We start from the raw sequence: 288,358 nt of genomic DNA, 5'->3' as shown, positions 1-288,358 counted from the left end.
CCAGGTGTACTGAATCATAAATTTTAATGTAAAATTTGTCACTTTCAGACTCCTGTGAAGATGTGTCCAGAAAGGTATCTAAAGTTGAAATTAATTGCGATAACATTTCAATGAAGTTTGAATGTGGTGGATTTTCAGATTTTTTCAACGATTTTATTTTTTGGTCGATATTATCTAATGTTAGTTCCCAAAGTACTTTTCCAAATCCTTTGGCTTTACGATGAATAACTTTTTTAGCAGAAGATGTCAATTCTTTGTGTTTTACCTATAAAAAATATTAGAATTTATAATTAAATGTATGTATATTTCAAAGAAATTGATTTCAGTCATGTCGGATTCAACTAACAGCGTTCACCAATTGTCTCATTACGTCTTTTCTGTTTAATAACCGATATGGGGTTTTGACATATGATTTGTGGAGGGTTTCGTACGTTTCCGTTGACAACCCATTCAATGCACCATATTTTCTAATAGCAGGCACCGAAAACAATCAAAATAAATTAGGATAAAATCATATACTATATGTTTACTAGCGTCCTACCTGCGTAATACCGCCAACTGTGTAACTTCAGAAAATTGCAATCAGTAGTGGACAATGGAGAGAAGATCTTTTTGAAATCAATGCACCAATCAATAATTGCTGACTATAATTGATAATCTTTAGTGTGTTGATGATTTCCAACGTGACTTTATGAACTTTGACTTACTTCAAAAATTTTCAGATCTTCTTCAGTGTACATTTTTTTCCTGCTCATTATGTACATCTTACTAAACTTTGCGTAAAGTTCGCAAAGTTCTTTACAGGTTATTTCGTTCCCTTCAAAAATTTCATCTAAGGCAAAAAGGGCAATTTTCATTATGTTATGATAGTCTGACGCAATAAATACGTTTAAATGTCCTAATTTATGTAAGAGTTTAAGACTCGGGAAGCGAGGAATCTGACGAAGTCAATCATCAAATTTTTTTTGTAGTTCTATTCCTCCGACTGCCTTCAAAATATCTTGTGTAAATTTGAAGAGTCCAAGATCAATATGGTGCATACGGTCAGGAACGCAGGCTTCGTATATATTCAAATTTCTGAAACAAATTATACGTGCGTAAAAATTTACATCTTTGAAATTCATTACAGAAATATAAAAATATTTACAGAAATTTCCAGAAGGAATTTTCAACAGAATGCACAGAATATTCCTTTTCTTGGCCATTGTTGATTACTTGCTTCATATTTTCATGAGTTCTATGAGGTACGTTCTTTAGTTTAAGACTCATATTGTTCAGATCACTTTGCAAAATAATGCAAGTATGGCATGGCATTTTGCACCGCGCTCCTTTATATGTCGCAGTTATATCATCAGCTTCAAGCATATCTGCGAGAAAAAAAGATATCCGTGCAGCGAAAGTAATCACTTGTCCATTAATTCTAAAATATAGCGCTTCAGATTTTTCTAATAAAGGTTGGAGCATAATTTTGAAGCATTTATGATATACATCGCGCTGTAAGCTTCAAAAACTTTCTGTTGTTTTGATTCCTGTATCTTGGACTTTAGGGAGAAATCCTAAAAGAATTTTAGCCTCCGGCAAATTTCGAACACAATTTGGAATATTACCAAGAGTTAAAAAAACTGGATGGCCTGATGATTTCCCAAGTTCATCGAAAGTTGTTGCGTCTGAGTATAAGATGATGGACAATAGTCGATTTAATGATGGAAGGTTCTTTTCAGTTTCTAACCACCAGTTACCTTCGAAAGGTTTGCCAAATATTCTTATAGGACCCCGGATATCTCCAAAACAGGTCATAAGTCACACTTTCGGCAGATTGGCCCATTTTTCAGGGGCTCAAAAAATCGTTTTTTGTAAATATCTCGGCATCCAGTGGTCCAATTTTGATGAACTTTTTTTTAAATTGTAGAGCTAAATGAGGGCTACAAAATAAAAAAAGTTCATTAAAATTGAATTACTGGATGCTGAGATATTTACAAAAAACGATTTTTTGAGTTTCAGCAAAAAGGGGTGTTTTTGGCCAAAAGTCCATTATGACCTTTATATTAGATATCCGGGGTCCTATTCTTATTTCACCTCTATCATCCTGAGAATATAAACAACTAAATAAGCATAAATAATGTAATTTATCATTGCAGACGGAAATCAAATTATTATATAGACCTTCATTTTATTTTGGATTCCTTTATGGACGAAGTTATTGGCTACTTCTGGTCGTTGCAGAAGAGCTTGAATAGCACAAAAAAGTGGGCGATAGTAGAGAGTAAAATTAATTTCATTATAGGTTGCAACAACCTTTTCTTTAAAGTCTATTAAAGGTGAATTTATTTGATTAAGATAATCCTTGCCATTTTTCGTTGAACTTGGCAATGGTGATTTGTCTAAATTACTATGTTTGTTGAAAAACTTTATTATTTTATCACCTATCTTATTAGAGATATTACCCTCTACTATCAACTCCAAAAAGTCACGATATGCATCATTCGGCCATTTTACTACGCACTCTGGTGTGGGTTTTCCATCAACTACATCTATAGCATCATCTAATGACACACCCTGAAGGTCTTCAGGATCAATGAATTCAGTATCTTCAAAGTTTACTAATTCTGATTCTGCTTCCGATTCTTCAAAATTTGCTTCGACCCTCTCTTCTGACTGTAACCTTTTTCGCAAATGATAACGTGGTTCATCTTCTAATTCATTTGCAATATTTACTAAGTCTTCATCTTAAGATGAAGGTTCAAATTGCTTCATCTCATCATCATCATCCTGTGATGTAAGCTTTTCTTGCGAAGTAGTTGGGTTTGGCATAATAATTGACGTGCTCCAAAGTTCTGCATCATGTTCTGATCTTATCATTTCTCTTAATGGCTGCAACAAAGATCTTTGCTGTACTGGTGACTCATTTAGTTGAGAGGATCTCATTTTCCCGTGATGTTTAGCATTGGCATGTTGTTTTAAACCGCCGTAAGTTGAAAATTCTCTTTTACAAATTTGGCATTGATATCTAACCATTTTTATTTGAAGAACAATTTATGAGGATTTATTTGCGGTATAGTAAATATTTATTTTTATTTGTTCTTTTGCTAATTTTAAGCGAATTTTAGTGATTTTATTAATGATTATTTTAATTAATGCGAAATTATGAATTTTGTGAATTTGCGAATTTTAATGAAGAATTTGATATTTCTTTCGTTTGTGTGAATTCTCAATTTTTTTTTTTTTTTTTTTTGATTTTTTTACATTTTTGGCGTAGAGGTTCAATCATTTTAATTTACAGATTTTTAATCATTCTATTTTTAAATTTTAATCATTTTAATTTGCAGATTTCTTAATTATTTTATTTAATTTTAATCATTTTAATTTGCAGATTTTTAACTATTTCTATTTTTAAATTTTAATCATTTTAATTTACAGATTTTTAACTATTTCTATTTTTAAATTTTAATCATTTTAATTTACAGATTTTTAACTATTTCTATTTTTAAATTTTAATCATTTTAATTTACAGATTTTAATCATTTTAATTAATATTTTTACTGATAATTAAATTATTTAATTTATAGATTTTGGATTTTTTTATTGATTTCGGTAATCAATTTTTTATTTAAATTGTTTCGTAAATTTCAAGTATATTTTTTCCTATACAATTTTCTAAATTAGTTGTTACTTGTTAATAATGTCAACGAAAAATACTAAGAAAAAAACTGGAAAAAATGCAAAGAAAAAAATGAAAGTTTCCCATAATAGTCCGGAAAAAAAAAATGAAGCTTCTCAAAAAACTGGAAATATATTATCTCAAATTTTATCAGGTACAGTCCGTCAAGAAATTGCATTTCTTACATTAATTTAATATTATAATTAATCTTCGCTTGTTCAATTGACACCAACAGCTGATGATGTATCATCACAAGATACAGGAAATGTTGATGATAATGCTTCAGCTTCAACATCTTATACTGAAACTCGTACTGGCCCTGATTACGATAATATTTTAACTTCAACACCCCATACCGAAGGACCGTTTGTGTTGGTTGTTCCAGATGAAATTCTCAAGTCTTCAACATCCAATAATCCTACAAAAAGTATCAAAAGTGGCAAGCCAAAAAAAAATCGGGGTAGATCATTAACGCCCATTGTTGGTAATAATTCAACAAGAAATCTTGAAAATTCTTCAACTAAACCCGATGATGATTCAAACCGAAGAACTTCCACACCTATCAGAGCACCCACACCTATCAGAACTTCTACACCTATCACACCTATGCAAATTGATGACGAATATTGTAACTTCGAAGAACGTGATGAACGTTACCTTACAATCGAAAAATTCAACTATACTATGAAATTATTAGACAAAAAAATCACTTCAATATATCGATTGTGCTGACGTATTAGTGAGCAATAACGATTAGATTCTCAAACGATACAGAGACTTGTAGTGGTCGACGAGCTTTCGGATGAATTTTAGAACGTAAGTTACTTTAATATATTTAGCAACTTTATTTGATCTCAAGATATTTAAAAATAACTGATTGTCTTTACAGCGCGCATATAAAAAGGTGTCCAAAGAACTTATTCCAAAGATCCTATTTCTCTCAGATACGGAGTACCGTGAAGCTTTAGAGAGATACCTCACTGAACATGTCAGTCATTATATTGAAAATCTCAGAAGAAATACGTGAGTTTTCCTATTCGAATCAAAGTTATTACCAGAAGTACGTGAAATCATTAATAATAATCAATAATAATAATAATAATAATAATCCAAAATTATTTGATTATTAAGATAAAAAACAAATGCCGAAGCAAGCGAAATGATTTAGCGGCAAATATTCGAAATACTATGTTTTCTAACTTCGGTGAGCAGAAGTTAGAACATGTGGATAGCAGTGCGTTCTCTAAAAAGATTGCCAAATGGAAAAAAAGTGCAAAACCGTGAGAAGCATATCGAGAACTTTTCAAAAATCAAAGTATTCTCACGAAAATAACCTCTTCTGTTTTCAAATCATACAAAGGCAGTGAGCTTCCTCCAGAATACTGGGTTTATGTACTCGCCATCTGCGATATTGTCTTAAATCCCAGTAGCCCCGGGGATTAAATGCAACGACAAGTTAGTTTTAAAGAGAGTTGATTTTCTTATGGTAATAATAACGTTCATCAGTACTTTGAAGTTAAAAATTTTAAATATTTCGCAAATATTAATGTATCAGCAATCGATCAAAAATAAAGTTACTGTAACTCTGCGTTTATTGCAGGAGTTAGCAGCGAAAGAAGATTCAGAACAAAGTCCAGAGATTTCGTCTATGATCGAAGAATCGAGCGATGCTGATGATGGTAATAGTAGTAGTTACGAAGAATTAGTAAGTCAAAGTTATTATCTGGTATATAATGATTTTTACACCGCGTTAATTTATTTTACTAATCTAAATCAAAAAAATTTACAGCTCAAGAGTTTAGATTCGAAATTCTCTTAACATTTGTCAAATTTCTTCGTATTACATTAATTTTCAGAATTCAGAAATTTGTATTTGAAATTCTTCAATTTTTTTTTGAATATATTTTATTAAATAAATTACATATTAAATAAATTACTATATATAAAATTGTTTGTAATAATTGTGATGATCAGTGAAATTAAATATATTTGAATTATTTCGAATATTTATTTTTTAAAAATCTTCGCAGAATTTCGTTATTTGTTTTTTTATAATCTTCGTAGAATTTCATTATTTATTTTTTAAAAATTTTCGCAGAATTTTGTTTCTTGAAATTCTGCGCAGTTTTTGATGAATTTTTTTTTCCAAAGACTACCGACAGGGTCGCAGATCTGCGCAAAAATGTCACTTGCAGATCTGCGCAGATCTGCATCCCAAAAAATTTCCCAATGAATTTAACCAGTTTTTTTGGTAAATTTCTGATAAAACTGGTAAAATCTTATAATCCCAGAATTGTTCCGGTCATAGTGTAGCAAATTTCCAGAATATTTTGTAAATACCGGAAATTTCATTTAATAAATTTATATCGCAAAAAAGTTTTTTATCTTTAATTTTATTATTTATTATTTCAGTAGTTTATTACAATATAATTATTTAAAGCCAGTATATCTTTTCATATTGTATATGCACAAATAAAAAAAAAGATAAAAGATTATTATATATTTGGTAATACTATCTAAAACTGGAATTATTTTTAATTCCGGTCATATGTACCGGTTGAAAAAATAAATTTCTGGAATTTTTATATTTAACTGGAATTTTTCTGAAATTTTTCCAAGGTTTTTTTCCACACTGGTCTCTATTATTATGACTATTCTACCTGTATTCAGATAACTCTATTCACTCTATTCTTACACCTTTAGGGTGTAAAACATTTAAATTAATTCAAAACTGGAACACCTGTAAGTTAATTATTTACTATAAATCATAAGCTGACTTTGAAAATGTTATTGATAAGTCATTTAACTTGAAAGAATTTACTGTGATTGGCTGAGATACTTTACCCTTAATTTGAAACAAAAAAGAAGATACCATCAGAAGGTAAATCAAGAAGATGACTCCAAAATTCAATTAATAATTATTAACTCTCAGCCAAGTAAAAAGCAAATAAAGGTGACTAAAAAAATTAAGAAGATTGATAAAGTCTTAGACGGTATTGACAAGCTTACAGTATTAACAGAAATAAGATCAATGCTAAAAAAATTAGAAGTATCTTAATAAGTTCAAAAGAATATTCAGATAGTCTTAATTTTAGAAGTATAGTTATTGCAAGGTGGCTTTGTTACTGGCTGTTTGCTTATTTTTACATTTTGTTTTTTTGTTTTTGTATTTGTACATGGGATTCCTTTTTTTTGTTTTTTTTCCTATGTCTATTTTCTTTGATGTAGCGGTATATTTATACCAAGTTTATCAATGCATTCTCATTGCACAGCAGGATGGAGGGCCAATTTTTATATTTTTGTATAAAGCAAAGTATTCCATTTTAATAAACTCTAAATTTAAAAAAAAATAGATATTACATTTTATAAATATAAAATATAATTAGAAATTTTAAATAAATTTAATTTTAAAGTTGAAATAATTTCAATACCTATTATCAATACTGTTATTCAAGTTATAAGCTTTATTTTAATAAAAAGCACTAATTTGTAAAGATGTATTTTACTTGCAATTTTGTAATAATAATGAAGGTAATATCATTTATTATTACCCTTTTATTTTTATTTTTTTTCTACATTTCTTTTAATTTCAAATTACAGATTATTGGTTCAAACCTGCTCAGATGGGAGAAAAACCAGTAAAAGAACTTATAAATGAATTACAACAGTAACTGAAATCAAAGAAAGTTCACAAATTATAGTAAATGAAAAACTTCTATTCAAATTTCAATTAGTGATTAATAATGTGATGTCTGTATCATGATATAAAAATTCTCACTCTTTGGCTTATTATAAATGTCCTAAATCTGTATTGCAGCAAAATAAATTATTATGATTTATAATGGTAAGAAAAGAATTTACCATTTGCATCTATGGTTTTAATACAAAAAGTATATATGGTAATTACTATTTTATTCTTTCTTTTCAAATAATAAAACTACAAATTCTTTTTCTTGATAATTTTTATGGTTTATTTTTTTTAGAATCACGAATTAAACGATCAACAAAATCATGAGTTCGTTAATGAATATCTACTATCGTTCGATCATGTGGATTTTCATGGACCAGCGCAAAAATTATTATCACATGCATTCTGCAGATGTATTTAATAATATATTGATAAGCAACAAAATTTACTATAAAAAATTCGTATACGTATTAATTTTTTCTGGAGAAAAAAGAGTTTCATTTGATCTAAATTTTTCAATTTTTTTGGTATTGTCTGATTTGGGAACGATTTGTATCTTTGTATTATCATATAACCAGCCTCAATATTGCGTATAGCCGTAGAAAAATCGATGATGTAAATATGTTAATACAAACATGCCTCAGTATAGAATATCTTGATTTTAGGAGTTAGGACATCACGGCCATCACGGCCGCTTTTTCGAAATTATATCTATTATTAGATCGGTTACAGAATGATTTCATTTCCCAAGCAATTTCCCTATTCCCGAATGGACATTTTATTGGATTAATAAAAGATGTGTAGGTTTCTTTTTAACCCATTCCATTTAAAATGATTGACTGCCAAAAGATCATTTGATTACAAAATTTAAAATAAAATAACATTAATTAACAAAGTTTAAATGAACATAAAAACATATCAGATATATAATAATAAAAATATTAACGTATTTGGTCCGGTCCATTTTACCGACATCCGACAGCACGACAATCAATTTCACCGACAACACTTGTGATGTATAAACATAATGGCCGGAGTTATGCCGTAATGTGGGGTGAAATTGATTGTCGATCAAACGTTTAGAATGAATATCTTGATCTTAGGGGGTGTCAGGGTGTGATTACATTACCAACATCTTGTCCTTAGCTTTTGTAACGTTACCGATATGACTATCAAAGAAATCGATCGCACATGTCTCAATTTAAAATTTCTTGATTTAAGGGCTATAGAAATATTAGCAAAAAAACCGCTATCGGAGTATAAAACACGAATCAAATTTACCGATTTTGTTACTTTAATTTCTTCCGTTCATATGCGGATCGACTGATTTTTTTTTCTTTTTTTTAAAAAGGAAAATCATATTATTAAACTTTGATTAGCAAGGTTCTCCTTTTAAATGAATACAAAATCATTCGTTTAGCTTTGTCAAGATTTGCTCTTCGGAATCACCATATTTAGCTTCTGACTTCCTTCATGCACATGCGAATTCTTCTATCATTGATTGAAAAAACAAATATATATATAGGGACTGATCAAAAGGAGTTCCGAACAAAAAACCAAAATTCAAATATAAATAAATATCTCTAAATAATATTAATCTCTAATAACGATATTTTACAATGAAATATTTTTTCTTGCTTGTTGTTCTTATTTGCATCGTCCATGGCCTAACAGTTCACGCATCACCTCTAGGTAAAAAAAAATTGAATTAATTATTTTCATTTATAACATTTATTTAATTTAACATTTTCATTATTAATAGCTGAACCTGATCGTCTCATGAAACGCTGTAAAACTGATGGTGATTGCCCCAGCGGTAAATGTACTAAAGATGGAACATGCGATTCAGTGTCTATTAATTGTTGCTGGATGCCTCCTATTTATTGTTGTGGACCAGGTCGTTGAATAATGGAATGTACTTTTGTTTTCTATTCTTTAGTTTTTTATCTAAACTATTTATTTATTGTATACCCTTACTTAACAAATCAATTTTATTAACTCTCTAATCTAATATTAAATTAAAAGCATGTTTATAAATTAAATCACGTACATTTAATTACAAATAAAATAAAAATAACAAGTTGTCTTTATCTAGTAATTAATTTGTTTCACCAATGACAATTTTCAAGTTGCTTGATTATGACTTTTTTGACAACATTTTCTATTATGTTTTTCTTTGATATTCAGAACTTAAAGCAAGACTTTTCGGATGGTATTTATCTGCGCAGCAATACCCAACTAGTTTTGTACAACTTTTATACCAAAAGTTTTTGCATCTGCCCACGTTTTCTACATAAATTTTTAACGACTGTGTTCTTCATTGTCAGAATAAACGCTATCGATTATTTAAAATTTTCGCTTGTTCTTGATTGAATATTTCTTTTTCATAACCACTTGAAAGTATTTTCAAAATTTCAAACATATTGACAGCTTTCATTTGTATCATTTGTTATCGTATTAAAAATCATACAGTATATAATAGGCATTTTTTTAGATTTAACTGACTTAACACAAAATGCTGATTTTTTTCCATATTATGTTATTCAACATTTACTGGCAGAACTTTATAAAAAGTGAGAAAAAAAGAAAAAAATATACGAAATGAATATGTCCTAATAAATGTGAAAAAAATAAGACCTACCTCATAAATAAATAGTGATGCCAAAAACAGCAGTATGTTATGAAGGGCTGAGAACTTCGCAATTCAAGACGTTGGTCCAACTTTGCGTCTTGCAGGATCTCCACGTGAGGGGTAAATTCCATATTCATGTGCTTTCATTGAACTCTTGGCATCATGCGATAATTCTTTTCTCAGCAAGATATAAAGTATGTAGGAACTTGTGGAAGTTCGGCCAACATTCCTGCGAATTTGTTAAGACGCATAAAGCGGAATCACTATCCCAAGCAAACTCGGCCCTGCAAAAAATTAAGGTATGAGAATGCCAGAAGTTATGCTTACATGAGAGCAAAAATACTCACCATAGGTCCTTGTATTTAGGAATCAAAATGTCTTCCATTTGACTCGACTTCGTGGCGAGACTGTCAATAGTATTTTCGATATAGCCCTATAAAAAATTTTTCAGAAAAATGATCACGTGTCTGAGTTTTATCGGAGTTCTTTCCAGAATTTTTTTTATAGGGTAGTAATTGTCAATAATTTGACTGTTGGAGTTCTGGATGAGAATAAACTTCGATCTATATGAAGTTAATTTTCTCGAACCTAGTCTCCTCTGTAAATAGTTTTTATTATTTCCCACCTTGTGTATCAATGCTCTCATAGAAAGGGCCCCTTATTCTCAAGACAATAGTGAAAGAAATCCTATTCACGTCCTCATATACCCGGGTGATGATTGCTGTTTCCAGTAATGATTTATTTCATAAATAATAAAGCATTGATATATTGGAAATGAGCTGTGTCTCGCCCATTAATTTTTGCATGTATAAAAACGGGTTTCGCGAGCCTAATACTCTATAAGTCACGTGTATATTGATGTAATGTGACAATCTGTACTACTGTACATCTTAATTCATATACTGTGAAACTTGAAAGCATTAAACGATACAAAAAAATATATTTCTATTTCTCTGTAACTGCAGTTAAATTGCATATTAAATTATATTTCCACAAGTCTCTACCACTATAGAGATAACATTTCTTTCCTTATATCCTTATTGATTAATTCATTCTATAAAAATAGAATTAACCACTAACATTAATTATAGATTAAGTTACTATATAATGAAAACCTACTATCATTAATATTCAATTAAATTGTAAAAATTCTAATGAAAAAAATATTAGCAACCACTAGAAATATCTCCAAAAATTAAGGTCAAATGTTTTTTAATATATTTGCCAATGTAAAAATTTGAATTGTTAGATTGTATTAATGATGATACTGATAATACTAGTACCTTAGTGACATAGACTTCAAAGAACTTGAGTATTTGAAGGAGGAAATTAAAGAACAGGAAATTTGTAATAAAATGGATGAAATTATAGAATATTTAAAACAACAAAATTTTACACTGTATGAAAATTATTGATTTTATTGAGGAAAATTTCAACAGTGTAAAGTAACAGGAAAATTAAAACAACTTTGCAATTTATTTGGCATATGGCAAGTTGACAGGAATGCCATTAAAGAGGTTGATAATAATTTATCAAAATTAGGAGTATGTGATTTGCATTTTCAATTTGACAATAAATACTTGCATCAATCAATAAGTAAAAAAACAAGGATTTTAATAAAGGAATTATTCAATGGTGTCAGTGTATTTTTTGCAATAAATATATAACTTTCTTTTCCAGAGGCACAGAATGCATTATACACTTTTGTATTTAAATAAAAAACTATTCAAGTATCATGTATTGAACAATATAAATATGAAGCATTACAATTATATTCTAATTTATATATTTGAACTTATAAGAATATTAAAAGATTTCAAAGTATTTGTTGCTTATATTATGAGAATTTGAATAGTCATATTTATTATTACTCTGGAATTAGAGAAAAGAATGCAACAACATGCATTACTGGAAAATTATACAATGATAATACAAAAAAAAGGCTTGAATTTATAAGAAATCTATTAATATAAATAAAATTAAAAAAAATATTTTAATTAAAACTTTTGAAATTCTTCTTTCACTAATATTTAGTAAAATCTATACTGATTTCATGACTAGTTGACTACAATTGACAATTCCAATTTCAACTACTAATATATAAATAAGAAAAAATTATTCTTAATAAACCTTCCAGTTTATTTATAATAAAATTTTTTTTTATAAAAATTTTTAAAGAAAAAGAAATTAAAAAGAATAAAATTAGTAATTATAAAGCAAATATTTCTCTTTTATTTTTTTTAAAAAAATATATTTTAACATTTATTTATTATTATAATAGGAATTTATTTGAATGTGTATTTAGGCAAAAATTATGGAACTTACATTTAAATATTAATTTAAAAAAATCTACCATAAAATCATCACAAATTATTTAAAAATATTATAATGCTTTTTCCAAATTTTTGAATAATTTTTTTTCTGAAATGATTGATAAATTATATTAAAAAAAAGTATAAGACTAATTTTAACCTAATAAATTTTAGGGTTTAAAATTTGAACGCACTTGTGTTTGAACGCACCCCCTTTTTTGAAAATTTTTAACTAGTAAATTTGTCGATCATTTATGATCACGTTATGATCAGCAAATTTACTATTTAATAATTTCCAAAAAAGGGGGATGCGTTCAAACACACCTGCGTAAAATTATTATTTCCTAAATTTTATATAATTATAAATTATCATGTAATAAATTTGATTGGGTTGACTAATATTTATAGTTACATTATTTTTACTATCTGTTTATATTGTTTTTTTCATTTTTTTCTTCCCCTTATTTTTTTTCCTTTTTGTTTTATTTTTCTTTCTTTTTCCATTCCATTTCCTTTTTTTTTATTATTTTTATCTGCTTTCTTTTTTTTTCTTTAATATATTTTTTTTAGATCTTTAGGTTCTTCTGGATTTTACAATTTCTAATATAGTATTATATTTTAATGTATTAAAAAAATACATTCTCTTTTTTGCTGGTTTTGTTTTTTAATTTTATTTCTTACTAACTATATTTTCTTTTCTTTATGCTATTTTTTAACTCTTTTCTTTTCAACATTATGTGACATATTTTGCTCTTAACTTGCTTTTATTTGGTCATTAACTTTTTTTATAAGTTTACTCTTAAATTTAATTACGGGGGTTTTCTTTTTTTTTTGTAGTGGGTATCTTTTTTTTATTCTTTAATCTTTAGGTTTTTGCTTATTTTCTAATTTTTATTCTTTACTAACTATCTTTTCTTTACTCTATGCTGCTCTTTGACTTAATATGTTTTACTTTTCTGTCATGAATTTTACTTTTTGATTTCATAGATTTCATCATCATTTTATTTTTTATTCTTATAACTTTATTCTTTTATTTACTTTGTTATTATCATGTATTTTTTTGTGTATATGTACAGTGCCCACCAATAAGTCACCGGTCACCTTTAAATTTATATAACTATTGTGCAAATATGATCATATGTAAACTTTTTTTTTAATAATAAAACTACTTTTTATCGTATAATTAAAGTTAATCATAAAGTTGAATTACATTTACTCTAAAAATTATATGTAATTTTAATAAGAATTGGCCATTATATTCTAAATTTTATTAGAAAATTTAAGATTTTAATAGAGGTTTTTAGATATTAATAAAAAATTAAAAAATTTGTTCATCGATACTTTAATTTTTTAATAAAATTGTTTGCTATAATTTATGGCATATTATTGTTAAAGTATCATCAAAATTAATGAAATGATTAGAAAAGTGTGCACATTTAGCTGGCATTTGCCGATCATTTGTAAATTATCACCAAATTATTTACCAAATTTTAGCGTTAACTAATGCATTGAATTTGGCCAAATTTTTTTTCCAAAAATATTTGAAGTTACAGCTATTTATCTTAAATTTTTTTATCATAATAAAATTCAAGATTATAATTTACTTTTTAACTTGATAATTTATTAATAATAGGTAGGTGTAAAATATGTTTGTAAAATATATGTAACTTATAATAATACTTTATAATAATGTACTAAAAATCATGGTAAACAATTTTATTAAAAAAAAAAACTATGATAAAACAAATTATTTTAATACTATGATAATACCTAAAGATTTTTATTGAAATCTTAAATTTTCTGATAAAATTTAAAATATAATGGCCAATTCTTATTAAAATTACATATAATTTTTAGAGTAAATGTAATTCAACTTGATGACTAACTTTACTTATATACGATAAAAAGCAGGTTCATTATTTAAAAAAAAAGTTTACATATAACCATATTTGCGCAATAGTTATACAAATTTAAAGGTGACCGGTGACTTATTGGAGGGTATTGTACCATAATTACTAGTCCTGTTAAAAATAAATAAAGTATGAATTTGATAGTTAATAAATTTTAATTAAATGATTTTAAACCATTATAATACAAAAAAAAATTTGTAAATAAAAGTGTTATGAAAATAAATTAAAATTAACTAATCAAAATTGATTGGTGTAAAATATAAAAATATAAAATTTTTAGGGGAGTAATTTAACCTGGGTTATTTAACCTAGAGGGTAAGTTAGTAAAACTCTAAAAAAAAATGAAAATTTGCAATATTAAATAAAAAAATATTACAAAAATTATAATTTTAAAAGAAATAATAAAAATTGTAACATTTATTATATCAATATTATTAATTTAGCTTTTTTTATTTAAAAATTTAGATACCTTAAATTTTAACTAGTTTCAGTCATATGTCACAATTATTAGATTATTTTTAACAATTATTGAGAATTTGTCATATATCATCTTATACAGATCAATATGAATGACAACTTGTAAAAATTAAAATAAATAAAATAAATCCATTAAAATATCTAATTAAAAGGAAAAATATTTGGAATTTATTGATAATATTGATTTAAAGAATAAACCTTTAAATTTGATAATATTTAGTATAGTTTTTATGCAATCTTTTAAATAGCTTTTTAAATTCAATTGCTAATTAAAGTAAAAACTGATCCAGAACAGATTATTGAATTAACTGCAGAAACTTCATTATTTAGGATGAATTAACCATCAGAATATTGAAAATGTATTAACAATTTTTCAATAAATAATATAAGAATTGTTAAAATTTAAAAAAATCAATGAAGAATTTATATACAATACAAATTTTGATGCAAAAACAAATATAAAATACTTAATAGATTATATTATAGATTTTGTGATGAATCTTCTAATATTGTAATTCTAAAATCAGGATCAAATCTAAATTTGAATAATAAAATATTAAATATTGCCAAAATGTACAAGAAGGATTTTTAATGAAAAATCATTCTTTTTAGATATTATAATAAATACAGCAATATTTTGCTAGTTAATTAAATGTTAAAAAAAATAGCTACTATATATAAAACCTCTTTTAGGTTAATAGTATATATCAAAAGACCTTTGTTTAGTATTATTAATTCTATTTTCTAGTTATAGTTTATTAAATCTAATATTTTGCCTAGATATTCATTTCTTGGATAAGTTTGAATCTGTAATAAATTATTATTCAACAGCATAGGTATTAATAAAATAACAATAGAAGTAGCAATAAATATATATATTATTAAAAAGAAATATTATTTTTTAAAATAATAAATAATAAAGAAAATAACCATATTTATTTTAAAATAATCATATATTAAAAATTAATTAATAAAATAACTTACTTTCTATTCAGATTTAGTATTTGTATTATAAATAAACTGAAATTTGAAAAGCTTATTGAATAAAAATACATATTAGAAATTTTGGATTTTATTATTGTAACTAGATTAGGATCCGCTTATTTATAATAAACTGTAGAAAATTAGCCTTTTACTAATAGTTTTTACCTTACTTTTTTCTTAAATTCTATTGGTTAATTAGCTAAAAAGGAAAAAAATCATAACAATGTAACATAAAATTTTCTTTTATAATAAAATCTGCAAAGAATTTTATATATGATTTTTACCTTAGGCTTGAGCATGACCTAGTATTTTATAAGTAAACGGGTTTTGTTAAACCTTTTTAAATACTGTAAAATCAAACTATAGCAATAGCATAGTATTTTTCTTATCACTATAATAGCTTATTTCCAATTAGAAGAAAAATTAAATTATTGTAGTGCTTTTAAAATTTCATATAATATTGATAGTGGTTTATATTATATTTGTTTTAGATTTGATGAGATTTTAGAAATATTTAAAGTAAAGTTTATCAAAAAAATATAAGTGAAAATGTTACTGATGAAAAAAATTTTAAAATTAAATTAAAGTAAAAGAAAAAGAACAAATCTTTTAATAAGCAAATATCTTAATAATAATTTAATTTCATATACAATTAACTCTCTATAAATGCACCCCCTTGGGACCAGATATAAGAGTGCATTTAAAGAGGATGTGCATTTATAGAATACATATAAATCTATATGATATTAATCTAAAATTAAGGTAATACAAAAATTTTATAAGTAAACTATATAAAATTTTTTTATAAAGGGTGCATTTACAGAATACATATATATAAAAACCGTGCATTTAACATTAAAGGTTTTAAAGGAATTGGGGTAGATAAAAGGTATTTATAGAGGGTGTGCATTTATAGAGGATGCATTTATAGAGAGTTGACTGTAGTAAAAAAGCAATAAAATTATGTTAAGAATTCCTATAGGAATTTGTTAATAACCTAATAGTAATATTTAAAATAGATAATTCATTATTCCTTACCAATTATTTCAGAAATATCTATTTACAGAAATGAACTAAGAGAAGTTTAATCATTTTATAGTGTATTATTTAAATAAATTAAAAAGAATCAAAAGGATATATGAGCTTTTTACAATAGAAAGGGAGAAAACTATATATACTGCCCAAATTATTTTGGGATGAGTTATAATTATAATTTGAGATGCCATAATTCATTCAGTTTATACTTTATATATAATTTACTTATTTTAACTATATAAGTGCCAAAATAATTTGGAATGCCATAATTGAATTTGGAATTTTACTTATAATTATGGCAACTTAAAATAATTTGGGCAATATATATAGAGAAAACTATTAAAAAAATTAAATTTATATTTATATATTAAAAATACTTCAAATATTATAATTTGTCAGAATTAATATTAACTAAAAAAATTTTTTTTTAGCAGTTTTCCTTCTTTCTATTGCAAAGAGCTCATATTAACAGAAGATTTTAAAAATAAAAAGCAGTAATATTAAAGGTAAAAAAGTAATAAAAATAGTTAAAACAAAAGTATAAGATTACAATAGTAATAAAAAATAATTTATTATTGGATTTTTATAATCATTACAAAAAAATACTGATGAAAATTTAAATCAATTTGCATCTAATATAATTAAACACAGAAAAAGTATTAAACTATTAAAGAGAAAATACTTTTTATATTAAAAGTATATAAAGAAAAATTGCTAAATGATACTATTGCTTCTGTTTGTAAATATTTATTAAAGATCTAGACTAAAAAAAAGTGCAAGAATGATGAAATTACTATAAAGATAAATAAGATATATTTTCTGTAATAACAAATATATTTATATGTCAGTTATATGTTTAATTTATACCAATATTATTATAATAAAATAAGAATTTTGTATATAAAATAAAATTTACTATCTTAATCATTTTTTTATATAATTAGTAATTTAAAATTGTGTTTAATTTTCATTAAAAGGTTGCATTTTGTGATTATAGTAGTCAAAAAAAATAGTAAAAAAATCAGTATAGTAAACTTTTTTATAAAAATGTTATATAATAAAAAAAAATTTAGAAACATATAAGTGAAAATATAAAAAATAAAAGTTTATTAAATTTTGGAATGTAGATATGTTGTTTAAAATAAAATAGCTGAGTAACTATTGTATTTGCAATAAGCAATATGATTGGTAAAATTTACTGAACTACGCTCAGTAAATTTCACTAATTATATTCTTATTGCAATATATTTATTTACTATAGAGTATAGACCATCCAGAAACTAGATCATAGTAAAAAAAAAATTAATAAATATCTTAAAATAAATGAAGAAGACAAAAAAAACAGACTCTTTTGAATAGTAGAAATTACATAAAAAAAAAGTTTACAATTTTAGCTTCAATTGCATATAAATATTTAAATATTTGTATAACATTTATTTCTTTAAAACGACTTTCTTTAGACATTAATAATAAGTAATAATATTACTAATAAACAAATAAATATTTCTCTCTACCTGAATTTTAATTTTTTAATATTATAAATAAGGTTGCAAGTAAAATTTAGCAGTTTAAATAATATCAAAATTAAAACTATTTAAACTATTTTGCTAAAAAATGTGAAACTGTAAAAAAATTTGGTAAATATGAAAACTTTATAAAGTTTAGATATATTTGCATTATATAATTTAATATAATTTAGCAAATAAAATTTCAAAAATTATAAATCATTTCACTGATATTTAACATCACAGTTATATATATTAATTATTTTTTTATTTATTATATAATTTTTTTATTCTATATTATTAATAGTCTAATTAAGATATTTTCATTAATAAAATATTATAATCTATATTGCAATATTTAATGCTATATCATATACTTCATATATTTTTCTTAGTTTTTCAATTTTTTTTTATTTTACAATATTTGTAATATATAAAAAAAAAAAAGTATTAATTGCCGATCCACGAATGAATCGGCCTCAAGATCGGCAAAATCAAATCTCCACTTCCAAAAAAAGTAAAGTCGGTCAATTTTTAGCCAAACCAATTAAATTTTTTTTTAAAAAAAACTTAGAGATTAAATCTATTTTGTAAAAATATAAATTTAAGTATTTCAAAACTCAAAATTTTGCGAATTGCTTTTAAATATCATCAATTAGCGAAATTTTAGTAAAAATTATTTATCATTTTTTTTTCTAATAAAAGTACTAGCAAGAAGTCTCAAAATTCACACATATATACTTTGGACATATATTAATAGAATATTAAAAAAAAATGATATAATAAATGTAAAAATATTTCCTACTTTAAGGTTAACTAACAATAATCCATTTTCCCATTTTTAATGCTTATATGAAACTTTTATAAATCAATCTTTAGGAATTTAAAAATGGTAATTTTATCTTAAAATATAAGTTCTGAACATATTTAAAGCATTTATTTTCAAATTATTAAGTGAAAAAATTTTTCGGTTTTGTGTCGATGGTTACACAAATTACGAATTGAAGAAATTTAAAGTTTATTGGTGAAAGTTTGACTTTTTTAAGAGCTATTTTTGATACTTTAATAAAATAAAGCAAATGTCAAAGTTTTTTCATTAAAAATTTCAATCTATTCGATTAAAAATTGGTGGATATTCCTATATTGGAAATGCAGATTTAAGGGGTGGTCCGATTGGTACATGGATTACTAATTAAGTAACCTTTTTCTGATCATTTTCAGAGGTACTAAACAATTTTGATTAGAATGACTTTTTTAATTTAAACTATAGTTTTCATAAAAATACATACTATGATGTTATATAATTTATATATAATTTAGCAAATAATAAGTTTAAATATATAATAAAATTTTAATTACAAAGTATAATAATTATTGAAATTATATTAAAATTATAATAATAAATATGTTGAAAAGTTTAAACAATTATTAAGTTTAAACAATATTGAAACATTTTATCAATAATTTAAACTAAGGTTGCTTGGCTAAACTCATTTTAACTTTCTGGACACTTTTAAAATATGACCATTAAATCACATTATTTTAACATTCAGTAATCAGAATTTAACGATTTATGATTCATTGGATTCGTCTAATTAAGACGCATCTAATCACAGTATTTTTAAGTCTGTAAGTTCAATAGATCAGAAGTTATTGCTGAATGTCTAAAAATAGTAAAATGCAAATAACTTTTGATCTATCAATTCTAGAGACATGAAAATAATAGATACCATGTATTTTAACAAGACAAATTGAATGAATCATATTTCATCTTTCTAAGTTCAATAAAGAAGAAAACGTTTTAAAATTTGTATATGTCAAATTTTTAAAAGTAAATAATGAATTATTTGCATTTTACTGTTGAGAATTACATCTGATCCATCAAATTTAGAGACATAAAACACTGCAATTAGATGCATCTTGATAATATGAATTCATTGAATCATAAATAATTAAATTCTGTTTACTGGTTATTGAAATAATGTGATTTAACTTTATGAAGTAATTCATTTTTTATTTTTAAAACTTTAGCAAATACAAATTTTACAACATTTTCTTCCCTATTAAACTTAGAATTATGAAATATGATTCATTAGATTTATCTTGTTAAGGTACATTGTATCTATTATTTTCATGTCTCTAGAATTGATGGATCAAAAGTTATTTGCATTTTACTATTTTTAGACATTCAGCAATAACTTCTGATCTATTGAACTTACAGACTTAAAAATACTGCGGTTAGATGCGTCTCAATTAGACGAATCCAATGAATCATAAATCGTTAAATTCTGATTACTGGATGTCGAAATAATGTAATTTAATGGTCATATTTTAAAAGTGTCTGGATACTTTTGGCAGGTGGGTGTATAAATTCTAAGCAAACTCAAATGTAAATTGTATTAGTATTATTTGGGATTTTAGTTTAGTCCATAACTTTAATTATAAATAATTAATAAATAAATAATTATTACAAATAAATATTGTAAAAATTTTAGTTTATGTATTAATTTATTTAATTGCCAATCCGCCACTCAACGATACAAAATTGATTAGTAGATCCATCGCAAGTTCTTATATGAATGATGTTGATCGGCATATTTCAACTCTGATTTTGTCCTACATAAGTCATGCTTAATGTAACTATACTTTACCAATTAATAATGCAAAACGTGAATATGTCACAAAAAAAAAATTTTTTTTCGTTTGCTATAAAATTTAAAGAGTTTACTTTGGAGGAAGTCACCATTCCAACTCATATTTTAGGTAACTTTACACCAATTATTCGCGAATTTTGCAAATTTTACAAGGTTTTTTTGTATTATTATATAATATATGATATATTCTTGCTTAGATTAACAAAATAATGTTTTAAAAAAAAATAAAATAAATAAAATAAATTTTTTTTTTTTGGCAATGTTTTAGTTTTACCAGTTTTATAAAACTATACCTAAGTAATGTAACACCTTTTTTTAATGTATTTTTAGGGCATTTATATTACAACAAAATGTTTCAAACTTGTGCAAACACCATTTAGAAGCAATAGTATTTAATATAAAAATGTTCGACGAGATTAATTATAGATTGCCAATTATTTTGTATCTAAGGTTGCTTGCCGAAACCCATTTGGCCCAACGCGAAATGCCAAAACTCGTATATAGTAGCGAAACTGCCGAAATGCCGAAATGCTGAAACTGGCCAAAACTGCGAAACTGCCAAAACTTGCAAAACTGCAAAACCTCATTTATCCATAGTTTCGGCATAATACATAATAATATTTTATATGAGTTTCGCATAGTTTTGGCATTCTTTATTTTTTTTCACTTACACTTCAATAAAAAACATCAACATATTCTATTTTATTGTTTTATTGTATTTTTTATTTTATTGTAATAATAATAAATTTCTTATAAATCAATGATATGCCTTTAAGTTCATGTCCTAAAAGTAAAAAAATATATATTTCTTTACGCAATTAAATATAACTCCCCATTATCCAAAAATCCGACAACCTAAAGAAATAAAACAAAGAAAGAAACATTAATATGTTTCTTTAAAATATTAAGAAATATTTCCCCTCTCCCTCTAACTTATATTCAAAGCCAACAGCTCATCTTAGAATTCTGGCAACCTAAAGTAGAAGAAAACGTTAGAATGATTCTTGATATTAAAAACACACAACCACACACCACTCAAACACCTACCCGCATATCCCACTTCAAGAGAAAGCCAGAAATCTAAAAAATAAAAAAATAATGTTGTTAGTATTGTTTATAACGCTATTTCATATTATACACCCACCCAAACTTCACTTACCGCATATTCTACAGCCGAAAATCTAAAAAAAGATAAAAAAAAGAATGTTGTTAGTATTGTTTTATAACGCCATTTCATATTATACACCCACCCAAATCACTTACCACATACTTCACTCTAAGGAAGGACCAAAAACTGCCCTTACTTTATTCCAATAGAATCCACATTCGTCCAAAGAGTCCAGTAACCTAAAAAAGATAGAGAAAGAAACGTTAGTAACGTTTCTTTAATATTAAAAATATATCCGCCCTTTTTACAACTTACATTCTAAGTCCAGTTCATTCCAATGAGTCCGGTAACTTAAAAAATAAAACCAAAAAAAAAATCAGTTTAGAAAACCGAAAAAGAAATATATAAAAAATTAAAAAATTTCAGTTTTAGAAAAGCCGAAAAAAAAATATATAAAAAAAATTTTTTTTAAGAAAATTTCAGTTTTAGAAAACCGAAAAAGAAATATATAAAAAAAAAAATTTTTTTAAAAAAAATTTCAGTTTAGAAAGCCGAAAAAGAAATATAAAAAAAAAATTTCGGTTTAAAAAACCGAAAAAGAAATAATTAAAAATAATTTTTTTAATTATTTTTTTATTAAAAAAAATTTTGGCCGATAAAAAAAAATAGATTAATTGGCCAGTTTTTATCAATAGATTATCAAAATGCCGAAACTATAGCATGTCATATGATATACTACGCCGAAACGCCGAAACAGTTTCGGCAGTTTCGACAGTTTCGGCAGTTTCACGTACGCCGTTCTGCCGAAACCCCCTAGTTTTGGCAAGTAACCTTATTTGTATCGCTAAGTGGCGAATCGGCAATTAATTTATTTGAATAAACTATATAATTATTTAGATAAATTTATTATTATTGTTTAAATAATGTAAAAAATTTATTTAAATATTATCTAAATATTATTTGAATAATATTAATAAATTTATTTGAATAATATTCAGATAATATTCAAATAATATTTAGATAAGAGTAATTTTAATGTTCACCCTAAGTGAAAATCATCTGGTCATATGATTTTTAAAATTTATACATGTAAAGTAAAACTGATTTTTTAATAAATTATATTAACTAAAATTGCCAATAAATTGCAAATTTTCCTCTTTACTTTATTAAAGCATTATAAAATTTGATAGCTAAAATATTAACCAAAATGGTGAAATTATATTCTTAGCAAAAAAAATTCAAAAATTAGTACCATTATGAAAAATACAGATATTTTTGCAAGCATTATACTTACATTCATGAAAATTAAAATGTAAATGTTTTCCACTTTGCTGAACAATTTTCACTTAATAAAAAAAGTCAATTTCATTTAAGCAAAGTAGTGAAATTACGCTCTGAATTTAATAAACAAAAAATGAAAAATTTAAAAATTATTGCTATTATGTAAGGGAGTTTACACATATTACGTAATTATTAAAGGGGAGGGGGTAACCAAAATCTTACGTTACACTTAATAAAATATATAATTTATAAATATTATAATTTGATTAGTTATTAAATCTGACAAGGGGGGGGAGTAAGTTTATATTAAACTGAATATTACGTAATATATGTAACTCCCTAAATGCAAATATCTTCTCAAATATTATACTTATACTCATGAAATTTAAGATATAAGTAGTTTAGATATTGCTAAACAACTTTTATTTAATAAAGAAAGTTAATTTCATTTGACTAAAGTAGTGAAATTATGCTCTAAAGTAAATAAACAGAAAACTAAAAAATTTAAAAATTATTATTATTATAAAAAATATGAATATTTCCACAAGTATTATACCTACGCTTATGATATTTAAGATATAAGTAGTTTTACATTATTGAATAACTTTTACTTAATAAAGAAAGTTGATTTCATTTAACTAGAATGGTAAAATTACATTTTAAAATTAGAAATATAACATAAAAGAAATTTAGAAATAAATATCATAATTATAAATTTATATATAAAATACCTGCAACATCATAAAATACAAGTAAAAAAACTGAGTCAAAGTATTTAATATATGTTAATAATAAAGCTTTTGAAATTTTTTTTTAAAAAAAAAATTTTTTTTTTTATAATCATAACATGATTAATAAATAAATAAAAAATTGTGAAATGTAACACAAATCAAAGGGGTGAATTTCACTTGAGGTGATTAAAATTAAAAAATAACTTAGAGTAAATTTTAAATTAATTCTTTAAATCATATTTAAATAGCTTATTAAATTATTATTTAAATATACTTTTTAAATTAATATAAATGTTAAATATATTTGATTTTAAATACTAGCTAAAATCTAAAATGCTTTCTACTAGAAAAAGATAGAGGATCTGAATAATATTAATATAACTCATAAATAAACTTTAAATATTAATACATTTTATAATATAACTCTATCAATATTAAAGTTAAAAATGTGACATTAAAATAAATTTAATAATATAAATTTTATTAAAATCAAATTACTATACTGGATTACTGATTGTGTTAAAAATACCTTTGTAATACACACTTTTAAAAAATTTTAATATAAACTCTAAATAAACTCAAATGTAAGTTGTATCAGTATCATTTGGGATTTTAAAATTAAGCTAATTTTTGTTAAATTTTAAAAGTTAGATTTTAAAAGTAATATATATATATTTATTAATTTGAAATTTACTAAAGCATTTCTGCTAGTGAAAATGTTGGAACAATTTTCATTAAACTTTAAAGAATAACATATATTTTATTAATCTAAAACTTTCAATTAAGGCAATTTTTTTATTAAACTTAAATAAGCAATATATCATTTATTAAGTAAATTTAAATAAAAATAGATTTTAATATATATAATTTTATTAGATTTATTTGCAAAATTTTCATTATATTTATAATAAAAATATGCTAATAACTATGTTAAACTAATTTTTAATACACTATTTTTTATTAAATTTATCTTACAGAGCAGTGTATTTTAAGGGAAATTAAAACAATTTTTGTGATAAAATATGCAATTTAATAAGCTAATCCATTCTAAAATAGTTTTTGCTATATAAATTTTATTAGATTTATTAATTATTATACTATTTATTGAGCTAATGTGTATAGAAATTACTTTCTGTTATACATATTTTTATTAAATTTATGAAGGAAATTGGGATAATTAAACTTAATTATGGGGTAATAAGAACTATTAGACTTATTTTTATTAGCTTAAAATGAAAATAATGCAATTTAATAAGCTAAGTTACCCAGAAATAGATCCTGATATACTACTTTTGTTAGGCATATTTTATTAAACATATATAATCAATTTATAATTTAGCCAGTTGAAACCTCCAAAAGTTCTTCTAATATAGTAAAAAAATGATATACTATTTACAAGTGTACAGAATACACAATGATATTGTATATTATATGCTAAAAAATTTAGATGAATTTGATAATAAAATTTAAAAAATTATATTAGTTAAAAAAAACAGCAATACTTTTATTTGATAATAAATTTAAAAATTTTACAAGATTAAAATCCTATATCAAAACATATATATAGTATTTTATTATTATTTACAAATAACAGGTAGAGTACTGTACGGAAGAATATTCTTTTCAGGAATATTGTACGAACACGTGACTAAACTGACTAATGCATATTATTTATCATCAGTTTTATTCATAACAATTTAACAGTAACAGAAGTTTTTGTTATATACATGATAGAACTTTATTAAGCAGATGTAATTACATAATTTTTAACCTAAGTTATACATTAATCCAACAGAAACTTTTCATATAGAATATACTCTCAGTATATATCTGTAACATATTAAAATAAAAAAAATAATACGTAACTAGATTCTTTCAAATATAAATAAATAATTTTTTAAAAAAAGGGATAAATCGATTAAATACAGGAAAAAACCACTGTGATACGAATACATTTTTAATTAAAAAAAAGAGTTGAGAAAAAAAAAAGAAAAGAAAATGTGTTCTTATGTCAGAAAATCCTGAGGATCAAGTTCTGATCGTATCACTAAACTAAAGGGGGATAAAGGGGATTTTGTACCATCATTGGTTTTTTTTTTAAAAAAAAAGCTGAATTTTTATATATATATAAAGTTAAATAGTGAAGTTGATAATAATTAATAATTAGCAACGCGAACGATTTGTTGCTATGCTGTTGCGATTAAGAACTTATTCGATCGATTGGTAAGAAAAAATTTTTGAAATTAATTTCATCGTCGTTTTTTAAAATAATCGTGATAAAAGATTTTTAAAAGTTATCGAAAAAAATAATCGTTAAATGCGTCTTTTACATAATTAAGAAATAGCGTTTTTTTAAAGAACCGATTACGGAGTTTTATGATTTATTTGATGTAACATGAGTGGGAAATTTTGATGGTAGGTATAGAGGGGGTAATAAATTTGTTTAATTAACAAACCATTGAAAGGAAGAGAAATATATAAAAGTGAAAGGAATATTACATATTGTCATTAAATTTATTGGTGTTAAGAACACGAAGAAAAAAAAAGAGAGGATATAAGCACAATTTATAAATATTTTAATCGACGAAACTTCCTAAATTCTATTTTCAGATATCGAGATTTTTGTTAGGACTCAAATCGTTATCAGTTGCCGCAATCACCGCAATCACAAATATGGTAAAAAGACGCAAAGGGTTCAGTTTCAGCATGATTAGAGTTATATATTTTATTCCTAATTAGTAAGTATAGCTTTTAACAAACACCAATCACTTTGCAAAATCTTATTACCTTGGGAAAGTTATTCGTAGTTATTTAATATATTTGAATTTATTGATTTATAATTTGTCAATTGTTTTGAAAATCCGGAATTTTTTACCGAGCTTCTTTTTTATTTTTTTGATAAAGTAATATAAAAAATTGCAAAGATCATCATGGCTGAGCAATAAAATATTACGCGTTTTAAAAAAGTTCTCAATAAAATTTGAAATTATTCTAATTGGTTGGATATATATAGATAAATATATACGTACAATTAAAATTTTTGGGGCTGTGCAATAGAAAATTACGCGTTTTAAAAAAAAAAGTTCTCAATAAAATTGAAATCATTGAATTGATTGGACATATATATTCATAACCATACAATTTTAATTATTAATTTGCTCAATTCGTTTGTAAAGTTTTTCTCGTTAACCAAAAAACAAATACCCTTTTGTATTATATATTATCAAACTCAAACTTAAAAATTTAATATGTCGCGTATTTACACATTTTTATTTAATTATGCAACGTAACATAGTAACATAATTCTATTATCGGATTATAATGATTTTCACCCCTGTTTCCGTAAATACGGTAAGTAGATATAGTAATTGTTTTTAATCTTAAAATGGTTGCACGTATTTTGAAACTCGAACTTTCTTATTAATAAAATTTGGGGTGTGTTACAGAATCAATCATTTGGATTGAATATTTATTTTCATCAAGTCATTAGCATACAGTATCTATGACGAATTGAAGAGGAGAATAAAAATAATAAATTTATCAATTACTTATCAATCAATTGAACTTATCTATCGTTTGGCACTGGATATGCAGATTAATAAATGTTTGATCACGTGCGAGCCAAGCCCTTGGTGATTTAGATCCATAATGATGGAACTTATCTTGGATGAAGATGATATTACTTTATTCCTTAATCTAGAAGAAAATAAAGAATGATACATTCATTATACTTGTATTTATCTATTCATGAAAAAAGATTGAAAAATTGAAAGTTTATTATCTTATTTTTCTTTAAAATTGTTTTAATTTGTATAGTAGAATTACTAAAATAAATATTTTTAATTCTTTATTAAATATATAAAATAATTTAACAATTTTTAAAATTATGGAAGAAAATTTCGTTGAGAAACTAAAAGTTCATTTAACATCTATTATTAAAAGACAGAAATATTACTTACAAATTATTGAACTGTTTACAAAATGAGAATGCGAATATAACGGAAATTAATCTCGTCTTTAAAATTCGATTCAAATATAGAATTGATAAGATAAAAAACCATTCACCATTCGTCAAATTTGAAAATCTTTGAATGTTTCCCAACCAATTGTCGATTATCCCAAATTAATACTCGTTGAGCTTCTAATTTTCAATCGAGAACCTTACACTGCAATGATTTTCAACTACTAATTTTGATAATTGAAATTATTAATTCAAAAATTCAATTATTCAAATAACGAAACAAAAGATAAAATACAGATATATTTTTTTAAATAACAGTCCAATGATAAAAAAGTTCAATTTGGAACTTAATGAATTATTGGCTCATAGTCTTTACTGAATTTATTGATGAATTGATTAAAAATCTCGTAATTTGTAAAGTTAAAAAAGATTTAATTAATACTTTTACCGATTTGAAGAGAATTATGAAATAATTAATAATAAAATATCAAGAACTTATTGAAGGATGATCAAGAAAGTAGAAAGTTATCAATTGTTAAATACGAACCAAACGATAAAGAAATTCGGAGTATTATTTAAAATTTTAAACGAATCAAAAACTTACCTAAAAACAAATAACCTATTGCTATTAGGTTTGGATTCTAAATGTGAGATTTTAATACCTAAGATAATTAAGTTCCTATATCATTTTTTCATTTTGAAAACTAAATTGAGGATTCATTACCTTTTTTTACCTTTTTTTAATTCAATAAATATAAATTCAATAAAATTAACGGTTTTTTAAATAATGGGCGTATAATATGAGAGAGAGAGAGAATATTTTAATAACATGTCAATAACATGTCAATAACGTGTTTTATTTTAAAAAATTGATTTTCAAAATTGAGATTTTAAAACTTACTTAATATATTAAAAAATAAAGTAGAAAGTATTGTAACTAATAATTCTTTGAATATATTCATACAACGCGGTATTATATCAATTTGGATTTTTCAATCAATTCGATATCTTAGTACCGTGGATTTTTCAAAAAATCTAATTCATTACTTGAAGACGATCGTTAAAGATTGATAAATATTGAATGAATACTATTTCACCTTTAGTTCAAAGAGTGAACTTACCCAACCGCAAAAACTCTCTTCTGAATTATTAATAAATTTTATAAGATGAATATGATGATTATGACATGACCTTTGCATCCTATATGATCCGCAACGATTTTTTCGTGTCTGATTATGAAAACAAATGAAAAAAAATTTCATACGTGTAAAAAATATAGAAATGAAAAAAAAATATTTTTTTTTTTTTTTTTTGAATCCCAATGTGGGCGGTATCAATTGATTAGATCTATCGATAATTTTTTTTTTAAAAAAAAAAATTAATGGTCGAATATTGTTTAATGGTGATGTTAGAAAGTTTTTTGTTTGTTTTTTGTGATAAAAAAAAAAATACACATATACATTTACGTATAATAAGTTGTAATCTTTTATATACAGTAATGATTTCTTTAAGATAAAGCAATGAATATATAATTTTTTTTTTTAAAAAAAAAATCTATTAGTTAACTTTATTGTTTTACAAATATAAAAGAATCTATTTTATAATGATCTTTCTTAAATGAGATAAAACATACGAGAACCAATAAAAAATTATTTATTCAAAATCTTTTTAATCTTTTTTAAAATCAATGATAATAATTTAACTTTATAAAGTACATTCTCGGATATCTTGCCAATAACCGCAGTAATTTAAACCATAGCCACAATAATGTCGTACCCCTTTAATATTAAATTTTTAGGACTCTCATTTTTATTTTCATTTCCAATATAAGTCAAGTTTTATTATAAGTGGTATCTTTAGATAAGCGAATTTTTAACCAATAAAAACGCAAGTACATAAATTCGGTCTGGGTTGTTTTATTTTCTATTGATTCACTGAATTATTTACATATAATTTCGAAAAATTCCTAGATCTATATTCTTATCTGTAAAAGAAATACCGTACTACATTAATAATACCTCATACGTTTTTTTTTTTTTGATCGTATTTTCGAACCGAAGATCTAGAATAAGAATTTGGATTACCAAAGAAATTGCAAATAATCCAAATTAGCAGCATATTGTTATACATATCCGTAAAATGAACTCATAGAAATTTTACTGATATTACGAATCAAAGAATCAAGAATTAATAATGAAAAATAAAAGGAATTGTCAAATAAAAATTATTAATCATATTGTAGATCACGTGCTTTGTAATTTATTTTTTTAGTATGTCATATATACTTACTAATTCAAACTTAATTTAAAACAAATAAAAATATCACTATCTACTAATTATTCTTATCATCATTTCCCTTCTTTACAAAAGATTTCATAGCGTGCTTCATTAAACAACTTGAAGGTATAACAAAAGGTCTACCCTCAGGTTTATCGCTCACATCTCCAATTTCATCAATCAATCTATATTCTAAAATTCTTTCCTCAATTAACGCATCTATCACGGATTGAGTGAATTCTTTACATAGATGATAATAGGGTACCTTATTCATTTTAATAAAATAATGACATATATTTATAATTGGATCAATAGGAATTAAATCATCATTAGGTGGTAAATTTTTCGAAAGTAATGTAAGTTGATGTTTCGCTCGAATGAATGGTTCAAATGATTCAACTATTTCAAAAAGTACATTGTAAGTTTTAATGATTTAATTAATTTAATTAATTCTAATAAAAATTTTTTACTTGTCAATTTTCCGCGAGAAACAATATAATCTTGAACGAATGATTTCCAGTGTAAAATTTTTCCTCCAAAAATTCCATGAAGATCATTTTCCATTTTTAAAATTCTTCCACGTATTTCTTGTGGAATGGATGGTACCAGAACTCCATGAAAATATTTGCTGATCTCCGATTGATATAAATCTCCAATTATCAACGATTTTGTATGGTGTACTAAATATGAACATACAGAAAACTTTTTAAGTAATTTTTTACGTAATAGAAATGCAGCTAATAAAATTGTGTAAATTAAACAGCATATCCTAACAATTGATACTTACAAATATTATCTTATTATTCCGTTAATTAAAAATAATCAAAAATTTTAAAAAAAAAATTTTAACCAAATACAAAAAACATAATGTGAACTTTTTATAACGTACTTTTCGCCAATAATTTCTCGTAAAATGAATCCGAAGTAATATAAATCACATGACATAATCTATCTTGTGTCGTAAATACCACTAAAGCATCAAATAACATTTGAAGAGCTTCCTTATCATTCAAAAGATGTCTCAACTTATGAGCTTCATCAAAGACTATGATAGGAATTTTCTTTCGCCTTGCGTCTATAAAGAAACATAAATAAGTTTGCATGATCATAAAAAAAAAAAACTCAAATTTTCTATAATTCGATAATTACCATCATAATCGAATATCCGATGCTCAATTTTATCTATATTTTCTTCTTCTTCCTTCTTTTCCTTCTTTTCCTTCTTTTCATAAAGATCAGCTTCATGATACATTAATAATCCAATACGTAACTTTTCCAACAATTTAGCCAAATCATTTCGGGTTTGACTTGCAACAAAATCAGCATTCAATTGAACATCTTGTCTTATTTCAAAACTTTCAGGTCCACTCAATCGTAAACTTTTAAAAGCAATTGATACATCTCGAAATACTTTTAAATTTGGATAGTATGATACAATTTGATTAAAAAATGATTCTAAATGTGTTGCAAACTCAGTTGTAAATGAACGAACATCCGCGAAACCTATTATGAGAATTATAGAATTATTGAAATTTTTATCTTTCAAAAGGTTGTTTATTTTTTATTTTTATTTTATCCTTTACCTGGAACACGTGCATCAATATAAATCACATGATATTGGTTACTTGCTAAAATTTCCCGCAGTAAAGCGGTTTTTCCAACACTAGTTATTAATCATATTTTATAATTAAATTGTTTTAACATCATTATATTCATTGTGGGTGTTGGTTTAACGAACCTTTCAGAACCATTTACAATCAAAAATTTTGGATCTCTACTTAATAAATCATTTATCACGAGTATTTCCTTTTCTCTTCCCAAAAATCCAGGGGTTTTATTAAATGTATGAGTTATTGGTAATTTTATTTTTTCATAGGTTGATAATGCTTGAGATTCCAATTCTTGTGTCGCTTTTTGTGGTGATTGAGAGAGAAATGATGATAAAGGTGCAATTATTGTTCTTATAATTCCAATAATTGATAATTTACGAGAATGGATAGTATTATAATATGATATTGGAAATGATTTACGTTGTAATGAATAAGGTCGTACGAGAGTCTGTCGAGTGTAAGTTATTCTTAATAGAGAATTCTTCAACAACATTTTTTTTTTCTTTTTTCAAAGAAAGTTTTTTTTTTTTTAATATAAGGCTTTGTTGAGAAATTTTTGTTGTCAATTTTTACGCCCTTGTTTATTGCATGGTGTTACATATTTGCATATTTTGCATATTTGCATAATCATGATGTAACATCACATAGATCGACAAATTGGGTAAAAGGTAAATTAGAAATTCCAAATCCCGACTTCGAATGGAATACATTTGATAATTTGCCTGGCGGAGTGACTCGATGTTCAACGCGTTCTTCCCAGCTTGTATGACATTTATGACATTGCTATATGTATCACGATCGAATAAAAATTCTTTTCAAATAAAGAAATTGAAAAAAAAGAAAATAAAAAGAAATAAATTTCTTTGTTGATCCTAAATTACTATTAGTAACAATTAGTAAGTAGATAAATACATGGTTCAAAGGTTTAAGAGCATTCGTTCGAAATTCAGATAAAGATTCGAATATGAGAAAGAATAGTTTTTTTTTTGTTCGAATGTTCGAATATAATAATATAGTATGGTGTATATGGTGTAACAATTAAATTAATATGCAACAATATGCACACATTTTTTTTTTGTGGACTTGATTTATATCGCATACTTATCCGATCCATGTTGTATTATGGCGTTATGTTGTAAACCCGTAATAACTTCGGTATTTTACATTCATTTCGCATAAACTTGCCAAGCTTCTTTGTTCCTAGATCGGCAGGGCTAAAACAATGTAAATATTTGATTGGCACTTTGTTAAATAATGAGAATCAAATAATGAGAAGATTGGCACAACAAAACAATAAGGTAAATGAAGTGCAATTATTATTTTTTTTTTTGGTATATAATATTGGTGGGAAGCTTTGATCCAGTGTAAGAAAGTCTGCAAGGGGTTTTCTGTGGCAAAATAAGGAGATAGAACGGAGAAAACAATTGCATGATTATATAAATTAAGGAAATATAACTAGCCGTTTATAAACATTAACTTAATAGTCTAATATATATATATGTACAATAACTAAATAAACACAAACACATATAAATGTATTTATTGTATGTATGTTTAGATATATTAAGATATACACAGTGTAGTAGGAAAAAGGTATATAAATTATATAAATTGAATATCAGACTGATTTTAATTATATTAAGTTCTTATTACTTACGCGTGACGATATAGCGTTGCTATTGACGTATGTTGACGGGGATTTACGAGTATTTTCTGGAACATTATTAAGAGTATAAAATATATATAGTACACATGTAAAATTTTTGTACTTTAATTCGTTTATGGTATTTTGAGTACACAAATATAAAAAGAATAAGGATAAATTATAAATCGTTTTTGGATTAAATATTTACAAAATTAAAAAGTACGAAAAAGTATGGCTTTTTTTATTTAGATAAACTTTGATAAGTAGTTCTGGATCATTGAAATTACAAATTAAGTTAACATTTTACTATTTATTCCAAATTAAAACACTTTCTTATCTCTTATCGAGACGGGAGTAACTTCCTAATTCCCTCGTTGAATGGTTTACTGAATTTGGATTGAATGCATGATATTCTCAGCCCATTAACAATTTTTAGTTAAAATAAAAAGAATATTATAAAAGAGTAAAGAGAGATAATACAATATAACATACCTGATACTGACACAATATATAATCGGTCAATCACTTTAAAAAATGTGATAACTGAGAGACTGAGACGCGTTTTGATGTAAATAAAAGAATCATGCGTGATCGTATTTATATACAGTATTATATATATACAATATTATAACTATTCAAGCAATATAAATCAAATAAATTCAAATGGAGATAAAATATGACAACTCCGAAAATCTTACTTTAAAAAATAAACTTAATTTTAAACGCGTAATCAATTTCAAATATGATTATATTAGGTGAAACATGAATGTGGAGGGATTTCACAAAAGAAACATATCACCTAAACATCTGTGAGGTTATTCCGAAAAATTTATTATTGTATTTATTGTATTTATTGTATTTTTTTATATTTTTTTTATCCTCAGCCTGAACAAGTTAATATTTTGAGAATAATCCTGATTCCAATTCTTTTAAGGATTGTCTGAAATAAATATTGTTTAAATAATCAATTCCGTGAGAATTATTTAAAAGTTTAAATTAAATACTGTATAAAAAAAGAGATAAGGCTTATTTATACAAAGTAAAATGAATTTTACAAATCTGATCATTTTATTGCATCAAAAAAAAATCAGCCCATTTCGTAATAGTATAATCTTACCTTCTAAAGATTGTTCGAAAATAGATATTTCGTAAATAATTTAAAAGGGAACTAATAAATAAAAAATAATAAATATTATAATAAAATAAAATTCGAAAAAAGTTCACATGTATTTGCTTATAATATAAAATATGAGGCATTGAGGCTGCGCCAAAGCTATTTTGTGTCAAGGGAGCACAGGTTATCGTAAAGGTATCAAAGGTATTACAATTCACGTGATTTCATAAATATTAACTTGCGCGTAATTTTTATTTGGTTTTACACCAAAGATTAATGTTTAATTTATTAAATATAAAAAAAATAAAAAAAAAGTTTGGAGATTAAAAGATTACAAATTTCGAAGTTATTTCAAATTCTAACCTAAACGAAATTTTTTGTCATTTTTCCTGCCAGAGAAATTAAATTTAGAATAAAAAAAAAAAATTTTTAGTAAAGAATTTTAATTTAACTAACAGTTAATAAACAAATCTATATAAAAATTATGCTAGAATTTTCCAAAACTAAAAAATTTGTTAAAAGTATTACAATATTTAAACCGTATGCGATGTGATGTAAACTTAAAAAATTAATCATAAATAAAGAAAAAATCTTTTAAATTGCCCGATATGACAAATAAGCAAGAGATTTCTTTCGATGTCGTTTCGTATGAAGATTGAGGAGGAAAAAATTAGGAAAATTAGATGTATTTGGTGATTATTAGGGGGTAGGTTTTACGGACGGTAAGTCATAAAAACGCGTTTATTGATGAAGATTGATTATTACGTCGGTTATTAATGATAATTAATGAATAGGAAAAAGAAACATTTGGTTTTTTTTTTTAATTTTTTTAATTTTTTTTGATTTTATTCTTTTATTTCTTTTTTTGGTTTTTTTTCATGGGGAGATTAAATTATAACAAAAAATGATTAAATATCATTATGAGGCATTATGATTTTAAATACACGCTAGTTAGATTTTATTAAGGGTCATTAAGAATTAATTCGAATTTCTTTATTTCATTTCATGTAGAAAAAAAAGTGAGAAATCACCTTGTTTAAATACTTAAAAAAACGCGACACCATTGAATTATAATGCGTAAAAAAATTGTAACTTAATAAGCATTATTGTTCAATAATTAAAGTTTGTCATCCTATTTAACTAATTCGGAAATACAAAGCTTTAAGCTATTTATTATCAAAAGTTTATCAGTAAATGAATTTTGTTTGAGGCAACACAAACGACGGGTAAAGATCTGGATCACTATTCAAAAAGTTGTTATAGATGAAATATAATATATAATGTGCATTCCATGTGATTTTAAAAGATCTTTTTTTATCATCTCATTGTTATTATGTTGTACATTGTACAGATTATTATTCTCATTGTGTTTATTATAATATCCATATTCTTTTATTATTTCATCATCGCATTCATAAATCTTAATTCTTATTCCCGATTGTTAACTTGTAAAATTAAATATTCAAAAAAATGTTAATATTATCTATCAATATAATAGTATGAAATCTCTTCTATTATATGCATTAATAATTTTTTTTTTTTTGTTTTGTGTTATCAGTTCAATCGATATAAATAAGTGGAACAAGTAATAAAAAAAAAATCTACTGCATAAAACGTTACATATATATATCGAACAACTAACTATTATTAAATATTATTTTTCTTCTTTGAACCTTAATTAAACTGTTTACAATTACTATTTTTCCCGATTCTCGGACCAAAAATTGATCACAAAAAAATCGTGGTTGCCTATCAAGATCTTTTAACATAAAGTTTCTATCTAAATTCAAATAAAAAAGGGTTTATAATTAATAGATATATTAAAGATAAAATATGTGAATTATTAATAATAATATTTTTTGATTATTAATAAGTCCAAGATTTTATTATTAGTAATAAGGTCAATAATAACTAGATCTTTTTTTTTTTATTTTTTTTTATTTTAATTTGATATAATAACTAGATCTAAAACTAAGATTAAGACTAATTAACTAGTATTTTAAGGAGTGTAAAAACTTTAGGTATACATTTTGTAAAGAAAAATTATTAGCTACATATAATCAAAAATATTTTACTTAAAAGTAAAATAAATATTACTGGTTAATAATATCTTTATGTTTTCTTTTTTTTAAAAGTATTTTTTACTTAAATATCTATATTAATATGTCAAGTTTGTAAAAACAAATTTAAATTTTATATTTTAAATTCTTTTAGTATTTAATAAAAGTTTATATCTGATTTTTAAACCAAATATTTTATTTTAGATCTGAATATTTTAATATGATAAAATAGTTAATTATAATTTTTTTCTTTTAAGTGTATAGAATGCTTTATATAAAAAATATAAAATAAATTTATTTGTAAATATTAAAAATATATATATATATATAATAATTACATTTAACCAAAAGAAAAAAAGGAAAATCAACTAGTAAATAGAATTATATAATTCCAAATTAAGTTTTAAAATTAAATTATACTAGAATTAATATAATTCCTTATTTAGTTAATTTTTCTTCTAATTAAAGTTAGTAATACTAGTGTAATACTCTATATAAAATTACTTAATTTTTTTATAAATATAATGGAATTATAAAATTTTTTATATTATATATTGATTAAATTTCAAATAAAATAAAATATTATAATTTTACTAATTTACTAATTTTAAAAGAAAAATTAATTAATTTATATTTAATATTAATAATTCAATTAATAATAAATCAATATATTTTTTTTAAAAAAAAAAAAATTTTAAATATTTTAAGTAAATGTATTTAATTTAAATAAATTTATAAAAAAAAAATATATTAAAAAAAATTTTAGTTATTATATTAAAATATAATTATATATTATTATTTATATTGTATTTTTAATTATATAATTTTGCAATATAGTTAAATAAATTATATTATAAATTTAATTATTTGGATTTGTATAAAATTATTTATTTTTATATATATAACTATATTTAAACCTAAAATTTTGCATAATTTTCTTGATTTAAATTTAATATCTTTGATATTAATGGGTATAATGATTTTAAAATTTCTGGTATTATTATATTATAATTATATAATTTATATAATATTCACATTGAAATAACATTAAAACAATATTGAAATAAATATCAAAATAACATTGAAATAATTTATAAATTTATATATGCTTTATTAATATTAATATTAAGTTTATATATTATATAAACAAATTATCATGAGTTATATCCATTTAGTAGGATGTAATCATCAAAATACAAATAAAAATAAAAATAAAAATAAATAATATTATATCTATTAATTTAAATTATACTGATTTTAATTTGATTTGATTTTTTTTTGTAAAGTTAAAATTATATAATTTAAAATTAATTATTTATAAAATAAAAAAAAATAATATTGATATATGTTTTAAATTTATAGTTTTAATATTAATTAAATTTAATTATTTAGTATTAATATTTAATAATTTATTTTAAATGATTTTATATTATTTGATTTATTTTATTAAAAGAAATTTAATAATATACAAGTGCTGCTTATTATAATGACACGTCCGAAACCAGAGATTTTTGTCATTATAATGAGATGTCATTATAACAAGCCTTTTTTTTATAATGACATATTTATAAAATAGTATAGTGTGTCGCTATATATTGAATTTTTTTATAATTGAAATTTTGCAATACAGTTTATTATTAGAAATTGCAATATACAAGTATAATTACTTTACAGAAACTTCAAGATCGTAGCGATGGCTTAATGTGCAGTAACTGCATATATGTAATTTCTTTACGATTACATAATGTGGTCACTATGTATTTATAACACAGTTACTGCTCATTAAGTCATCGTTACGATCTTGAAGTTTCTGTAAAGTATTTAATTTATATTTATGATGTCATTATATCAAGCTAGATTGTGGCTTTGTAAAATTAGTTTATCAGAATTTTGTGTCACAGTCATTATATATATATTAATATTTATAATAATATCATTATAACAAGTAAATTTAAATATAGTAAAATTTGTTTTTAATAATTTTATCATTATAATCATATGTCAATTAATTAAGATGTCATTATAATGAGCGGCACTTATATATTTTAAATTTATAATTTTAATATTAATAAAGTTATTGGAATTAAAATTTAAATTTAATTATTTTAGTATTAATATTCAATTTGAAAAAATATGCATTAGCATTTAGAGAAGAAAATTTTATATAATTTCTATATATTTGAAACTGATTAAAAGTAATATTGATAAAGTTATTGGAATTTGAATTTTTATATTATTTTATAATTATTTAACAGATAAACAGTTTTTTAAATATATTTCAGTTTATAAAAAGGAAATAAAATATTCAAAAGTAAAAAAAGTCATTGAATTATATAATATAATATAATTTTAAATTATTTTAACTTTTAATTTTACATATATAATTGATTTTTACAACTATTGCTTTATTTTTTTTTAAACGTATAATACTTTTGATAACAGGTTTTTATTACTTTATTTTTAAATTGATATATATAAATAGAAATATATTATTTTATAATAGATTATACAATTGTAAAACTTTAAAATATATAATAATTCAAACTTTATAAACTTTATTAAATATAAAAACCATTTTTTTACTTTATATCTTTAATAATATAATTAAATATACATTTAATATTGTAATTTATTTAATTTATTTTATTGATATAATTTATATTAATTATATTGAATTATAATGACTAATTTTAGCTTTTTTTTACTATAAATATATGATTTAAAAATAGGATTAATAAAATATTTTATAATTTTAAAATAAATTATTATATAATTACATATATAATAAATTGATTTGAAGATTTATACTGCATCCACAACTGGCTTATATTTTAAGTTTGAGAAAGTAAATATTATAGGGATTTTGGCTATTACTAAAATAGTCATCCATTAAGTTATTCTCTTAAAGCTTTGTGTAACAGAATGTAATCTTGCATTAGTGTAACGTATAGATTTGAATCAATAAGCTAGAAGGGAAAGAAAAATTTTTAAAACCATTATAGTCGTTTTCACACTTAGATGCAGAGATGCAGCCTATATTATTTATTCTTTTGTTATATGTAGTATTTTATATAAAATATGTAAATTTCACTGGGGAGTCACTAACCATGATTAGTAAATTTGTAACACAAACAATAATAAACCACGTGAATTTACGCGCAATTAAAATAATTCGATTTTTTTTTAAAAAATATATATTTTATTGTACGGAGTATACAAAAAGAAATATATATATATTTTTGTATAATAAATATATTTATTCAACAAAAAAAAAATAAATAAGTAAATAAAAATAAAAAAAAAGAAAATAGAAATTCGAAAAGGAAATTGAAAAAGAAAAAGAAAAAGAAAAAGAAAAATCTATTAGAGATAATATAAAACGAAATTAATTAAAAAAAAAAAAAAAGAAATATACAATAGGGAAAACGAAATTTTAATAAATTCTGGAAAAATTATTACAAGTAAAAAAAGAACCGAACATAAATTTCACCGGGATAAAATATAGTAAACGATTATAAGTAAAAAGAGAATGGCTACGTGTAATAATAACTAATATAAAAATAAAATACTTCACGAAACAATGAGTGTTTTAAAAATATACATTGTATATTTTTTATTTCGACGATCGATTTTACGAAGGAGAAAAGAAAAACGATTTGATTCCTTCCAGAGGAAAAGATATTTACGGTAGCCGATAAATCGAGATTGATACGATTAAATAAAGTTTTAAAATCAAAGGTCATAACAATGTCATTTCATCATTCATTAATAATATTACGTGAATTTTTTTTTCTTTCAAGTTTAATGAGATTCTATTGAATCTAAAGAACAAAAAGAAAAGAGCAAAAAGCATCAAATTTATAAGTAAAATTTATTTAAAATAATGAACGTACAATCAATGATATCAGGAAATAAACAAATTGATTTTTTTTTATGTCGTGGGATAAAAAAAATATATATATTTGTTTGTTTTTTTTTAATTATATATATAAAGGGGCAAAACGCTTGCATATTTGTTATTGTAAGATGACTTTTTTCATTTATGCAGGGTCAGGTTTGCAGTGCAGGATTTGGTCTGTGTTTTTTTTATAAATCCGATTTAATTTTCTTTATAAAAGATGACCTAGTTAAAAGCAATCCTTTACAAAAATCGAAATGATAATTCCGATTTTATTTTTTATTTAATATTTATTATTATTATTATTATATTATTATTATTATTATTTCTTTTGAATTACATCATAATATTTTATTTTTTTTAAAAATTTCTCACGAAAAACAAGTTTAACTGTATGATTGAATATTTTAAATGATTAAAAAAACGTTAAATATATAAAAAGAAATAGTATTTGTGAAACCTCTCTATAAAGAAGAAGAAAAAAAAAACAATAATGCACATTTATTTTTTCCATGAAAGAATTCTAAAAAGATTTTTAATTTACACAAATAAATCATCGAATTATTTAAATGATTTATAATTACGTATGCATCCATCATAAGACTTGAAAGAAAATTTATCTTTTATAATAATTTGTGATTTATGATTTATGTATAATAAATATAATATAATATATTTTATCATGTTATCAAATTATCACACATCACATCACAATGGTGATTCGACATCATAAATAGGAAACATCACATCATTTAATATTATTCCGATCATATTAAAAAACCTCAGCCGCCTTAAAAATGTAGAGTTTTAAAGTCACGCCGGCTTAGCCAGCCAAATTATCTTACGTAACTATTTTTTATAAAATATCTTACAAGTTATTGTAAAATGAGACCTCATTGTAGTACCGTCTAAATAAGGGCGACAAGAAAACGATAGAAACATTGCAAAGTAGCAAAAGATCTGTTCATCGTTATAGAAGAATAAATGTACATTATCCTAATAAAATCTCAATTTTTTTTTTTTTTTTTTTTCCATGTCAAATGATCAAGTCATTGTCGTACAAGTAAACAAACGTGCCTCGTTAGCCTTTATTTGCTTATTGTTACGCAGACTTTTTTTTTTTTTCAAAAAAAAAAAAAAAACCTTTTTCCAATTTGTTGTTCACAAGAAATAAGAAATGGTTAGTTTAATATAAAATTCCAAGTTATTGGGTTTAAGGTAAAAAAAAAAACCTTTTCATATTTTTAACAAAACATAAACAAAAAACCTGTCAAGTTAATGACCAAAATTGGTAACAATTTTTAAATGAGGTATCAAAATAAAGATAATAGTGTATATTAGTTTTTTTGTATTTCTATTATTGATTATCACGTCCAAATTAAACATCCGTACTTTGTAATTAATATGCATTGGGGTGACAAATAGAAGCCGTTTAAACTTACGATGATTTATTATTTGCGCTCAAATAATAGTGAGACACCCTAATCTTAAATAATACATGATATCATCGAAAAAAAAAAATATGTCAAATAAGCAATTTATCAACTTTATTGGCTATCGAAGAACAATGGGTGTCATTCTATTCATTATTCGGTATTTAAAAGATTATTCCGGCAAAAGCTTTTTTAAGATTTTTTTTTATTTATTTATTTTAAATAGTATAAAGTATTAATTAAATTTTTTTTGATACAAAAATAATAATTACGCCTAAACTTTATCAGTAAATATTAAAGAAAAAAAAAAATTAAAGAAATTAAAATATTCTTTCTTCGTGATAGAATTAATAATGTACGAAATTCATTTAAATCTGAACATCTTTTCATGAAAATCATTTAAATATAAAAATTAAAATTATAAAATTATATATATATTATTTATTATATATATATATATATATATATAATCCTTAATATAAAAAAAAACATGATTTTTTAGATCTTTATAATAAAAAATATTGATCAAGATAATAAAAGATGATATCTCCGCGTCAAAATAGATAATTTCATTCAACTAAACAGATGTTCAAGAAATTTATCCTTTTTCGGCGAAGTATGGCAAAATTTGACAATTATTTGTGGGGTTCAGATGTGGGGTTTGATGTTTGTGGGGTCAAAGAAAATAATTTACGAGTGGCTGCAGTTCCCCACATAAACTATAAACACGGCTAACAATTGCTTTTCTTTCCGAACATTATCTTTAACTAACAAATATAGAAATTGCTGTCTAATGCGCTTATCTTAAATTATACTCATTTCAATCTGTGAACTATATCATTAAGAAATGAGGCGAAAACTTTAAAAAAAAATAAATTACTTAATTTGAAATTTTCCCACAAAAATATTTTTTTTTTTTTATATAAATATTTCCGATAATTTTCTACCGTGTAAAGATTTTTCAGGAAAAAATCCTCATCATCACAAACATGTTTGGAATTTTTTCATGTGCTCACCTTTAACACTATTTTTTTTTCTTTTTTTTTCTTTTTTTAAGTTTGATATTTAAAAATGAAAAGAGGAAAATAATATGTGTTGAAATGAAATAAAAAATTTTTAAAAAAAAACCAAAAAAAAAAATAAATAGATAATGAAAGCAAATTTTTTCTTGACGAAAAAGAATCTTCAAAGGCACCAAAAAAAAAACAATTTTTTCTTTAACGATCAAAAACCATATTATAGACGAACACTTTGAATGATTCTAATATGTCTCTTGTGATGATTTATTTTTAACGCGTTTATTTTTGTTAAAAACTTTTTTTTTCGAATTTGTAAGTATATAAATAACAAGAACTTTGATTTTATTTCTCTCGTATGATATGTTAATTTATTTTATTGGATATCTTAGTTACCTTTTTTAGAATAGAACTAGAGAAATCGATCAAACAACTATTTGCGGAATCGTTTTTTTATCGTTCGTTGTCATTTTATTAAAATAAATGACAGTTTATGAAATCTCGTTTCTTGCATAATCTATAATACTTCGGCAAAGTATTTGGTATGTAATTTATATTTGTATTTATAAAGTTTTATATATCATTCTCATGAAAATGAAAAATGTACTAAATTAAATTTCTTCGCGTTTCATTTAGATTTTTATATATTTTATTTTCTTTCGCGTATAAATCTGAATATAAACTAAAAGTAATACCGTGAATTGATGATTCAACCTAATAAATGTTCAATAATTTACTCAACTAAACGTTTTTTAATTGTACACTTTGTTTCATCAAATTTCCACTTTTTATTTATTATAAAAAAAATTGTAAATTATAATTAAACTATATACTTTTTTAAGATCCTAAATATATGTGTAAAATTCTATTTTTTTTTATGTCTCGAAAATTTTATTTATTTTTTTTTATATTTGTGTATTTTTTTTTTTTTATTGATTCTACTTCGTTGTATAGTTTTTTTTTTTTTAATAAAAAAAAAAACTACTTACTCATTGGTTCAGTTACTACAGTTACTTTTACTCATACAGTGCTTAGTTCTGTTTTTTATCTATCTGATAACTAAACTGATAACGCATGATTATCTGATCAAAAAATCTAAAAAAAATCTGCACTTAATAAGAAAATACTCATCGGATTTTGAATATTACTTAATCACACTACATCCGATCACTTTTTAACTGGTCGTTCTATCTTGGACTTGGGGTACTACTGATATACTTTACCAAGTTTTTGGGGGTACTATTCTAAACGGGGTACTAAGTAACCTACTATGATCGGAGGGTACTAATGTGTAAATCACTTCGATATAATAAAGACGTGATTCGTTGAATTAAAATTAATTTTAAGGCTTACATAACTATAAATGTTATATTTATTCGTAAATTAAGGAGTCTTTATTTTATTTTATTTTTTTTTTAAAAAAAAAAAGATATATCCATTCATAGACGTGAAATTTGCATTTATTGAACTCAATTCAAAGTAACACCCAATTATCACATCGTATCAATATACCACAATTATTAAAGTGTTTGTTATACAAGATACGTTGCTATGATTTAAAAAACTGTCAAAAATTGCGTAGATCTCGTAGAAAAAAAAAGTATGTAATAGGAGATGCAGGGTTTAATAATAATGCATGCATGTACGTATATGTAATCACTTTAAATTCGTCTTATTTTATTTTTAGCATACACTTTTTACGTTATATCAAATAAAACGAAAACAGTATAATAAATGTAATGGATCGTTAATAGGCATCAACATACATTTTTTATATATCACATCCAATAAAAAATCTTTGTGATAAAAAAAGTAAATAATGATGTCAAAAATGTAAGCCAGCATGTATATGTATAATACACAGTTTTATATCTTTTATGGATAAGATTTTACTCAATTCACAATTAGATTAATTAATATACAGTAATTAATATAATAAATTATTTTATTATGTTCAAAAAATTTTCCAAAATTATGATCTTTTTGATCTTTTTTAATCTAGTAATACCATGACTTTAATATTAAAAGTTTTTATGACTAATGAACTATAGCACAAAAGAACCCTAATAGGGTATGAGCGAATAATGAAATGCAAAGTTAGTAAGACGCGTTTCATCATTTTCGTCATAATTTTAAAGAATTATAGATAAAATGGAAATGCCAATGCCCGAAAATGCATAAATATAAAACGTGTAAATCATATCCGATATATTATTACCATTTCCGAGCGATTACATCAGTTTAAATGCGTTTAAATGCAATTTGGTTTCACAATTATAAGATATTCCTGTTTTAAGAATGCTGATAATAAAATATTTTATAATGATAAATCGTTTAATGCCTAAAATACCCGATAGAAGTTCTTAATCAGGTTTCATTTTCGTTCTCTTTGACTGAATTCGCCGAGATATCTGAGTCAATCTAACCATATATTGATGTTACATTACGTTATATCAGTATATGGTAAATATTATATTGATTAGGTTGTAAATGGGTGCAAACGTTTCAAGATTGTTTATGATCATAAATCAGATATTAGATATTACGATATCGATATCACCGGGGATGATGATTTAACCATTATGTTGTATATACCATTATATGTTGTATATACCATTATATGTTGTATATACCATTATATGTTGTATATACCATTATATGTTGTATATACCATTATATGTTGTATATACCATTATATGTTGTATATACCATTATATGTTGTATATACCATTATATGTTGTATATACCATTATATATTGATATACCATTATATATTGGGGACTACATGAAAATGATGTCAATGTGTCAATGTGATATTATTTATTTCATTAAATTTATAACGTCTCTCTAAATTATAACATGTAACCGAAAAAAAAAATAATTTTTTATTATTATATTGTGATTACAAATTTAATAAAAAAATAATATAAAAAAAAAAAAGTAATACTGTATTACAGTCGAATCTTTAATCTAGTTTTAAAGTATGATAACTTTATATCAAAGGGATATCTACTTTGGTTTGACTTACGATATATATTTTGATAAGAGGATTGACGAATTGAATTTCGAAAGTACCTTACATAACTTATTCAAATTTACCATTTTACGATATACAGTAATTATAACTCTATATAACTATATATATTGTAAGATTTCGATATTTACCATTTAACTTTACACTTCACGCATCAGTCACATCACCATATTTAATGACCTTTTTTTTCTCGACTCTCGTTACTCGTTAATCTACGTTCAAATGTATAAATTCACGATATTATAACTCGCATTCGTACATTATATGCCAAGTAGCAAACAAGATAGAAGGAGAAATGCGTTTCTGATAAATTCCCTATCCTAAAATTTTAGGATATCTATAAGTCAAATTAAGTCAAATTACAAAATTCAATCAATTCCACAACTTTTATATATTCTTTTGCTTTCTCCAATGCATCATTAGATACTTTTGTTTTGGAAAATAACTTCAATTCATCTAACGAAGAACAAACAATTTCTCTCGCATATTTTACAACCACTTCCAAATATTGATCATTAAAACATCTAGAGTATAATAAATTTAATGTTGATAATCTTGCTTTACAATTAGTTAATAATCCATTTAATGATTCAACTGAAAAATCATTTAATGTCGAAATTTCTAATACTTTTAAACTCTTTGCTAAATTCTTTCCAATATCAGGTAAATATTCTTCAAGTTCTACATCATTATTCAAGTAAATATTAAGTTCTTGAAGTTTCTTACATGAAGAAAGTGCTGCTAAAAATGGTGTTGCTGTTGCTTTCATAATTGTCGCATCAATTAAAACTAAATTTTTACAATAAAGTGTAATTGTTTCAATACTTTGAATGTTCATATAAGGTGTTGAAATCTCCCAAAGTTGTGATTGAACACTCCTGAATGAATCATTAAAAGTTAAACGTTTCAGATTATGATCTGTACGTTTTAATAATTGTGATATATCATATGTTATATCATCTATATCAAAATCTAAAAATGAAAGCTCATATGAAAATTCTTTAAGTTTTGGTAAATTACTTTCTCTTAAAAATTCATCAAATAATTCTTTTTGAAGATTAAATGATTCTCTAAAAATTAATCGTTCTAAATTAATACATTTTGCTAATCCAAGTAATGATATACAATCATTAAAATTTACTCTATGAAAAATTATTTCTTTCAAACTATTATTATGTTGCCAAAGTGATGGTCCAATTGACCAGTTTCCTTCATATAAGAATGTTGAAAATATTTTAAAATTTCTTTGATTTTTAACTAAATTTTCTATTGTTAAATCATTAATAGTATGTTCATCATAATAAATATCTAAATATTCAATCTTATGACATATTTCTGATAATGCAAATAAAATTCCTCTTTGATCAAAATTTGAATCTAATATTAATTCTTTTAAATTTGATAAAGATTCTTTTGCTCCTGGGAATGTTGGTAATAATAAATACCAATCATAAACTGGATAATCTTTTGGAATGTTTTTTAAGCTAGAATGATCAAATGTAAGTTCAAGTCGTTCTATTTTTACCGAATTCGCAATAAATAATTTACAAAGTTCTCTTACAATTAAAAGAACAGATGTTCTTTCATATTTTTCGAATAAAGTTTCAGTTGTAATAAATAATGATTTGATACATATTTTTCGTATAAATGATGGATAATTATAAGTAGGTTTATATGATTGTGATGATGTAAATAAAGGTATCTCTATACCATTTTCATGCAATATTAGTTTGGAACTTTCAGGAAGACAAGATAAATATGTTTGAATTATCAATTTATTTGGTTCTTTAAAATATCCAAATGGAAATTTCCATAAATAACGAACAGCGATAGCACTTAACAAACAATTCACTAATATACAAGAATGCAATGATTTATAATCAAGATTTTTTATTATTTCTTCAAGACATTCAATTGGTAATGTTGCCAACATATTAAAAAATATAAAATATGATTCACGAGAAAGAAAGAAAGGGAAATTAGAATGAGTATGAAAACTTATATACATATATTTACCATTTTTTTTCAGTTTAGTATTTATTTGGTTAGTGATTATGATCTAAATATTTCGAATTTGTTCGAGAAACTTCCATACAAAATGCATTCAATAAATTACCCTTGTAAATCATTACTACTTTCATAACTAGCATAAATTATTTGACCTACATGACATAATATAATATGCATTTGAATTTAAAGCTAAGCCCCTCATCATTATGCCAATCAGATGCATTCACCCTATAAACTGCCCCATGAAAAAAAAAAAAAAAAATATTACAAACATAAGAATAGCATAATATTAACTCTAAAGTAGTAAACTTTCGCTAAAATCCGGCTTCTCTGATTAATTCTTCTGCCTTAGCATATAAGTTTTTAGCAATAATAGTATAGCCACTAGCGTCACCGTTATATATTTGACAATTATTAACCATTAATTTCATATCTTGCATAAACTCCCCTATAGTTTTATATTCACCGCGAGAATTTTTCTACAATCAAAAACAAAAAATTAAATTTATTATGATTACATTGAAAATAAATTCAAAAAAAATACCAACATTTTGCATTTGTATTAAGGCAATAGGTTCCTTTATAATTGTACTGTAATCGGGTGCAATTTCAGCAGTAACTGGGTAATGAAAATGATGCGCCTAGAAAATTTAAATCAATATAAGAAAATTAATGCCGATTGATAAATTTTTTTTTTAAAAAAAAAAATGGTTACATTTTCTGTGTCCCAGAGAGTTTTAATTGTATTACTGATTAAACTGGTTACATCGATAAATGGCCGTTTGCGATCAGTAGCAGAATCTAAGTCTGGTGCTGGTCTTTTACGTTCATCTAAAAAAATTAAATTTTAAAATTAAGTATAATTTAACAATATAAAAGAACAATATATTAGATACACATACTTGAAGGTAATGTAATTTTTATTCTTGTTGTTTCGGGAGGTCTAATTAATAGAAAAAGATATAATTAAAGCACGGAAGAAATTATTTTTAATCACGTGATACAATTTACTCACTTCTCTATTGCCTTTGACTTTATCAGAATTCTGCTCCTCTCCGTTTTAACATCGGCGACTGATTCAGATGGACCAGCTAACGTGGGGCTCATAGGATCAATTGCATTCATTCCATAACGAGGGCACTTTTTATTGGTTTTCATGTGTCCGGTTTGACCACAATTGCCACAGCGTCTCTATTAAGAGAGTCAAAGTGAATTAATTGGAATTTAACAAGATTAAAATTAATTAAAAAATTATTTTACAATAGTGTCTGTTTTCTTGTCTTTATTGGATAATCCGTATGTAGAATCTCCTGTTGACGAAGCCTTTGCAGCTTCACGAGCAGCTTTACGCTGTTGACGTCTCTCTTGATTCCTTCGTAATTTAGCCAATTGATCTTGAATCCTAAGTACCATTATTAAAAGTTAGTTATATATAAAAAAATAACTAAAAAAAAAAGATAATTTATATTATAAACCTTTTCCTTAATCTCTTGTTCCTCTCTTCATCATTTGTAGGCTCCAATAACTCAGCACTACAAAAATAAATAATGATTAAACAAAACTCATTACTAAGGAAACCAGTTATCTTGAAAAAATTATTTACGCTGTCGTTTGTTCTTCAATAATTTGTCTTTGATTAATATATGCATTTATTACAGCTGGGTCTGTAACATGCGTCTTTGTCCACATTGATTCCCCCGTCGATGATCTCACCTACAAATGAGCAATATATTATTAGCTAAATTAAATAATATATGATCTACCATATTCTGCCTCTACATACAAGTCTGTTTATAACAAGTGCCCTGTTACGATGGGATCCACAATCATAATTTGTTCTAGAACTAATACTGCCATCAAGAGATGTTGCATCATCATAGTCTGCAGGTGTAATAGGCAATGGAGAACTTGATTCTTCCCGATCGGGCATTGCGGAATCAATCATATTCTGATAGTCAACATCACTATCGATCTAATACAAATTAGAGAATATAAGAATTTTGTTGAAAGATCCTCTCTCGAAAATAGAACATTGATTTTACTTGATTATCGTCATCATTCATAAATTGATTATTTGAATAAGTTCCAGTATCATCAGCATGTTTTGCAGATTCCGCACTTAAATCTACGTGTTTACTAAGAGATGCATATTGAGCGTTCCAAATACGGTAGATCTATATAGAATAAAATGTTATATATACATAATTCTTATGCATGTTTACCCATATATTTCAAAAATACCTCTTGATTATATCTTTTCCATTGTTCAACTACATTATATTTATGTCCACTCTTAGGCCTATTTTCTATTTCAGCTGCAAATCGATTAAGGAATAACGGTCTAATAAATATAATGAATCCATTTGATCAAAAATAATTGACTTATTCATACCAAGCTTCTCTTGAGCAGATTCGCCTGCTTTAAGAAAGATATCTTTCATAGATATTCGAATGAAACTAAAACCCTCGCCTCGCCCCGTTGGATCACCTTCGCCATGCAATTTTAACATGGCGTTTGTCTGCAAAATTTATGAAAAATTTATGAAAATTTTATTCCTTTTGAAATTAATAACATATGAAAGAGTAAATACCTGCGTAGCGTTAAGAAAATTTCTCGTAGTTATCCAAGGAGCTAATTGTTGTTCGATAGCAAGTTTAGACTCTTCAATAGCTAGCTTACTGTCATCTTGAACGCCATCCTCTTCATCTTTTTTAGTCGTTTTTGTTTTATCGTCATCTTCAGTCCAAATTGATTTATAACCCGCATCTTGTAAATGCCTTTCTCCCACCATCATACTTTCTTCTAAACAAATCTTTTAAAAAGTAACTTATGTTAGATACAAATATATATATTCAAAAGTAAATATTTAACGATTACTGACCATTTCTGGTGTCAACATTCTTCTAAGTTCTTCTTCAGTGGGAATACGAACTGAAGGCTTCAATTTCCAAATTGGACTATTATTGAAGTTTCCTTTTTTACGAGCCATCTCTGCAAATTCCTAAGGAATATTTAATAATATTTTAGCAATAAATACTAAAATATATAAAGAATAATAATTTATTACTACCTTCAAACGCCCACGAAGGGTTTGAAGCGAATAGTCTGGAAATTTCTTAGTAAGTTTATCCTGAATTAAAAGATTGTATCTATTCTTTTTCATGTATCGAAAGGCGGCAACCTGAATACGAGTATTGGCTATGGTTTTCGCTTTTCTGGATGGTGGGGAGGGAACTTCTTGCATGGGAAATGTTTGGCCAACTACGAAAAGATTTTTTATTTCACGCACATAATATTTTGATTTTCCTTTATATGTATTCCTGGTATTACAATCATGATTATAAAAATTAATAGTGATATTACTGATTAATAGTTGTGAAGATAGAATGCTAACCTAATAACCAAGAAATCTGTATCATTGGCGTCATGTCTGAACAGTGGTGCTCTAATTAAATTATTATATAGTGCGGGTATGACTTGTCCTCTTTCCACATTACCAAAATTCATGAAAGGCGATTCATCAATCACATCAAGAACGACTGGATCACCTATATCAAGCTATAATGTAAAATAGTGTTACTTCCTATGAAATGCTTTATAGTTTAACTATTATTTAAATAATTAGCCACCTTAGGCACGAAAGAATCAATTGGGTCCTTTTTCCTATAAAAATTAAGTAGCAAAGTACCCATCCCAATATTTGATAATATTGGAGGGTATTCCTCCTAATTAACAACAAACATTAAAAGCACCATTACTAAATAATAAAATAAAATAAAATAATAATAATAGAAATAATTGAGTAAATACCGAATATTCAAATAAGACGAAATCAGATTTATCCTTAAGAGTTAAATCTTTTGATTTTTTCATTGCCTCGCGACTTTTAATTTTTTTCTTTTTGATTCTCTTCATTCTGCTAAAATGAATTTCTTGTTCAAGAGGAAATTGAATTGATGGGCGATGTAATGCTCGAATATCCGATTTAGTGAACTTAGTCTTAAACTTTAATATACATCATTATTAATATTTTGAATGACGTTTGATATATATATAAACTTTCCTTAAACATACATATTGTGAATGTAATCGAAGAGCAGGTAAAGAATGTTGAATGTACATTCGTCCAAAATTAAGTCGTCGTTGATAAACTCGTCTTTCGGGTTTGTAAGAAAAGCCAAAAGGTTTCTTTTATAATAAAAACATATAAAGTTAATTAAAAAAAAAACATCAAACATTGATCATAGTATACTTAAAAAATAATCACCTTAGGATTATATCTGATCATTTTTCTACCTTTTATATCTATGATTAGAGAATATAAGTTCACTTTGTCTCATTGGTTAAAGGATTATGATTCGAAATATATATCATCAAACCTGGTAAGTCGAAAGCTGCTGGCTTTGGCGGTTCAAGAGCAGAATAATCAAAAAGTAAATTTGGATCATTCATATCCAATGTTAGTCTAGCGAAAGGGATGGGCCCACTATAATCATCCCATAAAATATGATTAATCCACTCCCCACTTTCTAATTCAGAATTTCGATAAGCCATTATAGCACTAGACCCCTAACAATATAAAATATATAAATATAATATAAATTAACATCTACCCTCGACAGGTCAGTATGATAAATTCTTTATAAGCAAATACCTCTGGCTCAGACACATAATCCATGTCAATACTAAAATACAACATTGTCGTGAAAATAATTTCGATATAATTATACTAATAATTAAAAAAGTTTTTGTTTTGATTTATATATTAAATACCTCGTTTGATCCTCATCATCACTATCCCATAAAATCTTATCTTCCCAAGTATCCATTACAATAGAATAATACGCATTATTTTTCTCTGGAATTTTCCAAGATAACTTTTCAACATCAAGTTTGTCCTATAATTATTACATAATCGTAATAATAATTATTTAATCTGTTTAACCATTTTTTTTTTACAGAAATAACAACTTATTGAACCATTAAATAACCGTTACATGATGAGCTTCCGCTTCAAAATCACTTCCATACATACTACCATCAGAAACTTGAGTCATCGGTGAGGATGGAACTGGCTCAATAAGATCTAATTCCTCAGATTTTTTATCAAGTGATATAAAGTATTGTTTTGAAGACCCAAATAATTCTCGTTCATCTTTTGCAAAATCAAATTCTGATTGTGGTTCGACTAATAAATTAAAATTTAATGTAAACTCATGTAGTAGTAATATGAATAAAACAATATTAAGTACAACATGATTCGGTACCATGAATATTTAATTGATGTAATTTACGCTGAGTAAGCTTAGTTGCAAATAATTCAGAAAACTTCAAAATCTTGTCTTTCTCGAATGCAGGATACAATGCTTTTATGTTTATTTCTGGTTTCACTTCTTCATTGTTTCGTCTGATAACTTTTTGTAATTCATTATCCACAATAGAAAAATCCTGTAAAGGAATAGTTGTTGTGGAAGTTGTGGCTTTATGAAGCACTTCAGTTTGTACATCTTCTTGTTTTAAATTTTCTTTTCCAATTGATTCTAAACTGTTAGATTGTAAGGGCGGAAATGATAAAGATCTTTTCAAGTTTATAACACTATTTACACCTTGTTGATAGTATTTTTCTGAAAACATTGTTTCATCAGCAAGTTCATTGAAATCGGAATAATCAATTGCATCTTCTTCAGGCTTAATACTTGATTCACCAGGTGTTTGTACTGGAGTTTGAGTTGACACTTCACTTTTGATGGCATCCTCCTCCTCCTTATCATCAATACCCAATGAACGAACTGAAAAAATTTCATTCAAAACGTCTTTCTGTAAACTTTCTCTAATTTCCTAAATAAATGATAAATAACTATAAGTGAGTGCTAAAAATTTCTGGAAATATCTCATCGATTAACAATTCAATTGAATAAATACTTCATCGAAACCAGCACTCTCAAGTTGTCCTTCTTCGTCGAAATTTCCAAAAAATAGACCTGCATAACTCATTGCGAAAACTTATAGTGATGATCAAAAACTTTCTATAATAGATCTCTTAAACGATCTATAAGAAATACTGAAAAGTCAACAGCAATTTGTAAGAAATCTTAGTTGCGAATTTGCTCTATTAAAGATAAATTCGACAATCATGATTGAAAAATTCAAATACTATATGCTACAAATCAAAATTGATCATGACTAATATACATAAAAATGGAATCACGTGCAATCTAGTTACGAGAGGTTAAAAAATTCGACGTTTCTAACCATATTTAATGAGAATAATGAGAACTTCATTGTGGATTTAAATTATATTTATTTGTACATAATTCTTTGGTTTATATTTTATTATAGAAAAGTTACTGTTCTCATTATATGATGAAAAAATTTTCTAACTATATAGTTGGCTATTACGTTTGTTTTTTTTACTTAATTAAATACTTAAAAGAAAATGTAATGAAGTTTTTTTGACTAGTTATATTATTAGTTTATTACCCAATTTTCTATATATAATTTTCGAAATTATGTAAGCTTAAAATTGAATTATCTTAGGTTTTTTATATTTAATTTTATTTGATTTTATTAACTTCAAAGTGTAATTTTACCTCTTTAAGATTGTTGCCTACTTATATTATAGTGTTGCTTACTTATGTGTTTTTAGTACTCTGTGATTTTATTTTTTTTTGGTATTTTCTGCTGTATTCATTTTAGGCTTATTAGTCATTGTAATTGCTTTATTATATATATATCATTTTTATAAGTTAAATATAGATATATTATTTAAAAAAAAAATTGGTTTATTGTATATTATTAACATTCAGCAATGTTGAAAATACTTATATTAATATAAATAAATTGTACTTATAAAAAAATTGCATTTTTATAGTATTATTAATTTTTAAAATATATTTATAATAATTTAGTTTTACAATAATGTCTTTTTTTTTTAATATGTATAATATAATTTATAAATAAAAAATTAAATAAAAATTTACTATATATTAATTATAAAATGAAATAAAATTATCGCCGTTTTCAAAATGGTATACGCAGTGTTGATCATTTGATTAAAAAAAAACCCCCAATTTTTTGCAGAATATTTTAAATCCAATATATGCGTCACGTTATTTTTTAACGATACCTAAGATTTTTCAGCATTATTTGCACTAGTAGGTTTACTTACAGCTTTTTATAGAGTTATAGATCAAGTTAGTATTATGTAATATTTGAAAGTTTTTTTTGTTTAAAGTTTGCGATTATTCGCCGATTATTGAGATTATTCAAATTTTTCAACTTTAGACATTGTTTTTTCCCAATGGCTTGTGCTTTTAGTGAGGATCTGAAGTGGAGAATTATTTACCTTCATCATGATGGATATAGTTGAATAAAAATTGCTAGATTATTACACATTAGCAAACACACTGTTGATAATATCTTGCAAATATATGTACAATGGGGAACGGTAGTAAATCCATAGCAAAAACCACCAGGACGTCATAAAATATTAACTCAAAATGAAATGAAGGTAATTTATAAGTAAAATAGTGTATCAATTCACTTTTGAATATTACTATTGTATTATTAATTTAGATATTATGAGAGTTAGTTAAGGATAAGGTGAATTGGTATTTAGACGAATTAGTAGGAGAACTTGAGCAACAGACAGGAAAGTTGGTTTCTATTCCAACTCTTTGGCAATCTTTAGTTTACTGTGGAATTAGTAGAAAGAAAGTATGTGCAAATTTATTATTTATTTATTTGTAGTTTTCTTTTTTTGTTATTTTTTTTGTAATTTATTTTTATTGTTTTTGTATAGTTACATCAAGCAGCTTATGAACGGAATGAACTTCTTAGAAGCACATTTATTGCAAAAGTTGGACATGATTATAAACCTGAACAGCTTATATTTATGGATGAAACTTCTAAAGATGAACGCACTTTATCTCGTAGATATGGTTATTCTTTAAAAATACTTTTGCAATTAAAAAGAATGTATTTGTACGTGGAGTACGTTATACAATATTGCCTGCATTTTCTTTACAAGGCATTATTGCTGTAAACATCATGGAAGGTAGCTGTACGAAAGAAATTTTTAAAAATTTTGTTATTTCAAATGTGATAATAAGTTTAGGAATTGTTATAATAATTATTATCTTACTTATTTTACCTGTAATATTTATTTTTTTTTTCTTGTATTAGGTTTCTCAAATGAATTCATATCCTGGTGAACAAAGTGTTCTTGTATTTGATAATGTGCGAATTCACCATGATCAAGATCTTGTAGAATATATTGAAGCATTTGGTGGTCGTGTTGAGTTCTTATTCCTTATTCGCCAGATCTTAACCCAGTTGAAACTTGTTTTTCCATTATAAAATCATTTTTAAAGAAATACAGGAACTTTGTCTATTTATGTAATGATCCTAAATATCCTTTTTTAATAGCATGTTCTCAAATTACTCTGGAGACAGCTATGAAAGTTTTTAAGGATTCAATTTATATGTAATAGAACTTATAGATAAGAAATTTTATAAAAACTAGAGTATATAGAAATTTTATTTTCATATTAGTCAAACTGTAAAATGTGAATTTATTATATTATAAATGAAAATATAACATGAATTTTCTTGAAATTATTTGTAACGTTTTGCTGCAGCTCTAAATGTTTTTTACCACCAAATTTTATTTACGCCTAACTGGTCAAATTCTGCATCAGTAAGATCATATATTTGATCTATAGTAATCTGTTCATTTTCAAATATATTTTTAAAGTATTAACCATATTTGAATTTTGTGCAAATGAAATCATTTGAGGTATCATAGTAAAAAAAATTAGTAGGTGTGGGTGGCTTGAAATTTTCTTTTGTACTGCTAGATTGTGAGAAAATTGGCAAATTCAGTGTTTGAGTATTATCTGTGGTACTTCGAATCTAAAATAAAAAAAACTTATTAAAAAAAGTATTAGTTTTTTGATTGGTCAATAATAAATTTATAAACATAATTACAATTTCTTTTGCCTAGCATTGCAGGTGCATAGCTGTAAGTTTTATATGTCTTTTATCGCCAATAAAACATGATGCATTATACTGATTGCATTTGTATTTCTCTCTCAATTCACAAATTATATGGCCTTCTTGTTGTAAAATTGTAGAAAAATTTTTTAATTTTGGTATTACACATTTTTTTTTATTCAACTTGATATTCTCACTTTTGGATTCTTCAGAATCTGAGATTTCCTAAAACAATAAAAATAAATAAAAAATAGTTTTCTGTATAAAGAAATATAAAGCAAATTACCTTTCTCTTTTGCCTTTTCTTTTTAAGAGAAACTATAATTGACATGTTCTTTTTTTTATCTACCAGTTTTTTGTAATCTGAGAGGAACTTTTTATAATCTTGTATGTCTTCTAATTGCACTCTAACCTCTCCTGATTTTTCTAGCTTAAATGATACTGAATAATCAGAATGCATAATTTCTCCATCACTGGTTAGTTTTCCAACATAATGGTGAATGTCTGCAAGTATATCATCTAATGATGAAGTCTCAATTTCTAACCATTTCGATGGTAATGATAGGCCAGCAGAAAGTTTTATGACCAAATTAAATGATATAGTAATTTGCTCAGTTTCAGATTTTTTATCCACTTTAAATTCATGCTTAGTATTATCATCAGATTCATCTAAGATAATACAATCATCATTTGATTTATTATTTTCTAAAAAATTTGAAGTGTCCTTAGTAATAATGAATTTTCTCTGCCTTTGAAAATAACTGTGACATGAAGAGCAAAGAGTGAAGTTGAATTTTGTAGTGAGATCCAAAGAATAGTTGAAACGAGTGACATTATCTTTGATATATTCATATTGTTTGGAAAATAATTCAGGTGCAAAAACCTGAGATGTGCAACCTTTACTTTGTTTGTCCTATTTTTTTACTTGGTTTTATAGTTTTATCACGAGACATTTTTTTTGAATACTTAATTCATCTCCACAATATAAACATTTCTTACAGCCAAGGCACGTACCAACGATATTCTTTAAGTGTCATTATTCAAGTTGAAACATGAAAAAAACACAAAACTAAATTATTATAAAATCTAATAATTTAATTGGATAATGTTCATGTGATAACAACCTTCTGGTATTCTTAGCGGGTATTCATTTTTAATACATGATCGACACTGCGCATACCATTTTGAAAATGGCGATAAATAAAATAAATAAACTAAAATTAATCATTTTCTTTAACTGAAGTACAGTCAAATTTTTATATAATAATATATTAGAACATATATGAAAATTTTTTAGGAAATATTGTAATATTAATATTTATATGTCTTCACATATAGTGGGAAAATAAAATTTTATTGATATATTAAGTTTTTAATAGTATATTGGTAAATTGAATATTGATACAATTAACTTTCTCTATAGTCACTTCCATTATAATTACATTTTACTATATAATCATATTAGTTAAATGTTCAAAACACTTTATTATTAAAATCTATCCTATATAGTTACAATCTATTTATAGTCACTATCACACCTATTTTTAAAAATTTTATATTAAAAAGAACCGTTTATAATTACAGTTATACAAAGAATATATTAAATAACTTGATATCTAATAATTGTACAAAGATGTATTATAGCTTATTAGAATCATTTTACTGAGACGAATCGAATGGTGGTAGTTTTATTTTTTTACTTTGCTAGAAGTTTATAGTTAAGGCTTTCCAATCCACCCATTTATAGGTAGGTGCCTGCTTAATATTTTATCATCCCCAGCGGCAACTATACTACTGAGATTTAATTCTGGAGAAACAGCACCAAATATGGAGAACATCTCCTATTAGGCCACTTTTAAGGCTAATCTGAAAATAGAATACACCGCCTACTTATCCTTACATCCATTGCATGATACTAGTACTCAATTTATTTTATGACCTTTAAAAAGCACCTACTTTTATGGAGGACTTTCAACAGGTAGTATCAACCATCTAGTACTCTTTCATACCACCAATTTAGGTATAAGATTTTACTTAAAGGCCACTACAGTCCACGATTATTCAGCACTGATAGTATAGTTATAAATCCCAAGTACACTTTCAGTTCTGATTTAGTACTTTAGATCCAAAATCACCCCATGGAATATCCAACCACCGAGATTCACCTAGACCCAAAGAAAGTAGGGAATTAAAATCTATAACCATGCTATCTTTTGTTTTCGTATGCAACACCTTAGTTGGTTTACGACCTAACAGAAGTTTAAACTACCACTAAGACATTGCACCTTCAGCTTTACCATCTAAACTGACAAGTAATATCGTGAAGTAACCACCTTTACGTAAAGTTCCTCATATAGTAATGATCTTTCAAGCACAGGATCAGGCAAAATTAACTGTATACATTAATTCACTATGATGCAGTTTAACTACACTAATCCCTGTACTTTCACACTATTGATTGTAGTATTCGCAATAAAATTCTTTTTATTTTTGTGATCATGGGAATCGAATCTGCGATCTCACCATACTTAGACTATATGAAGGATGCCACCTTAATGACTGCACTATGGTGACTAACCCTAGTTTTATCCTTTTACGATTAATACTAGCTGATAAATTATTCAACAAAATGTTAAAAATCGACATTATATAATTTCTTAATTTACATTTACTGCGCTATTTAACATTTTGCTAAATTGCTTGATACCTAGTGATTATAAAAAGACGATTAATAGCTTGTTGGAATCGCCTCATCAAGACGAATTGAATGGTGGTAAACTTATCTCCCTGTGATTAATATTGACGGAATTACCACTCAAAAACCATTTAATATTTTTAATTTCAAAAATTGATCTAGTGATTGGATTTTGATGCATTTTATACCATTAGGTTCATCTCATCAAGACGAATCGAATGGTAGTAAGATTATTTTTTTAGAATCAATATTGATAGAGTTATTATGCAAAAACAATTAATATTTTTTAATTTTAAAAATTGATCTAGTGATTGGATTTCAATGTATTTTATATCATTAGAATCGTCTTATCAAGATGAATCGAATGGCGGTAAGTTCACTAATATTGGCAGAGTATCGATACAATAAAGTTTTAAGTATAATTCTAACTAAAATTATGAATTTTTGACCAGAATTATAATATATATATATAAGAAAATTTTTTATATAGTCTTATCTTTTTATAATCACCAAATATGAACTGTTTCAAATGTGTGACTATAAAGAAAGTTGACTGTACTATATTTTTCCAAAATTAGTTACCTTCCAAAATTAAGCATCTGATAAAAAGATTAATATATAAAATATTAATAAAAAAAACTTCTAAAATTAAGTACCTTCACAAGTTTTTTAACCAAAATCCTTGGAAAAATATAGTACATAATGAAATTTGATAAACTGGATCTATTGGTTCCACTAAAAATATCTGATTTATCAGAATATCTGGTAAATCGAAAAAAACTGAAAATTTATTATACTGAATTTTTAAAAAATTTTCATGCTAATAAAACTAATATACACTGTAATTTAATTTTTTATCTTAGTTTTAAGTTATAGAGTTCATGAAAACGAATATAAAATATTTTTAATTGAAGATATAAGTAATATATAACTTCAACCGGAATTAAGATTTTTATAATTCTGGCCAAAATTAAGATTTACAGTATTCTGTTACTTAAATTTTATTGGTTAATTATCACGTGATCTGATTTATCAAATCATTTGATTTATTATAGTGAATATCGAGTTTTTACTAGTAAACTCTGGTATATCGAAACTATTTTAATATACGTGATTTAGTTTCAGCAAAAAAGTTCAGTTTAAGCCTAAATTCAGTTTATCAAAGATCTGGTTTATAAAATTTCACTGTGTATATTAAGATTAGATTACATAATAAAAAAAAAACTAAAATTAAATAAAAATTAATTTAATTACTACTAATATCTGCATTAGTAAATTTACTATAAATTCCAAACATTTCTTTAGAACTAGAATTATAATCTAATTACTTTTAAAAAAAAAAACAAATTACTAATTTATAATATTATTTAAAAAAAAATCTACATGATTTTTTAGATTTACTTTATAAAAATTTATTTATTTATTTTTTAAAATATTGACTTTATATAATACTGTATTTTTTCAATTTTAGCAAAATAAGAAATTTATTAAAATTGTTTAGTATTTTAGTATAATATTAATATATCATCTTAATTATAAATTAAGAATAATTATTAATTTAATAAAAAGAGAAAACTCTTGCAATTTATAAAATAAAATTTTAATAACAATAAATAGCAAAAATAACACTTTCTTATAGTAAATATATATATTACTTTAATTATAAATTTAAAATAATTATCATCAGAAATTTTTTTGGAAAGCAAATCTATATAGATTTTTAAAAATTATATCTGTGCAAATTTTATACTCTCATGCAAAACATTAGAGAAAAAATTTAATAAAAAACTGTACAGATTTTATAAATAATAAAATTTTATATGGATTTTTGTTATTAAATTCTACTTAATTTATTAATTAAATATATTACAAATTTATAACTTTACTACACTATTTTATTAGTGCACTAATAGCTAAAGTTCTACTGTAATTTACATGTTGTTAATGGTTTGGATATTATTCCAGTTGATTCAATTTCAACAAATAACTATTTAAATTTATATTTAAGAAGCATCCAGGAACTTGTAAACTACCAAAAGTAAACAAGTAAAAATATTCAGTTAATTAATAACATTTTGTTAAAAAAATAAAATTTAAACTTCAAAAAATACCTTCAAAGTTCTATTCAGATGCTCATAAACTTACAAATTACATTTCTTTGAAAATCTTTATTTTTTTTCAAAATTCCATCCAGATGTTATCCAAAAAGTCACTAATCTACAGTAAAAAAAGAAAAACAAAACATTAGTCAATATTTCGTTAAAGAAAATAAAAGAAATTAAAGAACTTTGAAGAATAGTTCTATTCAGGAAGTATTCAGAAAGTTGTAAACTTACAAAAAAGAATATGTTAGTAAAATTTATTAAAAAACAAAAAAAAAATTAAAGTTTTGAAAAGAAAATGATTTTTTTCAAAACTTACTATTTTGCCCAAAAATTCTAACTGATACCTATAAAATAAAGAAAAAAATTAAAAAAAATTAAAGTTTTGAAAAATTAATGTAACATTTTGAAATTTACCACAACATTTTAAAAAAAATATATAAACCTTACCTTATATTATCAATTATATAAAAAAAACTTTACTACTGAATTTTAGTTACCTTTTTAATTATTAGATAAACCTTATTACATGACCCTAAACATCATATATATAACTCACATTTGAGTTTTAGCAAATTCAGTCAAAATTAAGTTAAATTCATAATTTTAGATAGAGCAAATTAATTGAAAATTAATTAATAATCAGAATTATGAGTTTTAGCAAATTGTGTCAATTTTACAAAGTCATTTTATATTTAAGTAAATTGGTATTTTTTTTTTAATTCCAATTTCCATTCAAGAAAATTATCAAAATTTTATTATTCATAATCATAAAAATATATGATAAACGTTTAATAGTAATTTTTAATTTAGTTCAAAGTATACAATAAACCTTTTTTTTGGGCTTCAATCAGTTTCAATATCAGAACAGTTTCAGTATTCTGAATTACTGAACTGAACTTTAGTTTCAGTATTAGTTTTACAATTTATTAAACTAATTTACTAAACTGATTTACTCTTATATAGTAACGAAACTGCAAAACTGCAAAACTGCCAAAACTTGTGGCATAAAAAGTAATAATATTTTATATGAGTTTCGCTATAGTTTAATTTTTTATTTTATTTTTTTTATTTTCAATGAATTTATATGTACTGTAATTAAAAAATTCATTGCAATATTTTATTTATTGTTTTATTTTAATATTTTTTATTTGATTGTAATAAAAAATTTACTGATTGGATGTTTAAAAGTCTGGCAATCTAAAAAATAAAAAAGTTAGTACATTTCTTTAATATATTTTAAAAAAATTCTTTCCTTTCCTTAAGCTTACATTTCTGAGTGTTTTAATCCAGGTTCATCTAAAAGTCTGGCAACCTAAAGAAATAAAAAAGAAACATACAGTTAGTACGTTCTTTAATATATTAAAAAAAAATCCTTTCTCCTTCCTTAAGCTCATTCCAAAAAGTTTTACAAAAAAAATAAGAGTTAAAGAACATTAATTAACGTTCTTCTATAAAAAAAAAAGTAAAATTATTTTCTCCTTCACTTAGAACACTTATTCATTCTCAATTCCAATTTCCAGTCTGATCTCTATAAAAATTCTACAAAAAAAAGAGTTAAAGAATTTATTTTCAAAAAAAAGAGATTATCTATACTGATCATAAATCAGTTTATATGATTAATATCAAAACTAATTAGCATATACTATGCAACCTTAGAACTTATACTTTTGATAAGTTTACCAATCAGTTTCAGTAAATTTTACCATCAGTTTTGGTAATAGTGTGAATATATTTTGGTCATTCTTTACACTTTACTATATATTATTAAGAGAATAATAATAAAGAAGATTACTTTGGCTTAGTGCTTCAATCCGGATTGATCCATTGACATCACAACATTTTTCTATTATTTTTGTTAAACTATAATTTTTGTCAGATTTAAAAAAATTATTCTTCTACAAATTTTATTAATTTTGGCCAAACTTATAGCTCCAACTCAAATAAATCGTTGCCCAACCATAGTAAACCGCAGATTGATCTGTTAAAATCCCATTCAGATCGAAGCACTACTTTAGCTTTCCAGTTAGAAATTGTTGGTGAAGAAAATACCAGTTAAATCGATTATGCAATCAAGGCTCTTGATAAACTTATTTGCATCATGGAAGGGAAATTATATCAAGTGGTCATTAGCTTTGCTCAGAATCTGGTTCAATGTAAAAGTGAAGAAAGCATAAGTCAGGTGATGGTGTGATGCATTCAGAGATGACTTCAATTATATCTATGGAATCATTACAACAGTTACGGATTGGTATTTTATCCTTTACACTTCAGACAGAATATATTATACAAGTAAAAATCCTCTTAATATCCAATTTACTGAATCTGCTTTGAAAGAGAATTCAGAGGATAAAAAAGAATTGCGTAAAAATGTAAAGTGAGTGATAGAAGTTATTGTTGGGTTATTAAAGGATAGGGTAGATATTGAGAAGGAGTTGGCGATAAAGAAACAACGAATTCAAAAGTATTTTGAAAAAAATAATTATGCATATTAAATAGACATTTCATGTATACGGGTTGCATCTTGAACTTATAATTTATTTTTGAGATGCTTTATTATAGCTGATTGCAAAATTGTAAGACCACCCTATGATTTTTTAATTTGAAAATTTGATATTTTGAATTTTTCAAAAAAACAGTAAAAAATTAAGTTAAAAACCTATTTATTCAACTCCTTAAATAAAAATAGAAATATATCATATGATTCAATATAAATAAATTACCAAATTTATTTATCGTGCCTGCTATAATGCTTAAACATTGCCTCATATAAATTCACGTGATATTACATGACTTCAAAATTTGTATCATTTTATTAGAGTATAAGATAAATAAAATTTTATTTACACATTATTAATATCATTAATACTAATATCTAACTTAATACATTATATTTAACTTAATACATTATTAATATCATTAATACTAATATCTAACTACTAACCATTTACATTAGTGTTTTTCTTGTTAGGACATTTCAGAACATAATGTCCTGTTTTATGACACAATCTACATCTACGTCCATTAATTTCATTTTCTTCACAACCAATATTAATTTGTTCGCTAGTACTAGTGCTTCTTACTTTATTATGCACTTTATTAAAAGCTTTCAATCGTTTAGTAGAAGATCTACCTTTACCTGACACACAGTTGGATCTTTAATATCACTGACATAGTGACATTATAAACGCATCCATCTTTTGATTTAATAGTATTATTTGAAGGCTGAATTTTGTTAGTAGTAGTTGATTGATATCTGGCTTCACGTTCTTCAACCCTTTTAGCAATATAAGATAATATGAGATCATTTTTTTTAAAATGACCCATGATTCTACCATAATACATTTTTTTTCGTACTTGTTGATAAACCTGAACTCCTTGAATATTATTATAATGTCTAGGATTAAAAATTTGTTTATTATTAGTATTGGAAAAATTTTGAGATAAAGTATTAATAAATGGTTCACAGTATATAGAATCGATATTTTTCCATGTATCATTATGTAACCATCTTGATGGCATCAACATTACGTGAAATAAAGCTTTTTGATTTTCAACCATTAACTTAAAATAGTGCTGACAAATAATTCCATGAGAAATCAACAATAAACAAATACATAAATAAATACCATCATTGAGAATTATAATATGTTGGTATGAATTAGATGCAATATAAGGAACTATTCACTGATTGCAAAATTGTAAGACCACCCTATGATTTTTTAATTTGAAAATTTGATATTTTGAATTTTTCAAAAACCAGTAAAAAATCAAGTTAAAAACCTGTTTATTCAACTTCTTAAATAATAATCTTTATTAATTTTAAGAAGTTAAAGTTATTACCAAAATAGGAAAATTCAAAATATCAAATTTTCAAATTGAAAATCATAGGGTGGTCAAACAATTTTGCAATCAGCTGTAATATTTTTATTGGATTTTAGATCTGTTTAGATGAGAGTATCGACGGCAGCATGCTGCGCATGATCAACATTGATATGAATATAGATTGCGAAGGGAAAGAAGAAGGTCACAATCTAGGTCTTGATCAAGAAGTAGAGATAGAAGTAGAGATTTATTTATTTTATTCTGCCAAGAGTAGTAAAACCTATCTAGTACAAATAATAGCTATCAGTGTTAATTTTTTGATAAAAAGTTACTGTGCGGACGGCGCACAATTTATTGAGTTTTACTGTGTGGCAAAGTGGTATGGCTATACTACTATAATAGGTACTGTAATACATATGCGTCCAATCATATAAGGATATTTCAAAATTTTTTGTGCATGCCGCACATCCCTTCTAAAAAAGGTGTGTGCAAAATTCTGATTATGTGCGCTATGCACATGCCGCACAGTGAAAATAAACACTGATAGCTATCATATATCGAAATACATTCCAACTAAAAACTGTGTCTAGAATAGGAAATTCAACCAGCGCTGGAAACTAAATTCCCATACAACCAGACCTCACCCTTTGATAAAGAGAAAGGCTCAATCTAGGTGAAACTTCGCCGCCTAGACAAACCCATATGAACTGGGTAAAAATAAGGAAGAACTGGGGCAAGCTCCTTCTAAAGCCAAGGGCTTATAGAGTAGAATTAAAAGTGAAAAAAAAATTCTGCTACTAAAAATGCGCTATATTCTAATTAAATAAATAACTATAACTAGATAGGAATTTAAACTAATTTAATTTATGTAATAGGTCCAAAACTTCTGCTAAAATCTCTGTGTTAACACTATTACGTCTCTTACTCTTTGAGGATTTCTTTGCCTTCTTCTGAGAATTCAGGTTCTTCAACTGGTTATCATCTTTAGCAGTCTTGGTTGAGAACTTCTTATCCTTCTTCTTAGGCTGATTACTATTCGAACTTTGTCCAGGATTTTCAGACTTCTTGTTCGGAGTATTTTGAGCCTTCGGCTTGTGCTTCTTCTTCAAGGTAGGAATAGAGTGTTGACACCATCGCAACTCCTTATCATTAAGGAAAACTTGAGGCATATTTTAGGCCTTGAGTGTGGTCTCCCAATTCTCGAAATAACCTACGAGTTTCCTTTTTCCTTTGCTTGTTTGTATAATTTTAAAGGTGCTAGCACTGCACGTCTGTAAAAATAATTGTGGTTTACGGTCACTCCACAAGAATGACAGCTTGGAACTTTTCACATTGTTTTCTTTCTCGTAAAGTCCAACTTGCGGGGAACTATTTCACTGGTATACCTCCCAGGTTAGTCGTCCAAAACTTGTTAAATTGGGGAAGGGTAAATGAGTTCAAAACTATTTTGACTTTAAGAGTCTGATATTTGTGCTGCCGTTTTACTGACAACTTGATAGTATGATCTCATAACGTTAATTCTCCTAAGATTTTCTCAATGTTCCAGGTATACAGAATATCATATACAATAATGTCTTTGACTTGCTCTCGCTGGTCATCAGCTTCTTTATATCCTGTCAGTATTTGAGTAACCTCAGGTACAGATGAATTCTTCCCTTACGGGGTTTTTAGCTGATGTTTGTGCACCAGGATTTGCCGTTGTTGATTGGTTCTTGACTTGTTTATCATCCATAACATGCGCCTTTGTTTATCTTTCTTCTGGGAAGTTTCGGGTATCACAGTTTGATCGACAGGGTCATTTCCACATCAGGCAGTATTGGAGGTGTTTCAAGTACTGGATTTGGTGTAGTTTTCGTATTTGAAGAGCTAGTAGATGTAAACAATTCGTCATAGGCGGAAGGACATTCCGATTCTGTGTCATCACCCATATCACCATATAGAGTATAAGCGCGGGTAGCAAATTTATCCCACGATTTGGATAAAGCGTAATGCGCTATAGAAAATATTAGTGAAAGGGTGGTAGGTTATATATTCATCGCCTGCACCTGTATAGAAAAGTTATTTTGGTTGGCACTTTCGCCAAACGTCTCTACTAAAAGCTGAGCTTTGTCCATAGCCTGTGGACTCTTATCAAATAAAGTTTTAAGGAAACCATTTTCTACAAACGAACCGAGCTCTGCAGTAACTTTATGTAAATATTGGTATCCATTATACGAGATAAACTTTAAAAGTCTTCTGCGCAATTCTTCTTTCTAACTAAGTCTCCTATATTCAACATTTTTATTTTATATAAAAAATTTTAAATAAAGTGAAAAAATTTAAAAAAAAATTTTTGCAGAATTTTTTGTAAAAATGAAAAGGAGAAAGAGTTTTGAAGTAGAGATAGAAGACAAGGCAGAAGTAGAGATAGAAGACGAGGTATAGTGAGGACAGGTTTGATATCAACATTTGCTTGCCAACCTTGCAATTGCAACCTGTTGTGCGGGTTTAGATATGGGTTGTTCCTTGATGTCACTAATTCAGGTTGTCCATGATTATCCTTGCGTATAAATGAATGATCATTTCTCTCTTTTGAGTATCCTTATCTACAAATCTGTTGTCTGTATTTGACTTAAATAATATGAGAGACTACATTTGGTATGTCATTTATCAATTCAACATAGTCTTGTAAATCATCGTTTATTTCTTCTGCTCCCTTCTGACATGGATATTTTAATCAAAATATTGAATTACATTATTCATTTCATCCTTATTACTTCCCCTTGCTGCCACTCGTATCAGTACCAATAGTCTAACACATCATTAAAGAAAGTTTTAAATCTTTGTTTAAAAAACCACATTGTGATGGTGGATTATCAATTATGTTCTATTACTGACATTTGGATGATTCAGCCTCATCTCCATTATGATCATTATTTTCCATCAGTTTGTGTAATTCAGGCCAATACATATCTATGGCACTAAAGGTAAAAAAATATTGGCCCATCTGTTCCTATTTGTCTTATCAAATTTAACAATTCCTTTATTCTCGCTATAATATAATACGCTAATTGTGACGCACTTGTACCTGCTCAACATCCCATCCTTGTAAAAAACGTCCTAAAGAATTAAGTATAACTGCAGCATCATATTAGATATAATCCTATGCATTGTCTTTGTATAGATCACGCAGGTAAAAATATGGTTATCCAAAAGAGGTCACAAAAGATATGTACTTACATGATCCTGAACCTCATGATTGATTGCAGCTCCAAGATTGGCAAGTGAATGTCAATATCACTTTTCAGGTTTTCTGGGTTGTCTAATGGTGCTATTGAATAACTGCTTTCTTAGCAAAACTGGGTAACAATTTTTATAATGGATGCACTTTTCATTGTCTGATTAGTATAGTTGCATCTACTATGCTTGAAATATACTATATACTGTAAAGTCCTGAATATAAACACCCCCAAATATAAGCATCCCAGATTTTAAAAATATTACCTGAAAGCACCCTTAAACCAACACTATGCCAATACTACAATGTACCAAATATATAAATTTACCCAAATATAAGCACATTCTATAACAAAAAAGGTTGCTTATAATTGAGACTTTACGGTAGCTTTATTTTTAGTTAGTTCATTTTTTTATTATTTCTTTTATTGTATTTTGTTTAATTGTAAATGTTTCTAATAAATTAATAAAGATAAAGGCGCTATGCCATATTTTTCAAAAAGTCAACCTCTGAGTTGTATATGTGATGTATAGGGTCCTCTTTAGTAGATGCTCAATAATCTTGGTCAGAGATTTTGGTCAGCTTCTACCAGTACACAATAGACTAATGTATTCAAAAATTTCTCAAGAAAATCCATTGTCAAATGATAGTATCTAGACATTTTATTTTATTTTATTTTAAGGTAAGCCAAGAGGATATCATTGATAATTAAAATTCAACAAATAGTTGTAACGAATATACAATAATAAACTTCGCCCAAAAAAAATCAGACCCTGACTAGAATTTTAAAAAAAAACTATTCTATAACACTACCATTATAGAATAGGAATAAGAAAAGAGTATTCCAGCGAAAGGTAACGCAAAAATTTCTACCTAACAAAATAATACATATTAGAACTAATCTAACGAAAGACTAAACTAACTTACGCAGCAGGGACAAAATTTCTGCTAAAACCTCCTTGTTATCCTTGTCACGATCTGTGTTCTTCGAGAGATTCTTTGTCTTCTTCTGAACGTTTGGAGTTTTCAATCGATTATTATTTTGCTTGGTATTTTTCGAGGACGAAACTTTATCCTTCTTCTTAGGCTGATTACTATCTGAGACTTTACCTACTTTAGGTTTTTTCTTGTCTGGGGTATTTTTAGCCTTCGGTTTAGATTGTGCTTTCTTCTTCAAGATAGGAATAGAGTGTCGACACCATTTTAACTCCTTATCTTTAGATAAGAAAAACTGTGGCGTATCTAAGGCCCTTAGTGTGGTCTCCCAATTCTCAAAATAGGCCACAAGTTTCCTCCTTCCTTTGCTTGTTTGAATAATTTTAAATGAGCTGGCACTGCACTTCATTAAAAATTCACATGGTTTACGGTCCATCCACAAGGTAGCCATCGTCATATCCTTCGGAATGTTGTGAATGACAGCTTGGAACTTTTCATGTTGTTTTCTTTCTCGTAAAGTCCAACTTGTGGGGAACCATATAACTGGTATACCTTCCAGGTCCGTTGTCCAATATTTGTTAAACTGGGAAGGGCAAATGAAGATAGTGCTATCTTGACTCGAAGAGTCTGATACTTATGTTTTAATAGAACATTTGATAGTATTACCCAAAGCTTTAACTCTGCTATAATCTTCTGCAGGTCCTAGGTATATGGGATATCGTAAACTATTATGTCTCGTATTCGCTCTAGTTCCTCTCTGACAGCTTCGTATCCTATCAGTATTTGAGTGGCCTCAGGTACAGATAAATTCTTTTCCTTTTGGGAATTTTTTGCTGGCGTTTTGGCATCAGGTTTTGCCGTTATTGATTGGTTCTTGACTTGTTTATCATCTGTAACACGCGCCTTTTGTTTATCTTTCTTCTGGGAAATTTCAGGTATCACAGTTTGATCGACAGGGTCATGTCCACATCTGGCAGTATTGGAGGCGTTTCAACTACTGGTTTTGATGATCTCTTCCTTAATTCGTCAAGCTGACGTTGAAATTCCATTGCATCAGGATCATCCTCTGATAAACTATCCATTTCATCAGATATATCATCACCCAAATCGCCAAATTTGAGAAAGTAATGGGCCATAAAATTTTCCCATGACTTGGACGAAGCATGTAACACTATAGAAAATATTAGCGAAAGGGTGGTGGGTTGTATGTTCGTAGCTTGAGCTTGTGCAGCAAAGTTCTCAGGGTCGGTAGTTTCGCTAAACCTCTCTATCAATAACTGTCTTTTATCTACAGTCTTTAACTGGTTCTTGGTAAATAGGTCTTTGAGGAAACCGTCTTCGATATGAGAACCTAAAGTGTGTGAAATATTTTGATAAAATATATCGTTAAAGTTTGAAACGAAGTCTACAGCTTCTTCGTATCGTTTTATTCTACTCATTTCCTTATTCATTTTTATTATTTTTAAAAGTGTAATAAAATTTAATAAAGGGATTATTTTTTAAAAAAAAATTATTACATAGAAATTTTCGTAAAAAAAGAATTTTGGGAAAGAGTTTTTTCTCTGACAGTATCTAGACATATAGACAGTTCTGTGAAATCTATAAGCTCAATGTCAGTCAGGTGAATCAGATGTACAGTACAAGTTTAGAGCCATATTATTGCAAATATATGTTCTCAGATGCCATATGTTTTATACCTCAAAAGTACGATATTGCTAAATTTAATATTAATAAGCTTAAATCATTAAATTGTTCTGTTGCTCTAATCAAAGCTATTCATACAGGAAGTAAAGAGGTGAATAAGAACTCAAGGCTCAATTATTATTGCATGAGGAGAAAGAATTATACTTAGGATTAACTTATGGATAGAAGTTGGTTTGGCTAATAGATCAGTGGGTATTATCCAAGAAATCATATTTTAAAGAAAACCAGCCACCTTCTTTATTTCCTATTGCTATTTTAATAGAATTTGTCAACTATTTTGTGCCAGCTATTGTTACTGAAGAAGGTAAAAGGCTTGTACCAGTTTTACCAATTAGATATAGTTGGAAGGGACAATTATTCATGACTATTTCACAAGTCTGTGCTCTCAAATATTCTCTTTAGCCCATTTTCCTTTGAAAAGAATTAAAGTTAATGACTTTTCAAAATTCACATTGTTAATTAACTTTTGAATAAATTGACATTTTTTAGTACTTTTTTTTTTAGCATTACATTTTTTTTTACTACATTTTTGGTGTTACATTTTAGTATTTTATTTTTATTTTTATTTTTAATATAAATGACCATTATTCTATCCAGAAGAAAGTTACATAAAAAATATGAAATGAAAAAATTAACTATAAACAGAATTAATCCAATCACCAGGAAAGAAGCTTTAAGGTAGTTGCACAGTCTCATCGCATAAAGGTGTGCAGGCCTGGCCGCAACTCAAGTTACATCTTTACAGAACCCTATTTTACTCTACCAAAGCATAATCTTAACAAGAGTCCTCAGTCAAAAAAATAATAAAAAAATTTTGCCTAATTAATTAAAATTTTCAGCTACAAAGCAGGTAGTAAAATTAAATGGTGGTAAGTTTTATATTCATCACCTGTGACTGAAAAGCAAAGTTATTTGGGTTGGCAGACTCACTAAATATATCTATTAGAAGCGTTGCTTTGTCCATAGCTTGTGGATTCTTATTAAATAAAGTTTTTAGGAAACTATTCTCAACAAATTGTTCAAGCTAAAAATTTACATTCTCTAAAAATGATTTTCCATTATTTGAAATAAACCATAATGAGAGATAAAATTTTCTTTTTGAAAATTAGTGTAATGTCACATAATAAATTTAGTCTTATTTATTTACGGCATATTACACATTATAGCATTATGGCAATTACAGTTTACAGTTTTTGTGATTATAGTATATGCATAACGTAACTGTATTAATAATTTTAGTGGCAACTATACATATCAGGATATATCTTTTCTTGTAAACTAATTTTTATGGGCTATTGATTTGAATAATCATTAGTTTTAAATATATATTTAATATCTGCTATTTACTGATCAACTTATCTAATAACTTATCTATTTTTTTATATTTATCTTATCAAATATATTTAATGCAAATTTTAAAAAAATAATATAAAAATATTTTGTTTTTTTATTTTTTTGGCTGTAGCACATTTGGGACCTTTATTAGAAAATTATGCCTAACTATTACATTGAGATTACATAAATAAAAATAAAATCTAACATTATTAGGAACTAAACCATCCATTCACTACTCAGGGCAATTATATGTATACTGTCAGATTGAAACTCTGGACTAGTGGAGTAAGTCCACTTTAGAAAATGTCCTTTCTTAGAAGGGATTCCCTCCTCCAGGTCTTTGTCCTATGAGCACCCAACAAGATTCACTGTAACTGCAACACAAAACTCAGGACCAAAAAAAAATAAAAGGAGTTCAACAAAAAAAGCCAGGGTAAAAAATAAAGAAATAAAAAAAGGGAATTAGTAAAATTGAATAATGAGTAACTACTATAGTGTTCTATTAGCCCTGCCTATAGCTCACCAGAATAGCCCAGGCATCCCATCAGTTGACTATCTTATTAAGTAAGAACTTGATTTCTGCTAACAAGGTTAGTTTCGCTGTACTATCCAGATCCTTTTCCATAGCTTTGGCAAACTGTTTGGTTTTATGTTTTGCAAAGAATCCTCCTCCTGTTTCTGTTTACTCGACTTGTTCTGCTTTACTAATGGATCCACTTCTTGGTTCTGCTTGTGATGCGATCCATTCTGCAAAGTACCTCATCCATACAAGACCCCAAAGAATACATATACAACTCAGATCCAGACCCAAAATTGTAATATAACTTTATATGCCTAATTTTATTAGAAGATTTATACAAAATCATTACATAAGTTCAAATTTTATTATAAATTATACAATTATGAATCTGAGTTTATATAAAAAAAAAATTTTTAAAGAAAAATTTCAAAATAAATATTATTACAGCAGATTGCAAAATTGTAAGACCACCCTATGATTTTTTAATTTGAAAATTTGATATTTTGAATTTTTAAAAACCAGTAAAAAATCAAGTTAAAAACCTGTTTATTCAACTCCTTAAATAAAAATAGTATGATTCAATATAAATAAATTACTTTAAAATATATATTAATTTTAAGGAGTTAAAGTTATTACTTTTTACTAATTCTTGAAAAATTCAAAATATCAAATTTTTCAAATTGAAAATCATAGGGTGGTCTTACAATTTTGCAATCTGCTGTAAAATTTTCTTAAAAAAAATTATTAAAAAATAACTTAAATAAAATTTTTATAAATACCTTATAGATATTGATGCCCAATATGTATAATATAGTAAGTTTTATACAAAAATTTGGATGTATACTACAAAATAAAAGAAAATACATTTTGTTATATATTTCATCACTCAGTGATCGTAAAATGATGGAACACAGCTTGTGATAGATATTAAGCTATACCACACATCGGCAATTTGTATTTTCATCTACTATGCATTTTACATTTTATCACATAACTCGGCATCTATTGCACCTAGAAATATGAAACTACCACCATTTGACTCATCGTATTGAGACGAATCTAATAAGCTGTGTTTCATTTCTTTACTGAATGCTGAGATATGTGATAAAATGTATTTTTTTTAATTTTGTAAATGAATTTTAAAAAAATTTCTTTAAACGAACCCTTAAAAACTTCTCAAACAAAAAACAATTTCTACTTTACTAAAAAATATCTTAAAAATTTCTTAAACAAAAAATAAAAAAAACTTTAAAAAATTTTAAATGTATATAAAAAAAATTCTAATATACATTATACAAAATGAAAATCTTACTTATAATAAGGGCACTGTCAGATATTACCTAATATCACTTTAATATAAGAGCTTACCCCTTAGGTAAGATATGTTATATATATAATTCCTTATATAATATTGTATGTAACCTAAGATCTTTAGTTATCCCCCTCCCCATAAAATATTAGGTAATATCTGACAGCACCCTAAAAATCATTATTGTTATACAAATAAAAATTTTTGGTTATACAATTTTGAATATATGACTTATTATAGCTGATTGCAAAATTGTAAGACCACCCTATGATTTTTTAATTTGAAAATTTGATATTTTGAATTTTTTAAAAACCAGTAAAAAATCAAGTTACAAACCTGTTTATTCAACTCATTAAATAAAAATAGAAATATATCATATAATTCAATATAAATAAATTACTTTAAAATCTATATTAATTTTAAGGAGTTAAAGTTATTACCAAAATAGGTATTTAAACTTGTTTTTTTACTAATTCTTGAAAATTCAAAATATCAAATTTTCAAATTGAAAATCATAAGATGGTCTAAAATTTCTTAATATTTCAAAAGTTTTTTATGCCATTCAATAAATTTTTTAATTTCTTATAATTTTTACAAAAATTAAAATAACTGAAAATACAGTGGCTCACAAAAAAAATGCACCAAACTTTTTAAAATGATAAATCATGTATTTATCGATCAAAACAAATCCGTTTAATCTAATATTTTCAAAATAAACAATATAGATGTAGATCTTTAACATATAAATACCTACTCCTTTCTTGTGTAATAAAAAAACTCTATTACGTTATTTTTCCTCCAAATCATGGTGCGTTACTTTTGACCATTTTTATTAAGAAAAGTCTTTATTAGTAAAATTTTTTTTTTTATAATTAATGATAATGTAATATTAATAAAATACTTATATACTTACAAAAACTTTTCGAAATTATATATTTTTTGTTTATAAACTAAAGACCAAAATCACTATAAAACAAAGAGCACAGGTAATTATGATGATTGAATGTGGATTTGCTTCAAAAGAAATTGCTGCCAAAATTGGCTGTGGAAGTCATAAATCATACAACCATACCAAACACCGGTCATGTCACGGATCGGCATAGGGACTTTTTTACTATGAAATTTGTATAACAGTAAATTTTTACTCTATCTCACATAATAATATATACTGAAATTTTGCACATAAATTCAAAATATTTTAAAGTCTTTGTGAGACAATTTTTATTGAAATTGAATACATATTGAAAAATTTTTATTAATGATGACTGTTACATTTTATTTAATATATAAATTTGAAAAATATTTATTTATTATTTGATTACAGTATGTAATATACGTCAAATATTCTTTTTATGCTATTAAAATTAAATTTATACATGTAATTTTTGCAATGTTAATATAGACAAACTACAGAAAAAATCAAAAATCATGGATTTAATAAATATTTTATTATCAAACCAACCTTTTACTTATTAAGCATTTCGATTCCTTATAAAAATTTACATGTATTTAAGTACTTTAAATAATATTTAGTTTTCATACAAACTTGCATCTGGGGTTGAAGTCAAAAAAGTAGGAAAAGTTAGCCTAATATAAACTTCTCAAATAAGCGTTATTTTGTTAAATAAAAGGTTGAAACGAGTAGGTAAGAACCTGAAGAATAAAAGTTTACTAATGTCTGAAAAGGCTTTACTTAAGAGAAAACTTCAAAACATTTGTGACTTTGTGCAGATCTTTATTTATATATTTATTTTATGTGAAGTAGGGAGAGAATTTTACAAAGGCATGACTATAATATAGTACCACCTAACCGAATCCTACCATCAACACTGGAAGCTGACCCGAACTTCCTGAAAAAAAAGACCTGCACTACTACCATGTCCGATAATAATCCAGGCGAACACACTGAGTAAAAAAAAGGTGGGGGAAAAAAAGTGGAGAGGACAAGTCCTCTTTCCAAGAAATTATGGTACAACACATAAATATATTCTATCCTAAAAATAATACAATTCTGAAATTTGTAAAACCGCTAATCAAAGTATAGGCTAAACTAGTTTCTGTAATAAAGTTAAAATTTCTGCTAAAACCGCCTTGTTATCTTTATTATTACCCTTTTTCTTCGAGGATTTCTTTGCCTTCTTCTGAGTATTCGGGTACTTCTCCTCCTGGTTATTATTTTTAGGGACTTTTTTCGAGGATGCAGGTTTATCCTTCTTCTTAGGCTGATTACTGTCCAAATTTTTGTCAGACTACCTGACTTTTTCGTATTCGGTGTATTTTTAGCCTTCGGTTTACTTTGTACTTTCTTTAAGATAGGGATGGAGTGTCGACACCATTTCAACTCCTTACCGTTAGGTACGAAAAACTGTGGCGTATCTAAGGCCCTTAGTATGGTCTCCCAATTCTCGAAATAGGCCACAAGTTTCCTCCTTCCTTTACTTGTTTGAATTACTTTAAATGAGCTAGCACCGCACTTCATTAAAAATTCACCTGGTTTACAGTCCGTCCACAAGGTAGCCATCATCATATCCTCCGGAATGTCATGAATAATGGCTTGGAACTTCTCACGTTGTTTTCTTTCTCGTAAAGTCCAACTTGCAGGGAACTATCTGACGGGCATACCTCCCAGGTCTGTCGTCCAATATTTATTAAACTGGGGAAGGGCAAAGGAGGAAAGTGCTATCTTGGCTCTAAGAGTCTGATACTTATGTTGCCATTTAACGGAACATTTAATAGCGTTCCCCCAAAGTTTTAACTCTGCTAATATTTTCTGCAGGTCCCAGGTATACAGGATATTGTAAACTATTATGTTTCAGATTCGCTCTTGCTCCTCTCCGACAGCTTCATATCCTGTCAGTATCTGTGTAGCTTCCAGTTCGGATGATTTTTTTCTCTTTTGGGAATTTTTGGCTGATGTTTTCACATCAGGTTTTGCCTTCGTTGATTGGTTCTTGATTTGTTTATCATCTGTAACACGCGCCTTTTGTTTATCTTTCTTCCAGGAATTTTCAGGTATTACAGTTTGATCAACAGGGTCATTACTATATCAGGCATTGATGGAAGCTTTATAAGTACTGGATTTGGTGGTTTTTGGAATCCTTGGCGTATTAGATCATCTACATCTTGCTCAAAAAAAGGTGACGCATCCATTAGATAATCATCAGTATTCTGAGATTCTGCATCGTCGTCATCATCATCAACACCCATATTGCCAAAATTGCAAAGGAATTGGTGTGAAAAATTTTCCCAAGACCTGGACGCAGCATATAGCGCTATAGAAAATATTAGCAAAAGGGTGGTGGGTCGTATATTCGTAGCTTGAGCTTGTGAAGTGAAGTTCACAGGGTTGGCTGTGTCGCCATACTTCTGTATCAGTTACTGGGCTTTATCCTTAGGTACTGAGGGGTTCTTTTCAAATAAGTCCTTGAGGAAACCGTCCTGTACAAAAGAACTTAAGTGGTGTGTAAAAGTTTGAAAATAAATTTCATTAAACTTGGAAACGAAGTTTAAAGTTTCTTCGTTTGGTGTTCGGCTCTTATTCATAGACATTTTTTATATTTATGTAATAAAATTTAATAAAAGGGATTATTTTTTAAAAAAAATTAATACGCAGAAATTTTCGTAAAAAATGTATTCGGGAAAGAGTCTTACATATATTACATCACTTTGTGCAGATCATTTTTGTGGTACAATTTTTTAATTAGTGATTGATATGTTATGTGACATGTCCACTGAGTGATACTAAGACTTAAAAAGAAATATGAGAAAACTGGTAATGTTAAAGATAAACAGCATTCAGGCTGACCACCCAAGTTAAACGAACGTAATGAACGTACTGTTATAAGATGCTTATTGACAGGAGAGTGTACAACCACTGTTTTATTAACAAAATCTATACAAGTTAATGAAGATATCGAGGTTAGCGCTGAGACTATACCTAGAGTATTAAGAAAAAATGGTTCTGCTGCGAGAGCAAAACATAAAAAACCTCTTCTATCCAAAAAACATCGCAAAAAGAGGCTTGATTTTGCTAAGAGATTTAAGGATTGGATTGTACAAGACTGGAGTAGGGTAGTTTTCAAAATTCCAAATATTTGGCTCTGATGGACGTGAATACTGTTGGAGGAAGTAAGGAGAACTGCTCAAAGATGCTCACATTAAACCTACAGTAAAGTTTGGTGGCAGAAGCATTTTTGTATAGGGTTGTTTCACCTCACGCGGTATAGGTTTCTTAAAGGAGGGCTCAACGCGGAACTTCATTGCAAAATATTAAGTGAAGACTTTATGGAGACCCTGCGATACTATGAATTAGATGTTTCAGATGTTATCTTCCAGTTACCGTAGCCAGCGCAATCCCCTGACTTAAACCCAATTGAACATCTTTGGAATGATGTAGATATTTGACTCAGGGCGTCAAATAATATAATTAGAAGAAGAGATGCTTTGTGGGAGTATATTTCTCAAGTTTGGAATAGAGACATGTACTAAGTTAATAGAAATAATGCCAGAAAGACGGTCATGGTCATTAACCGATTATGACTGGTCATGACCGTGACTGATATCAGTTGGTCAAGACTTCTGACAGACCATTTGACTGACCGTTTGACCAACCGTTTGACCAACCAAATTTTTTTATGAAAAATTTAATAAAAAATGTATTTTATTTTATTTTATTTTAAGGCGAGCCAGGAGAATTACATTGATTAATTAGAGCTAGTATAAAACTATATAAAACACAATATAAAACTTCGTCTGCTAAAAAGCAAACCCTGACTAGGATTTTTGTAAAAAACTAGCTACTCTAAAACACAACCGAGTTAGAGTAGATAAAAACGGAAAAAAAAGGATTAGGACATCCTAGTACTAAGGTAACTTAGCCCTAAAATGCTAAAATTCTAATAAGAAGAAAAAGAAACGACTATACTAGTCTACGTAAAAGGGATAAAATCTCTGCTAAAACCACTTGGTTACTTTTATCACGGTCTTTGCTCATCGAGTTATTCTTTGCCTTCTTCTGAGCAGGTGGAACCTTCAACTTGTTTTCATTCTTCTTATTTAAGGTCAAGGACGGAACTTGATCCTTCTTCTTAGACTGATTACTGACCGAGGCTTTACCTGTATTACCAGATGATTTCTTGCTCGGGGTATTTTTAGTCTTCGGTTTACGTGCTTTCTTCAAGGTAGGAATGGAATGTCGACACTATTTCAACTCTTTACCCAAGGGCAAAGTAACTGGCGGTGAATCTAAGGCCTTGAGTGTGGTCTCCCAATTCTCGAAGTAACCAACCAGTTTTCTTTTTCCTTTACTTGTTTGAATGACTTTAAATGCGCTGGCACCACTTTGCATTAAAAAAGTACATGGTTTACGGTCCGTTCACAAGGTAGCCATCGTCATATCCTCCGGAATGTCATGAATGACGGCTTGGAACTTTTCACATTGCTTTCTTTCTCGTAAGGTCCAACTTGCGGGGAACCATCTCACAGGTATACCTCACAGGTCTGTCGTCCAATATTTGTTAACTGGGGAAGGGAAAAGGAGGATAGAGCTATTTTGACTCAAAGAGTCTGATACTTATGTTGCCGTTTAACGGAACATTTAATAGCGTTCCCCCAAAATTTTAACTCTGCTAATATTTTCGGCAGGTCCCAGGTATACGGGATATCGTAAACTATTATGTCTCAGATTCGCTCTTGCTCATCTCTGACAGCTTCGTATCCAGTCAGTATTTAAGTAACCTCGGTATCGGATGATTTCTTCTCCTTTTTGGAATTTTTGGCTGATGTTTTTGCATCAGGTTTTGCCGTTGTTGATTGGTTCTTGACTTGTTTATCACCTGTAACACGCACTTTTTGTTTATCTTTCTTCCGGGAAGTTTTGGGTGTGACAGGTTGATCAACAGAGGTCATTTCCACATCTGGCAGTGTTGGAGGCATTTCAAGTACTGGATTTGGTGTTTGTGAATACAATTCGCTCAGCCGAGAGCCTAATTCAGCTTCATTCCGTTCATCATCTGATTCATCGAAAAAATCAGGTTCAACCTCATCGCCCATATTGCCAAATTCCATATAGAAGTGAGTAGTAAAATTATCCCATGACCTGGACGCTGCGGAAAGGGCTATAGAAAAAATAAGTGAAAGGGTGGTCGGTTGTATATTCAGAGAACGGGCTTGTTCTATAAATTTCTGAGGGTTGGCTGACTCGCCAAACCTATCTATTAACATCTGGGCTTTATCTACAGGTTTAGTAGGCTTTTTTTCATATAGGTCTTTAAGGAAACCGTCCTGTATAAAGGTACCTAAGTGTTGTGATATTGTTTCAAAAAAAGTATCTTGAAATTCAGAAACGAAGTCTATAGCTGCTCCGTTAGGTGTTCGTCTTTTATCTATAGACATTTTTTATATTTATGTAATAAAATTTAATAAAGGAGATTATTTTTAAAAAAATTATTACGCAGAAATTTTCGTAAAAAAATGTATTCGGGAAAGAGTCGTCAATTTAATAAAAAATGTTGCGAAAATGTTTTTTATTAATAATTTAATTTAAAAAAACGTTTTTCGCAAACGGTTTTAATTATTTTAACAAAAAACGTTGCGAAAACGTTTTTATTAGTAATTTAATTAAAATAAAATGTTTCGCAAGGTTTTTTTAATTATTTTAATAGAAATGTTGTGAAAACGTTTTTTATTAATAATTTAATAAAAAAAATGTTTTCGCACGTTTTTCAATTTCCTTAATAAAAATGCTGTGAAAATATAAAAAAATGATCAGTCAAACGGTCAGTCAAACGGTCGGTCGGTCGGTCAAAGGTTCTTGACCAGTCATGACCGACCGATGACCGACTATAACCGACCGTTGCCATCCCTAGAAAGAATACAAGATATCATTAATGCCAAAGAAGGTTATATGCGATGGTAAAAAACATTTTTATAAATTTTTAGTAATAGTTTTTTAATTTTTTTTTTTAAAAAAAAATTAATTTTTATAATGGTGCTAAACGCACATAAATAACGCACCACAATTTTAATAATTATCATGCAAATAAAGCAAAGCTAGTTTATTAAATATTATTTGAGATTAATATATTTTAATGACCTTAAAGTATATTATATATATAATAAATATCCTATTTATATATGATCATGTGATTGATAAACATATGATTTAACGTTTGGTATTGGTATGGTGCGTTACTTTTGTGAGCCACTGTAAATAAAAAATAAAAAAATAAAACAATTGATTTTATTTTTATTTTATTTCATCAAGAGTAGTAAATCAAGACTAGTACAAATAAAAGCTAAAATAATACGTGAGTATAATAAAACTAATATATGTATCTAAAACTTGAACTTATTAAGCGTCTTTACTATTAGCTAAAAAAGTTTAAGATATAAATTAATGCTTAATTTTAAAAGATCTAATATTAGTAAAATTAGTACCTTCAATACTACTCATTTTTGATGTACTATTATTTTTCCAATTACTTGAATCATTAAAATCATCAACTATAAAGCAAAATTCAATTAGTAAAATGATTAATGAATATCATATCATAATAGACACTTACTATTATCAGGAGAGTCTAATATTTGTGTTGCCGTTTAACTGACAACTTTATTTATTTATTTATTTTATGTGAAGCAGGTAGGGAATACATATAAGAGCATCTAACAACACTACAAATTGTAGTACAACATATAAATAATTCTGCTATGCTACAAATTAGTAGAAATAACTAAATTCTATTAAGACTAAACTAATTTTTGTAATAATTCTAAAATTTTTGCCAAAACCTCCTTGTTTGCTTCAACTTGTTACTTGTATTAGGAGCTTTGGTCAAGGATTTATCATCCTTCTTCTTTGATTTCACATTACTGGAAAGAGCCTTTTTTTTTCCAGAATGATCTTTAGTCGAGTAAGGTAACAAGTGACACAATGGAAATCTACAAGAAATACAAGATGCCAACACAGTACAAGAACTTTATGTCTACAATTGTCTTAACCAATGAAATACTTTCAGAGTGGAGAATGATGATAAGCATACAGTATTTTTAGATGTGGTGACTCAGGCGCCAGTAAGACATTCAATGCATACTTGAGAACTATCATAGATGCGTACCCAGACTTCAATGGGAATCCGCCACCCATGACAACATCCAAACAGAAGCATATCAGACCAATACCTTATAGCAGAACATCTTATATATGAACTACCTGTTCAGAAATTCTACAAGGTATATACTGGTTACTGTAAGACCCATCATATTCACCCTTATCAAAGATTAACACTTCTAGAACTATATCAAATGAGTTAGGTATAAAAAGTAAAAAAATATGTATAGGTAAAATAACATAGCATATCCAGAAGATCTATACAAAAAGTTCTTTGGCAAAAACTGGAACCACAAAACAGACGAAAAGGAATTGACCAAAGCCTTGGACTAAGGATCCACTAGAAATATCCAAAATCGGCATAACACAACCTGCTCTACAGAAACTTGAATGCAAATTCAGCTCCCAAGAAGGTCTTAAAAGGCTCTTCCATTACTTCTGCCCAAACCTAAACACTTAAAAAGAATACCTATAAGAGTTAAGAGAAGAGAAAGACTTAGTTACTGAATCAGACACCAGAAAGAAAACCCACCTGCAGAGAAACTCACATTTGAAGCAGATGATGACTACAATGTCTTAGAAGACATGCTATCTGACTTGGATTCAACAACTGCAGATCTAACTTCCGAGCAACAGCCTGAGTCTCCTGCAGAATCTTCCACAAAATCTGAATCTCCTGAGCAACCTATTCCAGAATCTATTCTAGAACCAAAAAAATTCTTGGAAAGAAACACAAGATACAGCATTTAATGACCTAATCAATGCAGGTAAGAAGTTATGGGCGATCAGACAAGTATGATTGGGTTAATAATAAGAAACACAATAATAAATCCATGCGTGCTACAGATGATAAACAAGTTATAAACCAATCAACATCAAAAGGTAAAAATTACCAGAAGAAGAAATCACCGGCTAACAATTTATCCATACCCACTGTAATTGAAGTACTGACAGAACATGAAGTATCAAGTCCAGAAGAACAGGAGTGCATCTGTGACATAATAGTATATGACATTCCATATACCTGGTCCGCTGAAAAGATAGGAACTTAAACTTTGGGCAACCCTATTAAGCTTTCAATAAAAAGACAGCACAAATATCAAACCCTTAGAGTAAAAATAGCATTGTCCTCATTTTCCTTGCCGCAGTTTAATAATAATTGGGCTACAGATTTAGGAAGTATACCAGTGTGATGGTTTCCCGCAAATTGGAGTCTCCACAAATGAGAACAAAGAGAGAAATTCCAAGCCGTAGTTTACAACATTTCAGAGGAAGTTACTACATGCACCTTGTGAAATGGCTGAAAACCTACTATTTACATACAAACAGGTAAAGGTAAAAGGAAGCTTGTTGGATATTTCAAGATATGGGAGGCCATACGCAAGGTCTTAGATTACCATCAAGTTTTGAGCTCAGAAGGGATCAGGTTGTCTTGGTGTTAATACTTTACACCTAACCTAAAGAAAGTGCCCTTGACTAAACCTCATAATACAAGTAACAAGTTGAAGAAGCCCCTGGGCCAGAAAACATAAGGATCTGAGATATCAGACAATTTGAACAGGAAGGCGAAGGGCAAATTTTAGAATTATTACAAAAATTAGTTTAGTCTTAATAGAATTTAGTTATTTCTACTAATTTGTACTTGATATTAGTATAGCAGAATTATTTATGTGTCATATCTAAGGTTGCCTGCCTAAACCTCTCCAAAATTCTATGATTAGTTTCTCCAAGATTTTACTATAGTTTTATTATAGTTTCGGCAAGATTTCAGCAGTTTTGGCATTTATAATAAGTTTCGTCAGGTTTCGCTTTTCTCCAGAGTTTTGCCAACTTTTTAATAAGACTTTCATATAGTTTTGGCAAAGTTTCGCCATTTCAGCATTTCGCCAACTTGCCTAAACCCTTTAGTTTCTCCAGCAACTTTAGTCGTACCACAATTTCTTGGAAAGGGGACTTGTCCTCTCCACTTTTGTTTTTTTTACCCAGTGTATTTGCTTGTAGATAGGTCTTTTTTTCAGGAAGTTAGGGTCAAGTGCCAGCTTCTCTGGTTTTCGATGATAGGTTTTTTTCAGGCGGATTCTTCACTTTGTAGTGTTGCTAGATGCTCTTATATGTAATTCCTACCTGCTTCACATAAAATAAAATAAATAAATAAAAAAAATATATAGGGGCTGGTTAAGTTCAGGTTGGATGCGTTATATAGTGTTTTATTATAAAAGTTTGTTATATCCAGTGAAATATTTATAAAAAATCTAGTTCTGGAAATTATGATTCAGTATAACGAGGTTTGGTACAAACAGGTTCATTATAACCAGAGTTGACTGTATGAGAAATAAACTCTAAAGCTTGTTTATTTTCTTTTCTATTTGTTTCCTTATGACATTTTATTTAAATGTAAATTCGGGAAAGAGTTTTTTATAACATATATCATAAATTTTTTATCTTATTCCAACAAGAGTAGTAATTCATAGCTATTACAAAATAAAATAAAAGTAAAGCAGTATGTGAGTACAGAGAACTAATATGCATGTATAGAATATGAATTATCATCCAGAACTGGAAACTTAAATTCCATGCTACTGGACTTCATCTTTTGTTAAAGAGAAAGGCTATACCTAGATAAGGCAAGTCTTTCTAAAGCCAAAGGCTTATAGAGCGAAATAAAAAAGAGAAAAAATAATTCTGCCTATAAAAGCAATCTAAATTCCATATTCATCTGAAAATAAGCAATTCTGAAAATAAGCAACTCCTAAAATAATTAATACTTGACGTTAAAACTTAATGTAATGTAATAAAAAGATTTTACAATCATTTCAGCAACTTTTGTTAATCTTTTGCATATATAGTTGGACTATTATAATTGTATGCTGTCCGCCAGATTGCTCAAATACACAAAGATTAATTCCATGAATATTAAACCCCTGGCTATTTTCATTTCGTTTCTTATATACAAATTGAATTGTTGCTTCAGCTATATTCTCAAACTGATAATGTACTAATTCATTTTATCAAGAACCTTGGTAACTGCTTGTGCCATACCAAAAAATAATGGGCATTGTTCATCCATAGTTCAACAGCTTGCAAAATTTGACCAAATGCTGGATATGATTTGATAAGTGAATGATAGGAATGATCCTTAGGTTCAATAGTAATATAGTTAAGATTTTTGAGAACATCAGATTTAGTTGATCCAGGTAGATGTTTGAGTGTATTTGTAACAACATTATAAAGCTGTTGAAAATCCATTTTAAGCCATACAGCATCTGAACTATAATTAAATTGATCATGTATAATTTAAGGAATTTCTTGCCCTTGTTTAAAAAGGAATAAATAATTAATTTGGACATTCGGCGGTTACATTTGTTAAAAAATTTGTTAGAAGCTAAAGATGCACAACTGAACAAAATTGAGAAAAAGTTTTTCCTACACATTTGTCATGTTTAAAGTATCCTTCAACCTTTTCATTACCATCAAAAAGGGTATTATTTCAAAAAAATTGATAATTTTTGCCTTTTATTCCATATTTAGCCAATATGGCATAATTAGAAGAAAATAACTTGTTACAAACTAATTTGTTAAATAAAATGTTATATTAGAATATTATTACTAGGAAATGGTAACCGTTAATGTGTTCGAAGCATCATAAATCACATACTCATAATAAAATATAAGAAATTAACACACAATGATCAAGATCAATTGTTTTATGAAAAAAAAAACTCTTTCTCCTTTTCATTTTTACGATAAACTTTTTCACTTTATTTAAAAATTTTTTACATAAAATAAAAATGTCGGACATAGACCAATTTTTACATGAAGTAACTGCTCAGCTCAGTACGTTTGTGAAAAATAGTTTTCTTAAAGCTTTATTTGATAAGAGTCCACAGGCTATGGACTAAGCTTAGCTTCTGGTAGAGATGTTTGGCAAGTGTGCCAATCTGAATAATTTAGCTTAATAAGAAAAGGTGACAAATATACAACCTATATAGCATTTTACACTTTGTTCAGGTTGTGGGATAATTTTGCCACCTGTGCTTATACTCTATATGGTAATATGGGTGATGACACAGAATTGGAATGTCCTTCCATCGATGACAAATTGTCTACTAGCTTATCAAAGCCATGCAATACGCCTCCAATACTGCCAGATGTGAAAATTACCCCTGTTGATCAATCTGTGACACCCGAAACTTCTTAGAAGAAAAGAGCATGTTACAAAAGATAAACAAGTCAACAATGGCAAATCCTGGTGCACAAACATCAGCCAAAAAACCTTGTAGAAGGAAGAATTTATCCATATCTGAGGCAACACTTAGGAGAATTAACTTATAGGGCAAAACTATTAAGTTGTCAGTTAAACAAAACTAAAAAAAAAAACTCTTTCCCAAATATGTTCTTTTATTATAAAATTTTTATCAAAATGTCTAGAAAGACCGAACCTTTACTTTTTATTAAAGGAGTTTACTTCCAGCCGACACTATCTGAAATTTTTTTTGACGGTGCTGAAAAGGCTTTAGCAACCTTTATTGAAAATGGGTTTCTGGTGACGGTACTTTAGATAAAGCTACCCTCCTAATGATTACTTTTGGCGATGGTGCCAACCTGAAATATTTTGAAGAATGGTCTAAGACCACAAATATACAACCTATGGCTCTTTCGTTAATAATGTCTATAGCCTCTCATTTTGCGACTGCAAGGTGGAATGCCTATAAAATGGCGCTTTACAATAACAAACTAGAAGTATTAGGACTATTCGATTTGGATGATTCAGATGATTCAGCCAAAGATTGTGACACAGATGATATAATAGAGATATGCCTACACCAAATCCAGTTCTGACATCACAGCCTGAATTACCTGATGTGGTAATGACTTCTGTTAATCAGCCTGTTACATCCGAAATTTTACGGAAAGAAGAGATAAACAAATCCACGCGTGCTACAGATGATAAAGGTAAAAATTACTAGAAGAAGAAATCACCGGCTAACAATTTATCCATACCTGCTGTAATTGAGAATATGAAGTATCAAGTCCAGAAGAACAGGAGCACATCTGTGACATAATAGTATATGACATTCCATATACCTGGTCTGCTGAAAAGATAACAGCAGAACTTAAACTTTGAGGCAACCCTATTAAGCTTTCAATAAAAAGACAGCACTAACGTTGTCCTCATTTTCCTTTGATATAGAGAATTCCATTGGCTTTTTTTCATGGGTATTTTCTTGAGTAGGAGAAGAACCTTGTAACTGTGCATTAAAACTACCTATAATTGTCTGAGGCTCGCTGGAAATGAGTTGAGTGCTTAGGATGCTGTGTTGAATGCCCCAACTCTATCCAGGATTTAAGGTAGACATTTCATCAGTAAATTTTTTAGGGTAAAAATCTTCAAAGATCTCTGGCCTAAATTTTTGCGCAGATTTGCTACCCTGTCAACGCATGTCAGAATAAAATCTGTGCAGAATTTTAAAAATAAATCTTCAGAATTTTTTAAAACAACTCAAATTCAGTTATCTGCTATTGTTTTATAGCTGATTGCAAAATTGTAAGACCACCCTATGATTTTTTAATTTGAAAATTTGATATTTTGAATTTTTCAAAGACCAGTAAAAAATCAAGTTTATTCAACTTCTTAAATAAAAATAGAAATATATCACATAATTCAATATAAATAAATTACTTTAAAATCTTTATTAATTTTAAGGAGTTAAAGTTATTACTTTTTTACTAATTCTTGAAATATTCAAAATATCAAATTTTCAAATTGAAAATCATAGGGTAGTTTTACAATTTTGCAATCAGCTGTAGAATATCAGGTTCGCTAATCTTTAATAAGTATATCAATTGGATTAGTATACTACTGAACATCATACTAAAAGTTTAAAAATTTGTTTTATAGCCACTCACCTGCTGATCTATTGTGATTAATGTTCCTTGGTATAATAACGCCTGTTTCATTTGTGCTTTCTGAAGTGACAATGGTATAGGCATTAAACACTCTTTTAATATAGAATCAATGTCTTTAAAGATGGTTTCGTATGTTGATGGAAGACCGATTGACAGATTTGACCCATAATAATTATTAAGACGGCTGTAATGTGCTTCTTTGTCTAATTCTCGTTCAACTTCTTTTACTAGCTCCTTTAAAAGTGAACCTCAGTCAAGATGCTTTTTAAGAACACCATTAATGGATTCAACCCGTTGAGTTGACTCAACCCCTGCTGTAAATATCTTTCCAATGGAATACCTCGCCCATGACTCTCGACTTGGGTAAAGTTTATTTTCAAGGTAAGCTCAACATGGCTCATATTTTGTGAGCATTTCTTTGTATCTTGATTTGAATTGACACTGCGTATAGCTATTGCGCATGTGGTAAAAATCCTCAATAAAATTATTGATTATCTCCCCACGCAATTTAGACTTGGCTTTCTTCTTTACATTTTCTGTAATATGGTAGATACATAGCAAGTGTCGAGTTTGTGGATAAGTCATCTGGACAGCACCTAACATCGCCAGATCTCCATCTGTAAATAGCACAACAGGTGAGATTACTTGTGGCTTCTAATGTGCATTGCAATATCCATTTATAATCAGCCAAAGTTTCGTATTTTGTTAATGCTTGAGCGAGGATTTTTGTTTTAAAGTTGCTATCAATACCAACAAATAAGCTAAGGGCCATTTCGTATCGATTTGTCTTGGCTGTATTGTCATGTATGACAACATCATGATATTTAGGCCAAAGCTTGTTATGTTGCTGACTTGTCATCCAGAACAGTCCAGTTAGTTCATTTGAAGGACCTTCCAATCGTGTTTTAACAATAAAATCAGGATCCTTGTCATGTTGTTCCATAAGATATGAGAACATCGTTTTTGCATCAGATTCATCATGAATTCTAACCCCTCGGAACTTTTGAATTGCATTATATAGATTCTTTTTCTTTATATGATGTCACTTCATGTCTATTGACGGTATAATGTTCAATTTTATCCAGCATTGCTTGCGGAAAATGTTGATTTTTAGGTGCGAACTCTATAGTTACTGGATCACATTGATGATTATGGACATTGTTGAATTTGCTAAGATGTATAGTAGCTGCGCGTTTTCCAAAATAGAATGATGCTTGCCATGGACATTTTGTTTTGGTTGTGGTAGCATCATGATTTAAAGTAATATTCTCTACCTTCTTCGGTTTATTGGTTCCTGATTTCCAACAAGTATAGACACGTCGCCAAACAATCATTTTGTCAACATCATCAAGGTCTTTACGGATTTTAATAGCAACGAAATCAGTTTGTCTTGCATGCTGATTGACAATTACATCAACTTCATTCCAGTCTTTAAAGGTATCGTTAACTTTTAGTATTGCTTTGTTAACATTCATATCATTGATATAATCTCCATTTGTAATACTTTCAAATTCGGGTGGTATACAGTGGCTCTCAAAAGTAACGCACCATGCAAATAATTGATCATTAATCACATGTAGTGGTATTAAATTAAAGCCAATCAAAATAAAATTAAAAATGTAAATCATTTATCATATGATTATCAAAATATGGTAAAAATTTAATGTAAATTGATTGGTTAATTTTTTAGTATGATACATTTTGTCAAAAAAAGGATTATATAAAAAACAAGTATTGTATGGAAACCGATGTATGTATGTATGGTGTTACAAACTGTTACATGTATGCTATGTATGGTAATGATTTCGTACATGTATATTTATCTCGAACCAGAAAATAAAGTATGACCGTATGATTGTATAAACAACATTTTTTTCACATGATTGTGACTTGGCTCTTTTTTTTCTCAAATTTTTTGAAACGAAACTATGTTTATTTTTTTATTTTTTTAACAGATTTCTGGTAAGTGGTAAGAGTTTTATTTAAATTTACTTTTAAAAACGATATTAACCCATTTTTTTTATTTCTTCTTAATAAATGTGTAGTTGTAATGACGCGATGTTAATGACATTTTGAAAAGACTAGCACCTTATTTTTTTAGGGTTCAGAGTTTCCTTTGGAACGGAACTATTAAGGTAAGCATCTTTGGGTTGGTATAAAGTGGTTAACGGCATTATGAAAAAACATTAATGCCTTTTTTCCTGTTTTTCCGATTTTAAGTCATTTGTTGGGAATTTGAAACAAATGTTTTAAAGAATTTTCGGGTAACTTTTAGTGTAAGAAGTTGTTTTTTCTTCCAGCAACATTATGGATTTTTAAGGAATTGCATGTATTCCTCTTTAATGGTAATTGAAGAGAAAAGATTCTTTTTATAAGAGATTTCAAGGCACATGTAGAAGTTATCATTTCTTTTAGTGATGTCATTAATATTATTAATATTTCATTTACCTTTATTGTATTAGATTGTTGGCGTATTAAATAAAATTTTTTTTTCGATATATTCTTGTATATATATAGTAATATATTAAATTTAGTTACATTAATTGATAAGACGTCATTGATGTGTTACGAGATCAGATTTTATTGTATCGATCTAATATAAATAAATGAATTTCCAATATTTTTGACATTTTTCGCACTTAATTTGATCTGGGAAAAAGGTTAGTAAATAATTTACTTACGGAAAATGTCTGTTTCAGGAAAAAATATTTTTGGGGGTGTGAAAGTATTTGTTTGCTGATTTATTAACTATCTAATCAAATAGTAATTTATGTAGATAATTGAAAAATTTCCCGCAAGTTAACAATTTAAATGAAAATTTCCTGCAAATGGGTGGTCCAATCTGTTAGGGATGGGAGTTAATTGAATCTTCAGAATCTCAAATAGTAATTAGGCACTTTGATGGTATATTTTTTTAATTGAGAATTTTTTTATTTAACTATAATTGGGTTTTTTTCACGTTAAAACGATTAATAAAACTAATTTTTATTCCTTTTTTATCTTTTTAAACCATGATTTAGCTTTTTAAGTTAAATTCATAGAACTAGTACATACAACATGTAACATTCATTTTTTTAAAAAATTTTGTAACGCGTTTTTTTCAGAATACACTTTTTAAAACATAATCAATCTTCGATTAATCGCAAGCTTCATAATGTCTTCGATTATTGAACTTTCGGATATAGATGATTATAATGAGAAAGACTTAATTAAAATGGTAAGTAAATGTTATTCAAATTATATTATTTTATTAAAGAGAAAATTATTAAAAGCTAATAAACAAAAATAGAGAGAGAATAATAGTGATAGCGAAAACGAATTAGAAAGCGAAGAAACATTAGCTTTCTTTACTTCTCAACTGCGAGTTCCCAAAGTTATATATACAACTGTTCCTATAGAATATCCAGATACATCTTCAGAAGGAGTTGCAACCGTTTACAATGTAACTGGATGGAAAAATCATACAGACGCGTTTTCATGTAAGTATATATTATTTACCTTTAATTTAACAACAAGCTATAGATCTTTAACTATAAATACTTTTTATTACAATGTAGATTCAATATTCAACAAATGGTTCAGGCGGTACCACAAATATTCAAGAATGCCCTTTTTTTGGAGGAATACCCGTTAAAAAAAATCAAAGAAAATGCCAAGGAATAAAGTTTTGTCAGTTCACTGATCCTGAACTTGTTAATCAAGAACACTGTAGTGTTGATTTTGATTCTGAAATTTTTCAACATTATACACAACAAAATAATAATAATACTAAAGAAGCTAAGACATATACGTAAGTTTACTAATTATTGTTAATTTCAAATGTATAAAACTTATTTTAATTACTAATCCAAATTTTTACTAGTTTATTTTTGGCAGCAAAAGATACTCCTTGTAATTTCAAAAAAGACAATATCCCATGCAATGGAGGACCTCATATTGGAAGAATAACTAATTATCAAACAAATATTGTATCATATTTTATCGGTTGCAACAAATACAAACAAGGTGATAAGTGGCATCGATATATCAAAATAAAACAAGATGAAGTTGATATTTCATTACTTCAAAGTCTATTCACAGGTTCTGCATCTGTAAGTATTATTTATTTCTCATTATTATTTTTTTTGTCAAATTGGAAATTATAAGCAATTGCAGATAGCCATTTATTTTATATCTTTCTATTTTTAAAATTTAAAAATTATTCAATTATTTAGGTACAAGATACAGTAAAGTGTAGTATGATACTTTCTAAAAGTTGTAAACGTAAAAAATGTGGTAATTATTTAAATTTAATTATACTATTAAATTTATTTTAAATCATAACTAAATCTCTTTTATTTTAAGATATGCCACATACACATAATGGAACTATTGTCCGTGGAGAAATAATTGACAAACCTTGTCAAGTGCGCTTTATCAAATTTATTCCTTATGATATTGTCAAATGTCCTTTTGTAGCACTTGTATGTGTAGGAACACATAATCATCCACCCCCAGCACCTGAGAGGATTCCTTCTGGAATTAAGAATAACTTAGAATCTTTAATTACCCAAGCTATTCAACAAGATGATAATGTTACTTCAAGATCAATATTGTCAGGTATAAAATATTAATAAGATTATTATTTATCATCATCAATTAATAATTAATTTAGTTTTGATATATTAAACTAATAGGAAATCTACTCAGTGCTTATTTTAATAAAGAAACATTGGCAGAAGTTCATGTCTCTCTCAATAATATAGACAAATTACGATACTTAGTAGGAAAAGCATACAAGACCTTGCATCCTTTTGGACAAGGAGTTATAGGAATTTATCATGATATATTAAATCCCAAATCAGATTTAATAAATTATGTTCGCAAAATTGGTAAATTTTTTAAAATTTTATTATGCATTTTATTTAAATTACTCATTAATAATAACTATTATTTTTAGATCTTTATTCAAATAATGGCCAAGTAATTATTACTTGTATGCTTGATAATCAAGCTAAAAAATTAATTACACTTGATTATTTTCAAATTGATGTCAGCTTTAAACGAGTAAAAGGAGAGATAAATGAATTTGAAATTAACACGTATGATTCCAAACATCACCTGAGTAAGTGAAATTTTTATTTAAATTAATCCCATCATGTATTATAAATGATATACATTAATGATGTTACTAACCATAGTTTTTTTTTTAAGTATTGTCATTTTGTCGTATATTTACTAATGTTTTTACTGCTGAAGGGTATCATAGGTTATTCTCATCTTTATTCCAAATAATTCGTGAAGTAAGTGGTCAATCTATTCAATTTCAACATATTCATGGAAGTGGTATTGGATGTATTCTGGCTGATCTGGACGCTGCACAGGCTAAGGGGTTAGGATTAGCATTACATGATTTGGATCACGAAAAAAGTTGGGAAACACACTTGACATTTATTTTGAAAACATGCCTTGTACACTTTGAAAGGTATTTATAAATTTATTGAATAGTTATCTCTTTTACTTTTAATTTAATTAATTTATTTTTTTTTTAGAAATTTATTTCATAAAACATTTACTATAAGCACGAAAAATTTAATACGACAAATTCCTAATGCAACTAGTAAAGAACAAGTTCATGATCTTCTGCAACAAATAGAAGATACAAATGATGAAGGAATAAAAGGTATATTATTTATTTATTTTAGAAGTTTAAAAGAATTAATATAAATTTTTAAAAATGTTTTTTCTTATAGAATGGTTGAATTATTATCGACAATCATATGTTTTATCTTCCTTAAATAAATACGTTTCAAATGTTGATCATGAGATTTGGAATAAAAGTGGATCAGATACTAATAATGCTGAAGCGGCCCATTCCATGGCTAACAGAGAAGGAAAGCAATTGAAGTTATTATCAGCCATTTTAAAGTTAGTTTAAGTTTTTTTAATTACCAAATTACATTTAATATTATGAATATTATGTATTAATTATAAATAATTTAAAGAGGAAAAAGGTACGATGCAAGGTGTTATACAACGATTGAAGTTCATGACAAAAATGGAGTACCTTACACTCATAGAGACAAAAGTGATGTTAAGAGATTACAAAATTCAATTGTACGCAAAAGTAAGTAAAAACATTATTTATCAATTAATTTATTTATTTATAAAAATTTTTAAAATTTTTTTATAATATATAGCATCTCGTATTCAAAAGAATAAAGTATCTCTTAATGATAAATTACCCAAGTCATCAAAAAAAAGAAAATTATCACCTTCTAATAGTAGAACACCTATTAGATCAAAGGAAAATCATGAAAGAGCTGAAAATATTTTATCAGACAATGAAGAAGAAACATTTTCTAAAGAGATTCATAAAAAAAATCTCGAGTTAGAACTTAAAGAGAAGGAAATTATATTAAGGGAGCGTGAAATTAAAGCACGAGTAGCTGAGGCTGAAGCACGAATGATGGAAGCTAAAGCCGAAGCATTAGAAATAGAAAATCAACAAAAACGTTAAAAAAAAATATATTTAGATTTTTTTGTTAAATTTATAATAATACGTTTATAAATCATAATAAAGAAAATATAAATTGCGTTTACAGTTCTAATACATGAAAAAAAATTTTTTTTAAAAAAAAATCAAAAACGTGAAGTAGTCAGTAGGGATTTTTTTTTATAAAAATTTCCGAATTCAATGTATAGTCACGTGAAATTTTATTTTCATACATACATACGTTTTCTCTAATTATATAATTTAATAAAAAAGTATGTATGTATGAAAAGTACACCGTATACCATACATTGACCACCATACATACATACATAGGAATCCATACAGTACATGTTTCCGTCACACCCCAAAAAAAGGTGGTGCGTTACTTTTGCAGTTTTTTGTATTTTTAATAAATTAATGATTTTATAAAAATTAACAATATGCTTTATTATAAATTTAATGGTAAATTAAATATTAAATAGCCTAAATTATTAAATAAACTTAAAAAAAACCAATAATTTTAATAATTTAGAATTAATTTTACATAAATAATATATTTATAATTATATATTAAAATATACATAAATTTTTAAAATTAATAATAATAATATTATAAAATATTTTTTTAAAAAAAATTTTTGACAAAATTATTGGAATCTCCTTAGTTAGAGGATTTTTTTAAACTAAATTTCACTATGATCGGGTTGGTAAATCGGCGCCAATTAATTGTCAAAGTTTGTGTAATGATCATCATTTATATAGTTTCTTATATATTCAATAATGTTTTATTTAATAACTTTGCATCCAGTGATCACAGAAAGATGAAACACAGCTCATCGGATTCCTCTCGTCGAGACGAATCTAATGGTAGTAAAATCGCATTCATAGATGCAATACATAAGGAATTGTGACTAAACATGTCAAAAAATTTTTTATAACTCATGTTTTGCATAGACATTTTAATGTCTAACTTTGCATCCAGTAATCACAGAGAGATGAAACATAGCTCATTAGAATCCTCTCATTGTAACGAATCTAATGGTGGTAAAATCATATGCCTAGATGTGATAGGACCCCGAGCAATATATATATAGGTATCAAAAAAGGTCAAAATTTTTATAATAGCTCTACGCAAGGTTTTTATTAAGATAAATAAGCAAACTCAACATGTGACTTCACAAATTGCCCAAAAATAAGCAATCTAACCATATGACTTTATAATATTATATTTTACAAAAATTATTTGATCAAATTTTCTCGCATTTATGATTTACAATTTCACTTTTTTCAATAGTAATATCATTTTAGCTAAAATATCCGTCTTAGTAATTTTTTTCATCTCCTATTAACTTTTGCATATTAGCATAATACCATCGCTTATATAGTTAAATGTTATACAATGCATTATTAAATAATACTAAATTTACTCAATAAATAAGCAATTATAATATATGACTTTTCAAAAATTCTGTGAAAATAAGCAAATGAAAAATATGACATTGGCAAAAAATATCATTAATTTTACGCAAATTTAACCTCTAACTGTGGCTAAAATAGCATGTGACTAAGCAAACGATATTGTTACCTATACATATATTGCTCGGGATCCTGATGCAATACATAAGAAAGTGACGTCAAAAATGTCTATGCAAAACATGAGTTATAAAAAATTTTTTGACATGTTTAGTCACAATTCCTTATGTATTGCACCTATGAATGCGATTTTACTACCATTAGATTCGTCTCGATGAGAAGAATCCGATGAGCTGTGTTTCATCTTTCTGTGATCACTGAATGCGAAGTTATAAATAAAACATTATTGAATATATAAGAAACTATATAAAATGATGATCATTACACAAACTTTGACAATTAATTGGCGCCGATTTACCAACCCGATCATAGTGAAATTTAGTTTAAAAAAATCCTCTAACTAAGGAGATTCCAATAATTTTGTCAAAATTTTTTTTTAAAAAAATATTTTATAATATTATTATTATTAATTTTAAAAATTTATGTATAATTTAATATATAATTATAAATATATTATTTATATAAAATTAATTCTAAATTATTAAAATTATTGGTTTTTTTTAAGTTTATTTAATAATTTAGGCTATTTAATATTTAATTTATCATTAAATTTATAATAAAGCATATTGTTAATTTTTATAAAATTATTAATTTATTAAAAATACAAAAAACTGCAAAAGTAACACACCACCTTTTTTTGACAAAATGTATCATACTAAAAAATTAACCAATCAATTTACATTAAATTTTTACCATATTTTGATAATCATATGATAAATGATTTACATTTTTAATTTTATTTTGATTGGCTTTAATTTAATACCACTACATGTGATTAATAATCAACCATTTGCATGGTGCGTTACTTTTGAGAGCCACTGTATTTTCATTCATATCGTCTATAACTACCATGTTTATAGTTCAGGATGATGACTGGACTTGATATTCAGACTCTATAAGCGGCATAAGGTAGAAATTTCTAAGTTTATCAAATATCAAACGCATTTGATACTCCTTTACCTAAGTCTTTTCTTATTAATGTAGGTTAGGAACGTAAAGAAAATTCAGACGTCTATCAAACATGACACTCTTCCCTTCAAAAGTCCTATCAAACTTACAAGAAACTAGCAATAATAGACCTGCCAAGAGGCTGAGTGGGAAAAATTTATTTATTTATTTATTTTATGTGAAGCCAGCAGAGAAATATACAAAGGCATGACTATAAAGTACAACCTAAACGAAATTTACCATCGACAACCAGAGAAGCTGGAAGCCAACCCGAACTTCTTGAAAAAAAAGAAAAGGACCTGCACTACTACCACGTCCAATAACAGTCCAGGCGAACACACTGGGTAAAAAAGGAGAGGGAAAAAAAAAAAGTGGAGAGGACAAGTTCTCTTTCCAAGAAATTGTGGTGCGACACATAAACATATTCTATCCTAAAAATAATGCTGAGTGGGAAAAATCAATTGCGAACAATACTACGGTTTGGGACACAACAATTCATCAAATAAAATTGTCCAAATTAGAAATTTAATAAAAATATTTTGGATGCATATATTTAAAATAACTCAACATAGTTTAATTGTTACTAATTTAAACTACAAAATGACGTTGAGATTATCCTAATTGGTGATCTAGATCAAAAGTTATTAGCCTGTAAAGTTTGGTATTTTCTTAATAAACGGTAGGATTTGAAACATCTAATTCTGGCCAGAATTTGACAAAATTCTATAATTTAGGCCAGAACTATGACTGGCTGAAAGGTAATGCAGATCATAGAATTTTTTTCCATAGTACGATTAAAGAGACAAGCACAACACTGTCAAAAAATAGCTAAAAAAAGAAAAAAAGCTGTGAAAGATTTGTTCCAGATTTTATTTTTGAAAATATTGATGATTAATAAAGTAAAATATTTCCCGATATAGTTTGATTTTTAACCAATCACAAATTAATGTTATATATATCACGTGATTTTTTAAAATCTCAATTTGAAACAACTTGATGATTTATTTATTTATTTATTTATTTTATGTGAAGCCGGTAGGGGCTATACAGCAAGAGCATGATTCCTAAGTAATAAAACCTAAGTAATACAACCCGACTTGAGCCTACCATCGATTTCTGGAGAAGCCAGAAGCCAACCCGAGCTACTTGAAAAAAAAGACCTGTACCACTACCACGTCCGGTAAAAGGTCCAGGCAAACACACTGGGTAAAAATAAGGAGGGGGAAAAAAGTGGAGAGGACAAGTCCCCTTTCCAAGAAGTTGTGGTGCTAAACATAAATCTATTCTATCCTAAAAAATAATACAATTCTGAAATTCGTAAAACCGCTAATAAAAGCGTAGGCTAAACTAGTTTCTGTAATAAAGTTAAAATCTCTGCTAAAACCGCCTTGTTATCTTTATTACCACCCTTTTTCTTCGAGGTATTCTTTGCCTTCTTCTGATTCTTCGGGTGTTTCTCCTCCTGGTTATTATTTTTTGGGACTTTCTTCGAGGATGTAGGTTTATCCTTCTTCTTAGGCTGATTACTTTCCAAATTCTTATCAGACTTACCTGATATTTTCAGATTCGGTGTATTTTTAGCCTTCGGTTTGTTTTGTGCTTTCTTCAAGGTGGGGATGGAGTGTCGACACCATTTCAACTCCTTACCGTCAGGTACGAAAAACTGTGGTGTATCTAAGGCCCTTAGTGTGGTCCAATTCTCGAAATAGGCCACAAGTTTCCTCCTTCCTTTGCTTGTTTGAATAATTTTAAATGAGCTGGCACCGCACTTCATTAAAAATTCACATGGTTTACGGTCCATCCACAAGGTAGCCATCGTCATATCCTCCGAAGAATGTCATGAATAACGGCTTGGAACTTTTCACGTTGTTTTCTTTCTCGTAAAGTCCAACTCGCAGGGAACCATCTAACGGGTATACCTCCCAGGTCTGTCGTCCAATATTTATTAAACTGGGAAAGGGCAAATGAGGAAAGTGCTATTTTGACTCGAAGAGTCTGATACTTATGTTGCCGTTTAACAGAATATTTAATAGCGTTCCCCCAAAATTTTAACTCTGCTATTATTTTCTGCAGGTTCCAGGTATACGGGATATCGTAAACTATAATGTCTCAGATTCGCTCTTGCTCCTCTCCGACAGCTTCGTATCCAGTCAGTATCTGTGTTGCTTCCGGTTCGGATGATTTCTTTCCCTTTTGGGAATTTTGGGCTGATGTTTTCACATCAGGTTTTGCCTTTGTTGATTGGTTCGCGACTTGTTTATCATCTGTAACACGCGCCTTTTGTTTATCTTTCTTCCGGGAATTTTCGGGTATCACAGTTTGATCAACAGGGGTCATTACTATATCAGGCATTGATGGAAGCTTGATAGGTACTGGTTTTGGTGGCATTTGAAATCCTCGGCGTAATAATTCATCTTCATCGGGCTCAAGCGGAAATGACTCATCCATTAGATAATCATCAGTATTCTGAGAACCATCGTCATCGTCATCATCATCAACACCCGTATCGCCAAAACGCATATAGAATCGGGTAGAAAAATTATCCCAAGACTTGGACGCAGCATATAGCGCTATAGAAAATATTAGCGAAAGGGTGGTGGGTTGTATATTCGTAGCTTGAGCTTGTGTAGAGAAGTTCGCAGGGTTGGCTGTCTCGCCAAACCTTTCTATCAGTATCTGGGCTTTATCCTTAGGTACTGAAGGGTTTTTTCAAATAAGTCCTTAAGAAAACCGTCTGTAACAAAAGAACTTAAGTTGTGTGTAAAAGTTTGAAAATAAATTTCGTTAAACATAGAAACGAAGTCTAAAGCTTCTTCGTTTGGTGTTCGGCTCTTATCCATAGACATTTTTATATTTATGTAATAAAATTTAATAAAGGGGATTATTTTTTAAAAAAAATTATTACGCAGAAATTTTCGTAAAAAATGTATTCGGGAAAGAGTTTTTTCCCAACAACTTGATGATTTGTTGTGTCCCCAACTATACAATAAACAATAACGCAAATCACATGATAAGGGTAAAATAGGGAGAAATCAATTACGCGCACATGTAACACATGTTTGTAGTAACCAATATTTTTTAAAAAACTCTTTTCCGAATACATTTTTTACGAAAATTTCTGCGTAATAATTTTTTTTAAAAAATAATCCCTTTTATTAAATTTTATTACATAAATATAAAAATGTCTATGGATAAGAGCCGAACACCAAACGAAGAAGCTTTAGACTTCGTTTCCTTGTTTAACGAACAATATTTTAATACCGTTACATATCACTTAAGTTCTTTTGTACAGGACGGTTTCCTCAAGGACTTATTTGAAAAGAACCCCTCAGTACCTAAGGATAAAGCCCAGATACTGATAGAAAGGTTTGGCGACTCAGCCAACCCTGCAAACTTCACTACACAAGCTCAAGCTACGAATATACAACCCACCACCCTTTCGCTAATATTTTCTATAGCGCTATATGCTGCGTCCAAGTCTTGGGATAATTTTTCTACCCAATTCTATTGCAAATTTGGCGATACTGGTGATGATGATGATGACGAAGATAGGGAATCTCAGGATACTGATGATTACCTAATGGATGCGTCTCCATTTCTTGATCAAGATGTAGATGATCTAATATGCCAAGGATTCCAAAAACCACCAAATCCAGTACCTATCAAGCTTCCATCAATGCCTGATATAGTAATGACCCCTGTTGATCAAACTGTGATACCCGAAAATTCCTGGAAGAAAGATAAACAAAAGGCGCGTATTACAGATGATAAACAAGTCGCGAACCAATCAACAAAGGCAAAACCTGATGTGAAAACATCAGCCAAAAATTCCCAAAAGGGAAAGAATTCATCTGAACCGGAGGCTACGCAGATACTGACAGGATACGAAGCTGTCGGAGAGGAGCAAGAGCGAATCTGAGACATTATAGTTTACGATATCCCGTATACCTGGAACCTGCAGAAAATAATAGCAGAGTTAAAATTTTGGGGGAACGCTATTAAATATTCTGTTAAACGGCAACATAAGTATCAGACTCTTCGAGTCAAAATAGCACTTTCCTCATTTGCCCTTTCCCAGTTTAATAAATATTGGACGACAGACCTGGGAGGTATACCCGTTAGATGGTTCCCTGCGAGTTGGACTTTACGAGAAAGAAAACAACGTGAAAAGTTCCAAGCCGTTATTCATGACATTCCGGAGGATATGACGATGGCTACCTTGTGGATGGACCGTAAACCATGTGAATTTTTAATGAAGTGCGGTGCTAGCTCATTTAAAATTATTCAAACAAGCAAAGGAAGGAGGAAACTTGTGGCCTATTTCGAGAATTGGGAGACCACACTAAGGGCCTTAGATACGCCACAGTTTTTCGTACCTGATGGTAAAGAGTTGAAATGGTGTTGACACTCCATTCCTACCTTGAAGAAAGCACAAAGTAAACCGAAGGTTAAAAATACACCGAATACGAAAAAGTCAGGTAAGTCTGACAAGAATTTGGATCGTAATCAGCCTAAGAAGAAGGATAAACCTACATCCTCGAAGAAAGTCCTGAAAAATAATAACCAGGAGGAGAAACACCCGAAGAATCAGAAGAAGGCAAAGAATACCTCGAAGATTAAGGGTGGTAATAAAGATAACAAGGCGGTTTTATCAGAGATTTTAACTTTATTACAGAAACTAGTCAGTTTAGCCTACGCTTTAATTAGCGGTTTTACAAATTTCAGAATTGTATTATTCTTTAGGATAGAATAGGTTTATGTGTATGCACCACAATTTCTTGGAAAGGGGACTTGTCCTCTCCACTTTTTTTCCCCCTCCTTTTTTACCCAGTGTGTCCGCCTGGATTATTATCGGTAGTGGTAGTAGTGCAGGTCTTTTATTTTCAAGAAGTTCGGGTTGGGCTCCAGCTCCTCTGGAATTCGATAGTAGGATTTAGTTGGGTTGTATTACTTCGGAATCATGCTCATTTTTATATCCCCTGCCGGCTTCACATAAAATAAATAAAAAAAAAAATAACACATGTTTGTAAGAGTGTCTACAAAACTCTTTCCCGAATACATTTTTTACAAAAATTTCTGCGTAATAATTTTTTTTAAAAAATAATCCCCTTTATTAAATTTTATTACATAAATATAAAAATGTCTATGGATAAGAGTCGAACACAAAACGAAGAAGCTTTAGACTTCGTTTCAAAGTTTAACAAAATTTATTTTCAAACTTTTACACATCACTTAAGTTCTTTTGTACAGGACGGTTTCCTCAAAGACTTATTTGAAAAAAACCCCCTCAGTACCTAAGGATAAAGCCCAGTTATTGATACAGAAGTTTGGCGAGACAGCCAACCCTGCGAACTTCACTTCACAAGCCCAAGCTACGAATATACAACCCACCACCCTTTCGCTAATATTTTCTATAGTGCTATATGCTGCATTCAGGTCTTGGGATAATTTTTCTACCCAATTCTATTGCGATTTTGGCGATACGGGTGATGATGATGATGACGACGATGCAGAATCTCAGGATACTGATGATTATCTGATGGATGAGTCACCTTTGCTACTTGATGAAGATGATGATCTTATACGCTAAGGATTTATAAAACCACCAAATCCAGTACCTATCAAGCTTCCATCAATGCCTGATTTAGTAATGACCCCTGTTGATCAAACTGTAATACCTGAAAATTCCCGGAAGAAAGATAAACAAAAGGCGCGTATTACAGCTGATAAACAAACTACGAACCAATCAACAAAGGCAAAACCTGATGTGAAAACATCAGCCAAAAATTCCCATAAGGGAAAGAAATCATCCGAACCGAAAGCTACACAAATACTGACAGGATACGAAACTGTCAGAGAGGAGCAAGAGCGAATCTGAAACATAATTGTTTATGATATCCCGTATACCTGGGACCTGCAAAAAATTATAGCAGAGTTAAAACTATAGGGGAATACTATCAAGTGTTCAGTTAAACGCCAGCATAAGTATCAGACTCTTCAAGTCAAGATAGCACTATCCTCCTTTGCCCTTCCCCAGTTTAATAAATATTGGACGACAGACCTGGGAGGTATACCCGTTAGATGGTTCCCCACAAGTTGGACTTTATGAGAAAGAAAACAACGTAAAAAGTTCCAAGCTGTTATTCATGACATTCCGGAGGATATGACGATGGCTACCTTGTGGATGGACCGTAAACCATGTGAATTTTTAATGAAGTGCGGTGCTAGCTCATTTAAAATCATTCAAACAAGTAAAGGAAGGAGGAAACTCGTGGCCTATTTTGAGAAATGGGAGACCACACTAAGAGCCTTAGATACGCCACAGTTTTTCGTACCTGATGGTAAGGAGTTGAAATGGTGTCGACACTCCATTCCTATCTTGAAGAAAGCACAAAGTAAACCAAAGGCTAAAAATACACCGAATATGAAAAAGTCAGGTAAGTCTGACATGAATTTGGAAAGTAATCAGCCTAAGAAGAAAGATAAACCTTCATTCTCGAAAAAAGTCTCTAAAAATAGTAACCAGGAGAAGAAACGCCTGAATACTCAGAAGAAGGCAAAGAATTCCTCAAAGAATAAGGGTAATAATAAAGACAACAAGGCGGTTTTAGCAGAAATTTTGACTTTATTACAGAAACTAGTTTAGCTTATGCTTTAATTAGCGGTTTTACGAATTTCAGAATTGTATTATTTTTAGGATAGAATATAGTTATGTGTTGTACCACAATTTCTTGGAAAGAGGACTTGTCCTCTCCACTTTTTTCCCCTCTTTTTTTTTTACCCAGTGTGTTCGCCTGGACTTTTATCGGACATGGTAGTAGTGCAGATTTTTTTTCTTTTCAAAAAGTTCGGGTTGGACTCCAGCTCCTCTGGAATTCAATGGTAGGATTTATTTGGGTTGTATTACTTTGGAATCATGCCCTTTTTTGTATCTCCCGACTTTACATAAAATAAATAAATAAGTAACACATGTTTGTAAACTCTTTCTCCTTCAAAAATTTTATTTAAATTTTTTCACTTTATTTAAAATTTTTTACATAAAATAAAAATATCGAACATGGGAGACTCAGTAGAAAATATATCTGTAGACAACTTTTTAGAGTTCGTTTCAGCAGAAGGGGATACGTTCTTATCTTATACAACATTTCAGCTTGGACAGTTTGTTGAGAACGGTTTCCTCAAAACTTTGTTTGATAAAAACCTACAGCAACCTGTGGATAAAGCACAGCTTTTAGTAGATATGTTTGGCGAGTCTGCCAACCTGAACAACTTCGCCCAACAGGCAGCGGCGACGAATATACAACCAACCACCCTTTCACTATTATTTTCTATAGCCCTTTACGCTTTGTCCAGGTCGTGGGATAATTTTGCTACCTGCGCCTATACTAGATTTGGTGACATGGGTGACTCAGAGTTGGAATGCCCTCCGCTAAAGACGAATTTGGATCTACATACATATCAACACCGAAAACTTCACCAAAACCAGTACATGTTACACCCCCAATACTGCCTGATGTGGAAATGACCCCTGTCGATCAACTGTGATACCTGAAAATTCCCGGAAGAAAGATAAACAAAGGCGCATGCTACAGCTGATAAACAAGTTATATACCAATCATTTATGGCAAATCCTGAGGCATAAACCCCAGACAAACAAAATACCCTATTTTTGGGGCAAAAACATCTGCACCTGGGGTTACACATATACTGACTGGATACAGAGAAGCCGATGATGAGCGAGAGCAAGTCAGAGATATTATTGTATATGACATTCCGTATACCTGGGACGTTGATAGAATCTTAGGAGAACTAACGTTATGGGGCAAAACTATTAAGTTGTCATTAAAACGGCAATACAAATATCAGACTCTTAGAGTCAAAATAGTTTTGAACTCATTTTCCCTTCCCCAATTTACCAAGTTCTGGACGACTGACCTGGGAGGTATACCTGTAAGATGGTTCCCTGCAAGTTGGACTTTACGAGAAAGAAAATAACGCAAAAAGTTCCAAGCCATTATTCATGATATTCCGGTTGAAATGACGATGGCTACCTTGTGGGCAGACCGTAAACCACAACCATTTTTAACGACGTGTAGTACTAGCGCGTTTAAAATTATACAAACAAGTAAAGGTAAGAGGAAGCTCATAGGATATTTCGAGAATTGGGAGGCTACACTCAAAGCCCTAGAAACTCTACAAGCTTTCCGGGAGAATTCTCTAGAGTTGAAATGGTGTCAACACTCCTTACCTACCTTGAAGAAAGCACCAACTAAACAAAAGGCAAAGAATGTTCCTGACAAGATGCCAGGAAAACCGCGCAATAGTCCGGTAATGTTAACCTTAAAAAAAAGGACCTGAAATCCTCGACTAGTGCTAAGAAACAAGCCAAATCTACTAAAGACCCATTGAAAGATCCCAAATTTCAGAAGTCGAAGTCCAATAAGAAGTCTAGGGATAAAGGAGGTAATAAGGATAACACGGTGGTTTTAGCAGAAATTTTATCCTTACTGCGAAAATTAGTCTAAGAACTTCCCTTGATTAACAGCTGGGGGATTCATTCTTTTTTTTCTTAAAGATTTAGTAGTTATAAGAATAATAGATTTTATTCAGAATAGGCAAAATTCTTTTTTTCTTTTTGACTGGGAACTCTCGCTAAATTAGTGTTTGAGTGTCTTTTTTTGTTCTATTTGGTTCGTAGCTTGAGTTGCGGCTAAGCCTGCGTTCCTTGTAGAGCGAGGCTAGGCGACCCCTTCGATTTGTTCGAGAGGTTGGGTTAATCTTTAGCTTGGAATTATGGTTTTACTTTGTTTGTACCTGTTCCTATGTATAGTGCAACTCCAGTACTAGTCTTTATTTTAAAAATAAAAATAAATAAAAATAAACACATGTTTGTATGACAATTATAATAATTTAACGCAATATATAATAACACATGATACCGGTGATGATCACTGCTGGTGATTTATAGCAAAATTATATTCAAAAATAAATTTTTATTATAATATTACTAAATGGTATTATTTTTAGATTGGATTACATTCTATCGTCAAAAATGGGTTATTGCATTACTTAATAAATCTATGTCAAAAATTGCTAATGATGCTTAGATAACATTACCTGATAATACAAATGTAGCAGAAGCGGCTCATGCGCTAAGCAATCGATGTGAAAGGGATCTTAAATTGTTAATGGCTATTTTACAGTATGTAGATATATAATTTATTCTTTAAAAAATTATTATTTATTTATTAAGTTAATTTATTATAGTGGTCAAAAATTAGATAAAGAAAGATTTACTACCATTTATGTTCACCGAATATAATATACCAAATAAAAGACGTGATAATAAACATAATGGTAAGTATATTTTTAGAATTTCAGTTGTAATGCTAAATAAAAATATTGTAATTAACATTAAATTGTATCTATTTATAATTAGCTAAGAAGTTGACAAAGGTAGTCCCTACCAAACATAAACAAAATAAACATACAGGTTCTAATAAGAAAACTAAAACAAATATTATTGAAATTAAAGAGGATGATAAAGAGAATATATATATGATTTTTAGCAGAAAGATTAAAACAAAAAATGATACTGAAGAGGATAATAAAGAAAGTGAATTAACTTTAAAATTTAGTGAGCTTGAATTTCAAGAATGAGTTTTAGCTTTAAGGGAATGCAAACTTATTTTAAGAAAAAAAGAAGTAAAAATTTGTGAAATGGAATTATCACTTGCCAAAAAAGAACATGTGTTAAATTCTATTAAATAGTCTAGGTAACAGCAACCTTTTTTTTTTACAAATTAAATGAAGTAATTAGCTATTTTGACTGCTATTATATCGGTATATAGAATTTTACAAATAAATCAAAAATACAAATAGTTTTTACGTTAAAAAATCTAAAATTTGATATTTTTAATAATTTTAAATTTTTATTTATTAAGTTTTTACACTGTAAAATATTTATATTTATTCTTTAATATAAAATAAATAGATTTTAGTAAAATTATAACATAAATTAAATAAAAAGCAATTGAGTATGAAATTGAAATTTACAAAGTTATATCAAATATTAATAAATATATCAACTAATATTCAAGTTGTATGATTATACATACCATACTCAATACTCAGTTGGTTGATCTGACTCTACAACTTTCATATTATCACAATTGAATACTAACTTTTCAATTCAACAGAGTAAATTCCAGACACTTTCAGATTTCGTTAACCACAGAAGATACGCCTTGTGTGGATTATTCTTGCTAAGATAAATGGGATAATATTCTCTTTTGACAAAATAAGAGGGAAGTATACACATTTATCAACTTACAACGTGTGAAGAAATTCAGTCTTGACATACAATTAATACAAGACGTGAAGCCAAATGGAACTGTAATATTTGGTGAATATGTATACTTTTTCTTCAAGATAAAGAATCACCAGGTTATGTAGTAAAAAGAATTCTCAGTAGGTGAGGATCAGTGGTGATTCCAGTTTACAAACTCAGGTAATCCCTTCAAAGGTGAGTATTCCAGGATTGTTCCATTATTATTAGAAAATTACATCTGAGGCAATTAAGCTATACAAGTAGTGTTTGGAATCGAATATATTCGAATATACTTGAGTATTCATTTAAATTTATAAAGTGTATTCGAATAATATTCGAATAAGTTAAATTTCCTTTTATAGTAATGATTTACATAATTTTTAGCCTGAATTATGATTTTAACTTAGTTAAATTTAAGGATTTAATGCCCAATTAGAATTTTAACTATACTATATCTGGCTAAATGAATACTCGAATAACCACTATGCTTATTCGAATACTCGAATATACTCAAGTTATTCGAATAACTGTTACATGATTCCAAACACTATATACAAGGATAAATTATGACAAATCTATACAGACAGATTTATCTTAGAAAAGCAGTCAGACTTCCTCGCACTTATCACTTGTCTAGAGAATGCAGATACAACTCTAAAGACCTTCAAATTTAAAACTTCAGGATACTACTATGTAAAAAATGCAATCAAAGTTATCTGGACATGATTGCTAAGGATGTGGTCAGGTTACAACAGGTCCCCACCTACTATTAAGATAGGTTACCCTGTAGTTTAAGGTAAGGTTTATATATAAAACTCTTTAAAGATCCTACTATAAAAGGAAATTTTATGTTACATTATTATGATTTTTTTTCTAATTAACCAATAGAATTTAAGCAAATCCTAAGGTAAGGTCTCATATAAAAGTGAAATTTCTACCAGTAACATATCTTAGTAGTAGGCGGGGTAAGCATTTTAGAGACTGAGCAAACATACTACTTAATTATAATAAATTATTAAAAACTATCCAGAAATCCATCTGAAACTCCAAAGACTTTATATTATAGTTTCAGCTGGATGTAGAGATTAATTTTTATCATTTTTTAACTTAATTTTGATTTAAAGACATGGCCAAAAATCACGTGAAAAGGTTTTGGCTACAAGTATACTACAGATATTATATGCAATGTGCCTGAGTAACATTTAGGAAATATAAAAGAATCAAGGCAGCCAGGGTCATTCAGCGAGCTCCTCTGGATTTACAGACCAGATTCTCTACTGATACAAAAGACCAGACAGCACAGTAAACATATATTTTTTACTGACTTACCATAATAATATAATAGAATAAACCTATGGAATATACAATCTTACAAGATACTCAAATGAAAAATACAGATGGATTAGGTGGATGAGATCATGAAACTTTCATATTCATGGTATTTTAGAATACTACGAAGGACAGCAACTCTATCTGAAGTCTTGCAAACTTTTATTCAATTATATTGCCCATATTAGGGTATTAAGAGAAATACCACAGAAATACACTTATTACTGTAATAATGTTATAGTTGATAAATCTAATAAAAATCAAGCAATATGGCTATATAAATATACATGTCCAAAGGTGATGAACTTTGGGTTTTATAAATATAATGCCAAAATGATCTAAAATGTCTTTAGAGGATATATAATAAGAAAGAAGTCCAAAGCAGCTAAGATTATTCAGAAAGTCACTCTCCCTTAATTGTATAGACCAGGTGCGTCTTTGATACAGAAGACCAAGTGACACTTTTATCACCTTCTTATTTTTTGTCATACACGAATAAATAACTGAAGATTCCTATTTGTTATAAAGTACAAAAAAGTACAAGGAATTATGTTAACATATACAAAATTCGCAAGCATTGGCAACAAATATATCAAGTCTGAGAAATCTAGCAAAACCAGTTACCTCATCCAGGATCATGTGAGGTATATCAAACAAACCCAGATAGCAAAGTCTCCTATAGCATACATGAAGTTTGTAGCAAAAAAGTTATTTCCAGGGGACAAGAACACTAGAGACCAAACATATACCACTAAGATAGCCAAAATCTGTGAGTCATACAAGAATAAGCCAACTCTCTTATCCAAATTTAAGGCCCTCTTCATGTTGTATTATAACTTAATTAAGGGTAGTCTATAGTAAGCCATTTTCTGTGATTATAAAAATACATAAAAATTAAATTTTTAATACAGCTTGTTAGAATCATCTCAATAAGACAATTCCAACAAACTGTATTACATCTTTTTACAATCATTGGATGCTGAGCAATTTATTATATTCTTTACATAACTGTGACTATAAACAGTACTTTTTAATAAGATTTTTGAAAATGAATTGTGATTATATAGGATAGATTTTAATAATAAAATGTTTTGAACATCCAACTGATGTAACTATATAGTAGAATGTAACTATAATGAGAGTGACTATAAAGGAAGTTGACTGTACCATTAAAATCAGTATTTTTTTGTCTTTTCATTTTACTACTAATTGACAATGAAAAAACTCTTTCCTGAAAAACATTTTTTATGAAAATTTATGCGTAATAATATTTTTTTTAAAAAAATTTATCCCCTTTATTAAAATTTATTACAAATAAAAAAAATGAATATGAACAAGAATAGAATATAATACAAACTAGCTGTAGAGTTCGTTTATAGAGGACAGTTTTCTCAAGAATTTATTCAAAAAAAACCTGTCAGTAGTTAAGGATAAAGCCCAGCTACTGATAGAAAAGTTTGGCGAAGCTGCCAACCCTGCGAACTTTACTTCACAAGCTCAAGCAGTGCTCAAGCTACGAATATACAACCTACCACCCTCTTGCTGATATTTTCTATAGTGCTATATGTTTCGTCCAGGTCTTGGGAATATTTTGCTGCCAATTCTTGGATTAGATGAGTCATCTGAAGATAAGCCTGATGAAGATAAATTCGATCAAATGATTAATAAAATAGGATTACAAATACCAAATTTAGTAGTTGAAATGCTTCCAATTTATTTATTTATTTATTTATTTATTTTATGTGAAGTAGGGAGAGAAATATACAAAGGCATGACTATAAAATAGTACCACCTAACCGAATCCTACCATCAACAACCAGAGGAGCTGGAAGCTGACCCGAACTTCCTGAAAAAAAAGACCTGCACTACTACCACGTCCAATAAAAGTCCAGGCAAACACACTGGGTAAAAAAAAGGAGGGGAAAAAAAGTGGAGAAAACAAGTCCTCTTTCCAAGAAATTGTGGTACAACACATAAATATATTCTATCCTAAAAATAATACAATTCTGAAATTCGTAAAACCGCTAATCAAAGCATAGGCTAAACTAGTTTCTGTAATAAAGTTAAAATTTCTGCTAAAACTGCCTTGTTATCTTTATTATTACCATTTTTCTTCGAGGAATTCTTTGCCTTCTTTTGAGTATTCAGATATTTCTCCTCCTGGTTATTATTTTTAGAGATTTTTTTTGAGGATGCAGGTTTATCCTTCTTCTTAGGCTGATTACGGTCCAAATTCTTGTCAGACTCACCTGACTTTTTCGTATTCAATGTATTTTTAGCCTTCGGTTTACGTTGTGCTTTTTTCAAGGTAGGAATGGAGTATCAACACCATTTCAACTCCTTACCATCAGGTACGAAAAACTGTGGCGTATCTAAGGCCCTTAGTGTAGTCTCCCAATTCTCGAAATAGGACACAATCCTTTACTTGTTTGAATGATTTTATTAAAAATTCACATGGTTTACGGTCCATCCACAAGGTAGCCATCATCATATCCTCCGAAATGTCATGAATAACGGCTTAGAATTTTTCACATTGTTTTCTTTCTCGTAAAGTCCAACTTGCAGGGAACCATCTAACAGGTATACCTCCCAAATCTGTCGTCCAATGTTTATTAAACTGGAGAAGGGCAAAGGAGGAAAGTGCTATCTTGACTCTAAGAGTCTGATACTTGTGCTGGCATTTAACCGAACACTTGATAGTATTCCCCATAGTTTTAACTTTGCTATAATTTTCTGCAGGTCCCAGGTATATGGGATATCGTAAACTATTATGTCTTGGATTCACTTGTGCTCCTCTCCGACAGTTTCGTATCCTGTCAGTATCTGTGTGGCTTCCGGTTCGGATAATTTCTTTCCCTTATGGGAATTTTTGGCTGATGTTTTCACATCAGGTTTTGCCTTCATTGATTGGTTCATGATTTGTTTATCAGCTGTAACATGCGCCTTTTGTTTATCTTTCTTCCAGGAGTTTTCGGGTATTACAGTTTGATCAACAGGGTCATTACTAAATCAGGCATTGATGGAAGCTTGATAGGTACTGGATTTGGTGGTTTCTGGAATCCTTGGCGTAAAAGATCATCTTCATCAAGTAGCAAAGGTGACTCATCCATCAGATAATCATCAGTATTCTGAGATTCATCATCATCGTCATCATCATAATCACCCATATCGCCAAAATTGCAAAAGAATTGGTTTGAAAAATTATCCCAAGACCTGGACGCAGCATATAGCGCTATAGAAAATATTAGCGAAAGGGTGGTGGGTTGTATATTCGTAGCTTGAGCTCGTGAAGAGAAGTTCGCAGGGTTGGCTATCTCGCCAAACTTCTGTATCAGTAACTGGGTTTATTTTTAGGTACTGAGGAGTTTTTTTCAAATAAGTTCTTGAGGAAACCATCCTGTACAAAAGAACTTAAATGATGTGTAAAAGTATGAAAATAAATTTCATTAAACTTGGAAACGAAGTCTAAAGCTTCTTCGTTTGATGTTCGGCTCTTATCCATAAACATTTTTATATTTATGTAATAAAATTTAATAAAGGAAATTATATTTAAAAAAAGAAGTTTGCTATTTACCACCACTGGTGGTCAGCACCGGCGTCACGTGATCATATATATCACGTGACTTCGCAATTTCAGAAATGAAATTTTTATTATAATCTATATGTAAAAACTTTGTAATAAATTTAAAAGAAATACATTTAATAAAAGAAATTGATACAAGCTAAATCTTTGTTTATTTGAGTGCAAGTGTGCAACTTAACCATTACATTATTAACCACCATACCCAACAATGTAAAACTAAACTAAATATTCATTTTCTTTGTTAGCGGATGATTCAGCTTTGTATTTTGGACATCCACGAATATTATGACCTTTTCCAGAGCAATAACTACACGTTTTCTGTACTGTTACATCATCGGGTTTTCCTGATGTAACACGATTATTTTCTACCGTCGATTTATACTGCTTTGGAGGTCATCCTTTTGGTTTGTGATACTCGGGATTTGATATATCAGAAAGAACGGATAAAGGTTGAAAATTATCTTGAATAGAAAGTCCTTGCGAATCCTGTAATGATTCAGTACCTGAAAAAAAAATAAAGTTCTTAATATTTTCGAAGCTTAAACCCATGATATACAATATATGGCATCTATGGTATTTGAGAAAGAAATAGTACTCTTTTCAATGCTTAAACTGGTGCTTCTACGATATTTCATGATAAACTGCGTTAAAATTCCTATTAATTCAGCTGTAATACCTTCCGTAACGGCAATTTGAATGCTCGTTTTAGCTATAGACATCGCGGCACCATATTGAATTTTTTTATTGACCTTCTCTCTGATCGTCATAGTGTATACATTATCTGTTCTTAATTGATTCATATAACTCAATGGTATTGTTGTATGATTTTTTTCACCATTTATAATCGTAATAAAACCTGTTGAGTTGGTAGGTAGATCTGAACTCAAATTAAACCAACGTGTATGAATATGTGAAATATGAAATATCGCGTTGTCTGACTGAATAAGCACCCTGAATTGATAACGGCATATCATTCCTTGATTAACAATAAACATACAGGTACAAAGTAATGTCACGTCTTTGAGTATAACAACATAGTGTGATTTGGAAGTTTTTGATGCAATATACAATACTTCCCAAATCTCGATAATATCATTGTAGGATATACCATTAAGGAGGTCCCGTAAACGAATTTGAGGTATATCATGTGAATGTCCTAATATACCGTTATTAACATTGCTTTCTTCATCTTCAATCTGATTAATTGAAACTAAATTAACTTGATAAAGCAATGATTGGTTCATTTAAGCTCTTTGAATTGACAAGGGAATAGGCAATAAATTCGCTTGCAATACAGAATCGAGTTCTTTGAAAATGGTGTTATAAGTTGAAGGAAGCCCAACCGACGGATTTGATCCATAAAAATCATTAATTCGGGTATAATGAGATTCCTTGTCTAATTCGCGTTCAATGGCCGTTACTAGCTCTTTTAACAAAGTGCCTCGGTCAACAAGTTTTTTTATAACGCCATTTATTGATTCTACACGCTGTGTGCTTTCTATGCCCGCAGTAAATATTTTTGAAATACAATATCGAGCCCAAGATTCTCGACTAGGATAAATTCGTTTTTCAAGATATGGATGACACGGCTCGTACTTGGCCAACATTTCTTGATATTTCGTATTGAATTGTTCTTCACTGTAGCTATTCCTTATAGTGTAAAAATCTTCAACAAAATTCGACGCCATATCACCTCAAAAGCTTAGATTTGGCTTTCTTTTTTACATTTTCAAGGAGATGGTAAATACATAATAAGTGGTGTGTTTGTGGATAAACTACCTGAACAGCTGCTATTATGGCCGGGTCATTGTCAGTAAATAAAACCTTAGGTGGAAGGTTGTTGGATGCTTGCAATGTACATTGGAGAATCCAATTAAAATCAGCCTGATTTTCATATTTAGTCAACGCTTGTGTTACAATTCTTGTTTTATAATTATTGTCTACAGCAACAAATAGACTGAGTACCATTTCATATCGATTTGTTTTCAAGGTTGTAACATATACAATAACGTCATGATATTTTGGCCATAGATCATTACATTGATAGCTAGTCATCCAAAATAGCCCAGTCAGCTCATTGGCCGGTCCTTCTAATCGTGGTATGACAACATAATCTGGATCATCTTCCCGTTGCTTTAATAAAGACAAAAGCATCGTGGCAGCATCAGTTTTACCGTGAATCCTAACCTCCCAGAACTTGTGAATTGCATTATATAAGTTCTTCTTTGCAATATTATACTGGGGAAATTCTTGAACAAGCAGTTTATACTGCTGTTCAGCGCCTAGATTTCCATTTGTAGTGTAGTGTTTGATTTTATCGATGATTAGTTGTGGAAGCCGTAGATTTTTTGGTGCTAATTCAATAGTTTTTGGATCACATTGATGGTTATGTTCCTGTACAAATTTGGTAAGACGTATGAGATTTGATTTTTTCCCAAGATAAAAACTAACTTACCACAGACAATTTGTTTTGTATGATGAACATTCCCAGTGTAAACTAATATCTTCAACTTTCTTTGATTGATGAGTTCCAGATTTCCAGCGAATATATTCATGGCGTCAGATAATAGATTTATCAATAGGATCAACATCCTTGCGACTTTTAGCTACTACAAACCCGTTTTGCTTTGCATACGAATCAATAATCACTTGGACTGATTTCCAATCATTGAATAAATCACTGATCGTTAATACAACTTCATTTACATTAACTATCTCACCATCTGTATCACTTTCGTTATAACCGGATAATTGATTTTCCGACGTGTTATTGATTTCTTCAGGCCAGAATATTTCATCTATTTCATTATCCATAAGTAGAAGTAATACAATATGGACAGAGAGGGCTATTACTATTTTTTGACGAGAATTTTATAAGGGAGTTGGACAGAGAGGGCTATTACTGTTTTTTGACGAGAATTACATAAGGGAGTGTATTAGTGTATTTTAACCAATGGGCTATATGATATTTACTGCAACCTAATAGAACAGTCACCTAATAGAAAACTACCGGACAGAGATAGAGAAAGAAAATGAAAAGGCGCCGTGGGTATATGACAGAATACAAGCCGCAGCGATGATACAATATGTATGAAGCTAGCATTGTTTATAGCAAAGCGACGCGCAGCAATTTTTTATTGTATATGATGTAACAATGATGACGCGTTCAATAAATACTAACGCGTTTAATAAATACTAATCAGGAGGCTAGACTAAATTGTTAATAAACAAATAAGCTGCATCCAGGGGCTATAATTTAATAGATAAATAATAAACACGTGACACCGGTGGTGAATACCAGTGGTGATACGTAGTAAATTTCTTAAAAAAATTATTACGCAGAAATTTTCGTAAAAAATGTATTTGGGAAAGAGTTTTTCTCTTGAAATGCTTCCAATACTGCCTGATATAAAGGTTGTCTAAAGTGGGGGCAAATCACGTGATTCAGTGTAATTTTAATTAGAATAATTTTTTATAAAAAAAGATTAATAGAAACTTTAAAATCATAATATAAGTGTATTTTTATCTGCTTTGCAAGTTTACTTAAGGAAAAAAAGTGGATTTTGAATATTGTTTTTGATTTTACATATGAATGAACGAAACTTTGCCAATCATATCCAAAAATAGATAACAAAATTGAAAAAGTCAAATAAATCAAAAACAGCATTCAAAACCCTACTCTGTGCTTTAAGTAAACTTGCAGAACAGGCAAAAATGCATTTAAAATGTGTATTTAGAATGGTTGAATATATGGTAAAAAGTTTTATTTTATGAAACAATTTTTTTTTGAAGTCACGTGATTTGCCCTGCTTTAGAAGACCTCCTGATGTGCTGTTGATCAAACTGTGATACCTGAAAATTTTTGGAAGAAAAATAAATAAAAGGCGCGTGTTATAGATGATAAACAAGTCAAGAACCAATCAACAATGGCAAAACCTGATGCAAAAACATCAGCCAAAAATTCCCAAAAGGAAAAAAAATCATCTATTCCTGAGGCCACTTAAATACTGAAAGGATACAAAGCTGTCAGAGAGAGCTAGAATGAGTTTGAAACATAATAGTTTATAATATCCTGTATACCTGGAACCTGCAGAAAATAATAGCAGAATTAAAACTTTAGAGGAATACTATCAAACACCAGTACAAGTATCAGACTCTTCGAGTCAAGATAGCATTATCCTCTTTTGCCCTTTCCCAGTTTACTAATTATTGGATGACAGACCTAGAAGATATATTTGTGAGATGGTTTCCTGCAAGTTGAACTTTACAAGATAAAAAACAACAAGAAAAGTTTCAAGCTGTTATTCATGACATTCCAGAGAATATGACGATGGCTACCTTGTGGGCAAACCGTAAACCATGTGAATTTTTAATGCAGTGCAGTGCTAGCACATTTAAAATAATTCAAACAAGCAAAGGAAGAAGAAAACTGGTAGCCTATTTTCACCTTACTGTCAGGTAAAGAGTTGAAATGGTGTCAACACTCCATTCCTAACTTGAAGAAAGCACAATTTAAACTGAAGGCTAAAATAAAAATACATCGTACAAGAAGAAATCTAGTAAGACAGGTAAAGTATCAGATAGTAATCAGTCTAAAAAGAAGGATAAACAACAATTCTTGACAAAAGCTTCTAAGAATAATAACGAGTCAAAGAATCTGACCATTCAGAAGAAAGCAAAGAAATTCCCAAAGAACGGTGGAGGTGGTAATAAGGATAACAAGGAGATTTTAGCAGAAATTTTATCTTTATTACAGAAACTAGTGTAGTCATGGCGCCTATAGAGTTTAGATTATTTTTTTATTTTTACTCTATAAGCCTAATGCTTTAGAGAGGTTTATTTCAGTTAATTCCCTTTTTTTTTTTTTACCCAGTGCGTATGGGTAGTGTTGTCGCAGGATAATGTCCGAAATATGTTACACAAAAAAGAAATGATAACCCCTTAAAATTTTCTATGATAACCTTGTTTGATACTTAGCAAAAATGTTTAGCATTCAATTATACATAAATATATATAATTTTTGTAGAGTTTTTTAAGTTACAGATGAGTATGGACAGAGCGTGGACATGTCCAGGATAACCAAAAAAAGCTGTGGACATCAAAAATGTACAACACTGCGTATAGGCAAACCTACATGGCGTAGTTTCATCTAGGGGTGCTCTACTTTTCATCAGAGATGAGGTTTTGTACAAATTTGTATGAAATGTATAACCTTAGTACCAATAATAGTGTAGATTCTTTTCAATGTATTGGTGTCTCCTATTATTCACTTGTCATCAGTTACTTCTCTCTGAAAATAAAATAAAATAAATAAAATAAACTACTAATTGACCATATATGCATTTTGATTTGCACAATTTTTAATTATTTTATAAGTCAATGCAGCTGCAATAGGATTTTCCTCTCCATCTTTAATATTATTGCTATTATCACAAAATACAATATAAATATATTGATATTGATTAGATAATTTAGACATACTTTTAGGATTTTCAATCAGTCTGAATAAGTAGGAATAAGTTTATGATATAATATTAATGTTTGAGTTAATCATCAGTATAAGTATAAGACTGTTTAAATTAAAATAGTTCTTCCCTTATTTATCCTTTACTGGACTACTAATTTAGGTAAGGATAGGCCTTAAAACTAAAATATTTCAGATTTGCTAAAATTTTGAAACTAAAATCTGAAATATTTTCAGAAGTCAAAATTCTGAAATTCAAAATTAAATCCAAAATCTGATATTAAATCCAAGATTTTGATTTCAGATAGCCAATTTAAAATCAAGATAATCTTTTAAAAAATGAGATTATCAAGTAAAATCTCTTTTTAATACCTCTTTTATTTCTAAAATAAACAACTTTATTTGATATTTTACAATCTTATCAGATATTACTTATCACTCAGCATTTTTATCAAATATAAAATCCTAAATAGTTAGACAAATTAGCCGCAAACAAGATGAAGTTTGGAAGTATTTTAAAAAAAAACCTTAAAATTATTTGGTCATTTTTCAGAAAAATGTAAATTTTGTCATATGAAATAGAATCGTGCATATGTACACATGTTACAATCTTATCTTGCTAATGAGTGTATTGAATGTCCTGAAAAAATTTAAAATTACTGGCTAAAGCTCCGAATGGTTCAGTTCAGTTCCATTTTTCAGTTCTTTTCTGATTGGTCAAAATCCATTTTACACAATAACTTGCCATTTAGTGATCGTAAAAACCTGATCAATAACTTGTTAGAATCGTTTCATTGAGACAGTTTGAATAATACCAAAATCTTTCTTCTAGCATCAATATATGGAAAGTTAATTTTGCCAATTTTTCCAAAAATAATTCACCATTTATCAATGCTAGAAGAATGATTTTGGTATTATTTGAATCATTTCGATGAACAATTCTAATGAACTATTGATCAGATTTTTATAATCACTAGATGGCGAGTTATTGTGCAAAATGGATTCTGTCCAATCAAAAAAGAACTGCTGAACTGAACTGTTCAGAGCTTTATTACTGGTTTGGATATATTTTCTGCAAAGGATTCCTTAAATGACGATGATATACTTCTATTACTTCACAAGAGTCAACAAATTCTAAAAATAAAAAAAGAAAGGAAATCAATATCAATTTTTTATTCTTTTTTTTAAAAAAATAAAAATTGGTTCTTTGTTTATTTTTTATTAAGATCAAAATTGAGGATTATTACAAAAATTGAGAACTACCAGAAAGTAAAATAACATCAATTGATCAAGCACTTATTAAGCCCTTTTCTGTAATTGATAATCCATTTTTCCATGAATTACTTTATCAATTATGATCTTTCTTCTCAAAAGTATTTTCAGAAAATCTTCTTAATCAAGAAATTTCATGAATTAATATAGCTGTTAAAAAGGAATTAAAACTTTCAAAAAATTTGATACTTGGTAATTATATATTATTTAATTGCTAATCCATTTAAAATCGGCACTTTTTTCAGGGTTAATTAATGGTTAAATTTAAGCAAAAATCACACAATTGTAAGAAAACTACATAATACTAGAGAAGGGAATAATTCATTATATATAATAAAATTATATAATATATGTAAAAAAACCCAAGGAAAAATAATATGCTAAAATATTTGTACCTTTATTATTGAAAAAAACAACTTTACATTTCACGCGTGTCAGATTTAACTTTTATATGTGAATTTTGATAACTTTTTATTATATTATTATATTTAAATATCAACAAATGGCTTATAGCAACAATCAACCAACTTTAAATTACTAAAAAAAACTATTTATTAATTATTTAATTGTCAATTCGTTTAATATTGGCACAATTTTTACTTTTTTAGCATTATATATGCGGGGTGAAATTTAACGAAAATTGCATAGTTGGCAATAAATTCACAAATACTAAAACTGCGATAACTCAATATTTTTTAATAAAAATCATATAATATATATAAAAAAAACCCAAGGAAAAATAATATGTTAAAAAAATTATAACTTACTATGGAAAAGAATGACTTTACATTGTACGCGCGTCAGATTTAAAAGCTATATGTATTTTATATATACAATAGTGCTGTTCTTAAATGGATCGGCAATTAATTTATTATTACATAAAATTTATTTTAACGTATTATGTGCAAGCACAATTTCCATTTATAATTTAGTTATTTTAACCTCCTTCCAATTAGCAATACCTTTACTATCTTCAGGATTATTTTTCTTCTCATCATACTGATGAATTTTTTGTAGAAAATATCAGTACAGAAAAATTTAGTGCCATTGTTACCAATAATGCAGCCAATATCCGATTGGCTCATGAACTAGTAATTCAGGAATATCCAAAAATATTAAATTTGTGATAATGTATTACACATTTTATCAATTTGATTACTTAATATTAGATAAAATATTATATACTTCTTAAAGAAAGGTTTAATTCAGATCTTCATCCATATTTTAGCTTTTGAAAGAATAAGAAGACTTTTTTCCACTCATTTATAAGTAACATGGCAGTTTCTATCATTATATTAAAAATAAAAAATAATTTTTTTTTGCAACTAATTTTATAAACATATATTGGATATGTCTCTTTTTGCAATTATTAAATTTAACCTTTAATTAAATCTAACTGCTAGTCTAACCTCTAATTAAGTTAAGTCTAATTGTCAAATCTAATCTTTTTTATTATTCATATCAGCTAATAAAAAAAGTTTTTAAAATTTTGGGAGATATTTTTGCAATTAGTAAAAGAGATCATTATATTAATTGTCAGCTAATAAATTACACTATTTATACTTCTGGTATTTATATTTACCACTTTACTTTTATTATATATATACTTGTATCAATATTTTAGAAATTTATTTTACTTTCAACTATTTCTTTACCAAAAAAAATAATGGTTAAGTGTCCTATTTATTATAAACAATATAAAAGACAAACAGCTTTAAATAATTATATGAAGATTATTAATGAAGTAAATAGTGAAAAACCAGAAGTTTATCAATTACCATCAGAAGTAATAGCAGAAATTAAAATAGCAATTATTTATAAAATAAAAAATAAATTAAAATAATATGATAAACATACAAGTTTACAAAAAGTAAATTCTTTTGGATTTTTAACGGTTATATATATTAATATAATTAAAATCTAATAATTATAAATATATATTTCATGGTGAAGAGACTTATAATATTTTAAGCCAGATTTTTGATGATGCTAATTGAGGGTAAAAAAAGATTTTAGTGATTTAAATATTGAAGATATTGAAAAAATATTAATGTTAAATAGAAATTAGAAATTATATTTTACTGGTAAAAAAACAATCTATCTTATACATGTTTTACACATATTTTACATATATTAGGTACTCAAAATGTAGAAAATTTTATACAAATAATATACATATCATACATATAGCGAGTATTTATATATATTGTATACTTATCAGGTATCTGATATGTATATAATATATATATAAATACCTGATTACCGATATGTGTATAATATGTGTATTATTTGTATAAAATTTTCTACATTTTAAGTACCCAATATATGTAAGATATATGTAAAATAAATCATTTTTTTACCAGTATTTGAAGATAATTTGTGTAATTCTTATAAATAAATACTTTAATAAATTTGATAATAAAATTAAAATAAATTCGGAAATAAATAGGTGGTTGTTAGACTATAATTCGACTTAAGTTTAATATTGAATATTGGTTTAATTTAGGTCTAATTTTAGTCAAATATCCTTTCTGAATTTGAGACGATTGGCACCCTAAATGTGCCCGAAAATTTAATCTCAATTTGACACAGGTTAGATTGTTATTCGACCTATATTTGACCTAATCAAATTTAGGCCGAATTGTCCTATTTCAACTAGTGAAGGACTTCTGAAACCTGTATCAATAAGTCACTGAAATTATAATTGCATAGCTACCTTATTTCTCATTTTGTAAAACCTTAGTATTTTTCAATGAAGTTGCATTTGTAATGAAATTTCAGATAACATTCAAAAATATATTTAGCTTTAATTATCACCTCTTTCAATATTAACCGTTATTCATAAAAATCTGATTGCAGTGACATTATTCTTCACACACAATAGTCAAGTCTTTCTAGATCAGCATTATCTTATTTTCCAGAGCATTGCTCACACATCAAATGAATACCATTCACTGCTTTGCTATCAGTGGTGATTTTTTTAGTAGTATTTTACAATGCTTTTTAAATAATATTAATAGGAATTTTTGACATGTCATGTAAATATCATATTTAATAACATATATATTAATAAGTCTATTAACAAGTATGATATTTAATATTAATATTGTAACTAATATAAAAGGATAATTGTCATATATTACAAAATTATTATTTTTTTACATTTCATTGTAATATGGTATTTTAATATATATTAAATTATAATAGCAATTATATTGTCAATTATTACAAAATATACATTACAGGATTATTATATGGTAATCAAAAAAATAGTCACTGATAGTTAAGTGGCTAAAGGTTATAGTTATATCAAATTATGTCTCAGTTAATGTACATCACTTTGCTAAATATAAATACTGAACAAGTAAGCCACTGTTTTATTGGATTAAATCTGTGTGTTTTTTTTTTATCTGAAAAATTTAATTGCATTGAAACAAATGTATGGTTTCATCTAGCAGCATAGAGACCCAAGCTACCAATCAAAATTTATGCAATAATGACATATACATAATGAGAGAGATCACTTTGCAGGAATTGCCAAATGTGCGTGAGCTGCAGCACACACAGGATTTGCCATTGCTTCTTGGGAGGACCCTGCCTACTACTAAGATATGTTACCGGTAAAAATTTCACTTTCATATAAATTTTATTGGTTAATTGACTAAAAAAAAAAAAAATCATAACAATGTAACATAAAATTTCCTTTTATAGTACGATCTTCAATGAGTTTCATATGTAAACTTTACTTTAGGCCACAAGGTGACCTATCTTAATAATAGGCGGGATCCTTTCTTGAGTTATTGAATGATAAATATTCATATTGTAAAAATGCAAACAAAAATATCTTGAATGACTGTGAGATTTGACTCTTCAATAAATTGTATGGCATTACTGATTTCTGCCTCATGTTTGTAACATATGAAAATTCTGTCTTTTAACTAGAAGGTCCTGATGGTATTATTTATCTTTAATTTCACATAGATGATAGCATAATACGTGAAGAAGTTAATCTAAAAGAAGTTTTAACAAATTACCTTTTTAATCATAAAAATTTTTGTTATGTTGATGAATTTACTCACAAATTGATACCAATAAATGCATATGATAAATTAGTTGAAAAATGAAATAAGTCACCCAAGAAATATTTTGAGAAGATTAATGTAACTGAGATATTACAAAAGCATAAGTTAGAAATGGGTGAAGAAGAGAAGCAACAAAAAAATGAAAAAAAATGAAAAGCACTTATTCAATTAAATTATTTGTAGAGTAGACTAGTTTGACTAAACTATATAGTAATAATTTTTAAGTTTAAATTTTAATTATATAAAATTATAATTTTATTATAAAAAGAAATTATATTATACATATAATAGTTTTATAAATTTCTTTAAAAAATATTATATTTTAATATAAATTTATTATTTTTTTTTTTTATAAGTAATTATTATAATTAAAAATCCATAGAAATCTATAAAAAATACATAGAAATACTATGGAATATTGAATTTCGGCATTTTGTCTTTTAATTTTAAATGTCTAAACTATTTCAGTTTAGTCAAATGACTAAATATTTCAGTTTTGCCCAAGATCTCTAGAGTAGGCTGTATTATATGGTTTTCTTTATTTGTTAATTTGTATAAAAGTAAAAGCATATGTAAATTTAACTGCAAATTTATTAGAATTATAAATGCATACAATAGTCACTGATATCTACGTATATCGATATCATTCCCACCTACACAGATCATATAAAGTTTTAAGCTCTACAAGAGAACTTTAAGTAATTTCAAAACTATAGCATAAATTGGGAATTAGCAACTGAGGTAAAAAAGAAATAAGTACCACTATGATTCATTTCACAGCATTTGATTATATTATATTATGTAATACCATTTCTTGCTTTTATTTCAAAATTTTTATAATACGTACAGTGTGTATAGTTTTAATAAATAGTAAGTATTCAAACATTAATTGATTTAGTTTACATGACATGATTAGTATTTGCTCCGTTCATAACTTGGTTAAAATTATCAGATTAAAGATTTTTTGTAATCAAGGGAAAGTCTATGTAATATAAGATTTTAGCACTTTTTTTGTCATCAGGACTAATGCCTAGTTTCCATTCTAAGAATCTCGTTACAAATGCAAACAAATGAAATGGATTATTGTAATGGTACAATGAACAGAACATAGCAAATATCGAATTTCAATTACATTTTCTTTATTCTTTGGATTACTTTTTTGTTTTTTGTCATAGTAGAAAATGATGAAGGTTGTTTGCCCTTATAACATCTTTTTTCTAGAATATATATGTTGATAAATTTTGTAAATAAAAAATTTCAAGTAGTTCTGTAATGATTGTTCGGTTCCAGGAGTGATGTTGCCCTTAAGAAAATGCAGAATGTCTAAGGGGTATTACTAAATCATAATATCAATAATATCAATATTACTTAATATTAATTAATAACAATTTCAACCAAAATACTGATCAGTAAGAATAAAAAATTTACTACGTGTTTTTTTAGGACTCGAATTGTAAATAAATTTCTGCTGGAATTATCTGAAAAAGGAGATGTTTATAATGTTTATACTTTATATGATTATTTTACTTTTATTTCTTTTGATCACGGGATTATAATTTCATAATCATTCTATTAAATTGTTGTGATCGAAAAGTTCTTAAAACCTGTATGATCTACGCCTCTACGGATAACACTTAATGACGGATATAATCTATTTCCTGCCACAAACAAAAGGATCACATCTCTTTTCACGAGAGGCTTGGTATTTCATTTGTTATAATACAAGATGATCATTATACATGGGGCGTCGTGATCATGCATAATAAATAAATAGTTTTCTGATTTTATTGAATAAATTAAATAAATTGATTATAATGATATCTATAATATAAAACACATATAATATTTACTATATTTATATTCAAAAGATTAAAAAGATTATATTCCTTGAACAACTCGAGGCCATTCACGTCTAATTCTTTCAAATAATTGTGGTTTAGTACGTTTTAATGCGTCAGGACTTTCGGACAGGGCAACAAATGTAGTTGTGACACCGGAATCAATAACGTTAGTTATAACACCCTAAAATAAATTGAAAGAATTATGATTAAAAACTATAAAGATGAAACGAAGTGAAAAAAAAAGAAAGATTTTAATTACCGTCATTACAAGACCAAAGAAAAAGCAGATGAGAACAAGAATTAGAATTGCATTATTGTCTACTATATCATTACTTAAAAATAGACGAATATAGCCAAAACCAAATAATGCACAAAGAGCGCCTATAAATACAGCTCCCATTACAAGTACATTTCCAACAAGATTATCGTTAATGATGGCGTCAACACCACGTTCCTTGATTAATCTCCAAGTATCTTTTGCTGCATCACAATATGATTTGCCATAAATTGCGACTATATTGCAATAAATGGTATTAGATAGTGTAAAAAATAAAACAGGAATGAAGTTTTACATAAATTACCTTGAACATAAGCATAGTGATTAAAATATTCTACAAGCTGTTCAATCCAGGATAATAAACATTCCAAACAAGCAGCAATAAACCCACATGCATCATCATCACTGCGTGCAATGCTACGAAGGATAAATCTTGTTGTACTAAGAATGGCAATAATTAAGCTACCATAGCAAACACTACCAATTGAAGTAGTACAAGCACGTTTCAATGAGCTTAAAGTTGGAGTAGAACCAGTACCACTAGGGGTACCTTCGAGGAAATAAAAAGTGGCAAAAACTCCAGAGTCGGTAACATGAATAATGGTCTTTATAACTTGACTTGTCCAATAGTAACTAAAAACTAAATATAACACGATAAGATATAAAGTTGGTTGGCTACAACTGAACGAACTTCTCCCTTTAACGTTTTGTGTTTCCCCACATCCGCTTGATTCATAAAATTTATCTTTTCTATAAAATTTATTATAAAAAAGCAATATATTAATAAAATACAATATATATTTAACATTATTTTAATAAAGTTAAACTTACGCTCCAATCAAAGTTATTATCCATAAAATTGTCCATCCTACTTGAATTACCAATCCTACCAACCCCATTATTATAGTGCCATAATATTTTTTCGTGAGAGTGGTTACAGTTTCTAACATAATTGCTGCGAACGGAATTCTATCACGCCATGTGAAAGCACAAAACAAATAAAAGATTCCAAAAATTGCCAATAAAATAGCCTAAATAAATAACGCATAAGTTAAATTGCTAAAAGAATCATTTACTCGAAAAAAAAAAAAATTTAATTACCGCTATGTATTGTCTAAAATATGCATAAGCAGCAGCAGCAACAAAATAAAATGCGATTGAAAGATATAATGTAACTTTTATAAGAGGCTTTGGGAATCTTTGCATTAAAAGCATGTAGAGTAAACTTAAGACAAATCCAAATATTCCTACAATTACAAGCAGTGTTATAACATTAGAAGAAATATTAATATTAATGTTGTCGGAATTATTGGGATTTGTGTTGGAAGGTTGATTCTTCTTGTTAATCAATTCATTTATTCCGGTATAACTTAGTACAGCAAATCCAATTAAATGAATCATAAACAAAATAATAGCCCATAAATCTATTAAATAAAAATAAATTGTTAGTTATCATGTGAATTCGAAGATAATTCTCTCCGACTTAAAATATTCCAAATTAAGACTATATACCTTGAAATCTTGGTTTTTTATTCCATTTTTCTGCTACGGTATTATGCACTTGATAATCGGGATAATTTTCCTCCCGACCATGATTATAATTTTCCTCTTGACCATGATTTTGTTCATATGTTGGAGGTTGATTATATGAGTATGAACCCGCAGTCTGAGGAGGGTAGTACTGTGGTTGTTGAGGCGAGTAATATTGCTGAGGAGGAGGATACGGTGGTGGATAATATGATTGACTCATTGCAACCGATGAGTAAAAAAGTTTCTTGTCTCTTTTTTAAACTAATGTTGAAAATTTTGACGACAGATTTTACAAAAAAACAAATAGTACTATATTCTATTTACAAGTTTCGGGTAACAAGCTAAAAATAAAAAATTCAAATTTGGGGGTATGAAACCTTATAATAATAAAAAAGGAAAATTCATTATAGCACACTAAAAATTATTTGTGAAACCCTTGCCAAGAACAAGTTGGTTTTACACCTAATTTTAGTAAGATCCAGAAAATTAAAAGCGCAGTTTAAGATTTTTACAAATTTAGTTAAATACTATAGTATACAAACTATTTAAAACTATTTACAAATTAAGGTTAATGTAGATAGAAGTCTCATTGTTTAATTTTTTCCTTTCTACCTCGAGTAGGTCTTTTGTAAGGCGAATTTCTTTGCGGAATAACTTGTCGGGACTCACTATTTGTTTTTAACGAATTTGGTTTTCGTAATTGTCGTGTAGTATTAATTGCGCGTTCTTTTAATTTCTCTCTAGCTTTCTCAGCGTCATTTAATTTCTTTACGTAATTGCTCATCGTCCTTATAAACCATCGGTCAATGTCATGTTCTGGAACATTCGTCCAAAGTGAAAGTAGAAAACGATGCTTTTTATTTGGTTTTTCTAGTTTATGATCAATTAAGTATTTAATAAACCATAATACTGCCATTGGATCCATGTTCTGACGAATATTCTTGGATTTTCCCGATTCAAAAAAATGGTTGTGTGTTGGTATTTCTTTACTCGGTTCATTATCATAAGAAATAACATTACTGATAGAAGAATATGATAACCCTTTTTGCGAAGAAATATTCTCAATCATATCATTTTTTATTTCAACAAGATCATTTCTAAAATCTTCTTCCTTATTACATATTTCTACAATCTGATATATTACAGTTGATATACAAGATCGAATATCATTGTCTAAATCTGAATTCATATTTATATCGCTTATATTACTAATTTTAGTTAATTCAGCAGATAACTCTTCGGTACGAGACAATATTTCGTTTAAATCCGTATTAAAATATAGACTATCTCTATGATCTATAAGTTTTAATAAAAGTGGATACATGATATGGTGTTCAAAACTAGTAAATGTTTTTGAATTAGTATTAATATTTCCTTCTATAATTTCACTATTTTCTAATGAAAATAATACATTATTGGCTTGTTGATATTTCTCAAGCGTTGATGATGTGCTAAATTGTGACTGATCAGAAAATTGTGTAGGGCGGTAGAAAGATCTTTCTTGAACATTCATTTTAAGATGAGAGTTTTTTTAAAAAAAGGAGAAATCAAATCATTTAAATATTTTAAATATACAATGGAGTTATAATACAATTTAAGCGGGAACACTGCAGGTTTTGCAGTATTGTTTCGAATTGAAAACAATAATTGGGATTCTTCATAAATAAAAAAAATCTCTTTTTCAAAAATCAAAATCATGGAATTAAATGTTCAAACATTGAAAGAAATTCAAATTAAACTATCTAAATTCATTCATTGCAGTAATTCAAATTCGAGCGAAGTAGTTAATTTGCCTATTCGAAAAAAACTTTTTGACCAATTTTATAAATCAAGTTATAATGATGAATCGCAATTTATTAGTCTTTTTCAAAATCAAGTATCAGTCAAACTAGTCGAACCGAACATTGATAATACCTTCTTTGAGAATATATGTGATAATAATTGTAAAGATTTGAGAATCAAAATACATAATATGTATTGTAAAGAAATCGAAAAAGTTAGAAATGTATTAGAACAAAAATGTCAAAAACAAAAATTGACACTTCTACAAAGTTATTTTATTTTGCCAAATGGAGGCAGCGAGCATGTACAAGAAATTTTGGCGAAAATCGATAAAACTTTCTCATTTATGATTTCAAAAATTATACACGAATTTCAAAACATTGTTCTTCACAAATTTACAGAATTGCACATTATTCGATATCCAGTAAAGGTTGATATTGGTTCACGTTTCACTGGCTCAACTAAACAAATTCTTGAAGCATTTTATGTAAAAAACAATCGACCAAGCAACTACGAAAAAATAGAATTAAGTCATCAAACTGAACTTACAGTGAAACAAATAGAGACATGGTTCAATAATAGAAGAAATCGCGAAGAAAAAGACTTTCAAGAATTTGAAGCATGCACGGAGAGATTCCTTAGAAACGAAATGGATTGGGAAAAAATGTTTAATGCTATTGAATCTGGAAAAGAGACATCTAAAGACATGATTATTTTTACTACTGCTGCTCTTGGATTATCTGACGAAATAAAGGAAACAACTAACAAATCAATCGAAGTCTATAATAATAACAACGATGAAACTACGTCCTCATCTCATAATTCCTTGGTAATACGCTCACGTGTAACTAGAGGATCTCATAAATCGACAGCAGCGCCTTATACTAAAAAAACACCAATGGTAACGAAAATTACAAAACCGCGTTCAAATATTAAAGCCGATGTTTCTCCTGAAAATCCGATTCAAATTTCCGTCAAAGACTCACAACACTCGAGCTCTATGGTTATAACTTCGAACAAGCTAAAACATCGTCCAAGCAAACTCTATTCGAGGGACAAGGCTCATCCATATAGACGGGCAGATAAACAAAAATGTCTTAATTCAAGCCCACCGAATGCAATTGTGAAAACATATGATATTGATGAATATTGTTCAAGCTGGCAAATGAATACCAATGAATACGAATCACCATCATTATCATCATTGACCGATTTTTTACAAAACCAATTTACAGATCCTATAAATAATACCTTTAACTATTATCATGACAATAATTTCGTTCAATATAATTTTAATGATACTCAATCATCCGAGATTCATGATCCACACCGTAAAGAAACATCATAAATTACCACAACAATTGTACCATCCCTTGTTTCAAATTTTATATTTGTAAAAGATAACTTTATATTATCCCTTCATTTTACTTTAGTATTTACGATATCTCGATAATTATGCATGTATTGTAATAAAGTACGAATAATAATTAATAAGCATAATAAAATTTTCCGTATTACAATTGTCCCTGCATATTTATCTAATCAAAAAAAGTAAATGCCATTTGGTTTACCATAAATGATGTTTCAATGTTATCATCAAAATTTTTACCTTTCTCCACAATATGTTGGAAACAATTTATTTTACGCGGGTGAGTTACAATATGCACAAGTGTTTAATAAACTGTGATTTCCCTAATTTTTATTCTATATTTAGCACGGACATCGTTCTGATTGGATTGTTCCGGTATTAAATAATTGTTATCCCACTGGACTTTTTTATGACCCTCAACTTTCTCCACATGGGTGCAATCAGGCCAAAGAACTTGCGCAGTACTTTGTGAATAATACAATACAGCTCGATAAAATCTATTCCAGTCCCTTGTTTCGTACCGTGCAGACTGCAAATTATGTTGCTGAAAATTTGGATCTAGAGATCCTTGTTGAGAATGGTTTGGGGTATGTACATACTTGTTATTCCATGGGTATCAATGAATAACTGAAATATTCACCGATGCCTTGGCCCCCCCCCAGCATCGGTGTATATGGAGTATTTATTAGATACCCATGGAATAACAGGTTTATTTTATTGTGTATGGCGTATACACCGATGGATTTTATACTTTTTTATACTTTTTTTATACCGGTGGAATAATTTACAAAAAAATCCATCGGTGTATACATAATACCGATGGGATAAATTATTATACTGTATATATCATAATTAATCCTTTAATCTTTAAAAAAAAATAATATTGGTATTATAGAGAATGGGAAATTCCTGAACCTGCATCAACCTCTAAATTACGCGAATTCTTTCCTAGAATTAATACTTTATATACTTCTGTTAGTAATCATCCAAAAGCCGATGAAACTATACAAGATGTTCATGACAGATTAAATAAAACTATGCAAGAAATTATTTCTCGTTGTGAGGCTGAAGGTCAAATAAAATCTATTTTGTTAGTTGGACATGCCGCATCTGTAACTGCTGGTGTAAGGGCTGTTCTTGAGGACCGATTGGCTGTGGTTAATTGTGGAACTTGTTCATTATCAAAATTTGTTAGAGAAGGTGGTAAATGGAAACTTAGACTTAATGGAGATTGTTCATTTTTGAGCGGTGGTGAAGAGAACAATTGGGCTTTTGATTAGTTTTTTTTTTTTTATCCATATTACAAATCAACGCACGGACTCATACTAAATTTAGTAATTACAGTAGTTACACGTGTTTAAATAATCCATAAAAAAATTTGATCAAAAATAAAATTCGTATTTATTTATTGTAATTTTGAATTCAATATGAACATTTTACCACATAAGAGGTATCCATTAAAGATCTATTTTAACATGGATTTATATAAATGTTCTATAAAAGTTAAATAAATTCCGTTTTTTTAAGTTATCATGTATATAACCTTAAGAACAAAGAGCGTGTACGAAAAGATGAGGAAAAAGCAAAACAAGAAGCAGCAGCAAAAGAAGAAAGATCTCGCATTGCGGTATGTACTATTTATTATAATAATTTTTCTTACATTTGTGCTGATTATAAATTCAAATTTAGGAGCGAGAACATCGATTGTCAGTTCTACGGCAGCGCGCGAAGCAACGTCAAACTGGTGTAGAAACAACTAAGGATGAACAACTAGAAGATAATTCTAATCAGGATATGTCCATACAAACCGTAAAAAATACCGACTCCATACAAGGCCATATAAATTTTTGGGCTGATATAGAAAAGGTGTTTATTATCATTTACTATTTTGTTTTATTGATCATTACAATTAATACATTTCTTTATTTTATTAGGAGTCATTAGCTGTTGTATCAACAAACCCAGAATATGAAGCAGAAAAAAAAGCAAAAGAGAAAAAATGGGAAAAACAATTTACAATGTATTTAGGAGATGTAGTCAAAGGTATTATCCTTTTAATTAACTAGTATTTTCAATATTGATAACATAATTCTTTATATAATAGAACAGAAACCATGGTATACACGTGTAGAAAGTGAATTCGAAAAACAATACAAGGAAGAGCGTATGAACAGGTACATGCAAAATATTTATTAACTTACTCTTATCAAAACTTTTAGGTTGATTATTAACTGAACAAAAATTGTTAGATACAAAGATGAGGGTACCACAACTATTGGAGATCCATTGTTAACGATGAAATCAAAATTAGATGCAAAATCGAAAAATAAAAATAAAAATAAAAATGAGGCACACGAGAAACGTGAGAAACGAGATCGATCAAGTGTAAGGATAAATAAGCTAATTCAAAAATTGTGTTACTTGACAAATTAATAATTTTTTACATATTTTATTAGAACGGAAGTAATTCAGAAGCACAATCGACGTCATCTATAGAAAAGTTACGTGCCGAAAGACTTGCGAGAGAGAAAAAAGAGCACTTACGTGTTCAAAAACTTCTAAATCCTAATTTGGTGGCTGATTCTGGATCTACTGGCAGATATAATTCACAATTTAATCCTGATGCTACTAAAGCAGCTCATGAGTTATCGGAACTATCCAGTTTAGATAATTCAGATAAATACAATAATAGGTATCGTTCAAGGAGATATAGACCATATTAGTTATAATAGTATTTTCAAATAATGGTTAATCAATAATGGCAGGTTCGATCAACGAATAATTGATCAGTTTAATTGATGGATCAAAATTTATTTAACTTAGGTATTACCCCTTGTACAATAAATACCGGGAGATACTAATCAAATTAAGTTTACATAGTATTTTACTTAAATAGTATCAGAAATTGTAGGCGGTCTTCCACAGACAAAGGTCAAACCGAACTTGTAGGTTACTGAGATTACTGTATGCCAAAATTTTTAAAAGTCCAGTTTTAGAAGAAACTTATAGAAAATAAGAAAATACTGTTCTATTATGATTTCTGATATAACGTTATTTACACGTAATTTTTTTTAAACAAGTATTTTTTTGATATACTAAAAAGGTTGTTTGATTATTAAAAATTTTTATAACTTACCGTATTACAGATTCATATAATTATAGAACAGTAAAGCTGATGAAATTGAAAACTAATGACTAATGTAATCAATGATTCAAATTATATTTTTTTACAATCTTTAACTGTATAAACTTTATTTATAAATTTTTATTAAAAAATTTAATTATATATATATTTCCGTTGCATTTCTTTAAATTCTGATTATAAGATTTACTTCAGATAATTTCAAACCAAATAATTATGCTAGTATAATAAAATATTACAGAATTATTATCTGAAACTATTCAAATATATTTAATAATACATTTTAAAGGCATATGATAATCAATATAATATTCATTTCCATTTTCTTGAAAATTTAATCGCTATACTATATACACAAATAACTTTTTTAGCAGATAAAACTTTAGCAATATAAATACTTTTTCAAATGTTTTTTTGAATATTTCCAACCTATTATAATTTTAATAGTGTTTAACTATATTTTAAATAAAAAAAAAAGTGTATTTGTATGAACTAATTGTAATGAGAAATCAAATATTATTTAAAAATTATTACATGCAAATAGCTAATATGAAAAAATACAAAAAATGTAAAATGTATAGAAAATAAGTAATTGATATGAATTTTTTTTATATAATATGAAAATTTACCTTTAATATAAATAAAAGCCTGCAATTATATATTGATATATTAAAAGCTAATACAAAGAGATAAAAAATAATAAATTTTAATAAAAAAATTTTTAAACAGTCAAATTTAAAATATACATGATATGTTAAACTTGCAATTTTATTGGCTAGATTTGGTATCAAATTACTGCTAGAAACTTGTGTAGATTTTACTTTTAATATAAATCCTATATACAGGGTTGGGATTCGTACGAAGTACATTTCATATAATATGTAAAGTACAATACTGTACTGAAACTTTTTAGTACAATACATTTTTATATATATGCAATATATGTAACTTATTAATTAATATTTATACAAGTTATATAAATTTATTTATTATATATCTAATATTATAAAAGAAAATTATACATTAAAAAAATGCTTAATTATATTATTATTATTATTAGCATCTATCTTATACATGCCACCCAAATTATTTTGGACTGCCATAATTATAAGTAAAATCTCAAATTCAATTATGGCATCCCAAATTATTTTGGCACTTTATATAGTAAATTATATATAAACCGAATGAATTATGGCATCCCAAATTATAATTATGGCATCCCAAAATAATTTGGGCAGCATGTATAATCTATCTAAATTACAAATAATTATTGCTAATCTACAATATCACAATCACATGATTCATGTATTCATGAATCTTGATCTTTTAGAAATTTACTGAAACTATAAAAAAAAGAAAAAAACGGTTAGTAACCATTCCATAATATTAAAAAAAGCAGAAAAAAATCAAGATTCTACTTACAAATCTATGGTTTTTTTTCTATTCTTCAAAAGCCCACCTGAGACACTAAACCTATAAAAAAGAAAAAAAAAGAACGGTTATTAACCGTTCATAATAATAAAATAATAATAAAATAAACCAAAATTTGTACTCGTACTTACGAATCTTAGTTTCTCCATTCGTTGTGTTCATCCAAACCTATAAAAGAAAAAACGGTTATTAGTAGAACCGTTCGTATTTTTTAAAAAAAGAAAAATAAAATAAAACCAAGATTTGTACTTATGAATCTTAGTTTTTCCATTATTCAAAACTCAGAAGCCACCTAAACCTAAAAAAAGAAAAGAACGGTTATTAGTAACCGTTCATAATAATATTAAGTAAAACCAAAATTCGTACTTAGTACTTACGAATTTTAATTCTTCCATTCTTCAGAAGTCCACTTGAATCTATAAAAAAAAAGAAAGAACAGTTAGTAAACCATTCGTAATAATAAAAAAATAAAAAAAGTAAAGATTCGTACTTACGAATCTTTAAAGTTTTCCGTTCTTCAGTAGTCCACCCGAATCTATAAAAAAAAAGAAAAGAACTGTTAGTAAACCATTTGTAATATTAGAAAAAAAAGAAATAGAATCAAAATTCGTACTTATTTACAAATCTTGATTCCTCTGTTCTTCAGAAGTCCACCTGAATCTATAAAAAAAAAAGAATAGTTAGTAAACCGTTTATAATAATAAAAAAATAAAAAAAGTAAAGATTCATATTTATGAATCTTTGGAGTTTTCTGTTCTTCAGAAGTCCACCCGAAGCCTAAAAAAAAGTAAAGAATAGTTATTAGTAACTGTTTATTAATATTAAAAAAAAATATATGAAAAATAAACCAAGATTTGTACTTACGAATTTTGGTTCCTCTTTTCCCAAAGGTCAGAAACCCACCCAATCCTAAAATAATAAAGAAAAAACAGTTATTAGTAACTATTCATTAATATTACAAAAAATATAAAAAAAACCAAGATTCGTACTTACGAATCTTTGTTTTTTTCGTCCTTCAGAATTTGGAAGCCACTGAACCTAAAAAAAAGTAAAAAACGTTTATTAGTAAAGGAGCTTACAGATATTACGTAATTATCAAAGGGGAGAGGAAGTAACCAAAATCTTACATTACACTTAATAAAATATATAATTTATAAATATTATAATTTGATTGGTTATTAAATCTGACAAGAGAGGGAGTAAGTTTATATTAAACTGAATATTACGTAATATCTAATCGTTCATTAATATTAAAAAAAAAATATAAAAAAAATAAACCAAGATTTGTACTTATGAATCTTGGTTCCTTTTTTCCCAAAGGTCAGAAGCCTACCTAATCCTAAAATAATAAAGAAAAGAACGGTTATTAGTAACTGTTTGTTAATATTACAAAAAATACAAAAAAAAACTAAGATTCGTCTTATGAATCTTAGTTTTCGTTTTTTCGTTTAGCTCGAAGTCCACCCGATCCTAAAAAAAGAAGAAAAGAACGGTTATTAATAACTATTCATAATATTAAAAAAAATAAAAAAAATAAGATTTGTACATAAATCTTTAGGTTTTTTCATTCTTCAGAAGCCCTTCTGAGATACTGAACTTATAAAAAAAAAAGAAAATGAATAGTTAGTACTGTTCATAATATTAAAAAAATAAAAAAAATAAAGATTTGTATGTGAATCTTTGGTTTTTCTGTTTTTTGGAAGTCCTTCCAAAATACTGAATCTATAAAAAAAAGAAAAACTTATGGGCTGATTTGTCTACTCTGCATTAAAAAGAGTTATTGATTGATTTTCACAATTTTTATTACTCAAAATTGTTTTGTAATACCAAAAAATCATCTGATTGATTATCACTTGACTAAATAATAAGTTGAACAAAAATTTACATTTGCGAAACTTAAATTATTAAATGTAAAAGAGCTGTGAAAAAACCCATTTCACTAATAAAAAACCCATTTCTCATATATATAGAATTTTTAATATATATTATTAAAAAGTAAGTATATTTTAATAAAATATAAAGTAAAATAAAAATTATATAGCCTTAGTAGCTATAAATGTTTATAAAAGTATAATAAAAATATCATATAAAAGATGGTATTATAATAAATATTTTCAAACAATAAAAATAATTATTTTATGTTAGAGTTTGTATTATCATCTTTAAACGCAAATATATCAAGATTCACTGATCTGTTTTCTATAATTTTAGGCTCGTTGGAAAGCCCTTATTCTGGACTTTATAGGCGAAAAAAGAGCTTGCTGTTGCTGGAGATATTTACGTTTAAAGTTGAGGTATGAACTTTTTAACATGCTTAAATGCAAATATTTTAGGATCCACTGATCCATTTTTTATAAATTTAGGCTCTTTGGAAAGCCTTTAATCTGGTCTATATGAACAAAAAAAGAGCTTGCCAATTGGATCACTGGATCTGGAGATATTTATGTTTTAAGTTGAGATACAAATTTTTAATATATATAGTAAGTGCTAAGAATTATATTAATTTAAAAGAAATATTTACCAAATTATAGTATAATAACATTAAATAAAAATTTTTTAATACTCATTTCCAATTTACTGTATATTATATAGTATTTTGTATAATAAAAATGTAATAAAATTAATATTTTAATTAAAGGTAAACAAATCAGCCCATATGAAAATGGTTAGTACTGTTCATAATATTAAAAAAATAAAAAAAACCCAAAAAATCGTTCGTACTTACAAATTTTTGGGTTTATTTATTCTTCGAAAGCCCTCCTGTGATACTGAAACCTATAAAAAGAAAAAAAAAATTTAAAATTAATATTTACGAATCCTAAAAATACGTTATTTTCCCCTTTGTTTTACCCTTTCCTTTCATTTTCTCCTTTCGTTTTCCCTTTTCCTTTCATTTTTCCTTTTTCTTTTTCATTTTCCCTTTCTCTTTCGTTTTCCCTTTTCCTTTCGTTTTCCCTTTCCTTTTCATTTTTCTGTAATCTATAAAAAAAACAAGAATGGTTAGCAAAGTAAACAAACTGTTCTATAATATTAAAAAAAAAACTAAGATTCGACTTACAAATCTTTCTTTTTCTTGCAGGTATTTCTGAACTAAATGGGTTTCGTAATAAATAAAAAAAACTAAGAAAAGAAATGTTATAACGTTTCTAAAATAAAAAAACTGACTTCCCCCTCCCATTTACATAGTTTTGATCAGCATTCTGGGAAGGGAAAGACAAAACCACTAAAATTTAAAAAATAAATAATAAAAAATTTTTTTTTTTCCTACGTCTATAGAGCCAAAGGATGAGGAAAAGGAGGAATAAAAGTTTAAAACAGAATGTATAAGAATTTTTTTAAACTTTTGATACGCGTAATGTGTGATGTAAATATTTGACTAACATGCATGTTGTCTAATTGTAGATCATTACTAATTGAGGTCAAATTTTTTAATTTAGTCAAATATAAGCTGAATCAGCACAGAAAAAACCCTTGGAAAAATTTCAGAAAAATTCTGGTTAAATATAAAAATTCTGGAAATTTATTTTTTCAACCGGTATGAAATTAAAAAAAAGTTCTGATTTTAGATGGTATTACCAAATATATAAATATATAATAATCTTTTAACTTTTTTTTATTCGTGCATATACAATATAAAGTAATCAGAAAAGATGTACTGGCTTTAAATAATTATATTGTAATAAACTACTGAAATAATAAATAATAAAATTAAAGATAAAAAACTTTTTTGCGATATAAATTTATGATAATTTCTTAATGTATACTAGTGTGTGAAACATATATCACGTGACTATAATTTGTCACTCATGTCACACCCCTATAGTTTTCCATTTTTACTATTTATTCTAGGGACTTGAATTTTTTCGGTAGGAAAAACTTTATTTATTACACATACCTAAGGTTGCTTGCCAAAACCTAGGGGTTTAGGCAAGATGGCGTTTCGCCGAAAAGCGAAATTCTGCTGAAACCATATTAAAGTTATATTAAAAAACTGGCGAAACTTTGGAGAAAGGCGAAACTGCCGAAACTTATTATAAATGCCGAAACTGCTGAAACTCTGCCGAAACTATAATAAATATATAGTAAAATTTTGAAGAGGTTTAGACAAGCAACCTTACACATACCATAATTTCGGCCAAATTTTATAATTCCAATAATTCCAGCCAAAAATTACTGTAATTTCCAATTTTGGATATCAGAGTAACGTTATACAACCCAAAAAGGAAATTATATTTCTCGGTAAAAATGAAAATGCATTACACAAATTTCCAAAATAGGAAATTTTTATGCAGATCACTGAAAAATGACAACGATCACATGATATGTGTTTACACACGTAGTGTATAAATAGAAATAGTCTAAATTTATTAAATGAAATTTTTGGTATTTACAAAATATTCTGGAAATCTGCTACGCCATGATCAAAACAATTCTAGGATTATAAGATTTTACCAGTTTTATCAGAAATTTACCAGAAAAACTGGTTAAATTATAATGGATTTTCTGTGCTAGGCTGAATTTTACTAAAGCCGAATATTTCTTTTTTGACTAGTGTTCATTGGTGTTTCTGTAACTACTATCCATAAGTTTGCATGCAAATTGTGGAGTATAGTGATATTTGGCAGTGTATATATAGGTAAGGTATGAAGCATATGACAGTGATGAATACACTCTAGCCAAACCACTGGACTGAACTTGTGAGTGTTTATTTATCACTTGCGTATACTTCACACCCATTATGTTACACACTGCCAAATGTCACTATACTCTACTCATCACAGTGGTACTATTCTACACCTTTTTGTAGTACTCGAATAGTGAAGGTACGTGGATGTATATGATAAAGGATTGGAAGGTAAGGCATCACGAAGCGCGGGAAAAAAACCTTGGAAAAATTCTGGAAAAATTCTGGTTAAATATAAAAATTCTGGAAATTTATTTTTTCAACCGGTATGGAATTAAAAAAAAGTTCTGGTTTTAGATGGTATTACTAAATATATAATAATCTTTTAACTTTTTTTTATTTATGCATATACAATATGGAATAACCAGAAAAGACGTACTGGCTCTAAATAATCATATTGTAATAAACTACTGAAATAATAAATAATAAAATTAAAGATAAAAACTTTTTTGCAATATAAATTTATTAAATGAAATTTCCAGTATTTACAAAATATTCTGAAAATCTGCTACACCACGACCAGAACAATTCTGGGATTATAAGATTTTACTGATTTTATCAGAAATTTACTGGAAAAACCAGTTAAATTATAATAGATTTTCTGCGCTGCCACCGAGTGGGTTGTTAGCAAATATAAATCGCATCATCGTTTACCTGAAAATATTAAAAAAATAATGGAGCAGTTAGATACATAATCAATAATAATAAAGAAACTAATTAATAAATACTTAATTGCTTTTATGATATAGCTTCTAATAGCAGTATTAATAGCGTTTGCATTGCTGAATTTATCTTTTTCTTTTGAAATTAAAATAAAAAATACATAACGCTATACATGTGAAAAATTCTGATATTCTAAAATTCACAAAATCTCAGCTTTTTATTGGCTGATCTTTAGTCACATGCTTAAGAGTTAGTTCCAGAAAAATTAAAACAAAGTCATATGATTATTGAGTATAAACTTCTAGCACTATATTAAATTAATATACTTCTCTGCTAATTAATTATGTTATATTTCAGTAAATAGACTAATTCACTATTTATTATAAAATTATTATAAATTAATTATATCTGTCAAAATACATTACATCTGTCAAAATAAATTTAATTAGTATTTTGTCATTTTGACAAAAAGTATATAAATTAATACTTAAAATGCGTTTTATGACATAGTTCTTTAAAGTGTGCGATATTAGTTTAATCACAAATATAGTACAACTATTATAGTAAACATCCTTATTAAGGATTTTTTTATTGATCATCTGTCAATCATTTTATAATTTATTAATATTTTAGAATCTTAAATTTAAATCATTTAAAAAAAGTTTTATATTTAAATTTTTCTATTTAAAATCATAATATTGGTTAATACTATATATTTTTATTAATATATAATAAATTACTAGTAAAATTAAATTGCCTATAACTTTATATGCATGTTTAACTTTCCATTTTTAATAACTGTTTATGATATTAAAGTCAAGCATACACAAACTAATAGAGTCGGATTTCTTAAATACATATAAATTTAATTGTAAAAATCACATCATAATATTTCATAGCAATGAAACTTTATTTTTTTTATTTTATTATTTTTAAACCGGCTCTATTTCATTAAAATATGACATTTAAAAATTCCAAAAAAGTTATTTTTGAAGGCTAACATTTACTTATTACAATGCTAACAGATAGAATATGTTTTCATGCTCAAAGAGTAAAACACTGTTACTTAAAAAATACATAATGCAGAGTAAATTTTTAGCTAAAATTTTCTTAAAAATACTTAAAATAATGTACTACTGTATAGTTTATTAATACTATTTAAATATTATAATTTTTTACAGTCAAATCTCTATAATTGCTAAATGATAAAAAATTTTGAAAAATTTTGCATTTAACTTTGACTTAATAAAATATATATATTTTGCTATAAGAAACAACTTTTATTATTATGATTTTTAATGTTTAGAACTGGCAATTTATTTTTGTAACACAGGTCGAAAAGTGAAAAATCAGGCATCAATCAGTCACCAATTGGCATTTTCGCCAAATACCGTTACCAATCAGGCAGTTTGCTAACTTTTGATCCAGTGATCAGAAAAAGATGAAATATAGCTCATTGGAATCGTCTTAACAAGACGAATCTAATGGTAGTAAAATCGCATTTCTAGGATTAATACTTGATGAGAAATTAAGCAAAATATAAAAATAAAAATGTATCAATTATATTTTATTTAATTTTTTATTAACTATTAATCCTAGAGATGCGATTTTACTACCATTAGATTCGTCTTATTGAGACGATTCCAATGAGCTATATTTCATCCTTTTCTGATCACTGGATTAAAAATTAGCAAACTGCCTGATTGGTGACGGTATTTGGCGAAAATGCCAATTAGTCACCGATTGGTGACTGATTTTTCACTTTTCGACATGTGTAAACTTGTAAAAAATGCATAAAGTTAATTAAATTTTATTATCTCTATTTTGTTTATTAGGGTTTGAAGTTTTATAATAAAATAAATAAGTATATTAAAATACTTTGTAATAAAGCAGAATATTATGGTAAAGAAAATTAATTTATTATATAAAATTTCTAATATTATTTTTTTAAGGTTAATTTGTGTCTAATTTTGGTAATTAGCTATATATCAAACTATACAATTGATGCTAAGAATATAGATCAATATAATTGCAGAATTATAGGATAATCTAAATCATACTGATAAAGTTTGTATTTGAATATAATTTATTTTAAAAAATTGCAAGTAAATTTGCTGATATTACCGTTTAAGGGATAATGAATAGGATAAATATATATATAAGATTAAATCAAAAATTTTATAAAAAATCATTGAAATTATTTATACTTCAAAGATGAATTATATTATTATAAAAAAAGTTAATCCATTTTTTATATTCTATTTTTTTTTAGTATAGCAGACTTTATATATTATTACATGAATTTTACTGATAATTATTTTTAATTTTATCATATAATATAAAGTACTGTTACAAGATATTACTGTATATTGAAAATTCTAAATATTGATATATTTACATATTTTGCAAACATTTTATCCTGCTTTAAAATTTTACTATCTCTATATAAATTACCTAATAAAAAGATTATCAGATTATCAGATTAGAGATTATATCCAATAAGTATTATAATCTTTTTTATTAGATAATTCTGAAAAATATAATAATTTTATTTTAAATTTTATTTATACTTATTTTTATAAAAATCTATTTATTATTAATTAACTTTCATATGTAGTAACTTTTTAAATTAACATTACCTATATAATTTTATAACAAATATATTTCAAACTTTACATTATAATTAATATTAATTTGTTATATTTGTATCTAAAATTTAATTAAATCAGAAAAAAATTGAAAAACTTTAATATCATTCATTTAATTTAGAAATCAAATATAATTCTTTTAGTGAAATTTAAATAATTTGACATATATATATATATGTTAGAAACATGAAACATAATTTTACATTGACTTTATTTAATGGTTAAAAATTACATGAATTCAATTACTAATTGATGAATAATTTTATCTTTAAGTTTAATTATTAATATCTTCACATATATAGTAATTCAATACAAATAGTTTTTGATTTTAAAATTAGGGTAGATTTTTTTCTTTCAAATAAATGTAATAAATGTAAAATAATTGTTTAGTATATATGTATAAATAATAAAAAATTAATGAATATATTACTTCAATCAGCAAAATTTAAATTATATTTCTTACTATAATAAAAAATTATAGAATTCTTTTCTTTAAGCTTTTAATAGAATGACTTTTACAAAATAACTCCTAAAAGAAATAGGAAAAATATATATAATTAGTTTATTATAAAAAGAAAAAAAAACTCCAAAATGCTTAGAAGAAACCCTCTCAAAATCCTGTACTTATAAAAATATTTGGTCAAAACATTTACCTTGTTACTTTATTTATTTCAATAGGCTGTTACAGTAAAAAGTAGTTGTATTAAATAATAAGAATAAATACAGAGTGAATAAAATAATCATAATAGATAAAGTATAATATTACTATTTTATGAGAAATTTTAACATATATGTAACTTCCGAATTACCTCTCTAATATTCAAATTATTTTGTAAAACGTCTAAAAAGAGTAAAAGAGTTTAAAATATTGAAATATATATTTGAGTTTTGCTATTAAATTTTCAAAATTAAAATAGGAAATATATCACAAATTTTTGTGTAACATCATGAAATCTGGCTAATAAAGATGCGCACGCTTGATTTTACAAAATCTCTTTAGATAAATACATAATACAAAATTAAATGGATCTACACTGTGATAACTGATAATACGATATTCTTTTTTCCGTAAAAGGCTCATATTTCTGGAATTAATATAAACCTTATATCACGGATTTTTATATTTTCTGTGAATGGATCCGTGAAAGGCTAATTTTTACGGAGTTTTTACAAAAAATAACGGATAAAGTTCATTGACCCTTACTGTATGACTTTAAAGCATTACTATAAAAATGAAAGTAATACAAAATCAAGATAAAATTCATTATAAATAAATTTTTCGCACCCTCTAAAAAGTATCAATTATTAATATAATAAATAACTTAACAATCATAAAAAAAATCGAACTCTTTATATGGTGTTAAAGTTAAGCATTTCATTAAGAAAATTAAATTTGATAGTCTACAGAATTTCCTATTTTATGGAACTAGTAATGGTTTACGGATTATTCACGGACTATCAAAATTAAATACAAAACCAAATATGGTAAATTTTAGATAAAAACCGGATTATCAAACAAATGAATGATCAAACGGATTATGGGATAATGATCAAACGAATTATCGAATAATGATCAAAAGGGATCGCGGAAGATCCGAAACAAACGAATCGATTAATATGAAATTCTTCTTATTTTAGTATTCCGATTGATTAACAAACTACATTTGTTTATCATTTTTGGGAATACCAGAATAAATATATATTATAAATATTATAAATATTATAAAGAATCATTAATACATTTTATAATTTAAAACCTATATCAAATATCATAAATTTCACAAAGTAAATAATAATACAGACCTTTATTAAATATTATAATCCGAAATACATAAAAATCATTTATTTCGATTCCATTCATAACAAATGAATAAATTCATACATCCATTTGCATAATATAAAATTCCGAAAGTTACTCAATTAATTATTTTGTAATACAAAAATAATATTTATTAGATCTAAAACATTTTTCCGAACATCACATTTAGGACAGTTAGTTGAATTGAGAATTTAAATAATGCTGGCCAAACTGACAATGATAAACATACCCACAAAGTAATGTAACGTAACCTAACAGTTAATGTCTTAGATAAGCTAGACATCGTTTGATTTATAAAGATTATGTAATAAACTATTTTTTTTATTGAAATTGAAATACACTAAAATAAAATAAGGGAGATGTCCGGTATCGGTATCTTAGGAATAAAAAAGAAAAAAATGAAATAAAATTTTAATTATCGAAAAAACGGAATTCTTGTTGACCATAAATTATTAACTGTGATTTAATTGATAATTAACTATAATAAGTAATTTGGATATTCATAATGTAACAATGTAAATATATGTAAATAAAAATGAAATTGACTTACTAAAATTTTGAATATGATTTCGCGTTTTTTTTTCATCCACTTGAAAAAAAGAAATATTCTAATATTCTGAATAACAAGAAAAATAAACCTGTAGAAAATCTTATATAAAGTTATTTTATAATTTTATTTGATCATGTCTGTTTCGCTGAATGATATTCCGATATATAATAAGAAATGAAAAAGAAATAATAAAAAAAAAGAAAAGCATAATTTTTTTTTTTTAAAAAAAAGGAGACTAAATCATAAAATAGAAAAGTATACACGTGAATTATTTGCATAAAAAGAATAAAAAAGAATAGACGAATTATAATCGTCGAATATCATCATATAAAGTTATAAAATATAGATCTCATAAAAAAATAAAATGTTCTTGGATTTGTTGTTGTTGTGTTTAATGAACAGAAATGAATGGATAAAATATCTACGATATTCTTTTTTTAACCGAAATGTTAAAAAGATAAAAAAAACAAGAAATTTAATCCTAAAAAGATAGGAAATATACGATAAAAAGGAGTAAACACCTTCGAAAGAATGATTTTTAATTCCTAATTTAAGAATAAAATAATAAGAAAAAAAAAGGTTTATTAAAGATGTTAATAATAACAATTACTAACCATTAATTAACAAATTTCATGAGTAATCGAGGAAGTAAACTACTCACGATAAAAGATCTAGAGTGAGTTTAAATAAGTTTAAATAAGTTTAAATGAGTTTAAATGAGTTTGAATGATTTTGAAAAATATAACACTTACAATGCGAAAGACGTAACATAATAATATCTGGAATTAAAAATCGGTAGGTGAATACTCATTATGACAAGATTTACATTGTGACGAAAAAAAAAAGATCTGTTTAATTCGAAATTGTTAGACTTCTCAAAAAAAACAAGAGAACAAAAGGAGAAATTAGAGTATTTAAAAATAAAAAGGGGATTACTCGATTTGTATTAGTCATATAATTAATTACAAATTATTAGATTATGACATCTTTTTTTTTTATACATTACATAATAAATCAAAACATACAACATATTTCCTTTTTTACTTACAAACAATGATGCAACATTATTTTCAAGAAACTTTAATATTTGTTTTTAAAAACGTTGGTTTTGGTTAATAATTGAAACTAGGATCCAATAATAATTTAAAAGAACAATCATTAAATTTTTTTGTATTGTAACAAAATGAATTTTTAATTAATAAAAAATAAACAAATGTAACCCATTTTATGCTTGTTTGGAAAATCAGTTTAATTTATTTGGTATAAGACATGTTAATTTCTTTAATGTTGTATTGCATAAGGGGAAACAAATTTATTCTTTTAACTACATCAATGTTTATCGTGTGTCAGGTACAGTTACAAATTTTTGATAGATAACCCTTTGAATTTCTCAAAAGAATAAAGAATTTCTAATGATTGAGATTATCGAATTACGCGATTGAAAATGTACGACAAATATCTTATCCGGTGGCGTGGATCAACAAAGGCATTTTATCACGGTTTAATATTCGGTGTATATTTTAATCTTCTTCTCCGAAATTATTGCTTAACTTATTTTTACATCTATAAATCTTTTATCTTTATCTATTGGATCTAAGAGTTTCCTTTATTTAAAATTCTTTAATAAGAAATTTTTTTTTTCTTTTTTATTTTATTTTTTTTATTTTGAAAATCTTTAAACTCAAATCCAGATTCTGAATTCGAACGCGTTGGTCAATTAATGTTATTATTTACTGCGACAATCTTTCATTTGTTTATCTACGTGGTTACACGATTGCACCGATCTTCAAAATTTTTTTATCGCCTGATTTTTTCATTGTAACACCAAAATTACAAATTTATTTGTGTTTATTTTAGATCAAATAAATGAACGTTAATTAAAGACATTTGTTTTCTTTTCTTTTCTTTCTCAAAAAAAAAAAATATATATATAAATTATTATATGTCAAATGTGACAAATATTAATGTAGTAAAATTGTACATTTTTAATCCATTCTAAAAATGTATGTATTTATGTACAATATCTGCAGGAATGAACTAAAAGACTGCAGACAGACTACTTACTAAGCTTTAATTGGAATTGTTAAGAGGTTCTATTATGCAATTATATATATCTATCTATATCTATCTATATATATATATCTATAGTAAATTATTTCATTGAACCAATCCTTTTATTTTTTTTCCTTTCATATAGATTACCCGTTATTTGTTTTTTTTTGTGATTTTTTGAACCAAAAGAATAATTTCAATGATAAAAATGATAAAAACGACCGTAAATCTTATCTCACTTTAGAAATTTTTAAATTGTATACTAATAAGGAAAATAACTGGTAAAAAACATTAAAGTCAAAATAAAAATGTTACCGATTATCATAAAAATTTCTTTTTATAACTCCTCGTACTGTTTGTTGGGACCATTTCACTGCCATAAATTAAGATTATAACGTGTGTCATATTCATCATAATGTGCATATTATGGTTTAATAAGCCTGGATTTTGACAAAATTAGTAACTCATAGAACGAGTCATAAATCCGGTTGTCTCGTGTTGCCAAGACTGCCAAGACTGTGGATATGTTTATATTATATTTATATTTAAAGTATTCGAATGATTAATATTCCCTCATCCTTCTTAAATTTTATTTTCTCTCAACAACTACAATATGTCATCTTCTTCGTATCCAAGAACTGAACAAATGAGCGTTGGTCCTGATAATAATCAAAATGGAAATATTCAAGAAAAGGATTGGAGTTATAAACTTGGAGATTGTCATGACGCTTGTTTCCTATGTAACAAATTATTTTCTTTCTTTCATTTCTCAATTTACAAATAATTATATTTTATTTATGATACACACACATATTTATTTTCTTTTAGCAACGAAAACTTTTATTTGTCCATGTGTAACTTATGTAGGTTTATTATGTGGTCTTAAATTTTCTATTTATTTATTTATTTATTTACTATTTATTTATTTACTGTATTTATTTATTTTTATTTTATTTTATTTTTCTTATAGGGAGAAAATCGTTCAAATATTACAAAAAAGAATAATAACATTATATGTTCAATATTATATTGTTTTTTTTGTCCATGTATCCTTGGAGCTCTTTCAAGATATGATGTTAGAAGAAAATATAACATAAAAGTAAGTATTCATTCATAAATCATAATTCTTTTTTAAAAAAAATTATCAAATACCGATCCCTTTTTTGTAGGGATCCCTAGGAGGAGATTGTTGTACACATTGTTTTTGTTGTTGCTGCGGGTAAATTTTTAATATTGTTATTTGATTCATTTCATTGTTTATTATTTATTTATTAACTAATAAATGTACTTTAGCCTTATTCAAGAATCTAGAGAGATCGAAAATAATTTGAATGGTTAATTTGAATGGTTAATTTGAATGGTCAATTTTGTATGTTTGATTTAAAAAAGGAAATTTAATTTTTAAATATGTATCACTTTTTTTTTTTCTTTACTAATATTACTAATATTAAAAATGTTTTTTCCGTATACTAATATAGACAATTTTTTTAAAAAAAATTAAACATACTATATTATTTCATTTTAATTTATCATTATAAAGTTTCTCAATCCTTTTTATCTTTTATATATAGAATCGTTAGATTTCTTACTAAACTTACACTTAATATAACCCATACTGTCATCCGAATATAGAAAGTGTAAATTTTGTATTGAAAAAATCAGATGATCTTTATTACACATTTTCACAAAATAAATATTACCTTTTTTGTCGAATTGGGTGTTGATTATCACGTGTTTATATGAAGGAGGGACGCAAAAGTATCGGAATTGACCATCATCTTGACCCTCCTTATATTATGCAGGTCAAGTCAACACCGCGTGGTGGGTCAAGAACGATACATTTGCGGGAGGGACCGGTTTGGGAACACTCCTTTTCCATTCTTACCATTCTTACAAAATAATGATGTTTAATCACCATTAAAGAGAAGGATTCTCCCCTTCTTCGACATGTCAATTCTAGGTTAGTATATTGTTACTTTTGAAAATCTGCAAAAATTTTGAAAATTCTCACAATAAAAACAATTCTACGTTACTATTAGTTGGCAGTGAATTCGCTTTGTTCTATCTAATTATAACCGATTATGCAATTCTTAATTATGGGTACATGTTGAAGTGTTTATCCCCTGTCATTTACACAGTTTTATAGGTGTAATCACATTAATTGTGTGGATACTGGATAATAGATCCAACTTGCATCAAAAAAGAAACATTGCGGATTTGAATAATAATAATAATAATAATAAAAATAACTCATGTTTTTTATATAATATACAAAATTTTGCTTATTTATATACTACTATAATAATACAATTGATTGCTATTATAAAATTAATAAATAATATAGAAACTTAAAATTAATATATTCATATATATATATATAATACAAATTAATACAAATAGATAAATAAAGAAAAAACACTATTGAAGATAAAAATTACGTTATAATCTATACTTCAAAAAACAAATCCGTATCGCTGTCATCATCATCATCATCATCATCATCATCATCAGTTAATAACCAATGTAAGGTCCATTCCCATATCATTACAATTAATGAGGCTGCAGAAGGTGTCCAGAATGAATCTTCATCATTTGATGTATAAAATGGAAGACATCCTCTTGACTTCTTGTGTTTTTTATGTCTATCATTACTTGGAGATTGATAATGTATAGCATCATAATCAATAATCCTAACAACATGCTCTTTGGACTTTCCTTTTTTTTCTTCTTCCTCTTTATTTTCTTCTATATTATTCAGCATTGATAATCTATTTTGTCTTTTCATTTCTTTTCGTTGATTTTTAGACTTAGTTATGGCCAAAAATATTTCACTTATATAAACACTCCAAGCCAGCCCAGTTCTTTTTAATCTTTCTTTATCATTGTAATCTTTTTCAATTAACATCGAGATTAATGCTTTTGGCTGTCGTACATTTAATTTTTTTTCGATTATATCAAAACATTTTGATAATCTTTCTTTTGTTTTTATTTCTTCACAAAATTCATCTTTGTCGTTCTTAATATCATCGGGATCTAATAAATTTAAATCATCCATTTTCCATTCAATATTCAAATATTGAATTAAGGCTGACAATACAATGCCATCGTTCAATCCTATAAAATCTTCTAGAGGATAATTTGATGAAGGTAATAATGATGAATAATTAATTAATTGCATATTAATCCAAAACAATAAATTAGAAGTATTTGAATTTATTGGTGAAGAATTTAAACGTAAAGTTCTAAATGGTTTTGAATTAGATGATGAAATTTTGGTAGGATTTATGGTTAAATTATTATTATTGTTAGTTTGAAATATTGGTAATGACAATCGTTTTTCGGATTTTGATAAATCTTGCAAACGCTTATTTGCCATTGGAGTGGGAAGTGAAGGAATTGTTACTTTAATTTGAGAAGGGAGGGGTTGAGATGTTTTGTTGTTTTGTGAGGAAGTGGAAGAATTTTCTAAATTATCTTCTGTAAATGTTTTCTGCTCTGAATGATCATCATGTAATAAAGTTTCAATATCTACTTCCTCCTCAATAATGGTATTAGGAACATCTAATAATTCCTCCTCAACAAAATGTGACCTAAATTGTTGTTGAAATTGTTCAAAAGAAAGATCATCATCATTATGAAACAAAAATTTTTGAATATCATTATATTTATTATTATTTTCTTTCTTATATTTAATACTTTCTTTAAATCTTTCTTCAACCTGTTCTAATTCTTCTTCAGTAACTTCAAATTGTACGCTAAACATATTTAAAAATTTTGAAGTTGTTAACCAAATTAAACCTAAAGTTAATTTAACGTTTCCATCAACAATATCTACTGCTCCTATAGCTTCTAATGCAATTAAACTTTTTTCATCCAATCGTTTTTTTAAAAATTCCAACACGTTATTAACGTTTGCAATATGATGATGTCTCGTTTTACCACGTTCAATTTTTGGTAATTCTGGGTCATTTGGATAAAGTATTTCAAGTAATTGAATTAATTTTTTTCCATCTCGGAAATCTTTATCAATTGATTTAATTTCTGGAATTTTTTTGTTAGAATTTAATTGATTAATATCAATCATACGTAACTGTATATTAACCCATTTCGTGAATGTTGCTTTTTGTAATTCCGTATATTTATCTACTACGTATGAATGAAATTTTTGTTTAACGTTAACAACTTTTGTTGTTGTATCCCATTGTTCCTTTAACGAATTGCGACGTTTTGGTTTCGTTGGTGAAATTGGTGAAGATGGTTGTGACATGTTTCAATTAAATTAATTAAATTTTTTTTTTTTTTTTCAAAAAAAAAAAAAAGGAAAAAGAGGAAAAGATAAGGAAAAAAATGGTAACGAATGGATTTTATATAATTAATTATTATTAAGGGATGGATATTACACGACCTAGGGGTTTCTTTTAGTCAAGTGATCAATTGTAAACAAAAATTACCAGTTTGCTAATTTACCCACCCCTCATACCATGCGCGACATGACGCAGTAAAACATAAAACGTCATACGTCATCCTGCACAATTCCAAAATTAGAGATCTATTCTCCGAAGATCTTATATCACTATATCATGATGTATCAGCATTTTTCGATGATCTTTATTTATTTTTTTTCCCATTTAAAATTAATAATTAATACCGAAATAAGTGTTTGTGATACAAATGTGAAATTAGAGATTCTCGCTAAAAAAAAAATATTCATATGCGATACGAGACGAATTATTATTTTATAATTATTTCTCTTTTTTTTATTTTATTTTTTTTTCTTATTTTTTTTTCCTTCCATCGATTGCACTCGAGTCTCTAATAATCTTCACTCGTTGTTTATAGCAAACTCGTTCACGTTCTTTAATTAATTATATATTAAAAATGTCATCACCTTCATCAAATAGCACACATCCAAGAATACCGATTACGATTAACGATTCATCCTTTTACATAAATCGAAACCGTGCCATGATTAGAGAGAATCTAAGTCATGCTAAATCACTAAATAAGCCAGAACGTCATCAACCAAAGGCTCCCCTTTTGACAGGAAAAGTTCAAGAAAAGAAAACTTGTTGGGTGATATTTTCTAGAATAGTAACGTTCTGGGCACACCCTGCTTTATTATCTTCAATAGGAGGTCTTCATGATAGACCATCAAGACAAGCATGGCGTGAAAAAATTACTCTATGTTTTATTTTTCTCTTCTTGAGTGGCACGGTTGGTTTTTTAACTGTTGGTTTTTCTTCGCTTATTTGTCCTGTTTCTGAAGAAGATAATGACCATTTTTATTCGAGTTTTAATCAAACACCAGGTAATTTTACATCGTATCCGATAAAAACCGAAATTTATATGAACCTGATAAATTATTCTTATTATCTTTAATAATAAATAGGACATCTTGGAATATTGGGTTGGCAATTTGATGTAACAAATGCAAAAGTACCCCCAGAACTTCCTATTTTCGACATATTAAAACATGGAAATGGACAAGACATTACAAATTATTTCACTCGTGAAAATCAAGAAATTAAACCTTGCGTAAAACGTGGCATTAAAAATTTTACAATTGTTAGTCACGAACCTTGTTCCAGTCCAAAAAGTGATATTTGCGTTTTGAAACCTCCAATTAAGAAAACTCTAAATTCATTAAATATTTTTAATACGACAAAAATGGTGGGCTATGATTGGGATCAACTTATACCCTTAAAATATTATATGGTTGTAAATGGGAATGTATTAAATCTAGTACCCTATATCACATCATATCCAGATCCAGTAAATAATGATTTAATGGATATAATTGTTCGTAAAACGTTAAAATCAAAAGGAAAGGATGCGACGCGTTTATTATATAACAATCCAGAAACGAAAGGTGCTGTTGATTGTCTTGTTGATAAATATTTTGCTGGAAAAATTGATAAACAAACTATTGGGTGTTTTACGTCATTACTTTTCTTAAATATTTCATTGACTACCATCTTAGGAGTTGTATTTGTAAGATTTTTATTGGCTTGTGTTTTTAATTGGTTTATTTTACCAAGACTTTCTCTTAAACCAGTGAAAGTAACTTCTAGGGTTTCTAAGACTCCAACTAATACGAGTAAAATAATGAGTAAAATTGGAAACAATTTATTCTGTGTATTGTTAGTTACATGTTATTCGGAAGGTGAAATTGGTATAAGAACAACTTGTGAATCATTAGCCGCTACTGATTACCCAAATGACAAGAAATTATTGTTTTTAATTTGTGATGGAATTATTACTGGTAGCGGAAATTTGAGGAGTACTCCGAATATTTGTATAGGAATGATGGAACTTATTCCAGAATTTGAAAATCCTCGGCCGATGAGTTACATTGCAATTGGCGAGGGTGCTAAACAAAACAACACTGCTAAAGTTTATGCCGGTTATTTTCGTAAGTTTTAAAAAAGATTTCCTTTTTGAATTACACGTTAAACATTATTTTTATAATCAAAAAAAAAAAAATTTCCTTTAGCTTATAAAAATAACCGAGTTCCAATGATTACTCTTGTAAAATGTGGAAATTCTCAAGAACAATGCCAACCTAAACCTGGAAATCGTGGAAAACGTGATTCTCAAGTGATTTTAATGAATTTATTCAGTCGCGTTACGTACAATGACCGGATGTCCGCTTTGGATTATGATATGTTCCGTAAGATTACTCACCTTATGAAAGTGACACCAGATTTTTTCGAAGTTGTTTTAATGGTAAATAAATTTTCAAATATTCCAATATTATATATACAACAAATTCATTGTCTCCTTGTTGATTTTTTTTTTTTCAAAAAGGTGGACGCTGATACAAAAATATATCCTAATTCTTTACGATTACTCGTTAATGTTATGTGTAACGATCCTCAAATTATGGGAGTTTGCGGAGAGACCCGTATTGCAAATAAGCGAGACTCATGGGTTACATGTATTCAAGTGTTTGAATATTTTATTTCTCACCATTTAGGTAAAGCTTTTGAATCAGTATTCGGCGCTGTAACTTGTTTGCCAGGTTGTTTCTCTATGTATCGGCTTAAAACTCGTAAAGATAACGTTTGGGTTCCAATTTTAACGAAACCAGAAATCGTACAAGAATATTCTCAGAATAGTGTAAACACTCTTCATCAAAAGAATCTATTACTTCTTGGAGAAGATCGGTTCTTGACAACGCTCATGTTGAGAAATTTTCCACATCGTAAAATGATGTTATGTCCTCAAGCTGTTTGTAAAACTATTGTACCAGATAAATTTGGAGTTTTATTATCTCAAAGACGTAGATGGATTAATTCAACAATTCATAATCTTATGGAACTTGTATTAGTTAGAAATCTTTGTGGAACTTTTTGTTTTTCTATGCAATTCGTTATCTTTATGGAATTAATGGGATCTGTTTCATTACCGATCGCAGTTTTATTAACTTATAGCTTAATTATTGCAACTTTTATACAACCTCCAAAGACTTTTTCTGAAGCAATTCCAATATTAATGTTAATATCCATTCTTGGATTACCTGCTTTGCTAATTTTAATTACAACAAGAAAATTTGTTTATATTTTTTGGATGTTTATATATTTATTAGCATTACCTATATGGAATTTAATTTTACCTATATATGCTTATTGGCACTTTGATGATTTTTCGTGGGGCGAAACAAGAAAAGTTAAAGGTGAAAATAATAATGATGGTCATGGAACAAAAGAAGGATTATTCAATTCTTCTGAAGTTCCACTTAAACATTGGGAAAATTGGGAAAGAGATAGGTTAAAAAAGGAAAAGTGGGAAAAATTTAGTTTAAGAGTAAAATTACAACAAAAACAATTTAATACTTCAGCTTATACAAATAACTTTAATTATTCAAACCAGTTTTCATCTCCTTCATCAGGACAACAATATATAAATCCATATAATCCATATAGGCAACAAAATTATTATAATTATTAAAATTAATACAGTTAATAAAAAAAATCATTGTTTAATTTATTTTATTATATTTTACATCATAGTGTTTTATTGATATTTAACTTTTATTTATATATTATTAATATTATTAGTTTAAAAATACTGTAATATAGTTTGCATGATTTTTTTTATTTTGTAATATTTGCAATATATAAAAAAAAAATAATATTAATAATAATTTTTTTCTGATTATTTTCAAAGATGTAAAGTAATTTTTAACAAAATCTTTAAGTCATTATATTAACAATTTTGTAAATTTAATGATATGTATTCTAATAAAGTAATTTGTTGCAAATATGTAATATTTAGTTTAAATATAGTAAATTTTATAATTTTGTTCTAAAATTATCAGAATAATCAACTTGTCACTTTGTCAGTATAATGATTTATTAGGATTTTAAGATTTTGTTGTTGATTTTATATATTATTCAAATAATTTTAAAAGTTTTATAAAAATATATATTATAAGTTTATAATATAAAGTAGTAGTAAAATAGGGTTGATCACCCTTGGCTCATTGGCTAGTCCGTGAGTCCTCTCGTGAAGCTTGAGTATAGTGAAGTTGCAGGTTTGATTCTGCCGATCACAGAAATTAAAAGAATTTTACTGCAGACACTACTACCAATAGTGTGAAGGTATAGGAATTAGTGTAGGCTGGATTGCATCATGGTGAATTACTTCTAGATGTCTGCTCCGTTATATCTGCCATACGCTGCGTGCGTCACTTCGACAGGCGCAATGCGTAATATAACTGCGTCAAACCCCTCGCTACACTACGATCATCCTTGTGTGGGTATAAATTTGGGTCGTCTTTCCAAGTGTGGTATATAGGGGTAGGGGAGATGGGATGTACATCTGGTTACTTCTAAATAATTGTAAGAAAAGGCTTGCCAGTTTATCGCTCAATCCAAGTAGAAATGCATTTCTGCAACTTTAGTTGTAACATTCCCTCCATGGGTAGCTCGGGGCAACCAAGCATGCTGATGTCTCCCTAAAACGTAAAAAAAAAAAAAAAAAAAGTAGTAGTAAAGTTAAAATTTAATATTTTTTTTTTAAAAAAAATTACTTACAAAAAGAGCAATACATATTTTATTAAATAGATAAGTTGGTAAATATTATAATAAAACTGGTATTTTATTTCACAAAGTATTATAACAATGCAAAATACACCTTATAAGTAAATAAACTGAAGAAAAAAAGGAATTAAAGTTAATATTTTTTAGAAAAAAACTCTATATAAAAAAAAGAATAACTAACTAAAAATAAAAATGAAACTAAGTTTATTGATTAAGAAATTGACTTTTTACTAAATAAACTATTAGCATTCCAATATTACATTTTATCCATTAACTTTAGTATTTTCTTCAGTTTTGTTACTTCCTAATAGAGTTTTCATTTAAAGATTTTGAAAACCTTCTTTGTCTTATCTTATTTGAAATTCAACTGGCAATTCTAAATGAAAGATCCTTTTGTATTGTTTTTCCTATTTTATATTAATTTTGCCTGCACATATTTAGTAAAATCTAATTAGTATTTATAACTTTTTCTGTTATATTAAAATTTTTATAAAGGATTTTTTAAAGTTCTTGATTTTATTATTATTCTTTGGATTTTTTATAAAAACAAAGAAAAGTATAGTAATATCAATCTAATTTTTACTCTTAAAACTTTAAAGATATTATAATCATATAAAGTTATTAAAATCAGATAAAAACTTTAGTTGCTATATAAAAAAGCATTTATCATTGAATTTGAAATATTATATAATACTACTTAAAATTTTTCTCTTTCTTTCTGTTTATGAAAAAACCAGGTATTTGATAAAGATAAATTATTCAAACTTTATTATCTTAGATAAATTCATATAGTTTGTTTATCCTAATCTTAACTTAAAAAAATATCATAAATAATAATATCATTAATATATATTTATATAAATTCTTTTAGTTAATATTCTGTAATTATATGTATAGCTTTCTTTTTAGTAACTGGTTTATCATTTTTTTTTTATCCTTATTTAGAATTTTTAAATTTAATATTAATTTGTTATCTTATACTTTTTTCAATTCAATTTATTTGTAAAAATAAAGCCTTCTATTTTAATTAAATTTGTTTACCTAAACCTTTCCAAAATCCTACAATTAGTTTCTTTAAAATTTTACTATAAATTTATTATAGTTTTAAGTTTTGCTTTTTTTCAAAGTTTCTAAATAGTTTTAGTAAAATTTCACTAATTCAATATTTTACTAACTTGCCAAAACCCTCTAGTTTTTCCAGTAATCTTAGCTTTAATTTAGCTTTAATTAATAAAAAAGTTACTTTTTCTTTAGCTAATTTTTTTTCTTATATTTCTACTTTAATAATATATTAAATTACTTAGATATTTTCTTTATAGAAAGTGATATTATTTAATATAATATATAACTTGAAATTACTGGATTCAGTAAATTGATATCTTCATTTATATAATTATTATTATTATAATTTAATATGAAACTTATATTATTTGTTACATCTAATTTGGTATAGTCAACTCTCTTTATAGTTATATATTTAAGATAATTTATATTAGGTAACTATAAAAAATATGACTACAGTATATATAAAATTATATATATCACAGGTCGAAATGCTAAAAATCGGCAAAAAAAATGGCGCGAAAAGCAGTGGCTATTCTTGGCTATTCTTGGCTGTTTTTGGCTATTTACGAATTAACCTATACTATTTGTAAATAGTTTATACAAATTTGCGAATAGTTTATGCGATTTGCGCCATTTTTTTTGCCTATTTTTGATCATTTGACGTATGTATATAGTATATTACTACAGTCAACTCCCTCTATAGTTACATTCTACTATATAGTCACACCAGTTGAATGTTCAAAACACTTTATTATTAAAATCTATCCTATATAGTCACAATCACACCTATCCTCAAAAATCTTATATTAAAAAAAACCGTTTATAATCACAGTTATATAAAGAATATATTAAATAACTTGGCATCTAATAATCGTACAAAGATGTACCATAGCTTGTTAGAATCGTCTCACTGAGACGAATCGAATGGTGGTAGTTTTATCCTTTCATGATCACTAGCTGATAAGTTATTCAACAAAATGTTAAGCATCGGCATTATTATATTTCTTGATTTACGTTTACTGCGCTATTTAACATTTTGCTGAATTTCTCAGTACCTAGTGATTATAAAAAGACGATTAATAGTTCGTTGGAATCCTCTCATCAAGACGAATCGAATGGTGGTAAGATCATCTCTCTGTGATCAATATTGACGGAGTTACTACTTAAAACCATTTAATATTTTTTAATTTCGGAAATTGATTTAGTGATTGGATTTCAATGTATTTTATACCATTAGATTCGTCGCATCAAGACGAATCGAATGGTAGTAAGATCATCTCTCTAGGATCAATATTAGCAGAGTTATTACACAAAAACCATTAATATTTTTTTAACTTCAGAAATTAATCTAGTGATTGGATTTTGATGTATTTTATACTATTAGAACCGTCTCATCGAGATGAATCGAATGGCGGTAAGATCATCATTTCTCTATGATTAATATTGGCTGAGTTACGATACAATAAAGTTTTAAGTATAATTTTAGCCAAAATTATATTAATTTTTGGCCAGAATTATGATATACTAATATAAGAAATTTTTTATATAGTTACATCTCTTTATAATTACCAAATATAGACTGTTCCAAATGTGTGACTATAAAGAGAGTTGACTGTATAAATATATATATGTCATAAAATAAATTGCTTAGCAGTGTAAAAAATTTATGGGTTGGATAAAAGTTTGCTTAGCAGACATGAAAAATATTTGCTTATTGACCTTAGTAAATTTTGAATTTTTTATCTGACCTATATATATATTGTTCAGGTCCTATAATAGGTTTTATAATAGTTTTGTATTGAAAATAAAATATTTTATATTAAAATTAATTATTTTTATATGATTTTACTTATTGAGAACAATTAACCACTTAACAGTACCACAGGTCAAAAAGTAAAAAATCAGGCATCAATCAGTTACTAATCGGCATTTTCGCTAAATATTATCACCAATCAGGCAGTTTGCTAACTTTTGATCCAGTGATCAGAAAAAGATGAAATATAGCTCATTGGAATCATCTCAATAAGACGAATCTAATGGTAGTAAAATCGCATTTCTAGGATTAATAGTTAATAAATAATTAAATAAAATATAAATGATATATTTTTATTTTTATATTTTGCTTAATTTCTTATCAAGTATTAATTCTAGAAATGCGATTTTATTACCATTAGATTCGTCTTGTTAAGACAATTCCAATGAGCTATATTTCATCCTTTTCTGATCACTGGATTAAAAGTTAGCAAACTGCCTGATTGGTAACGATATTTGGCGAAAATGCCAATAAGTCACCAATTAGTCACCAATCAGTTATCAATCAGCTACCTGATTAGTAACCGATTGGTGACTGATGCCTGATTTTTCACTTTTCGACCTGTGTATATATGTAAGGTACTTTATATAGTATGATGAATGATTTGTGTTCTAATTATATTAGGTAGTTGAAGATATTATCATGTATTTTTAATTATTTGTAATATTTGTTTTATTTAACAAGAATATAAATATGCTGCAAAAATATTAAGAAAATTGTATAATTAATTTGTTAAAAATATAATTTATGATTTGTTTTAAAAATATTTGAAATTGTACAAATATAATTTTATTTTTTTATTCATTTTTTTTTTTTTGCAATGCATTTGCAGTTTTATTAAAGTAAAAAAAAATAAAAAAATATATATTAAGTAAAATTCCCTAATAACTACTCTAATAAAATTAAACTACTGTTTCCTTATTTTTACAATTTGTTTTTTTTTGTTATCATTTTTGTATGTAAGGATCTTTTTTTTTTGTTTTGTTTTTTCCTGCATCTTTTTTCTTTCAGTGTGTAGGTGTATTTGCATCAAGTTTATTAATGCATTCTCATTGCACTGTGGGGTGGTTGTCTTATTTACTGTATTTTCGTGGGATGTAACTCCTATATTGTATGGTTTCAAATGTCATAATTAATAAAGAAAATTATGATTTATCGCATATGCGATTTATCGTTATACCCCATTTGTCATGTGATTTGATTAGTTTAATTATATAATAGATATGGATTTGCATAATCATTTTATTGTAATGATGTAAAATAAACTATAATCACGTGAATTATACTTTTAATAAACTTTTAATTATCAATTGGATCAGTATTTCCCACAGCTTCCCTCTCTCTCTCTTGAAATGTTTTCATTTTAGCTATTACTTTCATTAATATTTGAACGTAAAACACTATTTTTTCGCTAATATTAAACATAAACATACCTTTTTTTCATTAATATCGAATGTAAACTACTTTATTTACTACTCTATGGAAAATATGGAAGAAGAGTCTAGCGAAGATACTCAAATCTCGGAATTTACACATGGTACGTATAGTTTAGGGTTAGGGTTAGGGTTAGGGTATGTTGGATTAGGATTTGGATTAGGGTTTGGATTAGGGTTAGGGTTAGATTAGGATAGTAGGTTAGTGTTAGTAATGTGGACTTTATAATTTACTAATTAATTATTTTTTTTTTTTAGATAATTGCAATAATATAGGTAACGAAATGATCTTGTCTAATAAGAATCACCATACATTATTGTATTCAGGAAGGAAGTTTGAATCATGGGAAGCTTGTGAAAATTTTATTATCATGTGAGCCAAGAAGCAGGGCTTTCAGATTATTAAAGATCGTGTAGTACGTTTGGAAGGTATCATCTGTCATCACACATATATATGTTCTTACAGTCGTACCTATGAATCAAATTTTACTAGAGACACTATTACAAAAAAAATTAGTTATCCGTTTGTTATCAATACATCATGCCCAAAATTGAAAAACCTTGAGAAATATGTGATTATTAATAAGATAGTTGAACAACATAACCATTCTTTAGATGTATCAATAGTTGAATTTGAAGATTCTAGAAAATTTACTGATTCAATGATCGAAGATATCAAATTTATGACAGTTTCTTGTAAGTTTGGAGCTACAGCACAAAGAAAATTCCTTGAGTGAAATATCCAACCCATCCACTTTATTCACGAACTTCACAACACTATTCAAAGATTTTGACCTACAAAGGAATCATTATTAAATGATGCAGCTAAACTTTCTAATTGGTTTGATAGTCAAAAGGAAATTGATTCTCGTTGGCTTATATTTCGTGGTTGGGATGAAGATAATACTTTAACTTATTTGTCTTGGATGACACCATATCAAGTTGAGAATTGGGTGAAATATTCTGACTGTGTTATAAATGATGTTACTCATAAGACTAATTGCTATGGTATGGCGTTGTCTTTAATTGTTGGATTTAATAATAATCGAAAAAATTTGATACTTGCTCAAGGACTATTGATTGATGAAAGTCTTGATTCGCATATTTGGATGTTCAATAATATTGTTGAAGCTACTGGAATTCGACCAGTTGTTATTATTACTAATTCTGATCTAGCTATAGCGTATGTAAATATTATGGTTTTTTACGCAAGTTACATTAAATTTTATTTCTATAACTAAGAACAAGAAATTTAACGTCAGGAATAATTAATTAGAATGCATGAATAGAAATAATGTATCAATAGAAAAAATGTATTAATTGAAAGAATGTATCAATAGAAAGATAATAGTAATATGTTAATAATTGTTAATAATTAATTTGTATAGTTATTGCTTTGCTTTAATAAAAATAACGATAAACTAATCACATGATAATAGTCTAAACACGTGATATTTGAGGACTAGCGATATATCACCATAGCGATAAAAAAAAAATCCATTAATAAACTTTAAATTTAAAAAAAAATAAAAAATAAAAAAATATAATTAAACTACAAACCACTTGTTATACCGATAGTAGTACCTTATGTGTGCACTGTCAAGTAATCGTTTAACTCCGTAGATAGACTTCATTTAATAATGGGTTATCTTAGCCATAAAGGCCCTATTTTCAATGTTTGGTGATCATGGGATCCACCAAATATAATTTTATATTATTATATATAATAAAATTTCTTTTTGATTTTTAAAATTTTTTAATAATATTTAGATAAATCAAATTTTTTAATAGAATTATATTATAAAATTAAAACATTTATAGTATTTACTATTAATAATAATTATTTTGGTTTTAATAATTACTTTAAATAAAATAAAATAATTATTTAAATATAACAAATTATATTACTTTTGTTTGTACATTAATAAATAATATAATTATATAAAATATATTTATAATTAACTTATATAATTACATGATTTTAATATTAATTTTTTATTAAAATTTTACTATTAAATAATTACTTGTTTTGATTTTATAATATAATTTTATAAAAAATTTTTGTTATATAAAATTGTAATTTTAGCTTAAATTATACTATTACATATAATTATATAAAAGATTATATTTATTATATTATTGGAACTAATAACTAAATAAAGTAGATATACTTAAAGAGAAAAAATGTTTATATAGAAAGTACTTATAAAAGAAATTAATTATATAATTATTAATAAAAATAAAAAAAATTTACTATTAATTATATAAGAATTTTAAATATATATAAAATAAGTTATAATTTAATAAAGAAAAAGTAAATTTAGCCAAATTTAATCCAATTTAGTCAATTTTTTTATATATAATTTTTTTTTAATTTAAATTTTGAAAGTATTATTTAATATTTATATTGTGTATTACTAAAATAAAAATAAATATGAATATATAATTTTTTTTTTTAAAAAAAAAAATTACTTTCAAAGAGAACAAGCAATACACATTTTATTAAAGAGATAAGTACAGTATAAATTTATAATTATTTATTATAAAATGTATAAAATCAATATTAAATCAAGAATTTTTCCAACTATCACTGGAGGTGATGATCACCAGTGACTGAAATTATGATGATTGACCAGCATTTAAAAAATATAGTGCTGGTAAAAATTGATAATTCTGGCCAACGGTGATAATCACCCCCGGTGATTTGAAGTAAAAATCTTAAATCAATATATATTTTAATAATAAATATATAAAAAGTAAAAATACCTCTTATTAGTAATATTAATATTTGCAATTGCAATTAGATATTAATTATATATATTTTTTGTTTATAATTAAATAAAGCAATCCTAATTGGTATCATAATATATAATTTGGCTAATACTGATTGTAAGAAATGAGTCTTTAAATGTAAAAAAATACCATATACCTATAATCTTCAAAGTTCAGACTCCAGTTAATAATTTTAGTTTTCATTTAAGATTTGCAATTTGAAAATATTCTTATGATTTTAAAACCATACTAATAATTGCATTTTGGTTTCAAATTAATCAGATTACCAGATTTGGTACTACTAATATGGTATTATCTATTTTGTTTTCAATTTCATATTTTCTCTTTATTGCTTCTAATGAATCCTCATATGTAGATTTAATTTATTTTCAATAATTAAGAATTTTTTATTATTGGTTAAAATAAATAAAAATATGAAAAAGTCAAATATTTATCATGTGGCCAAAATGCACATTGATAAAACTGCGCTAGCGCTTAATAGTTTTTAGCAGTTTTTAATATGAAATTATTTCTAATATATCAATAATAATTATTTTTAAATGCATCATTAATTAATTCATTCATATACACGCTCATAAAATAATAAATATGCACCACTTTTAAGTACTTCATCAACATTAGCAGCTCTTACAGAACTATCGCTACAATAGATCCATTGCCTTTCACTACCTGTTTTATGCTTTTGTCGTTCAATCCGATCTACTTTTTTTAAAGTATCAGAAGAAAAACTAAAACCATAATGATCTCCTTCACGAATATTCCTTGAAAGTACATACGCTATATAATGTCCATTATATAAACTTCCAAGATGTACTACCACACCATAAAGTCGATACTTGGTATGTTTTTTATTTTGTTTCAATAATGAGTGTGTATTATTACCATCATCAATTATATGTCCGTTGTTAATTCCATTTTCATTTTTCTTTTCAATTTCAGGTGGAACAACGAAATCACCGACATCCAATTCTTCATCAAAAGCTACAAAATCATCAATCTTTTTCATACTAACTGACCATCTACCTCCAACTTGTTGAAACCTTTTAAGATGAAAGACCAACACAGGGGGTAAAGAATCAAAAAGATATCTTTTATAAGCTTTGCGAAGAATATACGTTCGTTCTGGCTTGGAACTTTTAGTTGACAAAGAGTTCGTATATGTGTACGAATTATTATTATTAAAAGAAGAATTGATATCATTTGCGTCTGATGAATTTTCATTATCTATTCTTGAACTATCAGATTCTGATGGAGGAGAATCATTAGATACATTATTACGTAGGTTATTTATATCATTTCTTCCCGTGTATTGTATATCTTCCATGACTTCTTGAGTATCTTCTGTATCTTGAGTATGTACTCCATTTCCTTCAGATTCAGTATTTTTTGAATCATCTAATAGATTCTCATCAGTGTCAATTTCTTCAGAAGTTAATTCTTTGTCTTTTAATTCTTTTTCTCTTAATTCTTCTTCTCTTAATTCTCTTTCCCTTAATTCTCTTTCTCTTAATTCTCTTTCTCTTAATTCGTTTTCTCTTCTTAATTCGTTTTCTCTTATTTCGTTTTCTCTCATCTGTTTATCGTATACTTCCTTGAGTTTCCAGCAATTGTCACAAGCAAAGCTATTGTCATTTTCTAGGGTTTCAACCTTCACAAAACTTTTTAAACAATCTCGGAGTGTTACAGGTTCCTTTGATGAGTTCGGAGTTGATCGTCCTGAATCCGATGGAAGATCTCTTAAAAGCAATTTAATTCTCTCTCTTTCCTCTTTAGTAGGAACCGGAATTCCTTCTTCTATCTCGGTATCAGAACTTTCTTCCTCATTAGACTTCTCATCTTCATTTTCTGAGCCATCCTCACTCTGAGTCTGGGACGGACTGCCCTCATTATTTTTTTTAAATGTATCATTATTAAATGAATATGATGTATTATGATATATACTGTTATATTCAAACCCATATGAGTTCTATGAATTTACGAATATAAAAGTTTTTAAGTTGATAATTTATTTATTTAAGTATAAAATAATAATAATAATCTTACCTTTGAATCAGGCGATGATTTAATTGGCAATGAAACATCCAAAAAGTCTTCGTATGAATACGAACACTATAATCGATTATGAATAATTGTTATGTTAAAAGTCATTCAAATAAACGAACATATTAGTTAGTAAAACTTACATTTTTGCATACGTCACATACAATGACGCTGACTAGTTTTCCACCAAAGCAAGCATCGATAAAAGATTCATATTTTTCGCTAACTTCCTTTTTCGTATCATCTTCATTACTTTCTAAATCTTCCTCTAAAATATTTATATAGATATATATTAGATATATATAAGGTTTCAGCAAGATTTTCTATATAATAGAAAATAAGGGCATAATTACCCTCTTCACTATCATCATCCATTCTTTCCTCATCTTCATCTTGAGGGTCTTGAGACTGCAATCGTAATTTCCTTATAAGCTATAATTTAAAAGATAAATTATTGAATGCCAGTTTTTCATACGTTGATTATTATATGTTCTATCAAGAATTAACAAGTCCCTTTAATGACGCATATACAACCTCTAATGCATAACATATAACATATAATAGTAATATAGAATTTTAATTATCCAATTAAATTCTAATCTAGTTGTAGAATTCACTAAAGTATTAAGAAGGTACGAATATATGGTATGATTTATGATTACCACATATTGTGAATGTTGTAATGTACAATATGAATGAAAAAATTCCTACCTCAATTTCTTCACTTTTTATTCCATCAAATAAAAAGCGCATAAGTTCTTGACTATCTTGTTGTCTCCATCCACGAAATTGTTGCCATTTCTTAGAAATTTGATTAAATAATTCTCTTGGTGCGATTGTATCTTCACGCGTTCGCCACATATCACGAAGAAATTCTTTAAAAGCATTAGTAAGAGGACCGGCATCATTCTCAGTATCTTCTTTAGCCGCTATGCATTTTGTAGCATCAATATGCGGCGGATCATTATAGGGATCTGACGGTGTAAGTACATCATGAAGCACGGAAGTACCAACAACAACCTAGTTTTAGTTAGTTTTAGTTCACAAATGCAAAGGTAAAGTCTATGTCTACTTGCATTAAAATAATTTCAACACACCTGCATGACGGAGTTGAAAAAACAAGTATTTCCGAGATTGCTCAACCCTGGCGCGGTAATTTCATATTGCCACTTTCTTTTTGGTTTTTCATAATCATAAGGTTCTATTGCTAATAAAATAAAATGTAAATATTTATTTTATAAAGCAAAATTTCATTCAAGATTAACATTAACTAACCTTTACTATCTTCCTCGTCTTTCTTTAAATGTTTTCGAATAGCGGCCTGTACTTGGGATAAAATTTGATTATTTTTGGTTGAAGGAGTAATTTCATCGTCACATTCATAACACCTGAAAATAACGTAATAACATTAAAAAATATCGCATGGGCAAAAGTAAATCAATTTCTAATTAACGTACCAAGTTTGAAGAGTTTCCATATTGAGTGATATGGGATGGTCCTTGTCTTTAAAATGTTGAATTGCATGCCCTTTGATGTCGCGGCCACAATGCATTTCAGCACAAGTAAGACATATCCAAATATTAACAGGCGGTGATACGGCATCATTCGAATCTGTCGTAGACGTTGAAGGGGTTTCGTTATTATCCTTGCAAGTCTGTTTTAGAAAACACAAATTTGATTAATAATATATCATTAAAAGACAATCATTTATAAATCATTAAAAAGAATTTCAAAAAGAAAACCATTTGTTTGAATATATACCATACAATTGATCTCTAAAAATGTATTTTTCACTTTTTTATCAACTTTGTTCGCTTTTACTGTTTCTTTACTAACATGCCCGCATTTTCCATTAGGATGGCTATCGTCATCAGAAGAAGTATTTTTAGTATGTTGAGAAGTACCTAATGAAAGGTGATCACAAATCATGTCCAGTTAGTAAAAAAAAACTCCGGTATAAAATAAAATAAAATAGGAATAAAAATAAATAAAATTAACTAAAGAAATAGAAAGTTAGATAGAAATGATACACTACTTCCTTCTAATTCATTATCAACCGACATATTATTTTCGTGATTTTGGGAGGCCATCTTACGAGTTTTTTTGTTTTTAGCTTTATTCTTATTTTTTTTTTTACTCATACCTTGGTTTTTTTAAAAGTCCGGGATGTTTTTCGTATGGTCAAAAAATGACAAGGTAGCACAAAACTGCTGTGTAATAAAGTACAATTACGTATATCTTATATATCTTTAAATGACAATGAAGGTCACATGGAAGTCGGATTAAGATTATCAAAGAAAAAAAATTTCAAAAAAGAAAAAATCATTCAAAAAAAGAAAAAATCAATCGTTTTTAGAAGAAATGAAAAATTTTTTATCTATTTTGCATATTTCTAAAATGGTTATAAGTCCGTTCTTACGAATGCCACAACATATTAATAATATGCCTAAAGGTAACAATTATATCATTTAAATTCTTTTTAATAGTTTAACTAAAATAAACATTTCAAATTCAAGCGGTTTATAGTTCAACGACTTATAAATTGATCACTTCCACGACGACAACTACGACTACAACGGATACAACGGATCCACCATCTTCGTCATATTCATTTTCATTGTCAAAGTACTCTCATATACCATCATTCTCTATTGCAACAAAAGATTATTTAAATCGGTTAAGAGAACAACTTCATTTTTATGCAGTAGTAGAAATTCGGTCACAAAAATTTTTAATAACAAAAAATGATTTAGTTATAACTCATAGATTAAGTGACGTAGACATTGGGGATGAAATAAAATTGAATCGTGTAACGGAAATAGGTTCAAAGGATTATACGATTAAAGGGCAACCTTTAGTTTCCGAGGCATTTTATAGTATCAAAGCTACAGTAGTTGAGCAACCTAAAGGACCTTTTATTGAAATTTTTAAGAAGAAACGAAGGAATAGACACAAAAAAAGAGTTACTCATAAACAAACCTACACCATATTGAGAATTTCTGAAGTTGAAATTAATAAATTGAATTGAAAAAAGAATTTCTAAGAATTTGTGCAATTTTCATTTCATTTATTATATATAAAATAATCTTTTTTTTAAGTAATTAAATCATTACCGAATCCTTTTTCTTGAGCTTACTTTTATCCGCACTTTTTTTATCCACGCATTTATCTCTAATTAGTAACGATGTATTTCTCTTCGAACGCTCTCATATCTGTTTCGTACTCACTTTTAGATTGTTGATATCTTTTTTTATACGGCTTTTTTTTTTAAAAAAAAAATAATTTTTAGAAAAATTCAAATTGATATATACAAAAAAAATTCAACCTACCTCTTTATCTTCATCACTGAGTTGTCTCCATTCAGAAGCGAGTTCTTTAATCCGAACAGCTCCTTTCTCTGCATTGTCACTCATACGTTCCACAACAAAATGAATATAAGGTGTTTTAGGTCTCTTTGGCTGATCAGGATGTTTAAGCAATTTCAATTTTGATTTTCTCCTTCCCTTAGACATCTCCATTCTACGTCGTTTATTTTCTTGGGCAATTTGATCAAGTGTCAAAGACCTTAACCACGCTTCATGAGAGGTCTTAAATTCATCCCTTTTTTCTTTATATTGATTTGTATATTTCTTGATTTCGGAATTAAAAATGAATTAAGCCAAATAAAGTTAAAAAAAATCGTTAAGAAAAATTTCTTACGTTTTTCTCCTCTGCTGATAATTTAACCCATTCATTACCAGCTAATCTAGCAATTTCAGTTACTTTATCTTCTGGATTCTTTTTATGTCTTTCGTAAAAAAAATCACGGAAGAAAAGAGTATAAGCTGTTGAAGGCTTTTTTGGTTCTTGAGGTATAAGATAAACATTTTCTTTTTCCTTTTCTTTAAAAAAAAAAACATATATATTTTTAACAATGATTTTTTTTCTAGCATTCAATCACATTTTTAATAAAACAAAACTTATTATCATAACACTTCTTCTGAAAAAAAGCTTTCGTAATTTTACTACTTTTTTTCTGAGTTGATTTAGAGTCACTTCCTCGTTTAGTCTTTGTACTCTTTGTGGTCTTTGTGGTCTTTGTATTCTTTGTATTCTTCTTCGTATTCTTTGTATTTTTTGTCGTAGTAGTAGCATATTGTCGTAATAAATTAACACAAACAATACGACCATTACAATAAAGAGAAGGCGTGGTTCCTAGTATACGCGTTGCTAAAGAGCTTTGTGATAATTTTCCTAACATATTCATCCTTATTAATTTAAAAAACGCGTTGTTTTTTTTTAAAAAAAAAAACAAAACCAAATTTTTGTCAAAACTAAAAATAAGGGGAAAAAAAGAAAAAAAAAATTCGAATAAAGCTTATGAATTGTTAATTTCTATTTGTACCAATATTGGTAAAGTTACCTGTTTACGGGACAATATTTTAAGTTTCGTACTATGAGGAAAAATTTCGAACTCTAAAAAGAAATATTATGTTATGCGTAAAGACTAAAGAGACGGATATCATGATGAAACTCGTGACGCGTCATATATGCGTATTATAACACGTGATTATTTAATTTTTACTACGGTAGAAAGTCGGTTTTAGGTGCAATTGTAGCATTCTATGAACATTACTATCTACAATCATATGAAATTTTAAAATTCCCGCGTATAAGACTTACTCGCAATATATTGGTACTTACCATAATCTTTCGTCAAAGAATAAGCAATTTTTCATGATTGTATAATTAAAAAAAATTTATGGAACAGGGAAAAGAAATAAAGACACAAGATCACGATCATACAGTAACACCAACGATTTTACAAGTTTTGAACCCTGCAGTATGCCTCATTTAACTTTTCACAAATCGAAAATCTGCATTTTTTTACAAACACTGTGATTTAAAACAAACATAATTATATACTCCTTAATAAACGTTGATTACAAAAAAAAAGAAGAAAAAATAAAAATTTTATTATTTACCAGATTCTATTAAATTTTTGAATACAGAGAAAAAAAAAAAAAAAAAAAAAAAAAAAAAAAAAAAAAAAAAAAAAAAGAAAAAAATAATTAAAAACAAAAATAATTACAGAAAAAGAAAAAGGAAAAAAATAATGCAAGAGTAATTAAAAAAAAAAAGATAAGAAAACATATGCAATAAACTTTAAATTATTTTTTTTTTAAGAATAAAGTCCATATTTTTTTTTATCTATTTAACAAAAATACATTATTAATTTGAAAATGATTGAGAGAGAGAAAAAATGAAATTTTTTTTTTATTTTGAACCCCTAAATAAATCCCAAGAACCTTCCCAAAAAAAAAAATATATATATATATTCTTTTGAAACTATATATGATTAATTTAGTTTTAAAAAAAGAATGAAAAATAATTACAAAGTGAATAAAAGAAATTAGGAAAGAATATCGAATTCTTTCAATTTTTTTGATAAAAAGAAAATCTTTTTAGATATTTTCGCCTCTTACTTCACCTTTTCCAATCTCCCAATATCCATCCTCAATTGTGTTATTAATCATCAATTATATATTACATTCTAACCAATTGAGGCCTTCTAACCAACTTGGCCAAATGAAGCGGTGGAGCATGAGGGCCACGCGGATGAGGAGGCAAGAAAACGTGTTGTTGCAAGTAAAGTTGTTGTTCCTGGGTCTGTACCACGCTATAGTTATAATGCATTTGATGATTATGATTATTATTATGATGATGATGAGTGGGTACTTGAATTGGAATCCAATGAATTTGCGGTTGTTGAACTAAATTGAATCCAGTTCTTTGAGGAACCAACGGTACTTGATTACTATAAACTTGAATAGGTTGAACAACTTGGAAAGGTTTTTGACGTTGCTGTTGTTTTTGTTGTTGTTGAACCCTTTTAAAACCTCCACCATACGAATAACCAGATTTCTTCACCCTTTGTTGTTGCTGCTGTTGTTGTTGTTGTTGATGTTGATGTTGATGTTGCTGTTGATGTTGATGTTGATGTTGATGTTGATGTTGCTGTTGATGTTGCTGTTGCTGTTGTTGCTGTTGCTGTTGTTTATGTTGAACATTTTGGGAAGGGGACATTACAAAATGTTTATTCATTGGAGGAGATGGAGGAGGAGTAAGAGGAGGTAACTGATGAACAAGTTGCTGTTGTTGATGTTGCTGATGTTGTTGATGTTGTTGATGCTGCTGCTGACTTCTCTTCGATTTTAATATTTCCCCATAAACAGCCATTTTTCTTTCAATAAAAGTATTAATTAAGACCAATTTACGTAAATGATTAGAAGAATCTTTACGAATTTTTGGTGAATTAGTTTGATTACCAATAGATTTAATTTTTACAATTGATAAAGTATAAATATAAGTAAGATCGATTGCCGATGTTGAATTATTATTATTATTATTAGTTTGATTGTTGGCGTGCATTTTTAAAATTGAGGAATGCAAACGTGTAAAGTGAGGTATTGTGAAGAAGTTATTATTAAATAAAATGCAAAAAAAAATGATATAACAAAGCCGGCTTTGTATTATAATATATATACTTTTGATAGTAGTAACTTAAATGTAAACAGGATTATTATTTTTTTTTATTTTTTTTTATTTTTTTTTTACAAGGTAAATAAATGTATTTTTTTTTTTTTGAGAAATATTTTTTTAAATATTTAAAATACAGTCTTTTTATGTACAGAAAAATATATATTTTTATTTGAAAAGAAAAATGAAAAATTTTCGTAGCGAAATATCAAATCGATTGAGATTCAAAGGGAAAAAAAGGGTTTCCAAAGGAACCAAGAAAACACTCGTTTATATAGGTTATATATAAAGTTTTTAGTGTATAACATTATATAATATATTATGTGTATCTTAGTATAAAGTAAGGAAGTTAAATGGATGAGCTCCGAATAGTACTACCGCAAGTGTAATACACGAATTCAATTGGTGTCAAATACAGACACAATTTATTTCTTGTATGTTTTTGGTGATAAGGAAAAATGTAAATGGAAAGGATCAGCAAAAAATCTATAAATAGTTGAATATGAAGAAGTCACTACAAAAATTTTTCTTGATGCGAATTCTTATCTTTGATTCAAAAACAAACAAATTTAACCGGATTATTTATTTATTTGTGATAAAATTTATAATGTGACAAATTTTTTTTTTTATAGTTTAAGGGAAAAAAAGATATATATAAAAATATATGTGCACCAATCTCCGATTTCCCATAAGATTAACCAATTTAGTAAATAAAGCCACAATCAATTACAAAAAGAGTACAATACTTTCTTTCATTACTTTTGTATGATTCTGCGGCCAATGAAATTATAAATGTAGTGTAAAATTACAAATTATTATTAGCGCCACAGAGCATAAAAAGAGGTGAGAATCAAATTTGGAATTAAAAAAGAGAAATATACATAATACATACAAAGGGGTTCAATGTGTTATTTCCTTTGTTATTTTAATATGTGTACCACGCGTGTGTTAATTTTTGTTAAGTTAGGCAATTTCTCATGTTTGTATTATGTTTCGCTTACATATCTCACATATTAGCATCTCCAGTACCGTACCATCATTGTTTCAATAAAATTTTTTTTTTTTTTTTTTTTCAGGTCAAGTTTTTGTTTCTTTTTTGTGTTTGATTTTTAAGTTTTATTTATGTCATATCCATTGTTACCGTTATCCAAGGGGGTACATTTATATTTATGATATTTTATGATATTTATTATGATAACATCAGATTTTTTTTATTGTATTACACATTGTTCCTATAACTGTTCATCGATGATTAAAGTTTAATTAAAAAAGATTATTATGATTTCGGAATTAACAATCCTTAGATTTTTTTTTTCTTTAGAATGCTGGTTGTCCATCTTGTCCATTAACGAAACAGGAGATTTATATCAACTATTGACTGCGACACATTTCATTTAAGGAGCCAAAATTGATTTGAAATTTTTTTAAAAAAAATGCAACGTAACTATATTTTTATATGACAACATATGTGTATTTATATTACTATACATATATACAACATACAAGTATATATACTTCACTGTATTACATGAAACAGGATTTAAAGCTTGACAATTTTCCCCTCTAAAGGCTCAAGAAATGATGAAACAAATAGAGAATTATTATTTATTAAGAGGCGCAATCTATAAAAGCAATGCAATGTATATGTGCTAACTAGAGAAAGAGTGAAAGAGGGAAAAAAGTTGGTTTTATTTTAAATTACGGTATTAAAAATTATTGGGCAAATATTTCGAATATAAGGGGTAAGGAAAAATCTCCCTCCCTATAAGAAAGACATAAATTATTTGCCGTTATTGAAACCATTTCTCCGTTTTCACCCATAAAACTTGTTTAACTTGTTTCTTAATTCTTATCACATTGCGCCACCAATCATCACGTGGGATAACCATAACGCCCTACTTAAATTTCGTAATTATTTTTCGCCAATTACTATATATGTACAAGTAATTTTACCTTTCATCATGATTTCCTTATTTTATAGTTTACTGCCCAAATCGTTTATGTTTTTTCTCACCCGAACTTTTCATAAAAAAAGAATTCTCATATTTCACTAACCATACAGAATGATCATCGGTAAAAAAACCTAATCTCTGATTACAATACAGAAAAATACGGAATATTACAGAATAATCTGAATTTTCTTTTTATCTATTTATGTTCTGTTTTGAAAACGCAATATTTCACAATGATTGGTTAATGTGTACAATGGATCTTTTGGGCGTTTAAGCGGGAAATATAGAACTTAATTTCTCTTTTTTAAGTAAGAAAGATTAAAAAAGTATTGTCGATTTCTTAACATTGATATTTAAATGCTTGGAAAATTTTAAATCATCATCAATATTTTTTTTTTTTTAAAAAAAAGGAAAAGACGTACCTTCCTTTCTATCTTCGAAGAAGATGTTATGATGTTATTGGTCAATCATGCATTTGTGTGACCTTTTTGGTTTTACGCCAACAAACATTCCAATTTAAGTTAATTTACGTATAATTGATTTTTGATATATAATTACATATTCTTAAACCAAATTTATCTTTTTTGATTTTTTATCACTTTACAATAATTTCTTTAAAAAAATAAAATATCAATTATAAAATTATTCATTATAAAAGTTTGTTGAACGAACTTCAAATTTCGTTATTAAATAAATAGAATCATTTAATTTATCTTTCTCATATTTTTAATAAAATGCCTTCTCCGAAACCTGGGAACATCAAACAACCTCAATCACGTCTTACTAATCGTCGTTCTTTTGGTTCAACCGATTCGAATTACTCATCATATGATCTTGATAGCGTAGTAGAAACTATTGATAGCAAATCTGATAGAAAAAATAAGGCAATTCCTAACAATGACTCACAGGATATAGGAAGCGATTATCAGCAAAATAGTAATCATAATAATAATAATAATAACAATAATGATAATAATGTCGATAGTCCTAAAACTTGGTGGAGTAAGATTAATCCTTCTTTGACATTGGAAAATAAAGCTAGTGTCGCTAGAGATCATTTAGGTATGTTAAAAAGTGATTTGTCTCATCATAAATTCATTATGTTTAGTTCATACAAATTCAACTTTTATGTTTAATTCATAGCAAATGAAAGAACATTTTTAGCCTGGCTTCGTACTTCTCTTTCATTCATAAGTATTGGTATAGGTAAGTTAATTAATCACTATTCAAAGAATATTTTCAAAATTAAAATTATTTATTATTTACTTACTTTATTTCCTTTTTCTTCTTTTCAGCGATCACACAATTGTTTCGTTTAACCAAAATATCAGATGATCAACGAGCAAATGAATATAATAAGGAGGGGAAAGTATTGGGTATCATATTTATATTATTGGGTGTAGTGTTTCTTTCATTTGGTATTACAAGATATTTTCATTCTCAGTACTTAATGACAAAGGGTCATTTTCCTGCTAGTAGAGGAAGTATTTTAATAGGCACGTTGTTAACCATATTTGTTTTAACTACCTTTTTTATTGTCATCATGACTAATGATCGCTAATTGATAATTATTTTACGTAGCATTTGACTTTTTTTTTATATTTATTTAATAAAGATATTTATTTATTTTGCATATTTAATTTGTATTTAAAAAAAAAAAAGAAAGAAACTTGGATAGGAATGAACGCTGGAATACTGATGATCTGCACAATTTTGGCGCTGATCTGAGATTAATTAGGTAAATCTAAAGAATAAATTTAGCCTTTCTAATTAATACCGATGTTTTTATTAGAGATATGTTTTAATCTAAAGATGGTTATTAGTTGTCTTATCAGATGAATTAGTTACACATCCATCATATTGATATTATTTTACGTAATATTTAATATATTAGTTTAACTATTTTATAAATAATTATTCTTAGCTGTTCGGCATTATTTTCACGGTTTCCGAGATTTATTTTAGAATTTTATTTATTTTACGTATATTATAAGGTATTGACCTTATACATGTATTAGTTTAAAAAAGGGTTAGAAAAATTATAATTTAAAAAAAATAGTCCGTATATTTTTACGGTAATATTTGTTAATATAAATCTGATAATTGATTTTTTTTTTTAATGTTATTATTTTAAAAAATAAATTTAAAAAAATGTGATAATTTAGAGTTTGGATCCGTGTATTCATTTATCTTACCGGATATATATTCGTAATAAAATTTAATATCCGTAATCTAAAAAAAAATTGAACGGATAATCCATATTCATATTATCCATAACACGGATAACGGAACAATGCATATAAAGAATATAACGGAAATGGTGTAATATTTTATAGGTTTATAATTATATAATTATTATAATTTTGCCGATCTAAAATTCAAATCCCAAATCAATAAACTACCTCTTTTCAACTTACAATTTCAAGTCTAGTATCCAAGAAAGGTCCAGAAGGAAAGTAAGTACATTTATGGGAAAAAAAAGAATGGAAAGGAGTAAGAAATAAAAGGAAAAAAAGAAAGAAGACTGAAAGAAGGGAAATAATAAGAAAGGAAAAGGGAAAATATAAAAGAAAGTTAAAAGGATAAAGGAAAAGGATTTAAGAGAGGAAAAAAGGCAGAAAAAAATATTTTAAAAAAATCAAGTTTAATCCATTTTTATAAAAAAAATTTTATTTATTTATTTTTATTAAAAAAAACTTATATATCTTATCCAAAATTTTTGATTATTATATAAATCAATCTGATTGGTTAATATAAAAATATGTTAACTTTAAAATTAGGTTATGAATAGATTGTTTAATATTAATAAATTCATTAATATTTAAATTTACTGATTAATAATCCTTATAATTATTTAATGTATAATATTTATATCTATAAAATAAAATTAATGATTTTAAAAAGTTGATTACTTATCAAAAATAATTGAAAATATAAATTAATAAAATTTTACTTTTTTTTCAAATTTTCAAATTACTTTTTTAACTATATATTATAGTTTAAAAATTAGAAATAATGTATTTACCGCACCCTGCGTTACAAATTTATATATATTTGTATGTTTATCATTTGCCATTTTAAGGGGGTGCGGTGTATAAACTAAAGATCGACATAAACAATTTACAAAAAAGGAAGGATGCGTTGTAACGCAGGGTGCGGTAAATAAATTCACTCTAAAAATTATTAGTTTTATTTTAATTGTTGTTCAGAGTGAAGCGAAGAATTATATATATATGTTTTATGTTTTCAAAAGACTATAACAAATAGTATCACGTGATGATATCTGGTTGTCCACATGCATTATGTCTTTTTCAATTTTGTGCTACATTAATAATAATAAAAAAAAACAATCCAAGTGTGAAAAAAAAATAGAACAAAATTTAAATTCTATTTGTTGTTAGATTTTATATTATTAGATATATATTTGTTATCTACAATAAAGCATTCAGTTTCTTGGTACCATAAAAACTAAACATTTTTCTTCGTCAACCTTCTTGAGTAGCCTTTTGCCATCTTTAATGCGCTGAAGTCTCTCAAAGCTAAATGGTTTGAAAAGAATATCTTCTAATATGTATACTCAAAACACTGCCACAAAAGAAAGTTTTGTGATAAACTCTTTATAGCTAAGATCTATTACGGCCTTATTTAATGTAAGACCTTAACTTTTATACACTGTAATTACCCACGCAAGATGAACAGGAATTTGCATGTATAAATATAAAGCTCCAAATTTACCAGTCCAAGTGCGTTTAATTAGTGCAATTGGTACAACTCTTTTACCCTCTAAATTAGTAATGGTAGGTCCTTTGTAATTATCAAAAGAGATCAGGACTGCTATAAAAAGATAAGGCAGTTCTTGGTCTTCTTATTATATTTCAGACTGTTTCTATCAAACTATTGACTAGTCTGCTTTTTATTTACAAGTTTACCATTAACATGATTCGTACATCTCTTACAAGTAATATATTCACTTTGAGATCATGCACTGTGTCTGAATTAGCTTTTTTTGCTTTATTACCTCCTGAATGTATAACCTGAATTTGAAACTATTACGGTCTGTTATGCCGATCTTATCTTCAATTTGTGTGGTAAGAATTTTCCAATCGTTTATGGTAGATTCTCTATTACACATCCTCAATAAAATATTTCTGAATTCCTGTTGTTCTTTAGAATTTCCTAATTGATGCTGAATAATCTTAAGCTGATATATTTTATTGAACTTTTTGTATACTGCAAGACCACTATTGGATAATGCGTCTTACTTGGTATTAACATACATAGGAAGATCAAGAACCGGTGAGAACTAGCCAAAATCACCAAATATAATAACCGATTTGCCACTGAATAGTTCATTATTATACTCTAGAAAAGCTTACCGGAGTCATATATCAATTAAAGCATGACCAACCATACTTTTTTCGTTGATTATTATATAACTCACATTTTTTAATTTATCCTGTAATTGCTTCAGTTATTTACTGTTAATTTCAAGACGCTTGAAATCATTAATTATTGGTATTACTAGCCCTAAATGTATTATTGTGCAAGTAACATTTAATCAAGTTAATATTCTTTTTGCTCATTATCTTCAATAATTAAGTTCTTTTTCTCTTCATCAATTATTTCACTTTTTGCATCATCTATAGGTGATTCAAATATATCAATTGGATTAATATTGATCTTCTCAAAATGGTGACTATATAAAGTTGATTATATGATGATACTATTTTTGTTAATTATTGAAGATCTCGATGATGAATGTAAAGAACAACTTTTACGTGACAGAATTCTTCCTATTGAGGACCTTCATGTATTGGTAATAGCTATAAAAAATATGGACAATATTTTTCCATTAATACTTAGTTCATTGATTTTTAACCAATTTGTATATTAAATGAAGTTGATATAACGTGAAGTTTTCAAGTTCGGTAGGTTGGTCCCAATATATTTTTAAGAGTGATTTTTCTATTTGTTCTGGATTATTAATCATAAGAAAATCTTCTGTTTCTCTAGTATCACAAATCTATCTCAGTGCTTTCTTATTAAGATACAAGAAAACAAATTGCCAACTTGAATTATAGAGAGGAAAACTAAGAAGAATATAACAAGTTTCTTAGGTATAGATATTCTGTTTCACAATACTATGTAGTAATTAAGGTTGCTGGAGAAACTAGGGGGTTTTGGCTAGTTAGCAAAATGCTGAAATAGCGAAACTTTGCCGAAACTATATGAAAGTCTTATTAAAAAGTTAGTAAAACTCTAGAAAAAGCGAAACCTGACAAAACTTATTATAAATGCTGAAACTGCTAAAACCTTGCCAAAACTATAATAAAACTATAGTAAAATCTTGGAAAAACTAATCGTATAATTTTGGAGAGGTTTAGGCAGGCAACCTTAGTAGTAATAGCCTTTAAATTGGGACAAATAACAGATTTTCTGGCTAACTTTCACTAAGAATTCAAATCAATATATCTGAAAAAGCTGCTGAATGTAGCTTCGTTTTGCTTGCATATTTCGAGATGTATTGCAGTGTAATATGTATAATTAGAATTAGCTTTAAATTCATGTTAGTTCACACATTTTTGTAGTTGAAATCGATTATGTGGATTAATATATTGATCGTTTTGTGCTGTTACAAGTTTTAGTTGTCCACAATTATCATCTCTCACAAATGTTTGTTCAAAGACAATATAAATGATTATATTGAATATATCTTTATAATTTGTTAATCAAATCGACGTAATCTTGCTAGTTATCGCATAATTCTTTATTTTTCTTTTGGCATGAATACTGTTTAAAAACAGACATATCAAGTCCTAGATTTATTGTGATGACTAAATTATCAAGGTATTATATAACTTCATTTATTATGTTTTCATTTTCCTTCATTTATTTTCAATCTATTTTGGATGCATTTCTTCTTTTTCTGATTTTGTACACATTAATATTGCTGCGATGCTGCTATTCAAACCAATCCTTTAAATCCCACTATTATTTTAGAACGTCATTAAAGAATATTTCAAATTGCTTACTGAAAAATTAAATTGCAATATGAAGATTGTTAACAATATTTTGGTAATAATGTTTAGCTGAAGTTTCAGAATTACCGCTGATTTGAGTCAGTGCAAATTAGCAGCATTAAATATAAAGAAAATCAAGCCTTGTGAATCTATTTGTTTAATTATATTGTACAGTTCGTTACTTTATATATTCCAGAACTGATGAGAAACTGCATAATTCTATCGGCTATATGATTATCGTCTTGAATAATTCTTTCCTAAATATCTGAAACAGTAATTTGATCATCAGTAAGGTTTTGTTTAACGTATATCTTCTCTTCTTATAGTGCTTGCCAATGCATTTAGAAATTCAGTGCGAAATACTATTAATGAATATAGCATACAAATCTTCCATCTTTATATAGAAGAAAATGTTTGAAGTATTTAGCAGACTTAACATCTTTAATCCACTTTGCATTTCCAGTTGGATATAAAGATGGAAATGCACATATGATATATTCTAATGTTTGAAATTCATTAACAGGATTACTATTCATTTGTGGCCATGTAATAGGATAATTATTATCCTGCATTCAATCAAAATATTTTTAATGATAACATCTTCGTGATATGTTAGGAGAAAATATGGAACAAATGTTTATGTAATTATGTCTTCATCATTTTTGAAATCTGATTCTTCATCAATATCTTGAAGCTGTTCATCAATTAGACCATCATTTGGTAAAGATCAAAGAACTTCATGATCAATCATTATATTATTAATGTACAGATAACTTTAAGGTATTTAACTCTAAAATCTCTAAATGCTTCCAGATTACTCTCAAATTTATGATGTATGACTAAAATATCTAGTGATGATGGATGTTAAAGAAGTTTTATAACAAATTTTTGGATGTCCTGGGGAAAATTAATTATATTTTCATGATATTCATGTTATTCTTCTCAAAGTCTGTAAACTGACATCTAAGGTTGCCTGCTTAAACCTCTCCAAAATTCTATGATTAGTTTCTCCAAAATTTTACTATAGTTTTATTATAATTTTGATAAGGTTTTGGCAATTTCGGCATTTATAATAGGTTTTGTCAGGTTTTGCTTTTTTCCAGAGTTTTGCCAACTTTTTAATAAGACTTTCATATAATTTTGGCAAAGTTTCACCATTTCGGCATTTCGCCAACTTGCCAAAACCCCCTAGTTTTTTCAGCAACCTTATTGACATTACAGAAAAAATTGTTGTAATCAATATTTCTTTGATTTCTATGAGATTCTGAAGTTCATCAGGCACTTCTCTTGGATCCATATTATTGTCTGCTGAGAATTTTTTTAGAAGGTTTTATTTTTTAGAAATATTATCTTACTATGGTAATATTGGTATTTTTTTTTATCAGTATTATAGATGAGAAGCTTGCTTTGCAGGTAGAATAAACAGTATGTTTGAATTTGTTAATTTTGTCACAAAATTTTTTTAAAAAATTTTGATCACTTTCACTTAGTGTATTAATTGCAACACGTATTTTTGTGTCATTTGCGCCGACTGCATCACTATCTTAAGAATTTAAGTCTTGATTCGTTGTATTTTAGATATTCTTCAGATAATTTCTTTATTTATAGTAGTGATTAAGACATTTTTTATGTTATTCATTCATTTTCACTACTAGCATTATGCATTTTCGTTCTTTATTACGTGTGATACATGTCTTTCGCTCTTCTGTGTCTTTTCTTACTCTTTTTTGCTGCCTGTTTTCACATTGCTTTGCAAGACATATTTTACATTGGTTAAGTGTTTTATTCTCTTTAGCTTTATGTTTTCGAAGAGTGTCATGATTTATGAATTTATTTTTCATTATGTATACTAAAGAGAAATTTCATAGTGGCTAGTATTTTACTTTGTTAATCAAACATCACATATCATTATCATCACTTCAAATTACTATATTTAGAATAAAATTACATTAATGTAATAAAAAAAAATGATTATGCGATTTTTATTAATTTTAATTTTAATAATTGTTAATGAAATGATCATATAATACAAGTTTAATACATTTATTTTGTTCTGTTTATTATATTTTTACATTCATTATAACATTTTTATATTAAATATTTATTACATTTAACACATTGTTTTATTTATTAGTGCATTTACTTAATTATTTATTATATTTTGTTTTCTTATTTTAAATTCAAGTAAAAATTTAATAAATAAGGTGATACAAGATTTTTTCACTCTGGACTCTTAATGGTTTCCATTTCCTAGTATAATATAATTTATTATTATTAGCTAAACAATATAATTAAACTATTAATATTACTGTACAAAGAATAATTAGTATATATCAGATATTATTAATTTAAAAATAGTTAATAAAAATGTTAATTATGATAAAATGTAATAAATAAATTAAAATATCATTTTTTCATTTTATTTATTATATAATTTTATTATATACTTTTAATTTCAGTTAATAATAAAAATTTTAATGTATAAAATAACAGGTTATAAAACATTTTTTTTTTTCATAAATTTATATGTAATTATAATAAAATTTTAAAAAATTATTAACTTTTAAATTGTATAGAATTCTGAAAATTTTTAGAATTTTTTTTTGAAAAAATATATAATTATTTTAATATTACTACATGCTTTTATTACATTCTGAATTTCTGAAATATATATTCAAAGCTTAAAGTTGAAAATTGTGACATAAAAATGGTTTTTAGTTTATATATAATCATTTATTTAATTAAAATAAATAGTATAAATAAATAGTACTTTTTAAAATTGTATAACTTCAATTTTTTTTTTTTTATATAATAAAAATAAAAAAAATTTTAATAAAATAATTTACTTATATTTCTTTTTTATATTTAAGATATTTAAGAGACAGATCATCATTCAACCAGAGAAAATGATCGACATTTTATAATTAATTTTACGGCTTTGTAATTAATAAAAAATTTTTTTTTGGAATTTCTTGTTCTTTACTATAAATTTTTTTCCAATAAGTGAAAAAAAACAGTATACAATAACTTTCATGTCCAAAAAAAATATTTCATAAACTTGCACTATAGGTATACATATGTAGTTTTAGTAGAAACTGTACAAGTTTAACAAAGAATGTGAATATTAAAAAGATTCAAATAAAGCTAAATAAAGATTTAAAAACCAAATAAAAAACCAAATATAGCTTAGTTACAGTGAAAAATGTTCAAAAATTTTTCATCCAATATTTGGGTTAATGGGAAATTTACTGTCAGAATTTTGCGTTTCTACATAGAAAAGTCAAAAACGTGAAACTCTAGCGATTTCAAACTTTGCAAGTGACTTAGCTAGGATTGTCACTATTAATTACCGTCTTTAAAATTTGTGTATCATATCACATGATGATATGACAATCTGGTAAAAAAGGAGTATTAGCCATTTTTAGTGATAATTTGCATAAATCGGCATTATTAAATTTCTTTGGTTGAGTGGCGATTTGTCCCTTAAATATAAGAATGAATTTATTTTTTACATTAAGTGAAATTTAATATTCTTATATTTCAAATCATAAAATGTTAAAAAAATATTTTTTTTTTTTTAAATTACTTATAAATTATAATTTTAAAGACTATATAAAAATCATTAATTTTAAAATAAATTGAATCTGTTAATTTATTTAGAAATATTTTGAATTGGTATTATCAATAATTTTGTTTTTAATATAATTTCAGCCAAAATTTATAATTCCGGCCAAAATTTCCTTTTAAGTAACGCTATACAATCTAAAAAGGCAATTTTGTTTTACGGGAATGTATTACACAAGATTCTGGGAAAAGAATTTTTATGTCGATCACTTAATTCCGGCCAAAATTAAAATTATCATGTGACGCCGGTGATGATCGCCATCTTACCAGTATCACCGACACTTTTTCCACCCCACGTGATTTTGTAATATTCATCACCGGCATCACACCCCACTGCGTTTTCACTGTTTATATTTATCTGAGGGGCAAATATATGAATCTTGACCTGTCACGTACGTGAAACTTGACCCACCTGCATGCACGTTGTCGATCCTATTCATGGTGTATTGTAAAATATATGTGATCAACAACGTGCATGCAGTGGGTCAAGATTAATCCATGTGACGGGTCAAGATTCATATTTTTGCATCTGAGGGACTCAGTTTTTTTTTGCCTTGCAAAATTATTTTTTTCACATCCCTTTAAATGTCACTGGTCACGTGGGGTGGAATTTTAATTATAAAAGTGTCGGGTAAATGATGATCGCCACCGGCGATAATAGCAAACTCCAATATATATATATATACAGTATATATATTGTATTTTAAAGAAAATTTTAATAAATTTATATTAATTGGTATTGATCTAATTACAGCTTGAGATTTTTTTTAAAAGTTTTAGGCTTACTATTATCACAGTATACTATTTGAATTATTTACTATAATTCAAATTTTCTTAATAGATGATTCTAATGGTATAAATCTCAACCATTAGATACTGAAATATTCAATATATACAATTTAAAATTTTAAACTTGATAAACTTAAGTTTACTACATTTAGGCCAAAACTTATATAACTTATGTAAATTATGCTACTATACTATTTGATGAATGTAAGAAACTATTATAATAAAAAACATTAATATGTATAAAATTGTTTCGTTATAAAAAAGTGGCTGGATAATTAAAAATTTGGGATTATCGGCATAAAAGATGCATCTGTAGAGATCTTTGAAAGCATTGTATAACAAAAGATCAGAAATTGTTCTTGAAAGAATACGAAAATTACCAAGGGTAAAATATGATAATGAGTTGCATTATACACAATGCATAGCGTTCTAAACAATACGTTGAATAGTTTTAATTAGAATAGCTTATAGCTTATTTATCTTTTATTTCGTCTTGTGATCTTATATTATGTCAAATTAAGTATCTATCAATTATCGAAAAACAGTTGTTTGATTATGAGTCAACATTTAAAACTCCTTGACCTCTTTCAGGATCTTGTAATCTATGTACACGAACATCAGGACCAGGCGAAACACTGCTCGCGTCCTGTGGAGTAATCAAAATATATTGTATGCGATCTGCAACACGTGCCGACTCGATCTATTTTTATATGGTAAAAATTTTATTAAGACGCGTAGAGTTTTAAGACAGATATCTTTATATTTACCATCATTTTCATGCTTATCCTACGGTTAACAGCGTCCATAAAAACATCAAACTCGTCAAGGCTTTAAAGTATAAATAAACAGAATTAAAATAGATTAGGGTAATAAATGGAAGTCAGCTTTATAATCTTACCACCGAATAGGACATCCCAAAGCTTCCCAAAGAGCCAATAATAAGCAAATAGTGGAGAAAGACTTTTCTCCGCCAGAAAGGGATTTCGGATCCTTGTCGTTATTTTGATTTAGTTGGTCATCAATCTGAACCTATATATCAACATTTTATTAGCTGCAATTTTTTTCATAATTTTCATAAGGGACAATTATTCAAAAATTTACGAACTCTCAGGGACAATTTATTACTCTGGTGGTCAAAGTCCAATTTTCCCGAATAACCACGTTTAGATAGTTGCATCGAAAATTGTATCCTAGCACGGACAGCAATAAACGTTCTAAAAAAATGCCACTTATGCATGCGATCATGCAAAGCCCGTCTGAGCTCCTAATATTATAATAAATTAATAAATTTTGAACTTGTTATTTTACAACACTGAAGAAAAACATTTTTAACGTTAACAATACATTGATAAATCGATCCATAAGCTTTATCTCATTACTCGCATTACGATAAGCATCTCGTGCAGCAGACATAGCTGATGAAACTTCTTCGAGACTTGCACCATGTCTTTGAGAGGGAAGAGAAAAGTCAAAAAGGTTATAAGATTCTAAGCTATTACCGAAATCATTCAAAATTTATTAAAAACGCACTCTCTTTCTCTCTCTCTCAATCGAGTACTAATTTCTTTTATTTCACGATCAAGTTCATGTGCTGGCTTCATAACTTCGACTCGTTCAGGGCAATAAGCTTTTGCTTGATCTATCCATTCCTGTATATTCAAAACATTGGCAATTGCATATAATTATATAATAAAGTTATAAATATACTTAAATTTAATAAATGAAATAATAAATACCTCAAGAGTGCGTTTTTTTTTATCAACTTCAGATGAAATTGACGCAATCCTTTCTTTTTCTGACGCTAATTTGTTTTCCCAGTGTTTTTTACTAACTTCGCTCTTTACTCGTATTCGAACCTTTTCTTCAATATTTGCCTTTTTTTGATAAACGAAAAGATAAAAACATATGAATATATATATATAGTATGAAGTATAATATCGGAGTTACTATTCACAACTCACGCCAAGACTTTCAGCCTCGCTTGACAGTGAATCCAGTCTCTGCTGAATATCTTCAAATTCATTCTCTAAAGGTTCATGTTCTTGAGTTATTTTTACCATTTTTCTTTGAATATTGGTATATTGTCCCACATACATTTCAATCTCTCGCTCAGTTTCCTGCGGAAATGTGATTATTTAGAATAGTAATATGTGATCAATTACATAACAAATCAACATTTTAAATATTATACTTTTATAACTTCTTCAAGAGCAGCGATGTTTGCTGGTACATCTTGCTAATATAAATAAATAATTTAGTACAAATAACTTATTAATATATTGATGTAAATGATAATTAACCTGCAGATCATCTTTTAGTTGTAGAATTTTGTTATATAATTCTTTTTCTTCCCGATGATCGTCTTGTAATTTGCACTACAAATTTGAATGAATAAATTATTATTTTTTTTTACATATAAATATATCACTAATTTAATATATTACTTGTAAAATCCCTTTTTCTTCATTTGCTTTTTTCAATTCAAATTTAGCTCTCTCCAGTTCAGCCTTGTAACGATTAGATGTTTCTTTAGTATCTGATAACTTCTTTTCCGTATCTCTAAATCATTTAATAAGAATAATAAGACTAGTTATTTCTTAAAATCTTTTTACTAAACAATAATAATGCGATAATTCACCGAATCTGGCGATCAATATCTTGATTAAATCTTGCTGGTCCTCTGTACTTATTGATAGATTGTGTTGAATATCCACCGCCCCTGAAAGTACGATGTTTTGAAAAGTTAATAATGGAATTTAAATTATAAACACAAAATTACTTACTTATGACCAACTTTATATCCATCGATAGTGTAACAACCCTCAACATTACGAGGAAACCCTTTTCCATTGTTATACATTATTTTATCAGCTTCCGCGCGATTTTCTACAAGAATTATCGATTCAATTCGATTATTATTGATGAGACGGCGTTTAACATTTTCATTTTCAATCTACGAAAATGTAACGTATTAAATTAGACTAAAGATCAAATTTAAGTAATGGTATAAAACATCGACTGGTATAGACACAAACTCTCAGCGATCGTAAAATGGTAAGAAATCGTTCATCCGGTTCTCCTATTGTGTAATCGAAACGATCATCCTCGCCGACAATAATTGGTGAATCACTAAGAAAGAATAATATAAAATTTAAGCATTTCGTACATAGATAAAGAAAAACTATATTATTATACTATTTTTACCACTTATATCTTTTCATTATGTCTGCCAAAAGCCTTTGATCATTGTGATTGTTAACAGCAAACGTACTCAAAGTATTACCGATTACAGATTCAAGAGTTTCGCTCCATTCCGGTTTTAGCAATTTAATAAACAACCCAAAAGGTCCCACAGGTTTTCTATGCCATCTACGCTCTCTATTGATAGCGCTAAGAACATCAGGTATTGCTTGACCAAAAATCTTGAGACGATCACTCTTCTGATCACTTAATTGTTGCAAAAGTCTTTCATAACGTATAATTTCTTCTTGACATCTTTGAAGTTGACCTTCCCAAGAAAATTTTTGACTTTGGATGTGATCAATTTTTTCTTCAAGCTCAGTTAATTGTGATTTACATTGCTTCTGTCCTTCTATTAATGCTGCATGTTGTTCTTCTGATACTTTAATAGCGTTTATTATTTCGTTACGTTTTTGGAGATTATCATCCTTAAGTTTTGATGTTTCCTCGTTTATTCTTTGTTGATGTCTTTCAACATCTTGTTTTAAGCTTTTAATAGAATCATTGATTTCTCTTTCTTCGTTCTATAGGCGATGCATATATGTTACGTTAATATACAAATCGTTAAATCTTTCAAATTTCTCTTTACCTTTAGTTCGTTTAGTTGCTTCACTTTATCTCTGATATGAGCATTTAATTCTTTTTTCTTTTCTTTCAAAGGATTGATAGAAATATTTGTCAAACTATGATATTTTTGTTCCAAATCAAGGACAATTGTATTAATTTCTTCAAAATCAGCCTACATTAATTATGAAACAGAATTAAAGATTAGAAAACTCTGCTGTAAGGTGTTTTTTGCATATGATTTCTGTAACTGCCTTTTTTTTAGAAGCGTCGTGATTACTCGATAATGAACGAACATAATTATTCTTACCTCCTCCTTTTCGAGTTTTTCTTGTAAATTCGGTAAACGTTTCATGGCCCGTTGTAAATTCCTTTCGGCGTCATTAACGATCCGTTCTTGTTCTTCAACCTGAGCCCAAGCCATTTGTTCCTTCAATGAAGAGAGGGACTTTTCAAGTTCACGAGCTCTTTGCATGTCCTTAAATCTTGCTTCTGCTTCTTTAGCCTCTTTGAGAAGGTCAGGTAGAATTTCATTCTTGTATTTGATGATTTCTCTTGTAGTATCTATACTTTCGCGAATAAGTTCGTAATCAGAACTCAATTGAGCTAAATGTGTTCCTTTCATGAAGAACTTATGAAAAAATATTTTAAATATTAATAAATTTGTAACTGCGATTCAATATTTCATAAATGAAAATATACCTTATATTTATCTTCGGGACTTGATGTGTGTAAAAATTGACGTGCAGTATCTTGAGATAACACATTCAAAGGGTTATCTACTTGTATCGCCATATGATCCAAGATTGCGTTCAAATCTTCTCGTTTTGTGGAAACTGTCTTTCCATCTTGAGTTTTTAACTTGTATCCATTACTTCCATCACGAGTAATTCGACGTTCAATAATGATTGAATCGCCATATATTTCATGACGAAAAGCGTCTTCTCCACGATTTCGAAGCTTCAAAGTAATTTGTGCAACACTATAAAATATACATGGAATACATGGAATGAGTTTTTTTTCGTTAGCGAAACAGAAAAAAGGGGATAAACATATATTAATTACTTGGCTCCTTCACGAATAAGCGATTTTAAATTTGAAGCACGATTTGTAACATTAGCTTTTCCCCCAAGGCAGACCGTGATTCCTGTTAAAATTGCACTTTTTCCACCTGAACAAAATAACAAAATTTAATAAATCGAGTTGTAAAAGGAAATAAAAATCAATATATTCAATATCACACTTACTCCCATTATGTCCTATAATGAAATTGATTTTAGGACCAAAAGACACTTTAAGGAATTTATGGCACATAAAATGAACTAATTCAATTGATTCAATAACGGCAGATTCTGCCGTAGACTAAATAATAATAATAATTTAATTGATTAAAACTATTGATATTGTTCATTCTGTATTTAATAATAATTAAATTCTTTACTCCATTATTCCTTTTGCGAAGCATTGTTCTTTCAAATTCCTCAACAACTTCATCGTTTTCAAAATTATCTTCTTCTATTATATTGTTAGGAAACGCGCTTATCTCTTCTGTTGTTGAGCGACGAGCGCGTTTTGGATTAATATACCTTGATTTTGACTTAAACCTTGACCTAGCTTGACGCTTTCATATTGTCGTAAATTAAATTTTAGTATACTAAATTGGGCAATAATTTTTACTTGGCTCAGAGCCAAGTGCCTGTTTCCACTTCTATAATTGAGGTTTTCGAAGCAGTGAAATATGAATAAATATTACTTACTTGATCGTCAGTTGACTCAGCTTCCTCTATTTCACTTTCAATGATTTCCCGATATTGTCTTTTTGAAGACGACATTGTATTATTTTGAGAGTAAAAAACTATACAAAGCTCCTTTCGTAAATTTATACCAAAAGTCCGAAGTCCGAAGCCTGATGTAATACGAACGCGTGATTTACTTTCAACAAATTGCTGATCAGCTGATCAGTCACTAATATGTCGCAGGAGTGATCACAGTATTCACTATTTTTATCTCTCGCGTCTTTTTTTTAATGAATCGTCCGGAAGGCATAGAACAAAATTATGAGCGTTTCATAATGATACTATTTTTTTTTTAACAGATATTTTGATACTTTTGATACTTTTGATAGGCAAAGTTGTTTAACAGGACCAGCACACAAAAAGTTTTTGAAATGATCTAAAATCGTTTTTTGCGTCGGAACATGTGACCGGAATAAATAAATTTTACCGGAATTTAGAAGGGTCGGATGATTATAATCGTTTGGAATAATCGTATTTGTATTGTTAATGTTTCCGAAATCAATAAATCTTCTGCGTCACGTTCCGGGTTTAAAAAATTTTCACGGATTTAGCACGTATCCACCTTAACGTACGCACCACCGTGCATGCGATTTCATTGGGTGACGATCACGTGGAGGACAGAGAAATTCACGTGATCGATTTTTTTTTTCATAGTGCGTCAGAGACGCAAATTTTTATTACCTTAGTAAGAAACATTTGATAATTCTAGCCGGCTTACATCTTAATGCAGGCCAACTTAGGTTGCGCTGTAGGGCGTCCTTAACGTACAGTAGGGGTGTACAATATTAACGTACAAACTGGCCCGAGTTTAGGAGTTATGCACTTGCACGTGATAGCGTTAACGTTAACTCCGGCCAGTTCGTACATTAATATCGCTGTACATTAAGCAATCCCTGCGCTGTAACACCACAATAATTTTAGCCAAAAACGATTGAAATGCTAGTTTTTTTACAAATTCTATCACGATATAGTCAAACTCCCTAGCGTATATAGTCAATAAAATATGCAATGATGATTGGCTAGTTGTCACGTGCCGGAATAAAATTGTCAAAAAATCATAAAAATTCCGTTTTATTCCATAATACAGCAAAAATTCCGATTTATTCATTTATTATAAAAATAACTACCAGTGAAAATTTAGCGATCACGTGACCAATTTTAGGTAGGTTTTGAATACAGATTTTTGTAAAATTAATTATTTACGAATTATCATATAAAAAGTCAAAAATTTATATTTAAAATGTATTTTTCTCGTCTAGGTAAATTTGTAGAGCGTTCAAAAATACACATACCATGTAAGTTTAAAAAATGTATGGCATTTATATTGTGTTTTATTCTTATTTTTTTATTTATAAAAATGGAATTTTCCCGGGTTTCTGTAGTGCGTTCGCTTCGATAATTTTCAGATCACGTGAATAATTTGATCTCAAACATTTTAACATTTTCGTCTTAGATTTCTTTCTGCGCCACTTAAGATCCGGATAATTTTTTTTTTTTTGCAATACTACTATATAAGCTATATAAGGCTTAATGTCCATCTTTTTTTTTAGGAAGATTTATTTGAGATAACAAATGAATTTTACGCGCTTTTTTTTTCGTTCTTTAAGTCGTTCCTCTAACGCTGCTTTTTTAAAGCAACAAAGACACGTTATTGTTGGCTCAAAATCTTACTCGATACTAAAAAGTTCAACTCCAAGAAAAGCTGTTAGTGTTAAGGTACTTACCACTTAAAAATAAAATAGATAATCTAAGCTAGTCTATGATAATTAATAAATTGAAATACAAAAATTATTTAAGCAAGGTCAATTATTACTAGTTATTTTACTTTATTTTATTTTGAATTCCAACGAATTAAGGTTAATACTTTAAACGATTTAAAACACTCTCACTCAAATCAAATTCGAACTATGAAAACACTCGATTTTGGTGGAACTAAAGAAGTTGTCTATGAGAGATCCGATTGGCCAAAAGAAAAATTTCAAGAGTTTTTTAAAAATGATACAATTGCTGTAATTGGATATGGGCCTCAAGGAAGTGGGCAAAGTTTGAATGCACGTGATAATGGATTAAATATTATCATTGGACTTAGAGAAGGTGGAAGAAGCTGGAATGAAGCATTGGCAGATGGCTGGGTGCATATTATTTATTACCATATATATTTGAGATTCACGTTTTTATATTGACGTAACTGCGATTATCGCATTATCAAATAAAAATAGGTTCCTGGAAAGACACTCTTTCCTATTGAGGAAGCCCTGAAAAAAGGAACGATTATTTTTAATCTCTTGTCAGATGCTGCACAAAAAGAACTTTGGCCTAAATTTGTACCACACTTAACAAAAGGAAAGACTTTATATTTTTCTCATGGTTTCTCTATTGTGTTCAAGGATGAGACTCATGTTATACCCCCAAAAGATATTGATGTAATCATGGTTGCGCCAAAAGGGTGTGTAATCATTATTTCGAAATTTTATAATTAGCGTTCTTTTCGAAAATTGATTTTTGATTTGGTTTATATAGATCAGGAAGAACTGTTCGTTCTCTTTTCCTTGATAAACGTGGCATAAATTCCTCTATTGCAATCTTTCAGGATGTTTCTGGTAAAGCAAAAGATACTGCTGTAGCTCTTGGTGTAGCCATCGGGTCAGGTTACCTTTATGAAACAACTTTTGAAAGAGAAGTTTTCTCTGATCTTTTTGGTGAACGAGGTGTACTTATGGGTGCAATTCAAGGTTTATTCCTTGCACAGTATGAAGTTTTAAGATCACGTGGACATACACCCTCCGAGGCGTTTAATGAGACTGTGGAAGAGGCAACTCAATCATTGTATCCATTAATTGGCGCAAATGGCATGGATTGGTAAAACATCATGTTACATCAATGATATATGATTTACTTATTATTTGGTATTTAATATATGACATTTAAATAAAGGATGTATGCTGCTTGTTCAACAACGGCTCAACGTGGTGCTCTTGATTGGTATAAGCCATTCCGTGATGCAAACAAACCAGTTTTTGAAAGATTATACGAAGCTGTAGCTAATGGAAGTGAAACTCGTAGAGTTTTGGAAAAGAACTCCTCGCCCACATATCGTGAAGAATTAGAAAAAGAGCTAGAAGAAATTAGGTAATTTATTATGACATGTTATAGTTATTATATATATTTTATTAATTGGTTGTATTCTATTAGGGAAAGTGAAATATGGAAAACTGGTAAGACTGTTAGAAATCTCCGTCCGGAAAATAAATAAAAAAAACTAAAAAAAACTTCTTTTATGTAAGTATATTATATCAATTAACAACGTATATATAAATTATATTATACTTTATATGATCCTCTAATTAAATTAAATTAGATTTAATAAATTGAATGAATTTATTCGTTTCATAAATTTTGGAAGTTTCTTTTACCATTGATAATTTAGCGTTGATAGTCTAATTCCGAGAGGCAGTTCATGATTTCGGATTTTTTTTTTTTAATAATTAAATTATTGATATCATGCTTGCATCTATTTATTTAGGACGCACCAATATTGAATAATTTGAAATTAGCACTAGCAAATTTCGATACTAAATAATAAAATTTTATGATTATACTTTTAAAGGAAAATCGTATGACAATAAATATTCGCCCATTTTTTTATTGATCTTTTAAAGATATGAGATATTCAATTGTGTATATATTTTCATCGCATCTATTAATAATAAAATTTTAAGGTTAATTAACACGACTTCAAACTATTAATGAATTACATAATTCAATGATCAATTACTTACATTTTAGCCAAATCCTCTAGAGTTTTTCCAATAGCTTTTTGTAAAAATCGCAATATACTCGAAAATTGATTGGAATATTGTCTTAAATATTTTCCATGTATAGCTAATAATTTCATTATCCATAATAAATGAAATTCAACATGAGGAGATTCTTCAATGTTACTAGCAATAAATTTTAATAATTTTTCTATATATTTTTCTGGAAAATCTTTTACTATTAATTCGATATTTTCAGGTGAAATTTTTTCATAAACTTGATGAATTAAATATAATTCATTAAGTCTAAATGACATAATAAGTGCTTTAAGATATTCCTCTGAACGTAAAGTTTCTAATATACTTTTAGGTGTTATATCAATTTCTAATTCAAATGGATCAAATAACAAGTTTTCATCTAATGAATAAATTAATAAACCTTCTGTTGATGCTGCTGACCATGATTGTCCTGTTGGTGAAAATTTTATAGATTTTGTACGAATTTCTGGGCGTGTTTTACGTATTGAAAGATCTCCTTTCTGTGTCCCTGGTAGACTATTATCTAACCTATCTTCTAAATCGCTTAATTCTCCCGTTTCATCTATTAAATCAAGTGGACCAGCTTCTGTTATATTTTTACTATTTAAAAATTCCTGTATTCCATCTAGAGATAAATTATGAGAGATTTGAAATTTTTTTAAAAGCAATTGACTTTTCGCATCATAAAGGCAAACATATTTGCTATTTCCTCCTGCTAATATACATGATCCATCAGCCGTATAACATAAACTATTGAATGATTTTCCTGAAGAAGAATTCGCAGCTGTGGTTCTATCATTGGCTCTCCTACCTCCAGAAATATCTTTACGACCTTCAATAGTACCAGTTTGAATACCATTTTCAACATCCCAAAAAATAATTTGACCATCTAATGTAGAAGTTGCTAATTGTTTTCCATCAGGACGATAAACTATAGCTAATACATCTGAATTATGGCGAAATATTTCAACATGTTTTCCACGATTAAATACATCCCATGTACGTGTCGTACCATCCCATGAGCCAGAAGCTAATTCAATACCAGACGGACTAAAAGCTAAAGAACTTATTGGTCCTTCATGGCCTGCTAACACATCTAAAAGTTTACCGGTTTGGACTGACCAAACAAAAATTTCAAAGGTATCCATTGAACCGGCACATACAATTTCTCCACTGGGGTCAACTGCCAATGCAGTAAATTGGACCGGTGAAGGTGATGTAAAGGTTCTAAAATTCCTATAACGGATTAAATCGAATGCTCTAACAGTTCCATCTAAAGATGCAGAAAATAACACTTGTCCGTTTTTCGCGAATTCCACCACCGACACACCTGAAGAGTGTTCAGAAAACGTGACAAAACAAAATCCAGATACAGTATTCCACACCTTAACTTTTCCATCATCACCTCCAGTCGCAATATTCTGACCATCTGCTGAATATGATAAGGTATTCATATCATAATAATGTCCTTGTTGCTTAAGAACATATGATTCAGATTGCCATTCCCAAACTAGAAGCTGTCCTAATTTCGAAGATCCGAATGCTAGCCATTCTCCAGTAGCATTAATTGTCACAGAATCAATCCTTTTTTGTGAAATACTCAAAGTATGAATATTGTTAAATTCTGGCATTTCCCAAATTCCAAAAATTCCAGATGAAAAACCAATAACTAGTAATTTTGACGCTGCGTGGTAAGCAGAACAAACAACTTTTGCACTAGATTGATTAAAATAATGGCGCGAAACTATCACCCATTTCTTTGCTAGTTGAACGTCTTCTTTTTTATCAATATCCATTTCATCATCCTCATCCTCCTCCCTTTTTATTTCATTAAATGCTTTGTATTTCCAAATAAATAATGCACCGTCTTTACTGACAGTATAAATCTAGGGGAAAAAATTGTAAATTATTTGTTTATCCTGAACAAATAAAAATATGAAAATATGTATTTACTTACTGTTTCCTGATCAGAAGAAAAATATGCACCAATTACGTAATTTCTGTGTCCTGCTAACGTAATTGGTGTGAATCCTTCTATGGGATGAAGAGAATAAATTCTTGCAGTCATGTCTTTTGAAGTGGAAATAAAAAATCTTTGCAAAAAATTATTAAAATATTAGATTAATAAATTAGCAATCAAGTTAGAGAATAGATGAATTTTTTATCTAAAAATTTACCGAGAATCGCTCGTCCAAGTTATAGATGTGACATCATCAAAATGACCTGTATACTTTCGATGTAATACGAATGGAGCAAATTCACGATTAAATCCTGGAGATTTCCAAACTTGAATATGCTTTCCAAGAGCAACAGCGAAATATCTAATTCAATTTATAGTTAAACTAAGCAATTAATTTAAAATAATTAATAATAATGAAAATACTTACTTGCCATCATTACTGAATTGGACATCTTCAGCTGGCGATTTGAAATTGAAATAGTGTAACACTACGCGACGATGAAAATTAATTAAAAGTACTCTTCCATCTAAAGTTATATAAAATTAACGTTAGATGAGTTTATAAAAAATATTTTAAAATAGGCTTAACAAACCTTCATCAACTGTAAGCAACAAATTAGCATTTGGAGACAAGGCTATTCGTTTGATGTTTTTTTTACTTTCAAATGGAAAAGTAAGGGATTTATTGCTTCGAAATAATAAACAAAAAAAAAATGTAAATTTCACTATTTATAGTTAAATATAAATTTCATAATTCTTAACTATAGAGGTAATACTTTAAAAGATCAAACATCGAAACACGGTTTCCAACCGGACTTAATAATGAATTTCCATCAGAAGTAAACAATAAATTTCCTTGGGTATATACTGTTCCACATAAATTAGAAAACTTCAGACAGAATAAAATATATTAATATAACTAACTCATGTATTGAGTGTGGTAAATTTAGTTACAAAACAATTACCTTAAAATCGGTCTTCATTTTCTTGATAAGAAAAGTTGATTATCTATAAAATTTTGTGGTTCTACTTCTACGGGTCTACCCGCAATTACCCGACATACCTTAATCGAAGACGCGTCTGACAATTGGGTGAGTGGCATAATGACCAATAAAATGGCCACATTCGTTACTTGATCAGCACTTAAATTTTGAATGCGCGATTGAAGATTATTATCAACGTACGAATTTCAGTTATCTGAAATAATGTCTATCTCAAAAGTTGTTAAAGATCTTAAGGGACGCCTTGATGAAAAAGTCTGTATTATTACTGGAGGAGGAAGGTAAAAGGCTTTAAAGTTTTATTATCGAGTAATAAATAAAGTTTTTTTACGTGTTATTTTTTTTCCCACAGCGGTATCGGTTTTGAAGCATCAGTTCTTTTTGCCCGAGAGGGAGCTGACGTCGTTGTAGTTGATATTGATCTTAAAGCGGCCGAAGCTACTGTTGAAAGAATTAAGGAAAAAACTGGACCAATACATGTTCGTAAACATGCTATTGCTATGAAATGCGACGTTTCCAAGGAAGCTGAAGTTAAGAAAGTTGTAGAAGACACTCTTAAAGAATTTGGTATATATAATTATTTACTTTAAGGTTTTGAATTTGGTTTTTAATCATACATTTTAAATAGGTAAACTTGATGTCATGTTAAATAACGCGGGTATTATGCATGCTCATGATGATGATGCTCTCAATACCGATGAAAAAGTTTGGTGAATATTAATATAACAGGGATTTTTTTTTTAGTTCTTCCTTAATTGATCTTTTATCATAATTAAGGGATCTTACCATGGATATTAATCTTAAAGGAGTCTGGTTTGGATGTAAATACGCTATTGAAGCCTTCCGAAAAAGGAAGAATGGTGGTAATATTATTAACATTGCAAGTTTTGTAGGATTAATGGGCTCAGCAACTCCTCAATTAGCATGTAAGTAATAACATTTATATATTAAGATTCAATATGAAATTAATTTAACAAGCCTTTTATAGATACCGCATCTAAAGGTGCAGTTATAGCATTGAGGTATGTAAAGTTTATTTTATATATAATTATTGGAAGTTCTCTAATATTCATTTGTCTTTTCTAATCCGAGTGAAGTCGGGAATTAGCAATTATTCATGCACGCGAAAATATTCGTGTTAATGCATTATGTCCTGGCCCTTTACGTACTCCATTATTAATGAATTATCTTGATACGGAAGAAAAGAAAAATAGACGCTTAGTTCACATTCCAATAGGAAGATTCGGTGAACCTATTGAAATAGCTAATGCTGCTTTATTCTTAGCTTCAGATGAATCAACGTACGTTACAGGTGTTGAGTTTAAGGTTGATGGTGGTCTCACCGCTGCTTATGTGGTAAATTTTACAAGTACTGTATGTAGAAGTAAATAATATTTAAATTTGTAATAACTTTTGTTATTTTTATGTTTTAGACACCTGAAGGACCTTGCACTAGCGTACCACCAAAAAACTTTAAAAAAGTTTCGGAAGAAAAGAATTAATGATGATAATTGTGAATTGTATTAGTGTTTATTTAAAGTGAATCATATGTATTTTTAGCAATAAAATAAGAGTTTTTATTATAATGTTTATACATGTGAATATTTATACATTTGGTGATAATATTACATGATCTATTTCTAAAATAATAAAATGCCTTACGAATGAAAATTTTTTTAATCTTTATTTAATAGAGGTAAACGCTCATAAACCTCATTTTTTAATTCTCTAAAACGGTGCAATCTTTCCATACCATAGGAAAGATAATCAAAATCAATTTGACTTTGACCTGATTGTACCAAGCCCCATAAGCCCCACATGACATGACTTGCTAAAGTAAAAGCATAAACTTCTAATTTAAGCTTTTGTAAATAATTATCATGAGTCTCGGAGGGATTATTGATTGTATGATCACTGGGAATAGAATAGGCATCTATATAAGCCCGGAGAAAATCAATTTGTTGATCTTCATTTGGGTATAAATCTAAATTCATTTTATGTGGAACTGACGAACGATAATCATACGTCCACTCACAAAAGTGGTTGGCGATGTCGAATGCCTGATAATTATAGCCGGCGTACTCAAAATCCACTACGACTAAACTTCCATCTGTCAGTCGTAGAATATTCCCGTATTGTGTCTAAATTATTAAATTAAATTAGAATGATTATCATTCAATACAACGTGGACCACCGACTTTAAACTTATACTTACATCATTATGTGCAAAGACAATTGGGGAATCAATATTGTGGCTAAGTTTATATTTGAGTTCTTCAATCTCATCTTTCAACATTTTAAAATCAAATTCTTCTAGACCTTTTCTTTGTTCTTCAGTACATTTTAATGAGGATATAGCGTTTAACGCCAACGGATACCATTTGTCAATATTAACCCAAACCTCAGGCTTAATGTTCTCCTGAGGAGGTGGACATATATTTATAATATTATGTAATTGAGACAGACGCTGAGCAATATATTTTGAAGTTGATGGATCTCGTAAATCATTACTTTTTAATGTCTCGGATTCAAGGTGTTGCTCGAAACGACCATTTTTAAACACACCCAATAATTTTGGTCCAATCTTCAAGTTTGATAACATCTCTAAAAAATTTAATTCTTTTTGTCTATCACATAGTTGATCTACACCGTTACCATACACTCTTAATAAAACTCGCAGAGGTTTTTTATTTTTAGTTTGATCATGTAATTTCTTTGTTCTCGTGATGAAAAACACGCAATTTGTAAGAGCTCCGCTAACACGCTCTATTTGAATGTCGCTTTCATTAGAGACGTCCCAACCTGGTAACATATCAGTTATAAGAGGAATAAGCGCATTACGTAATGTTACATTATCATCGTTACCTAATTTTCTATATTAATATCCAATAAAGAAGGGTTTAAATAATTTCCCAAAAAAAAAACCATTTAACTGAAAAAGTAATTATTAAAATGAATGCTTACTCTAAATCAAGTATAGTGTCACTTTCAGGTATCAGTCTTTCTCTTTTAGGTATCGATCTTTCCTTCGTAAAATGATTTTTATGTTTATGTTTATCGTTACTATTACTCCTATTTTTCTTAATTTTCTCATGATGATCTCTTTGAGAATCGTTACTTTTCTTTGCCATTAATACTGTCGATGAAGAACTCTTCCTTCCAATCAAATGTGTATTAGCAGAATCATGTCTAACATGTTTATGTGAATTAGAAGTAGAAAGTAGCGGTTGAGTATCTACAGATGACATTTTCTTTTTTTAATAAGAAATTTTTTTGATAAGAAATTTTTTTTAAAAAAATAGAGAATCCAAAAATTGGCGACTATATATATCGAATTGATGTTTCACATTCCCAAGAATTGTGAAAGGTCTTGTGATGGCTTGTGATGTATTGTGACATAACCATTTTTGGTAATAAATGAATATTGCCCCCAAAAATTACGCCAATAATACCATTTCTACATTTTCCGGTAATTCATGTGAAATGCATGTATCATATGATCGTATGTTTACGTAAGGTATTCTTTAAAAGTTGCGTAATACTCGTATTCTCAGACAAAAGTGGGCAAAGAATTCTTTTTATTGAATAAATGGCGTTGATTATAAATATTTGATAAAAACGCGTTACCTTCATACTCCTCCTTGGCGTTTATTGTAAATAGAAACAAAGGAAGAGTTCGAAAGATTGTTAAATTCGGAGCAAATTTCAGATCGGCATACTGTAATAACCAATGAACGTGATTACCAAAAAAGGTAAGGTCTATTGTAATAATGCCATACTTGCATGCATGCAGTTAAAATATTGTACAAAATTTATTAAAAAGTGTAGTTCCATTCAAATATAATCAAATAAAGAAATAACATATATTTTTATGGATTACGTACATAAAATAAAAAAAAGAGAGAAAAAAAAATAATAAAATAATATATATAAAATCAATTTATGCCAGTTAATAATTAATGCATTCACTACAAACACTTATAAATTACTTAAGGTTCTTCTAATCGAGATCTAGCCTATTATTATTAAGTTAAGAAGAATTGTTTAAATAATAATATAAATTGATAATTCAAACTCTTATACTTACAAGTTTCTTTGCCATTCCATAATATGTGTTCTGTCCATCATCTAAAAGGCTGTGACTTTGCGAAGCTCCAAGTCCAACTCCTGCTGTATAAATCTCTGGTTGGATTGGATCAACTATGCCATTTTTATTTTTACCCAAACCTTCTCCTGCCTTCCATCCCATATTTTGTAATAAACGGTTTCCAATATTATCTTCTCCAATTCCATATTTTGTGGGTTGCTCAAATGTTTCTTCAACTGAATTAGATGAACCAGACGTAGCAGGTTGTACGGGCCTCCTCGGCTGACCATAAATTTTCCTTCTTTGTGCAGCTCTATTATTATATTTTGTCTAAATGATAAAAAAAGGAAGATTTAAAAATCTTTCATGTTTTAAATAATAGTATATAGTTTTTGTACCTGAGATTTTTCATCATTTTGTAATCCATATGCTCGTTTCATACGAATAGTTTGTACCAAATGTTCATTCTCCAAATTCGACTTCAGATATTACGAAATATATATAAAAATAATAATAATTAATGTCTATGAATTAAGGATAATGAAATTCCAATGAAGCACACCTTATGTAAATCTGACATTTGCTCATGTTTCTGAAGTTCAGTAAAATCTACAAATTGTCGTTGACATAATAGGCATGCATTTAACGTATAATCGAAAAGACCGTCATCACTTAATTCAGGCTGTATATTGTATTATTAAAATAGTACATTTTAATAGCCAGGAAAACAACACTACAGTTTAATTTTTATATACCTGATTTGTATGTAATTCTTCCTTCCTTTCATTCCATTTTTGCAATTGTTCATGAACCTTTATATATTAAATTTGACGCATATACATAAGAACTTAAATAAATTACATCATAACTACGCATTTAATATTTACCTTCTTCTTTCCAATTGGCTTGTTTAACTTCTTTTTCTTTTCTTTAACTAAATAAAAGAAAAGTAATACGTAAATGTAAAGCAATAAAATTGGATTACATTTAGAAAAGTGAAATTCTGTACAAAAAAACTAACCTCCTTTCAAAGGATCCTTAGACATTGATATCGAAACTTCATGTGAGACTTCGTTTTCTTCAATTGTTTCCGAATCGTGGCCACTGGGAGAACCAATTATTATTAACAAATAATAAGACAAGTGCGGTATGACCGAGAGGGGGAACGATAAAAACGTGGCGAAGAGATAAGAAACAAGGTGGAACAATTGGGTTAACAAAAGCTACGGAAATATAAGTTTTCTCGATGCTCTGCTTCATTCATATTATTCTCGGTTATAAACTAACGTTTCTGGTGATAAAGAATCTCTTGAGATACTTGAATTAAATTGATTGATTTGTTGTGAAGTTACTTGCTGTTCGTGATTTATGGTCTCCCGCGGAGAATGGCTTCCTGAAGGCTGCTCGTGAGTCATGTCATCCCCTGCAGATAGCATATTTTTGTCATCAGAAAATTGTTGGCCTTCAACTTCTTGAGACTCAATTTCAGGAGTTGTTGAATTGGTAAACATTTCTTTGTCTAGACAAATAAATAGTAAATTCATAATGATATAAAAAAAAAAATAGAAAATAATAAAATTAATCTTACTCGTAGATTGATTTGTGTCAACTTTTTGTTCAATTTCAAGATCAGCATAAAATGCACTAAGCTCAGAATCCTGATTTTTCTTTGGAGAAGAATTTGACTTATTATGATTATTTGAAGTTGAAACCATATCAGAAACTGAAAAGATAGATTTAGTTTCGGCTTTTCCGGTAGATGTCAAAACCGCGCCCATGTCTGAATAGAAAGCATTCAATTCATCTTCAACATTCACTAAATTTTTTTTTTTAAAAATTTTTTTTTTAGAGTTTAAAAAAACCAAATAATAACTGCATCAGAAGAACAAAACGAATTCTGTTAAAGAAGTAAATAAACCGCACATTTTGTATCAGGAACAGCAACTGATTCTTTTGACTCTTCTGCTAGGCTCTCTTTTCGATTTTTACTTTCAGCCTCGTATACAGAAGCCGAACTTGTAGACGATGAAGTTGCATTGGGCTCAATTTGGACCGAATGTTGTGATCCGCCATATTCAACTGCATATGCTTTTTGATCCCAATACGACATGGCAATTCCATCATCTCCCCAAATAGTCCACTCAGTAGTAGCATAAGCCGGTATAAAACTTCCGGGGTGAGCAAACGTTATACTAACAATTCGTGAGTCAACTACAAATCCTCCTGGATAATATTGAGGATCATTAAAAATTGACAAGGCATATGAAGATGTCTAACGATACGATTCGGCAGTTAGTAATATTTTTCGCATTATGTTTAAAAACAAAAAAAAAGAAAAAGAAAATAATAATAATAATTTGTTTTCTTAAATAAAAATTAAGTAACCTGAATATCATGATAATCTAAAAATGCAAAACCCCATGACATCCTAGAAGCTCGATCTTTAATCAACAAAACCCTCCTTAAAGCTGCCAACTGACTTATAGTAGCATAAAGAGTCTCTTCGGTAGTTAAAGGATCTAATCCACGGACTAATAAGATATGATGTGGAACTTGACCTAAATCATTTTCTCCATCATTAAAGAACGAATTGGTAGGTGCCAGATGTAGTGAACCAGACACCATGGATTCTGCATCGCCAAATATAATTAAAGATAATGTGAGAAACCATACAAATAATAATATATATGGGATTCTGGAGCAAGTCGTTTATAATTTAAATAGTACGACTTGATGTCCAAAAGGACTCTGTGGTATTCTCCACAATCTAATCACACCTTTCTTCGAATGATGACATTGATGGCAACTTTCGCGTTTTTTGTAATTGAGAAAACCGCACTAATCGAAAAAATTTTTATTAAATAAAAAAAAAAAATTATTTCAAATTATCCAAACTTATCTCATACATACATTCTTGCAAGCCCAACCTTCATCCTCCGCGGATGCGCTATTACTGTATTCAACACGAACACGAATATCCTCCATCATGATAAAAGGGTGATTGGCTTCTACGAATTGTCTTGCATGCTCAACGCTCGTAAATTTAACAAAGGCAAATCTGCGTGAATCTCCTATTAATAAAATTCAAAGTTTATATTTATTACAAAACACTAGAAATTCTCTCTTTATTTCATAACATTTATACGCTCCAATATAAGTGTTAAAGATAAACCTGTGCGGCGATCCCTAATTAAGCGTATATTCTCAATACTAGCGTGCAAGTTATCAAGTGTTTGTTGAATCTAAATTTAAACAAACAGTGGTTATATATTTATATATTTATATATATTGAGGAAAATTTATAATATAATTCAACACAGGAAAAAAAAGTGAAACGAACGTCATTTTCGGTAGCTGCAAGTGGCAACCCTTGTAGAATAACATGATTATTGGGTTCACCAAGATTTCGTTCCCTCCAACGTCCCTAATTTTTGTCAAAAAGCATTCATTTAACAGTTTTGAAATGCATAAAAAAAAATTAACATAAATCTATATTAAACCTCTGGAGCTCTCTCTCTTTCATGTCTAGTTTTTCTTCTTTTACTGTTTTCCTCACGATCGTCATAATGAAACTTATTTCCCCAAGAGCGTGCACCAATATCATCTGGTCTACCTCTTTGAAGGAAATCCTCTCTCCAATCTTCCTGCCTATTTATTCCGCCAACTGCCCTATAACGATCTACACTACGTGATCTACTACGAGACCTACGACGTCGATAATATCTGTTGTCTTCACGGTATTCACGTTCACGATTATCTCTACCATAGTCTGGGCGGTATGTTTGATTACGGCTGTAACGAAAATCCGACATTTTAAGATGTTAAAAAGCAAAACCTGGTGTTTCAAATGAAGTAAAATGAAGTTTATTCAAAACTTTTTCGCCAATCAGATCAACCGTTGCGTAACGGCCCGATATTTACCGATATTTTTACAATTAAAATCAGATGACATTAACTAACTTGACTGTATCACTTTCTTTTTATTCGGTTTTATATAAATGTCTTCAATTTCTTTTACTTCAAGTAAGCTTCTACATAGATCCGCCGTTAATGCGTATAAGAAATTTGTGATTATTACTAACCACCAATTTTTGATAATTAGGTAATAAACTTAGTCGTGAAGATTATCGCCGTCAAAAAGATCTTGAAGCCGCAAGAAAAGCTGGTACAGCTCCTGCAGAACAGGATGAAGAAGGAAAAGACATTAATCCTCATATACCACAATATATTGCAAAAGCACCATGGTATCTTGATACGGGTCGGCCTTCTTTAAAGCATCAAAGAGTTCAAGAAAAGGAAGAGCAAATAATAAATGATAAATGGTATGCTCGTGGAATTCGTGCTGGACCTGCAGCTACTAAATTTCGTAAAGGAGCTTGTGAAAATTGTGGTGCAATGACACACAAAACAAAAGATTGTATGGATAGACCAAGGAAAACTGGTGCGAAATGGAGTGGTAAAGATATAAAAGCTGATGAAATCATCCAAGAAATTGAATTAGATTATGATTCCAAAAGAGATCGGTGGAATGGTTATGACCCTTCAGAGCATGCTAAAATTTATGATGAATATGAAAAGATTGAAGAAGCTCGTCGCAAAATGAAAGCTAGCGAGCTTGATAAGCAAAGTACTACAGAATTAGTAAAGAAAACTGGTGAACGAACTGCTGGAGAATTTTCTAGTGAAGATGAAGAGGATGATGAAGATAAATACGCCGAAAGATCGGATATGCCGGGTCAAAAAGTTAATACAAAAACAAGAACGACTATCAGAAATTTGAGAATTCGTGAGGATACTGCTAAATATTTAAGAAATTTGGATATTGATTCCGCATATTACGATCCCAAAACTCGTTCCATGCGTGATAATCCTAATAAAGAAGTGGATGAGAGTGAAGCATATTACACAGGGGACAACTTTGTTAGGTATACGGGAGATGCCCCTAAAATGGCCAATCTTCAACTCTTTGCTTGGCAGGCATACGATAAAGGTACAGATGTACATTTACAAGCCAATCCTACTCAAGGTGAACTTTTACACCGTGAATATCTTCAGAAAAAGGATAAACTCAAAGACACAAGCAAAGATTCAATATTGGCCAAATATGGTGGTGAAGAACATTTGGATGCTCCTCCCAAAGAGTTACTCTTGGCCCAAACAGAGTCGTACGTAGAATATTCGAGGACTGGTAGAGTGATAAAAGGTCAAGAGAGAGCCAAGGCCAAGTCTAAATATGAAGAAGATGGTAAGAAATAAATTTAGTACTTTTAATGTTTAACAAATTATTAACATATTACGTGTATTTTATTTAACCAGTGTACATAAATAACCACGTTTCAGTTTGGGGATCATATTGGGCTGATGGACAGTGGGGATACAAGTGTTGTCATTCTTTTATCAAAAATTCGTATTGTACTGGTTTAATTGTCATTGAAGTAATAAATTCGTCAAATCCATTGGCGAGTTCTAGCATAATATCAACCGGTAATGAAGAGTTATCGTCAGCAAAGAAAACTCTTGTTGAATTGCACAATGAAAATATGAAAAAATCTAAATCCAAGAACATGGATGAAGATGTTAATAAACATCTTAAACGTAAGGATCTTGGAGAAGGAGAAATTAAATTAGATTCAAAGAAGCTAAAGAAAGCGCTAGAAAATGAAGAAAACCGTTATAAATTAAAAAATAATGAAGTAGAAATTGATGATCGAAAACGTCCATATAATAGTGCATATATGGGCAAAAATAATTCTATGGAGGCTGAAGTTACTGAAGAAGACTTGGAAGCGTATAGGCTTAAAAAACAATCGTAAGTTTATAAAATCAAAATACTTTATTTCATTCTGAATATTTTACTGATTTACTAATTTATTTTAGGCATGAGGATCCTATGGCGAATTATGTTGATGAAGATGATTTATAATAATAACATTTAATATTACAATAAAGACATTAAACCATTTAAAAATATTATATTAATAAATAAATAATTGCACCGAAAAAAAAAGAATTAAAAAAACTATTCTTCATCTTCATCCAAGATTCGAGATGTTGTATAATCTTCTAAATATAAATCGTCAATATCTTCGTTTTTATTAATTGCCCCATATCTTTAAAAAAAAAACCATTAATTAGACATACATACACTTATTTATAAATGTAAAATAATTTATTACGTACTTGATCAAAACTTCCTCTACAGTATCCGAATCAAAATTTATTTCACCAATTTGTTCAGTTATTTTAACCAAATTAGCAATTAATTCGCCATTTTTATAAACTAATAAAGCCGGTAAACCAACTGGATCAAATTCCAGATCACTTGCAAGAATTCTGAGAAATTTAGCTTTAACAAATTTTCGGGCCAAGTAAATTAAACACTCATTCAATAGCCTACATTGTGGAATTGACTGTATTAAACATTAATAACTGATAAGTAGTTAGCAAATTTTCCATTATAGTTGTACCATTAATTCATTAATAAAAAAAACTTACGTTTTCATATAAATGCACAATAACACAAACATTTGGTGGTTCATTATCAATAGCTTTAACATATTGATTTGCCGAAATTTCTTTTAAACTGCCAAATCTTTTTTTTGATAAATTGGTTGTAACTGTACCCTTTATTTCTTTTAATCTTTGTTCTCTATATTTGTTTAAAACTTGTTTTTCTTCTTCATCAGAACTAATATTTTCAAAATCTTTTAATAGTTCCTCTTCTTGAGCTTTTAATTCTTGATCTTCCCGATATGTTGTAGTCGTGAAAGATTTTGACAAAATACGTTCATTATGTGCAAGTAAAGCGGCAGTTTTTTTTTGTTGTTCTTGTTGTTTATGATACTTATGATCCGCCAAGACACCTTTAGGACCCGTTTGTGGACCACCATGTTGCGGTGGTGCTACTGTATTATTTTGTGTAGAGGCTTCCTAATTAATCGGGAATATATTAGTTAATTGAAGGTGAAACTGAGAAAGGGTTTACAAAATATTGTTACTTCATTTGATTCGTCTTCGGAATCGTCTGAAGCATGAACAGATCTTGCCGGTTCTTGTTCGTCATCAAGATTAGAGTTTGATAAACTCTCAACTAACGCGTCCATTTAAAAAAACTAAAAAAGTTAAACTTTCTACCCTTTCTATCTGCATTAACGTCACCAACATTTTTGAGTACAAGATTTTTGGTAACTATAATTTTAATTGGTGATCGACGCCAAAAAAAAAAAAAAAATTTACGCTGAATCTATAAAACCTATAGTCAATTTTACATTTTACTTAGATCTATAAAAGTCTATAAAGTCAATCTTTCGTACTTTGTTTTATTAAGAAAAAAATGAATAGATTTGTACCTAAATCATTTTTTCGTCTTAAACCAGCAGGTTCTTCTATTTTTCAACAGAAAACTTTTATTAGACCTACATTATCATTACTATCTTCACCAAATAATATACTCTCTAAATCGAAAATTATTGTTACTTCTCAGCAAAGATATTATTCTGCTGAGAGTGGTCTTTCCCGTCAAAATATCGAATCTAGAATTATTGATATTGTTAAAGCTTTTGACAAAGTCGATGAAACGAAGGTATTAAATTTATTAAATCCATTTACTCAATATCATTCAGAAAATAATTAATAAACTATTTGATTCAAGGTAAATTCTGAAGCACGATTTGCTGATGATCTTGGATTAGATAGTCTAGACACTGTTGAAGTTGTTATGAATATTGAGGAGGATTTTTCTATTGAAATTCCTGATAAAGAAGCTGATGAAATTAGATCAATTAAAGATGCTGTGGATTATATTGCTAAACGTGAAGATGCTCATTAATTAATTATTATATTATTATTAATTTCTTTTCATACAAATTAGTCTTAAAAATTATATCTATGCTATCAGGCTATCAGAGTGAGTAATTTCAGCACTAATTTCAGCACTAATTTTAACAGAAAAAAAACTTTTTTTTTTAAAAAAAAAGACGCGTAACTAACTTTATTGTTATATATAAATCCCTATAAAATACAAAATATAAATATTTTAGTGTTACCCATCCAAAATTCAGATGTGTTTTTATAATAAATAAACAATAAAATAAAAAGAAATGATTCAATATTGGGAAGTCAAATGATCATAAATCTTCTTTGACTTGTAAACCCATTTAAAGCACATATTTTTTGACATTTGATGGGTATCCTTAATTCGACCAATTCTTGTGTACAGTCAAACCTCAGTATACCGATACATTTGTTTTGGGGAAAATCGGTACATTGTAAATTTGTATATATCATGTGTAATTTATATTGTAGATCAATTTATTATAAAACTAGGTATAAAATTCGTATTATTTATTAGTATTTATATATTATGAATAAAATGATCCTGTTTTAGAACTTTGTCTTAACTTCGTAATAAACTTGTTTCATTTGGATCAATAATGGATATTCAAAAATAAACCAAGATTATCAAATTAGAGTTTCCGGTTTTGAAATTACTTTTGGAGGTTCTTCAATTTGATCCGTTTTTGGTTCACCATTATTTGATTTTATTATGGATACAATTTCTTCGTCAGTTAGCCCTCCATTAATTTAAAACGATCATCGATATGAATTCTTGTAATTTTATTTCATTGGATCAACTTTATCTTCATTTTCTTCGTCTTTATCAATTTCATCTTGGGGAAGAATTCCTGTATGTCTCCAAAGTTAACAATTGTTTGTTGAATTACGGAATCCAAGCTTCTTTACTAAAAAAAGAAATAGCATCACAAATATTTATAGGAGTAACTCATTTGTTTAATTTTTGAGAAATTTCATATGCGTTTCTAACGATCAATTTCAGGTACTGTGCCTAAATTATTCATAATTTTTCTACATATAAGCTAATAATTAAATATCAACTTACCTTAAAAGATTTAATAATTCCTGCATCGCAATTGGTGGCAGAAAATGTACAGTCATATTTGAGAGTTATCAACAAGTAATAGATTTTTGCGATTTTTGTAATCGCATTCGTTTATCCAATTTTGTGAGGTAATCATTCCGTCCAGTAACATACTACCGATAAATCATCTTTTTTTTCCATGTAATGCTTGAGGATTTTGATAGGTATGGATAAAAAGTGGTTTCATTTTTTCTACTGCATGTGAGAAGTAGTGTAACTCGTTTTTTAGATTTTTTATTTCAAAAAATTATGTTGTAAAATATATTCAGCTTACCCGTTTCATCATTTAATTTTTAATAACTTCACGTAATTTATTCCTCTCTTCGACTGACGTTTCCAGAGGTGCACTGTTTGCTTCACCCCATTTTAACATGTTCTTTTAGATTATAACGCGTTTTAAATTTATCCATCCACCAATTAGAAGCTGGAAACCTAGTAATTTCAAATTGCTGTGCAAAGAACTCAGCTTTTTCGCGTAAGATATCACCATTAATTACAAGATTTGTAGAAGGTGCGTTGTAATCCACAATGAAAGGGCCTCTTCAACTTAAGGAAAATGAACATGCTTTTCTATTTGTTTATTCGACTCTTCTGAATCTGGATTAATAAGAAGCCACCTCTTTTTTTAAAAAAAATATCAGAAACAGTATTTGTTCGATATTATATAGGTTGGCAAGTTTTGTATGGGTACGTGGTGCTTTTTGAGAATCTAACAGCTAAACAGAGTTGGCGCTTCTGAGCAAGTGTTAAAACAACTCCTGTTTGGTTGAGAGAGTTCTTTGGTGGATTTTCTTTTTCCTTGTCGAGACGATACACATTTTGTGAACTATTATTCGATGGTTTTCTTTATTAAAGAAATTTGGAATTTGGGCATTCGCATTATTTAAAATAGCCAATATAACGTGGTGTAACCTGAATATCAGTACACGTTACATCGCGAGTTTATATTACTCCCACCTTCAAAACATGTTCCACGAGGTTTTTTATTAAGTATGAAATGGGACAGTGAAAATTTATCGGTACAGGAAATTCGGCATGTAAGGTATCGGTACATTGAGGTTTGACTGTATAATATTACTTAAAAATCCCGAAATTGAAAAAATGTCAATTAATAATTAAAATTATTTTTAACAATTTACTCTATTTTATATCTTATATACAATAAGTTACAAAAAATATTTTTTACTCTTGAAAATTCAATATGCTTCTATTAAATGTAATAAACAAATTGTAAAATAGTTTAAAATAAATAATTATTTAACACCATGTGAAAAATGGTGTTCCCCCCTTAACGTATTCTAACCTTTCAATAATAACTTGTTTAGTCATTTTTTCTAAAGGATACTTATCTTTATTTTTACCTATACTGTCAAAATTAAATTTTTCTTTAAGTTTATCACTCCATTTCTGCTTACTAGATGAAGCAGCAGGAAATGAAGATACTGTGGGCGCACTAGTTGACAAGGAAATTCTTTCAGAATTATCTACAGACGAATTACGTCTTGGAACTGACGTAGTAGAAAAGTAATCATCAGATCTTGGTGTATCGCCCCCCTCATCATTTACTGTACCAGTATTTATATCAACACCATTGATATTTCTATTGTTTACATCAATTTCTGGCGAAACCTCTATAAGTTTAACATCATCCCACACCATTGCATTCTTTTTAGCACAAAGCTCATATGGACCCTGATCAGGGTGCTTAAGTGTCTCAACTATGTTAAATCCTTGGCCTTTTAATACTGCAATTTGTTTTTCAAACATACCTGGTTCAAAATCAGCATCCAATGAAAATAAGTTGCGAAGCTCATTAACTGTTTCTTTCCACCATTTAGGGTCAGAAAGCATAGAAAGAAAACGATTTCTAGTATTTTGAGTAAAAGGTTGTTTAATAAGGGAGTCTGCAAGATAAAGCCATCCATATGGATAAGATCTCCATTGATCGGGATGTTTAAAAGGAAATGCTAAACCATTATCTATGGCTGCAACATGTATATGTGGATATGGAATTTGTTGAGAAAAATTTATATCGGTTTGTGAAGATGGTATTATAGGGGGGGATGAAACAGATGATATAGGCTCAAGTGAATTATCTGATTTATCTTGAATAGGTGATTCTGAAAATGATGATGAAGGCTCACTGCCGTCTGGTGATAGTGGTGGTGGTACATCAACATTTGTTCCTTGAGCAGGAATCAAATTATCCTCATTATTCTTGGAATAAGTAGATGCTGTTAAAATATCTGGAGCTTTCATAACCTTTGATGTGGGCGGAGTATCTCTGATACAAGTTTGTTCATCCTTATCACAGTATTTAATCATCCAATTATCTGATCCCCTGTCTATATCAAATGAAAAGTATATATTAATATAAGTATATAAAAAATATTAAATTATTTTTTTTAAAAAAAAAATATTATTATTTTACCAGTATTCCTCATTAAATAGTCCAAAATAACTAATTTTTCAAATTGTTCTCGAAATTGTAATTGTAATTCTGGTGTCCATACAAAACGTTTCCCCAATTGATATGACTCTAATGCTTCTCCTCCATCATCTACACCAGACCGACCACACATAAGTGCATTTAATCGTCGATTTTGTCTTTCATTCACGATCACATCAGTTTCAGATGTTGTTGTAGCAGTAGTAGTATTATAATTTTCAGGCCAGGGATGATCTCTCAAAAATATGTTAGCATCTATGAAACCATCCAAAAATACTTGAAAACTGCCTTCTTTATTAGGTAATGGTTTTAATCTAGCTTCACCACGATCATAGTGAAATGATGGAGAAGAAATCCTAGTCACTTCAGTGACTGGAACAATATTTAATAGTAACCGTTTATCTAAGAGGGAGGCCGCAGATTCGGAAATGTAACCAAGATTTGGAATTAAACTATTTTAGAAAATTAACGGAAAGTGTTCGGATTTAATTATCAATATTTATTATTATTATTATTAAGGAAAAAACAAATGAATATACTGATGCAACTCACCAGCTTCTTCCAAAAAAGCAAGGGAATAAATTTCTATGAATCCATTTTGTCCATTTGGGATTCAACTGTCCATATGGCTCTTCATTCTTTGGTTTAAAAACACCTACAACTTTTCCGTCCTTATTTCGACAGAAGTAAGAACCGGAAGAGCCTTGACGGATTCTTGTGGGTTGGATATTTGCGTCAATAGCAGAATTAACAGAATCTACGATTTCATTGAACTCTTGTTTTGTTAAAGGCTCTTTATGATTTGACGTCAACAAGGGTATACGTGGCTATTAAATATAATTAAAGCTTTTAATTTAATTGAATATGAATTATGATAATCATTACGTGTTTTATAATACCTTCCAATCCTGTATAGTTGTTATTGGCTTAAAAACTGATTCATAAATTTCCAATTCTGCTTTATCTAAATCTTTTCCTTTACCCTTCAACTTCAACTTTTTTGAAATTTGCGACCAAGCGCTACTACGTTCAGTACGTGGAGTAGTATTACTATTATTTGAAATATTGTCGTAACTATTTCTAGTATTATTTTGTTCACTTTCAAGGGGAGCGATTTCCATTCTGTTTGTTTGGATCTGAAATTTTACTTGAGGCGTTTCAGATAAAGAACGGTTTTGATGATAACGTGGTTTACTAAATATATATTTGCCGTTATGATCGTGATCAGACCAAGAAATATATTCTTCTTCTTCGTAGTTGTCTGATTCTTGCTGAAGTTTTATATAACCTGACTGTGAAGAATTATTTGACCTAATCATTTTCTAGTAACTTGTAATATATTAAGATTTAGAATAATAAATCGATAACCCAATAACCTTATGGAAAGTTTTGATTTTCGGAAATTTTTGATAATCTTTTAGATCTACAAAGAACATACCATGTGGCTAGGAATTAGATGACGTATTTATGATCTTGTTAAATTAATAACATTACATAATGTCTTAATGTTTTGATTAAATATTTAGAAAATCATTTATCCCATCACGTGATTTGATAATCGTATAAAAAAAATTTCTACGCGGCTAATAAACCGAAAATTTTAGTACAATAAGAATTATGGACAATATGGTTCACATTGTAATAGTATTACAAAAAATTTACGCCACTTCTTGCGTGTATAACTTGAAAAGGCAATTGTTAAACAATTAAAATTCCTTCGCGAAATGAAAAGGGAATTAATAATCCGAGTTGGTTCTTTGGTCACACGATATATAATTTGCGTAAATAATATTGTCGATCATATTCACAGGTTAACGACTCAAAACGTTAAAAAATTCCGATTTTCGGAGACAAATACGTCATAAATCAGGAATTTTTATTTTATACTGCGGCCAAACATTGTTTGTTACAGAACAAAGAATTTCAGAAAAAGAAACTCGGGACTTGCGTAGAAACTTGCACTAATAAAATATAGGAATAATGGCGTTTTTTAATCATGTGCTGGATGCAAAATGAATCTCCACGTCTTCTTTACGAAAATGTATGTGGCTTAGCAGAAAAGAATTTTTCTTTTTTTTTAATAAATAGTCAAAATGTGTATTCAATGAATTGGATAGGTACGAATATTATAAAATTGCTTGGAGAAGATCATATGATAATATAATGTTTACAATACCTTTTTTTTCGTGAAAACATCTTTTTCACGTTTTACTGATTATAATTATGCTCATTGATAAAAATGAGGGGAAATATGATCAGTCGCAGCACAGCATTATAATGGAAAAAAAAACTGCGGAATGATCCGTGAAAAACGGAATTCCGGTTTATCACTTATTTGTGTATTATACGTCACACATTGTAAGTGTATAATGTGACAAATGGTTTGTTCCACAGCTTCAGTATAATTGATTGTGACCAATCAAATATTCGTGTTTATTTGCTATATCAATTTAGTTGCCACGACTCATCGGCCTTTTTCAACCTTTTTTTTTTTTCAGTTCTCCCTGCATTTTTTGCTTTCCTCAGTTCAACTATCCCTTTTATCCCTCATCCATAAATTCTCCGCTTTTTTCTTCAAGCGACTAAATTTTTTCTTCAGCGAAAAAAGGATTTTTTTTTACAATAAAATATTATTAATATAATCGCTTGGATGAAATAAAAATTACTGTATCAAGTATAATCCGTTTATTGTCTTGCTTTTGTCAACAAGTCATTTATCTTTTTTTATATTCAATTTTTATACCTGATATATCCTTTGTCATATATAAATAGACTTAATATATCAGTGTTATCATTTATTATATATATAGATATCTTTTTTTTTCTCATTAAACTTTTTCAAATAATCGTTTTTACTCTATTTTCTTTGTATCTATCTTGATTATTAATATTGGGCTAAAGAAAGTTCTGGTAAACTAATAAAAAAGTCGGATAATAAACCAATAAAATTGTACATCTCTTAGTTTACCTCCAAAAAAAAAGTTATATCTTAGTTACTTCAATATTTTATAGACTTTTTTTTACGAAATTTATATATAACCCGAGAACTTGTTGGCAGCGCATCTGACAAATATAACCATGACTTTGTTATATACTCAACCTATCCACTCTTTCGACCGCACCTGTACAGAAAATTATAATAATATCCCTCCGCGGTCTTCTTCGACTTCCCCTGAAAGGTCTTCAAATAAGGAAACCATTCCTCGTACGTGTTCATCTACCCCACCATCTCCATCTTATAACGACAAAGTTTGTGATCTACCCAGCATAGTTGCTCCATGTCCAAAGAAAGCTTTATATGCCTATGCTGGACACTTGTTAAATAATAATTTTTCACCAGTACTACCTACTTTGCAAAACCCATGGGGGTTGTCTTCGGTGCAAGAGGATATGGAGGATGATCCTATGTTCGAATCTACTGTGGATCTTTTAGAATCAATGTTAGTATTATCTATGAAATCTACTCTATTTTTTTTTGTTTGGACCTTTATAGTGATAAAATTTTCTTTTTTTTTTGCGTATTTAATTATTATAGGTCCGATGAAGCTCTTGCATGTGCAGAACTTATGGAAATTATGGGTAATTCTAGTCGTGGTTCTAGTCGCCCAGTTTCACAATCTGCTTCTCCAGATCGTGCTTATAGAGGCCATTCATTGTCTCCATCATTTTCATTAGAACATGAACATGAAGAAGAAGATGAAGAAGAATCTGCGGCCACCGAAAACGTAAATGATAGCAGTTATACTCACACTGGAGCGATTGAAATTGAACAAACGCGACAAAAGCCAGCACTACGCCCTGTTCGTCTTGCTATAGATAATTCTCATTTGATATTTGGTTCTTCTCCAATTACTCGTGCACATAATCCTTTGCCTATGGATTCATGCTTTTCTCCAAGCAAGCGTCATCACCATCAAGCTCAACCATATCCATCGCGACCAACTCTTCATCAAGCTACTAGTATTCAACGTAAATTGTGTGATGCTGTAGCTGATATGAATGTTAGTGGAAGCTCCTTTGATGATTCTGCTCAACCCCCTCCCTTATCCAAAGCTTCTAAAGCGGCAATTTTGTTGCGCATCTCCGAAGGTGGTCGACGTAGATCATTGTCCGTTGGAAGTGCTGGATTTAAACCTGGCAGCAAAATTATTGGACGTGTCTAATTATTAGGTCTTTAATTTTATTTCTATTAACACTACTCACTCTCACATAATCTCGGTCATAATTTTTTCATATTCTGTATATATTTGTTAAACTTTTCTTACTTTTTTTTTGCACATATTTTTTTTTTTTGCTATTGAGCATTTGTTTTTATATATTTTTTTTACGTAGAATTTTGAAAAAAAATATTTTGTACACAAAAATGCACTTTTATTTTGCCTTTGGGCTTTTTTCTTTTACGTACATATATATAATATTATATTTCCTATTTTTATTTTATATACAAAAAATTTTCTTTTAATATTAGCATTTATATATCATATTTTCCTTTTATAATTTATTCATAATCAGTCATATCTTTAAATTGGGATTCTTTATTGTTTGTTTTAGTATAGTGTGATTACGGTGGTTCATGGTATTTTACATTAACAATATAATAGACATAAATCAATTTCACTTTAATATGACTGAATCATTCTTCTTCTTCTCATACTTATGTATTTCTTTTACTTTATTTTGTCTATATAATTTCATTTTTTAGAGAGTGAGTTTTTTTTTTACAAAAGAATTTAATTTTTGTTTATATATATATATATATATTTTAATAAAATAAAAGTTTTATACTAATACTACGTATTACCCAAAAAGAAGTGAACCAAATCATTTCTAATAACCTATTTAATCACTTGAGTAACTAATTATTTGTTCTTACATACATTAAAAATCTTAAGAGTTTATCATATTTTTTTTTTTTCAGGAATCATAAGAATAATATCTTAAATCTTTGTCACCGCAGGTTGATGATTTTTTTCTTTTCGACTAAAATATTGATAATATTGATCTGATCATAATATATTTCATTTCTAAATATTTTTATATTTAATCTGTAATCATGTATAAATAAATAAAGTAATATGAAAATAAAGAAAAAGGGCGTGCTTGGGTTTCCAAGATCGCTGATGATAAACTTGCAGAACAGCACTCTGTACATTTTTTTTAGGTTATACCGTGTTTATTATTAAGTTTTTTTTACATTATTTTTTTTTTGTTATAAGGTTACATAATGCGTGTTTAATTTTCTTAATTTCCCAACACGTGACATTTAACAAATCAAATATGTCAAATGTCTCTCATTATAACGAATCAGCAAATTAAATTCCTTAAATTCTTTACTATAATCTTAGTGAATTTGAGGTAATAACTGGAGGACTTATTATATCAAAGGTTGACTGTATTATGATTTTTAAAAGAATAATCCATCTTATAAATTGTAAAAGAAATAAAAGAAATGATATTTTTAAATAGATTATGAAATCTATAATAAAAAATGATTAACATAGTTTAAATAAACAAAATCTTAAAAATTAGCTATTGGAAATGTTATACAGTCAACCCCTTTATAGGCACCACCTATATAAGAACTTCTCTTCTTATTAAGGCACCCATTTTTTGGTCCAAATTTTTTTTATATATAAAATACCCCTTCTATACATGCCACCCAAATTATTTTGGACTGCCGTAATTATAAGTAAAATCCCAAATTCAATTATGGCATCCCAAATTATTTTGGCACTTTACATAGTAAATTATATATAAACTGAATGAATTATGGCATCCCAAATTATAATTATGGCATCCCAAAATAATTTGGGCAGCATGTATAACCCCTTCTATAATCACTTTATTAGTAATTATGCCAATATCAGTTTTGTATTATAATAAATATATATAAAATTCCTCCTGTGTAAGCACATCATATATAAATCATGTAATTTGATGAAATAACCAATAAAATATATGTTATATAGTTTGCACTTTAAACTTAATAGTATGAAAAGTTTTTATTTTTCAAAAATATCTATAATATCTTTAACAGATAAATAATTTTAAGTATATTTTACATTACGAAATGTTTTTGCAAATATTTTACATATATGATTATATTTATTTATATATAAAAGTACTGAATTAATATTCTCATCAATATATAAGTACAGTCAACTCCCTCTATAGTTACTCCCGTTATAGTCACATTCTACTATATAGTCACACCAGTTGAATGTTCAAAACACTTTATTATTAAAAATTATCCTATATAGTCACAATCTATCTATAGTCACTATCACACCTATCCTCAAAAATCTTATATTAAAAAGAACTGTTTATAATCGCAGTTATATAAAGAATATATTAAATAACTTGGCATCTAATAATCGTACAAAGATGTATCATATCGTTAGTCGTCTCACCTCAGACGAATCGAATGCTGTAGCTTTTATCCTTTTCCTTTGCAAGTGTTTACGGCCAGCCACCACCCATTGCCTCTTATGAGATAATCTCGGGTACGTATCCTATCATCTTCAATGGGCAACCATTATACCGAGCTTAATTCCTCAGGTAACAGCACCACTATGAAGACATCCCCCATCGCCATTTTAGCTGATCTGAGACACGCCGCCTACTCATCCTATACCCATTCACGATACCGATACTCAATTTATTTAACGACCTTTAGAGAACATCTACTTTCTTATGGACTTTCGACAGGTAACATCAACCATCTAAGACCCTTCCATACCACCATTTCAGGTACTAAGCCTCACTCAAAGCCACTACAGCCCGCGATTACCTAGTACCGATAGTACAGTTGTTTACCCCAAAGTGGTATACTTTATACACCAAAAATAAAAAATTGCTACCTACACATATCTACACATATCTTACATATATCGAATGCTAAATGTGAAAATCATCATAAAATAATACACGTATATACACATATCAGTCTTATATATATAGTATACCTATCAGGTATGATATATGTATGATATATATATTAGTACCCGATATGTGTATGATATGTGTATTATTTGTGTATGATTTTCTACATTTTAAGCACTAATATGTGAAGATATGTGTGATAAATCATTTTTTTACCAAGTGATAGTGACCACTCAGACAGGAAGTAGAGCATCTGTCCGATGATCACCCCTTGGCGGTATCAACCACCGTGATCACCAACCAGGACCCAAGGAGAGGGGGACGAACCCCGAACCCCTATCATGCTACCTGTTCGTCACGACGAACACCTTGGATGGTCTAAGACCTAACAGAAGTCTAACTACCACTGACATTGCACCCTCAGCTTTACCATCTGGTGACGACCATCTAGCCACACGACCCCAAGCGGCATCATGCGACCACCTGCACTGTGGGCGGGAAGTCCCCCAACGTATAGTAGCGACCGCGAAGGACAGGGATGCGCACATGCCAACGGCCTCATAGTAACGCAAGGACACCACACCCTTATTAAATGCGCGGCCTAACCGTACACACTAATTCACCATGATGCAGTCCAACTACACTAATCCCCGTACCTTCACGCTATTGGCCAGCGTCCGCAGTAAAATTCTTTTTATTTCCGTGGTCAATTGAATTGAACCTGCGACCTCACCATACTCAGGCTTAATGAGGCCTCTCGCGACTAACCACCAAGATAGGTGGACCAACCCTTAGTTTTATCCTTTTCCTTTGCAATGTTTACGGCCGTACCACCCATTGCCTCTTACGAAACTAATCTCTGGGCCTGCGTCCTATCATCTTCACGGGCAACCATTATACCGAAAGACTTAATTCCTCAGGTAACAGCACCACTATAAGACATCCCCCATCGGGCCATTTTAGGCTGATCCGAAGCTGCGTACACGCCGCCTACTCATCCTATACCCATTGCATGATACTGATACTCAATTTATTTAACGACCTTTAGAGAAAGATCTACTTTCATGGAGGACTTTCGACAGGTAACATCAACCATCTAGCACCCTTCCATACCACCATTTGCAGGTACAAGCCTACTCAGCCGACTACAGCCCGCGATTACCTACACCGATAGTACAGTTGTTTACCCCAAGGGTATACTTTATAGCGACCACTCGCACAGGAAGCAGCAGGCATCTGTCCAGGATCAGCTGGTGGGTATCAACCACCTAGGATCTCCGACCAACGGGGCCGAGTAGGGAATCGAACCCCATAGGTCATGCTACCTGTTCTGTGCACGAACACCTTGGTTGGTCTAGCCTAACAGAAGGTCTAACTACCACCTAGACGTTGCACCTACCTGAGCTTTACCATCTAGGACGACCATCTAGCCATTACCTGACCCTGCGGTATCATAGCACCACCCGCACAGGAAGTCCCAGTTTTATCCTTTTCCTTTGCAAGTGTTACGGCCAGACCACCCATTGCCTCTTATGCGACTAATCTCGGCTGCGTCCTATCATCTTCAATAATCCATTAAACCGAGACTTAATTCCTCGTAACAGCACCACTATAAAAGACATCCCCCATCGGGCCATTTTAGCTTGATTCGAAGCTAGGTACACGCCGCCTACTCATCCTATACCCATTGTACGATACTAATACTCAATTTATTTTACGACCTTTGTAGAACATCTACTTTCATGGAGGACTTTCGACAGGTAACATCAACCATCTAAGACCCTTCCATACCACCATTTTGTAGGTAAGCTTTTATCCTTTTCCTTTCCTATTGTTTACGGCCGTACCACCCATCGCCTCTTATGAGGACTAATCTCTCCTGCGTCCTATCATCTTCAATAGGCAACCATTAAACCGAGATTTAATTCCTCGTAACAGCACCATGTGAAGACATCCCCCATCGACCCATTTGAGCCGATCTGAAGCTGGACACGCCGCCTACTCATCCTTAATCCATTGTATGATACTGGTACTCAATTTATTTTACGACCTTTTAGAGAGCACCTACTTTCATGGAGGACTTTCGACAGGTAACATCAACCATCTAAGCACTCTTCCATACCACCATTTTAGGTACGAAGTCTCACTCAAAGGCCACTACAGCCCGCGATTACCTAGCACTGATAGTACAGTTGTTTACCCCAAGTGGTATACTTATGTAGTGACCGGCTCGGACGGGAAGTAGCAGGCTTACGTCCAGGGATCTTGCCCCTTATGGTGGGTATCGAACCACCGGGATCGCCAATCGGGGCCAACCAAGTGGGAGTCAAGGCTTGCATCGAACCCCATGCCACGTACCTGTTCTGCGCACGAACACCTTGGTTGGCCTAAGACCTAACAGAAGGTCTAACTACCACTAAGACATTGCACCCTCAGCTTTGCCATCTAGGACGACCATCTAGCCATTACTGGCCCCCAAGTGGTATCGTGGAGTGACCCTTGGAGACGGGAAGTCCCGGTATAGTAGTGACACCGAGGACAGGTAACGCGCATGCCAATGGCCTCATAGGGAACGTTAGAAGGACACGGCGGCCCTTAGTTGAAATGTGCGGCCTAACCGTACACACTAATTCACCATGATGCAGTCAACCCCACCTGCTAATCCTGTACCTTCACGCTATTGGTTGTAGCGTCCGCAGTAAAATTCTTTTTATTTCCGTGGTCATGGGAATTGAACCTGCGACCTCACCATACTCAGGCTTAATGAGGGTCTCAGTGCCAACCACCGAGATAGGGTGACCAGCAACTGTTTATCTTTTAACCCCTTTTGCAAGCTGTTTACTGGGAGCCATGATGCCTCTTATGAGACTAATCTCAAGGTCTGTGTCCTATCATCTTCAATGGGCAACTATTATACCGAGTACTTAATTCCTCGTAACAGCACCACTATAGAAGACATCCCCCATCGACCCATTTAGCTGATGGCGTAGTACACGCCAGCCTACTCATCCATATACCCATTGCGTGATACTGATCTCCAATTTATTTAACGACCTTTAGAGAGCATCTACTTTCATGGAGGACTTTCGACAGGTAACATCAACCATCTAAGCACCCTTCCATACTACCATTTTAGATAATCCTCCACTCAAAGCTCCACTACATGATTCGCGACTTACCGTAGCACCGATAGCAGTTGTTTACCCCTGCGTATACTTGTAGTGACCACTCAGACAGGAAGTAGCAGGCATCTGTCCAGGATCACCCCTTATGGTGGGTATCAACCACCAGGGATCACCTAACCAGGGACCAGAGAGGGAATCGAACCGCCATGCCATACTACCTGTTATGCGACGAAGCACCTTGGTTAGGTCAGCACCAACAGAAGGTCTAACTACCACTAAGACATTGCACCCTCAGCTTTACCATCTAGGACGACCATCTAGCCATTACTGACCCCAAGCGGTATCGTAGAGTGACCATCCGGACGGAAGTCACAGGGTATAGTAGTGGACGGGGCAAGGGGACGGGGAGCGCGTGCGATGGCTCCATAGGGAACGTTAGAAGGACACCATGACCCGTAGTTGAAATGTGCGGCCTAACCGTACACACTAATTCACCATGATGCAGTCCAACTACACTAATCCCTGTACCTTCACGCTATTGGTTGTAGAGTCGCAGTAAAATTCTTTTTATTTCCGTGGTCATGGGAATCGAACCTGCGACCTCACCATACTCAGGCTTAATGAGGGTCTCAGTGACTAACCACCAAGATAGGGTGACCAACCCTAGTTTTATCCTTTTCCGATCACTGGCTGACGAGTTATTCAACAAAATGTTAAACATCGGCATTATAATATTTCTTGATTTACGTTTACTGCGCCATTTAACATTTTGCTAGATTTCTCGGTACCTAGTGATTGTAAAAAGACGATTTATAGCTCGTTGGAATCGCCTCATCGAGACGAATCGAATGGTGGTAAGCACATCTCTCTGTGATCAATATTAACGGAGTTATTACTTAAAAACCATTTAATATTTTTTAATTTCGGAAATTGATCTAGTGATTGGATTTCGATGTATCTTATACCATTAGATTCGTCTCATCAAGACGAATCGAATGGTAGTAAGATCGTCTTTCTAGAATCAATATTGAAAGAGTTATTACACAAAAACCATTAATATTTTTTTAATTTCGGAAATTAATCTAGTGATTGGATTTCGGCGTATTTTATACCATTAGAACCGTCTCATCAAGACGAATCGAATGGCGGTAAGATCATCTCTCTACGATTAATATTGGCGAAGTTACGATACAATAAAGTTTTAAGTATAATTCTGGCTAAAATTATGTTAATTTTTGGCCAGAATTATGATATACAAATATAAGAAATTTTTTATATAGTCACATCTCTTTATAATCACCAAATATGGACTGTTCCAAATGTGTGACTATAAAGAGAGTTGACTGTACACTCCATTATAATCATACTTTTGGATAATTCTAAAGGATTTGATTATAGAGGAATTAACAGTATAACTGTATAACTCATTTTTAATTATATAATATAATATTTTATTTTATAATTAAATATCAAATTCTAAGTATATTATATTTAAACAAATTAATTACTATAAAATTTTGAATTTAAGTACCTTCTTTTTGACTTTTGCAGTCATATAATAGATAAAATTAGTAATAATGTTTAATTTTAATTTTATTATTAATTTTTAAAAATCTCCTATATCTATCTTAAATAATGCATTATAATTGCTTATAACTATATATCCAATATAATCATTTATTCATATAGTTTTGAGACTTTTACATTTTATAGCAACTTTTCTTTCTATTATAAAGGATTTAAGATGTTCATTAAACCTATACTATTTTCCACTAAATAAATATTCCTATTTTATTCATAATAATTAGCTTTTGAGCTTAAATAGTACTATTAAAGCATCCAAAAATTTTACCTAAATTTAATATTATAAAATAAAAATGTAATTCTAAAACTTTGTTTCCAATAAAATCTATAATAATATTTTTTCTGTACTGCTAAAGCATAAATTTAAAGATCAGAATTGAACAAGGTTTCTTTTCTAATTGCTATATTAAAAATATCTACCAATTCTAAAAATATTTATAAAGCTTTATATTTTCATTACTAATTATATTTTTCATATACTACTAGAGAATGGAATTTATAATTTTAGGATTAACATAAAGGCTATTTTTTGGATCTTTAAGCTTGAGTATTCAAGTTTTTTGAATATAAGTAACTGAAGCTTGAATTACTTCATAAACTTCAATATAAAAGATTCTTTTATCTGAAGTACACATATATAATAGGTTAAGGACTCCGCCTACTACTAAAATATGTTACTGGTAAAAATTTCACTTTCATATGAAACTTTACCTTAGGATTTGCTTAAATTCTATTGGTTAATTAACTAAAAAGGAAAAAAATTATAACAATGTAACTTAAAATTTCCTTTTATAGTAGGATCTTCAAAGAGGTTTATATGTAAACTTTACCTTAGGCCACAAGGTGACCTATTTTAATAGTAGACGGGATCCTATAGGTTACCTATATAAAATAGTTATTGGGATTTAATATTTTAAATAAGACCTCAAACTATATATATAAAGGTAAGATATAACCAAAAAAAATTACTATTAGCTTTATGTATTTTTTTAAAACTAAAATTATAATAATACCAGTCAGTATATAAAAAAGGAAATAAGATCTACTTGATTATTTTGAATATGTTTAAATATATATTAAGTTAATGGTGCAATGCAACATAACGATTTTTTCAAAAAAAAATTAAATTGCTTAAAATATAACTTTTAAATTATTACATTAAATATATTTTTATCCACTCTACAAATTTACTTAAAGAATATACAAATACTAGTTTAGAAGGCCATTTTTGAGTTATTTAACAAAAATATTTTTTCAATAAATCTAATTTTAAAAATAATCAATAAAGACAATAAAATCAGTTATTATATACTAAAGTTAAATTTTACTTCCAAAACCTTTTTCTATTTACAAATAAATTTTATAAAATAGATAAAATACATCTAATATGTAATTTTAAAAGCTTTACATTAAAAGAAAATTGTTAACTTAAAATTTTTTAAAATTACTGCACTACACTGCATTATCAATCTATCATACATTTCAAATATACTTATTTTGATTAATTTTATATAAATCATTACTTTATCTTTTTATGTATAATTTGAATCCTTTCTAAATCGATCTATTTTTACTGAATAAACTTAAAAACTTTTGTTCTCTATTTACTAATAATGAGCTTTATTAAAGAATTTCTCACTCCTGATTTCTGATCCAAATTAGCATGATGACAATAAAATCTATATAATTTTTATTTTATATAATATATGCATTTTCATTTGTATACTTCTGATCATATAATAAAGAATTACATGTCAATGAAAACAAGTTAGGAATATTATCTGAAGGAAATGAGAGAATATACTCTTTGATACAATTATTTCTGAGTAATGATTTCATAAAATTGAATTCTATCTGAATGATTTTGCTATTTATATCATTATACCTTTTGACTTTTAGCTTTGAAATAGTTAAAAGAAAATTATCAACAACTTCAGAATTATTATTTAATAAGTAAATCATAAAATTAAAGATAGTTCTATCTTTTATATAAATAACTTTCTATTTGAGTATCTAAGTATTCACAAAAAAAAGAATTGCTTTTTTACAATATTATAAATTATACATTTTTCTTACAATTCCACTAGAAGTTTCTTATGAAAATTTAGTAAAAATTTTGATCTTAGTAATATTTAAAAGTTTTATGCCAAAAGTTAAGATATGAAGGAATATTTTTTTCTTATTACTACTTTTAACAATAATTCTAGTTTTTTTATCTTATTCTGAAAATATTTCTAAACAAATTTTTTTAAAGATATAATAAAATGTATTCTTAATCTGATTATCAGCAAATCAAAATCTATGAAAGAACAAAGTAATTTATCCTTATCAATAAATTTGTATAAAGAATGGTCATTATGTTTCAAGAATATAGCAGTATAACTTTTATTATATTTGCATTATTTATGCTAAGAAAATATTTTGGTCTAACACTATTATCTCAAATTTTATATAAACATGCATCTATATCAGAAGCTTTAAATTTTAAATTCATATAGGTGGGTATATTGAAGAATTTTCAAAAGATTTATAACTATACCAAAACTCAAGTATATTATTTGTAAGAAAAAAGTCTAAATAAAATTAATTTCTGTGATTATTCATAAATGGCATTTATAATTGTCTATATATTTTTAAAACTGAAGAAGTATGTAACCAAGAATACTATTATGCAAGTTTTCATATATAAATTTTATGATGATCATGCAAAAAAATATAAAGTAAAGAAATACTACTACTATTAGAAAAGCTGGCTAAGATGACTTCAAGTATAACTCTTATATATATTTTTATATAGCTTCTTTACATTTAAAAGCTTTTAGAATAAAATTTAAATAAAAATTAAACTTTTTATACTTTTTTTTATTTTTTCTAAGAGTATATTATATACAGTCAACTTACTATAAATGCACTCTCTATAAATGCACACCTTCTATAAATGCATTTTTTATCTAGTCCCAACTTAGACCTTAATGCTAAATGCACAGTTTTTATATATATATATTCTGTAAATGCATCCTTTATAAAAAAATTTTATATAGTTTACATATAAAATTTTTGTATTACCTTAATTTTAGATTAATATCATATAGATTTATATATATTTTATAAATACACGTCCTCTTTAAATGCACTCTTATACCTAATTCCAAGGGGATGTATTTATAGAGAATTGACTGTAATATAGTGAATTACAAAAAAAAAGCATAACTTTAAATTAAGTTTACAGTATAAATTACAAGTTCCAGTATAATAAATTTATATTTATTTTAAAGTTAAGATTTAAAGCAATATTTTAAAAGTATTTATTTAATTAATAATAAAATTTTGTAAAAATCACCTAATTTGTAAAAAAGTAAAATTTTTAACTTTTTAACTAAGGCAGATGAGTAAAAATAAATGGCAAAATTCAATTTTTGATTATTGAGAAAATTAATTTTAAAAATTATGTAAATCACTAAAAAATCAATAATTTACATAAAAAGTCTATAATTTTCAGCTGGAACTTATAATTTATACTGTAAATTTAATTTAAAGTTGATGCTTTTTTTTTGTAATTCACTGTATATTATATATATTATATATAGATATTATATAGATATCATAAGTAGAATACAATTTTTTTTCTTCTAAAGTTTTACATAAATATATATAATAAGAAATATAATCAATTAGATTAAGAAAATGAAGGAGATATATTTAAGAAATATTATTAAAATATATTACTAGTCAAAAATCAATATACACTACCCTCCCAAAAGTATCCGGTCAAGCTCAACTTGATTTTCTCAAGATTGAATATATAAAGTATTATTTTTTTTTAAAAAAAATAATTCCCCTGGTTCTAAAGATTAAAATGAATGTATTTTATTGTGTTACGATACTTGTACCAGATTTGGCAATAAAAAATAATAACGCCTCAATTTTTGCCAACGCCGAACTTTGCTTTTTTTTTGTTACTACTTACTACGCCATTCGGCTACTTTTAAAATGGGAAAAACTAGTGAATTGAGTGAGCGTGGGCAAATTATTGGCCTTTGGAAAGGACTAGAGCTATCGAGGGATTAAAATTTTTGTATTGATTGAACAATCGTCCGTGCAATCGGTACTTTTTGGAAATTTTATGGAACACGACTGGATTAACAGCTAAAAGTTAAGAGCTGTTAAGAATTCCATCTGAAACTTAAATTAATTTAATTGAGAGCATGCTACGCTGAATTGAAGCATGCATTAAAAACAATGGATGGCCAACTAAATATTAATTATTATTAATAAAATATGATCTTTATTGGTTGTACCGGAATACTTTAAGGAGGGTAGTGTATAATAATATATGTATCAAATAATGATTAAATATATATGTTGTACCTCAGATCGATTCTTGTCTCAGATCGAAGCTCACGCACCTCAGATTGAAATTGTCACCTGACGCCACTTTTCATTTGAATCGTACAATAAAGTCTGTTATAAGTAAACTTTTTTCTCATTAATTAAACCACTTTTTGTAACATATTCAAACTTGTGTGCCATAATGAGTTACACGTTTCCTGAAATTTCTATGTAAATCCGATTTATATTAAAGTTTATACTTGTGTTTTATCTGAAAAATCATTAAATTTTAAGTTATTTTCAAATGAAAAGATTTTTATGAGTATGATTCTAACTATTCTGAAATTTTAGAATTGTATACTTAAAATTATGATGAATAAGTTTACTTAGTACTTAAAAATACATTAAAGTTGGAAAATTTGATGTTTAATTATAGCTCATTTTATTAGCAATCGAGGTTTGCGGGACAATCTCAACTGGCGTGCATGACTTAATCTGAGCAGAACAACCGATTTCCGACACAACATATATAACTGAAATTTTAATAATTAAAAAGAATTTCATAAAAATAAAGTATGTTAATAGTGAACACAATAAGTAAATTATAAAAGAAAAACATCTAGCTATATATTTTGAGATAGAAGTAACTTCATAATTATTATATAAAATATTAAAAGAAGTCCCATTTTTTTTAGATATATACTTGAATATAGCATAAAATCTTCTTCGGAAATATTATATGAACTATTAGCAATCAAATAAGCTGACTATAATAATATATATTACACTTTCAATTCTTTAACCAAATGTCAGAAATATGAATGGACTTTAAGATTTTGAACAATAGAATATGAAATTAGTATACTCATATTGGCAATAATTAGATTGCAAAAAAGGTATACTTTCTATTAATCAAAAAAACTGACTATAATAATACTTATTATATTTCTAATTCTTTAACTAATTGACTATTAAATTAAACTTTCAAAAGTGATGATAAAGTATCAGAAAAATGCCAAAAATTGAAACATGTAATCAATGCAAAAAATTTTATTAATTTTGGTTAATATTATTCTATAATTTTGGCTAGAACTTTAGGTATAAGAATTTGGCATTTAAACTAATATAAAACTAATTCAAAACCAGCAAACTAATAGAACTATACTAACTTCTTACTAGTTTTTTACCAGTTTTATATCAGTTTTAAGGTACTACTAATTACTATTATAGTAGGACCCTGCTTACTTATAATAAAGGTCACCATAGAAAATTGACCCTTTACTAATAGTTTTTACCTTACTTTTTTCTTAAATTCTATTGGTTAATTAGCTAAAAAGGAAAATATTATAACAATATAACATGAAATTTCCTTTTATAGTAAGATCTGCAAAGAATTTTATATATAATTTTTACCTTAGGTCTAGAGGTGACCTATCTTATAAGTAAGCGGGTCCTTATTATAATACTAACTTAAATTTTTCAAATAATATATTCTAAAAATCAGCTAAAATTGTAGCATAATATTAGTTAAAATTAAATATAAATTTATTATGCCACCTAATACCTTTTTTTACACCATCTTAACACCTTAAAAGTCTGCCAAACAGGTATAAGAAAAAAGCATTTTTAGCACTTTAACAGATAATTAAAAAGTCCTAAAAACAGATAAATAAGTAGATAACTTTTTATTAATAAAAAGATTAAAAAGATTATAAAAGCATATAAATAAATAAATACTTTTTTAATGTTAAAAAACTAAAGATAAAGAAAAAAATATAGCTAACAGGCTATATAGATATCATTAGATTAAAGAATTATAATCACTATTAAATTATGAAATTACTATTAGAATAAAAAATTTTGTAAAATAATATAGTAGAAACTAAATAAAACAATAAGTAGATGGTCATAAAAGAAATCTGCTATTAAGTTAAAGAACAATCAATAAATTATAAAATCACCAATAAGTTATATAATTAGATTATGAAATTATCATTAAATTATATAATTAAGTTATAAAATTATTATTAAATTATAAAACTACTATTAAATTATGAAGTTACTATAAGATTATGAAATTACCATTAGATTATAAAGTTACCATTAGATTATAAAATTACCTTCACAATCTGACCTAAGTTGCTAGTAATTTTTTGATATAATTATATTAGAAAGTTACTAACAACTAAAGTAAATAAACATTATAATTAATAATTAGTATCTTAAATAAGATCTTATTTACTATTGAGATAGGTTACCCTATGGTTTAAGGTAAAGTTTACATATAAAATTTTTTGAAAATCCTACTATAAAAAGAAATTTTATATTATATTGTTATGATTTTTTTTTTATTAGTTAATTAACCAATAAAATTTAAGCAAATCCTAAAGTAAAGTTTTATATAAAAGTAAAATTTCTACCAGTAACATATCTTAATAATAGGCAAAATCCTACTTTAAATATAAAATATGTACAGTATATATCTTTAATTTATTAATTGTAGAATTATATATAGATATTTTTTATGTTTGATTTCATATTACAGTATTGAATATTGATATAATAATAAATGAATTAATAAGAATATTATTTAGTACTAGTTTATCAAATTATTTTTTCTTTCAATATTTTAAAATTACTTGTTAATTAACTTAATTTTATTGAAAAAGCAAAAGAAAAACCATTTAATAATCAAAAAAATATTAATAATAATGTTAAAGATCTAATATAAATTAAATATAAAAAATAATAATCTAATAGTATAGATGACTTTAAAATTAATTTTTATAGTAAAGCTATATTTTGCTAAAATTTAAATCTGAAATTACTATTTTATAACAAACAATTTAATTTATTAATAACCAAAATTATATCTAAAATTATTTGAATTTATTGATTTAAAATATATATAAAAAATATTTTAAATCTAAAATTTCTGGGCCATTTATACTTAATAGGTACAGTCAAACTTCTATGTACTGATGAAGTTGTTTTAAGAAAAAAGATCAGTACATTGAATTATCAGTACACAATTACTGTATATCATATTGTAAATCATGTCTATTATCAAATTAGTAGATAGTCAAACCTTGATACTAATGCTTCTAATTGAAAACAATATCAATACATTAAAATATATTACAAATAACATAATGCAGATAAATAGCATTTGATTAATAGGCTAAAATAATTAAATTTTGGCAAAATAAATTACAAAAAAGTTCAAATTAAATTTTTTATTCAGGCCAACTTTATAGTATTAACCCAAATTAATACTAATATGGCTAAAATATTAGTACATCTTTAATATACTGTATATTATTATAAAGGGATTAAGAAAAAGTATCAGTATACATTACATTGTGAAATTATATACAATATCAATATAATGCAGTTTTTTTTATTATATGTGAAATGGAACAATGAAAATTTATCAGTACAGGAAATTATCAGTACATTGGAAATCGGTACATGGAGGTTTGACTATATAAATTAAAAGTCAAATTTTTACAAAAAAAAAAATTATTAAAGATATTACAAATGTAAATGATCAATATATTAGACTAGTTATTCAAGATTTTAGTAATCAAAAATGTGTAAATATTGTTAAAAATGTAAAAAAACTGGTTATTATACTTTATAATATCCAAATATAGTTTAATAAGATAGAAATAAAATTGTTTTTGAAATAAAAGACTTTTTGTTATATAATATAACCAAAAAAAATTGGCAAATTCATATGAAATAATAAATTTATAAATTATTTTTATAGTATAGTTTAACTTAAATTATTTAATAAAAATTTATAAATTAATTTTATAAGATGATTTAACTTAGATGATTTAACTTAGATTATTTATTAGTAAAACTTATTTATTTAAATATACATAAAAAAATTTACTTATATATATATATATTAGAAGTATTTGTGAAAAAAATCAATTGTAATGCTAAATTAATAATATCTATATTGTAATTAATCTAACTGTAATAATTATTTAGCTACTAATTACTAGAATTTATTTATAACAATTGTTTATTAGAATTAACCAACTAACCAATTTAAATTATTATATAATTTCTATAATATTTTTTAATTAACTACATTTATTATTAAAATAAAATTAGGCAGAGTAATTTAAAAAATATGATTAATCATATTAATTATTATTAGTATTTATTAAAAAAATTATAATCTAAGATTAGAAAATAATGTGAAAAAGTTATTATGAATTTATGTTACTAAAGTAAATTACTTTTTATTTGTTTATTAAAACAAGAATTATAGCATATATTTATTTGCTATCAAAAAATAGGGGTATATTGAAATATTTTCCATATATTTAATATTTTTATTAATCTCGTTAAGCTTAGTATTATTTAACAAACATTTGTCGTATATTCATAAAAAAACGAGTAATATATAAATTTATAAAAAAGAAAAGAATAACTTACAATTTCATATAATAAATAAAAAGGAAAAAAAGAAATAAAAAAAAAGAACTTTATACAAAAAAAGAAAAAAAACTAGTACGTATAATATATTTGCAAAATATATTATCAAGAAGAAATTCAATAGAGTAAAAATCAAAAAAAAATAAAATAAAATAATAGCTAGAAAATGTTATTTAAAATTTTTTGTGAAACTGTAATTAACAGTTTTTTTTAATATAAAAGAAATCTTAAAAAGTTACAAAGAGAATAATATCTGTAAATATATAAGCAAGTTTTGTATATTTAAGAAAATACGAGAAGAAAAAATTTTTTCAACTGAATTTCAGTGAAATCAAAGGCACATAGCAAAAAGAAAGAAATTTGATGGCAAATTAGAAAATGATTAGGAAGGGGATTGATGAGATTTGTAATAAAATTCGAGTATAGTACTAAAATTAAACATTTCTACCTCGGCAATTTTTTGTTCCGGAAAATTCAAGTCTATAGATAAACAGTAAAATTCACAAATAAAATATTCAGGGTTCATATAATAAAAGAATGAAAATTCGAGGCCATCAATAAAAAGACAAAAAGACTAATGAATAAAAAATTTTTTTCTACAATCAATTATTGTGCTTTTTTTGCAAATTTGCTGTATACCTATTAAAATCACAGTTCCACCCAGTGTATATTGTGTACTAATTATCTAAAATGCTACATTATCAAACAAAAAAAGAAAAAAAAAGAGAAATATATATATATGTGTATTTATATTCACCGCTTCTGGCAGGAAAAAATGTTCTTGCCTTGTAGCAGATCGATTAAATCGTTCGCTAAAGGTTTTCAATACAGTTATAAAGTAATTAGAATCCCGTCTTGTAGCTTTCGTTTCTTTAAGTGTCCCTCCCTTCGACCTGACTGACTTCGTTCGTGAAAAAGTACAAATCTCGCATTAAATCAGACCCACACAAATATCAACTATTAAACATATTACAAAAAGAACAAACATTCTATAACATAACTTAAAAGGGAAGGTATTAAAAAAAAAAAGTTTATATTTTTTATAAAAAAACAAATTCGCATAGTATATAGTATATATATACTAAAAAGAATAAAAGATAAGAGGAAAATTAAATTGTTCATAGCATAAAAAACGTACATTTTTGTTAATTGAGCGCAGTGTCTATTATTAATACCATTGCCCATTTCCGCCGGATGATTCATCTTTTCTAACTCGGAAATTCATATAATTTGGACTTGCTGGGTTATTCTTAGTTTGACTACGAAGTCTGCAATAATTAAGTTATATCAATTATAAATTAATTAATTTTTACATTAAGAGAAATAGATAATACAATAAATATAACGTACAATCTGTCCGAAGGCACAGGTTGAGGAGCAGCATCTTTATTGTTGCGCCTTGGGACTTGTGTTATACGTGAAGGACCACTTTGAATTTGCTGAGATGATGCAGCAGCTCGTGAACCGCTGATACCGGGATTATACAGAGGTGGTTTGTTTGTAGTTCTGCGTGTTGTTGAAGCTGTTGGTTCATTTACTAGTCCAGTGGTTTGTCGAGAAGTAACACGTTTTTGAACCTTATTATCGTCTTCACCTTGTTCGACGGCTCCATTTGCATCGTCCGGCATTGCTAATGGCATATGCACTTTACTTGCATCTTTTTCCTAAACAAAATATAAAGTTTAGTAAAATATTTTAAATATTTACATTTTTTTTACTAGATAATTAGATATTAGAAGATTTACATATTTAAAAATTGTCCAATCAAAAACGTAATCATATTGAAATCCTTCACGAACAAACAAATCTCTAAATAATTTTCTTAGATAACTATAATCAGGTTTATCGTCAAATCGAAGAGATCGTGTGTAGTTCAAATAAATAGCAAATTCATTGGGAAATGTGCGACAGAGAAGTTCTGTAGGCGTGGTCATTTTCTTTTCCATTATACGATCATATTTTTGCTTCTTTGTTGCAGCTTTAAGACCTTGCCATGGAAGAGATCCGCGACAAAAATACATCATTACATATCCCAGTGATTCAAGATCATCACGACGGGATTGTTCTTAAAAAGAATATCAAAAATAAATCAAATTAGCAAAAAATTAAATATTTACACATAAAATTTTTATTGTATTATACATACCGACTCCCAAATGAGTATTGATGCTAGCATATCGAGCTGTACCTGTCAAATTCTTATTTTCTCTATAAGGGATATGTAAATGTGTTTTTGGATCGCGATATTTTTTGGCTAAACCAAAATCAATTACATTAACTTGATTACCACGTTTACCAATACCCATTAAAAAGTTATCGGGTTTGATATCTCGATGAATAAAATTTTTAGAATGAATATATTCGATTCGAGAGATCTAACAAAAGCAAAAGCAATTCGTAAATACGTTGAATAAAATAAAATAAATGTTAAAACCATACAAAATTTAAATCAAAAGCTATTTGTCTATTTTTTTTTTGTTATATAATACATACCAATTGATCAGCTAATAACAGCACTGTCTTTAGCGAAAATTTACGATTACAAAAATTGAACAAATCCTCCAAGGATGGACCCAATAAATCGATTACCATTGCGTTATAATCACACTCAGTGCCATACCAGCGAACAAATGGAATTCCCACACCACCGGCAAGTGTTTTATATACTTTTGCCTCATATTCCAATTGTGGATGTTTAGCTTTTGTAGATTCTAGTTTAATGGCTACCTCTTCACCATTGATAATATTTGTGCCTATAACAAGATTTAATAATAATATACAACTTCATTAAAAAGAAACATAGCAGTAGGAATATATTTTTTCATATTTATTCTATTGTCAACAATGCTTCCTCTCATAAACTTACCGAGATAAATATCCCCAAAAGAACCTGAACCGATCTTCCTTCCTATCCGATATTTATTTCCTACTCTCAAGTCCATAGCCATTTTGTAAAGACTTTGTGTGTATTAAAATAGGTGTAGGAACTATTTATAAAAATTGGGTAAACCAAAAAGTGTTAAACGGTTAGCCAAGAAAAGAAACAAAGTGTCGATGCAGAAAAAATAAATTAGATGGTAGTTCTTTTATTTAATGAGAACTGTTTATATACTCATTGCGATAGGTGTGGCTATGTTGTTTTTTAAAAATACTCACTATTAACTATAACAGCAAAACTTTAAATATTAGCCAAGTAACGAGGTTTTATTATCTGGAGAGAAGGAACAAAAAACCTTATTTAAATTAATCCAAGATGAACCGCTAGCAAAGTTGCGCAGTATTAGCAAAACTATAAGATAAGTGTCAACTGACTTAAAATGAAAAAAAAATAAGCAAGAATTTGCACAGCTAGCAGTAGTTTCTCTTTTTGATGGTTAGGAGAAAACAACTAAGTGTCAAAGTGAAGACTTCAAAGGAAGGTGGAGTTGTTTTGAAGGGGTGTGGTAATAATTATTGTTACGGAAATTTTTTGGGGGGTCAGAAAATGCAGTACGATAGTGTAATTCTGGGAAACGAAATTTGGGATTTTCTCTTGAGCAGAAAATAGTATGATTGTTTTTGGGGGAGGGGGTACTACATTTTTAACAAGGTCTTTATTTGGTGATGATTAATTATTTTATTTTAATATAATAAACAAGAAAAAAATATTATGATGAATTCATGATGTATAAGTATTAGTATGACGCTTATTGAATTGATATAACTATTAGGAATAGGCCGAATTGTATATATTTAATATTCTATATTTTTATGAAGACATAAATTTAGTGGTAACACCTGGCTATTTTGGCTATATTGGCTATTTTATTATTATAAGAGTCGTATTCTCCGAAGTTAAATCTTAATAGTCTTTCTTTTCTTTTTATATTTAAAATATTAAGTAACCCCAAAAAATTTCCTTTAGCTATGATATATAAAAATTTTTTTTTCCATAGTAGGCAATTTCCTTTCGGCACATTCCCGCCACATTTTTAAAATTTCGGCGAACATAAGCGAAATTTAATCGTTACAAAAAAAAAATACAATAACTTAATACAAGAAGTACTACAAGACCAATCCAGTCTCATATATTTTTATCAGCCATGTCCGGATATTTTATGTTGTACCACAGCATTACTGCGTACCTTACTACGTATCCTATATGATATTGTTTCAGACTATTGTAGGAAAAAATAATTATACGCAGTAAATAAAATAAATCATAGCACGTTTTTACTTATGTTGTAAAACAAACATTCAAATGTTTGACAAAGTAACACGTACATTTGCTAATCGGCTGACGTAGCACTGTACATGCGTGGAGACTTTCCTATTGAGAATCTTGTATAATTTTGATCACAGAATGCAAGATGACTATTGATTCTAACCAAAGTAGTTTGACATGTGACAAAGGAAGATGTGTCGCTTTCTATATATGATAACAAAGAAAAATAAATTAATTTGTCACATTTACAACGAAAAAGATTGCGTAGGGATGAATTTTAGATATTCTAACCGAAGCCTTCAAAGCCTCCAAAACCTGTTCAGCTTTTAACAAGGCACTCTCACATATTAATTGAAGATGAAAGTACATTGATTTTTCATTTTGTGAATTAATAATTTCCGTTAATCCGGTAATGGTATTTTTCCATTTTAGTATGATTCCTTGAGTTCCTGTTGTTGAGACATCAAATTGTTGTATAACACGTAAACGCAAAGCTGTCAATAATCTGAATGAGATCTCGGATATGCGTAAACTATAGTCCCTGAATAAACAATATCCACACGTGAGAGTTTGCACGTTCGTATCTATATTATATAACATAATAATTTACCCATAAAAACCATGCCGAAGTAACAAATCAAGTTTTTCTTGTCTGGCAAGTTCTGTTTCTCCGGGAAGAGAAATTTCAAGATATTCTTTGTCAAGCGATACATAATTATATGGATTATTTGGGATAACAAATCCATATTCCATTAATATAAAAAAATTATCATGGGGTCCATAGTTAATAAAAACCTAAATATAAAAAAAACTATTATAAGAACATACAAAATATTAAAAAGACAAAAAAAATAAGTCATGAACAAACCTGATCTCCCCTTTTATAAGGGACAAAAGTAGTTATTTCGTAACACTGAGTCATATAATTAAATTCGCCTTTGATCTACATTGGTCGTGTGACAACTTAATATTCTCAAGAAATCCAAAATAATATCTTATTGCATTTATTTACCTTTGCTTCGTATGTATGGTTCAAGAAATCTAGCAATGGAGCAATGGCAATACGATCTTTTACATCATCTGAGTTCTTGGTTTCTAGGTAAATACATCGTGTATTAACTACAATAAAACACTAATAAAATTTTAATTAAAATTAATTTTGTTAAAAAAAAGTGAATTTAATGAAATTTTATATTCACCTGATAGTTAACAAGATTATATAATATATCAATTTGGTATTTTTGCTAACCAAACCAGATATTTTTTGTGTATATCCGATACAATCTAATTAATTCAATTTAAATAATACTTTTCTATGATTCTTAGCGCTGAGGTAACATACCACAAAGCCATCCCCATAAATAATCTTTACGTGTAATCTTTGAGTGAATACCTTGACTCTGTGAAGAAAACAAACATATTAGTTTACAAATTGGGTTATAAATACAAATACTTTAGCAAACTTAACTTTAAGGAAATTGTTGATAGCTGCAAAGTCATGTTCAAATTTCGCTCTTTGTGATTTTACGTCCACTAAGATATAGAAAACATGAATACATATTAACTTAATTAGTGCTTTTTAGATAATATTTAACAAATTGTACCTTTGACATTATGTGGCAGCAAGTTGAACAGTTCTTTATTATAATTTAATGGCATATTATCAAAGTCTTTTGGTAACATATTAATATACGGATAAATACTACTTTGTGATCCCTTTTTATATTCTAAAATTAAATACAGGGATATAAACTGGTGTGCAGAGAGTTTTACTGGGCTTCTACAAGTATAGGTAAAAAACATGAATATTTGTATAAAAAGAAAAAATTTAGATAAATTTCAAATAATTACCGAGAAAGTTGACCTTTCAATAAATTCGTTAAACTTCTATAAGTTATTAGAAATTTCTTCGGAACAGAAATTATGACTTCACCAGCCTAAATATTAGTAAATGACTTGTAATTAAATATAAAACACATCGCAGCGTATTATGTCATAATATATAAAAAATTGCTATTATTAATCCAAATTATGTTGCTGAACAAACTCAAAGGCTTAATTCAAGGCTTTCTAATTTAAATATTTTTATTCATTGATCATTGGAAAAACTCTTTTAGGTGCTAAACGCCAGATGTGTAATTTTAGTAAAAAGAACCTAATATACACTTTTGACCATTACTTTAATATCTCGCGTTGCCATCATTCCTCTTCCTGTATCTACCGAAATTATAAATTATTAATGAAAAAAAAAGAGAAATATTACTAAATAATTAAAATGTAAACCTTGGAATTCGGCTAATGTTAAATTCGTTTTAGGAAATCCCTCTCGCTTTAACCATTCTCGAAAATTAGTCCACTTTTCTTCCTTAATAACTACGAGTATAATTATTAGACCAGAACGGGTTGGTTTACTTTACAATTAAACTAACTTGTTACGGTTTTTTGTTGCTTGTGTTGAAATTGTCTATGTCGAAAAGTACGTCCTAAACGCGACTTTTTCTTACCAAACATAATGAGTAAATTTATAAAACTAAGAAATCTGCTAAAAAAATTTGATAATCTATTATTGTCGATCAATCGATGATCCTGTTAATTTCCTTAGATATGAATTCTTATAGTAATATTTAAAAATTATATAATTCTAAAATTTTAGAATATTCCAATAGAATTTTTCTACGGTGACTGAAATTATGACGATCGACCAGCATTAAAAAAATATAGTGCCGGTAAAATTGATAATTCTGGCCAATAATGACCAGTAATTTGAGTAAAAATCATTCTTTTTTTTTTTTTACTGCAGCACATTTAAAACTTTATTAGAAAATAAATGCATAAGACATTATATATAAAAACAAATACATCTAATATCTAACATTAGTAAGTTCTAAACTACTCGTCATCTTAAAAAAAACTTCACATATGTACTGTCAGGTGGATTTTGAGCTATAAGAGTAATTTCTGCAATTACTTTTCTTAGAGGGAAACCTCTCCTTTCAGTCTAAACCCTTTGGAAAAATTCAGCAAGATCCACTGCAAAATAATAAAAAGAAAAAAAAGGATTTTAATAAAAAAAAAATAAGGTAAAATAAAGGTTAATAAAATAATTGAACTAGTAATCTTAAAAGCTAAAGTACCATCCAGTTGCGATAGTATAGATTATATTGAGTAGGGTTCTCAGTGTTGTATAAAACACTTTTGGTAATAGATTTAGATAGGTTTATTATTACAGCCTAAAATTTCACATTCTTTACATTACTTCAGAGTTTAGAATACCAAAAATTATTGTACAGATATTCTTTCAAATGAAGCTATCCAAACTCCATTGTTTCAATTCAACAAAGTCCACTTGTTAAGGTCAATTAACACAGTCAAAGTCAAATACTTCTTTTATGTTTTAAGTTTTATTGCAATAATTTTACCCATTTTCTTAAATTTATAAGAATATCAAGTTGTATCATTGTGAAGAAAATATCATAAATAACAATTTTACAAATATTAGCCCTTTCTTGTGGCATATCCGGTCATAACTGATAAAATATTCTTTATCAGTGCCAGTTTAGATTTCTTAGTTTTTTGCTGCTGCAGTTTAAATGACATATTATTCTTTTTAAAAATATTCTTTTGAGTGTTTCATTTAGTAGTCATAAATATAAGTAATATAAGTAAAGAATTATCAGAATCTAATCTAGTAATAATCTAGCATAAGTGATCCATTTCTTATCTTTTGGGTAAACAGCCCTATAAAAAAATTGGATATGTTTTTTATAAAGTTTTTATACGATTTTTTTCCTTAGAAATAACGTATCATAATAGGATACAGAAAAATGCACAATTCCGTATCATTAAAAATATGGTTTGAATACGGAATTTGCATAGGATTTATATGAAATTTACATGATTTGATCATTAGTTTTATCACGAAATTTATACGATTTGGTCACTGAATTTACTATTTGTATTACAGCTTACTATAATTGTATTTACATAAATCTAATTTTACTTTATTAAATTAAATAAAAAATAAAAAATAAACAAAGTACAAATACATTATGAAAATTCCCTTCTTATTAAAACCACTTATTGCAACCAAAATTATCTATAAGTTCAGGTTCATTTGAAGTCAAACAACTTAAAAGAACAAAAAAAAAAGATTGGAAACAAAACTCCCCTCATATAGTATCTGCAATCGTCCAAGTACCAGCCTCAAGCATTCCTACAAAAAAAAGAAGAAAAGAACTTCAGAATGTCGATCTACATAAAAGAAAAGAATTATGGCGGCGTCTAATGAAAAAGAAACCAAAACAATAAAATAAATCCAAAACTGACCTACAAAAAAAGAAGACTTTGAAGCAACAAAACTGAAACAACCAACAAAAAGAAAAGAATCTTACAAAAAAACAAGAAAATTCGAACTGACCTAAAAAAAGAAAAAAATCCTGAATCATCCTACAAAAAGAAAAGGACTTCCAAAATGATCTACAAAAATAGAAAAAAGAAACTGAATATTCTCACAAAAAAAATCTGCTGGCCTACGAAATTAAATATAAATAAAAAAAAAGGTAAATAAAAAATAAATCAAAAAATATTTTTTTAAAAAGAGTAACAAAGCAGGTAAAGCTTAAAAAAAATTTTTTTTAAAAATAAGACAAAGCTTTTAAAAATAAAAATTTTTATAAAGCAGAAATATGAAATTAAATATAAATAAAAAAAAAGGGAAATAAAAAATAAATCGAAAAAATATTTTTTAAAAAGAGAGGTAACAAAGTTAGGAAAGTTAAAAAAAAATTTTTTTTTTAAAAGGAAGGACGTCGAAAGTTAGAAAAATAAAAAATTTTTTATAAAGAGAAAATAGAAATAGAAAGAAGAAATTTTTTTTTTAAAAAAAAAAAAAGAGTGGGAATAAAAGAAAAAAATTTTTTTTAAAGAGTAACAAAAAAATTTTTTTTTCAAAAAGAGTGATGAAAAAAAAATTTTTTAAAAAGTGAGGTACGAAAAAAAAAATTATTTTTAAAAAGGGGTGATGAAGAAAGAAGAAAAATTTAGAAAAAATAACAAAAATAAAACAAGAGAAAGAAAAAGAAAAGAAAAAACAGAAAGGAAAGATCAAAAGATCAAACTTATCAAAAGTAAGAATTTATATAAAAAACAAAAAACGTATCATAACAAAACAATAAACAATCATGTGATTTCATGTTATGATACAGGATTTTTGTAAATTATCTTCTAAAAATATTAAGTTTAAAAATTCCATATACATTCTGCATGATTAATTTTTTCTGTATATATTTCTTATACATTAGTTTTTTTAAAAAATGTTCAAAAATGAATTGCTTATTAAATATACGGAATTTGTATACAGAATTTATAGAAACGTACAAAAAATGTATACAAAACTTATCTTTTCTGTATACATATTTCTTATAGGGTAGCTAGACTTGTACATCAAAGAGTTTTATTTGTATTATATATAAGTAGTATATACAACTAGTAATTGGTATATATATTGACTCTTCACAAATTTTCATTTATGTCAGTTGAGTTTTTTGTATAACAAAATTGTCATTAGTTAGTTTTATTGTCATATTTTATTCATATAATAATTCTCTCACAAACAAATCATTTAATATATAAAGTTTTGATATTTGTTAAACTTTTTGCAATTTCACATTTTTTTACTTTTTTGGCAAAATAGTTTAATAGTTTTGATTTTAATAATTGTCTAAATTGCTAAGTTTCATTTGTAATCTTAAATTTATCAATACTAGAAACATGATCTTACTACTATTTGATGCATCTTATTGAGAAGAATCTAATAATATATAATATAGCTTAATTTTATATGATCATTTGATAGTCAACTATTCAATTTTTCACATTTTTATAAAAATTGAATTAATCTGAATTTAACTACTATTTTTTCAATTTTAAGATTTGAACTAAACTGAACTGAATTTTAAATCAATTTTAAATCAGTTTCCAGTTTTAATCCAAACTATTTAAAGCTTTATACTAATTAAAATCATCATAATCAAAAGAAATTTTAAAAAAAATAAAAGTAAAAAAAAAGGTAAAAAAAACCTATTATTTATTATACTATCTGGAAAAATCTAATTTAAAATATCAAACTAAAAAATATTTAAATAAAAAAAAATTAAAAAATATTAAAAAGAAAAAGTTAATATTAAAAATTAAGCAAAAAATAATCTAATACCTATAAAAATATAGTATATACTATATAATTGATAATTACTACTTTATATTATAATAGTAAGGATTGCAACCTATTACTTATGATTTTTCAAAATTTTTTTTTTTTGAAAAATAAAAATTACAAAAATAAATTTTATAATTATAAAAAGAAATGATTGATATACTATAATATTTTTTTATTTTATTTTTTTTTTATTCATTTATTATAGATGTGATTTTGTTTTAATATAACTACGCTTACTTACATACATAAACTTAAAATAAGATAACAAATATATATAAGGACTAAGCATTATAAAACAAAAACTACTTTTCTGAAAAAAAAGTTGACCTATCACCTAAACGATCATATTACCATTAAAAATGATGATACAACCCAAATTCTCAGGTGACTATCAAGATTTGCCTAAAAATTTGTCCAGTACAACTTTAATTATTGATATACTATAATATATATTTGTATAATTAGTAATAATTACAATACTATATAATAATTACATTTTTTTTTGATAACCACAATACATTTACAAATTTATTAGTATAAAATTAGTAATTATATAAAGATAAAAAAAACTATAAACTATACTAATATTATTAATTTGTAAACTATTTGTCATTTCTCTATGGAACTGCACATGAAGAAGATGGAGTTGTGGTGTATATTTGATGTTTTTTACTCAGGTTTTTTTCATTGCACTTTGAGTTTTCCTGAGGTTTATGTCTTTTTTGTTTTTCTTAGTTGCCTTTTTTTGGTGTAATTTTATTTTCTTTGAGAGATGGAAAGATACTGGAAAACTTGATCATCATAGTGGCTTGATTATACATGAAGTCGAAATTAAAGCCCAAAAGTAGAAATATTTTGACTTGAGAAGGTCAAAAGTCGAAATTAAAGTCGAAATAGTCGAAATTACATCATAGTCATGTGATTTTTATAATTATAATTTAATATAAAATTTTAAACGTAAATAACTCTGTCAATATTAATGCTACAGATATGAAATACATATCATTGGAATCCTCTCGATGAGCTGAATTCAACCGCATAAAGATCATAAAAATCGAATCACTGGATGCGGAGTTCGTTAACTTGAATTTTAAAATTATTGTTTACTATAAAAATTATATGACTATTTAATACCAAATTTTAAACGTGAATAACTCCGTCAATATTAATGTTACAAATATGAAATACATATCATTGGAATCCTTTCGATGAGCTGAATCCAACCGCGTAAAGATCATAAAATCGAATCACCGGATGCGGAGTTCGTTAACTTTGAATTTTAATATTATTGTTTACTATAAAATCATATGACTATGATGTAATTTTGACCATTTCAACTTTTGGAGGGGCTCAAGTCGAAATCATTTTGACCATTTCGACCATTTCAGAGGTTAAAATTAACCAATTTCAGTTTCATGTATAGGCTTGATGTTACATTTTCAAATCGATGATCACTCGGATAATAAGGGAATGACAGGTTGGATATTGCAGTTTTTGTAGTATGCTAATCAAGGTAGTCATATGTTGAACTATCATTGGATTGACTTATCCAGATAAATCTTAGGCTTCCATTAGGGATCGTTTGAAATGAGGTGGGTGTTTCTGTTGGGATTGCATAACACTACAAAGTTCCTCTCTGCACAACACTACAAAGTTTCTGAAACTCTTTTTGAAGTAGGTTTGTTATCCATAGTATTACAGTGCGGTACCTCTATAATAGGTACCCCTTATATCTTGTGATCTAATGGTCAGAATTTTATAAAATTTTAAAATTAGATAGCTTTTAAAAAGATAAATACATTAAGCAAATAAAAAAATTTTCTCAATTTTTTTTGCTGACATAATACAAAATCACATGACTTAAAATAAATTTGATTGGCTAATGCAATACCTAATGTTAATTAGAATTATGCATAATTTTTTATATATAATTTATTATTCATTATAATTATTTAAACTTTAAAGTAATTTGATTAAGTATATTATCAGGAACTTTTCTATGAGATTTATATTTTTTTTAGCAAGTTTTCCCATGATTCCTTTTTGAGAAATAGATATAATATAATTTGTAATAAATAAAAACTACCAAAATTTTTTTTGAATTTTTTTTCAAAATTTTTTTAACAAAGCATGAGTAAGTTTATAAGCTAAAATGATTTATTTGAATAAGCACTATCAAATGATTATTATTTTTTTATGTTACACAAAAATCACTTATTCTCAAATTTTTCCCATCATAATAAATTACCGAACTTCAAACTTATATAGCACTAGCAAAATTTATTATTTTTTAATCTAACCCAATAAGTTTAAAAGCTCTTGATATGCTTTATTAAAATTATCAGTTAGAATTTTAAAATATTATTTTTTGCTAATGTGACATCTTTTTGAAAATGTTATATTATAACTATAAAATTGGGTTGGTTATAGAAGTACCGCACTGTAGGGATTGGAATCGATTAATCGAAAATTGATAAAACATAGTAAAATCGATTCTCGAAAATCGATAAAACATATTTTTTATGTAATAAAATACTTTCAATTTTTTCCATGTAATTTTAAATGCTGAAATTTTTCAAGTGCTGATTATTTTCGTTGAAATTAGAAACTGATTGAAAGTTAGGTTGGTCGTCCATAAGAAAAATCTTGAAAAGATTCGATTTTCGATTCCAATCCCTACATAGTATGTAGTCAAATAGGGGAAATTGAATTTTGTGCATTTTTGATGATACTCACGAATTTACATAGGGGTGACCTGCCGATATTAACTATAGGTATTACTATTCTAGTGGATTTAATAATATAATTGACTTTACTTTATATGGAATATTACTTAAAAGGTAGCTGTAATTATTTATATAGAAAGAATGGGTAATAATCTTAGCTTTTTCTCTATTTGTAATTTTTTGGAAGATTATTTGTTCTTGTATTGGTTAGTTCTGCACTTTGTTGTAGTTCTTTCTTGAATACCTGGTGTTTTTTAAAGTATCTTACGGCAAAAATTAATAAAATTCAAGTTCAAACTATATTAGACTAAAAAGTTACTCTCTAAGTTGTATATATAATGTCTAAAGTCTTCATAGTGATCTATTCATTATATTATGATAATCTGATTCTTTATTTTCCTATTCACTTTTTTTTTATTTTTGTTTCTTTACCATAAAGTGTAAACCTTTAAATATAATCGATATGAATCAAACAGAACTATTAAATATAATCAAGATGCATGAAACAGAATAAGAAAATATTAGTAATAACAAACAATATGAAGCTTTAATTTTATTAAGAACTTTGAAAACTTATGTATATATTTCCTCAAGTTTTCTGTTTTGTTGTATTATATATTACCCGCCATGTTGTTATCAATTAAAGAGAATTGCATAACAAGTTCATGAAACTAACCTATTAACCATCGATAATGATTCTGATACTCTGAGAACTTATGTATATATTTCCTTAAGTTCTTATTTCCTACAATCTGCTGTATTGTACTTAATTAAAGAAAATCTACATAATAGATTCATAAAACTAACCAACATTCAATTGACGATAATGAATCTGATAAATCAAATGAATCATACAATTCTTTAGATTTAACTATCGGTCTTACTTTTTCTGATTGAAAAGATTTCAAGGCATGGATGTATAGATTTGCGTTAAAAAAGAGATTCAATTATAAAATTAGAATGAGTGAATACATTGAGAGTGTATTGCGAAGGGTTACTTATAAATGCATGAAGTCTAGATCTTATATTTCACAAGTCATGTCAGATCTAATAAATAAACGCAATATTCATTCTCAATGAACATCATGTCCTTGGAAAGTTAATCTGACTTATCATCCAAAAACAAGTAATATTGTAAAAATCAATTCATTTAATGATGTTTATAACCATCTACTTACCTCAATGATCCAAGAACTCTTCACTTTCAGAAGTTAACACAAAAAATGCTGACTGATGTGGAAAAATACACCATTCAAGGATGCATAGATTTGATGTCTATATATCCCTTATTGAAACATGATTATCTGAATCAACCTATTTACATGAAAAACTTGTATAATGCAGTTTATCATTTTCATAAAAAAAAATAACCTGGAAGATAGCGATGCTTTGCAAATGCTTCAATTATTAATAGATTGAAAAGATTCTGAGTTACTTTGGATTATAAAAACTTAATTAAATCCAATATCAAGAAGATTAGTTTTTCTATTATGGATGTCTCCTGTTCAAAGGGAATTATATAACCAATATAATGAGGTTGTCATAATGGATAGCATTTATAACATAAACTGATTCCAGATGATCCTTTGTGTAGTAACTGTAATTGATAACAATTACAGAACCAAAATCATTGCATGTACAGTCACGTCAAAAAGTATTGCCCGATTCAAATTTTATAGTAAAACATATAAAAAATTGAAAATTTCAGGCTATATACATATTTAAATTTCTTTTAATAACCATTTCTAAATTTTATATCATTTTAAAGCCAATACAATATTCTTTAAAATATTGATGTTTGAATTTTGGAAAAGTTAAAATGCAAGAGCTATTTTATTTATAAGGTAAAAAAGTTTTTTTTTATATGTTTTAGATCTGAAAAATAAAATTTATATATAAAATTGAGCTGCATATATATTTATATTTCTTTTATTAATTATTTCTAAATTTTATATCATTATAAAGCCAATATAATATTTTTTAAAATAACAATATTTGAACCTTGGGAAGGTTAAAATAAAAGAGCTGTTTTAATCTTAAAACTCAGTATTCATTTTTTATATATAATTTACTATGTAATAGTGAATTGGACGATACTTTCTGACGTGATTGTACAATCATTGAAGATGAAATGCTAGATACATACCAGTAGATACTTGATAGTATTTTTACTGAAACTGGTATTTCTTTACGAATTATTATTTTTTTAATTTAAATCCTTCTCTAATTCGTTTGATTAAGAATATTTTTTCTAATGCTTATCATCTGATATGTATATTTCATATAGACCTAAACCTTCAGAAAAAACTTAAGAGAAAGTTAGGCAGTCAGTTTGAGGAATTCTATTATAAGTTTTATGTATGCCAGAATTCCTTTGCAAAAAATTATTTGAACTTCGCTAGAATCAACTAATTGAACAATATCATACAATGGCCAAATATCTATCTGACACTTTTTATAATACTAAAGATTCGTAGGCAGTACCTTAGATCCGTAAAAAAATCACAGCTGGTGCACAAATTGAAGCATATAGCAAATTGAGTCAATAAATAGGCATATTCATAATAAAGTAGATTATTCTACTTCATTATGTAATCTATTGATTAGTATTACTAACTATGTTAAAAATAATGAAGCAAAGCTCACAAATGAATCAATCTATATGTTATTATTGTTATGATATTAATCAAATTACAAAATGGCATCATTTGATAGAAATAAGATTATTTGGAGTTACTTACAAAATGAGTAGAATACAAGTTCGCAAATTTTTTTTGATTCATATCTTAGTACATCTTGAATTCAATTATTAAATTCGTATTTTTGATTATATATGAAAGCTGATAATAAAGAAATAAATATAGAAATTAGGGAACAAGAGCAGAACATAAAGCAAATTTTTTTACGATCATTGGTGTCAAATTTACTAATGAAAGTAATTCTTGAAATATAGAACGTACAAGTAACTGGCACATATAGAATTAGGCATTATGTAATTTTACTTAATAATGGTATGCAAGGACCCCGCTTACTTCTAATAGAGGTCTCGAAAAATATAAGATAAAATTTATATTAAAAAAAATTTTAGGTTTCTTAATAGATGAAGGTAAAATTATATATATAACAAATAAAGGTCTCCGGATATGTAAGGTAAAGTTAAAATAGGTTTCCAGTTTTATAAGGTAAAATCAAATATAAGTTTACAAATGTTTCAGACTTTCAGTAAATAATAAGATAAAATTGTATATAAAATTTAATATTTACCTTATATATACTAATTTGAAATATTGTATAACAATTATTACAATATTTGGTAATATACGTTTTATAATTTTTTCTCAAAATAAAAAAATTTATTCTCTTCTTTATACTGGTAAAAACCATTTTATATTTTTAATTTTATTTGCATTAGCACTATCTTTTTAAAAATTATTACAAAAATTAGCTTTTAAAATATAAAAATTCGTACAGCAATTAGCAACTTCAGAATTTAATTTCAGTACTTTGGTTAAATCAAATCATATTTTACTATCTAAGAAAGTTGTTTAATAAGGTCGAACTACTTATATTTGAATTTTTATAGCAGTTAGAGTAATATTTATTAAATACGAGCATTTTTATTTTAATATTAACTTAAAATTTATGTTTTTTATTTATTAAATTCAGAGCATAATTTGGGCATTTTAGTCAAATGAAATCACCTTTTTAAGCTTAAGTAATATTGTTCGGCGAAGTCGAAACTACCTGAATATTAATTTTTTTTAAGAATAAGTTTAATATTTATAGAATACGAGCAATTTTTGCACTTTTAATTTATTTTATTTTTTTGATCAGTGATTTTAGGGCGTAATTTGGGCACTTTGGTCAAATGAAAATCACTTTTTCATGCTTAAGTAAAGTTGTTCAGCAAGGTCAAAAATATTTAGATAAATATTTTCATAGCAGTTGGATTAATACTTATGGGGTATAAGTATTTTTTCATAATAATACCAATTACAAATTTATTTTTTTTTAAAAAAAATTAATTAGATTTTTTTAAAAAAAGTAAGTGAATAATAGTTTTGAAATAAAGTTAAAGATGTATGTATGTCTTTAAGATTTTTTTATAGTATTTTTGTAATTCAAAGTACTTTTTTTACTAATAAAAGTTATTTATCTTTAAAGAATAAGAATTAAACTTGTAAAAATAAAAAATTTTTAAAATTTATTGTAATTATTATAAATATTTTGTTTATTTAATATTTAAAAAATTTAGGTTTCTGAAAATCTAAGGTAAAATTTAATATAATTTTAAAAGGTCACTATATATATATGGTAAAATTATGAAATAAGAAAGGTTGGTAAATTTACTAGTAAATCTGAAATTTTGCCTGGAGACCTTTATTAGAAATAAGTGGAATCCTAATATGCATTTATGTACCTGTCTTTTATTGTTTAATAAAGGGTTAGTATTTTCCATGTTGGTACCTGCTCTAGATTTACAGCCTTTCATATAAATATAATCCCAAATCAATGGTACTTGAATTCCGATGTTGAACTAAACGATCTTCTGCAACAATATTCTTTTATTTCAGTATATGATAAGATACAATTGAAAGATAACATATTTTTTGAAAATTATATCACCTTTCAACTCTTTTTTTCCATTTGGATTAATTCATATGGTTCACTATCACTTTATTCATCCCAATCATCCCAATCATCTGTAAGATCACTTAAAACTATATATGCAGAATTATCCAGATTATCAAAGAAGGCCATCGATTGTGCTATAAAAACTGAAATGCAGGAAAAATTGTCAAATCTTTTTAAGGCCTTTATCTATGATATATAAAGTAGGCTGAAGGGAAACTTAATTGATATTAATAATTTGGTAATTATCAAGCATAAAGGACGACCGCCAAAAAGGCTTGTAGCAAATGTTAAAAAAGATGTATTACATAGGGAAAAGAAAGTTTTAAAAGATAGTAGTGATGTTAATATAATAAAAAGTCAGAGTAAAAGTAACTTAAAGAACTTAACAAATATTACAAAAGGGCGAAAATGTAAAAAATGTAATACATACTGTGAAAGTGGAGGTTTGAGGACTGAAGATCTGACCTTTACTGAAATATTGTGTATGTGGGTCACAGAATATTAAAAACAATATCAATTTTTTCTTATATATTAGAAAAGCTTCTATTAGCTCTAAAATCTTAATTTTGATATTATATTTTAAAGTTCTGTGTGGGTTCTCCATCTTTAGAAAGCATATCGATTTTTATTAATATATTAAAAATGCTTCTAATGGCTCTAGAATCTTAATTTCTATATCAACTTTTCAGTTATATTTATTAAATCTAACAAAAATTATTATATCAGAAATTGATTTTGCACGTGTTAGCTCTTTAAATTGCATATTAATTACTTAAGTCTAACCAAAATAAATCTAACAGTTTTTATCCTAACTTTTCCTTAATCAAGTATTGCTTCTACAAGAGTTTACGCATTAATTAGTATATTGAAAAAATTATGTGACCTTTTAAATTTAACGAATTTTTCTATAGACAAGAATAACTTCTATACAAAAAAGCCAGCTCATTAAATTGCATAATTTTTAAATAAATCTAATGAAGTTTTTGTCCCAACTTTTTCTAAGTCAATAATGTGTTCAGGACAGGCCTGATCACTAAATAGCATATCTAATATTTAAAAAAAGTCTATATCAAGAACTACTTCTAAGCGAGCTAATTCTTTGAAAAAAGTATATTAATCTTTAAGTCTAACGAAAAAATTTTAAGTCAAATGATTGTTCTATATTCTCCATTAATAAATCTAACAAAAATTGTGAATAAAGAACTGGTTTTGAATAGGCTAGCTTTATAACTAGTATGTTTTATATAAAAGTCTAACGAAAATAACTCCTGTAAAAATCCTGAAAAATTCACAGAATTGTCCCAACTTTTCCTTAGTCAAGAATAGGTTCAGCATAGGCTAGCTTATCAAATAGCATAAAACTTTAACGAAAAAATATAAAAAACAAGTCTAACAAAAATTTAGCAAATGCCTATTGGATATTGCACCTAAAATTTAAGTTAACCAAAATAATTTTCATTTATTCTGGTTGGCAACTAACGCAATAATCTCCTTCTCCCATTTTTATCAGAATGAGGCATTTCCTATAAAAAGAAATATTAAGATTTGTAAGCGTATTTCTATAGGTAACCATTATTTTCTCATAACTTTTTTCTTATATCTCTGATCAAAATCTATCATAGAATTTGCTAGTATAGGATTGGCCAATATAAGTTCTTTTTCGTCGAAGTCTATCATAGTATCGGATAATATAATAACCACTAATATATAGTAGACATCGTCCACAAGCAGAGGCTGTAGGAGGACCCCAAACAATATATAAATAGGTTAGATTTATATTTGCATAACGGTCATAAGAAATTTTACCCCCATGTGAGATTTTTATTTGCTTAACCAATAGTTAAATTTTAAATTGGTCAGATTTCTAGATGCGTAACAAAATATGAATTTAACTAAACTCGGTTATGAGTTTGCGTAGCAAATACCTAATCTGGCAATTATCATATTTTATATATATTAAATAATAAAAATAGTATAAAAAAATGTTTCTTCGTTTCTTTATGCATATTATCTTTGTCTTTGCATATTATCATTATCTATACATATTCTTTACACATTATCGTTATCATCTTTGCATATTTGTTATCTTTTATTTTCATATACACACATTTTTTATGCACATTATGGGTGGCTGGAAATACTCAAAACAACGTTTACAAAGACATCCATTTGTTGCTAAAGTTGTACGTGCTAAAAAGGTAATCTGCATATGTGGAGTTGTAATAAAACTTAATAGGAAATATGACGAAGATTACATTAACCACCATGCAAATGGTCCGGGATGTAAACGAAATGAACAAAAAAGTATTTTATGCTTTTTTAATCCTACAACAACTGATAAAAAAGATGACGATGATGTAAATTCAGATGATGATTGGAATGATTGGAAAAGTGAGGTAGAAGATGCAATGGATGATAACGATATTATTACAGTAGATGAAAATGAGGATGGAATTAATGAAAAAGAAAATGCTAATATAGAGATTATTAATCCAGCAACTAATCAAACTGGTAGAAAAAGAAAGCCATGTTTAGGATTGCGTTCAGATTTGATTGCAAAATATGTTGATAGAACACCTGCATGTTATGGTGGAGGCTCGTCGTGTTGAAATAATTGCTAAGGAAATATATCCTGGAAAATTTCCTCATAAGTTTACAAGAAAAAAACTTAAGCCATTTCAGAAACGTGCATTAAATCGAAAAATTTATGCAGAATCTCAATGGCGTGTTGATAAAGATTGTAAATATTTATTTACGTTATTTTTTTATTCTAATTGATCAATTAATGAAAATCTTTTCCAAATATTGTTAATAGGCATTGCTGTACGCGCTAAAGAATGCACAGGATATTCCGATTCTGGAAAAACGATTTGTAATGAATGTTATTTACTAAAATACAATCCTATATTGGCACATCGTCTTACTATACCAAAACCGGCACCTGAAAATCTTAAATTTACACCAAAATTCTATTTTGAAAATAATTCTTTAAAAAAACATTTGCAAAATCAGGATCTTCATAAAATTTGGTCTGTTATTAAGGACAATTATGATACAAGTATATGGATTACATTAGCAGATAAAGCAACCAATGGTGCATTTAAAGAAAAACCTGTGTTTACAGGACTCTATGAAGTTATGGTCCAAGCTGCAATTCGTAAAGATAATAATAAGGGCAAGCAAAATATTCAATATAATGAAGATTTTACAAACTTTCTTATTATATTAGGAAGTTTCAGTACTTGAGCCCTTGATCTCTTTCGCCAAAATTTGGAAGGACGTACAATTCAAAATATACGGTATCCTTCAGTTCAGTTTGCTTGCTTCATTTGTTAACCTTTCTAAAATATTAACAATTTTTATAAAAATTAGTAAACTTCGGACTAATAATGAAGACACCCTCACAAATCCTAACCTTTCATTTGAAAATGTTGCCAAATTTAAAAGGCTAATTGATACATTAAATTATCGGGGACCTATTGTTGCTATGTCCGATAATACCAAATTGAAACCTGCCCTTCGCTATAATCCTGTTTTAGGTTGTATTGTTGGGTCAACACTATCGACTGAACAAACTAAAATCAATAAATATGAGGACATTCAACCAATTATTAATAATATTAAAACAAAAAAAGCGATTGCAAAAGATGTGCGCGCTTATATATTGCAGGTAATTTGTTTATTCAAAATAATTATATAATGTAAGTAACGATACTTACTATTTAAATTATTAGATACCATTGCCGAACTTTCCTCCAGTAGTTATTGCATTAATTGCCAATAACGGATCTGATAACATGTCAACCATAACCAGCTTTCATCAAGAATTATTAACTCAGATAGCACCGCAGCTTAACCTTCCAATTTTATCAATCGGATCAGATGGTGCTATTGTTGAATTTAAAGCCCAAGTTGCAATTCAGTCATATTCAACAGACGAACGGTTGACTTTTAAAAATAATAAACTTGGAGTTGATTTCAGCTGCCCAATTTTTCCGAACGTAGGACCTGTTATTCGTGTACAAGATCCTAAGCATGCTAAAAAAACTAGCCGTAATGCAATTATGTCTGGCGCCCGTCTTCTTACCCTTGGAAGTTCAACTGCACGATTTGAACAATTGTTAAAATTGTCAAATCTTTCTAATTCCGTAATGTATCATCATGATGTAATAAAGCTTGATCGCCAAGACGATGGTGCGGCATATCGTGTATTTTGTTCAGAAAATTTACGAAATTGTCATGGAACTCATAATATTGAAGAGGACATGCGAGGACTTTTTGTATACCTTTTCGTAATGGGTTAGATAAAATAATTTTGTTATTATAATATAATTATTACAATTTATTTTTTCATAATTTAATTGTAATTTGAAAATTAGGCGAACTTATCGATAGTTACCTAAATCGTGAAATAACTCCTTTAGAAAGAATTAGAATGTCAATGACGTCTTTTTTCTTTTTACGATTTTGGAGAGAATATGTAACGAATATGAGTGAAAAGTATCCTGATTTTATTTCTGTTAGTAAAAATTTTTTAGCGGACCAAAGCTTTGCAATTTTTATTTCTCTTGCAGAGTCTATGGTTTTGTTAGTAAAAGCACATCGGGAATATTACCCAAATTATCCATTTTTACCATAGATGCATGGATCGGAGGCCTGTGAACACTTTTTTGGTATGGCGCGTCAAATTAATTCTGATTTTAATTATTCAGAATTGTTACAATTAGTTCCAAAAATTTCTCAATGCGCCAAAGCGTTAAGAACAAGAAATATTACATTGGAAAAAGAAAAATCGGTTCGTGATGGTAAGCAGGCAAATTAGCATAATTATGATTATTGATTCTATTTAATTTAATGAAAGAAGCCAAAACTACTAATAAAAATTAAGTTTATAATTAGATTAAACTTTGCTGACTAATTAAATCTCCCTTCTTTATATTACTTTCAAATAGGTTATCATTTTGATTATAATATGGGAAATATTAGTTCAAGCAAATTAACAAAATTATGTGCTTGGCCGTCAGATACTGATATTACTTCAACTGTTAAATTTTCTTACAAATTGGCATTTGAACTCGCCAAAGCACTTGATATGAAACCTACTACAAATACGAATAATTCATTATTACAGCCATTTGTAATAATAGAGGAGCAAAATTTGGAAATATCAACTGGAATCAATAAGTCAAGTTCGGAATTTGGAAATGATCCAAATGAATTTTTTGAAATTGATAGAGAAATTTCTGATGCAATTAGTCAAGCTTCCAAACATGCTATTGAAACAGTTGATGATATTCTTGATCTATCAAATATTGAGAATATCGATGATCAAATCCAGACACAAATTATTTCAACTTTAAATAATACAAGAATACTTTATAATGAGCAACTTACTCATGGTATTATTATTATTTTTTTATACATTTATTGAAACTTTTAATAATACATTATTAAGTATTAACATAATCTTAAAAGATCCTACTATTAGATATATTTTTCAAACAGGAGAGCTAAATTATTCGGTTATGATTGCATTACGAAAGCATCATGAAGCATACAATTCAAGACCAATTGAAAGACAAAATTGTGCACATATAATTGGTTATGAAAAAGAAAATACTATTAATCCAAATAAGGCTAGTCATATAATTTCACATCTTACAAACAACGATGATCCTGAAATACGATTTGTAAAACAACGTGAAAAGCGATGGAAAGAAAATTGGAAAACAATGACAGCTAATCTTGCAAATTTACAACAATTTGAATTATCAAGACAAAAACAAATTGATAGAATTACAAACAAAAGTAAATATAATATCAAATATATAATTTATTTACATAATTTTAATATTAATAATTTGCTATTTATTTAGTCATTTATCTTGAATCAGCAAATATTACTCAAGATTTTCCATTACAGCAAGGTGACTATGTAATTGTACTATATGGGATGAAAATTTGTATTGCTAAAGTAATAGCAATGTATTATGAAGGTTATGGTAACCATTGTTATAGTCAAAATGCGGTAACTCAGATTGAAGATTTATCATATATTTCGTTACAAGTATATTTACCTATTCATCTCAATATTTTTGCAAGCCAAACTGTAGAAGGTTATACGTTATTTACTCATCATTGTCCTCAAAATATTATATATCATATTAAATCAAATGGTGTAATAATTGGTGATAGTTCATTAACTTTAACAGGAGTAGCACGTGATACTTTTAATTATTTTAACCGTAATACTATTAAAAATAGTATTATTAATATGATGTAATAATATCAATTTAGTTAATAAAGTAATCAATAAATAAAAGATAAAATTTTATAAAGTCACAAAATAAATTGCTTAGTAGTATAAAAAATCTTAATGTTATAATAAGAGTTTGCTTAGCAGGATTGAAAATAGTTTGCTTATTGATCTTAATAAATTTTGAAATTTTCATCTGACATATATATATATTGTTTGGGGTCCTGCTGTAGGCTTTTCGCAATTAGAACAAGATATACGTTTTTTAGCCTTTCAATGGAATTGACATCCTTTGGACCTCGTACTAGCATTTCCACAAGTCTTTCTGGTATTGCAGAAAAATGGGCAAGAATTAGAGTTCTGAATGGGTCAGGTCAGGTCAGGTTAATTGATAAACCTGACCTGAAATTTTTTTTCAGATCAGGTCAGGTCAGATTATATCAAGTTGTCTGTTTGACCTGACCTGACCTGAAACCTGAAAAATTTCAGGATTATTTTTATTAAAGTATTGAAAAAAAATGGTACAAAACTTTTTTTTTTTAATATAATATTATGAAAAAAAAATGTTTTTGCAACGTTTTTTATTAAAATATTGAAAAAAAATATTGCAAAATGTTTTTTTTAATATAACATTATGAAAAAAATGTTTTCATAACGTTATTATTAAAATATCAAAAAAAAAATGGTACGAAACATTTTTTTAATATAATATTATGAAAAAAACGTTTTCACAATGTTTTTTCTCAAAATATTGCGATTCAACATTTTTATATTAAAATCATATAAAAAAGTGAATCCCAATACTGAAATTCACTTTTTTTATATAGAATTAATATAAAAAAAGTGAGTTGCGATATCACAACTCACTTTTATTATATAAAATCAATATAAAAAAGTGAATCGCAATATTTCAACTCACTTTTATTATATAAAATTAATATAAAAAAGTGAATCGCAATATCACAACTCACTTTTATTATATAAAATCAATATAAAAAAGTGAATCGCAATTCCATAACTCACTTTTTTTATATAAAATCTATATAAAAAAGTGAATCGCAATACTGCAACTCACTTTTATTATATAAAATCAATATAAAAAAGTGAATCGCAATACTGCAACTCACTTTTATTATATAGTAAAATCAATATTTTCAGGTCAATACCTGACCTGAATTTTTTTCAAAAATCTCATACCTGATCTGAATTTCAGGTCAGGTCAGGTCAGGTTACCTGAATTTAGCTGACCTGTTCGGAGCTCTAGCAAGAATATTCACCGATTATTCTATTTTTTATTATTAGATTCAAAAAGATTAATTAATAATTAGTTAATGCTTTAGTTTTGCAATAGCTAGAACCACTTGGAAAGCTTGTAAATACTTATCTTTGATAGGGTTTCTATGATCGAAAAGTGATAGGTACATAAGAAATAAATAATTAAAGAAAAAATTATATAAGCAAGTAATAGCGTGACGGTTAGAGCTAACACTATGGTTAGAAAAACAAGAAGTGATAAAAAAGATATAATCTGTAAACATTGTGGTCATGAATGCTCAACACCCCAAAAACTTCATGAGCATCTTAAGCGAAAAAATCCATGCAAACTATTAGAAAAGCAAAAGGAAGTAGCTTCTATTCAAATACCAATTCAGGTGCCAACCAACAGGTTATTCAAGCTTCTGAAATTAAAGCACAGGTAGAAAGCTTTAGTGTAAATATGAGCAACAAGAAGAGGCCACATGTAGTAATCCCAACTCTAGTTCCTGAACTAGAACCTGAAAAGGAAGTTCCAATACTTAGTGTCAACTACATCACTGAAGAAGAAGCAAAAAACTGGGACAGTCCAAATGCTCAAAAACCAATAGAGCGTATTAGAACATGGGCACAAGATTACAAAAATGTTGGAGAGAATTAGATCTAGTAGGTATTGAACCATATAAGGCAAATGATCTAGATGGTTGTAAGACCCTTTTCCATGATCTTGAACTAAATGATCCAGAGGCAATTTGTCTACTGACATTAAAAGAGTTAGAGTCTGAAGGCAGTTCTAAACCTAAAACACAATCATTTAGAAAAAGTAATAAATCTAAGAATTTGATTAATAAAGAATTTGAGCGTTTAGAAGAAATTAAGGGGCATGAAAAGTTCAAGAAGGATTTAGAATTTAAGGAACAAGAAGAATTGTAAACTGCGGTTAAAAGAAGAGCTATAGCTGTACATTGTGCAAAAGTTTCCAAATCCCATCCAGATAATGGAAATGATATATGAAAAATATTAGAAAGCTGAAGAAAACAGTTTAGAGAAATACTTGAAAAGGAATTCGATAAGCATGAACAATTTAAGTTCGCCCTATGTTCCCTTACTAAATTTCTTATAGATGATAAATCTGGGAATGAAAAACAGGAAAAAAAGAATTTACGAACTGACTGGCTTAGAAATAAACAAATTATAGTTTATAATAAAGATGAAATAAATGATTACTTAAGCAATGTATGCTTTTGAATAAATCCTATACCAAGTGGAGGAAAGAAGAGATAAATCTAATGTTTGAGAATATATTTGGGAAGTAATACTGTGTCTGGTGAAACAATTTGTAGTTCTTCTCTTACAAATGAATGTCTAGCACTAGTTGAAAAAGGAATATTTGGCCTTAGTAAAATTCGATCTATATTTGACTAAAATTAAAAATTTGACCTTAATTAGCAATGATCTATGATTAGACATTGGTTGAATAACTAACCATACTGGTCGAATAACCACGTTATGCGTTATATGTATCAAAAGTTTAAAAAAGAATCTTATGCATTCTTTTTTAAACTTTTATTCTTTCTTTTCCTTGTCCTTTGGCTCTATAGGCGCAGAAAAAAACAAAAAAAATTATTTTATTTTATTTTTTTTAAATTTTAAATGTGGTCCTTTCCTTTTTCGTAGTAATTCTATGGGAATGCCGGTCAAAACTACGTACCAGACTTTGGATAATAAGGTAAATGGAAAGAGGAAGTCATTTTTTTTACTTTAGAAACGTTTTAATGTTTCTTTTTTCTTTTTCTTGTAGGTATTGCTAGACGAAACAAGCTTTGTGATAATAAAAAAACTAAGATTCGTAAGTAGAATCTTAGTAGTTTTTTTTTTAATATTATAGAATGGTTAGGGCAATGACATATATTAGCTAATATTTTAGGGGGTGGAAGAGTAAAAGAAAATCTTAGGTTACATATAATATAAATCATGTGAAATGGTTGTGATTGGTCATAAAATCTTACCTGGGGTGGGGGAGTAAACGTTACTATTAAAATAATATTAGCTAATATATGTAGGGTTCCACAGAATATCTGATCTAATTTGAATCCGTGAATCGGATCTGAATCAGATCTGGATCAAATCATTAATTTATAATCCGTAAATCTAATCAGACTAAAAAATAATGATCTGATCTGAATTGGATTAGATCTAAATCAGATCTGAATCACATTTTGAATCATTTGAATCAAGCAATAATAGCTATCTGAATATTTTTTTTAATCCAAGAAAAGTGTTTTATTTAACATTTTTTAAAATTTTTTAACAGAAATAACATTTTTTCTTTAGAACTCTTAAAAAAACCAATTTTTCTTCACTGACTCTTTAAAAAAAGGGTTTCTGTAAAAAATGAGAAGGAACGTCACGGGTCTAATGATGACAAATTGGCAACCAATCAGGTGCCAATAGCCTTTCTTATTGGACTTTGATAGAATGGCGATTGGAGAATATTAGACCATTTTCATGAATGCCGATTGTGGTCAATTAATGGCGCAAATCAAGATAAAATCAGAATGCAATATTGGCATCAAATAGGGGAACTAATTTATATATATCAGAATTTACCGATAATATTAAATTGTTAAAATCGATTGCATTTAATAAGTAAATTTATATAAATATATTGCTCAAATTTATTTACATTATAAAAAACAATTAAAATACTAATTTAATATATTAAATGTCCTAAAATATATAATACATAAAGTATTACTCTCAAAACTTATCATCTGATCTAAGAGAATCTACAAAAAGAAGTAAAATGAAACGTTAGTAACGTTTCTTAAAAAAAATTAAAGTTTCAAAGTTTCAAAGTTGAAACTTACCGATCAAAAGCCCAAAAGAAGCCGACATCTAAAAAAAAGAATAAATTAAGCCAATTTAAATTTACCAATCCAAAAGGCAGTATTGAAGCTGATACCTAAAAAAAGAAATAAAAAAATGTTAGAAAAAGTTATTTTTTTAAAAAAAACAAAGTTTCAAAAAAACAAAAATTTCGAGACTTACCCGATTCAAGTGAAGGGTCTCGCCGATACCTAAAAAAAAAATAAAAAAAAATATTAGAAAAAAGTTTTTTAAAGTTTCGAAAGAACAAGAACAAAACTTTTGAAACTTAGAAACTTACCTAATCCAAGTGAAGGGTCTTGCCGATACCTAAAAAAGAAATAAAAAAAAATATTAGAAAAAAATTTATAGTTTCGAAAGAACGAGAACGAAACTTTTGAAACTTACCGATCCAAAGTGAAGGGTCTCGCCGATACCTAAAAAAAGAAATAAAAAAATATTAGAAAAAGTTTTTTTTTTAAAAAAAAAAACAAAGTTTTGAAAAAATGAAAATTTCAAAACTTACCTGATCCAAGTGAAGGGTCTCGCCAATACCTAAAAAAAGAATAAAAAAAATATTAGAAAAAAGGTTTTTAAAGTTTCGAAAGAACAAGAACGAAACTTTCAAAACTTAGAAACTTATCCAATCCAAGTGAAGAGTCTTGCCGATACCTAAAAAAGAAATAAAAAAAAATATTAGAAAAAAAATTTTTAGTTTCGAAAGAACAAGAACGAAACTTTCGAAACTTACCGATCCAAAGTGAAGAGTCTCACCAATATCTAAAAAAAGAAATAAAAAAATATTCGAAAAAGTTTTTTTTTTAAAAAAAAACAAAGTTTCGAAAAAATAAAAATTTTGAAACTTATCCGATCCAAGTAGGGATGGGGACGATTCCATCAGTTCGGTTCTGGTTCTGCTGAGCGGTTTAACCAGTTTCGAACCAGTTCGCTCAAAAAACGGTTCTGAGCAGTTTCAGTTCGGTTATGCGGAACAGTTCTAGTTAGTTCGAATCTGATGAATGGCTATGATAATTCTGGCCAGAATCAAACGATCTGCATGAAAATTTCCTTCTTTGAATTTTGTGTAACTCAATTTCCATTTTTTATAAGGAGTTGAATTTCCTTTTTTGGATTGTATAACATCACGTAATCGGTTTAACTGAACTGAACCGCAGTTCAGTTTAAACTGGTTCACGATTTTGGTTCAGTTCTTGGTTCTGAACCAGGTTCGAACCGCTCAACCGGCGAACTTCCCCATCCCTAGATCCAAGTGAAAGATCTCACCAATACCTAAAAAAAGAATAAAAAAAATATTAGAAAAAAGGTTTTTAAAGTTTCGAACGAAATTTTCAAAACTTAGAAACTTACCCAATCCAAGTGAAGGGTCTCGCCGATACCTAAAAAAAAGAAATAAAAAAAATATTAGAAAAAGTTTTTTTTAAAAAGAATAAAGTTTCAAAAAAATGAAAATTTTGAAACTTACCGATCCAAAGTGAAAGTTGAAGCCGGTACCTAAAAAAAATTTAAAAAGCATTAGAAAAAAAATATTTTTTTTTAAAAAAAAGATTCAAAAGAAGAATGAAACTTACCTATTCAAAAGAAGGGTCGAAGCCGATACATCATACATACCTAAGAAAAAAAGAAAAAAAATTAAATTTATTATTTTAAAAAAAACAAATAAGTTTCGAAGTACAGTTATAACTTGATATAACGATTCGGGATAAACCAATTTTGGCCCATAACGAACTTTTTTCTTAAACCAAAACCATCTATAATTAATTATATCACTATATACCGACTTTATTATAAATTTCGCGATATTACATATAGTGCAGAACCTCTATACTCAACTACTTATGTATAGTAACAATTGATTGATTATAAATTCCTAAAAAAAAATTTTTTTATATTAAAGTAAAAAATTTAACCGATAATTTTTATAGATATGACCATTAGCTTTAAAAATTATCAGTTATTTTTTTTCTAAATTAAATTTTGGCTGAGTTTTAGCTGTTTAAAAATCTGTAATTTAAATATATTGATTAAATTTAGTGAAATTGAGACTAGTTTAAATTTTTATATTACAGGTTTTTTTAGTCACATTTAATAATGTACAGATTTTTTTTTTAATATGCCAAGAAGAAAAAAAATTTTAAAATTGCAAAAAAAGATTTAATGAATAAGGTTGTTTAAATATAGGTCAATTTAATGTTATAGATGATAATTATATACCATCAAGTGAATATTTAAAAGACAATTCAGATGAATTTATAAATGAAAGAATTCAAAAACTAAGTAATTTTACTTTAATTTAGTCAAAAAATACATATAATAACATCATCGCATATGATATATCTGATTCATCAGTTTATAATGAAATACAATAAATAAATATATTACTATATAAATTTTATATCATATAACTTATAAAATCCTAATTTCTGATTGGTTAATATATGTATCACGTGATGCTTACATAATCTGAAAAATTGAGACTTTTTTTTTTATTTTATAAATCAATTCCTTTTAATAAATAGAGTTTAATTTTTTTTATAAAATTAAAATCCAATCATAAAATCAAATTTTATTTAAATTTTTTTAAGTTCCTATTATAGAGGTTCTGCACCGTATAACGAAGTTAATTATAAAACCAGTTATTCTTATTTATTCATGATAAACTGATACCATACTAATTCCGGCCAGAATTAACTTAGTCTGACCTCGCATTATTCAACACAACAGACACCGTTAATTTCGATCAATTTGATGCATTATATAAGATTCTGTATGATAATATTGTATTGAACTATTGGTATTATAAATACATTTTAAGGTGATAAAATTTGACTTTATATTGATATACTTTTTTAGATATACCATTTTTATACTTTTTAATATATCAATTGGTATAATAGAAATATTTGATTTATCAAATATTTGATATAATGACCCAAGATAGCTTGAACAGAAGGTTCGTTATATCGAGTTCTGACTGTAAAACCTTCAAAACTTACTGAATCTAAACTAAAAAATATTTCAAAATGAATGAAACGAACAAAACTTATCGATTCAATTCAAAGAAAGCCGATATCTAAAATGAGAGTATTTTTTAAAAAAGGCTCAAAAAGATTATCTTTCAGCACAAATCATAATTGACTAGGCTGATCTGCCAATTGATTTATTTTGCCGATTTTGCCATTGGTCAAAAATTTTGACAATTCTTTTTTTAAAAAATTCATTGGAAGGCGGGTATGTTTAATTGTTTAAAAAAAAATTGTGCACTTATCCCTTTTTTTATAAATTTATTTAAAAAAGGGCAGATTTTTAGAAAAAAAAAATTTTATTTCGTTAATTTCATTATAAAAGATGCCCCTTTTCCTTTTTTTAAAAATTCATTAGAGGGCGAAGTAATTATATTTAAGAAAAATTTTTTTTTTTACTAGCACTTTTCCCTTTTTTATAAATTCATTTAAATGGGCCAATTTTTATATAGAAAAGAATTTTTATTTCATTATAAAAGGACAAATTTTTAAAAAATGTTGGAAAAGAAATTTTTTTTATCACTGATTCACCCTTTTTATAACATTAATACACTATGGAAGTCGGTGATGATGATGATGGTAATGAACAAGATTCTGAAAATGAAGTTTTACCGACAGTGAAAGTTTTAAGGGTAGTATTGTCTGAATCCATTTTACAAAAGATCCTGATTTTAAAGAAAATAAGAAGGCCACCTGCAAATATTGTTCTAAAGTTTATATGTGTTCCGGGGGCAGCACATCAAATTTAAAGAAACATTTAAAAAAACATAATATACAAATGAATCAAAATCATGGACAAGACATTAGAGAAATGTTTAGCTCTTCTAAGGTATATGTCTTTACTTTGTTTCTTGTAAAGTTTTTCAAATTTGAATTTCCATTATTAATAATAGTTATTAATTAGTGGGTTTATAATAATGATACAATGAGGGGAAAACTTGTCCAATGGGTTATAATGAATCAACAATCCTTTACCGTTGTTGAAGAACCAAGTTTTATTGAGTTTATGCATTCACTCCATCCTGGTGCCTTGGTACCCTCAGCAGACACGATCAAGAGAAACATTTACAATCTTTATGAAGTAAATGTTAAAAAGATTAAAGATATTTTGCAAATGGTGCCAGGAAAGATATCATTTATAACCGATATCTGGACTTCCCCCTCAACCAAATCTTTCCTGTCCTTAACTGCCCATTTCATTGATAAAGAATGGAAGTTACGAAGTGTGATAGTTGACTTTATACAAATATATGGATCTCACACTGGCGAAAATATTAAAAATACATTCATATCAGGATTAGAAAATTTGTCAATTGAAGATAAGGTAATTACTTATTCTTAAATTTATTCTTAAATTTAAGTTAGAATAAATATATTTAATTTGTTTATAAATTTTATAGCTATTTGGCATTACTCTTAATAATGCCTCAAATAATCAAGTATTTATTAATGAATTAAGTAAATGGGCAGATCAAAATCATATCATTTTTAATAGTGAAAACCACTTTAGATGCTTCACGCATACAATCAATATAGGTGTACAAGAATTTTTAAAATACTTAGATCAAAAACTAAGTTTAAGTCAGGTTAGAATTTTTTTATTTTACTTAATTTTGGTTTATTAATTAATAATTTAATTTATTCATTTATAGCTCGCAACTTCTTAATAAAATTCGTGCATCTACTCAACGGTGTGAAAAATTAAGCCTTGCATGTAAGAATAATAATATTGATGATTTAAAACCTATAATAGATGTGCTAACAAGGTGGAATTCGACGTGTGAAATGATTTCAAGAGCTTTATTAATAAAACCTGTAAGCTTTTTTACGTACTATATTTACTGTAATTTCATATTATTACTTATTACTTTTCAAATTAATTATTTATTAGGCTCTTGATATTACTGCAATATCTGATCGTGATCTCAAAAGCTATACACTTACAGAAGAATAATGGAATGGACTTAGAAAGATAGTGGATTTTCTTGAACTATTTAAAGAAGTAACAGCAGTAATTTCAGAAAGCACATATTCAACACTTTCTATGATGATTCCATTATTCAATTTTTTAATTGATCATGTAGAAGATATTATTGGAGATAAGAATGAAGAAGTTAATGAAGAAAATGATGAAGAAAATGATGATGAAGATGATGATGAAAATGATGATGAAAATGATGATGAGAATATACAAATTGAAAAATCAATAAAAAAAGCTGCTAAATATTGCAAAGATAAATTATTGAAATACTATGTTAAGACAAATAACGCGTATTCAATAGCAGTTATCTTAGATCCTAGATTAAAAATACAATATTTTAAAGATGAAGAGTGGGGTGATGATTTAATAAATGAAATTAATCAAAAGTATGTACTTTTAAAGTTTTTGATGTATTTATTTAATAATTATATTAATCATTAATTTTTTATTTAGTTTTGTGAATATTTTTAATTCTAATTATGCCACTACCTCCTTAAATTCCAACATTTCCTCCACTTCAAAAGAAAAATCAGTAATGTCACGTGTATTTAAACATCGCTACGTGGAAAATGTAGATGAATTTAAAACATATATTGCTTTACCAACTGTTTCTGGTGAAACTTTAGATCCTCTCGAATGGTGGCGAATTAATGAAACTCAATATCCACAACTTAGTAAGATGGCCCATAATTATTTAGCTATACCTGCTACAAGTGTGCCATCAGAGCAGTGTTTTTCAATTTTGAAAAATTTAATTACAAACAATAGAAACCGTTTAATAGGAAAAACAGTAAAAATAAGTATGTGTTTGAAATCCTGGAATTATTTATTAAATAATGAATAAATAATTATTTATTTTTAAAATTATATTATTTTTTTATTTTATTTTATTTTTTTCTTAGTATTATAAATATAAGTATCGCGTCAATTAAGGTTGCTTGCCCGAAACACAGGGGTTTAGGCAAGATGGCGTTTCGCCGAAAAGTGAAATTCTGCCGAAACTATATTAAAGTTATATTAAAAAACTGGTGAAACTTTGGAGAAAGGCGAAACTGCCAAAACTTATTATAAATGCCGAAACTGCCAAAACTCTGCCGAAACTATAATAAATCTATAGTAAAATTTTGACGAAACTAATCGTAGGATTTTGAAGAGGTTTAGACAAGCAACCTTAACGTCAATAAAGTAACTAATCTAATATCTATCTATATAACTAAAAAAGGTTAAGTGAAATATAATTAATAACTATAGAAAGGTCGGCTAAATCCACTTTTTTTGAATAATAGTGTAGTTAGCCGAAATATTCAAATAGCAGTATAAATGTGTAACTGTAACGTTTTGAATTGCTGTTCCGTATTCTTTATAAGACCCAGTTGATCAGCAAGTCATGTTGTATATCTAATAGAATTTTTTTTTTTGATTATTAGATTACCGATTTATTTTTTTTTCAAATATTTATTTTTTTCATCATTTTTTTTTTTAAACCTATTTTTAAATTTTTTTCCTTTTCTTTCGAACCGATTTGAATTCTTTCAGTTCCCTTTTTAATTTTTTCTCTTTTTTTCTTGAATCAATCTTTTATTTTCAGTTCTTTCCTCTTTTCTTTTTTGAACCACCTTTTTCCTTTTCTTTTCTATTCTTTTTCCTTTTTTTAAAAATTTTCATTTTTTCTTTTCCTCTTTCTTTTTGGTTTAGTTAAGAATTTTTTTGGTTTTTTTTCATTCTTTTCCTGTTTATTTTCCCAAACTAAAATTTTTTTTTTTTATAAATAATCCTATTGTTTTGGTCTTTTAAGACTGATTTTTTTAATACTATTTTTTTTCGGTCTTTATTTTTAGACCATATTATTAAAAATTTTTTTCAGTCTTTTTGGACCTTATTTTTCAGAATTTTTTTCGGTACTTATTTTTTTTACGGATTCCTTTTTTTTCAAAAATTTCCTTTTTTTAAATCAATTTCTTTTTTATCCTTTTCTTTTCCCCTAATTTTATTTTCATTTCTTTTTCAAATTTTCTTTATTGTTATTTTTTGGGAGATTTTTTCGAATTCTTTAAAACCTTTTTTTTGAGTTGGTTTTTTTTCCAATCTGAAAATTCTTTTTTCACTTTTCTTTTTTCGGATTGGCTTTTGACTTTTTTTCCAATTTGAAAAATTTTTCTTTTTTTGGTTTGGCTTTTTTTTTGTTTTTTCTCGAACCATATTTTAAACCATTTAGATTTGGATTAGTGATCAGATTGACGCTGCAGCACCACAGTAATTCTTCTTAATAAGAATATTTTCCCTAATTATTTTTTAAGTTCAATAATAGACTGACATATAATTTACTTATTTATTTTTTGTAATAATAGATCTGACAATAGATTGGTATAATTAATTTTCTGGGAAATTTTTTTTTTTCATAACAATAGATTGTTATAATTGATTTTTGGAGGATTTTTTTTACTTTAATTTTAAAATATATTATTATTGCTTTAAAACTAAAATGTTTGCCATGAACCTTTTTTTTAATTAAAAATATAAAATTGAATCGGATTCAAATCAGATTCAGATTAGATTCGGATTAGATTTAATTTGATCCGATTTGACTTGGATCAGGACCCCGCTTACTTCTAATAAAGGTCTCCGGGCAAAATTTCAGATTTACTAGTAATTTTACCAACCTTTCTTATCTCATAATTTTACCATATATATATAGTGACCTTTTAAAATTATATTAAATTTTACCTTAGATTTTCAGAGACCTAAATTTTTTTAAATATTAAATAAACAAAATATTTTATAATCATTACAATAAATTTTAAAAATTTTTTATTTTTACTAAGTTTAATTCTTATTCTTTAAAGATAAATAACTTTTATTAGTAAAAAAAGTACTTTGAATTACAAAAATACTATAAAAAAAATCTTAAAGACACACATCTTTAACTTTACTTCGAAACTATTATTCACTTACTTACTTTAAAAAAATCTAATTAATTTTTTTTAAAAAAAATAAATTCGTAATTGGTATTATTATGAAAAAATGCTCGTACCCCATAAGTATTAATCCAACTGCTATGAAAATATTTATCTAAATATTTTCGACCTTGCCGAACAACTTTACTTAAGCATGAAAAAGTGATTTCATTTGACCAAAGTGCCCAAATTACGCCCTATAATCACTGATCGGGAAAATAAAAAAAAATTAAAAGTGCGAAAATTGCTCGTATTCCGTACATATTAAACTGATTCTTATGAAAATTAATATTCAGGTAGTTTCGATCTCGCCGAACAATATTACTTAAGCTTAAAAAGGTGATTTCATTTGACTAAAATGCCCAAATTACGCTCCGAATTTAATAAACAAAAAACGTAAATTTTAAGTTAATATTAAAATAAAAAAATGCTCGTATGCAATAAATATTACTCCAACTGCTATAAAAATTCAAATATAAGTAGTTCGACCTTACTAAACAACTTTCTTAGATAGTAAAATATGATTTGATTTAACCAAAGTACTGAAATTAAATTCTGAAGTTGCTAATTGCTGTACGAATTTTTATATTTTAAAAGCTAATTTTTGTAATAATTTTCAAAAAGATAGTGCTAATGCAAATAAAATTAAAAATATAAAATGGTTTTTACAAGTATAAAGAAGAGAATAAATTTTTTATTTTGAGAAAAAATTATAAAACGTATATTACCAAATATTGTAATAATTGTTGTACAATATTTCAAATTAGTATATATAAGGTAAATATTAAATTTTATATACAATTATTTACCGAAACATTTGTAAACTTATATTTGATTTTACCTTATAAAACCGGAAACCTATTTTAACTTTACCTTACATATCCGGAGACCTTTATTTGTCATATATATAATTTTACCTTTATCTATTAAGAGACCTAAAATTTTTTTTTAATATAAATTTTACCTTATATTTTCGGAGACCTCTATTAGAAGTAAGCGGGGTCCTCTTGGATCAAATCCAATTTTTTTAAAATAAATCAGATTGGATCAAATCTTATTTAAATCCGATCTGATCTGATCTGTGCAGAACTCTAAATATATGTCACTGCCTTTACTAACCATTTTTATTTTTTTTATAGGTTTTGGGAAAATGAAGAGAAAGGGTAAAATGAAGGGAAAAGGATAAGACGAAGGGAAAAGAGTAAAATGAAGGGAAAGGGTAAAATGAAGGGAAAGGGTAAAACGAAAGGAAAGGGTAAAACGAAGGGAAAAGGGTAAAATGAAGGGAAAAAGTAAAATGAAGGGAAAGAGTAAAATGAAGGGAAAAGGGTAAGACGAAGAGGAAAATTAAAGGGAAAAAGAAAATGAAAGGAAAGGTAAAACAAAAGGGGAAAATGAAAGTGAATGGAAATGGAAAAAAAAGTACTTTTTTAAGATTCGTAAGTATTATATTATGAATCTTAAATTTTTTTTTCTTTTTTATTATTATGGAACAGTTTACTAACTATTCCTTTCTTTTTTTATAGGTTCGGGTGGATTTTTGATAAATGGAAAACTAAGATTCGTAAGTAAATACAAATCTTGGTTTATCTTTTTATTTTTTTTAAAAAAAATATTACGAATGGTTAGGGAGCTTACACATATTACGTAATTATCAAAGTGGAGGAGGGAGGTAATTAAAATCTTACATTACACTTAATAAAATTATATATTTATAAATATTATAATTTAATTGGTTATTAAATCTGACAAGGAGAAATAGGAAGTAAGTTTATATTAAACTGAATATTACGTGATATGTATAACTTCACTTATTAATAACCGTTCTTTTTTATTTTTTAGGTTTTGGGTGGGCTTCTGATCTTCAGAAAAAGTAGAACCAAGATTTGTAAGTAAATACGAATCTTGGTTTAATTTTTTTTTCTTTTTTTTAAAAAAATATTACGAACGGTTACTAATAACCGTTCTTTTCTATTTTTAGGTTTTGGGTGGATTTCTGAAGAAGGAAAACTAAGAAACTAAAATTCGTAAGTATAAATCTTGGTTCTTTTTTTATTTTTTTTTAATATATGAACAGTTTACTAACTGTTCTTTTCTTTTTTTATAGTTAGTTTGGGTGGGCTTCTGAAGAATAAAAACCTAAAGATTCGTACTAAGTATGAATCTTTGATTTTTTTTATTTTTTATTATTACGAATGGTTTATTAACCATTCTTTTTTTTTATAGCTAGTTCGGGTGGCTTCCAAAAAACAAAAATCCAAAGATTCGTAAGTACGAATCTTTAATTTTTTTATTTTTTATTATTACGAATGGTTTACTAACCATTCTTTCTTTTTTATAGGTTCAGGTGGGCTTTTGAAGAACAAAAATCCAAAGATTCGTAAGTACAAATCTTTAATTTTTTTTTATTTTTTATTATTACGAATAGTTTATTAACCATTCTTTCTTTTTTTTATAGCTAGTTCAGGTGGGTTTCTGAAGAATAAAAATCCAAAGATTCGTAAGTACGAATCTTTAATTTTTTTATTTTTTATTATTACGAATAGTTTACTAACCATTTTTTCTTTTTTTTTATAGGTTCGGGTAGGCTTTTGAAGAACGGAAAAATTCAAAGATTTACGTACAAATCTTATTTTTTTTATTTTTTTTTTAATATTATGAACGGTTACTAATAACCGTTCTTTCTTTTTTAGGATCGGGTGGGCTTCTGACCTTTAGGAAAAGAGAAACCAAGATTCGTAAGTACAAATCTTGGTTTATTTTTTTTCAATTTTTTTTCTAAATATTATTATGAATGGTTACTAATAACCGTTCTTTTCTTTTCTTTTTAGGTCTTGAGTGTCGCAGGTGTCTTTCAAAGAATGGAAAAAACCAAAGATTTGTAAGTAAGTACAAAACTCATATGGGCTGATTTGTTTATTCTGCATTAAAAAGAGTTATTGATTGATTTTCACAATTTTTGTTACTTAAAATTGTTTTGTAATACCAAAAAATCATCTGATTGATAATCACTTAATTAAATAATAAGTTGAACAAAAATTTACATTTGCGAAACTTAAATTATTAAATGTAAAAGAACTGTAAAAAAACCTATTTCACTAATAAAAAACCCATTTCTCATATATATGGAATTTTTAACATACACTACCCTTCCAAAAGTATCTGGCCAAGCTCAACTTAATTTTCTCAAGATTGAATATATAAAGTATTATTTTTTTAAAAAAAAAACAATTCCCCTGGTTCTAACAATTAAAATGAATGTATTTTTATTGTATTACGATACTTGTATCAGATTTGGCAATAAACAAATAATAACACCTCAATTTTGCCAACGCTGATCTTTGCTTTTTTTGTTACTGTGCCATTCAGCTACTTTTAAAATGTAAAAAACTCGTGAATTGAGTGAGCGTGAGAAAATTATTAGCCTTTGGAAAGGATGAGAACTCATAAAGCTATCAGTCGTATCCTAAAATTTCCAAAAAGTACCATTACAGACACAATTGTTCAATACAAAAATTTTAATACTGGATTAATGGCTAAAAGAAGAGTGAGAAAGAATTCCATCCAAAACTTACATGCTGAATTAAAGCATGCATTAAAAACAATAGATGGCCAACTAAATATTAATTATTATTAATAAAATATGATCTTTATTGGTTGACCGGATACTTTTGAGAGGGTAGTGTATATTATTAAAAAGTAAGTATATTTTAATAAAATATAAAGTAAAATAAAAATTTATATAGCCTTAGTAGCTATAAATGTTTATAAAAGTATAATAAAAATATCATATAAAAGATAGTATCATAATAAATATTTTCAAACAATAAAAATAATTATTTTATGTCAAAGTTTGTATTACCATCTTTAAACGCAAATATATCAAGATTCACTGATCCGTTTTCTATAATTTTAGGCTCGTTGGAAAGCCCTTGTTCTGGACTTTATAGGCGAAAAAAGAGCTCGCCGATTGAACCATTAGATCCAGAGATATTTAAGTTTAAAGTTGAGGTATGAACTTTTTAACATGCTTAAATGCAATTATCTTGGGATCCACTGATCCATTTTTTATAAATTTAGGCTCTTTGGAAAGCCTTTGATCTGGTCTATATGAACGAAAAAAGAGCTTGCCAATTGGATCACTGGATTTGGAGATATTTACGTTTTAAGTTGAGATACAAATTTTTAACATATATAGTAAGTGCTAAGAATTATATTAATTTAAAAGAAATATTTACCAAATTATAGTATAATAACATTAAATAAAAATTTTTTAATACTCATTTCCAATTTACTGTATATTATATAGTATTTTGTATAATAAAAATGTAATAAAATTAATATTTTAATTAAAGGTAGACAAATCAGCCCATATGTTGGTTTTTTTTCTTATTTTTTTTAATATTATGAACGGTTACTAATCGTTCTTCTCTTTTTTTTATAGGTTCGGATGGATTGCCAAAGAACGATCAAAGATTCATATATATGAATACATAAATCATGTAATTGTGAAATTGTATTTGAATTAGCAATATTTTTTGTAAATTAAATAGATGCAATAATAATAATATAATTATAAAGTATTTAAGCATTAACAAATACATTTATTTAATAATAAATTTGATAAAAAAAATCATAAATAAATGGGTTGTTATTAGACCATAATTCAGCTTAAAGTTTTAAGGTCAAATATTAGTCAATTTAAGCCTAAATAATGGTCGAATAATTAGTCCAAATTTGGGACGATTGGCACCCTAAATGTGCCTGAAAATTCGACTTCAATTTGACACAGGTTAGACTATTATACGACCTACATTCAACCTGGTCAAATTTAGGCTGAATTGTCCTTTTTTGACTAGTGTAAGACCCTTGTAAAACTTGTAGAGAATAGGCTGATTTTCTTTTATCAAATAAGAACTAATTGTAAAGACTTCAGGAGACTAATTGCAATCAGTTGTCCTTTTTCTTCCACCTTCTAATTCGCCAGGTTCTAAAAGGTAATGAACTTCAGTATAGCTAGATAAAAGTGGTTCATTATAACCAACTGGTCTTCTATGTTCGACAGAAGGTTTAGCTATTATTTTTTTACCTTTTAATGCTTTTTTTACAGCCTCGTTAGAAGACATATCTATTAACCAAGTAGAAGTATTATTGTAAATATCATCATTTATACAAAGTCCTTTAACCCATGCTCTGGATCTGTCAGTCAAAGGCAAATGAAAATCTTCAGCATCTTGCCAAAAATAAGCATGTTATTCAAATTCTTGATGGTCACGTTGTAAACGGTCAAATATCAAGCGTGAAAAGATGATAAAATTCAACCACCAAATGTAATTGCCAAATATTAAGAACGAACAAATTAATTATGAATTGGCGTAGATGGATAAATAATTAGCCGAAAAGGATAAACATTTAGGAAGAGTAATGATCTACATGATGTAATATTTGTCAAATGATTGACAAAGAACAAATAGAATAATTAGAGTCGATCAATTGCGGCTTAGCAATCTTTAACAATAAGAACAATTAGAAAGAATAATTATAAGCCATAAAAGATAGATTATAAGCAAAACACATAAAGCAAATTAAAAGAACATATAAAATAATGTCAGAAAGATTAAAGAACATAAAATAATATAAAAAGATAGTATAAAGATGGAACATAAAAGATAACATATTAAAAAGAACATATATAAAAAGATAGCATATTAAAAGATAGCGTATTTAAAATATAGATAGCATATTAGAAAGATAGTTCAAAGATAATATGTAAAAAGAACATAAAAGATAATATATAGATAGAATAGAAAGTAGCATAAAATTTGTATAAATAGAGAGCGGAATTCAAAGTAATTCCATAGTTCTCATCCACAGAACTCAATAAAAATATAAGTTTTATTTAATTATTTGTTAGTAAAGTTTAATATTAATTAAAGGTAATAGGTTCGCCCTAAACTTTAATTAATGTTTGCTTAATTAATTTTAATTGAATAAAATGAAAATTTTAAGATGAATTAAATATACAATTTTAAAAAGTAATAATTCGTAGCGAGAGCTATCGAAGTTTGAAATTAAAGGTAAAAGTGGATATAATTTGGGGAAAATTTAGAGAAGTTAATTTTATTTTATATCGTTCGACGTTTTATATTACTAACGCTATTTATGTTATGAACCAAGAATGTTGTTGTATGTTGTTCGTTGATTATGTTGTTTGATAATTATGCGGTTGATTATTTGTTTGTTCGTTTATTTGTTCGTTCGTTCGATTATTCGTTCGTTCGACCATGAGAATGCCCGTTCGATGTGGCAACTCTGTAAATTGATGACAGAGGGAATTGGGGGATCTCAACGTTCAGCAATAGCTACATCATATTTAGAATTAGCATACTGAATTCTTACATTATAACTGAGTAATAAATCTTTACATTCGTCCATATATTCAGTATCTCTATCTACAATAAAATCTTCAGGCAGGTTAAGAGAATCATTAGGATCATTGTAAATTTTTTGAATTGCTTTAGCCATTTGTACAGATGATTTGTCAGTTAAAGGAAAACTATGCCAGTATCTAATTGTCTTAACATTTTTAAAATTTTATTTATAAAGTACTTAATATTTCTTAATGTTCTTTCCAGTATCAAAATGTGTGGATTAAACTTATCTGTTTAAGTTTAAAGTTAAATGCATGATTTATACACTCAATTTAGATTTTTATATATTCTGTGTAATGCAAAAAAGTGGTTTGCATAATTAATAAATTTTTTAAAAAGTGGTTTGTGTTATTGTAAAATTTTTTTTGGAAAATTTAATGATCTCGGTTAATATTGATATTAAAAGAATAATTTATGATTTATTTTATTTTTCAGATATTTCTGTATAAGATTTGTTAAAATTTAGTTTAATTACTTAATTGCCAATCTGTCTAAAATTGGCACTGCATTACTAATAAAATTTGGGGATATTAATGATAATAAAAAACCCATTTTTTACATTTCACGCGTAGAATAAACTTTCACCTAGAGCTCCGCAACCACTGGTCGAAATCAAAAAAATCGGACATATGAAAAATCAGCTAAAAATCAGACCAAAATCGACTGACATTACAAATCAGCACATCTGATTGATGCCAATCGGACAATTTAATGAAAATCCAGAAAAAAATCATCATATTTGATTGACGGCTGATTGATGCTAGTTGAAATCAAAAAAAAAAATCAGACAAATGGCAAATCAACCTAAAATTTGCCCAATATTCAAATATGTACTTCCAATTTATGGAGAATTGACAATTCAATAAAAACATATGTGCCGATTTTTGGAATTAGTCTAAATTAAGATTTTTATAAAAATTTAATATTTTAGTAAGATTAACATTACACAAATCTAAATTAAATATGTGTTACATATTTACATAACTCAGATTTAATAAAAAATAAAAAAAATTTTTTTAATCAATATTCAAAAATAACGGTAATAACCACTTCTTTTTCCCCATCACTGCCCATCACTTTTCCATTATTTTTCTATTCACTTTTATTAAATATGACAAAAAAGTTTATAAGCAAATATAGCAGTTATTTTTAAGTGGTAAGTAAAAGAAAAAACTTAATATTTTATATACATAGATAAGATATATTTTTTCATAATTTTTAGCTTTAATCTATTGTTTTTTCTTTGTAAAAAATACATGCAAATAAAAAATAATTATGATGTAAAATAGTTGTAAAATGAATAATAAGATATTCTTTTTTTTCAAAATAACTAATTATATATTTGTTTTTTATATTTTAAAATTATTTTATTAGATTTATTCTATTAAAATCCTTAAATGGCAAATAAAATCTTTTAAATAAAGTAAAAGAATTTGGGATTCTCTTATGAAAGCATTTTTTGGTAAGAAATAAAATTTTCAGATCAGACTTTATGCAGGTGACAAAATCGTGCATTATTATTCCTGGAGATATGCTAACATCATCATTTTACATTCATTTGAAAGCTGAGAATTTGCTCTATCGTAAGAATCAAAGATCAGGAACATTGGATTACTGGATGAGGCGTAATTAACGATCAAAGTCAAATCAAATTTAAAAATTAAAAATAAATATATTAGATGTAATTATTCACAATCCAGTGATTCAATTCATTCGATTTTAGGCTTATTAGATAGACCTCAATTTTCTCTTTCAAATGAATATAATTTCATTCGTGTAGCTTGCATCTACAGGTATTTAATAAATTTTTTTATATCAGATTTTATCAAACTTATAAAATTTTATATTAATAATATAATTGATGATTTCTAAACATCTACATATATTAAACGAATTATTTTAAATTTATTTTAAAGATAAAAGTTGGCATCACCTTAGGGAGCAAAGATCATTCAAATTGAATCACTACATGTGAAGTAATTAATGATCAAATTTAGATAAAATTCAATAAATATACTGAACGTGATTACTGAACAACTAGTGATTCAATTCACTTGATTTTAGATTCATTAGATAGATCTCGATTTTCTCTTTCAAATGAATGTAAATTTATTTGTATAGCTTATTTCTACGAAGAATTATCAATGATTTTGTCATGAGAGTTATATTTGATCTTTTAAATTTTAATGATATCTTATATTAAAAAAAAATTAAAAATTATATAATTAATTAGTTTTTTTTGCATTATCTAGTATAAATTTATTATTCTTATATAAATGATAATTTATATTTGCTTTAATAAAATTATTTTTGTGTAAAAAAATTAGATTCCAAGGATCGGCCCATATGATTTGGCAAAAAATCATTATATTTGATTGACGGCTGATTGATGCTAGTTGAAATCAAAAAAAAATCAGACAAATGGCAAATCAACCTAAAATTTACCCAATATTCAAATATGATACTTCAGATTTATGGAAAATTAACAATTCAATAAAAATTCAATAAAAATTTGATAAAAATTCGGCAAAAAAATCATCATATTTGATTGACGGCTGATTGATGCTGGTTGAAATCAAAAAAAAAAATCGGACAAAATGGCAAATCAACCTAAAATTTACCCAATATTCAAATATGATACTTCAGATTTATGAAAAATTGACAATTCAATAAAAATTTGATAAAAATTTGATAAAAATTCGGCAAAAAAATCATCATATTTGATTGACGGCTGATTGATGCTAGTTAAAAATCAAAAAAAAATCAGACAAATGGCAAATCAGCCTAAAATTTGCCCCAATATTGGTTAAAATTACAAATTGGCACTTCTGATTTGTAGCATACTGGTTAATGATTTATGGTTGAATCTTTTCATATTATTGATATATGTAATTTATGATAAATAATAAATATTCAGTTATTCTCATTAAAAATTGTATGAACGGTCCCTAATATTATTGTTGGATGATTTAAACTATATAATAGTCTAAATCATAATCTGCCACCTGATTTATTTAATAGTTAGAAATTTGCTCATTTTTTAATTAGGTATCAATCAAAATTAAACTATTATAACATTTACTATTTGCTGATCAATTATAATAAGACGCGACATGTATTATATTAATAAAAGTACATCGGGAAAGTTTTTGGGATACAAAACTGCAGAGATCTGCAAAATTAGCTTTTTTTTTGTCATTTTTTGTGTATTTCTGCGAAGTTCTGCAACTTCGCAGATAATTGAATATTTTTATCTATAAAATCAGTGAAATTCTGCAATTTTGCAGAATTTCATTCAACAGAAAATTTAAAACAAGCCAGACTTGCGAAGTTCTGCAAAATAGCAATATTGCGAAATTTTTTATGGAGCAGTTCTTCGCAATTTGGTAATTCCAGTGTACATTGGAAAAAGAATTGCACTGATTGGTCATATGGGATGATCAGTTACTAGCCGAATTTAGACTTCGACATTTATTTAAACTTTAAACTTGATAAAGTTTCGAAACTTAATCTTTTTCCTTTTGAAAAGTTTCGAAACTAAAAGAAAAAACTTGATCTTTTTTCTTTTAAAAAGTATCGAAGCTAAAAGACGAAATTTTTTTTAAAAAAAATTAATTTTCGTAGGACACCAGCCCTACGAAGTTTCTGAAAGTTTCAAAGTACAGGACAAACGAAATTAGTAATTTCGTCCAACTTCAAAGTTTTTTTTAAAATTTCGAAGGTAAGTTCAAAATTTTACTTTTTTTTTCATTTACTTCTAAACGAAACGTTTCTAAACGTTTCGAAATATATTGTTTTTAATTTAATTACTTTTATCGAAATATTTGTTAACGTTTCAATAATTTTATTATTTTTATTTTTAACGAAACGTTTTTTAACGTTTCGAAATTTTATTTTAAAAAATTTTATCGGAACGTTAAAAAATGTTCCGATTTTTGATTTTTTTTATCGAAACGTATTTTAACGTTTTGAAATTTTATTTTTCTTTATATCGAAATGTTAAAAACGGTTTGATTCATTTTTTATTTTAATTTTAAACGAAACATTTTTAACGTTTCAATTTTATTCTTAATTTTCAAACGAAACGTTTTTAACATTTCGATTTTATTCTTAATTTTCAAACGAAACGTTAAAAACGTTTCGATTTTATTCTTAATTTTCAAATGAAACGTTAAAAACGTTTCGATTATTTTTTTTAATTTTCTTAATTTTCTTTATATCGAAACGTTAAAAAACGTTTCAATTTTTAGTTTAATTTTTAAACGAAACGTTTTTAACGTTTCAAAATTTTTTTTAAAATTTTTCTTTATATCGAAACGTTAAATATCGAAACGTTTTTAATGTTTCGATTTTTTTAAAATTCTTTTATCAGAACGTTTATTAATGTTCCGATTTTTTTTCGAATTTTTTTGTAGGGTTCCAGCGCTTTCTAGACGAATTTCGAAGGTAAAACTTCGAAATTGTTTCTTTTTTTTTCATTTATTTAATGAAACGTTTATTAACGTTTCACTTTTTTTTTAGATTTTCATCTTTCCGGCAGTTTCCTGGGTGGAACTTCAAAGGTATTTACCGTCGAAGAATTAATTTTCCGAATGCTGTTTTACCTTGCCACTTTTGAATTGTGTAAAAAAGTTGGCCATTCATAGGAAACTGGACGGAATTTCGAAGGTAAAAAAAACTTCGAAATTATTAATTTTATTTTCTTTTATTTTTTTTTGTTTAATGAACGTTTGCTAACGTTCTTTATCTTTTTAGGTACAGAAAGCCGATTGGAATCCCAATTCGAAGGTAAACTTCAAATTTTATTTTATTTCTTCTTAAACGAAATGTTTGCTAACATTTTCGTTTTTTTCTTTTTTGTAGACCTATGGCCTTCCAGATAGGTTCCTGGGCGAAAATTTAAAGGTATTTACTACCTTGTATTTTTTTTTGTTATTGTTAACGAAATGTTCTTATTAACATTTCGATTTTTTACTTTTGTAGGTCCATGACTTCTGAAAACTTTTTCGAAGGTAAAACTTTAAAATTCTTTGGTTTTAATTTAATGAAACGTTTATTAGTAACAGTTTGTTTTTTTTGTAGGGTTTTGGTTCTCCGGATCTTGAACAAAAGAATTTGAAGGTAAACCTTCAAAAATCTTTATATTTTTGTGGTTTTTTTCTTTAACGAACATTCTACTAACGTTCGCTATTCTTTTATTTTTAGGTCCCGGCTCCCATTTGAAAGAACTTCGAAAGTAATAATACTTCGAAGTTCTTTATTTTTAGTTTTTAATGAACGTTCTACTAACGTTCATTTTTTATTATTTTTAGGTCCCGGACTTCCATTTGGAGAACTTGGAAGAACTTCGAAGGTAATAGCACTTCGAAGTTCTTTATTTTTAATTTTCTTTAACGAACGTTCTACTAACGTTTCGTTATTTTATTTTTTTTAGGTCTAGAACGCCAAAGGTATGTTCCGGACCCATTTGAAGGTAAAACCTTCGAAATTTTTTTTTTTTTAATTAATTTATTGACGAACGTTAACTAACGTTCGTATTTCATTTTTTAGGTAAAGGAAAGGCCGAAAGACTTCAAATTTTTTTTTCTTGGATACTAAGAGAGGGTAAGTTTCGTAACAAATTTTCATTACGAAACTTTAATTTTTTTTTCATTTTTTTAAGAAACATTGACTAATGTTTCTTATTTATTTTTGTAGATTCTGATACTCGAATCCAAAACTAAATGGTAAGTTTCGTAACGAATTTTTTCGTTACGAAGCTTAGTTTTTTTTTTATTTTATAAAAAAATGTTTCTAACGTTCTTTATTCTTTTTTGTAGTTTCGGTACTCCAAAGATTCCCGAAACGAAAATGGTAAGTTTCGCAACATCTCGTTGCGAAACTTTATATATATATTTTTTAATTTTATAAAGGTTAAAGAACGTTTTTCTAACGTTCTTTTATTCTTTTTTTTTAGATTTTCAGCTCGTCTGGAATTCAACATGGTAAGTTTCGTAACGAACTTTTCGTTATGAAACTAATATTTTTTTATTTTATTTAAACGAAACGTTACTAACGTTTCGGTTTTCTTTTTTTTTTAGGTTTTCTGCTTCCCGGGCAGCATTTCGAAGGCGAAACTTCAAAAAAAAAATTTTTTTTTTATTTTATTTTAACGAACGTTAACTAACGTTCATTCTTAATTTTGTAGGTCCAGAACACCAAATTGCGGGGCTCCGATTTGGCCAATCCTATAGGTAAAGTTTTGAAGTTTCTTCCTTCGAAACTTTCATAAAAAACGTTTATTTTTAACGTTTTTTATATTTTTTATAGGAAATCGGCTCTGATTTGGCCAATTCTATAAATAAAGTTTTGAATTTTTGAAACTTAAAAAAAAACGTTTATTTTAACGTTTTTTAATTATTTTTTATTTTTTTTTTTGCAGGGAAATCAGCTCCAATTTGGATACCGGAATCCTGCAAGTAAAGTTTCGATTTTTGAAACTTTTTGACGAAACTTAATAAAAACATCATATGTGCCGATTTTTGGAATTAGTCTAAATTAAGATTTTTATAAAAATTTAATATTTTAGTAAGATTAACATTACACAAATCTAAATTAAATATGTGTTACATATTTACGTAACTCAGATTTAATAAAAAATAAAAAAAATTTTTTTAATCAATATTCAAAAATAACGGTAATAACCACTTCTTTTTCCCCATCACTCCCATCACTTTTCCATCATTTTTCTATTCACTTTTATTAAATATGACAAAAAAGTTTATAAGCAAATATAGCAGTTATTTTTAAGTGGTAAGTAAAAGAAAAAACTTAATATTTTATATACATAGATAAGACATATTTTTTCATAATTTTTAGCTTTAATTTATTGTTTTTTCTTTGTAAAAAATACATGCAAATAAAAAATAATTATGATGTAAAATAGTTGTAAAATGAATAATAAGATATTCTTTTTTTTTCAAAATAACTAATTATATATTTGTTTTTTATCTTTTAAAATTATTTTATTAGATTTATTCTACTAAAATCCTTAAATTGCAAATAAAATCTTTTAAATAAAGTAAAAGAATTTGGGATTCTCTTATGAAAGCATTTTTTGGTAAGAAATAAAATTTTCAGATCAGACTTTATGCAGGTGACAAAATCGTGCATTATTATTCCTGGAGATATGCTAACGTCATCATTTTACATTCATTTGAAAGCTGAGAATTTGCTCTATCGTAAGAATCAAAGATCAGGAAAATTGGATCACTGGATGAGGCGTAATTAACGATCAAAGTCAAATCAAATTTAAAAATTAAAAATAAATATATTAGACGTAATTATTCACAATCCAGTGATTCAATTCATTCGATTTTAGGCTTATTAGATAGACCTCAATTTTCTCTTTCAAATGAATATAATTTCATTCGTGTAGCTTGCATCTACAGGTATTTAATAAATTTTTTTATATCAGATTTTATCAAACTTATAAAATTTTATATTAATAATATAATTGATGATTCCTAAACATCTACATATAATAAACGAATTATTTTAAATTTATTTTAAAGATAAAAGTTGGCATCACCTTAGGGAGCAAAGATCATTCAAATTGAATCACTATATGTGAAGTAATTAATGATCAAATTTAGATAAAATTCAATAATATACTGAACGTGATTACTGAACAACTAGTGATTCAATTCACTTGATTTTAGATTCATTAGATAGATCTCGATTTTCTCTTTCAAATGAATGTAAATTTATTTGTATAGCTTATTTCTACGAAGAATTATCAATGATTTTGTCATGAGAGTTATATTTGATCTTTTAAATTTTAATGATATCTTATATTAAAAAAAAATTAAAAATTATATAATTAATTAGTTTTTTTTGCATTATCTGGTATAAATTTATTATTCTTATATAAATGATAATTTATATTTGCTTTAATAAAATTATTTTTGTGTAAAAAAATTAGATTTCAAGGATCGGCCCATATGTTAACGTTTTTATTATATTTTATTGATTTTTTTTTGCAGGGAAATCGGCTCCAATTTGGATACCAGAATCCCGCAAGTAAAGTTTCTATTTTTGAAACTTTTTGATGAAACTTAATAAAAAACATTTAATTTAACGTTTTTTTATTATTTTTATTATTTTTTTTGTAGGGAAATCAGCTTCGATTTGCCATCCTACAGGTAACGTTTTGATTTTCTGGGAATTAAGGAATTTAACGTATACCAGATTCCCAGGTTAGTTTCGAAACAAAAAATTCAAAACTTTTATAAAAAAGTATTTTATTATTTACGCAATTAAACATTTTTAACGTTATTCTGGGGTCTTTTAGACGCATGGAAATTCAGTAAGGTGATTTTAAACGGCTACTTCACCTTTCAAGTTTTCAGGCAACTGGAATATTGATTTTTGGGCGAAATTGTTTTATATGTATATGTAATATTTTAAATTTCAGAATAAAATTTACTGTAATTTGCGATACAATTCAGAATAAAATTTACTGCAATTCAGATGCAATTCAGAATAAAATTAACTGCAATTCAGAATAAAATTTACCACAATTCAGAATAAATTTACCGCAATTCAGAATAGAAATTTACCACAATTCAGATTAAATTTACCACAATTCAAATTAAATTTACCGCAATTCAGAATAGAAAATTTACTGCAATTCAGATTAAAATTTACCGCAATTCAGAATAAATTTACCACAATTCAGAATAGAAAATTTACCGCAATTCAGATTAAAATTTAATTAAAATTTACTGCAATTCAGATTAAAATTTATCGCAATTTATCAAAATTTATCATAATTCAGAATAAATTCACTGCAATTCGGTAAATTTATGAATATATTTTTTTAAACAATTCGGATTAAAAATACTAAGCAATTCAGATACAATTTGGATATTCTGATCAGCGTCGATCGGCCTGCCAATCAGAACTTTGCCTAAATTAATAAATCGGCCATCTTTATCACCAAATTCAGCCTAAAATAGGACATCCGATTTCTAGCCGATTTGGACTATTTTAACCAGTGTAACCTGACTTGACAGATCGGTTGACCTAAGGTTGCTTGCCAAAACCTCTCCAAAATCCTGTGATAAATTTCGGCAAGATTTTACTATATGTTTACTATAGTTTCGGCAGGGTTTCAGCAGTTTCGGCAAATGGGGGTTTCGGCATTTCGGCAAAGTTTCGGCAGGATTTTTAATATGATTTAATATAGTTTCGGCATTTTCCGTATGGTATTGGCAGTTATTAAAGGTTTGGCTTTTCGGCAAGCAACCTTAAAGGACTGAATGGATTGACCGTGAAATATTCAGGTCAGGTCATCAAATCATGACTCCGACACGGCTTGGATCAGCGCTAGTCCAGTACCGATCTGATCCATTCGACCTGATATATATTTGGGTCAAATAAATTAAAAATACTGAAACTAATAGTTCTGGCATTTTTACATGTAAAATCAAAAGGAAAAATGCCAGAACTAATAATTCCAGTATTTTTACATGTAAAATTGAAAAAAAATGCCGAAACTAATAGTTTTGGCATTTTTATATGTAAAATAAAATGAAAAATGCTGAAACTAATGATTCTGGCATTTTTACATGTAGTTGAAAAAAATGCGAAAACTATCGAGTTTTAGCGTTTTTACGTGTAAAATCAAAAAAAGAAAAATGCCAAGAAGCAATGATTCAGCGTTTTTACATGTAAAATTGAAAAAAAATGCTAAAACTAATAGTTTCAGCGTTTTTACATGTAAAATCAAAATGAAAAATGCCAGAACTAATGATTCCGGCGTTTTTACATGTAAAATCAAAAAAAATGTCAAAACTATCAGTTTTAGCGTTTTTACAAGTAAAATCAAAATGAAAAACGCCAGAACTAATAATTCCGGCATTTTTACATGTAAATACAAAAAAAATGCTGAAACTAATTTTTTACATGTAAAATCAAAATGAAAAATGCTGGAACTAATGATTCCAGCATTTTTACATGTAAATACAAAAAAAATGCCGAAACTAATTTTTTACATGTAAAATCAAAATGAAAAACGCTGAAACTAATGATTCTAGCGTTTTTACATGTAAAATCAAAATGAAAAATGCCAGAACTAATAATTCCAGCATTTTTGCATCTAAAATCAAAAAAAATGCCAAAACAAATAGTTTTGGCGTTTTTATATATAAAAACAAAAGTAAAATACCGGGACCTAACGTTTTTTCAATAAAAATTAAAAAAAATCTTTTTTTTTTAATTAAAAATGTCGAACTTAACGTTTTTTGTATAATTAATAAAAAAAAAATGGTACAAAACATTTTTTTAATTGAAATATTAATAATAAAACTTCAGGTAACTTGAGTTGTTTACCTGACCCGACCTGACCTGAAAAAAATTTCAGTTCAGGTTAACCAGATAACCTGACCCGATCTGACCTGTGCGGAGCTCTACTTTCACCCATTTCACCCATTTCACAAATAAAAGTACCCTTCAATTTTTTACTTGTTCTATAAAGAAAAATATTTAAAAAAAAATCTTTAAGAAGAGCTTAGAAAGCCAAAAAATATACAGTGTGTAACAAAAAAAATCAGAATTAAAATATAGTTTGTAATACCATGATGATCGTACCAAATTATATGTAAAATAGCTTATTCGAAAGCTGAAAACCTGTAGATTTTATCAATAGTAAATTAAAATGGTGTTTAATGCAGTAATTTTTTATAATTAAGCTTATAATAATAATTTTTTTAGATTAAAACATTTTTATAACTAATTTAGAATTAATGTGTATTTCTTTGCATAAAGTGCAGTAAATATTCAAAAAAAAATTTTTAATTTATACTTTTCTATTGGTCTTAATAATATTTGAGAAATTTTCAATGACTTTGTATTCATTATAAATTCACAAATTTCAAATTATATTTTTCCTTTAAAAATCAACACTTGTAGTTAATTTTCTCAAGAAGTAAAAAAGCATTATGATCATGAAAGATGTCAAAATGTAGCCCTGATATTCAAGTTTATTTTGCATTTTAAATGATAAAAATTGGACTTATTTTGAGCGAACTACACACATTTTTGTAATTTGAATAATTTTTTAGCTTTTTTACTATATACCACAATTGAGGAATTTTGAAGAGTAAATTTCTCATCATTCTACCATAAATGTTTCTATACTGCTAATTTTTTGGTATCAACTTTTTTACATTATTCTTAACAATATTTGAATGTTTTTAATTTAAATTCAATATTCAAATGCTTTGTAATATTAGTTTATTTTTTTATTATATTTTTCTGTTCAAAGTAAATATTTACAGCGAGATTTTTCAAAAAAATAATGAAGCAATTATAACTTTAAAAGATATCATAATACAGATCTTGGCCATAGGTTTATTATCCAATTTACACAAAGAAAATCAGATTTATTTTAAACGTATAACACAGGTCGAAAAGTGAAAAATCAGGCATCAATCAGGCACCAATCGGTCACCAATCAGGTACCTGATTGGTGACCGATTGGTCTGATTGGCATTTTCGCCAAATACGGTTACCAATCAGGCAGTTTGCTAACTTTTGATCCAGTGATCAGAAAAGAATGAAATATAGCTCATTGGAATCGTCTCAACAAGACGAATCTAATGGTAGTAAAATCGCATTTCTAGGATTAATACTTGATGAGAAATTAAGTAAAATATAAAAATAAAATGTATCATTTATATTTTATTTAATTTTTTATTAACTATTAATCCTAGAGATGCGATTTTACTACCATTAGATTCGTCTTGTTGAGACGATTCCAATGAGCTATATTTCATCCTTTTCTGATCACTGGATCAAAAGTTAGCAAACTGCCTGATTGGTGACGGTATTTGGCGAAAATGCCAATCAGGCACCAATCGGTCACCAATCAGTCACCAATCAGCTACCTGATTGGTGACCGATTGGTGCCTGATTTTTCACTTTTTGACCTGTGTAATACGCATTTTTATTACATGAATAATATTCTGGTTTTTTTTGTTACACACTGTATATTTGTAATGTAATAACATAATATAGTAAAATAAAATATTAAAATTTCTTACATTTTAAGGTGTAAATCTGACACACATACATAGTAAACTCATTATTTTACATATGAACGTATAATTTTTTTTTGCAAATTCTTTTTTTCAAGTATTTTTTCAGTATATCATATGACTTTATTTATAGTTAATATATCGTCTATGAAAATATCCTTTTCTGAAGATTGTGTTTTAGCACAAAATCGGCAAATTTAACTCTGAATTTTATTAGTAACGCAGTAGGACCCTGAACAATATATATATATGTCAGATGAAAATTTCAAAATTTATTAAGATCAATAAGCAAACTATTTTCAATCCTGCTAAGCAAACTCTTATTATAACATTAAGATTTTTTATACTACTAAGCAATTTATTTTGTGACTTTGTAAAATTTTATCTTTTATTTATTGATTACTTTATTAACTAAATTGATATTATTACATCATATTAATAATACTATTTTTAATAGTATTACGGTTAAAATAATTAAAAGTATCACGTGCTACTCCTGTTAAAGTTAATGAACTATCACCAATTATTACACCATTTGATTTAATATGATATATAATATTTTGAGGACAATGATGAGTAAATAACGTATAACCTTCCACAGTTTGGCTTGCAAAAATATTGAGATGAATAGGTAAATATACTTGTAACGAAATATATGATAAATCTTCAATCTGAGTTACCGCATTTTGACTATAACAATGGTTACTATAACCTTTATAATACATTGCTATTACTTTAGCAATACAAATTTTCATCCCATATAGTACAATTACATAGTCACCTTGCTGTAATGGAAAATCTTGAGTAATATTTGCTGATTCAAGATAAATGACTAAATAAATAGCAAATTATTAATATTAAAATTA

At 27.4% G+C, this 288,358-nt stretch overlaps 44 protein-coding genes across 47 annotated transcripts in view; 22 read left to right on the top strand and 22 right to left on the bottom strand.

The window, feature by feature from the left end:
• Positions 1–857, bottom strand: part of OCT59_004035 (uncharacterized protein) — a gene marked incomplete at both ends in the record, with an annotated part of 973 nt that extends 116 nt beyond the window's left edge. The window contains 4 exons of the mRNA XM_066148017.1: positions 1–265; positions 347–467; positions 553–644; positions 708–857. The exon at positions 1–265 is cut by the window's left edge and continues 116 nt beyond it. Of these exons, the coding sequence (XP_065996656.1) occupies positions 1–265; positions 347–467; positions 553–644; positions 708–857 (628 nt within the window). The remainder of the gene's footprint in view (positions 266–346; positions 468–552; positions 645–707) is intronic.
• A 2,873-nt stretch (positions 858–3,730) lies between these two features.
• Positions 3,731–4,390, top strand: OCT59_004034 (uncharacterized protein; the record flags this gene model as incomplete). Its single annotated transcript, XM_066148016.1, has 2 exons — positions 3,731–3,812; positions 3,894–4,390. The coding sequence occupies 2 exons, from the start codon at positions 3,731–3,733 to the stop codon at positions 4,388–4,390; spliced, it is 579 nt and encodes a 192-aa protein (XP_065996655.1).
• A 4,575-nt stretch (positions 4,391–8,965) lies between these two features.
• Positions 8,966–9,251, top strand: OCT59_004033 (uncharacterized protein; the record flags this gene model as incomplete). The annotated part of the gene is made up of 2 exons (XM_066148015.1): positions 8,966–9,038; positions 9,109–9,251. The coding sequence occupies 2 exons, from the start codon at positions 8,966–8,968 to the stop codon at positions 9,249–9,251; spliced, it is 216 nt and encodes a 71-aa protein (XP_065996654.1).
• An 887-nt stretch (positions 9,252–10,138) lies between these two features.
• Positions 10,139–10,624, bottom strand: OCT59_004032 (uncharacterized protein; the record flags this gene model as incomplete). Its single annotated transcript, XM_066148014.1, has 3 exons — positions 10,139–10,262; positions 10,326–10,411; positions 10,604–10,624. The coding sequence occupies 3 exons, from the start codon at positions 10,622–10,624 to the stop codon at positions 10,139–10,141; spliced, it is 231 nt and encodes a 76-aa protein (XP_065996653.1).
• A 19,525-nt stretch (positions 10,625–30,149) lies between these two features.
• Positions 30,150–32,332, bottom strand: OCT59_004031 (uncharacterized protein). Its single transcript, XM_025318203.2, has 7 exons — positions 31,952–32,332; positions 31,797–31,876; positions 31,363–31,716; positions 31,103–31,288; positions 31,001–31,009; positions 30,684–30,893; positions 30,150–30,612 (listed from the first exon to the last, which is right to left on the bottom strand). The coding sequence occupies exons 1-7, from the start codon at positions 32,314–32,316 to the stop codon at positions 30,269–30,271; spliced, it is 1,548 nt and encodes a 515-aa protein (XP_025176639.2). The 5' UTR covers positions 32,317–32,332; the 3' UTR covers positions 30,150–30,268.
• Positions 32,333–45,842: 13,510 nt separating this feature from the next.
• On the bottom strand, positions 45,843–47,982 carry OCT59_004030 (uncharacterized protein). The gene has a single exon (XM_025318204.2). The coding sequence runs from the start codon at positions 47,954–47,956 to the stop codon at positions 46,373–46,375; it is 1,584 nt and encodes a 527-aa protein (XP_025176640.2). The 5' UTR covers positions 47,957–47,982; the 3' UTR covers positions 45,843–46,372.
• Positions 47,983–48,347: 365 nt separating this feature from the next.
• OCT59_004029 (uncharacterized protein) lies at positions 48,348–54,028 on the bottom strand (the record flags this gene model as incomplete). Its single annotated transcript, XM_066148013.1, has 26 exons — positions 48,348–48,512; positions 48,582–48,674; positions 48,749–48,864; positions 48,936–48,976; positions 49,049–49,224; positions 49,294–49,435; positions 49,509–49,565; positions 49,637–49,746; positions 49,817–50,005; positions 50,076–50,207; positions 50,275–50,348; positions 50,426–50,552; positions 50,625–50,846; positions 50,916–51,035; positions 51,105–51,354; positions 51,429–51,592; positions 51,664–51,759; positions 51,845–52,039; positions 52,109–52,222; positions 52,302–52,339; positions 52,414–52,603; positions 52,689–52,719; positions 52,808–52,932; positions 53,032–53,222; positions 53,302–53,872; positions 53,957–54,028. The coding sequence occupies 26 exons, from the start codon at positions 54,026–54,028 to the stop codon at positions 48,348–48,350; spliced, it is 3,801 nt and encodes a 1,266-aa protein (XP_065996652.1).
• Positions 54,029–55,538: 1,510 nt separating this feature from the next.
• Positions 55,539–56,247, top strand: OCT59_004028 (uncharacterized protein; the record flags this gene model as incomplete). Its single annotated transcript, XM_066148012.1, has 6 exons — positions 55,539–55,544; positions 55,626–55,636; positions 55,741–55,750; positions 55,836–55,974; positions 56,064–56,090; positions 56,219–56,247. The coding sequence occupies 6 exons, from the start codon at positions 55,539–55,541 to the stop codon at positions 56,245–56,247; spliced, it is 222 nt and encodes a 73-aa protein (XP_065996651.1).
• A 787-nt stretch (positions 56,248–57,034) lies between these two features.
• Positions 57,035–57,981, bottom strand: OCT59_004027 (uncharacterized protein; the record flags this gene model as incomplete). The annotated part of the gene is made up of 3 exons (XM_066148011.1): positions 57,035–57,253; positions 57,315–57,789; positions 57,932–57,981. The coding sequence occupies 3 exons, from the start codon at positions 57,979–57,981 to the stop codon at positions 57,035–57,037; spliced, it is 744 nt and encodes a 247-aa protein (XP_065996650.1).
• A 25,190-nt stretch (positions 57,982–83,171) lies between these two features.
• OCT59_004026 (uncharacterized protein) lies at positions 83,172–83,531 on the top strand (the record flags this gene model as incomplete). The annotated part of the gene is made up of 2 exons (XM_066148010.1): positions 83,172–83,194; positions 83,294–83,531. 2 exons carry the CDS (start codon positions 83,172–83,174, stop codon positions 83,529–83,531), a joined length of 261 nt encoding a protein of 86 aa, XP_065996649.1.
• Positions 83,532–85,781: 2,250 nt separating this feature from the next.
• OCT59_004025 (uncharacterized protein) lies at positions 85,782–86,027 on the bottom strand (the record flags this gene model as incomplete). The annotated part of the gene is made up of 1 exon (XM_066148009.1): positions 85,782–86,027. One exon carries the CDS (start codon positions 86,025–86,027, stop codon positions 85,782–85,784), a length of 246 nt encoding a protein of 81 aa, XP_065996648.1.
• Positions 86,028–91,842: 5,815 nt separating this feature from the next.
• Positions 91,843–95,187, top strand: OCT59_004024 (uncharacterized protein; the record flags this gene model as incomplete). The annotated part of the gene is made up of 13 exons (XM_066148008.1): positions 91,843–91,905; positions 91,978–92,130; positions 92,246–92,478; positions 92,551–92,779; positions 92,903–92,963; positions 93,033–93,287; positions 93,365–93,559; positions 93,628–93,792; positions 93,882–94,152; positions 94,220–94,350; positions 94,421–94,595; positions 94,673–94,794; positions 94,868–95,187. 13 exons carry the CDS (start codon positions 91,843–91,845, stop codon positions 95,185–95,187), a joined length of 2,373 nt encoding a protein of 790 aa, XP_065996647.1.
• Positions 95,188–107,009: 11,822 nt separating this feature from the next.
• OCT59_004023 (uncharacterized protein) lies at positions 107,010–107,364 on the top strand (the record flags this gene model as incomplete). The annotated part of the gene is made up of 2 exons (XM_025318206.2): positions 107,010–107,061; positions 107,144–107,364. The coding sequence occupies 2 exons, from the start codon at positions 107,010–107,012 to the stop codon at positions 107,362–107,364; spliced, it is 273 nt and encodes a 90-aa protein (XP_025176648.2).
• An 18,154-nt stretch (positions 107,365–125,518) lies between these two features.
• Positions 125,519–127,748, bottom strand: OCT59_004022 (uncharacterized protein). Its single transcript, XM_025318207.2, has 6 exons — positions 127,395–127,748; positions 126,984–127,306; positions 126,714–126,913; positions 126,187–126,632; positions 125,865–126,118; positions 125,519–125,786 (listed from the first exon to the last, which is right to left on the bottom strand). Exons 1-6 carry the CDS (start codon positions 127,630–127,632, stop codon positions 125,643–125,645), a joined length of 1,605 nt encoding a protein of 534 aa, XP_025176649.1. The 5' UTR covers positions 127,633–127,748; the 3' UTR covers positions 125,519–125,642.
• Positions 127,749–127,998: 250 nt separating this feature from the next.
• On the bottom strand, positions 127,999–128,925 carry OCT59_004021 (uncharacterized protein; the record flags this gene model as incomplete). Its single annotated transcript, XM_025326327.1, has 1 exon — positions 127,999–128,925. The coding sequence occupies one exon, from the start codon at positions 128,923–128,925 to the stop codon at positions 127,999–128,001; it is 927 nt and encodes a 308-aa protein (XP_025176650.1).
• Positions 128,926–129,384: 459 nt separating this feature from the next.
• OCT59_004020 (uncharacterized protein) lies at positions 129,385–130,542 on the top strand (the record flags this gene model as incomplete). The annotated part of the gene is made up of 1 exon (XM_025318208.2): positions 129,385–130,542. One exon carries the CDS (start codon positions 129,385–129,387, stop codon positions 130,540–130,542), a length of 1,158 nt encoding a protein of 385 aa, XP_025176651.2.
• A 274-nt stretch (positions 130,543–130,816) lies between these two features.
• OCT59_004019 (uncharacterized protein) lies at positions 130,817–131,843 on the top strand (the record flags this gene model as incomplete). The annotated part of the gene is made up of 3 exons (XM_066148007.1): positions 130,817–130,843; positions 130,909–131,150; positions 131,459–131,843. 3 exons carry the CDS (start codon positions 130,817–130,819, stop codon positions 131,841–131,843), a joined length of 654 nt encoding a protein of 217 aa, XP_065996646.1.
• Positions 131,844–131,990: 147 nt separating this feature from the next.
• OCT59_004018 (uncharacterized protein) lies at positions 131,991–133,286 on the top strand (the record flags this gene model as incomplete). Its single annotated transcript, XM_025318210.2, has 7 exons — positions 131,991–132,013; positions 132,091–132,190; positions 132,253–132,429; positions 132,498–132,606; positions 132,668–132,737; positions 132,813–132,948; positions 133,020–133,286. 7 exons carry the CDS (start codon positions 131,991–131,993, stop codon positions 133,284–133,286), a joined length of 882 nt encoding a protein of 293 aa, XP_025176654.2.
• Positions 133,287–148,165: 14,879 nt separating this feature from the next.
• On the top strand, positions 148,166–148,891 carry OCT59_004017 (uncharacterized protein; the record flags this gene model as incomplete). Its single annotated transcript, XM_066148006.1, has 5 exons — positions 148,166–148,292; positions 148,381–148,415; positions 148,523–148,651; positions 148,722–148,771; positions 148,846–148,891. 5 exons carry the CDS (start codon positions 148,166–148,168, stop codon positions 148,889–148,891), a joined length of 387 nt encoding a protein of 128 aa, XP_065996645.1.
• Positions 148,892–149,998: 1,107 nt separating this feature from the next.
• OCT59_004016 (uncharacterized protein) lies at positions 149,999–151,819 on the bottom strand (the record flags this gene model as incomplete). The annotated part of the gene is made up of 1 exon (XM_025318212.2): positions 149,999–151,819. One exon carries the CDS (start codon positions 151,817–151,819, stop codon positions 149,999–150,001), a length of 1,821 nt encoding a protein of 606 aa, XP_025176656.1.
• A 611-nt stretch (positions 151,820–152,430) lies between these two features.
• OCT59_004015 (uncharacterized protein) lies at positions 152,431–155,541 on the top strand (the record flags this gene model as incomplete). Its single annotated transcript, XM_025323289.2, has 4 exons — positions 152,431–152,860; positions 152,942–153,964; positions 154,046–154,278; positions 154,360–155,541. The coding sequence occupies 4 exons, from the start codon at positions 152,431–152,433 to the stop codon at positions 155,500–155,502; spliced, it is 2,829 nt and encodes a 942-aa protein (XP_025176657.2). The 3' UTR covers positions 155,503–155,541.
• Positions 155,542–164,055: 8,514 nt separating this feature from the next.
• On the bottom strand, positions 164,056–167,889 carry OCT59_004014 (uncharacterized protein). Its single transcript, XM_025310947.2, has 10 exons — positions 167,776–167,889; positions 167,502–167,644; positions 167,198–167,394; positions 167,016–167,128; positions 166,838–166,947; positions 166,452–166,760; positions 166,094–166,172; positions 165,884–166,008; positions 165,744–165,809; positions 164,056–165,666 (listed from the first exon to the last, which is right to left on the bottom strand). Exons 1-10 carry the CDS (start codon positions 167,879–167,881, stop codon positions 164,257–164,259), a joined length of 2,658 nt encoding a protein of 885 aa, XP_025176658.2. The 5' UTR covers positions 167,882–167,889; the 3' UTR covers positions 164,056–164,256.
• Positions 167,890–168,015: 126 nt separating this feature from the next.
• Positions 168,016–168,843, top strand: OCT59_004013 (mitochondrial 54S ribosomal protein bL21m). Its single transcript, XM_025309345.2, has 2 exons — positions 168,016–168,192; positions 168,257–168,843. Exons 1-2 carry the CDS (start codon positions 168,102–168,104, stop codon positions 168,766–168,768), a joined length of 603 nt encoding a protein of 200 aa, XP_025176659.2. The 5' UTR covers positions 168,016–168,101; the 3' UTR covers positions 168,769–168,843.
• On the bottom strand, positions 168,788–170,236 carry OCT59_004012 (uncharacterized protein). The gene is made up of 5 exons (XM_066148004.1): positions 170,143–170,236; positions 169,749–169,987; positions 169,440–169,621; positions 169,070–169,369; positions 168,788–168,998 (listed from the first exon to the last, which is right to left on the bottom strand). Exons 2-5 carry the CDS (start codon positions 169,984–169,986, stop codon positions 168,912–168,914), a joined length of 807 nt encoding a protein of 268 aa, XP_065996644.1. The 5' UTR covers position 169,987; positions 170,143–170,236; the 3' UTR covers positions 168,788–168,911.
• A 665-nt stretch (positions 170,237–170,901) lies between these two features.
• On the bottom strand, positions 170,902–172,515 carry OCT59_004011 (uncharacterized protein). Its single transcript, XM_066148003.1, has one exon. The coding sequence runs from the start codon at positions 172,149–172,151 to the stop codon at positions 171,267–171,269; it is 885 nt and encodes a 294-aa protein (XP_065996643.1). The 5' UTR covers positions 172,152–172,515; the 3' UTR covers positions 170,902–171,266.
• Positions 172,516–173,833: 1,318 nt separating this feature from the next.
• OCT59_004010 (uncharacterized protein) lies at positions 173,834–176,303 on the top strand. Its single transcript, XM_025308867.2, has 3 exons — positions 173,834–175,273; positions 175,355–175,417; positions 175,507–176,303. The coding sequence occupies exons 1-3, from the start codon at positions 174,946–174,948 to the stop codon at positions 175,770–175,772; spliced, it is 657 nt and encodes a 218-aa protein (XP_025176662.2). The 5' UTR covers positions 173,834–174,945; the 3' UTR covers positions 175,773–176,303.
• An 8,443-nt stretch (positions 176,304–184,746) lies between these two features.
• OCT59_004009 (uncharacterized protein) lies at positions 184,747–190,297 on the bottom strand. Its single transcript, XM_025309342.2, has 22 exons — positions 190,206–190,297; positions 189,890–190,069; positions 189,696–189,810; positions 189,514–189,619; positions 189,151–189,430; positions 188,759–189,079; positions 188,474–188,623; positions 187,849–188,408; positions 187,680–187,773; positions 187,428–187,597; positions 187,283–187,363; positions 187,089–187,203; positions 186,945–187,019; positions 186,836–186,880; positions 186,606–186,761; positions 186,381–186,518; positions 186,175–186,293; positions 185,989–186,091; positions 185,750–185,908; positions 185,543–185,673; positions 185,412–185,472; positions 184,747–185,344 (listed from the first exon to the last, which is right to left on the bottom strand). The coding sequence occupies exons 1-22, from the start codon at positions 190,278–190,280 to the stop codon at positions 185,198–185,200; spliced, it is 3,381 nt and encodes a 1,126-aa protein (XP_025176663.2). The 5' UTR covers positions 190,281–190,297; the 3' UTR covers positions 184,747–185,197.
• Positions 190,298–191,792: 1,495 nt separating this feature from the next.
• Positions 191,793–193,901, top strand: OCT59_004008 (Acetolactate synthase mitochondrial). The gene is made up of 7 exons (XM_066148002.1): positions 191,793–191,960; positions 192,101–192,376; positions 192,464–192,690; positions 192,765–193,103; positions 193,179–193,373; positions 193,437–193,523; positions 193,768–193,901. The coding sequence occupies exons 1-6, from the start codon at positions 191,817–191,819 to the stop codon at positions 193,495–193,497; spliced, it is 1,242 nt and encodes a 413-aa protein (XP_065996642.1). The 5' UTR covers positions 191,793–191,816; the 3' UTR covers positions 193,498–193,523; positions 193,768–193,901.
• OCT59_004007 (uncharacterized protein) lies at positions 193,887–196,981 on the bottom strand (the record flags this gene model as incomplete). Its single annotated transcript, XM_025318215.2, has 8 exons — positions 193,887–193,941; positions 194,024–195,924; positions 195,996–196,131; positions 196,216–196,359; positions 196,426–196,525; positions 196,592–196,686; positions 196,775–196,887; positions 196,964–196,981. 8 exons carry the CDS (start codon positions 196,979–196,981, stop codon positions 193,887–193,889), a joined length of 2,562 nt encoding a protein of 853 aa, XP_025176666.1.
• A 182-nt stretch (positions 196,982–197,163) lies between these two features.
• On the top strand, positions 197,164–198,591 carry OCT59_004006 (uncharacterized protein). Its single transcript, XM_025318216.2, has 7 exons — positions 197,164–197,280; positions 197,352–197,566; positions 197,628–197,709; positions 197,777–197,925; positions 197,988–198,021; positions 198,097–198,355; positions 198,433–198,591. The coding sequence occupies exons 1-7, from the start codon at positions 197,204–197,206 to the stop codon at positions 198,499–198,501; spliced, it is 885 nt and encodes a 294-aa protein (XP_025176667.1). The 5' UTR covers positions 197,164–197,203; the 3' UTR covers positions 198,502–198,591.
• On the bottom strand, positions 198,555–200,291 carry OCT59_004005 (uncharacterized protein). Its single transcript, XM_025309344.2, has 3 exons — positions 199,964–200,291; positions 199,215–199,872; positions 198,555–199,140 (listed from the first exon to the last, which is right to left on the bottom strand). The coding sequence occupies exons 1-3, from the start codon at positions 200,245–200,247 to the stop codon at positions 198,676–198,678; spliced, it is 1,407 nt and encodes a 468-aa protein (XP_025176668.2). The 5' UTR covers positions 200,248–200,291; the 3' UTR covers positions 198,555–198,675.
• A 503-nt stretch (positions 200,292–200,794) lies between these two features.
• On the bottom strand, positions 200,795–204,923 carry OCT59_004004 (uncharacterized protein). Its single transcript, XM_025318217.2, has 16 exons — positions 204,587–204,923; positions 204,427–204,510; positions 204,259–204,328; positions 203,997–204,157; positions 203,864–203,924; positions 203,472–203,716; positions 203,010–203,358; positions 202,675–202,902; positions 202,374–202,605; positions 202,108–202,190; positions 201,974–202,020; positions 201,842–201,898; positions 201,649–201,768; positions 201,485–201,565; positions 201,087–201,416; positions 200,795–201,015 (listed from the first exon to the last, which is right to left on the bottom strand). The coding sequence occupies exons 1-16, from the start codon at positions 204,896–204,898 to the stop codon at positions 200,989–200,991; spliced, it is 2,487 nt and encodes an 828-aa protein (XP_025176669.1). The 5' UTR covers positions 204,899–204,923; the 3' UTR covers positions 200,795–200,988.
• Positions 204,924–205,043: 120 nt separating this feature from the next.
• On the top strand, positions 205,044–207,100 carry OCT59_004003 (uncharacterized protein). Its single transcript, XM_025326329.2, has 4 exons — positions 205,044–205,109; positions 205,189–206,331; positions 206,403–206,895; positions 206,964–207,100. Exons 1-4 carry the CDS (start codon positions 205,085–205,087, stop codon positions 207,007–207,009), a joined length of 1,707 nt encoding a protein of 568 aa, XP_025176670.1. The 5' UTR covers positions 205,044–205,084; the 3' UTR covers positions 207,010–207,100.
• Positions 206,992–208,245, bottom strand: OCT59_004002 (uncharacterized protein; the record flags this gene model as incomplete). Of its 3 annotated transcripts, none has more annotated exons than XM_066147998.1 (4): positions 206,992–207,196; positions 207,267–207,515; positions 207,582–208,016; positions 208,085–208,245. In XM_066147998.1, 3 exons carry the CDS (start codon positions 208,187–208,189, stop codon positions 207,480–207,482), a joined length of 576 nt encoding a protein of 191 aa, XP_065996639.1. The 3 variants fall into 3 exon arrangements, with proteins under 3 accessions (XP_065996639.1, XP_065996641.1, XP_065996640.1); XM_066147999.1 differs by having other exon boundaries at positions 207,106–207,196; positions 207,267–207,496; positions 208,085–208,189; XM_066148000.1 differs by having other exon boundaries at positions 207,267–208,016.
• Positions 208,246–208,293: 48 nt separating this feature from the next.
• On the top strand, positions 208,294–209,252 carry OCT59_004001 (uncharacterized protein). Its single transcript, XM_025318219.2, has 3 exons — positions 208,294–208,668; positions 208,738–208,992; positions 209,126–209,252. The coding sequence occupies exons 1-2, from the start codon at positions 208,420–208,422 to the stop codon at positions 208,912–208,914; spliced, it is 426 nt and encodes a 141-aa protein (XP_025176672.1). The 5' UTR covers positions 208,294–208,419; the 3' UTR covers positions 208,915–208,992; positions 209,126–209,252.
• A 992-nt stretch (positions 209,253–210,244) lies between these two features.
• Positions 210,245–213,792, bottom strand: OCT59_004000 (uncharacterized protein; the record flags this gene model as incomplete). The annotated part of the gene is made up of 4 exons (XM_025316034.2): positions 210,245–212,369; positions 212,456–212,925; positions 213,026–213,300; positions 213,373–213,792. The coding sequence occupies 4 exons, from the start codon at positions 213,790–213,792 to the stop codon at positions 211,282–211,284; spliced, it is 2,253 nt and encodes a 750-aa protein (XP_025176673.1). The 3' UTR covers positions 210,245–211,281.
• A 796-nt stretch (positions 213,793–214,588) lies between these two features.
• Positions 214,589–217,279, top strand: OCT59_003999 (uncharacterized protein). Its single transcript, XM_066147997.1, has 4 exons — positions 214,589–214,831; positions 214,972–215,913; positions 216,009–216,052; positions 216,149–217,279. Exons 2-4 carry the CDS (start codon positions 215,552–215,554, stop codon positions 216,634–216,636), a joined length of 894 nt encoding a protein of 297 aa, XP_065996638.1. The 5' UTR covers positions 214,589–214,831; positions 214,972–215,551; the 3' UTR covers positions 216,637–217,279.
• A 15,951-nt stretch (positions 217,280–233,230) lies between these two features.
• On the bottom strand, positions 233,231–235,796 carry OCT59_003998 (the record flags this gene model as incomplete). 2 transcript variants are annotated; one of them, XM_066147996.1, is made up of 9 exons in its annotated part: positions 233,231–233,328; positions 233,488–233,533; positions 233,606–233,660; positions 234,024–234,116; positions 234,199–234,512; positions 234,594–234,913; positions 234,995–235,223; positions 235,342–235,601; positions 235,715–235,796. In XM_066147996.1, 9 exons carry the CDS (start codon positions 235,794–235,796, stop codon positions 233,231–233,233), a joined length of 1,497 nt encoding a protein of 498 aa, XP_065996637.1. The 2 variants fall into 2 exon arrangements, with proteins under 2 accessions (XP_065996637.1, XP_025176675.2); XM_025309347.2 differs by lacking the exon at positions 233,231–233,328 and having other exon boundaries at positions 233,526–233,541; positions 233,634–233,741.
• A 21-nt stretch (positions 235,797–235,817) lies between these two features.
• OCT59_003997 (uncharacterized protein) lies at positions 235,818–239,563 on the bottom strand (the record flags this gene model as incomplete). The annotated part of the gene is made up of 17 exons (XM_066147995.1): positions 235,818–235,835; positions 236,005–236,010; positions 236,082–236,159; positions 236,973–237,005; positions 237,112–237,157; positions 237,216–237,256; positions 237,344–237,593; positions 237,663–237,847; positions 237,921–237,995; positions 238,065–238,171; positions 238,395–238,452; positions 238,521–238,585; positions 238,657–238,832; positions 238,904–238,989; positions 239,232–239,269; positions 239,336–239,425; positions 239,482–239,563. The coding sequence occupies 17 exons, from the start codon at positions 239,561–239,563 to the stop codon at positions 235,818–235,820; spliced, it is 1,434 nt and encodes a 477-aa protein (XP_065996636.1).
• Positions 239,564–252,750: 13,187 nt separating this feature from the next.
• OCT59_003996 (uncharacterized protein) lies at positions 252,751–253,236 on the top strand (the record flags this gene model as incomplete). Its single annotated transcript, XM_025326331.2, has 1 exon — positions 252,751–253,236. The coding sequence occupies one exon, from the start codon at positions 252,751–252,753 to the stop codon at positions 253,234–253,236; it is 486 nt and encodes a 161-aa protein (XP_025176678.2).
• Positions 253,237–255,599: 2,363 nt separating this feature from the next.
• OCT59_003995 (uncharacterized protein) lies at positions 255,600–256,058 on the top strand (the record flags this gene model as incomplete). The annotated part of the gene is made up of 1 exon (XM_066147994.1): positions 255,600–256,058. One exon carries the CDS (start codon positions 255,600–255,602, stop codon positions 256,056–256,058), a length of 459 nt encoding a protein of 152 aa, XP_065996635.1.
• Positions 256,059–258,480: 2,422 nt separating this feature from the next.
• Positions 258,481–258,798, top strand: OCT59_003994 (uncharacterized protein; the record flags this gene model as incomplete). The annotated part of the gene is made up of 1 exon (XM_025326332.2): positions 258,481–258,798. One exon carries the CDS (start codon positions 258,481–258,483, stop codon positions 258,796–258,798), a length of 318 nt encoding a protein of 105 aa, XP_025176679.2.
• Positions 258,799–260,916: 2,118 nt separating this feature from the next.
• OCT59_003993 (uncharacterized protein) lies at positions 260,917–262,632 on the bottom strand (the record flags this gene model as incomplete). The annotated part of the gene is made up of 12 exons (XM_066147993.1): positions 260,917–260,926; positions 261,008–261,102; positions 261,189–261,217; positions 261,307–261,335; positions 261,414–261,442; positions 261,532–261,560; positions 261,628–261,677; positions 261,757–261,785; positions 262,290–262,295; positions 262,374–262,402; positions 262,489–262,517; positions 262,595–262,632. 12 exons carry the CDS (start codon positions 262,630–262,632, stop codon positions 260,917–260,919), a joined length of 402 nt encoding a protein of 133 aa, XP_065996634.1.
• Positions 262,633–270,214: 7,582 nt separating this feature from the next.
• Positions 270,215–272,065, top strand: OCT59_003992 (uncharacterized protein; the record flags this gene model as incomplete). The annotated part of the gene is made up of 15 exons (XM_066147990.1): positions 270,215–270,310; positions 270,383–270,420; positions 270,508–270,545; positions 270,611–270,653; positions 270,735–270,746; positions 270,824–270,854; positions 270,984–271,008; positions 271,089–271,097; positions 271,212–271,248; positions 271,323–271,361; positions 271,440–271,481; positions 271,559–271,564; positions 271,675–271,719; positions 271,813–271,866; positions 272,010–272,065. Exons 1-15 carry the CDS (start codon positions 270,261–270,263, stop codon positions 272,063–272,065), a joined length of 525 nt encoding a protein of 174 aa, XP_065996633.1. The 5' UTR covers positions 270,215–270,260.
• Between the last annotated feature and the right edge of the window lie 16,293 nt (positions 272,066–288,358).

The sequence above is a fragment of the Rhizophagus irregularis genome, chromosome 12 (genome assembly GCF_026210795.1).
Source record: "Rhizophagus irregularis chromosome 12, complete sequence".
Lineage (NCBI taxonomy): Eukaryota > Fungi > Glomeromycota > Glomeromycetes > Glomerales > Glomeraceae > Rhizophagus > Rhizophagus irregularis.
Note: the sequence above shows the minus strand (reverse complement) of the source record. Positions and strands in the feature narration are given on the sequence as shown.

What these genes read in the sequence shown, in the direction of transcription:
- OCT59_004031 (XM_025318203.2), bottom strand. Translation starts at nt 32,316, where the DNA reads ATGTTGTTGAAGAATTCTCTATTAAGAATAACTTACACTCGACAGACT. An exon ending in ATTGTAAATGGTTCTGAAAG is followed by an intron (nt 31,877 to 31,951) that starts GTTCGTTAAACC and finishes ATTAATAACTAG; the next exon opens with TGTTGGAAAAACCGCTTTAC. An exon ending in TTCTCGCGGAAAATTGACAA is followed by an intron (nt 30,613 to 30,683) that starts GTAAAAAATTTT and finishes TTTTTGAAATAG; the next exon opens with TTGAATCATTTGAACCATTC.
- OCT59_004030 (XM_025318204.2), bottom strand. Translation starts at nt 47,956, where the DNA reads ATGTTGGCAACATTACCAATTGAATGTCTTGAAGAAATAATAAAAAAT.
- OCT59_004022 (XM_025318207.2), bottom strand. Translation starts at nt 127,632, where the DNA reads ATGAGTCAATCATATTATCCACCACCGTATCCTCCTCCTCAGCAATAT. An exon ending in TAAAAAACCAAGATTTCAAG is followed by an intron (nt 127,307 to 127,394) that starts GTATATAGTCTT and finishes TTTATTTAATAG; the next exon opens with ATTTATGGGCTATTATTTTG. An exon ending in ATTTTAGACAATACATAGCG is followed by an intron (nt 126,914 to 126,983) that starts GTAATTAAATTT and finishes TTATTTATTTAG; the next exon opens with GCTATTTTATTGGCAATTTT.
- OCT59_004014 (XM_025310947.2), bottom strand. Translation starts at nt 167,881, where the DNA reads ATGAGTAAAAAAAAAAATAAGAATAAAGCTAAAAACAAAAAAACTCGT. An exon ending in TTTTAGAGATCAATTGTATG is followed by an intron (nt 167,395 to 167,501) that starts GTATATATTCAA and finishes TTTCTAAAACAG; the next exon opens with ACTTGCAAGGATAATAACGA. An exon ending in GGATGATGATAGTGAAGAGG is followed by an intron (nt 166,009 to 166,093) that starts GTAATTATGCCC and finishes TAAATATTTTAG; the next exon opens with AGGAAGATTTAGAAAGTAAT.
- OCT59_004013 (XM_025309345.2), top strand. Translation starts at nt 168,102, where the DNA reads ATGAAAAATTTTTTATCTATTTTGCATATTTCTAAAATGGTTATAAGT. An exon ending in TATTAATAATATGCCTAAAG is followed by an intron (nt 168,193 to 168,256) that starts GTAACAATTATA and finishes TTCAAATTCAAG; the next exon opens with CGGTTTATAGTTCAACGACT.
- OCT59_004012 (XM_066148004.1), bottom strand. Translation starts at nt 169,986, where the DNA reads ATGAATATGTTAGGAAAATTATCACAAAGCTCTTTAGCAACGCGTATA. An exon ending in TAAATCAACTCAGAAAAAAA is followed by an intron (nt 169,622 to 169,748) that starts GTAGTAAAATTA and finishes TTTTTTTTAAAG; the next exon opens with AAAAGGAAAAAGAAAATGTT. An exon ending in TATCAGCAGAGGAGAAAAAC is followed by an intron (nt 169,370 to 169,439) that starts GTAAGAAATTTT and finishes TCCGAAATCAAG; the next exon opens with AAATATACAAATCAATATAA.
- OCT59_004011 (XM_066148003.1), bottom strand. Translation starts at nt 172,151, where the DNA reads ATGCACGCCAACAATCAAACTAATAATAATAATAATAATTCAACATCG.
- OCT59_004010 (XM_025308867.2), top strand. Translation starts at nt 174,946, where the DNA reads ATGCCTTCTCCGAAACCTGGGAACATCAAACAACCTCAATCACGTCTT. An exon ending in TGTCGCTAGAGATCATTTAG is followed by an intron (nt 175,274 to 175,354) that starts GTATGTTAAAAA and finishes TTTAATTCATAG; the next exon opens with CAAATGAAAGAACATTTTTA. An exon ending in ATTCATAAGTATTGGTATAG is followed by an intron (nt 175,418 to 175,506) that starts GTAAGTTAATTA and finishes TCTTCTTTTCAG; the next exon opens with CGATCACACAATTGTTTCGT.
- OCT59_004009 (XM_025309342.2), bottom strand. Translation starts at nt 190,280, where the DNA reads ATGTCGTCTTCAAAAAGACAATATCGGGAAATCATTGAAAGTGAAATA. An exon ending in AACTAAAAGATGATCTGCAG is followed by an intron (nt 186,881 to 186,944) that starts GTTAATTATCAT and finishes TATTTATATTAG; the next exon opens with CAAGATGTACCAGCAAACAT. An exon ending in TTGGGATGTCCTATTCGGTG is followed by an intron (nt 185,473 to 185,542) that starts GTAAGATTATAA and finishes TATACTTTAAAG; the next exon opens with CCTTGACGAGTTTGATGTTT.
- OCT59_004008 (XM_066148002.1), top strand. Translation starts at nt 191,817, where the DNA reads ATGAATTTTACGCGCTTTTTTTTTCGTTCTTTAAGTCGTTCCTCTAAC. An exon ending in GAAAAGCTGTTAGTGTTAAG is followed by an intron (nt 191,961 to 192,100) that starts GTACTTACCACT and finishes CAACGAATTAAG; the next exon opens with GTTAATACTTTAAACGATTT. An exon ending in GGCGCAAATGGCATGGATTG is followed by an intron (nt 193,104 to 193,178) that starts GTAAAACATCAT and finishes ATTTAAATAAAG; the next exon opens with GATGTATGCTGCTTGTTCAA.
- OCT59_004006 (XM_025318216.2), top strand. Translation starts at nt 197,204, where the DNA reads ATGTCTATCTCAAAAGTTGTTAAAGATCTTAAGGGACGCCTTGATGAA. An exon ending in AGACACTCTTAAAGAATTTG is followed by an intron (nt 197,567 to 197,627) that starts GTATATATAATT and finishes CATTTTAAATAG; the next exon opens with GTAAACTTGATGTCATGTTA. An exon ending in GTCTCACCGCTGCTTATGTG is followed by an intron (nt 198,356 to 198,432) that starts GTAAATTTTACA and finishes TTTATGTTTTAG; the next exon opens with ACACCTGAAGGACCTTGCAC.
- OCT59_004005 (XM_025309344.2), bottom strand. Translation starts at nt 200,247, where the DNA reads ATGTCATCTGTAGATACTCAACCGCTACTTTCTACTTCTAATTCACAT. An exon ending in GACACTATACTTGATTTAGA is followed by an intron (nt 199,873 to 199,963) that starts GTAAGCATTCAT and finishes ATATTAATATAG; the next exon opens with AAAATTAGGTAACGATGATA. An exon ending in TTGTCTTTGCACATAATGAT is followed by an intron (nt 199,141 to 199,214) that starts GTAAGTATAAGT and finishes TTAATAATTTAG; the next exon opens with ACACAATACGGGAATATTCT.
- OCT59_004004 (XM_025318217.2), bottom strand. Translation starts at nt 204,898, where the DNA reads ATGTCGGATTTTCGTTACAGCCGTAATCAAACATACCGCCCAGACTAT. An exon ending in ATGTCATCATTCGAAGAAAG is followed by an intron (nt 203,717 to 203,863) that starts GTGTGATTAGAT and finishes TTGGCGATGCAG; the next exon opens with AATCCATGGTGTCTGGTTCA. An exon ending in AGCCAATTGGAAAGAAGAAG is followed by an intron (nt 201,899 to 201,973) that starts GTAAATATTAAA and finishes TAATATATAAAG; the next exon opens with GTTCATGAACAATTGCAAAA.
- OCT59_004003 (XM_025326329.2), top strand. Translation starts at nt 205,085, where the DNA reads ATGTCTTCAATTTCTTTTACTTCAA. An exon ending in TTCAATTTCTTTTACTTCAA is followed by an intron (nt 205,110 to 205,188) that starts GTAAGCTTCTAC and finishes TTTGATAATTAG; the next exon opens with GTAATAAACTTAGTCGTGAA. An exon ending in GTCTAAATATGAAGAAGATG is followed by an intron (nt 206,332 to 206,402) that starts GTAAGAAATAAA and finishes TTATTTAACCAG; the next exon opens with TGTACATAAATAACCACGTT.
- OCT59_004001 (XM_025318219.2), top strand. Translation starts at nt 208,420, where the DNA reads ATGAATAGATTTGTACCTAAATCATTTTTTCGTCTTAAACCAGCAGGT. An exon ending in ACAAAGTCGATGAAACGAAG is followed by an intron (nt 208,669 to 208,737) that starts GTATTAAATTTA and finishes ATTTGATTCAAG; the next exon opens with GTAAATTCTGAAGCACGATT.
- OCT59_003999 (XM_066147997.1), top strand. Translation starts at nt 215,552, where the DNA reads ATGACTTTGTTATATACTCAACCTATCCACTCTTTCGACCGCACCTGT. An exon ending in GTGGATCTTTTAGAATCAAT is followed by an intron (nt 215,914 to 216,008) that starts GTTAGTATTATC and finishes TAATTATTATAG; the next exon opens with GTCCGATGAAGCTCTTGCAT. An exon ending in AGAACTTATGGAAATTATGG is followed by an intron (nt 216,053 to 216,148) that starts GTAATTCTAGTC and finishes CATTTTCATTAG; the next exon opens with AACATGAACATGAAGAAGAA.